The following is a 288,358-nucleotide window of genomic DNA, read 5'->3' as shown; positions in this document are numbered from 1 at the left end:
GATATATATATTGGTTCTTCGTTTAGTGGGTAGTTTAGAAGGCTGTTGATATTTATTAGATCACCTCTTGGCTATTTCATTTCATTTAAATTGTTTACATATGAGCCAAAAAAAACTCTGAGTTTCTTTCGCCAGTTCTTCTCAGGTCAGGGTATTTTATTTCCGAACCGGTTGTACTGTTTAAATTGACCATCAATAAGAAAGTGTAATACTTCTATATTGAATAAAGCAATTTGAGATTGAGTATTCGAGTTAAAGCATTAAGTTTAAAAATCAGGTAGAGACAATAAAAGTTATGAGATTATTCTCTGAAATTCTCAGAAGTTATCTAGTCTCAAAGTTACATGTGATTTTCAAGTGTCTATAGAAGTATGGCGCGGAAGAAAAACATCGTGGGACACCATGAATGATGGTATAATTTCTATCTACCTTATCATCTTCCAATTAAATGAAGCCTCAACATCTTTATCGCTAGAAAAGTAGCAATCGAAATACCCAGACAAAATACTAATTAGTAAAACAATAATAAAATAGTAATATCCATTAAGATATTATAGCAAAGTCAAAGTTAAAGTAGCTTACCCATTATAAAAAAGTACTCAGAAAGTATAAACCTAAGTGTCATGACATAAAAGTCCGTTAGTTAAACGACTTAAACCAATAAGCGAGTTAATTACGAGGGGTGAAGCAAAGAAATCAGATTCAGACAAATTAACAGTGATCCTTATTGGTGCAATGTGGTGAAATAAGCTCAACATATTTTCCACAAATAGAGGGGATATCTAAGCCCAGACGTGGGACTTGTATAGGTTTATTATTTATTTTAATAAAAGAGAACATACTCGTATTGTCAATGCAATATTTCGATTTGTTTAGATTTAAAATATACAAACGCTTCGATTTTTGAAAAAAGAATATTCCGTAAATTTTAAATGTATTGTAAAAGGCACTTAGTAGAAAATTCGTTTTCTATAAAAAAAAAAAATTAATCCACATACTCTATTGTGTTTGGATAAACATTTCAATCGAGAGGCTTTCATTGGTGTTGGTTATTCGACCGGAACGGCGCATTCAGCTCTTTTTCACGCAACACTGGCTCTCGATGAATGAACTGCGGGAATATTAGTGCTCACTCACAATGTAGACGGGTCACCTCCGACATCATATTTGTTAGAGTCATAGCGCGACCCGGTGTGACCCCAAGTACAATTTAGGTTTTTTAAATATTCATCACTTGAAGGGTTCAATGTAATGAAGTGGTTTGAACGCGTACATCTTAAACAGGAAAGAACCAGTGAATTTTCATTTCATTTCAGTGACAGTCTGCTTAACCGATGATCGCGGGTTCAAACTCACCACTTAATATTCACCTGCTTAATTTGTTTTTATAATTCATCTCGTGCTCGACGGTGAAGGAAAACATCGTGAGGAAACCTGCATGTGTCTAGTTTCATAGAAATTCTGCCACATTTGTATTCCACCAATCCGCAGTGGACAGCATGGTGGAATATGCCCAAAACGGAGACACCTTAGGCGAGCAGTGGAAAATTAACATGTTGTCGTTGATGATATTTTTAATTTTTTATAATTAAATACACTCTTATATATCAACAAAAAGTAATTATATGTTATTGTTAATTACTAGCAACTCAACCGGTTTCAAATGGGTGCAATTTCTTAGTAAAGAAAATGAGAATTACGTTCAGGAAGGAAATGTTGAGTGGCTTTAACTATTTTATAAATATTTATTTATAAGATGTACACGTTAATTAAATTACGTTTAATTTAATTGTGTCTAAACGTTGATTTTTCTACATCACGATGGATAGCGATATTTTTGCAATTTTTTATATACCACATAAATATACGTATAATTATGGTTTTAAGTGTGATCTAATTTTTTTATTCGTAAATATTAGTGTATTGTGACATCGTTAGGATCGAGTGAGCTATTTATTAAACAAGTTGAAATAATTGCACAAATATAAGATAATATTGTGATACGCAGGTAAAAATGTGCCAATACCTTATAGATTAATTTTGTAGTTAACTGCCGTAGGCAAAATTCAATGCGCCCATTCGTTTCATAGCTAATGTTTGTTTTCGTGGCACACAATTTGGAGACAGTAGTATCTTCTCAACTATTTATTAAAATGCTGCTGCGTAGAAGACAATTTTAATCTTTGTTAAATATTCAGGGTACCTAGAATTTATCTTAACAAGGAGTAACATATATTTGTATAACTACAAATGCAATGAGACGTAGAAAATAGTAAATGTTTTTACGCGGTAGTGACCACTCACCATTCAGTGAGCCATTTACTGTACATTGAACTATTACATAATAAAAAAATAATAACAATTCTTAGTATGGTTATGAATTAATGATTCAGACTTCATACAAATTTAAACGTGAAACTGAACTGTCGAACTGCCACGCGTTCAGAATTGGAGTCTAGACGTTTATGTCTTAGTCATCTGTCGTACCTGAAATACCATTTAATGGATATCAAGCAAATTGCACTCCGAAAAGTTTGGACACAGTTGATAGCTCAATTTCTATTCGTTTTAAAAGCTGTTCATAGGAGTTTTTCGTCGATTTTTGTTACGTCAATAAAGTAACTCTCACATACCCCGGTCGAGGGAGACAGCTCTGTGAACATGAAGCCCTAAAAAATTCAACCCATTTAAAGAATAGACTTATCACTATAGTCATAATATTTTATTAATTAAAATATTTGTAAGTGAAATAGATGATGTGATATTATTACGAATTATTTAGCAAGTAAAAGTATGTAATGTAAATATTCAAGAAGTCCGTCCGTGGTTAAATTGTTTCGTTACGTAACGCGTTACGGCGTCACTCTCTTTCTGTCTGACTTCCCTTTCTCTTACGCAAATGGCAGCGGTAAGCAGGCAATAATGATACTAATAAACGAAAATACATATCCAAGTATTGTAACTAGCAACAAAATATATTTTGTAATCAATAAGTACTTACTTTATTTATTTTTTATATTAAAAACAATAAAGAGCTCGGTGTATAACTTTTAGTGGCATATTCATGTATAATAAATTTAACGCTTGCATTATCTCGCCCCATATGCGGACACTTAACTTAACGGCTATGTGTTATCTGTACTAATATTGTAAATGCTCTGTTACCTCTTAACGCGTAAATCGCTGAACCGATTCTGATTTAATTCGTTGTGGACATAGTTAGAGTTCCGTGAAAGGACTTAATCTATAAAGGCTTTTTTTTAATTAATCCTTCATCCATTTCTCGCGGAGGTAAAATGGGGAGGGCCGGTTTGTGTGCGTTACGGTAAAGTTTTATAAATTTCGCTCGGTTAAAGCCGTAGGTTAAGCTTGTATATTTATATAATAATATCCTTTGCTACTCTATCACGAAAAGTAAATTAAAAGCATAAGATCTCACCATGTTAGTGATAATGAACTCCTAAACGGTTGTTAAGATTTGATGAATTTTTTGGCGTGTGTTTTCAACTACACCAACACAAAGTACTATAGAATTGAAACTCATAAAGGCCATAAATTCCACACTGCAAAAACTATTGCAGAATCTTATATGATTTATTATGAATAATAATAATAATTTTAATCAATAACAAATAAATAAATTCTTCAGATACAATGTGAAAGTAACTCTGTCTGTATCTCTGTCACTCCTTCGCTGCCAAACCACTGAACTGAATGGGACGAAATTTGGTACGAAGCAGACTCGAACTCCAAGAAAGGCCATAGGGCTCTTTTTCGCTTAATACATGACAACCAACCCCCTAAAACGCGAGCGAAGCCGCGGGCGACATCTAGTTAATTATAAATCATTACTCAGATAAATATACCACTTTACTTGGTAGTAGGACTTTGTGCAAGCCCGTCTGGGTAGGTAACCCCACTCATCAGTTATTCTACCGCCAAACAACAGTACTCAGTATTGTTGTGTTCCGGTTTGAACGTTAAGCCAGTGTACTACAGGCAAAAGGGATATAATATCTTAGTTCCCAAAGTTAGTGGCCGCACTGACGATTTAAGGAATAGTTAATATTTATTACAGCGTCATTGTCTATGGGTAATGGTGACCACTTACAATCAGGTGGCCCATATGCTCGTCCGCCAACCTATACCATAAAAAAACTTACCTGGAACATTTAATATAGATTAAAATTGTCTGTTACACTAAGTCATTGGATTTAATAGTTTTGAAGTTACTACCGATCTCAAATTACGTTCAGCCATGAAATAGTTCGCTACGAATCGGGTGGTTGGAAAACTGGCTGTTAAAACAAAATGTTGACCTTGGCATTTAAAATAACCCAAAATTGAAGCCAGTCTAACAAATTTTGGTCATTTTTCTCATTTTTATACTGTTAAATAAATATAATATTATATATTGATATCCGTTTCATAGTAACAAATATTCAATGTTATTTAGATCATTTAATTATTAATATTAAATGATTTTATTTAATTAATTAATTTTTGATTATTGTATAAATGTTCCTGATTTTATTAAATTAATTCTATGAATGTAATCTAGCTCAACATTGTGTAAGTCTGTAATTTTAATGTATGTTCTGATTGTATTCTGTAAGTGTACTATGAATAAATAAATAAGTAATCAAATAAATATAAATACTAAACTGCATTTAATTTACCTGTACATCTCAATGTCTTAATATAAATCACACATGCAAAGCCGGGGCGGCTCGCTAATGTTTGGCAAAAGAAAAGTTGTAACTAAAATAAAAAAAGCCCTTCTGATATTTGCTTTACTATAATTTCGATGTGTTCATAATAAAATAAACTCTTTGACACTACACATACACATATAGAACATGTAAACATGCATAGACCTGCCCTGTCTTATTTGATAAAAAACATAAGAGCAATAAAGCTTCCAGCAACAGCGAGGGGCCATAACAAAATACTTTATGAAAGTCGTCGGTTTTATTGTTCGGTAGTAAAATTTGCATCGGGAATCGAACTACACACTTCGGAAACGATCGTAAATTTATCCTGTGCCGGTCACACGTTTTCATGAATAAAACGTTCCTATCGGGTACCGAGATGTAAGAAAAACATTTCAGAACGATGTTCAAATGTAATATTACGTTCCTTTGATATTAAATATTAATAATAATTTCCAAAAAAATGTTTATGAACACTGTTGACCTAGGACAGTTATATAGGTCTTATTGTATAAGTCATCTTACGATATATATTTACGTACTAGCTATGCCCGCGACCTTGTACGCGTTTGAATTTAACAAAAAACAATATGATTGTAGCCTAAGTTACTCAGTTATCTGCCAGTGAAAAACAATATTATTGTAGCCTAAGTTACTCCTTATTAAATCAGTTATCTGCCAGTGAAAGTTCCGTCAAAATCGTTCCAGATGTTACAGAGATTAGCCGGAACAAACAGACAGACATACTACTTTAATAGGGCTATTTTAATATTACAAACATATACTTCCATTTTATTATATGTATAGATAAATTATTTATTCCACAAAAATGTTTATGAAAACTGTTGACCTAGGACAATATAGGTCTCATTGCTGTGATACGAAATATGTTGATGTATTTTAATATTGCTATTAAACATTTGAACAATGATGAGCTGAAGTGGATGACTGTAAAATTGAAACCGGCAATATCAAATCCGGGTAAGTTTGATGTGCATATACAGGGTTATTGGTAACTCGACGTATATCTATTAGGAGGTCATAGAGCACTAATTTTAAAAATTCAAAAATTTGAATTTGCATTTTTGACAAATTTTGAAAAAAGCTAAAAAACGTGATTACTCAAAAATGGTTCACTTTTGGATTATGCATATGGGGGTTAAAATTATTGCAAATAGTCACCCCTACGACCTCCTAACGGATATACGTCGAGTTACCAATAACCCTGTATATAATGGACGCAGCAGTAGGCAATGTAAATATGTACTTAATGCAAAATTTCACGATGATTGGTCAGTCAAGATGTGAAAGCGTTACAAATAAACAGTCTATTTCGCATTTGTAATATAAAGTCATTAGTTATCATTACAATAAAGTTAATGCTTTACCTAAATAAACTATAAATAATTTAATTCAAACTGTATTTAAAACTTAATAAGAATCATCTTTTTATACTATCTCAGCTAAATTTAAGATTACTTTATAAAGTAACTGTACATTCTTACCGGCTCCTAAAGATAAAATATGAGATCAGAATCTGTAGCCAGTTAATCTCCTGTACTAATTATTTTTTGAATTTGAATTACGTATTATGCATAATGTATTCAGAGTCTATTTCAGGTACAGCAAAACTGCACTCTACACTGATAGCTAACGCTACTGCTTTTTTGGGGGTTTCTGTCAGGATGGCCATGAAAGGTCAAATTGGCTACAGGCAACAGTAGGATAGGAAGATCTAGAGTCATATATGAGCAGCAAAACACGAAAAAGACACGTACAGAGACCATTAGGCGACTTGACCTTCACCATCTACAGAGAGAAGATCGCGCTTGATATTTATTTCCTTTACTACAAATTTAAATTATTTTTTTTTTTTTTTATAAATGGTGTTGTTGTGTGCAAATGATGTGGAACGACTTAACCTGGTTGGTCTAGTAGCTCAATAAATGCTTATTAGGGTTTTCCGTCAAAATATTCTCAGCAGCGGCCGGGAGCAAGTGTAGACACTCCAGTACTTAAGTAGCAAGCAAGCCGTTGTCCTAGACCTGAAATCTTTTCGGCCTCATCGGATTTGTCACTCCGTCGTTGAGGATTGAGAAAACGCTTGTGATTGTGCACCAATTTTTGCCGTAAAATTTGTCCTTTTTGTATGTCATAGGGGGCAAAAGGAGGCTCATCTGTTGGAAAGTAATTACCACAATCATTGGACATCTTTAACACCGGGGGGCTTGCTGGGGCGTTTTTAGTTACTCCTCCTCGGGATTGGCAAACGTCGCTGATCAGTCAGGGTCATCGCCATCCTAATAAATGGAACCAATACCGAATAATATCGTGGGAAATCGATGAAGCTATAGTTAATAATTAAGTTTGATAATTATTGTTTAGCGCAAGTGCGAATAAGTTCTAAATTAAAAAAGTTCCAAGCTTATCGAGTTGAGGAGTTGTTATAAACTCGACACATGTTTGAGGCGACGGTCGCGCTCGACACTAGTTGCGAGGACACTAATTGAGTTATGCGATATGTTGAAACTAAATCATCGTCTGCTAATACATCGCTCCTTTTATATGGAGTCTTACCATCGCCAATAGACTTGGCGCTGCAAGGAATATTCACCAATCTTTATATAACCTGTGTGCCAATAACTGTCATGTTTCTCGTGCTCACTTATTCCTTAAACTAGAACATAGTAATGTTAAGTATTGTTGCTTGCCGATGGAATAAATGATAAGGGGGTGGTACCTATATGGATGGACTTGCAAAAATCTCTTACCACAACTAAGGACTAAGGTCACGCTTTGACGTAAATGTTTGGAATTCCAGCACCCTGCTACAACGTGGTTTGACACATATGACGGAATATTATCCGATCCATCCAGGTTTCTTCATATTTTCCTTCACTGAGCATGGGGTTTATATAATTAATAAAAGTAAATTACGGATAAAATAATTTAGTGGTTCTTGCCCAGCTTCGAATCCATGGTCTTCTGTCAAGATACATTAGTAATTACTAGACTATCTCCGCTCAAATAAAGTTAAGTGATGTAAAATTACAAAACGAAAGACGAAACAATGAAAATAAAAAAACGTTATATAATTTTAATGAAAGATTATTATTTTACTCCGCTCGATAGGATTTGCGATAATTATTCACTATATGCTAATGGATAGCTCGTTAGTTCATTAAAACTGTTAACATTGAAGATGAGAAAAATGTTATTTCAAGAGATTACAAGCCGCTGTTAAAATATAATGGATTTCGAGATATCGTTACTGTGAGATTATTTAAAAGGGATGATATATGTAATATCGTTGGATTTGAATTAAGAACATTATTGGAACAAATCCAATTATTCGACACTGAGATTTGAGATATTCTATGTTTGTAATTTTGTACGCGGTAAAGAAAAACATTATTCAGTAATCTTTATGTCAAATTGACTGTTTCAGGTGTAGTGACCATTCCAGTGAGTATAATGATGTCGTAAGCCACACCTTTACACGAGTAGGTGGTTGACAACCTAATGGTAATTGGTCCCAGAGCTCAATAGGATTTGGAGGTCTGTGAAGGTGGGCTTACGATCGAGATGTCACTGTATTATGTGCCACAAGGGATTCCGTGATGTCCCCTGTAAATACCAGTGTATTCCGGTGTATACAGTTTCGGCAAGACCCACGCCATATGGAGGAAATGCTAAACGTGCTTCTGAGCCAAAATATTAATAAAACAAATGGTAATCAAACGAGGCCTATAGATATTATAGATGTAAGAAGTGTGAACCATTCCTTACATCATTGCCTATTCAAGAATGCGCTACCTACTTTTGCGACTAAAATACTGTGTCCTATGTGACCTGTAGTTATAATGACAAACTCGTCCTTTGAACCGGAACACAACAATAATAAGCTGTTTGGTGACAGAATTTTAGTTTAGTATATAAATACATAAAATTCATGAAATAACTGAAAGTGACACAATGTTAGCAAATCTATATTAATATTATAAATGTTAAAGTAACTCTGTCTGTGTCTATATCGCTATTTCACGACCAAACCGGTGAACCGAATTTTATGAAATTTGGTATGAAACTAATTATAAATCGAGGGAAGAACAGAGACCATTTTTTATTATTGTCATTATTGCCTAACACATGATAACTAACCACCCAACGCGAGCGAAACCGCGCGTGACGACTAGTAATGATATACTGAATATACTATTATATAATGAACTATTATTTTGTGACACTAAATAATGAAATTGAATAAACATTTCCACTAACGAATTATCACTTAATCGTAATAAGTCCAAATTTAATAGTTGCTCATAACCATTTTCCTTTTCATTTGACTACGATCCGATTGCGGTTCCGTCGAAAGTGGATTTGGAATGTATGGTAACCCTTACAAATTTAGTAAAATTGGGTAACATTTACATTCAATAGGTTAATGTATATAACTCAAAGGTGACTGACTGATATAGTGATATAACAACGCACAGCCCAAACCACTGGACGGATAGGGCTGATATTTGGCATGCAGATATATGTATATTATGTTGTAGGCATCCGCTGAGAAAGTATTTTGATCAAGAATCGATCAAAATACTTTCTGCTAGATCAAGAGCTTACGAAAATTGGACCACAGATGTCTTCAACAGAGACGTCTGAAATTAACGTAATATTTTAAATTAGCTTATTAAATTATTTAATTGGAAAAACCGCGGGCCACAGCTAGTACCTTAATATTTCTGTTGAATCCTCGAATTTGGGTCGATCGTACATCGAAATACACATAGACTGGTTTTCAGCTGTATGTATGTGTGTATTATCTATGTGTGCAGTGCACAATAAGAATCTATTTATCTAAATGGGGGTTTTTAATATCTTCTTTATTTGATTATTGTTGTACCGAGAGTTGCTTTATTTACTTAATGCTTCGTTTGCTTACAAGGTGTTTTGATTTATCTTCGCTTTTCCCAGTTTCGTTTGTAAGATGGAATTTTCCTGTTGGGAGAAGAACGGAATTCCCAATCGATCTGAACGAAGAATGCTTTGTAGCCCTTGGGTTAACTCGTTTGTTTCTATGCAAAGTATTCTTCATTTTAAAATGTATTCAATTAACTATAAATATATATTGTAATTGCCTACATAGCATAAAACAAAGTCGTTTTCCACTGTGTATTTGTCCCTGTGTATGCTTAAATCTTCAATACTGTGTGCTAAGGATTTTGTTGTGTTTTTTTTGTAGATAGAGTTATTAAAAAAAAGGTTTACTATGTATGTATATTACATGCATAAGATGCTTGATACTTATAGTTTAAGAGGTTTTAAATATGATGTCGAATAAGCATATTGCAAACACTGACCGAACCTTACGATATTGTCTAAAACAAAAGTTTAAAAGTCTCTCAAGGATAACCCAAAATAATCATTGTTCATGCTTACAAGACATAATGTATTATTTAGGAAGCGACTTTAAGTAATTCTGAATTAATCCAATATGAAACCAATCTGTAATATACATCAGAGTATGAAGCGCATTTCGGAGAAGGTTTATTATGATAATATATAAGAGGCCGGGGCTTTGGAGTTTCATCCGCTACAAATCTAGACTATTGACGTGACTATAAAGTTCGTGTTTAATACATCAAATCATATGTTTTATAGATTGTTATACAGTGTGCTTATTTTCATACTAATATCGATCGAAAAGTTTCCGAATACGCTAAGTTTATAAATCCATTTTTGGACTAGGATTTGTTTCTATACTAAAATTTCACAGTTACTTTAAATAATTTAAAACCCTTGTTACAAAAACAATGATAAATAAGACATATTATTCAATATATAATTATAGTAATGATAAAAAGTGTAGACATTGTATTGGTGACTTCTAGGTAGGATATATATACATAAATTTAATTGTACTTTATTGACATAGTCTGTAATTTTGTTTTATTAAATATTAAAAGAAAATTTGACTTTTTTACCAATTGTTATCGCTAGAATTACAAAGGGATCTTAGCTTTACATTTAATTCTATACTGAAATATGACAATTCAAAAAGTCATTCTAAGCTTATTTGAATAAAGAGTATTTTGATTTTGAGTTCATTTGAACTTTATGGAGAAATAGTAACCCAGGGTAGATACGGAGTACTATTTGTAGAAGTATTTAGAGCTATTATTATTTATTTACTTGCTGGTAGGGCTTTGTGCAAGCTCGTCTGGGTAGGTACCACCCACTCATCAGTTATTCTACCGCCAAATAACAGTACTCAGTATTGTTATGTTCCGGTTTGAAGGGTGAGTGAGCCAGTGTAATTATATATATGTATTTGAAAGCTTGAAAGCAAACGATCTGATAAAGAATGATGAATTCGAATGAATGAAGTGAATTGAATGTTGAAACCGCAGGTTACCCTAAATAGAAATTAAGGATAACGCTGTGGTTTCCCAGCGATATTCATAAAACCAAACAATCCAGCTGACCTGGTAGAAATCGCTGATGTCGTTTACAAACAATCACAACTATTGTGTTATGCTATGTTGTATTTGTATTATTAATTAGAATGAATATGTAGTATATATAAAATTCCATTTATTATATTGCAGTTTTCGAAAAAATTATGAGTACAACAATTTTGCTCTCTTTTTTTACAGTGGCGTGTAATCACTCGTATGATAGTTACCCAATTAGAGTCACACCAAACGTATAAATAAAAAATATATATTATATGCTATACGATTTTCAGTGTCCTTGCTGCTAAGGGTTAAATTTTAAGTCGGCCGCCTACCTGACACTAACCCTCCTTGGGAATGCTATCGTGGTGATTTACCCGCCACCGTGCGGGTATCCCAAAGTGCAGGTGTTATGCACTGGGCCTTAATATATAACCTTAGTCGCCTCTTACGACACCCACGGGTAGAGTTGGGGAGGTCCTATTCTAATCCGGGACCACACGGGTACCACACTGGACTCTGGTTTCCCTTCAAATTGTATAAAGTTAGCCACACAGTAAGGAAAATCTACTTTGCCAATTTCAACGACTTGGAGTGACTTTTATCACGAAATTATCCGTTTCGTATAAATTGATATCGAATTTAAACAAAATAGTTTGTTTTTCAAATTAAAATAGGACCATTAGCAACGTATACCCTCAAATGAAATGGCGGAGTTCTGAAGTAACAAACATAAAACCGAGGTGAGAACATCCTTCATTTGTTGCAGTCGGTTAAAGTACAAAAACAATTCATAAGTAATTAATCATTGAATGTATTTTATAAAATATTGAAACCATTCCATTGTACTGAGTAAACATTTCAGACGAGAGGTTTCATTGGTAACGGTTACTCGATCGGAACGGACGATCTCAGTGTTTGTAATATAATTTTTATAAACTCACTGTATTGCGGTGACGCTCTGTGTGGAATATGAGATTATTGCTTTAAAAGCCTTGATAAGTTCAGCATATTAAAGAGAAATAGCAGTCGTTGCAACCACAAAATAAATAACATGTAACATTAAATTGATATGTTGAGAGATTGAGTGACCTGCGATAAACATGACAGGTTTTCAAAAAAATGACATTTTAAAAGTCGAATATTTATCGCATCGAAATTAAAGTGAATATAAGTTGTTAAGTGTAATAATTTTGTATTGTAAATAAATGTATATTAATCAAACATTCCTAGTATTGTAAAACATAGCAGAGTTGAGCAAATGTCATGAAATAAGTAAATCTAAGCTTTTTGTTTTTTTATCTCTTTGTTTGGAATATAATACTGTACCATATACAATGCAATATGAAACTTAAATTTTTTTTTTTTAATTTAACCATTTATTAAACTTGCCTCATACATAGAAGGTGAAAATGTGTACGCAGGAAAAAATAAGTTTAAAAGGTATACTTATCCCTAGAAGAGATTTCTTCCAGTATACCCAAGAAAGAAGAAACATAGACAGGAAAGTTAAAAGGTAGACAGGCAAAATCATACAACAGGAGAAAAGTTACAAAACCATAAAAAAAATATTAAAATAATTATAAAATAATAAATAATGAATATATTATAATATAAATACATATACAAATATATAAATAAATAAATAGGTTTATGCAATTTTACCATGAATCAACATTGAAAATGTAAAAGGACTTACGAGTGCGAATTGTAAACGACAGCGAATTCCACAATCTCGCTGCATTAACAGTGAAAGCGTTAGAGTAAAATTTGGAAGTATGGGATGGGATACGGAGTAGAAGCTGGACATTGGGACGACATGGGGAGCCAGGGGGATGCAAGAAAACAAAACGCTCACGAAGGTAACTGGGGTACAGTGGATTAAAAAGTATGTCGTAAAGAAGACATAAAACGTGAGTATCCCTGCGAAGTCTTACAGGAAGCCACCTGAGTTCAGCTCGATATTTTGAGACATGGTCAAATTTGCGGAGACCGAAGATGTAGTGAATACAAAGGTTTTGTAGCCTCTCAAGCTTATTAAGTAGTTCTTCAGTAGTGTCAAGAAAGCAAGAATCAGGATAGTATAGGATAGGTAGCAGAAGAGACTGGACAAGAAGAATTTTAGTTTTGATGGGGAGGAAATACTGCAGGTTTTTTAGGCAGTGAATAGAAAAGTGAAGCTTTTTACATACCTCGTTGATATGCTTAGACCAGGACAGGTCATAACTAAAATGAAGACCTAGATTTTTAGCGGAATCGGTATAATTGATTGGTATGCCATTATACACCAAAGGAGAAATATTGTTTAAAGTTTTGAGTATATTACGACTAACAATAACTAAAGCCTGTGATTTCGTGGGATTTAGCACATGAGTCTATCTAGCTCTAAATGATTAAAAAAATACTGAAAAAATCATGATCGGGTGGTATTCCTCGTTGAAAAAGTTGTGATTCTTTGGCAAAAAACGAACCAACCCTCCTGTCACCAGTAGAGGCAATAAGGTGAGATGTTATATTCTTAATAAAGTTGTTTGCAATATTATTTTTAATAATACCTAAGTGTTTCAACTATAAATAAAACAAAGATATAAAAAAAATATTATAAATATTTTTTATCTGATAAATTAATACTATTTTTGTAATAGAGAAGAGAAAAGTTTAAATGAACAACACAATCGATTCCCTTTTACATCACAGGTATAATTAGTTTGATAATAGCTTTATATCAGACGAAGTTAATTGTCAGAGTATCGATATTACCGGCATAGTTCAGAGAATATTAAGCTGAAGTGGCAGTGGGCAGGCGGGATCCATCAGGAGTGGTTAAGTGGAGTTCCAGTAAAGGATTCATTGTCAGATGATGAAGTTGAGGTTTGTAAGTCAGCGGTCATTGGGATCGACTTCAGGAGCCGAGACGGCGCAGTGGTTAGAACGCTTGCATCTAAACCGATGATTGCGGGTTCAAAACCAGGCAAACACCACTAAATATTTATATTCGTGCTCGGATGTGAAGGAAAACATCGTGAGGAAACCTGCATGTTTCTAATTTCATAGGAATTCTGCCATATGTGTATTCCACCAACCCGCGTTCGAACAGCGTGCTGGAGTAAGTTACAAACCTTCCCCTTAAAGTGAGAGGAGGCCTTAAGCCAGCAGTGGGAAATTTACAAGCTGCTTTTGTTGTTGAGTTCAGTAGCGTGTCATGGGTGACCAGCTCTGCACTGACACGGGATGATGATGATGAAAGTTTTAAAATAATTCAGTACACGACAGTTTTGTTTATAAATAAATAAGACCTAGATTTTTAGCGGAATCGGTATAATTGATTGGTATGCCATTATACACCAAAGGAGAAATATTGTTTAAAGTTTTGAGTATATTACGACTAACAATAACCAAAGCCTGTGATTTCGTGGGATTTAGCACATGAGTCTATCTAGCTCTAAATGATTAAAAAAATACTGAAAAAATCATGATCGGGTGGTATTCCTCGTTGAAAAAGTTGTGATTCTTTGGCAAAAAACGAACCAACCCTCCTGTCACCAGTAGAGGCAATAAGGTGAGATGTTATATTCTTAATAAAGTTGTTTGCAATATTATTTTTAATAATACCTAAGTGTTTCAACTATAAATAAAACAAAGATATAAAAAAAATATTATAAATATTTTTTATCTGATAAATTAATACTATTTTTGTAATAGAGAAGAGAAAAGTTTAAATGAACAACACAATCGATTCCCTTTTACATCACAGGTATAATTAGTTTGATAATAGCTTTATATCAGACGAAGTTAATTGTCAGAGTATCGATATTACCGGCATAGTTCAGAGAATATTAAGCTGAAGTGGCAGTGGGCAGGCGGGATCCATCAGGAGTGGTTAAGTGGAGTTCCAGTAAAGGATTCATTGTCAGATGATGAAGTTGAGGTTTGTAAGTCAGCGGTCATTGGGATCGACTTCAGGAGCCGAGACGGCGCAGTGGTTAGAACGCTTGCATCTAAACCGATGATTGCGGGTTCAAAACCAGGCAAACACCACTAAATATTTATATTCGTGCTCGGATGTGAAGGAAAACATCGTGAGGAAACCTGCATGTTTCTAATTTCATAGGAATTCTGCCATATGTGTATTCCACCAACCCGCGTTCGAACAGCGTGCTGGAGTAAGTTACAAACCTTCCCCTTAAAGTGAGAGGAGGCCTTAAGCCAGCAGTGGGAAATTTACAAGCTGCTTTTGTTGTTGAGTTCAGTAGCGTGTCATGGGTGACCAGCTCTGCACTGACACGGGATGATGATGATGAAAGTTTTAAAATAATTCAGTACACGACAGTTTTGTTTATAAATAAATAATAAACGAATAAAAAGATTGAGATAAATCAAGAACTAAAATTAAGCTTATGAACACCTACGAAGAGTTTCCGACTTCGATAGTCAATAAATTCCTTCACGGGCAAGGTATGCCTTCCTCTAATAAAAATCAGCAGATATTTTTAACTTTGCCAATTAGTTCATTCTCATCTTATGTTATTATTAAACAAGAATTATTTTCAGCTTAAAATTATAAGTTAGTAATCATTTATTGCGTTTATCAGACTACATAGAATTAGTAATAGGAGCCAGTGGTAGCTTATACATTTTATATACTCGTTTCCTAAATATATAATAATAATATAAATATGAAAGTAAGTCTGTCTGTCTGTCTGTTGCTCTTTTACGATTAAACCGCTGAACCGAATTTGATGAAATTTGGTATGAAGCATACTTGAAGTACAAGAAAAGATACAGGCTACTTTTTTTGCCTGACACATGATAACCAGCACGCTTAAACGCGAGCGAAGCCGGGGGCGACTACTAGTATAGTATATTTTGATTTTTACTTTGATTACTACTTAATATTTTAAATGTAGAAGTTTGGTTGTTTGTTATTCAATCAAGTGAAAAAAGGTTAAACGGATTTGTTTGAATTTGATATGGAAAGCTTATAGATTTAACATATACCTAATTCTCAACCCTACCCTGTAAGACGCAGGAGTTGCCGCGGGCAGAAGCCAATATAAACTCCGAGACTGTATGTCCCTAATCTTGAAGGCGTTTTATCAATAAAAACAAATTCAAATATCGCTGAAACAATGATTCGAAATCGCAATATATAACAGGCCTACTACCTAATAACATAAATAATATTAAAAAGTAGGCTTGAAAAATGATAAACGTATATATGTAAGGGTAAATTTAAGGGAAGGTAAATTAAATAAAAATATAAGGGTAAATTAAAGGGACTTTAAAAATAAAATACATCTGAAATTTCAGTACGTATATTGTTAACAAGATTGATTAATATGCTTACTTTGCCAATGTGAGCTTCATCTGGATCGGATTCGAAACCTTTAATTCCAATGTAAAACACGTTTTTTACAATTAAATTACATAAATAGCTATTTATTTGTAATGGTAGGTAGGCGTGAGGGAATATCATCTATCTGATGGTAAGTGGTCACTACGTATAAACGTTGGTGACGCAGAAACAGTCAAACGTCCTTTAGATAGCCAATGCACCGCTTATCTTGAGAAATATTATGTTATGTGGGCTTGTTGTTATACTGGCTCACTGACCATTCAAACTGGAAAACAGCAATAGTTTAGCGGTAGATTATGTTATGGGTACCTACCCAGACGAGTTTGTACAAATATCTACCCTTACAATTTAAAAGTTTCCAAAACTACGCCGTTCCCGCTCATCCCCTACGAACATATATAATTTGTCTGTGACGTTATATTTTATGATAGTCTAAATTTTTTAGCCGCCTCCATCTGGCCGGGAGCCAAATATAAAATGTGAAACTGTCGTAACATCTTAACCGTGGCAACAATTTCAATAAAACATTCCTTAAAACTTTTTCCCATATTATATTTTTAAGTGAATACAGATACAACTAACTAGTAACAACTAACTAACTAGATACTTGAAAAAGAAGAAATTTGATGTCAATGTCAAAATAAATTTCGGTTTTAATTTTATTATAATAAAATTATTTATCGATCCATTTCTTATTAAATTGACATCAAGTTTATTCTTAACATCAAATTATTCGAAATAAATATTTGGAATTTCATGATTTACTGATTTCGCTTTTTGTTCTCAGGGGTCGTGACGAGTGAGGCGATGCCGAGCAAGTCAAGCGTCCCTACGATGAGCCGCTTGCTGTAATGCTGTGCTGCTGACACTCTAGCGGCATAATAGTGACTTTATGTGTTTATAATGTTTATAAGTTTATACAGTTAAATGTTATATTCTAATAATGATAGGACAATCATTAATTCCCAGCCGGACCTCTTAACATGTCCCCAATGTACTAATGGGAGGCTATTCAGAAGCCAAAAAGGCTTAAAAATTCATACAACCCGCTGTCATAGCCTTCCATTAGAAAAATCAAATGATACTTTTTCTATTTTACCTACTAATTCGAACAGTGATATAGATTCAATTAATTTTGAAAATCTATTAACAAAATGTCACAAAAATATACCTTTAGTAAAAAGAATCCCTAGGGGAGCGAGAATATCTCTAGCTAGATCTTTATCCATTGTACTTCAAAATTGTCTTTCTAATAGTAATTTGGCATGGCAAAATCTTTTTACGTTTTCTTTTAAGTTTTTTCATGTCGATAAAACCAAAAATGGTTCCTTATCGACCAAATTAAAACAAAATAGTTTATTAGATAAACAAATTTCAATTCCAAAATACTCATCACGACCTCAAAAATTTGATTTAAAGAAAAATGTTGAGAATAAAGCAATGGATGGAGATTTTAAGAATGCAGCTCGCATTCTTTTTTCTAGCGATACCATCGCACCTTTTAATGATATAACGTTAGAATCCTTGCAAGAAAAGCATCCTTTGCCATACCCAACAACTGTGCTTCCGCCCCCGCCTACACAGAACAATTTTTTACAGGTTAAGGATGAAGATACCTATGCCGCCATTATGTCATTTTCTAGCGGGTCTGCTAGTGGCATTGATGGTATCACTCCACAACATCTTAAAGATCTTGTGAGTGCCTCAGCCGGTGACGCTGGCAGGGCCCTATTAAGTGACATAACTAATCTTTGCAATTTTATGCTATCTGGTAAGGTGATTTCATCCTTTTTAAAACATTTTTATGGTGCAAGACTTTGTGCCTTTAATAAAAAAGACGGAAGTATCCGACCAATAGCAATCGGGACCACTTTTCGCCGTTTGGCATCTAAATTAGCATGTAGGCACATAGTCTCCACCCTAAAAACCAAATTTCAACCAATTCAACTCGGTTTTGGAAGCAGAGGCGGTTGTGAAGCAGCAGTACACTCTACTCGTACCTTTCTAAAAGGAAACGAGGCCGAGGTACTTCTGAAAGTTGATGTAAAGAATGCTTTTAACTCCTTAGATAGAGGAACCTTGCTTAACGAAGTCTTCTCTAATCTGCCTGAAATTTACCCATACGTTTGGCAATGTTATAGTTCACCTTCCAAATTATTTTTTGGTGAAGATACAATTCATTCTAATGTAGGCGTTCAGCAAGGAGATCCATTGGGTCCTGCTCTTTTTAGCTTAGGTATTCATAGCTGCATTTCGAATTTAAAATCTAAATTAAACGTTTGGTACCTAGATGATGGAACTATAGGAGATAAAGTAGATGACGTTATTGAAGATTTAATTAAAATTAAAGAACAATTTGATAAAATTGGTCTTAAATTGAATTTTTCAAAATGTGAATTTTTTTTTACGGACAATTTAACTCACAAAAATATTAGTTTGGCAATAGATAAATTTAATAAAATTGCACCTAACATAAAAATTCTTCATAAAGATACACTTTGCCTCCTTGGTGCACCATTATTTGATGAGGGCATAGAGCCTTCTCTTAACGAAAAAATTAAAATATTTTCGGACAATTTTGACAGACTGGGCATTTTAAATTCTCATATAGCTTATACAATCTTAAAACATTGCCTTTTCGTTCCAAAATTAATGTACATTCTACGTACGAGCCCAATCTGGAAATATCCTAGTCTTACCAATCAAATCGATGCCACCCTTAAAAAAGCTTTAGAAAAAATTCTAAATTTATCTCTTGATGAATATTCTTGGACTCAAGCTACACTTCCCATTCCTTTTGGTGGCATCGGCGTGAGAAAAATATCAAGTGTTGCCCTCCCGGCCTTTCTCTCTTCTGTACATAGCATTTCAGACCTTTGTTCAGAAATTTTAAAATCAAAATCTGTAAAAATCATGGATGTTACTGAGGCGATAGAGACCTGGAAGGTAAAGTGCCCTAATGATGATATCCCTAAGGAAGTTACAAAACAAAAACTTTGGGATTCTTCATTGGTTCACGCTACACTACACAGTTTGACACAAAATTTAACAAGTGCTCAAGACCGTGCCAGGCTTCTAGCGTTATCATCTAAAGAGTCTAGTCACTGGTTGAATTCATTACCCTCTAAAAATCTTGGGACACTTTTAGATAATGAATGTTTTCGCATATCCATTGGTCTCCGACTGGGAACACCTCTGTGTTCTGAACACAGATGCCCGTGTGGAAAGGAGGTAGACTCTTTCGGTTTACATGGTCTCTCTTGCCCAAGGAGTTCAGGTAGGCTTTTCCGCCACGGTTCTCTTAATGACATAATAAAAAGGGCTCTTGCCACCATCGACGTTCCTGCTCTTACTGAGCCTCGTGGAATTAGTCGTGATGATGGTAAGAGACCTGATGGATTAACATTGGTTCCCTGGGAACGAGGTCGGGCCCTTGTGTGGGACGCTACATGTGTTGACACGTTGGCCCCATCTCATATCCGGGAAACAATGTTAAGAGCCGGTGCCGCTGCGGAAAAAGCTGAAGCCAAAAAAATAACTAAATATTCGTGTATTATATCTAATTACTTTTTTGTTCCATTTGCTGTTGAAACGCTTGGCCCTTGGAGTAGTGGTGCAAAAAGCTTCATCAAAAGTATAACACCTCGCCTCATTGCCTCCTCTGGTGACAAGAGGGCTGGTTCGTTTTTTGCCCAGAGGATCGGAATTGCGATTCAACGGGGAAATGCTGCTAGCATTCTTGCCACCATTTCACGCGGTCAAGATTTATACAGTAACTAGTTTTAGTTCATATTTGTATATATGTATTTAAGCATTTAATGTTGTTAATTCTTATGTTAATAAATTATTTAGACTATTAATAAAAAACTGACACTTAATGTCATTAAATAAATATAACTAACTAGTATATTATTTTATAAATAATTATTGATCTTCGGCAGCATATACTTATTGTCTTTTATAGATAAATCACAGTGGTTGGCACGTAAAAAACGTATTTATTTTTCGATATTTTTTGTGTTAATAAATAAATAAATATGACACAACACCACATACATCACTCTGATCCCAATGTAAGAAGCCAAAGCACTTGTGTTATGGAAAAGCAGAAGTAACGACGGTACCACAAACACCTAGACCCAAGACAACATAGAAAACTAATGATAATCTATGTAGATGTAGTCGATGTCGACTCGGCTGGGAATCGAATCCGGGACCTCAGAGTGGCATACCTATGAAAACCGATGTACACACCACTCGACCACGGAGGTCGTCAAATATAAAAAAAACCAATCAAATAAAGCGACTATCGGGCTACAGCATAGCTGTCTATCATTGCCTTAAAATAAATAATTTTCGTCATAGTTTAAACGGTAACAAATATTTCATATATCAACTACTATTTCTCGCGGCTCACCGGGTGTCAGGTGGAAAAAAGTAGCCTATGTGCTCTTTTATAGTTCAAGCTTCGTTTATCCCAACTTTAATCGAATTCGTTTTAGTAGTTTGCCCTTGAATGAGCAAGAGACAGGCAGACGGACAAATCTAATTTCTTATTTATAAAATTAGTATAGAGTATTAAAAAAATATTTATTTGAATTTTTAATGTTTTAATTATTATTTAAATGATACATTTGTATTTAAATGATAATATTTGTATTTAAATGATACATTTTTATATTTCATTTATATATAAAAAGGCAAACTCAAAATAATTCAGTATATTTCGTCCTCTGTTTGCAAGCCGATTTTCTTTTTTAAAACCAATAAATACCGTTCAGAAATTAGAGCAGAAAAAAGACAAAACATAAAAATCCATAAATTATTTCCTCAAATTTCCAATAAATCAACTGATTATTACGATCGAATATTGAAGAACAGGCTAACATGTACTAACTTGTAAGGCCAGTCTTACATTGAGAGCATTCGCCTGTAATATAACAATCTACGATTCATTTACTGGTGATGTAATGTCACAAGGCAAGATTTGACTTTTGATAGGTTAATGTCGGAAATGCAAAAACTATAAAGCTGATGATAAAAGATTCAACTTTTGAGACGACACGTTCGAGAACGTTCCAGAAGCAAGTGAGAGATGTCAAAAAAGAAAAAACTATACCGCTAAGGAACATTATTTACGACCTAATTATTAAGCATTGACAGAATAAATTATAATAGACATTTTGCTTTATTTGCGCCTCTTGGGCTAGCTCTTTATAACTGGCCGGCTAATAATTAGAATTATATGTAATCAAAATGTTAGAAAAACTATCTATAAATTATCACTAAAAGTAGTTCATGATGCCTATGTATGAAGATGTCAAAAGTCAAAAGCATGTCAGCTTAGTAAACTTGTCGGATATTGAAAAGAAAGAGTACAATGTCAAGTAGAAAATATCTTATGAAAAGAGTGCGCGAAGCTAGTTGTATCACGTATCACAGCCTCAGAAATGTATGAAATAAAACAACCAAACATGGAATAAGAATAGTCGTGGCGATTGTGAAATAACTTCTCGTCTTTCATCCATACATTGAAGTTAGCAAGTGTCATCTGTTTGAATTATTCAAGAACTAAAACATTTCAACCACAACCTTTGAATTTGAATTTCGAATATTTACATCAACGGTAAAACAGTTCCACTATATAAATGTGTTTAGGAATTATTTAAATATCGAAATGTAGAATTAAAATAATAAAATAGAACCGTTTTGATCTGAAAATAGAAAAAAAAACATTTAAATAAAAAAATGCAAATTTATAACATTTTACTTTTGAATTTCGAACGTTCATGTCAACGGTAAAACAGTTCAACTATAGGAAAGCGTTTTGATTAGGAACTAGGAATTAATATTTAAATTTGGAAGTGCAACATTATAACATCAGCATTTGAATTCCGAACGTTTATGACAACGTTGAAACAGTTCAACTATATAAAAGCGTTTTGATTAGGAAATAGAAATGAATATTTAAATATGGAAGTGCAGAATCGCGTCGCTGCAGCAGCGAGGTAGCTGCCGAGTTGTCAGAGCTTACATTTGGCTTGTCGGTAACATGAACATGTCTGCGTCGTCGTGTATTCCTGGAATAGCATCGAACGGGACAGGTCAAACGGAAATAAAGCAAGCTAGCTAGCAAACTTTGGACATGTCTGATAGCTTTAGTGGCGGCATTTGAATAAAATACGCCGTTAAGATCGTCTGCGTTCTTTATTTGTGAATCCTTTTTGTAAATTTATTGTGACGTCATATTTGAAGTGATTTTATTCGCATTGGAGTGATCTTCACAGACTTGAAAGGCGAGGTTATAGTTGGTCACTGACTGAATTATTAGTATAATTTATTCGTGTAACTTTCCATTCCATATAAATTTAATTAATTATAATTTGTTTAAATAATGATAAGCAGATATGATATTAGAGTTATTATAATAACTAACAACATAATTAGAGAAAAATAGATAGCAAAAAATACAATAGTAAAATTCTATCTTAATATCGAAAGATATAATATTAAAAATAAATATAGTTATAATACAATGTCTGAGACTTTGTATTCGCTGTAAATTCTAAGAAATCGAGGTGAACTGTTGCTTCTCAGAATTTATTAAATCAGTTTATTTACATAAGAATATTAAATACCTTAATTATATAGCTATAGAAATTAAAAATAGTTGCCGTACAACCTGGAGTAAATGGGGGCATAAATACTACAAGTAACCCGTTGCGTCGCAATTGTGTAATATGTTTTAATAAAGGTTTTTGCGTTTTTGGCGCAAGGTCTAGGTGTTTTGTCAATAAATACCTATAATAATATTTTCTGTATGTCTAGAAAATGTAGGTATTAATTATTTGATTACTACTACAAGGTATTTTGTCAATAAAAATAATAAATATTTTATGCACTGTTATGTATGTGTAGAAAAAGTACGTATTAAATAATTATTGGATAAGAAAACTACCGCATTGCCCACGGTTTTGCTCGTGTGGATGTTGAATTTATTTTTCATATGAACTTAAAATTTTTATCTATGTATATTTCACCCCTTAGGGGTAGAATAGAGCATAGATACGTATATACAAATTATAAATTAGTATTCCAAAAATAAAGCTTCATGTTTCTAACATCAAAAACGATAGACTCCCATTCAACTTTCTAACAAACTTTCATCCCCTATTTCACCCCCTTAGGGAAAGAATTTCCAAACTCCCTTCCTTAGTAAGTCTACTCAATAAAACGATACAACTCACTAATATCATGGCCCCAACTTAATAGATAACGCTCGGCGATGATGAATCATTAATTTAGGACATATTATTTTATATGTATAACATTTGATACTCATATCATTGATATAAGGAACAAACATAAAACAATTACTGTTTCTCCGCCACTAAGTTTCGGTGGTATGTATATGTGTATCGGTTTACAGCAAATAAAGTAAAGGAACGCTGTTAGAAAAAGGACATTATCTATACTTATAATATAATTGCAGTTCTGTTTGTAATGTGATTCGATCTGAACATGTACTCTATAACTGCCCCCCGTTACTCGATAACTATATTTATGATATACTAGCTATACCCGCCCGCTTCGCTGGGCATTAGTCGCAGATAAAAAAAAATTTTTCATTTCTTTCTTTCTTAAAAAAAAAATAATATTCGTCATCTATTTCATCTTCTTCAAAGATGTTCTCGATAGGCTGCAGATAGGTCATAACACCTATAACCTTATACGATGTTATATAGGTACGATAAAAATTTTAATTAAATTTTTATAGTCTGTAAAAGTTTGCATCAAACCAACACGTCCTCTTTTATCCGGTTCTATCGAATATCGATGTTATTACATTTACAACCTTGTCAATGCTTACGAACGTACGTCAAAGCATCCTGAGCATATTCGTGCATATGTCTTGGACTTCCACTGTACGAAGATCTTTGTCCAATATCAGCAGCTATTTTATCATTCGATATTGTATCTCGTAAATAAATGTACTCTTTGGCTCAGAGTTTTGATTGGTTGTATCGAATGTAGTTTAATCGTTCGTTCTCGACCATAGCGTCACATGTCAACAATGAATTGTTAAAACAGTTGACGACACGTCTTCAGAATATGGTTAGATTGATTATCTCTAATCATTATACGATACTCAAAAAAATCCATACAACTAACTCTTCGATGTCACAGAGTCTGTCGTGAGAATATTTTGATACAGTCCGAGATGATATCCATCTTCTGCTCGCATAAACATAATAACATAATCGTAATAATTGTTATACGATTGACGTGTTTCAGTGACACCTTGATTGTTTTTGTGTCGATTAGTGATAACAATACCTCGTTTTGTAATTTCTGTACCGACATAGTTGTATAACTATAGCTGTGACTTCAGGAGCTATTGCAGCATTAAAACGCCTCTCATGCTCTGCATTCAATGGCGTTCTATCTGCATTGATAATGACTTTGAATCATTTGTTATTTAACCTTCTAGAGCAGTTTTAAAATAAAGCATAATCCTAAATTTAGCGAAGATCAATCTTTTTCTACGTTGTCCATAGAATAAATGTCCAGAAACTGGATTTTATTTAGATACTGGAAGAAGTGAACCAATCATATGATACACTTTAAACGTAGACGTGAAATTATTGTATTGTACAATATTTGATGCTCCAAATGAAGTCATTTCAAAGCAAGAATTGTAATTTCTAATATGCTAAAGAAAATATTCAGACTCCTCAGTAGTTCCCATAACGTAGATAAGAAGAGGTTCTGTTGGTTCAACCAGTTATGGTAAATACATTTTGCCAGTGGAGTAGCACTATATCAGCAGTTTATTTTAAACATCATAGCGTGACAATATGGGCATACTATATTCATTGAACCAATATTCACATCGGGATTTATTGAGATTGGTTCTAGTTCTTGACTTAGTCTATTTTAATCGTTGATCATCCAGTCGTCGGGCTCGCTCGTCAGGTTTTTCAGTATCTCTTGATGAAGATGCTTGTTCGAAGATCTGGAACTTGATCATTACGTTGACTAACTGTTTTGGCAACTCTCAAAATAGAAATTCGGATTATAGTTGTTTCTAAACGTATTTCTTGTTGGTGTGTTGTTTCCGTAGCTCTTTTGGAAGACGCTCCGCATATATTGTTGATGTTCCGATCTTTTGTTTCTTCAATATCATGGTAGTTTCTATTCATATAAATTATTTTACTTAAGGATGATCAATGATTTGCATTTTTTATTTCATATTTTATACTCATCGGTTGATCGACATAGAAATGCATCCTGATACTCGTAAGGGCCAACTGTTGGTTATTTTTAATGATACGGATGAAATAATCACTTTCTCCGTGAAAAAATACTTGTACGTACTAATTTTCATGACAATCGGTTAAACGGTGTAGATATATTTATATCGCAGCGCTACCTGGTGGCGAGTTACATCAATGGGGATAGCACAATCTCTTTATTCATTTAATCTTAATGGTCGATCAAATAGTTTCTGAATTTATCGATGACACACATACAAACACATCCACTTTTGTATTTATATAGCCTATCATTTTTTATAAAAATCGGTGCATCTGTTTTCAAGTTATAACAGAACATACAGACAGACAAAAATGTCAAAAATGGTAAAAATTATGTCAGTCAATCATAAAAAGAATACTTATGACGAATTACGACAAAAATAAGTGTACAGACAAACTTTAGAGATTTATATAGTAGTATAGATTTAGTATTCACTTGCGATAGCTTTATTATTAGCGTATTTCATGTATAACTTTGGTGTTTCTATACCGATTTCTATGCTTCTTTTTTATGGAGTAATTATTACTGTTAACTTTTTTAATTTGGGATGATTGAGAGTGTTATAAACGCAGGAATAGACAAATATAATCTCAGAAAGCTTCGAACTACTAAGCTATTGGGAGTGACACGTGTTATTGTGAGTCAACCATAAAAGATAGACAAAAGCTGTCATGGGATATTTTTTATATAATTTTAAGGAGAACATTTCCGTAATACACAATTTCTATGTGGCTTTAACCATTAAGGTAAAATAAGTAAAATATGGAGTAACTTCTCCCGTTTTCCCGACATTTCCCTTCACTGCTCTGCTTCTATTGACTGTAGCGTGAAGAAAAGTATACTATAACCAGCTCAGGAGTTTGAAAAATAATTGTGCCAAGTTTCGTTAAAATCCGTCGAGTACTTTTTGTTTCTATAACGGTTATACGGACAAACAGACAGACAGACAAAAATTTTACTGATTGCATTTTTGGCATCAGTATCGACCCCTTTTCAACCTCTGATAGTTATTTTGGAAAAATATTTCATGTACAGAATTGACATCCCTACAGATTTATTATAAGTATAGATTTAGAAAAAGTCACATTACAGTTCTTAAAATAATTTAATATAACAAAGTAGCTCGATCTGTCCCTATGTCCCTATTTACGCTTAAAACTACGCAACGGATTTTAATGCGGGATTTTTTTAATAGATAGAGTGATGTGAGAGGATTTTTTTGTATATAATACATCGAAAATATAGTAAAGAAATACTGATAATTTTATAATATTGTAATGTGATGTCGTAAATAAACCAATTCTGTTGTATATTCAGTTTCAGTGTTGTACCCGTGCGAAGCCGGGGCAGGTCGCTAATCCAATTATAAACATATAATACAAGTATAAAAAACACTGAATTTCTGTTATCAGTTTCATTCCAAAACTTGCGTGTCTGGCACGTAGGGTGTGTTTTTCGAGGTGTAGCCAAAACGAACAAGCTATATACTTTAAGAAGCGTGGTCTGAGCGATACAATGAAATAAAAACAAAATACGTGTAAATAAATACTTGTTCCGAAAATGGACTTTATTCTCGTGATAATGCTAGTAAGATATTAAAGCGACGTTATTGCGTTATACGACTAAGCAGCGAGTATGTAGCAATAGACCACGAAGCGACGCAGTTGCTAAATTTTACAAAGCAAATATTGCCAGAACGTGACTCTTGTAGATCCGAAACTACATTGTCCGTGTATACTAACGCCAAAACCACACGTTATTTTAATAATAGATTCTGTGAAATGTTATAATAATAAGATAACAATCTTGTTTATATTCCACGAAATACTTTTACTTGGAAACTATTAATTTTATTGAATTGAGACGTATGGATTCACATATTCGTTTTTTTTTTTATAAATGATTACCATTAATGCGCCGACTTTGGATACTAAGATGTTATATCCCTTGTAGTCAAATCGGAACACAAAAATACTGAATACTGCTTAGCTTACTGAGCTGTTTGGCGGTAGAATATCTGATGAGTGGGTGGTATCTACCCAAGTAGTGATTCTTCTATAATTTGGGATGGTAATGAATAATACTATGACGCCTTGGTAAGTATGCCATGATAGCGAACAGTATGACGCTTATTAAGTCGTCATGCATATTCTAAAAGTAAGAAAAAAAAATTAACACAGCGAACATAGCGTTATATTATGTACAGAATTCAATAAATATACAAACGGCGACCTCTGGTATCTAATAAAAGCTTTATGGAGCTTGAACGAATAAAACTTTTCCACGATATAAAATATTCATACGTACTGTTTTAAGTTATGTTTCGTTTAAAACTTTAGTACAAATTATGGAATAGATGTTCTTTTATGACCTACATTGTGATATCATAGATTCAGTTTTAAAAGTTGCTTAGCAACGATAATGTAATCGAAATGTCGAGACATCGCCAGAAAGGGGTTTAACAGAATGACTTGGTCGGAATTAATTAAATTTATGCCCAGCTACTTTTTTCGAGGAACGAATCGTTTTGTTTACAGGTAGTGGAATTGTTTATGAGGATTAATAAATAGTCTTGATACTTATGGATTAGTAGGCTAAGAATAATTATCGTATATGATATTAATAAGCTTATGAAAACTAATAGCTTGTCCGGGTTTAAAGCCCTCCAACAGATCCTCGGCTGCGATTCACATGTCCTCACTGAAAACCCAACACAACTTATTTTAAACAGTGTGTAATTGCTATTAATACAATATCATGGACACTAGCGTCCCGCCCCGTCTTCGCACGGGCGTAATGTTGTTGCTGATACTAATTGTATTGCAATGTAAGCATAAAAAAAATGTTTACTTACGAAACTATATCACTTCAGAAAACTTTAAAATTATCAATTTGCTACTATCAATAAATCAACCAATCAATCAGCCCATTTTCGTCCACTGCACTGCACTTGCACGCCACTGTGATCGTTCTTGGGCTACTCGCATCCAGCTCCTGCCAGCCGTCTTGCGTAAATCGTCACCTGCGGACGTCCTACACTACGTTTGCCCTACGTTTTCTTCATTGAACATGTATTATACATGAAACCTTGCCCTTGAATCAAGCTATCTATTAAAAAAAAACCACATCAAAAGCCGTTGTGTAATTATAAAGAACTAATCATACATCCGGTTAACGACTTTGTTTTATACTATGTATTGATATACATACCTTTATCTATATTTTTACTTGTATGTTATAAAAAATCGGATGAAATTATCAGGAAAAGTTAAAATTGGTGTGAAAATATCACAAGTATTTTTTTTACCTGAAGTTATTTAACCGATTCAAACATGGGTGGACAAGCCGTTACTCAAGCCCGTAACCGGATTTACGTCTGGGCAATATGTGATGAAGGCGCCGTACATTTTATTTCATGACTAAAGGTACAATGTTGAAACTATATTCCTTTTGTAGTTTTATAATATATTATATTACAAGGAATATCAATTAAAATATCGAAAACAAAAATTGTATTAAATGTTAAAAAAGAGTAACTACTGAGTTTCTTGCCGGTTATTCTCAGTAGAATCTACTTTACGAACCGGTGGTAGCTAATTGTAAAATAACGATTCAAAAGTGCTTGTAAAAGCTTACTTGAATAAAGTTTATTTTTATTTGATTTGATTTGATTCGATCTACAAGCATTATTTACTTTATTGATTCAGGATATTAATATTTATTATATAGATATATTTGTTTAGAGAGTATAAATGTATATTAGTAAGTCAACCTTAACTTAGTAACTTTGCCCCTATTTTATACCAAACAGCGGATCTCTGAAATTTGGTACTATTAAAGTTTACGTGGAGAAGGAGCTAATATTTTCGTAAAATATGCATTATAAATAATGATAATACAACATTAGACACACTACGATACGTTTAAAAGTTTATCTACATAATATTTAAGATGCAACATTCATAGTTTTAAGATGAAAATCAATGACATTTTTTACATATGATTTTTTTTCTCTTAGTCGTGCCAAGGTATCGTCTAGTTAGGGTCTAGTTAAGCCTCTTTTTTTCTACGTATCTTTCGAATCGCATTTAGATGCGATTCTTTTGATCGAGCTGAGATGGCCCAGTGGTTAGAAGCGTGCATCTTAAACGATGATTGCGGGTTCAAACCCAGGAAAGCACCACTATATATATGTGCTTAATTTGTGTTTATAATTCATCTCGTGCTCGGCGGTGAAGGAAAACATCGTGAGGAAACCTGCATGTGTCTAATTTCATCAAAATTCTGCCACGTGTGCATTTCGCCAACCCGCATTGAAACAGCGTGGTGGAATATATTCCAAACCCTCTCCTTAGTGGAAGAGAAGGCCTTATCTCAGCAGTGGGAAATTTACAGGCTGTTACTTTAGAATTTCTAAAAGAATTTCTCATACTCATTATTTTATTTAGTAATGAGATAAATATAACTATTTAAACAATAAATATGAAATTAGTCCTTAAACGTTTCTCCATAATGTAATATCAAAGAGGTACTAAAATCGTAACATTTATAGTTAAAACTCTTATTTGTTATACATATTTACATTAATAACTATATTTTATAATTAATTTAATTTTTAAAGGAAACTTTCATCGCTCCCTTATCTTGTCAAGATATAAATAATACTTTTAACATACATGTACGTATGTATTGTTTCATAAACTCACTCACTCTGGCGGAAGTAATGCTATATTTATACAATCACATTTAGAAATGGATTTCACTGTAGATTTTGTTCTTGGAACGTTTTATTGGATTTTATTGTTACCGTGTGTGGAGATAGCGGTTAATATATGGGAATCGTAAATGTAGATCGTTGGTTCAAATCTGGGCACTCGCCGCCGACTTTTCATGTGTTATATGTATGTTTTCTTTCCGTTGGATTCGCCGTCCGATCCATACTATAATTAATTATAAATACGAAAGTAACTCTGTCTGTCTGTCTGTCGCTTTTGTGTCAAAACTAATGGATCGATATAAATGATTTCATTGGTACTCAAATAGTCTTGAGCCTGAGAAATAAATAAATAAATATGACACAACATCACAAACGTTACTCCGATCGTAATGTAAGTAGCTAAAGCACTTGTGTTATGGAAAATCAGAAGTAACGAAGGTACCACAAACACCCAGTCACAAGACAACGTAGAAAAGTAATGATAATCTACATCAAATCGATCTCGGAGTGGTGTGAAACCCATGAAAACCGTTGTATACACCACTCGAACACGGAGGTCTTCACAAAGATAAAGAAGGCTAAGGCTCTTTTTTGGAAAGACTTAGACTCTTGTAAGGCCTCTTTGTATACCAATCATCGACGTAATATTTTATATTGATTTGTAAATATATTCATATTCTACGCGAGAAAAATCACGGGTAACAGCTAGTAAGATTATAATAATAACGGAAGAGAGAGTGCACTTGTGTTCGAGCCCACACTTGTGCTCTATCATATTGCGTAGTTGGTTGGTCGCTCATGAGATTGGCCGCCATGTACGGAATCAGCCAGAGGACATCACTCTTATCATATATTTTCTTCTTTTAATATGAAATAGAACTACGAGTAGATTTCACCAGCAGTGTCATTCATATTAGAGAGAGAGAGCAAGTATTTCTCACTCTGTCTATTTCTATATCCCTGACATTTAGTGGATAAAATTCGATGATGATGTATTGACTAGTCAATACGTGAAAGCGTATACATTCTTCTTTATAATCTTAGTTATATACTTATTTCTTTTCAAGGCACACGTTTCACCTTATTATTGTTCATTGCGATATCAGCTCGTTGCAGACTGGTCACCGTTCGCGCAAGTCACACGTGGTCTCATGAATTATGTATAGCCTGTGCTGCCGGCTCACACTCGGCGTGTCCCCAACATCGAATTAATCCGTGTTTATATCGAATTAAACGGCTCCGATAGCGTAAAAGTATGTTAATACTCCACGCCGTGTGTTCACATCTCTGATTCCGTTTTTAAATAATTTAATTCATAAGGTTAATCACTGCATATAAAACGTCGTTTGCGTCTGTATTGAACAAATTTCATCTCGTTTCAAAGACCGGAGTAATTACAACAACAACAACAACAGCCTGTAAATTTCCCACTGCAGCTCTAAGACTGGTTCTCCCTTTGTGGAGAAGGTTTGGAACATATACCAGCACGCTGTTCAAATACGGGTTGGTGGTTATACATGTGTCAGAATTTCTATGAAAGGTTTCATCGCAGGTTTCCTCGCGATATTTTTCTTCACCGCCAAGTACGATATGAATAATAAACACAAATTAAGCACATGAATATTCAGTGCTTGCTTGGGTTTGAACCCGCAATCATCGGTCGGGATGCACGTGTTCTAACCCCTGGGTCATAACAGCTCTTTTCGGAGTAATTAAGGAAGGTTTAATTAGGTGTGTAATTCATAGTATAAATTGACTGAAATTTGATGTTGATTGTTGAAGATGTCGGAAAGAATGTCTGTGAGCACTTACTTCTACTTACCGGGGCCAATAAATATATTACCCTTATTATAAACGTGACAGGCCAGTTATACAAATAGAACGAATGCTTCAGTTGACCTATGTGTAATATTTGTATAATATACGAACGTTTTTGTTAATATTGTTATTCAAATTGAATATATCCCCGTGTTATTTTGATATTCAGGATCGTGTTCGTTTATTTTTAAAAGTTTTCTTTGAAGCGGTCGTGTACGTATCAAAGGCGAAGATTTGAAAGGGTGCTGTTTTTTGTATACTCGACTGTAAACATCGAGTTCCTTGTGTACGGGGAAGTGGAGTTGTATCCACGTGCTACAACTAAAAGCTTCGAATGAATTTAACATTTAAGAGATTTTTACTTTACTTTTTTTTAAAATAAATACGTACTAACATTTTATGAGTAAAGTATAGTAAAGTAACAGCCTGTAAATTTCCCAATGCTCTGGGCAAAAGCCTCCTCAACCTTCAATTAAGGAGAAGGTGTGGAACAAATTTCACCACGCTGTTCCAATGCGGGTTGGTGGAATGCACATGTGGCAGAATTTCGATGAAATTAGACACATGCAGGTTTCCTCACGATGTTTTCCTTCACCGCCGAGCACGAGATGAATTATAAACTCAAATTAAGCACACATATATATATATATATAGTGGTGCTTGCCTGGGTTGAACCACAAATTATCGCTTAAGATGCACCCGTTCTAACACCACTGGGCTATCTGATATAAAATAAATAAATTCCATATCGTTTATTGATTGTATCGAATTTTAAATGTTATCTCAGTCAAATGTTATACAATATATTTAGTCAAGTTAAACATAAGCCATTTTTTCATCGTGATTTACTTTTAAATAAATATTATGTATTTATAAATATTGACTGATTCTGAATATTTTTTAATATTATTTGTTCATCTTGCTCTATATTAACATGTACAGTCGGGGTAAGATAAATAAAAATTTTAACAAAATGAAAAACCGACTTCAAACAAAACACTATATTAAAACAAATGAATATGCACTATAAAGTAATAAAAATAATTGCGTATTCAACATATTTTTAGAGTCCTCCTAAGTAAAATTAAATGAAAAATATTAGACTACTTAAAAGTCGATTTACGATTATATAACGTAGTTATAGTTATAAAATATCAAAATCGGTCCACCCAGTGAAAAGTTATGAGGTAACAAACATAAAAAAAAAATACAGACGAATTGATAACCTCCTCATTTTTGAAGTCGGTTGAAAAGGTTCCTCACTTTAAGATCTATTTTTGTTTTGGTCAGTACGAGCGATAATCTGCTTTACCGATTCAGGATGATTGATGCAAATGATTTGATGTTCAGATTTAAAAGGTACTAAGAAGAGTTTAAGACTCGATAAAAGAATTAACTTCAAAACTGACGATTTTCTTACTCTGTACTCGAAAACACATATCAAAATGGTATTTTTACATATAACAGCGCTGAACCTTGTACGTACGTGCCGTCACGATCACCATTACGGTCTCTGTACGCCGTGTACGCCGCATGCTACTTGATATTCGTACGTGTACTCGACCATGTTTCATCCAAGTTCCGGCTGCTTCTAGGATCTTAAACTTTGTTATTGCTTAACCCATATTCATTGATAGCGAATATAAAATTATTCACATATTAACTTAGAGTTAAATATGGTGTTTTTATTGTTTTTAAATAAAGCTAAGTTGTTGGAAATATAAATATGACAGACTCTTAAAATGTTTAAATTTATGATATCTATATTTATATTATAAATACCAATGTAATTCTGTCTGTATAACTCTGAACCGAATTTGATGAAATTTATAATTATAAAATCAACTGACAGAGGCTTTTTGATACTTAAAATTTACGTCAGCACGTAACACGCGGACAAAACCATGTTTCAAAACTAGTAAAATATAAATTCGTGTCATAATCAGTGAAACATATAAGTGGATTACCAAAACTGTATTCACTTAAAAACATAACGTGCATATTTTTGTGAATATTAAATGTGTAACGTTCGTTTTATGACTGAAAACGTTATTTGTAAAATACGAAATAAATACTTAGCTAGTTCAATTAAAACGCCCAAACTTATAGGTTTGTTCCACAATACGAAAACCGTTCAAACATGTAAACAAAAGTTAGTTTATTTTCAACTTAAGCTAGCCGTTAGACTGCTTCCTTTTACGGTTTCCTTGTGTTTTGTTTTTATATAATTTCCTTCTACTTACGTTCGTTTTGTTAATGGTGTAGGCAATGTTAAGAGTGACTTAAAAATAGGTTTATAGACATTTATTCCTAAAAAGGACAAAAAGTCGCTGACATGAGAATATAGAGACACATATAGAGTAACGTAACATTCCTGTTCGTCTTAAAATAACTACCCATTCAACGCATTGGATAATTATTGTTATTGTATTATTATTTGAAGTGATTCTGCTTTTATGTAATTAGCCAGCTTGGTCTTAAATGCGTTGAATGACTTTACATTAATATATTTGCAATTTATCACAGCAAATAGAATATTTGATAAAAGAACATTATGCAAGTCTATCCAGTTAGGTATTTCTCACTCTATTTTCATTCTTGTGCCAAAAAGCAAGATTAGTATCTTTATGATATTAATCTTTCTGTTCTGATTTGAATAAAATAAAAAAGGCGACATAACCTAGGCGATAGGCGAGTTTCAAAGGTAACGTATTGGCAATGTTGAGATTAGTTAATACTTTCTAAAATGTCAACGTCTATAAACAGTGGTGACGACTTACCATCGGGTCTATTGGTCAATCTTCTTACCATTAAAAATAAAATAAATATATTTGCCAGTAACAAATTATTTAATACAATTTGATTTCAGCCAGTGCTCAATATTAATCTTCGTATATATTGTAGTTTACAAGTCTCTGCGCAGATACATTCTCAATTTTGTCGCTATCGTAATTTTATTAGTCAATTCCAGGAACTCTCGACATACAATTTTATTAGGTAGATATTAAAGTGAAACGGCAAAACCTATTTTAGTAATGAAAGAGGCAGAAAGATAATTTATTAACGCATTGATGGTTTAAAGCATAATATTAGTGTACATTTATAAAGATAATCAATTACTATCAAGTTTAATTATACCCAACTAACGCCTAGAAAAAATAATATTGACAACCGACGAAAACTTTTTTATATATTTGTTTATAATTGTGTGCCGAGTCCTAAATAAATATTTCTTTCTTTATTTACAATGAAGTATTTATATGTCAAATCTAAAACATAATCATCATAAAAGGCTCAGTGATATTTTTAAAATAATAGAAGGCATAAAATGTCTGTATGTTATAAAGGAATAAGAGATAACATAATACTCGAAGTAGTGTAATTCTCCCCAACATGGCCGGACAAGTCGTTACTCATACGTCATAACCAGAGGGATTTATGTGTAGACGATATTTAAGGTGACTCGTATCATTTCAGAGGCCTAGCATACCTCGTGTATGTGTCATTGATATTCTATTTTAATAGTATCGAAATAGAAATACACTGTATTCCTTTGAAATAAATCTTTGCAAAGGTTTAATAAAAACAGAATGATCTGATATATTATTTTATTATTTATTTGTAGTTGATGTAATAATGTCTAGTTGACTCGATTTCACGATCGAGATAAAACTAAGTCGCTTACCGCTGTCTGTCCCTATGTATTTTTAGATCGGATTTTGATGCATTTTTTTAATAGATAGAGTGATTTGAGAGGAAGGTTTTTGTATATAATACATGGACAGTTTAGTAAAGGAACACTGATAATGGTAGACGTTTCTAATGTAAATAATTTCAGTAGTATATTAAGTATCCACATTGCACCCGGGCGAAGTACCTATAAATCTTTAACGTTTTGTTTTATTCGAATTTCAAAACAATAATAAAAAAAATGTTTAACCAACACTCGCAAGAAAAACGTCAATGTTATTTCATTTCTTTTCGTTTTTATTTTTTGTGATTAAAAAGGTTTTAATAGAAAACAACGTCATAATTTACGAATATTTTATCTGTATTCCAATACGTCATCCCAAACACATGGTGTTCTGAATAATGTGTAGTCAATGTTGTCAGGTCTCACTCGCGTCACCGTCAGTTAAATTAGTACGTGTTGGTATGGAATTACCGCTGTGATAGCGTAAAGGTATGCAAATTTCTGTCACTGTATCGTACGTCGGTGAACCCTTTGTTTAATCCTTTAATTCTTTTATAAAAAAAATGTGCTAACGTTTTTTTAATTATTGGACAATTTTATTTTATTTCTAACGAGTAAGTCTAGTTTTAAAATAATGTCTAGCTGCTTTGTTACGAGATATAGTTTATATTAAACATTGTCTTCTTGTTTTTTGACAAGCGACCTGACGCAATGGAACATCGTCGTGGAATATGTTCCAAAACTTCTCATAAAATTTACAGGCTTTTGAAATTTACAGCCCATTGTTGGTCACCTTTACGCTGCGCTGTCAGAAATGTCAAACATTGCTTTCATTGTAAATGCGCCGTCAACCTTGGGAATTAAGATGTTATGTTCCTTGCCTGTATATACACTGATTCAATATTATAACTAAAATAACTAAGTATTGCACTTTGTTACTAGAATTTGTTATAGGTTACCTACTCAGACGGCCTCGCAAAAAACCCCTAACACCGTATACCGAGTGTGAAATACGTTATTTATTTTTTAATATAATGTCACATCTATATTGGGTTATAAAAATATTAAAGTTTTAATGAAAACTTTATTATAATATCATTTACTTGAAGTAGTATGTGCGTTGGATTCTACGCCGTCGTTGTAGCAGAGTTGTAGCCACGTAGCAGCTGTTACGACTTACCGTAGAAATGAATACAATTGTTAGGAAAGTTGCATCAAACTTTGTTGGTACTATGTTAGAATTTACTCTAATTAAAGTTTACAGGAATACGGTTATATTTTTGTCGAATAATATTTATTTCATAATTTTTGTTTATATTGAAGTAAAAAAAGCCTTTATTATAAATAAACCGATGTTCCAAGTATCAGCTTTTTGGACTCAACAGTTTTGGTGTGCAATCAGCTAGCAAAACTTATTTTATAAATATACAATCAAATTTACAATTAACAATAGTCTAAAATTAGTGGTGGTAAATAGATTGCCTTTTATATTACGTAATAAGAATTAATTGCCTTCGTAATTAACCATTAGTGAAATCGTTTGCCGCGACTAATACTAATATTAAAAGTATAATTTATACATACGCTTAAAAAATCCTTGATTTATATGTGATCGAAAAGTAATTGATCATACAAGTGCAGGGGTGGCTGGGTCTAGATTCTGGGTAGTTGAAAGCACGGTTTCGGTCGCTTGCAATTAGTTTTTACTGCAGGTAATTAGGCGCCTGATTGCCTTGGGTCCACGCTCCATGTTGAAAGGCATGGAAGTGTAATTAATTTGCAATACTCTTTTGTTACACGGGTCGAGTGAAAGGCATTCAACTTTAGTGAAAAAGACCAGCGAGGAAACTTTGAAATCGTGAATAGTTTCCGATCCGTTCGATTGAGTAGCTATCTATGTTCTGATTTAAATCTTCATTTGAAAACAGTAGTCTGATTAACAACTTTTTTTTAAATAATTCGCATATAAGAATAATGGAATTGTTATTTTTTTTCCTTATATAGTAGAATAGTTTTGTATAAAACATTAAAATAATATATTTAAAAGCAAGTTTATCAAACCAATATAGTCTATACTGTTGACCGTAGACTCCTTCTTCTGGTTTAGATCTGACTCTAATGTAGGGATCCCAACGAGATTACGTTTATCAAAAAGTTCCAAAATTTTCAACTATGTACGATAAAAGTCGTCATTTTACATTTTATATCTGTTATAATACCTCCAATACATACATTCGTACATCGTAAATATTATTTAAGGCAGTAGTTAAATATTTTGTTGTTAAATAACTTATATTTATAGTAAAAAACCATCATTAGTATAGTGTTAAGCAATTCACAATACAGTAGCGCTACTGAATCGTATCCGCACGTGATGCCACGATTGCCATTACACGCGGGCTTTGTACGCTGTATGTACGCCGCACGCTACTTGATATTCGTACGTGTACCCTACTACATTTTACCACGGCAGCGGCTGCTTCCAGGGTCTTGAATTTTGTAACGTGTCTTTGGGATCCATTTATTAACTGATAACTTTTAAGTTCTAGCTGTCAGAATTAATTGTGAAATATTGTATATGTTATGTATAAACATCGAATATCAAGAATCAGAGGTACTCTGTTAACAAATAAACACTAGAATATAAAATAATGTTAACTTAAAGTATAAAATATAATAAAGATTCTGAAAATATTATCTCTAATCATAATAGAATTCTTTGTATATATTTTTTGTTTATGATTTTGGAAGTATATCTGTTTCTTGTTATATTAAATACGAGCGTCAGTTTCAATATATAAATCTAAATGTTTGATTATTTATTTCTCCAAGTCATTAGTACTGAAACAAAAATAGTAGACATCTCATATATTATATCAACATCTAAATGTTGACACAATTTTACGGATCACCATAAAAGGTGGCAAATATAATTATTAATATTTTCATGTAGAATATTTTTATAGAATCAATTTTAACAACGATTTACAATTCGATACGATACGAATTGAGAGTTCAGGTGGTTCAGGGCTGCGACCGTAATATGTCGTTTTTCTCGGTATAAACATTTCACTCCTGTGCATATGCACACATGCACAATTTTTCGATAACCTTATAACTTTTAAAAGCCCAAGCTGGGATTGCAACGCCAGATCTTGCTACATCAAAGTAGCTATGAGTTACTTGTTAGCAGTATAATTCTAGTAGCTATTAATTAAAAATCTAATAAATATTTGAGTGAAGAATGGATGGTCTCAAAACTTTTGTTGGTTAAATTAATTTATTTAAAAGTAAAATGAACTTTAAGCCATTCCCTTAACAGGAAATTAAACTCGCTAAATTAATGTTGCGTCGGCGACGAATGAATTACGGCTTTATTATTTTTATTCTACATCGTGAAAACTGCTATTAATATCCATAATTTGTAGTCTTACATTGTATGCGTTCTTAGAAAAGTATATAACATTAGTTATAAAAGAAGTTTTTATCTTTTTAAAGACTTATCAAAAAACTAATATTTTTCCGGTAGATCAATGACAAAAGAAACTCAAGCTTGATAATAATTCTTCAACAAATATATTTTTCAATCCTTTTTCCCTTTCAATTAAAATTGGCATTAAACGTATTTATGCTAGTGTTACATATTATGATAAAATCGTATTATTAAGGTTTAACAAATTATTAAACAATTAATTATTTAACAGTTAATTTGTATATACTGTAAAATAAATAGTTTCGGTTATTATAATAATTATATGTGATATAAATAATTATGACATCCTATAACATAATACGACCGCTCGCACTGTACTTCAAAGTAAAATCTGATTCATTTGTTTTTCTGTTATGATATTTTAGTACAACATTCTCCAAATAACGAAAAAAAGTGTTATAATCAAAAATAAATTCATGATTTGGTGTTGCACTAATTTGTTGTAATAAAAATAAAAATTAGGTGAGGCTGTGGTCAGTTGCTTTTGTGTTTGTCTCTGGTGCTAAAAGTATTATAATTAATGTTATTTTTAATCTGTGTTCGTATTTATTTCGATTTAAAATGTTTTAAGCTGGACTACACAGAGTCTGTACCCATCTGCCACACACCTATCACAGAGATCTCATGAATAACGAACCGTTAGTTGTCAGTTCTGCGAGTAGTTCGCTGACAGATGAATTAGTACATGTCGGAATGGAATTATTATCCGCTGTTATAGCATGAGGTATGTTACTCGACGTATAGTTTATTTATATGAAATTAATACATGTACTAATAAACAGAGTATTATAATTTATCGAAACAAATTCTGTTTGAAATAGAATATAATTAAATTTATAATTTATTCGTTGATTCGTTATGTAGGATTGATAATGTTGACTGTAATTTTATATCGTTTAAGGATTAATATAGAGTAATTGTACGGTCTATACTTTCGTTGTTTTTTGGACGAAATCGAAAAAGAAACATTGTACTGTTTTGGAATACAGTTATGTGCATCTGTGATCAAATTTCGAGTGATATAACCTTTTTTTAAGCAAAAAATTAAAAAAAAAGTGTTGTATTTATTTTAGTTTTTACCTGGTAATAGAATTTTGTGCAATATGTTCATAATATATTCGATTGAAAAACCGCAAAAAAGAGCATTGTTGTGTTCCGATTTGAAAGGTAATCCAGTGTAACTACAGGTATAAGGGACATAACGGCGTCATTCTTGATATTTGGTGACACGTTGCTAATAATAAAAATATATTAATATTTTTTATTTATGTTGTTATTCTCATAAACATAGATTTAACGCAAAAGATTTTCAAATCTTAAAATAATTAACGTTTTCAAAATATATTGCAAGTTTACTTTTATTACGGTCGACTATTACATCGGATTCTCGTAGCCACAGTAGCGGATCTGTAGCCACGTAGCAGCTGCTACGACTTTATAAACGTCGGGAATTCAATTGTTTGAAGAGTATTTTAAACATCCTGTTAAGAACTTATTAGTATAACTGGGGTCAATTAAAGTTTATACTCATTTGAATATAAGGAAAGTTAGCAACAAACTAATACATTGTTTTAACTAAGAAGAATTTAAGTATTTATATATTGTAATTTTTTCAGCATTTTGTCATTCACTGCTGGGCGAAAGTGTCCAATAGAAAATGATATATTCTAATGTTTCTAGCCTATATTCATCCCTTGCCTGCCCCCTGTTTTAATTTGTTCGTCCGCCTTAGCACAGGGTATCTTACACTACGTGATATTAATAATAATTTAATTAATTTTCAAATTCATATACATTACTTTAATATACATTTGTTGAAAATTTATTAGGTACTAATAATAATAAAAAAGAGCTTTTAGTAGCCCTATAGTATGAGATGTCTATCATTTAACATCTCACCTTGGTAATAAATGTCATTAACATTACCTTCACGGCAAATGGATTGGCGCCGTGTGACGCTAAGAATAGCAGCGCGCGAGTTCATTGGTCAAATCAAATAGCGCATGCTTCCCCCGTTTCCTGTTACACACTTCCGTCCCTTTTCATGAAATCATTCAAACAGTTTGTAGGAAAGCGAGAAAAAAGATATCAATAAGAAAGATAATATAAAAAATAAATATCAATAAGAATAACTAACTAATAATTTATTACTATGATAGAATAGTATTAATATTTGTTGACTTCCAGACATGATATATTACATACACATATTATATTAAACTAACATGACATTGTATTTTTAAATGTTGAAAAAGGGTACTAAGTTTCTTGCCAATTATTCTCGGTAGAATCTAGATTCCGAACCGTGGGTTTTGAAATAATATAGTTGATAAATGGCGATTCAAAAGTGCTTGTAAAACCATACTTGAATAAAGTATTTAGATTTGATTTGATATCATTTAAATATATATGTTATTCATAATTATCTAATATAAAATAACAGTTATATACATAAAGAACCATTCCACAGAAAGGTCCTGATATTATAGCTACGGTTGCTAGTTGGCAGTGCGGCTCTCCGTCGGTCGCAATTAGTTTTTAGTGCCATAATTAGGCGGTCGATTGGCCGAAACGTCCGCTCGGGGGCTTAAAAAAGCATGCAAGTCTTGTTAATTATCCATACTCCTCGCTACATTGTCAGGAAAATTGGTCGTAGGTCGATAATCATTAAAATGATTGTACATAGAAAGCTTGCTTTTTTGTTAGTAATTTATTTATTATATTTTATTAAACAATATTACAGACGGTTTGAAGTATTATTGAGTTCAGTGAATGATTTGCAATATGAGTTTTGAATTTAATATTTGGACGCGTTATATGTAAATTTATTTAACAATTTTCACCCTGTTTTTGGTCGTCAATTATTGCCGAAACATGTTTGGTTTTTTTTTTAATTCGTCACTATAACATACGATGTGTCAAATAAATAAACGGTCGCTTTTTTGTATCTATGTGTATATAAACATTTGTATCTATGTGTATATTACATGCTAATGTTTACGAATTTTACATGATAACACACTTTTATATTTCATAACGATCGCATTAAGTTTATTAAAAAAAAATGTAAGCGTCTCGGACGCCCGATGATGACTGAAAGTGATATAAGTTGAACTATTAAATATTTAAAAAAAATAGCTTGAAAAAAGCTCAGGAAATTATAGAAAAATATTTTATTAATTATAAAATAAATATAAGAATTTATAAAAGAAATAGAACAGACAAACTGGTGCTATAACGCGTTACGTAACGAAGCGGTTTACACTTACATAAAAGTTTCTCTCCAACAAATAAAACTAGCCTGCTGAGTTTTGATCGGAGATAAATGTTTGGCAAATTAATATTATGTATTAATTTTGTTTGGCGAGTGTATGGAATATAATATGTTTCATGCAATACTTAGCGAAGAATGGAGCTTACCAGCTACCACTAATAGATTGTCTGTCTTCGCACTATATTTAAAAATACTAATCATTTCAATGTATCTATTAAGCCAGATCAAATTAAACACGCGATTAGGCACACAAAGCTAAATATTAATAATATCTATTCCTAATTAAATGGTTTATTTTCATCTCAGTAAAATATTTAAACAATGTTCTGTAATTAAAAAAAATGAATTAGTATATTTTACTAAATGGACGAAGCATAAAGGACACTGATTAATTTCCTTCTGTATCCGCTTCTCTCTTTCGTGAATTTCATTAATAAAATTATACGGAGAATTTGTATTGATAGACCTTTGTTCGTCTTCTATAAAACCATTGTAATATACTTATGTGTTTGATAAAATATTTACTTCGGATAAATTGTACGATATTCTTGCGTTTTTCCTTTTAAATTCCAGGTGGATTATTTTTTGTTTTTATGAAACTTATGGACAATTAGTAAAACAAAAGTATAACTTTTATACTTAAAACCAAAATGTCACATAAAAACCCTATTCTTGTATGCTTTACAAGCACTTTGGAATCGTAGTTTTACGGTAATAATATATTCAGTAAAGCTACCGTCAGTTCGAAAAAACAGATTCTACCGAGAATAACCGACAAGAAACTCGGTAGTTATTCTTTTCCAACTTATGAGACACATTGTTTTAGTTCAATACAATGACGTGTATGAAATTTTCCTGTCTGTCAACAAGCTGTAGCTAATTTTAAGCTGAATTACGTCCTCGATACGTGTAAAAGTAATTGCCTATAATTTTCCCACTGCTGGGATAAGGCCTCCTCTTTCATTGAGGAGACGGTTTGGAACATATTCCACCACGCTGTTCTAATGCGGCTTGGTGGAATGCACATGTGGCAGAATTTCGATGAAAATGAAAAAAGACACATGCAGGTTTCCTCGCGATGTTTTCCTTCACCGCCGAGCACAAGATGAATTATAAACACAAATTAAGCACATATATATATAGTGGTGCTTGCCTGGGTTTGAACCCGCAATCATCGGTTAAGATGCACGCGTTCTAACCACTGGGCCATCTCAGCTTAACTTAGCTAACTATAAAGTACATAAATATATTGCACTTGAATACCGTTGAACAGTACAGACTTAGTTTGTTGTTATAAAAAAATGTTCAAATAAAACCATTTCATAAGCTCGTATCTGTTCGTTTTGCAACTGGATACAGCCTTTGTTATTGTATTTCGTATTCCGTCAATAACATTGGACTAGGCCTGACAATTTTAAATCCAATCAAATCTTTGAGATGTATGTATTTTTTTTATTCAATTTTGATATATACTATACGAATTATATACGTGGATTAAAATCAATAAATTAATATTATATATTAGAACTACTTAATTATTTACTTGGTGGTAGGGCTTTGTGCAAGCCCGCCGGAGTAGGTACCACCCACTCATCAGATATTCTACCGCTAAACAACAGTATTGTTGTGTTTCGGTTTAAAGGGTGAGTGAGCCAGTGTAACTACAGGCACAAGGGACATAGCATCTTAGTTCCCAAGGTTTGTTTTTACAGCGTCATTATCTATAAGTGATGGTGACCACTTACCATCAGGTGGCCCATAAACTCGTTCGCAAACCTATTCCATAAAAAAAAGTAGCTAAATATACTACAGTTTTTTTTTAATTTTCGTCATTACAGTATAAACTCCTAAAGTGATCAGTGTCTTTACTTTAATGTTCAGGTATAAAAATCTTCCTCTTGAATCGCAATATTTATTAAATAAAATTTGAAGATAGATAGAGAAGAAACGACTTTGTTTTATACTATGTAGTGATTTAACTGGTCTAATTCGACTATTGATGGAAACGCTTGCAGCTTATTCCATCATGTGTTCCAATTCCAAATGGGTGATACCGATCTGGCATCATTTACAATTCTCTTTAAGACATATCTAATCATTCCGCGGTAATAATTTACAGTAATCGATGGCCATGCATTCGTTGAGTGATGTTTGTGCTTATATTCTTAAGAACGTGTCAGATCGTGTGAAACTTCAAAGAGAAATACAAATAAGATTATATACATAAATTAAATTATAAATTGTGTTTGTTTATATTGGCTTTTCTATCGTATTAAAAACTATATTTACTAAAAATTTATTGACATTAAGTGTTCAAAATAAACTTCAATTTTTTTATTATATAATTATAGACTATGATATCTTTATCAGAGAATAATCATAAATCTCTTCAGCGCCATGGACGAGTTGAAATTAAGCTCATGAAAATAGTTGTGATCGCCCAATTTAACCAGTAATATCCGGTTAAGATTACGCATTCTAACCCAAGGATTAAAACGCGTAAAGAAAAATATAACCGGAAGTATTTCTAACAAAACAAGCATTATTAAATAGTAAATACAGTTCATACATACAATTAATAAATTAAAAAGTTCATTTCGCAATTCCTCATTCGCTTGCATACAGAATTTATCAATTCATTCAAAAACTCCGAGTTAAGTGTTTTTCAATAGGAATTCAATTAAAACATCCCAGCTCAGCGGCTTGCTTCACAATTCGAGAGCCGTCCAAACATGTAAACAAAACTGAGTTTACTTTGCAGTTAACTTCGCTTTTCGACCGCTTCCTTTCTATCTTTTTTTTACTTTACTTGATTTGTCCGCCGCCAGACGCGCCATATTCTCTGAGTATATTAATCACTGTAATGAAATGCTCTGTAAACTTCGGATTTGTTTTAAAGAAACTTCGTAATGAATACCCATTCGCTTTTCGCTTTTGTTTATACAAGATAAGACAACAGTGTCTGAAAATCTTTCCTAAATGTTCTGAAAGTCTTATTCGTTTACATGCTATGATCACGCATTGTTTGTCTGATATATCAAATTTGATGCAGTTATTGTTAGTATCTGTGTGAACTATTTTAATTCGTTTCAGATAATTATCATCAAAAGTTTTATTAGTGATTCGTTAAATACATAGTATTACTTGTATTAAATAGTGTCGGATTGTCGTCCAATATTAAATAAATTTTGTAATTAAAATGGAGGTATAGAGTAACTACTGAGTTTTTAACTGATTCTTCTGAATATAATCCGTTTTCCAAACGAATAGATAGTAGCTTTACATTTAATTCAAAACTGTACCATAATTATAAAAAGAGGTTTTTTGAGTCTACCAGAATAAAAAACTATTGATTATTTGATATATGAGGGAACTGTGTTTTTGCGCACATTTTTATACGCCCTGCCCTGTTGGTTATTCTCTGTTGAAACTAGTCGAGGTGATCAAATTGAATCATGAGATCATAATTATAGATATAAACTATCTATGATATATGTTAATATTTTTATGAGTCAGGATGCCTGGCAAACTCGTCACTTGAGTAAATGGTCACTCCATATACACATTGCACTATCAGAAATAATAACTATATATCAAACCATCAATGTTCCACATTTCCTGTGAATATACTGGCACACTCATCTTTCCAACTTCAACACAAATGTACTAATGTTTGTTTTAAAATAACTAATAATAGCCACCACCAGGTGAAGAAGGAATGTTTTCCAACGATTAGAGAACGAACCGTCATTGCTCCACAACGTAGTTTAAGCCTACAAAAATAATTCAACGAGAGACCGAAAGCGGCTCGGTTGATTGCCTGCCCTTAAGGAGCAAATCACAAAAAGGGTGCGAAATGTTGCCGAGTGTTCAGTGCGAGGGTTAGCATGTAATTAGTACCGTAATTGGGTCGCCCGACATTCTCTGAGCTTTATGACGACCAGGTCGAGAGGTATGCTGCGTAGATATTAAAGGAACTGCTACACACTTCCACTATTTGAATTGTTATATTTTTGCATTTTTATTTTTAAGTATTATTATGTTAAATGTTATAATTGTTATTAAAGTTTTGACATTGAATTCAATAAAACGATATATTTAATCAAAAAATACTTATTTTGAAACACACTCAAAATGAAAATATTCTTTATTCAAGTAGACTCATAAAAGCGCTTTTGAATCGTTATGTAACATTGTTGATTTAAATGTAATTAACTTTTATGTAATTTAAATGGTAAAAAGCAACCGCTGGTTAGGAACGTAGGTTCTATCGCAAAAAACCTGCTTGAAACTCAGTATTTATAGTATATGTCAGCAAAAAATTTTTTTTTTTATATATCCTTTCTGGAAGTTTTTTAACGCTTTCAGACTTTTTATATTTAATATAATCTTGTATTAAATAATATGCCTAGTTTAACAATTTTTCTTTACATAATTTTTAAATTTTTAATAGGCCAATTTAAAAACTGCAGTGGATTCTTTTTAAAAATCGAATACCATTCCCGGAAAGGATGTGTTAACTTTGCGAAATCGGAAACTACGTGTTATAAGTTGAGCTTTCTTCCTTAGGTCCATACGATGTTTGTCACCATATCGAAAAGATCTATATTATTGTAAATACGTGTAATATTGTTTTAAACATGCTATGAATCAACAGTAAGTATTATTTTCTATTAGAAGAAAATCGACAAACAACAAACTTTCAGCATAATCGAATATTGTATAAAACATATTTTACACTAGCTGTGCCCGCGACCTTGTACGCATGTGAATTTAACAAAAAAAAAAAATATTGTAGCGCAAGTTACTCCTTATTATATCAGTTAACTACCAGTGAAAGTCTCGTCAAAATCGGTACAGCCGTTCCAGAGATTAGCAGGAACAAACAACAGGCCGACAAAAATTGTAAAAAAAATTATTTTGGTATATGTACCGTGTATACATATGCATTGAGTAAAAAAGGGCTATTTTAATATTACAAACGACACTCTAATTTTATTATATGTATAGATTCGACATTTCACAAATGCTTGCCATGTCTGCAGCTAATTCTTTAATCCGAAGCATGACATTAGATGTTTACACGAGACGAACGATTTGTCGCTTATTCCACTAATACCGAGTTTATTTTGTCTATATTTCTAATTAAGATTATGATATTATCAGCCAGTGACAGATTCTGTGTTTTTATTTTCTTTAAATAAAGGAGTTAATGGTGGCTGAAATATATTACAAGCTCGACTATGTACGATTTAAACAAGAATTTTAAGAAATACAGTTTTGATAAAATGTGTTCCTGGAAGGTGTCGTAGCGCTTATGGAGTCCTAAAATATGTAAGTGTGGGTATACAAACACACCAATAAATTAATTAAAATCACCCCGTTGTAATCGTATGGAAGAATATTGAAAGAATAGTAGTTATGTGAATGTTAAATAAATTATAAATTATTTTTTTCTACGAGCACTAACGCATCACTGTGCGTAACCGATATTACGCATTCAATAGATTTAAGAGTTCTAACCGTACGTTGTTTATGCCATCTTCATTAGCTGTTTTTTAAATGAAAGGAAAATTATCACTTTATAAATAATTTATAATTTATTATAAGTAATAAAAGTTAAATAATATATCTAGTACTTCACTTGCAAGCGCGTCTAAGTATCCTCTCATGACATGTTGAACCACCAACAACCAACAATACTTAGTATGTTCGTGTTCCAGCTTGAAGTAACAGCCATAAGGGGCATAACAACGTAGTTCACAAGCCTGGTTGAAAATCCCAATTATAATTATAAAAAAGTTAGATAAAGATATATAAATAAAAGATCATATACAACTCTTAGATCATAATATCAGGATAAATAAATTATTTAATGAAAATTCATCACTGGAACTAAATCGAGATAAAAAATAACCCCCTATTCTAATTTCGAATCTATTCATAGAATTATAAAGGAGCCTTTTTAAATAAAAGGCACAAAAAGTTAAATACTAACTAATTACTCTAGAAAATGTAAAGAAACGATGCTAGGCGTAGTGAATGCGGAAATTGTGTCAGTAGTTCATCGCCGACGTATTTGTTTACATAAAAATTCTTAACAGTCAAAGAAATACGTTAAACGTCTCTAATTTAAGCGGTTTTTTACATAATATCCGTCGCGTGAATCGGACGCAACCCTATTACATTTTTAGAAGAAAAGGCGTTATTAAATATTCAGCACGGTCTCGAAATCATTTTTTCAACTGCGACCTTCTGTACGCATATGTAATGTAGCCGAGGTTGTTCATGAGACCGTTATAATAATAATAATAAATATTGGACAACACCACATACATTACTCTGATCCCGATGCAAGTACTTCAGCTATAGTACGACACAACTTAGATGTCGCATCGGCAAAATTCGTAAAACCGATCAACCGACCCAAATTATCAATATTTATTTCTGATGCGAATATGATCTTTACACAAACGTAATAAATTCTAATATCATATGACCTAATATATTCGTCAATTTGACACGTCGATTTACATGCACTTGCTTTCTCTGACGCGTGAATCTATAGCGACCAATAGCGTCGAATAGCGCGATAGAGAGCTATTTTTATTGGTTGTGTAAATCGGCAGTAATCGGTTTTATTTTCATTTCATAGCATTTTCCGATGTTACATCTAATTTGCGTCGTACTATACTTTTATCGGCTCTCACTTGCATTGGCTTTAGTGCTTAGCACTTTCGGTCGGTATCGAACCTGGTACCTAGAAGTAGTGTACCCATGAAAACCGGTGTGCGCACTTATTGACCACGGTTGTCGTCATAATAAATATCATTGCGTCACATGCGAGTTTGATTGCTATAGGAAGCGACGTGTTAAACACGCCTGCTTTAAAACTTTTACGTCGAAACATCGTGAGTTATGTCCGTCGGAGTATTGCGGTCGTATTTGATGTATCCAAACTCATATTTCACCAGCGGCACTCGACGTTATATTTAAAACTTATTTTATTTTTGTTTAACGTAACAGCACGACTTTCTATCATAGATGTTAGAGTAAATTTTAATATACCTTAATGAGTTTTTGTGTTACAAGCATTAATTTAATGTTTATATTTTAGTTCAGTATAGTTTGTAAATATTACAGTTGTGGCCAAAGGCTTTTACTCCCTTTACGGAAAAGTTTTGGAGTTTATTCCACCTCGCTGATGCGATGTAGGTAGATATTTTAAAGATATATTGCACACAGATGCTAGGGACATTTTTTTATGTTATAGGTACCAAATAGGAGGCTCATTTGATGGAAAGTGATTACCACCGTCCATGGAAATCTACAACACCAGGGGGCTTGAAGGTACGTTGCTGGCCTTTAAGGAAGAAGGACGCTCTTTTCTTGAAGGTACCCAACTCGTATTTGCACGAAACAACCGCCGGCGGAAGCAGGTTCCAACAAAACAGCGTTATTGAATAACAAATGTTTGTAATATTAGTAAGATATAGAGATAATTATTATCGGTTTACGTTCAGTGGATGTTTTAGCTTTGAAGCGTTCTATTCGCCACAATTCTACGATTTCTGTAATTCCATTGGCCACGGAAACCTCTGATTTCTTGCAATTGGAAATTCTCCTTATTGACGGTACTTATTACATTCACTAACTATGAATATAAATAATATCTCGTTTAATTCATGTTGGAAATGCATTTAATTGCACTTAAGCTAGATTCCGATTTAGATTAAATGAAAATTAAATTTACTAGCGGTTTACTACTTCTATACATCTACTTGAAAAATATTTGCAAATACAGGATAACTTGAGATGATTTTTATAAAAATCAAAATATACTTTATTCAAGTAGGTAAGCAAGAAATTTTGTAATCGTCATTTAGCAGCTATATTAACTGAAGCTACCGCCGGTCCAGCAAGTAGATTCTTCCGAGATGAACCAGCAAGAAATTTAGTAGTTATTCTTTTTCATCATTGGAAGTAAAGTCATGTTAGTTGAATATTATATGTAAAAATACAAAGTAATATTATATTGCCTGCCTGGATCAGCAAATATTAATTACGCTTTTTTATCGTCTGTATAGTCTCCTACTAAATAATCTGCCTTACACCAATGTATTTTTTTCTAATGATTTGAATATATGAAACGGCCAAGTTAAAAACAGCTATATATAGCTATATACAGCTATATTTTTAATAAAACATATATACAATTTAGTACGTAAAATTAAATATAAAGTCATGCTTCATGTCCTAATATTTATTACTTCAGGGTAACGCTTCAGAGATTAAAAACTCTGTACGTTATACGTAAACGAGCTGTTCGGATTATTTATAAACTTGGAACTAGAGACTCCCTTCGGGATGTTTAAACAGGGTAAGAATACTTAGGTAGTGTCACCATGTATTTACAACGATATCATGTACATATATCTTCAACAAAGTGTGTCATTTTGTTAGAAGAGTTTTATAATTCAAATATATCGATAAAAATATCATTACACTTACATATATAAGATGTATTAAGCTCGATATTTCGACATTATTCGTAGATAATGTCGAAATATCGAGCTTCACCGAATAAAATTAAAAAACATACTAAATATCCCATATTTAATAACTGTAATAGTAAGAATAACCATATCAATTTAAAATCTTATAAAATGTAGTTTAATAAAATATACTACCAAATATTAGTAACTAAACAACTTCGGCTAGAGAAGTAATTCGCGTTGAATTTCATTTGTAAATAATTATTGAAAAGTATCCGAGATACATTTATATAAATATGAAAACCATATTTACATATTAAACATATTACACGGTTACAAGTAAGCCTGTTAGAAGGTACTATAAACAAAATTATATGAAATGATAATTTTGTGTTCGTAAGGTTTTTATAGGTATATAATTTACATACCCAGTTCAATTGATACCGAGGTAGCTTTTGAATTGATAACTAGTTCATATTGTTTTTATATATGTACATTTAAAATCAGTGACATATCCTTGTTTCATTTAATTTCGCTATGAGCGTTGACTCCATTACAAAACCTTATCTTCTCAACTTAACATTATTTCTAAATATTATGCAAAAAAAAAATCATTAATTCTTGTTCGTAGATTAAATGGCTTGTAATGTTTATTTTAATATTATATCCAGGCGAGTATCAATATAATAATTATATTGATACTCGCCTATATATATAAACATTTTATTGTACTATACTGACATACTCTTTAATGAAGATGGTGGAAAAGATTACCTATTGAGTTTCTTGCGAAACCGGCTTAGCTTTACATCTTCAAAACTAACCCAACATGAAAATTCAGAATCTTTACGTGCCTACTTGAATAAAGAATATTTTGATATTGAATAAAGTATGATTAAATAAACAGGAAAAATATACCAAACAACGTCTATATATTTCAATACATACAGACTTGGTCCTTTGTAGCTCTTATATGACGTGCTTTATAAAAATCTGAAGATATCTTCCGACCGAGAGTTCACATGTAATATTTCTTAGAATGATATAAGACGATGTCTTTGATGTGGGCACAATTTGTAGAGCGTCTGGTATACGTCACTTGTCGAAGCGACCGAAACGATACGAGGCTTAGAGGATCAAAGTTCTATATGCGGTCGTCTGCTGGATTATATTTTATCTGTAAATTCATGTCACGTTCTAAACTACTTAATATACGATTTGTTTTGTAAATACTACGCCGCGTACACGTCGGACGTTTTGGGTTTCATTTTATATATATTTTATCGAATTTACTTTTCATGTTTTGTTATACGGGTATCCGCGCCAAAAATATAGTTTACCTTTATCGAATTATACTTTATAAAACTTATTATAGAGATTATTTTAGCGAGAAATATATTTACACGTCATTAGTCTAAACTTAAGGGCAAATGTAGCTAGCATTCTTGCCAGCATTCCAAGCGGTCTAGATTTATACAATAACTAACTTTAATGTATATTTATAACATATGTATATGTTGTATGAAGACTTAATATTGATATAGATATCTGTTTATATATATCATATTATAAACTTAAACCGAAATTTGCTTCTTCTACTGGTATAAGTTTTATGTTTACAAAAAAAGTCTCATTATTTATTAATATCAATAATATTAAGCTTTTCCCCTAAAACAATATTATAAAGAGCAAAGACTTATTTGTTTCTTATGGATTAACTTTAAAACTACTGAACCACTTCCAAAAAACTTAATACTTAGAGTTATATTAAAATATAATATAGCCAGTAGGCTTATAGTTACAAACTAAATTTTCGGGCACAGCTCGTCATCTATATAATCTTGTTAATAATTGCTGATAAGGCTTATTATAAGCTATTTATGATCCATGCTCGAGAGTGAGATGCACTGGAAGAAGAGGCCTTCTGCGAAAAACCCTGTAGTAGATGGAGAAGAACACGCTAAGTACATTTTCTCTCCCCGCAGTGAGCGTCGCCAGGGCTAGGGGGATCCTCTATACCCCGGATGGAAGTCTACACAAGCGGGTCAACGTTTGGGGCGTCACGGTAACATGAGCAAGCAATCTCGTGACGCCCCTCTAAGAGATTCTGGTTTTTCGTAAGTATTTTGACACATACGGCGCTGGTGACTCTCACCCTCCACTTCATGTAAGGAAAACGTGTAAACGCATTTCTCCTCTCAAATTATATCTGCTTAAGATAAAAGCGATATGAGAGCTCTATTTTTTTTTTATTTTCATTGTTATGGTTTCTTATTTTGTTATTATTCTATTTTTCTTATTTACTTCTGCCTTCATTTACATAGATCAAAATTTGCTACTATTGAATTTTGTAAATATAATAAATTAAAATATAAATAAATTGAAATATATAATGTTTGTAAAGCGTTATGTTAGGACTGTCACAGCTATATTCATGACAAACGTAACAAGATTTGTTTAGATCAATTGTAGGTTTTAAGATGATGCCACAAAAAATTGAAACAACATACATTTCGTTAGAGATAATCAATTTTTTTTACTTAATTGTATATAGTAGAGTTCTACTTCCATTTTTATTATATATCAATATATTAATTGTTGCTCTTAATATACATATGTTCTTTAATGTTATATTTACTCATGATTTATTATAATAACATTGGTACAAAGGAAAAATAAAAACTTATGACTACTGCACAGAGTCAGTAACTCTTTTGTCAGTCAATGTATAAGGTTATACGATAGGCTCCCAGAAAGGTTTTAAAATATGGCTGTTAACTGTAAAAGAATGCAAAAGGTTATTATACAATTAATGAGTTCATGGCTGATAGAACACTGGGAATAAAACGCCTTCTGGCTATTTCTTTGTGATATTGAATAAACGTAAACAAACAAAAATGGACAAAAACCCCGCTGAGTTTCTTCGGCGCTTCTTCTTTGGTCAATGTATTTTTTTATGTCTTAGGTTTATATTTTTTCTCGTGCTTGGCGGTTAAGTAAAATACAGCGAGGAAACCTACATGTCTTCAATTTTAACGAATTTCTGCCACATGCGGACTACCAACCTTAACTGGAGCAGCATGGAGAAAATAACTCTAAACATTCTCACCAAAGAACGAACTGGCCTAACCCCAGCTGTAGGGAGGTAGGAAATAACTATTATTAAAATTGACGATTAGTTTAAATAAAGGACAGAACTGTTGCGTTATAATTACATATGTACAGATATTCAATAAAAAATGCAAACATCTTCCAAGTGCCCCACAGCTGGGCAAAAGTTTTCATACCTTTCAAATAAAATTTGGAGAGTATTCCATCACACCGCTCCACAGTAAGTAAATCATTCAGTTCCATACGTAGTAGATTATCATCACAGATTTTATGAATAAATATTAATTTATGAGTCTCCCTAATTAGTATGAATAAAGTTTAATTAAAACAGAATATACGCACTGAAGCAGTTTTAACGAGTGGCCGAATGGAGTCTAGGCAATTTGCGGAGCACGCGAACTCCTTTAAAGTTTGCTCCCTTGGGAGGCATAACGGTTCCTACCATGTCGTGGCAGGCTTTCATTGTTACGCGTCGAGCCTTTCCATTCACTGCATTATACACGTATAAAAGAATACAGCCTGCATTCGCTACTTTAGAAAGGAGTATTTGAATGGAGTGTACTTAATATTTAAGTAAGTTTGTTTTGGCAGTTTCTAAGTTAAGTTTAACTCAGTTATTTTAGATTGCCTAAAGATTAAAGGTTTAATATATGATTTTCGTTTTAGATTAATATTTATCGAGCCGAGATGGCCAGTGATTAGAGTGCGTACATTTTAACCCATGATTGCGGGTTCAAACTAGGCACCACTGTATTATCATGTGTTTAATATGTGTTTTTAATTTATCTCGTTCTCGATGGTGAAGGAAAACATACTGAGGAAACCTGCATGTGTCTAATTTCATTTCTGCTACACGTAAATCCACGAAACCAAACAAATCCACGAAAGCAGCTTAGTGGAATATGCTCCACACCCTCTAATATTGATGATGAAATTAGCCCAGGAGCCTAGATTACAAGAGACATGTAGTGCTGTCAGTGCGGACAAGTGCAATCTTTTTGAGCCCCACTGATTTTGAACCTAGGGCATTGGGCCTTACGAGCTTACCATTAGACCAACGAGTGTTCTATGTTTTGGTTTTGTTTTATAAATCGTAACAAACAGCTCCACCATTGTATAGTCATTACATGATTTAATTAGTAGTACATTTTTACTAAAAGCCTTTTTATTTAAATTATGAAAGTCAAGAGGCTGTATATGAATTCGTAGTAAACTCGTGTTAATCCGACTACGTTGCCTATAATTCAGGCTCCATTGAACTTAAGATTAAAGGATTAATAAATAATAACGAACAGTTTAACTTTAAGTACAAAATGCAACCTATTGGAATCGTCAATACTTCATCATCATCATGTCAGTTGAAGGACGTCCACTGCTGGACATAGGCCTCCCCCAAAGATCGCCATAACGACCGGTCTTGTGCAGCCCGCAACTAGCGCAATCGTCAAATAGAATCAAATAAATCCAAACTCAAGATCCGTAGTATTTATTGAATAGTCTTCTATGGGCCTTCAGCATCAGCTCAATCGTAGAAAATTATATATAATATGTAATAAACGAATTGCCTTATTAGTTATATCTTTCTTCTTACAAATCAAAACTCGATTACTATAAAAGTTTAATAAATAATATTAAGGAACGATTTAGTTGCAATATATTCTGGCTCTTCATCAGCGGCGGATTTACAAATCTGCCGCTAGTAGGCTATTAAGTTATTGCCGTCTCTGCGTTTTTTTTTCAACATTTATGATTTGTGTTCTACCGTCCTCATTACATCGGTGTTTTCCCGTTATTAGTATGATTATAAACTAGGTGATATTTCAGTCAGTTACTACATTAGTTTTCCAACCCGCTATGTAGTGACGAGTATACAGATTACGGACGTAATGTGCATACATATAATTATAAGGTTTTTTTTAAATATCTGTAAGATAATAACAAGTTTGGGCTAAATTTGCCGCCCCTCTACATATATCTGCCGCCCTAGGCTTCAGCCTACTTAGCCTATTGGTAAATCCGCCACTGCTCTTCATCCACCAAAAGTAATGAGATATTATATTTAGGTATGTTATAACAGATATTACAGCAGAATAAGGTATACATAAGACAACCAGCTCATACAAGGTAATGATGATCTAATAAATAGTTAAAATAAATTCACAAGATTATTTATTTTAAGCTGATTCAATATATATCATTGTAACTATTCAAGTTAAGTTTTATTCAATGGTAGGGCATTTTGTTGGCTCGTTCGATCGTGGCTGGTATTCCAACAAGTATTACGCCAGAAATGGCACCTTCGTATGGCTGTGTTCTGGTTTGTAGGATGAGTGAGACGTAATAACAGACATAAAAGACATACTTCCTTCGATTAACTTATGCCAGTTGCAATGTAAAATTTGAAGAGTGAAGATAATCATTCACTAATATACATATGCTATCTGTGTTTCTTTAATTAGTAAAAAAATGTTCAGGATCCCTTTTCAAAACATCGTACTTACCAAAATTTTAAATTACAAACATACAATTTGTATTATTAAATATTTTTTTTCTATACGAGTAAGTCCATAATACAGCTAAATGTAAAACCGACAAAAACGTATGAAAACCTTTTTATTTGATTTAATTTTCACCTTGAATTAGGGCGCGTTTTAACGAGCCTTTTCAATTTGTAGCAGAGACCGAATCGAATGTGGAAAAATGAGGGTAGGTCATATTAATTCAATATTTTTACTTTTATCGACGTTAATCAAATAAAACCTAATGTTTTAGAAGAAAAACATTTTAGGCAAAAGGTGTAATCATTAAAAAAATAATCGATTATTATTATTTTAAAATTATAATATAACTAATGAATCACATACATTGCCAGTAGCAAGATTCTACGATCATCGGTTAGAAAAAAAAATCTGTGTGAAAAAAATAATAATGAAGGAATTTTAAATTTGGAATATATTCGAATTTCGAAAGATTATTTGTAAGAGATACTTCACACTAAATTGATTTTGATTGTTTCAATTTAATAAACGGTTCCTTTAGAAGTCGGTTTCAAAGTAACAATTCTCAGTCAGTACGAAACGCAGTTAAAAAAACATAATATAGTAAATTGTAGAATAATAGTGAATTAATTAGTAGGTGACCTGGTACAGCTCTGTAACGTCGCAGCCGCGAACAGGGTAAGTTTGGAGCTAATGTGATATTAATGTTACTTCACTAATTTGCTCGGGGCCTTAGAACGAGGTCACACTAGCGAATTGTCTAAATAATTACAGACCGTTGTGACTAGTGACGCCACTCAATAGACAAGGAAGTTTAATTGTACTGTAGTTGCTATTTAGGTTAGGATAGCGGAGAGCGATTTGAGTTTTGATGAATCTCATTTACAGCTTCATGGTAGTTACCTACTGGCTTTCCACTGTAATCCTTATAACTGCTGTCATTATAGAAACTAGAGACGCCTTAACGAGCCGTGATGGCCCAGTGGTTAGAACACGTGCATCTTAACCGATGAATTCGGGTTCAAACCCAGGCATGCACCACTATTATATGTGCTTAATTTGTGTTTATAATTCATCTTGTGCTCGGCGGTGAAGGAAAACATCGTGAGGAAACCTACATGTGTCTAATTTCATTGAAATTCTGCAATATGTGCATTCCACCAACCCACATTGGAACAGCGTGGTGGAATATGTTCCAGGCCCTCTCCTTAATGGGAGGCCATTAGCCCAGCAGTGGGAAATTTACAGGCTGTTGCTGGATGCCTTAACTCTGAATATAGATGTGTTCGGGTGTGAAAATAACAATGTACAACAATCATGACTGCGAGAGATTTGCTCGTTTGCCTGTATCATAATTATACAAAATACATTTCTTCAGATGTACCCGGAGACTGGATGGCGCGTAGCGTCGGCGACCACGTTGCAAGTTGTTTCTGGAACTTTATATTTCCTGTATATATTTAAAATTGGCTCTGGAATTTTTTTCTTGTTCTTTTAAGTCTCAAAATTTAATCTTTACTAAATTAAATGCTTTATTTTGTACTAGTATTTCATTATATTTTTTTTTAAAAAAATGTATTGTGATACATTATTCGCTTGAAAATAAATAAAATTATTTCTCATTTTGTAAAATATATATAAGTACAGATGTGTGTAGACTTTGTCTACATATTTGCCCAAAGTTTCAGTGAGTTTGCGAAGTGGTTCACTCAGTGTGTTTGTTATTATGTTTCTGTATGAGTTTAATTAAATATAACAATTAAAACAGTTTTCATATTTTATACGACATATTTTGAGCCTTGAATCTAAATTTGAAAGAGCTTATATTAAATCGATTATTTAAAATATTGTTTTCGATTTATTTTCCGTATAAAATCTTAATAGCACGTGAGTAAAATACAAGTATGTTTAAAATTGTTTGAGTTTAAATCATTTTACTTATGAGTCTAATGCTTTGAAATATTTGTCTAGCAATGAATACTATAACTGTGTAGTACCTATAATAGTAGCATTTTCAAAACTTTCAAAACTTACATAAATTGTTATAAAAAAGAAATAAAAACGAAATAATGAACAATAACCTTCAATAGTACAATATATTTCGTATAATCACGTGTATTCAAATATAATAATGCAAAAATGTAATAATGCGAGTCTTCGACAACCTAAAAAAAAAAGAATTCATTAAAATCATAAAAAAACAAACATGATTTGTCACATATGTTTTTATTCCCAATCTTTGGACCCTATAATGCTTTAAAACTAATTATAACATAAATACAACACTGTCACAAAATCATTATCGAAATAAGAAAGTTCAATAGCGCTTTCACATCTTACAACGTCTTCGTTGTAAAACAATTTCTTTCGTAGTCACACCAGACAAATCGTTTTACAAGAGGACGCGAGAAAGCTGTTAAACTACTAAGCATATTCCAAAGCCAACTGTTTAATAATTATATCTATTTGGGTTATTCTAAACTACGCCTATATTTTACTAATACGTCTCAATTATAACAAGAAAATTGACAAAACAAATGTAAACTCGAATAATTCATTAGATCGTTCGAAATGAACGTTCGTCTGTTCTATGAAACAAGATAAAGTATTAATTGGAAAGTTAAGCAGATTCTTTAAAGAACTTTGGTCGATGTCTGTTTGGAGACTTGATTGATAGCGAGTTCGAAGGGATGTCGGAATGAAAACTTCGATAGAGGATGAGCTCAAATTTATTTGAATTAACAATGAGGTCTCCAATGCCACAGTAGTCCATGAAGTAAGGAAATAAATCAATGAACATCTATAAAAGTTGTAATAATGATAATTAAGCTAGATTTATCACTATTTTTACAATGTCATTATGTTTTTTTTTATTTCTTAAACCACAATAACACTTTACCTTTTGCTCTAAAAGCTTTAAATAATTCAAGTCACACAAATCTAACAATTAATTACTAACTATATATTTTGTATGATATAATTTGCTCGATATACAAATAAGAGCCAGCAACGCGCTAGCTCCTGTCGCCGGAAATCAAAAGATCATTAATACTGAATAAGAAGCGAACAGCTAAAAATATTTTGGTAATTAAGCCATATTAAACATTAGCCTATGTATAACAATAAAAAATACATTTAAAGATCTATAATGCGGTAAGTTAAAATAAATTGCGCGAAACTACTCGGGTACTATGCGTAACGATTCACATCTCGAAAACGACCTAACCGCCTCATTAATTGTTCAACGTACGAAAACAACACTTACTATGTATTTGATACTTCGAACGATTATTTTGTTTACGCTATTCATATGTATCTCTTAGATTAGTATTTAATTATTTATTAAGGGGCACAGATTGATATGTTTCCGATGCACGGTGTTTGTGTCTTACCGCTTCACTTAACCTAACTTGCAAGGCTACCCCTACTCTACCCTATCACATGCGGGCCATGTCACGCGCCTCCAGCCGACCCTACGAGCACCGACTCGAAGCTACTCGATTCGATAAACCAACAAAACATTCACCGGTTCGTTCCCACAAAGTAACACCCAAGCGAAAATATTCGAAGACGGCGCGGAGCGTGTGTCAAGCGTTAGTTCCGACAACGTAAACTCGTTACTGATATAGCGTGACATGTAGCCGATTGCACTTCAAGTAGTAGACGAGTATACTGAATAAAAGTCTCTATGAAACCGCATATTAATTCTAATTACACATTAATATTACACGATGATATGTATCGAGTAGTCCCGCAAATGACGCAGCCGTGTTCGTAGCCACTGGACGTCTCTTACTCGCTAGCTACGGTTGGACGGAATCGTGGCGGCGCCCGCGGCCCCGACGCGCATGCGCAACATAAACCGACCAACAAGCTCCCTGGTCACTCTTATAAATATACAAAAAATAGTTTCACCTCCAATTTAAGTTACGAAATATATATATTTATATAAAAGATCTTAATAGCTTTTTAAATTTCTTAAATCATTTGCACAGCGAGAGGCAATAAATAAACGAAGCCGAAGTTACCATGGAGCTTGGGAAATAACAACGGAAAAGAAAATGAAAACTTTTCGTTGTATCCTGTTTGCGGTCGGGGACGCCGGGCGCCGAAGGTTTGGGAGATCACTAATACACTATTACACAACTTACATACGAGTTAGCATTATATATCGAATTAAATAAGTAAACATTGACTTAGCTTAACTATTAAAACAGACAGTGAATACGAATACCAAGAGAAACCGAGTTTTGACATTTTTAGGATTTTGATATAAATTAAAAATCGATCAATATTATTTATTTTTTATAAATATTCAGTTATTTTCTAAGAGAGTTAACTAACGCTGGCTCCACACATCGACTTCGATTTACTTACATTGAACCGAACACTTTAATTATTCTGAAATGTTGAACATTAATATCGATTTTTCAGAAAAATAACAATATCGATTTAAAATCGTCATTATAATTTGTGTTATGTATAAATATGTTTAGAACGCTTGCGTAATAAATAGAATCGATTTAAAATCTGTCTGTCGATGTGTAGGCCAGGAAATAATGTTTGGTACGTTTGGTTTGAGGTTAGTATTAAGTTATGTATATCTTTTATCTTTGGTCTACACGCAATGACGCTCGGTATACCGTGATAGTTACAGTCACTATAAATAACGTATAAAATTTTGCTAAGTCAAAAATTGACATATTTCTATTAAATATTGACTAAGAGACTTTCATAAGAATTCACATGCGGATCAATCCGGCTTACGACGAGGATCTTGTGAATGCTCCGTCGATATCTGTCGCGTCAAGATCTCACCCAAATATCCGAAATCTTATTAAAAATAGCCTAAGCAGGGATTTATTTATTACTTTTTTTTTACTTTTTTTTTTGTATAATTTTTACATGTTTAGATCAGCAGAATACGATTCTAGATACCTATAATATAAACATTAAGAATTCATTTTTGGTTTATTGCTATTTCGCACACATCCGCCTCGCAAACTCGCCCGACTCGAGCGAGCCGCCGTTCGGTACGCGATAGTCAACTAGCTAAAAATAAAAAATATATTAATTTTCCATTTGATTAACCCTAACACAATAGATTTAACTTCATTACACTGTTTCGATATTATGTAAGAATAACTTTCAATTAATAGTAATGTAACTATGCAGATCGTCTACAATAAATACCCTTACCTAATATTATAATATTTACCTAAAGATTACACAATTAAAGTAACTACTAAGTTTTAAATTAGTATTACCAAAAAGCTCGTCAAAGCATGCAAATAGAATAATTGTTTTACTATTCAGCTTGGCGCGTGTCGCCGTATAATTATCACTAATAATTAATAATATAATGATTACATATAGTCATTCAACTTTCATAAGGCAAAGGCTAAATTCTCCCAGCAAGACTGAACGCCGCTCGACAGTCGCACCGCAGAGCGCCCGAGCCGTCGCGGGTCCGAAAGTAAACGATCGAAAGGGTTTGCGCGGGTTAGGGCTGACGCGGCGTCGGGAGGCGCTCCACAGGGCGCGCGCGGCGGCTCGGGCGGCGGGCCCGGCGCGCGACGCTGCACGAGCGGCGCCGAGGGCCTCGCGTGACGACCGTCACGTCCTCACATTATTGCGATTCAATTTTATCCATATACAGATAGAAGGATCGTAAACCAACGCTAGTGTGCCAGCGCTTTAACGAGTGATTGAACATTATAAAAGTTACTAAAAAGCATTAGGTAAATATAATTTGAGATATTAATGAAAAATTCATTTAAATACGCTAACATTATCGAGACTAAAACAAAAGTATCGTTATCATTACATACAACTTCATTTAAAATCATTCAACTTGAAATATTATCAACAAAACGTAATCTTTCTATGAAGGGCACCTTTGGTTTTTAGCTTATTCGAATGTGATTTATCCTAAAATGTTTAATTTCTGATATTACACTATATCCATAACAAATCATCTCAGTTGTATAACCGGCCTCGTAGAAACGAATATACAAACGTCACCACACAATAACTTACTTGTAAATAAATCTTATATTACATAAAAAAAAAAATCAATTAAATAAACACGTTATACAATAAAAGGTAATAATAATTTCAAATAATATTTTCATCGTGAACGGTAAACAATTAAACTGGAATGTTAATATAATAAAATTTTACGCTAAATTTGGTATCAACAAAGTACACCACACCTCTGACGCTACAGACGAAAACATAAACGAGGAGAGCGTTTTGCTAATTACATCCATCCGTTGTCGTTGTTGGTGAAGCTGATCCCGGTCCGCCGCTAGCCGAGGAGCGCGCACGCGCCGCAGCACGGCGGCCCGAGGTAGCGCGTCCCTCAGTTAGCTGGTTGTCAAGTGCCGAGTGCCACGAACGAGTTAATGTTGTTCGCCCTCTTCTCCGCCTTTGGCTCCCTGCTGACCGATCGTAATTTAGTAATCACGCCGACGAGGAATTACTTCTAAAGTATATGCTTCACTTATATCGCTAGTTGTCATTTATCAGGCTATTAGATCTAAGGTGCGAGGTGCGTGGTGTTGCATTACGCAGTCGTTTCGGAGCCCATACCGTGTTCGTTCCAGTGATATGATTTTGTATGGGATCCAAATTGTTTAGAAGATACTACACGGTTACTAGGAAATGGCGTATTAGTTATCTCAGCTCGAACTATGGTCTGTAAACATTGTGTCTAAATTTGAATATTCACTAAAGTCTAGCTTCGGAAATCGAATGAAATCTGTTATTGTATTATCCGAAACTCTGTTAGCAACTACTAAAAGTTTACAACATGGTCTAGGAATCCGTGTGGTATCGTGGTAAAGAGGAGTGCGCGTGCATACTTCATGTGCGAGTATCCAGCCGTTGTGTGCCAACTTATGCCTCGCGAATTCGAGGTGGATGGCCCCCTCTGAGCTGAGGAGCAGGGCGCCCTGCAGGCGGGCCATGGCGGTGGCTGCGTCGCTCGGGGTAACGAAGTCGACGAACGCGACCGGACCCGAGCCGCCGCCGCTACCGGCCGTCAGAAGCCGCAGTCGCGAGAAACCCGGGCAGCTGTTACCATTACACTCAGATATGCCCGCACTCGTACCCTTGCCTTGTGTGTTTTATATTGACATAGTCTGCTGTGGTGCCACGGTATCGAATGATTTTAAACACTAAGGATGTCTCTGATTTTAGACTATAACATGTTGAAAGCTGTTTCATCTAATTCGCAAATAAATTTTTGAATGCGTAACTGATTTTGGACAAAAGCGATAAAAAAAGGAATTGCTCTGTCACAGGTATTGTCTAACCTTACAAGGTTTGCAGTTTACAGGAGTATATATTCGGCATATTGATACTATAAAGTAAATTCGGGTGCAATCGACAGTTCATACATTTATGTGATGTTTGTGCTGATAGCATACGACTAGTGTGTTATAGTGTAAACAGATGTTCGACTGTCATGCTGAAGTGGTACGGGTGCAGGCTTACGATCTCATACAAACTGACGTCGGCGTCGTCAATTGGTTTGAGATGGATCAGAACATAAACAATAATACCCAACAATAGACGACTTTGTGATATTTGGTGCGACATGCACTGTGGAGAATATGTATTCAACTATTTAAAAATAAGTACTCTGCGTCGGTTCATACAACTGATACATTTCATTTTTAATATTTTGCGATCATGCAGACATTTAACGAATGCTTGGTTCGACTGGAAACATTACTTTTAAATATATTTTTACTTCTTGGAAACCATAACTGACAACAAACTAGGGGTTGTAGTAAATTATCCAAACGGAGAGATTTTCATATGCTCATAGGGTCACACTAACATTGTATTAATATAATAAATTCCACGAAATACAAGGGGTAAATGTAAAGTGTGTCACTTTTCCAGTCGAAGCCGACAAATGAAGGCGACACGTACCTGCTGAATATCTCTTTGAGTTCGTGCTCGGAGACGAATTGTCCGAGGTTAGCGACAAAGAGCGTCGAGCAGGGAGGCGCGGGGTGCGCGGGGTGTGCGGGGTGCGCAGGCGGCGCGGGCGCATGCGCCGGGACCGCTGCTCCCGGCGAACCCAGCGCTGGGGCCGGTAGTACGCATGCGCCTAGCGTCAAGGGGGTCTGAGGGCGAAAAATATTTATTCTCTATTAAATTACATCAAACTCCTATGTCTTATTGTATTTAAAATACGTACATATAATATGTATGTATACTTTATAATAATTAACTTTAATATTCAAGCTCAGTCATATGACATTGATATATAAATTATAAGTTTAACTATTAACTTACGTGGTGTGGCCTGTCGGCGGCAGCTAGTCAGAGGTAGGAACGCACGGGCGCCATTTGAGGATGAATGGCGGGATGTACCAGTCCGTGCGACAGTGTCGGCAGCTCCCCTCCGTAAGCTAACGGGTGGTGCCAGAGCTCAGCGCCCCCTCCGGGGAAGAAGGGACTGGCTAAGTCTGCGCAACACGATTCACATTAGACGAATACCTATACTTTGAAAATTCTAAAAAGTCGAATAAAATTAAACAAAAACACCGATCACAAATAAATTTATTTACAATGTGCGAAACGTGTTTTCACGCTCCTAAGTAGCCAATTCGTGAACAAGATCTTATTAAAGAAGCGAGGCTATAATACGGAATGTCATGAGAACATGTGACTAGGTAGTTTAATAGTGGTAAAAGAACCCGACAGTCGATTGGAAGACAATAATAGCTTCACGGAGCTAGGCTTTGCGTGGTACGTGTAAGCTTTTACAGATACTTGCCCAAATTTGCGATTGCTCGACGCGCCATCACTCTTCCTTAGATACGAAAGCGTTATATCGTAAGAATATAAAAGTCGTGTGGGTACTTGTGGCGAAATCGTTTTTGGATTGTGTAGCGTTTAAATAACTACGGAGAAACAGTACGTCACCAGTATACATTGAAATACGGTTTGACTTTATTGATGAAACGGGGAAGGATACAGTTCAATGAATACAAATGTATTGATGAAGGTGAGATATTGTTTCTTGTGATCTGAATTCTGGGCGAGTTGACGATCGAGCGAGCGCCGGGTGGTGTGTGCGTTCGGCGGTACTTACGTCCAGTGAGTGGGTGCATCAATGCGGGGTGTGCAGCTGGCGCGGCTGTGGCAACTGCCGGCTTCGGCTTGCTGACCTTCGTGTTGCTTTTAGCGAACTCCAGCCGAATCGTTTGCGGCATATCGGGGTCGAACCGGACGCCCTGCTGTGAACAGCCGCGAGCGGTGCGGCGCTCCGATATAATGACGATGGACGGTTGGCCACTTGTTCCCACCGGACTCACAGTCCAGTGCGGAGACAGGGATGTTTCATTTGTAAAACGATAGCCGTGAATACTAGACGTTTTTAAAATTTATATCTTTCGCCAAATAAACAAATGAAAAAATTTATTCGCGATACATTGCTTGTAAAACTATCATGTAAAGTTTGTTGAAATAGCAACTGTCACGGAAATGTACTTTTTTTTCACGCCAGCGCCTGCTAAGGTGCCGAAACACGGTGCTCGGGGTGTGACATCGAAATCTGTCAAACAGTGACATGCGGTTGCCTATATACACGATAACGTAATCGATTTCACTCCAATATCCGGGATTGAGAGCTTAGTGGCTCCGACTAGATGACTCGACGTGGTCTAGTCGATATGTGCATGGGTTTAGCATAACTTACGATGCGGTTACTCGAGTCGGGAAAATGTTATTCCAAGTCTACAATGAGAATATTAACTATGGTGCTTATTGGCTGTGTAGGCATGTGAAGAAAGAGGTTTAGTAACACCGTGCGTTTTACGTTTAATTTTCAATTTTTTAATTATTTACATATAGCATTTTTACTTTGAGTGTTTGGACTATATCGTTGTATAAGGAGGACGTTATGATCTTGTAATGTTTCGGGTGTTGTAAGCGATCGATGTTTACAAGGCGTTATGTTTAGTGTTTGTGAATCTTTTGTTGTGTTTGTTTACGAATAAAATATTAGTATGATTTATTCAGATCCTACTTTTTTCTGATGTATATTTTTAGTATAAATTATATTCTAATTAAATATATAAATGATGTTTAGAATTGATTAGTTGAAGCATGGTTTTGGTACTAACCTGAAGATCCTGCTTAGCGGCCTCCGCTCCAGCCCGAGTGTGAAATGTAACGAAACCGACCGGCTGCAATAACAAATACTTATGTTAATATTATACAATGAATAATTGTATGCAAATTACAAGTTTATTATCGTTGGATGGAAAGTTCACAACTTCATATTATTGTTACAGAGCAATTTTGTACAGAGAAGAACTGGATGGAATATCTGTATTTTATGGTTAATTATAGACAAATAGATGATGTCAATAAAAACAAGATTATTTTAATATTTACTGAGTATATTATTTAATACATAATATAATCAAGGCGGATAAGCAAATGGGCCTGATGGTAAATAGTCACACCGTCCATAGACAATGGCAACATAAGAAATGTCATCATTATTGGCGTACACTTTTTTTTAATACTTTAGGTACTCTGCCGATAAACTATCAGTAGTCTGAAGTCTGTGCCTTTTGTGTCAAACTGGAATTACTTTCTTTCGTATCTTAATTGCTGCCTTATCGAATTATTAAAGTCAGAATGATAGGGTGCATATAAGTTGACGTACATGGCGTAGTAGTCTCCCTTGAGACTAACCTACAAAGCCGATATAAGTCAGAAGTACATAAAGTAAAAGCCTGTAAATGGCACATTGTTGAGGCCTCTTCTTCTCTTAAGTTCAAAATTTGGAGCTACAGATTGGAGATACATTGAGCATACAGGCTACATAAGTCAAATTTTTGATCAATGGATGCAGATATAATAGATTTCGTCAAAACATATAAATACTCCTAGTTCGTGTTTGAACCAAAATCTTAAATTAAAATTCCCGCGTTAAAACCACTAGCTCACTATAAAATAACACAAATTTACAAAATACACTAGTTTCTAATTGAAAGATACTCACGGATGCTGTTTTTCCATTTTTGCTTGTAACTTTCAGGAGCGAACCCTCGTATCCCTACGAAACAAAAAAAAAACAATATTATATTTGTACAAAATACAAATACAGTTGATGCGCATATGAGCTAGATAACAATACGCTATACACATACATTTATACATTTATAATACAGACATACGCTTACAAAGACACACATACAAAGTGTTTATGGTTGAAATCTTAAAACTTATTACGGCCTAGCTCTCATTAACCAAGTGTCTGGATTGTAATAAAAACAGTTATAGTTGTTCTTACCATACTCCACGCTTAACTATTATCTGCGTGCATTAGTGTGAGTGACTGACGCTCGTGCTTACAAGATGTGTTAGTGTGGCTGAGAGTACAGACAGCAACAAAATACAAATAAGATTTGTTAAGTTTTATTTTATTAAAATGTATCTCGTGGAGGGTCGCGCCGCGTGAATCAAAATCAAAATATACTTTATTCAAGTAGGCTTTTGAATCACTTTTGAATCGATATATAATATCTAATCGGATCGGAATGTAGATTCTACCGAGAAGAATGCGAAAATTTCAGTAGTTACTCTTTTTCATCATTTAAAAACAATAAGCCATGTTATTTAAATACAATTATATATGTATGTATAATTAATATATTGTGCTTGCTAGTCAACGAGTATTAACTCCACGTTTTTGTTGCATCTGTATAATCTTGTATTAAATTATATGTCTTCTTTATCAATGCATTTTTTGATCGATTGCAAATGAATTTATGAAACGGCAAAGTTTATATAGACTTATAAGTAGTATTTGTACATACGAACTTTGAATAAACATTGAAACAAATTATAAGGCAAACTAGCTCAAGCAATTTAGTCCGATCGATGTTCATCATAGCAACGTATGTCAGTTCCGACGAAATTTCGCTCCAACAATGGTATCCCGCCGTACCAGGCGTTGTGGCGAACACGCGATCCGAATCCACCCTATTAACTTTAGGCGCATTTACGGTGCCGGCCGTACCAGCCGAGAATCGAACGTACACCTTATCGGTCGACGGAATCGATTCAATTCCAACTATTACACAACGTCATGACGCTTCATATTTATGACGCATTAATCCATATCGATATTATATTTCCGAGTCACGTGATGCGGGGAGTGTGCTTCGATGAATCATAGAGGCTACCAAAGATTTGCATTGAAATTTGGATGTATGTAAATTTGCATTGAATAACTACTTTCGGTTGGAATCACAATGAAGAATTTTAAATTAATTGTGTGGTTTAATTATATTTGTACTCACTTCGTAAGCTCGAAACAGTAGGTAGAGTTCCCTTGGCTTGGCGTCCATGGGCAGACCGCTCACGAACAATGTCCGCACCTGAGAAAACATATATAATTATATATAATGTACATTATTTAATATTAGTATAAAATATCTAGAAAAAAGGTAAGGTTTTATTTTGAAACTGAGAAGAAATTCATCCCCTTTTCCATAAAGAAGAAACGAGTCTTATTATTTAAAGATTGTTAGTTATATTAAATAAATGATTCAATAATAACAACAATTTAAAATTCCGAAACGATCGCGATTCTCTGAAGCGTAATTCGTCTTTGTAATTTATTTAATATATTTCTTAAAGTTGTTCGAAACCCAGTGTTTCAAATATTGATATTCCGTTTCGAATTAGCTACAAGTTTTTTTCTTTCTTAAACAAAGACGAATCGGGGCATTTATCACAAACCGACACAAAAGGGGCATAGATTCTCCCGACGATTCTTCGTCGATTCTTTTGCCTTTGTAAACGTTTGAACGCATTAATTCGGCGGGTCCATTTAACGAATAAAACAGCGGCGTGATTTGGCGCGTGCGGGTAATGGAGATTAATTGCTGGTAACACCGGCCATCGCCGCCGCCATCTTGTTGTGCATTTTATTTATGCGTCTGAGTTTTACTTTTACGAGGTAATCTTTAAACGACAACGGCGAGTGGAATAAAGTTATTAGCGACCTTTTAGCGATATTTCTTAGAAAAAAACGAGGAGCATTTTGACGTAGATTATTAATTATAATTAAGATTAATCGTTGTTTTTGCGTCTCATTTGATACTCGAATATATTTTAATAACTTCGACGTTATAAAACCTTATTGTATATACCACACGATAAGTTACTTTATTTTGTTGTCGTTAAAGTTTTAAATACAAAATCGATGCTACAAACATTGTTATCTAAAAAATAAAAAATAATTCCAGAAGTCACGTGTCCGACGGCCGAGGGTGTTGGTGACCCTCATATATATTTTATCGCTTCCGTCCCGGTCAGAACCAGAATGTTGGACCTTTATGTCGGCTATTTTCCGGTCGAACGCACGGGAATTCCCCGTATCGACGCTACGTGATATTTTTCTACGGACAATCTTTTATATTAAATCTGAAGAGCTTAAATGATGTATCTTCAATATTTGCGTATGTATAATATGGACAGATTAGATTGTTAGATATTTTTATTACAAATTTATTGATTACCTATATTAATTATAAGTCCGATAGTATTTTATATAATTAGTATTATAATATTATAATAGGATAATATAACATAATTAGTATTATATTTAAGTCCGTGGAAAATCATCAGTTAACTTAGTTGGTTTGTTTTAATAGAAATGCATTTAAAGTTTTATGAACCATTAGTCAAACTCAAACTCAAACTCAAATTACTTTACTCAACGTAAAAGCATTACAATTTCTTATTGATGGTCAAACTAAACAATACCATCGTTATCATTCATTGTATCAATTAGTTCAGAAAAAGAGAGGTATAATATAACGAAATAAAATTTGCTATTGTTGAAAAGGTGAGTTCAATGGACTTCTATAATAAGAGCTAGAACATCAAGCGGTCTTTGCTTCTTGGTACTGAATTAAGAAATATTATGATTAATGGAATTGTGTCATAAAAGGAACGTTACTAACATCATAACTTGATGGCTAAGCTAAGCATAATAAATTATAAACTTAACTCCTATCTAACTTGACTTTGAGCCTGTGAACTTTGATTCAGAATATGTTAGATCTTCTACACGCTAAGTTATTTCGTTTTCAAAACCGTATTTAAAATTGTACAAAATTATTTTTAATTAATTTCCACATCAGATATATGGAACAATTAAAATTAGTTTAAAATTTTTGAAGGATGATTTTGTTGAGAAACAAAATAACCTTACTCAAATTTAAATTGCCCACTCATATATTTATCCCAAGTTACCTTTATATAATCATTTATTTATAAATTTATAACACATCTAATTATAATTTTAAATATAGAATGTTCATTTTCAACCCTAACCTTCAAAGTTAATCTTTTACCTTTAATTCATATTTGCAGAAATAATATCGAAAACTATTTAAAAATAAACTCAATTAAATAAATCTTCACCGTATTCAGTTGTTTAATACTGGCGATAAACGACCTGAAAAATGTCGGCGTATTATTTGTTATCATTTCTTATTCTACGTACGGTTTTTATGTAACTTTCAAGTTTTATATTAATACTGTTGTTATGTGGAAAATATTTTACAGATACAGTGATATGAAGGTCGATTGTTTATTAATTAAAGCCAATACCTTACGAGAAGAAAGCTTAGAAAATATTCCACTACGCCGCTCCAACGCGGGTTAGTGAAAATGAATTTCTATGAAATGTTTCCTCACGATGTTTTCTTAAACCGTTGAGCACGAGATGAATTATAAACACAAATAAAGCACATGAATATTTAGTGGTGCTTTCCTGGGTTTGAACCCGCAATCATCGGTTAATATGTGAGCGTTCTAACCTGGGCCATCTCGGCTTGAATTCACGTATGTATCTACCAATCCGCATAGGCGCAGTAATAAATTGAATAAGTCTATAAATTGAACACGTCTTAGCAAAGCAGTGGAACATGGGGAAGTTTTGTTTTAAATTTTTGATTTAAGATAGTAAAGAAAAATGTCACGACATACACGAATAATGAATGATCGAATAAGGAGCAAGAAACACAGGAAATAGACGGAAGATAAACTTGCCAATTGCCAACCTTTAGCCTTTTGCCCAAAAATTTGACATTTTCGACATGTTACCTTATACAAACGTACTGTCTTTATAATAAACGTATTACAGTTAAAATTTGTCCACCAACGTCCAATGACATTGGTGATATTGGCCAATGCGTCACCAAACTTGGAAGCTAAGATGTGTCTAGTGCCTGTTCATATATGTTTCAGATTTATGTAAATAGAAAAAAACTTTGCACAATGTACACTAGACAAGTGAAACATCACTGCATGTTATGTTATGTTATATTATACGCCTCGCTCCTACAACTCTCATATATTTCACCGGGGTGCTATTCGGTCACTCTGAAAACGCCCCTTCATGTCACCCATTATACACTCGGCTGCGCTTGAATCCCTACGCTACCATTGAGTTATGTTTAACAGTCGCGTTCATAAATAAGGAAAACGGATTTTATTATAAAAATATTAATATCCATGCGAGTTCAAAACCAGTTCTAAATATGATGTAAATGGTCGAGATATATTGTAATATGTTTATTTCAATACTATCATATTTAAAATAGAACTATTTCCTTGTGGTGGTTGTAGGATTTTGTTGCAACCCATCTGGGTAGTAATCTCTCATCACATATTCTACCACCAATAATATGTTTAGTTTATATATTTTAAAAAGGAAAGAACTAGTCTCTCAACATACAAAGACAATGCAAGCAAGAAGCACATTTTATTTTCCAAGGTTCGTATTGGTGAAGTAAGGTATAGCGAGATCATGTGGTTTTTTGAATATTTTAAATACTTGCTTTATTCTCTTCATACCAAATTTAATGCGATTGTGTAGAAATTGATAAGTCTCTGTTCAAACAAAAAATAAACTTTTTTTTCACCACCTGATGGTAAGTGGTCGCCATCACCCATAGACAATGACGCCTTAACAAATATTAACTATTCCTTACATCGTCAATGTGCCACCAACCTTGGGAACTAAGATGTTATGTCCCCTGTGCCTGTAGTTACACTGGCTTGTTGTTTATTTTTCCTTCAAAATACGTAATTGTTTTATTTAGATCCTGTATAACGTATTTATAGAATTGAATTTTAAAATATCGCACGTTATCGTATATTTCAGTTACAATTTTAACGTGACTAAGCGTATAATACATTAAAAGCTTATCTCAATTTTACGCCATCTCAACTTCAAAAGCGAAGGAATATTTGATCTGGCTACGGGGCCAGATAACATCTACGCTTGACATTATTGCGACGAAAAAAAAAAATTTATTAAGTATTCTGCCTCGTGGAATAAAAGCCTCCAATTTGTTTAAAGCTTTATAAATTATTTTAGTTGCCTAGAGAACAGCGGTTTCCAGTGGAATTCTAAATGATCCGTGTAACATGTGAAACTTTACAAAGAGAAACGTCTCGAGTAATATCTAATAACGTTTTTGAAATTAAAATGGTTCGTATTTTATTTAAAACTGCTATAAGTTTCGAATTGGAGTTCACATGTTTTACATAAAGTTTTAATAGCTATTCATATATACAATATTTGATTGTAATTTTTTTTGTTAGAATTTCTAAATATACGTTTTGATTTTTATAATATTATGATTTTTCTTTTGCTATCCCGTCTTGCCCCGGCCGCCTTGTTGTCGCATGCCTGTTGTTTAATGTTCACGTTAAACTCCAAAACTACTGAACAGATTTTTAATCGCTTTTCACTGTCGGAAAACATGTCGGAAAAAAGCAACAAAAAATATAAATAACTGGAAAAATTATGAAAGTACTTATGTCGGACGAGACGCTAGTAGCGTTATAAAATAATTTCGAAACGGACTCGTAGATCTTAAGATTAGACCTTTTAAACATACAAGTAAAAGACTCTTAGAAGTCGATTTATTTAGCCTTAATTATAAATATTTTTTACAAGCTCTCTTCTCCATACTAATCAAATCTCCAAAGAACCGATCGATATCCAATAACGAGGCTCATTATATACGAGCGTCAACTTTCGATTTCACTGGGCGGTTCACGGTTAGCATGAACATTGTTTAAGCTGTGACACTGAGCATTCGTTCATGTATGAGCGGTCAAAGAGATGCAACAAACATCTCGGTGCATACTATAACTATACGATAAGCCCACTCAAACGATTTCAATTTAGTACACTGGACATAACATTAAAGCAATCTTGTTTAAATACACTACGATGTTACGTCGTAGCGATAAATACTACGGTCGGTGTGTGGAAATAATCCCATCGGATCCGCTACGAGCCTCTTACTCGTAGAAGACAAGATTGGACCAGTTATATACATGTCTCTACGAGCACAGAACTTGTCAACATACAATTAAGTTTCGAATAATGTTTTGTTACTTTCTAGTCCAACATTTATCAATAAAAAAAATAAAAATAAAAAATAATTATTTTATAAAAGCTTGTATGAGCATAAACAGGAGCTGGATGCGAATACACAAAGAAAGATCACAGTGATGTGCATTTGGAGAGGTCTATGTCCAGCAGTGGACAAATATTGGCAGCTGCTGATGATGCTGAGCTTGTATGGGTGTTAGAAGAGCTTGGGGTTAGTATTGGTATAACACTGAAGATTCTTCAACGTATTAACGAAAGGAATTATTGTAAAAGGATCTCTCAGAGCTACCAGCTTCTCAAGCCCACTGGGCTACCTCGATTCCCGAGTGTATATAATATATTATGTACTATATTTGTATTATAAATTATCCTTCCATAGTTCATCTATATGTACTCTCATAATATTATACCCGATGCGTACAATGTTATCATTCTCCTCGATATTAATCATAATACGGTTCCATGGAATATTTCAAATGGAAAGGGGTCGCGTGATTTACTGATAGCACTTAATAATTTCGAGAGGAAATTTTAACTGAATTGCGTTTTAAAATATAATTATATTATGTATAATTACGATAACACCGCCGCTAATTAATGAAGATAAGTTATGTTTTTTAAATAACCGATAAATTGTAAGGTATAAATTATGACCACATTTTTGTAATTTTTTTTATATCACAGTTCAAACGTTACGCATACATATAATACACACACGGACGTATAATAAAGGTTATTGGTCAGCACTGGCCGATAGATATTGGCATAGAAGAAATTTCCTTACACGACCAGCAAGCCACAAATTAGCAACATCTAGTATATATCATGAGTCTACCTAGAATCAACCAAAGCTCGTTTGCACAAAAGCCTTACCGAGATGTATATATTTTATCAATCAACGAACTAATCGATCGCATACAAAAAAGATATGTGTTTATACCAGGGACGTGATTCAATAGCACGCTATAAATAGATGAAAATAAAAAACGGATAAAGGTGTATTCACACGATCGATCGCACTGGCGTGCATCCGAGGCGAGTGGAGCGGAAGCGCCCGGGGCGCTGCACAGCGAATTTATCATACTGCTTTGTGTGTATAGAACACATTCAAAGCGCAAATATTATCCGTATATAGCACACAGACTATAGACGTATCTAGTCTCTGTGCACCGATTTGTCTGACATATTGGACAGTTCCTTGTAGTACTTTTTTTAAATTTCGAAACTGTTAATTAATTTCAGGAGATTTGATTGATTTGACCTTATTTATTTTTTATTGCTCTCGGTTGATGACCTTAAGTTCATGGTCTAAATAAAATATCACAGACAGAAGTCAGTTTTTTTTTTATTCATGACAGATGTAACAAGACTTTCTAATTGTGAGAGTTTTTATACAAAATACCTTTACCTCGTAAAATAATTAAGATATAACAGTGTTTTGACAGATTAACGATTCGGACATCACTTTCGAACAAGACGTTAAAAAGATAAGTTTTTTTTTTTAAATAAAGCTGTAGTTTTTATTTATATACGAACGATTACATACATATATTCGTTGATAATACAGATTATATACATATGTGTTAGTTTCATTCTATATCTTCTGACGGATAGATATAGAATGTAATATAAAATTAGTTTTATCCAAATATATACTATAATATTAAGATTATATATAAATGTGAAATATTTTTATTATAATTTAAAAAAAAGTATAATGAGCGAGTAAAGGAGATCTTATTGCTTCTAGCGATCTCTTTCAGACAACCTTTGATCATTTTGAAAAGAGGAACGTTTAATAAAAATTAAATGTGAACTATAAAAATATAAATTGACGCAATAAAAATAAATATTTTTATATGTATACATATATTAAAATATACATACGAATTTATACCCTACTAGAAATAAATGCTTGTCTCATATATAATAATTTATTTTGTATGCAATAAAACTTTTTTCAAAGTCGTGTCCTAATATCCTAATAGATGCAGAACAACTTAAAATATTTGGTTAAGTTTGTCAACGGGGAAAAGTTCTGTTAAACAATTATTTATTACAGCGTATATTTAAATTAATTTAATTAAAATACCTAGGAAATTTAATTGTTGTTTAAATTTTCTGACCGCCACGGCTCCTTAAAATAATCAACATTACAAGCCTGTGCTATTTAAAACTTTATAAACTTTTGCACTATGACAATTCTAACACTCTTGTAACGACCTTATTGAACAAAGCATATTTAGACTTAGCATAATTAATCTCATTAGAGACTTGAATGTTTTCGACTTTAAAATTTTCGAACTCCTAACAATTTTAATTTCGAATGAAAAAGACAATATCTAAATTATATTATCTATGTTAACGAATAAGACACAAAAAAAGGATCGAATCCAATCCCCGGCCACTCGCAGTGTTCATTGCTCAATCGACAAAAAGACCAACAATGAAAGTCTGCGCACTCGAAACAACAAAATAAGAACGGGTCGAAATTAAATGTCAGCAGTCCGGCAACATTGAAAAATGATAAGCAAAGAATCATTTCACTTCACTACACTGTGCCAGAACAATATTACGTTTCGTTTTATTCGAAGGAAATGATTTTTGCTTTATTATTGTTTTTTTTTTTTTGTTTATTTAAGGATGCGCAGCGAACTCACGAGCCCGCCAGCCTTTACACTGCAAGTTATAAGTATCGGATTATACAGAAAGTGAGGCGACATTTCCGTTGTAAATTTAATCCATCTGCCGTCGAAGGATGACAAATTAATTAGTAATATAAAATAATGACTTTACAACACCCATGAAACCAAACCTTTTATGCTTCTTTAAGCTGTATTACACTAGTTGATTCACTCTTCAAAGCTATACGGCAATAAAGATTATGAATGTTTAGTGGTAGAATTGACCACCCAAATAATCCGGTACTGTAAGTTTGCTATGCAGTTTACTAATTTATAAAATGATTATATTTTAATTACAATGTTAGACCAATAATAATAATAATATTAAAAAGTATATTTTTTAGGCACTCGAATAATATTTAAATAAATGTGTACAAGTAGTATTGAATGACAAATCAACATATTTGTCATTCAATACGATTCAAAATTAGTGACGTCCCTTAACGAATACAGCCAGGATCGGTGTTTGCGAACCATGATTACAATTTCCATGAAACTGTTCTGAAATTCAAATCGACCCGATTACTAAGCATTTGGACGAACGAGATTTTATTGTAATGGGAAGTTAAACGAAATTTAAAAATTCCCCGCCATTGCGAATATGTTAAGGAGGTCTCGAATTTGATCGAATGGCGCGCCTTCGGTCGCGATAATAAAATATCGGCAAGGCAAACTTCTGTATGAAGCGCTCAAACTCGACGAAGGCAATTTTTCTTCGGGCGTCAATGTCAGCGGCAATCGTTTTAACTTTCACAACAGCCTAATAGATATCGTCAATCAATAAAGATGAATTATTTGTTAGTTTTTAGTTTTAATTCAAACTGTCAACAATTTGTTAAAAGTCGAAAGCTTTTTTAGAATTAGGTGCTTACCGACCACCGAGATAACCTAACACAAAACAGCCTTAATTAGTACCGTTATCTCCTGGTTTGGGGAGTGGGTGAGCCAGTATATATACAGGCACAGGGGATGTAACGTCTTAGCTCCCAAGTTTAGGGAATTGTTAATATTTCTTATATCACTACAGTCTATGATGTATGTATATAGACGGTAGTTCCCATCTTTGTTGTAGTTCCCACTGATCATCTGGGAGCCCATTTGTTCGTGCGTCTAACTATATAATAAAACAAAATCATTATATATGTATATAATAATAATATGCAGACTGTAATTATAACATCGTTCAGAGTACTTTTTAAATTAATAATACATCATGAATATCTTTATTGAACATGAATCAACCTCTTAATTAGCCAATTAGAAAAATAAACCGAGTCTTATAAAATACAAGTGTTGCCATTCACCTGATACTATATCTCACTGAAATATAACAGTCTGTCCGCCCTTACCCTCCATTACCCCTAACTTATTGCGGGTAACACTGATAAAACTTCACTTTTATCCGTCGTAAAGTAAAAATAATCGCCTGTTACTGCATACCTTAAAGCCGGTAACTGTCCATGTCTTTTATTATTAAAATACTGACTTGAAAAGTAAAAAAAATGCCACGATGGCTCAGTTGATTAGTATGCAGCTATTGTGTGAAGATCACCGGTTCAAATCCAATATTTATTTTGTGTCTACTATTTATTTCGAGAAGAAACTAATTATGAGGCGACCCACCAAACCATTGTCTTAAGAGCAGTGGTACCAGTGGTGGTGACGGCTACTTAACAAATAAAGCAATATTTAATCAAAATAAGTTAAAGTAAATTACTTATAAAACAGTTCAAGTGAGTAATAATAGTCAACCCTGTAAAGGGGAAAAAGTTAAATGAGCCATGATAATGGTTGGTACAAAAAAATAATGTCTTAAGCCTTACGGATGGTAGCGCATCGGCAACGAGGGCCTGCGATTACCATTTACCACCAAGTGGCCCGTAAATAGCCCGGCATCTGCTCTTTATATTATTTTCTGTAAATAATTTATGAAACATATATAACAAATTATCGTGCTAACCTTTATTAAGTCGAAGTAACAAACTAAGTAACATGTTCTATTTTCTGTTGTATGCTTTCAATTGATTTCCAAATTAAGAAATACATAAAAATTTAGTAACTAATTAGTAAAGTCGACAGCACTAAATGTGAGCTCAATTTTGTGATGCTAGTTTTTATTTAAGATATTTTTACGAAAGTGTTCCGATCTTTTTAGTATCGTTTGCAAAACACACTAGAAAAAAATAATGATACATTAAAAAAATGTGCATTTGACTAAGGTAGAAAAACTTATTCTCGAGATCAACATTAAAAATTCAAATCATATCAATAGAATAACAAAGAAAATTTACTTTAAACTAATCAAATCAAATAAAAATATATTTTATTCCAGTAGGCTTTTTTTCACGCACTTTTGAATCGTCTTTAACAACTCTATATTGAGTGAAGTTACCAGCTGTTCGGAACGTAGATTCTACTGAGAAGAAACTCTGTAGTTACTCTTTTTTAAAAGTATAAATTCATGTTAGTTAAATGTTTGTATTATATCCTGCCAGGAAGTTAACAAGTATAATACTAAAATTCCAATCCACTAAAAAATTTTAAAACTAAAATCGCAGGAAAGCTTCACTTATAATATATTAAACGATTTCATCTCTTTTTTCTCTTTTCGTTTTTTTTTAATGTATTAGTGACAAATTATTTTTTATATAATTTCTTAATTACTTGTTATCTATTTAATAGTTTAATTATGTATCATTTCTGTTTAGACGACTTTCACCACTGTTTTCAAACTGATGTTGTTAAAATATATATGTATTCAAATGTATTCAAGTTTGGACACTCCTTGTCTTTATGTTACTTAGTTTTAGATCATTGTAATTTTAGATTAATGACTGTTTGTGTCAAAATAAAGAAAAAAAAATTAATTAAGCAAACGAAAGCATGACAGTGTAACTCAGTTATGGAACAGTCACTAAGTTGTACTTTAAACGTTCTAAAATAAACATTCGAATCATCAAGATGTTGCGATTTCGTAATCGCGTCGCGGTCCGATTTCAGGCGAGCGATCGGCTCGGATAGAGATATTTCTAATTTTTCGGTCGACCGGCACCGCACTACCGGTTGCTTCGGAAAAATAGATAAAACAAACGCAAACAGACTGGAAAAGGAGAAACGAGGGTTAAATCGTTAATAGTGGCGCTGTTTGTGACGATTCAGATCATTGTCTTTGTTTGGAACAATCTCGTTACCGAGCCAATTTTATCGAGTTGGTTTAAAAGCTATCCATACTTTACTTTTGTTTTGGTGTTTTAGTGGCTTTATTTTTAATGAAAATACGTTAATTAGTTGTCAAATGATGATAAATCTTCAGTATACACATCGGTACTGAGAAATATTAACTATTTCTTACATCGCCAATGCGCCACCAGCCTTAGACACAATCATATTATTTCCCCTGTGTGTTTAAAAAATGCCTCACTCATTATTATACTAGATATACTATACTCATTTTTAGACTGTAAGATTTTTGACTATCAATAAGCAAGTGTACACTTCTATATTGAATAAAGATTATTGAATTTGATATTGCTTTTTGGCTCACAAATCGCAACCCAAAAATACAAGTATTGTGGTGAATAAAAGTGACGAATGAAATGGTGAAACTACTAAACTACGTATAAAGTTATTTATTCACTCAATATAGCTTGCGTTGATAACTAAAATAAAACATTACTTTTGTTAATATTTTTAAAAGAAGAATATAAAAATCCATTAGGCAAAAGACACAACATCTTTATTTATGAAATGAAATGAAATATTTATTTTGGATATTTTACGAGCTCCACTTAAGGAGGAAAGTGCAAAGAATTCTCAAGGCGATATCGGCGACCACCTGCTCCAAACAGATAGGGATCATAACGTTAATTTAATTAAAGTACTAATCTAAATTGCAGACGAACCCCGACACTCCGACGGCCATTAAAGGGATATTTCGTCGGCGACTGTTCAACGAAACTTGCCGACAAATGCCGACGAGAAATATTTTTGTAAACAATGATATAACTTAAGGTATGGATATTATTTTACTACGTATATCATAAGGTTTTTAATGTCTTATAGTCGATTCCTATAAGTTATTCGTAATTAAAATTATTTTCAATTAAATTTATAGCAGGTCTATTATATTAAATACGTTTTCTACCGAGAATCACCAAAAGGAAAGTCAGTGGTTACTTAACAATTAATTTCATAAGTTACATACAATTAAATAATTATTTACTTTATTTAGAAATCAAAGAATGGTTACTGTACGATTTTTCATCTACATATATAATATATAAAACATAAGTCTAAGTCATATTATGATATGTTTATATATGAGACTTTATCAAAGCTTAATTAAGTTGTTTGTAAATGTTGTAATTTAATTTAAAATTTATATAAACATGTTCGATATCGATTTAAACGAATGAGACAACTTTAATTAAATGGTTAGATGGTACATAGTTATCTTAATAGCCGTCAGCCAGTTTAATTTCTATTAAAAGGGTTTTCCGGAGTTTCCTCTACGAAAGAAAAAGTTTAGAGATAAGATGTCTTTGCATCTTTATCAAGACGAAACAGGACGAAAGCGTCTCGGGAAACTTCGAAACTGCCGGGATAGGGACGATTAATCATTATCTTATTTTATTATTTTCAATATTCGAATCTCGACTCGACTCGACTCGAAAAGAAAAATCGAAAAATCGTTACTCGAAAAAAGTTACGGTTCGTTTGCTCCGACACAATATGTCAAACTCGCTTGATTGACGGATCGGGATCCTAAGTCTATTTATAAAAGAAATTGTCTTTACTCTCCACCTTTACTGTCTGAAACGCAAAAGATTCTAGATATTCTCATTAGACTTTTTGTAAATATCAATATTATTTATCAGCTAACCCGGCCTCACACGGCTACAATGAGGGTCCAATAATACAACTATAACATTAAAAAAAAAAACATTAACACTCTTAAAAAACACTTTTGTTTTTGCAAGTTGAAATTGTTGACTTTTCTCTGCTATAATATGCATTTAATCAATATTAATATTATAAATGTAAAAGTAACTCTATCTGTCTGTCTATCTGTCTGTCGTTCTTTCACGACCAAACCGCTGAACCGAATTTAATGAAATTTGGTATGAAACAAACTTGAACCCCAAGAAAACATATAGGCTATTTTTTTGTCTGAAACATGACAACCAACACCCTTAAATGAGCGAAGCCGAGGGCGACTAATAGTATAGAAAAAACTTTCTCTTGCATCATTCAGTATTGATTAAAGCCGCATCAGCATATTGGAGACCCAGGGCTTAATTTATATCCGACGGCGATGCAAATGAGCAAAGCAACAGCCTGTAAATTACCCACTGCTGGGCTAAGCCCTCCTCTTCCATTAAGGAGAGGGTTTGGAACATATTCCACCACGCTATTCCAATGCGGGTTGGTGGAATGCACATGTGGCAGAATTTTGCTGAAATTAGACACATGCAGGTTTCCTCACGATGTTTTCCTTCACCGCCGAGCACGAGATGAATTACAAACACAAATTAAGCACATATATACAGTGGTGCTTGCCTGGGTTTTATCCCAAAATCATCGAGTGAGATGCACGCGTTCTAACCACTGGGCCATCTCAGCTCTTTGCTGCGAATGAGATGTAAATAAAATTCCTATACGTGCGAAGTCGGGGTAGGACACCTTATTATTATATATTTTAAACATCCCCACCTGAAATAATGTCAGCCTGTCGAATCGGATGACAATAATTTACGTATTAAATATCAATTCAAATCAGATGGGGCGATCCATTACAGCACTCGCTCAGTGGTCCGCCCAAATTATGTTCGATGGATAATTAATCGCTTCTGCTCACTTCAATAACAAAAGCCTCAATAATCTGCGTGATATTTGTGATGCCTCATATATAAATACGTCCAATCATTTCATCTCTTCGGATCGTAATTGTCATAATTGCGAAACGATTATATTATTACGACTTTATTCGCATCGAATGAAATAGTCGATTGTCGAGTCAATATTCGAAATACAACTATGTTGTTTCAATAATAAAAAAATGTTAGTAGTATAATAGTAACAAAAAATGAGTTCATTCATTTTGACAAGGTTATTTAAATATCTTGAAACTGAACATGTTTAGTATTACTGATATTCAAGTGTTTAATTTGTGTTTATTATTCTACTCGTACTCGGCGATGAAGGAAAACATCGTGAGGAATACTGCATGTGCCTAATTTCATAGAAATCCTGCGACATGCGTATTCCACTAACCCGCATTGGAACAGCGTGGTAGGTACGTTCTGAACCTTCTCAAAGGGAGAGGTCTTAATCCAGCAGTAGGAAATATACAGGCTGTTGTTGTTGATTTGATGAATTGATGTTAACAATTCCGCTTATTCACTGAACCATTTCCAGTTTATACATATTTGTAGTCATAGTTTAGTTGTCAAATTAAATGTCTAAATAGAAAACAATTACCACTAATTGCCTATTCCTTGTAGATAACAAGACGCGCGTTTCTTTCGCAGTCCCGTCGCTTGTACACAAACCCTTTCACCGAAATTGCTACTCGGGGAAGGAGTGTCGCGAAAACTATTGACGATAAACATTCGGCTACGAAGTGGGTTTGCCTCGTATTTGAAATTCAAATCCACTGCAGGTGGGAACACGACCGGCGGCAACTTACTGCTCGGTTTAGATTTCCCAACCTCAATTCAATTTAACACTGAAACTACACAGATACTGAACGACTTATTATATAAATATATTTATGAGCCGTGTCATAACTTTTACGTAAAACGAGAAGAATACCACTCGGAAGAAATAAGTCGTAACTCCGTTTAAATTATTTTTAGAAATTCTATCTTTAAGGAGAATTCTTTATTTAAAAACTGTTTTCATTTTGCTTTTATATTTTACATTTGCTAGATATAAATAAATATATTGATAGCTATGAACATAAAAGTTTTCAAAATATTGTAATTTGAGAAAAATAATTAAAATGTTAATATATTGACAATGGGCTTTAATTAATAAAATAACTTAAATAAAATGATCGAATCATCAGTCAGCCATTACTTCGTTTATTTAAGTAGTGTTTAACAAGGATGTTTAGTTCACCATTCAAGTTTAAAACAATTCAACTAAACTAATTAAGAAAACCGTAAAAACCTTTTTTTTTATTGATTCTTGAGTTCAAGACATGACATCCACTGACAAAAAGAAGTCACTCAAAAGAGATTTCCGTATTGAGTTCTCAGATCATGAGACGTTATGGTTGAATAACTGAGCGCACATAAAGGAAAATAACAATAAATAACGCTTCCATAAGGACGATTAAACTCTTTGTTTTCGTGTTAAGGATATTCCTGCTGGAGTATCTGAGTCTACGGTAATTTTTCACCAGTGTATAGCTCCATGCCTTCTCTGGTCCAATACGTGCTGACATTGACGGATTATGATCGATATATCGACTCTGATCCTGCATAATAACATGCACACAATTTGGGAATATTCAATGATTTCAATGTATTTTTAACAACCTACCTAATATAATGGAGACGTCTATTCGTCGTCGTTGGTGTATATTTTATAACTTTTATTTATCGCTTTGTAATATATGTATACTCTATGTAAATACATTCCATTTCAATAAAATACATTTTGGGCAGTATTATATATATATGTATTTATGGTATGTGGTTGAAGCGTTAATCCCAAAAAAATAACTTATAATTTTACATTAGTTATCAAATGATATAAAACTTTATTCGTACTCTTTTATCAAGCAAATGCTACCTTTTATATCTTGTTCCTCAGAATTAAGTCTGTCTCGAAAACATCTCAACGCCACCTGATTGATGAGCCTAATCTCTGCCACCACGGAATTCTCACAAAGATAAAAACCAACCAGAAATAAACGTAGAATCGTACAAATATATTGTTTGGCGTACAATACATTCGTACAATTATTTACGTTGAAACCTTTTATAAAATCGATATTTAAAAAAAAAAGAACTGTCAAATCGAATCGGAATATTTTAATCGAAATTCTATTGATTACAAGGGATACAATCAATTCGAACACGCGGAAAATCGAACCCGAAACCAACCAATCGTGGTAAATCTCGAATTCCGAGTCGAGCTAAGGAGACGGTCGGTCCCGGCCAAGTCCCTGATTTAAATTGCAGATGCCTCTGGGGTACGAACGCCGACTCTCGCGATATGCTAATCATAGTCAAGCTAAGGATTATCCCTGTTTACACTCAACAAACTCACTTAATTTCGCAGGGACAGGCATCTTGTCATATTTACTGGTCGCTTTCGAAAATTAGACGTTATTTATCGATAGATTGAATTGCGTTTAGCTATTTTGTAACAACAAACCCACCGCAGGACATGATCGATAAATTACAGAACGTAATATGCGACTTAGATGATTTGAAGTATTATATAATTTAGTAATCATTAGAATGTATCATTCGCGCTTGAAAATAGCGTAACATGGTTGATTTATATATAACATATTTATTGGTAATGTGGATTTATTTCGGGAACAAATGTCAAAGATTACCAATTCCATTTCTAACTTATACCAAACGAGGAACTGATGACAAAATATGACCAAAGACCGGTTACAATATTCAAAGAACGATTCGTTTTACTTACGGGAAAATAGGAATGTCCAATTAGAATTTACAGTTTTTATTAAATCACTAATATATAGTATGCCTTACTTCTTAATTCGTAGATTTCTCAGAGTTAGCCAATAATAGCTTCTTAAACACCCCTTGGAGACAAATAAGTAACCATATGTATATATATATATATAACTCCTATAGACAAATCTGTCTGGTTAAATGCCACCCACTCATTACTTAAATCTACTTTCAAAACAATTTTAAAATACCATCTAAAGAAGATCTCGCCTCTATTGAAAATTTAATATTAATAAAAAAACTATATAATAATAATATATTCAGAAGTATAAAAGTAAAATATAATCAAACATTAAAGGCACTTATAACGTTCTTTAACTCAGCAGCTACGATATCCGCCGGAGGTATTATTATCAGCATTAGGAACTCTGTCAATGCTACGTTTCTGAATATCCGAAGTAACTCCTCGACACCTTAAAAGTTGTCTTCGTTCAAGTGTTCATCTTTTCAAATTAACTTGAGACTGTCGCTTCTTGAAATCTCACTTTCAAAGCGCTTTTGTACGTCGTGTTATATAAAAACCGCTTTAATAATCTTAATCACTCCTTTACACTTTGTAAAGAACACGATGATTTTCAGTGTTGCCATGAAACGATACGATAAAATCGCTAAAAAATATACCTAACAACATAAAAGTGTTATATCCCAATGCTGGGCCTAGTCTAGCCTCTTAAGCACAATGTTTGGAGCTTATGATACGACCCTGATTAAATGTGTATCGATGAATACTTATAATTGGTGGAAGCGCTCTATGTGTACTTAGTATTTTTGTGTTCCGGTTTGAAGGGTGACTGAGTCTATTGTAACTACAGGCACAAGGGACATAACATCTAAGTTCCCAAGTGGTGCATTGGTAATGCAAGGAATCGACAGCGTCATTGTCTATGGGCGGTGCTGATCACTTACCAATAGGTGGCACATATGCTCGTCCGCCAAACTGTAGCATTAAAAACGAAACGGTAAAATTTTGTTCTACAAATTTCTCACAAATAAATCTTAGTTCTAATTGTAGATGCGATTATGTAGTTTGACGGTTTTGAATAATCCGTTCTACTTACTGGCCAATCTCTGTCAAATTAATTACATATTTCCTTGAAACTATACGATTGAAAGTGCATCGTCGTCATTAAAAATTTAACGTCCTGTGCAAATATTTAGATTCACGAGGGAGCAATAAGTAGAGAGGAGCCGTCGTAAAGTCGACCGGAGCTGGCACTAATGCGAATTTATGTCGATACACCAACGGACCCAGCCCACTTCGATCCCTTAACAGCCTATTACATAAAGTGAGCAGCATTTTTAGAAAAATTAAATGAAATACGATACAGCATTTGATTCTGCAGCATGACGCATTATGTAGGTTAGAAATATAATTACACAAGTTTTGTTTACGAATGTAATATGATACTTGTTTAACATACAAAACATAAGAAGTACTTCGAATAAACAGAAAAAATAGTAGTTTTGTACGACAAATTATTTAATCTTTATGCTTAATAATATCATATGCTTAACGTAAATAAATCAATTTAAAATGAAATTATTAATACTGGTTGTGGTCTAGAAAAGAACATCGAATCGAATCGAAACTGATATGATAATATACATATTATATACATATTATCATATCAGCTTGGTGTAAGAGTGTAAGCGATGTTCTTTTCTAGACCACAACCAGTATTAATAATTTCATTTTGACGACCCATCACACTCTTTACTTTTGCAACCACCGTGAAATAAATTATAAACACATATTAAGATGCTTCTCCGGATTTTAATTTGTAGTCTTGAAAAAAAATCACTTAGTGGTACATGGTAGGTACCAACCACAGATTTCAAGGTTGCTGGCACCTTGATAACATAAGGAATGGTTAAAGGTGGTCACCGCGAGCTTGAAGTTACATTGGTCATTTCGCATATCTTTTATATAAAAAACTTATGTATACGTATGATGTATTTTAACTAATGTATCGGCTCTTTCATGTTGTATATTATCAAACCATAAAGTAATGTAGGAATGTGTACCAGAGATTATACGGCGTGATTACGGAAAGTGCATTTATATGTAAAGCACTTGTCAAATTTAGTTAATCTATAAACATAAAGGCAACTATCCTGCTATGACTGATTGTATATCAATGCTCAGGTTAAACTATAATACACATCTATCAGATGATCTTGGATTTTAATTTTAGAACTTCCTTAATCTTCAACTTTGCATGGTCATCCTGTTTGTGTGATCAAGAAATCCTGTGACCTACAAACAACGCTCAGCTATTTATAAAAGCAGAAGATTTTACAAAGAGACTCTGCATTGGTTCCAAGCAACTTGACTGTACCAGATATATGAGTACTTATGTGTTTATTAAATTCTTACGTCAAATAAATATTGTATAATATACATATATACATATGTTTATATAATATTTTTCATGGTTTTCAGCCGAATGGCATAGAATTTTATGCCGCGCAATTTAGCCATGAGATACAACAAAGTCTATGGTCAATATGGAGTCGGGGCATCGTACAAACCCGTTTGATATATTATTGGGGATATTATACCGCTGCAACAATACTTCGTTTTGTTCGGATTTTGGAGGTGACCGAGATAATCCAACTACTGAAAAGAGAGGCATAATATCTTAGTCTCCAAGTTTTCTTGTTAGCGATATAAGAAATAGTTGAAATTACTTACAGCGCCAATAACTATGGTGATGACCGCTAATCATCAGGTGAGCCATTTTCAAAAACTATATTATATAACCCAAAAAAGTCATATAAATGTAGGTATTATACTCTTCAATGAAATGATTTCTTAAATGAATAGAATTGGTATTTAAAAATGGATTAAACATACATATAAAAATTATTATTGTTTAATAAACTTTAATAAATACGACCGAATGAATTTCCCTTATAAGTTATATATCAAGTTTAGAGAGGAAATCTTGAAAATTTACATGATAAAGGCGAGGGGGTGCGTTCCATGTTCGCTCGGTGTCTTCTAACAAGGGACGGGAATGTTTGAGGTATCCGACGCAAGCACGTCAAATACCAAGAGAACATTCAAATTGAAATCGCGAACGCGCTTAGCTTATATTGAATTAATACTCGAACCTCTTATTACATAAGTGAAGATAATCGCATGTAGCCCTTTAAAATCTATTTAAATATTTACACTAGCCGAGACGGCCCAGTGATTAGGTTATTTTGACTACCTCCATGGTCGAGTGGTGTGTACACCGGTTTTCATGGGTACGCCACTCTGAGGTCCCGTGTTCGATTCCCGGCCGAATTGACGTAGATTACCATTAATTTTCTATGTTGTATTGGGTCTGGGTGTTTGTGGTACCGTCGTTACTTCTGATGTCCATAACACAAGTGCTTCAGCTAATTACATTGGGATCAGAGTAATGTATGTGATGTTATCTCATAAATTTATAGTTGTTATTTTTATTATTATTATTCATTTACATATTAACGCGGGTTCAAACCCAGGCAAGTGCCATTAGTATCACTGGTTTTTCATGTGCTTAATTTGTGTTTATAATTCAACACGTGCTTGACGGTGAAGGAAAACAGAAAAACAATGGCGAACAATCAATTTTTATGTACCAAGACTGCATTTCATTCGAGAATATTAGACCTACTTTTATATGAGTTTATGGGTTATAATATGGTTTTTAAAAATGGCTCGCCTGATTGTCAGCGGTCTTCATGGCCCATAATCATTGACGCCGTAAGTAACTTTAACTATTTCTCGGTAATCCGAAAACTTGAAAACAAAGACCAGTAGTTGCCACCTTCAACATCGGAACACAATGACTCAAAACTGGCCAAGTGCGAGTTGGACTCACGCACGAAGGGTTCCTTGCCAAAAAAGACGGCAAAAAATGATGCCTATTGTTTTAGGAACCCCTATAAATACTTATTTTATTTCGTTTTTAGTAAGTATTACTGCAGCGGCATAATATTTCCAATAACATATCAGACGGGTTTGCAAAAAGCGTCAACTCCAAGTTAACTATAGACTTTGTTGTATTTCACGGCTAGATGGCGCTGCAGTATATAAAATTCTATAACATTCAACTGAACGCCTTGACAAGTTTTATATATACATATGTATATTATGCAATATTTATTTAAGGCAAATCATCTAACTCGATGCCATTTAAAAAAATAACGAGTATTATCTCTACTAAGAATTATAATTTTGTCGTATTAAAGTGTTAATGAGATTCACCGGGTCACCTAGTGTGTACGGTAGTTGTAAAAAGATAAATTAATGGCGAGAGGCCCACGTCGGGCGCCAAAGTTCGCGATGTGTGGCCGCACGAGTGGTAATTAACACCGCCTCGCTGTTTCTGCACATGTTTCGCTCCACCCGCAATCTCATCCCACAACTTTGAGGCGCAGTGATTGAATTAAGCTTCGACACCCCTGTAATATCGTTCAGAAAGTGTAGCGAGGGAAAAAACGCCATCGGTTGCCGCGTGCAATTAATGATCTGTTTAGTGTCTAATTACCAAGGTCTGGTCTTTATGACGGAATATGCGACGTGGCCCGCCGCCGGAGTAATTAACTCGGCCTCGCAGTCAGTGCACATGTTCCCACCGACCTCACTCCACAGTCGTGGGGCACGGCGATTGAATTAAACTTTAGCACGGTTGTTGTGGTTCGAATCCGAGGTTGGTTTTGTCGCTCGCGTTTTGTGCAGCTGCGATTAAACTGGCAATACTTGTTCGGCGTTTATTAGTTTTGCTATCGACCTTTTTGTTTGTGTCGCTTGAAAGCTCGGCTGCGACCGCAAGCTTTAATTGTATCCAAGCTCGGAGTCATTTATCAAACAGCAAATTGTTTAAAAACATTATTGTTACTAGATAACTACAGAAATCCTTCTTGTGTGATTAACGAGCAGTTTTATCTTCTTAATAATAATATATATAAAAGGGCTATATAAGTTTATATACATCGATATATACTTTATAAATTATATGTGATAATATATGTACAACGATAATATTCGAACTAAAATCAAAAACGAAACATAGGGTTTAATATAATATTTTTAAAACTCTACAAAATTTAAATGTTTAGCTAAATTTATTCGAAGAATTCAAATAGTAAAATATGTCACGAATGAAAGGTAATGAAGCAAAATATACTATTAAGAATTAGATATCACAGATCGTTTTGACAACAACTACTCTCTCGCTAATATAACAACCTATTTTACGGTTTGAATGGATTAAGTAATTTCGGAATGTTTATGAAAAGATTCAAAACTAGCGCATTGACATAGCGAAGGTGTAAAAGAAAACTCTGTATCAACTAGACTAACGAGATGATAACAAAGACAAGAAAACGGATTTAAAAAGACGCCATTCTCCTTCAAACCGAAGCGAGCTGGTGTATAAGCTCAATGTCAACAGTTACAAGTTTTTTCCACGTACAATGTGCTTCCGAAACAAGGAGTGTAGAGCACTAGGTAGAGTAGCAAGGTAGACTAGACCCCCCTGGGGTGGGTTACACTCTACGTAGAGCACAATTAGCACAAGCGACTCAACGCGGCTTGAGTTTTAACAACGCCGCGCTCGGAACACTCGGCATCATTCACACGAGTTGCCTCTATCTCGCGGGATTCTACTTGTGTGCTACCGACATACTAATACTAATTAAATAGCCCTCGCTATCATAAGTGCTTAAGAGTACACTTCCAATAACGAATACATATTATGTTTCTAAGCTTTATTCATTATATTTTATTCATCGTTCTATATATTGATTTTTAAAACAACTTCCATATATATAACAATCTAATGTAGAATTATTTTTCTTAATTTAAGTAATTTAATATTATCATTTCCTTTTTGTTATTTATAAATCGTTCGTTTCATAAAATCTGTTGTATTTTGTCTTAAAAGAGTAAATAAAATGTCGAGTTTTTAAGCGTTTTGTGTACAAATAACACTGAGCCGTTAAAATTTCACCAACTTACGTAATTTTTACGGCTTCCTATTCCCTAGAGATTCTCGACGCTCCTTTCTGCTCCGTCACGGGAATGTCGTATTTTTTTAATTTTAAATATTACTTATAAAATACCGATTAAGATTGAGTGTTATTAAAACATTTATTTATATTACAACAATAAACATCATATTATTTTTTATTTTGAATAAATTATATTTATTTTTTCAGAGTTCTTAATACATTAAGTTTTCTTGTTAGTAAATATTTACGAACATATATTCCTCAGAGTCTAACAAACATTCGCGCGCTAAAAATAAAAATATAGACCAGTAGGCTAATTAGATAAACTGAATTCCATCGGAGACATCACTCAATATTACGTACGATATGGATTAATAAATAAAACCTATTTTGTAAGATTTTTATGTTGATGTCATATTTATAAAAATTTTAAAAAAAATTAAATATGCAAAAATTACTTGATTTATATTAATGAAATTCGGAAGTGTGAGGTACAATTCCGAATTCCATCAAGTGACAGCTGGCAACCGTTTCAAACCGAATCATCCCTCTTTCTCTATCCTGGCCCACATGGAACAAATTGCGGAGTATTTTTTACTTATTATTAACTATTTTTTTTGGTAGGTATCACCCACTCATCACATATTTTCTCACTAAACAGAACAGTATTATTGTGTTCCGGTTTGAAGGATGAATGAGTCTGTGTAACTACAGACACGACATCTTAGCTTAAAAGGTGGTGGCACATTAGTGATGTTTGTTATTTCTTACAGCGCCATTGTCTATAGACATTACAACAATAACAACAACAGCCTGTAAATTCCCACCGTTGGGCTAAAGTCCTCCTCTCTTTTTGAGGAGATGGTTTGGAACATGGACATTAATGACCACTAATTAATGACCTATATAATAAAAAAAGAAATAGCCGTAATTTCAATTCACATACATATCACATATATATATATCTCAAAACGATTCCAAAATCATATATTAAATAATCATTAGCGTATTTACTGCAGAAAACAGATTGGTATTATCATGATGAATAATTGATAATGTTGTATGTGTACAGATAATTAAAACAAGAAGGATATCATTTACGCTACACGAGAACACAGATGCTTAATTTATTGGTAATAAATAATGGAACAAAGGAGCATCGGGCCCTACGCTCCATGAATTTTCGACTCTCCCTTACCTACATTTTGAGCTCGAGTCGTTTCTATTCTTTTCTGTCCGAGACCAAAGTACAAAATAAAAAAAAAAATACACAAACATACACGATGATAAACATAAAAGAGATGATGCTTTTAAAACTAAAATTTGTACGAACAGAACAAGCATGGGAAAGAAGTTATTAAACATCCTCGTGCACGCAGTCAAAGCTATATAATAAAACTAAATGAAAACCGCAGTTGGCGCGTTCATAATAAGCAAAACCCTTTATAAGTAGAAAAGAGTTTCCCGACTTTAATATAAACAGCAAACGCAATACGTTACGTCTGCAGAGAACTTGTTTTTTTTTCTATTTAACGTTAAAAGAGCCTTAGTTTATGGTTTATATTAAATAGGTATTTTAGATGTTTTCGCTTTAAATTACAGACGAAAACACAATTTATATACATTCACTTACATAAGCTCGACGAGTATTTCGTTTAAAAATTAACTTAATGAAACATTTATTTACGAGGCCCCTACAGACCAAAGATATAATAAAAAGCACCCTAATAGCGTTCTACTTATCACCGCTTACAATGATTTAGTAACAAATATATCTATTGAAAGAAGATCACGTGACACATTATTTAAATAATTGTATTTAACTAACCTGACTTTGTATTTTTTAAATGTTAAAAAAGAGTAACTACTGCGTTTCTTGTCGGTTCTTCTCGGTAGAATCTACTTTCCGAACCGGTGGTAGCTTCACTTAATTGTAAAATGACGATTCAAAAGTGCTTGTAAAAGCCTAGTTGAATAAAGTTTATTTTGATTTGATTTGATCTTAATACGTTGTGTCTGCGTGTGACGTCATCCTCTTAATATTTTTAAAACAAATGATTAAATCAAATACTTAATATTTGTTTTACATAATATTGATCGTAAAGATCAGACCCGTATTTACATCTCAATTATTCAGAGCCGCGCACAATCTTATTCATATTTTATGAAATCGTTCAAAGAGATATGATGTATACCGATTTTGTTGCCAAGAATCCCGCATTAATCTTAGCTTGAAATCTGTCCAATTGTCAAAGGTATCGTGTCAAAATGTATTTTTAATCTTTTAATGATATTATTAGATACTTTTTAGGGTTAAATTTTAAAAAGAATTATTAGTAAATATTTCACACAATTTATGTGTATTTTTTGTAATAGATATAGTTCATAGTTGTGATTATTTTATCGAACTTTTTCGAAACTCCATTTGATAATTCACGCAATTCATATTTAATAGACGTAAAACATATGTATATTAATAGGTGCACGATTGGATCACCTTATAAATAGATAAAAAACAGACAAACAAAGAAGAGAATCAAACAAGATTCACAATAATTGACTATGAGATAGTACGTTTTATATGTAACTGGATTTATTACAAAATATTTTAAATAATAAACAATATAACGCTTTAGTTTGAAAAAGTTAGTTTAAATAAATTTTTAATCACCTACAAACGTGTCCCAATTATCATGCTCATTAGACTATGATCATTAACGCGTTTTTAAAATGACCTAAGTGGAAGGCATGTAGTAAAGTCTACGGATATATGGAGGCTTCTCTGCTTCCACTTACCTCGACCTACGGCTCAGGGCGCAAATCAAAAACAAAACTCAACACAAACGGTCACGTGCGAGTAGACCGACGAATATAAAAGAGAAAAATATTATAGCTCAGCAACGTGCTATATAATGCGTTTTCATCGGTGGTTAACCAGCCTATGTCATCTGAGCCTTTGAAATCTCGACTTGTTCGTAGCTGAGCTCAACTTTTGAGTACTCATTTCCGCTGCTTAACCGACTTCCCAAATTTCTTAAGCTTTTATTCTGCGAAACGTTGCTATGATATATATTTAATACGAGCGACCCGGCCCGACTCGACGCGAGAGCAAATTATTTTGTAAATTGATATAATACGTATATGGTATTGCATCAACAATGTAGCTTTCTACCTGTTTTTTTTTTAAATCGTGTCATAATCACCCCTTATAACAATATTAGTATATGTAAAGTCACTCTAATTGAAGACTCATAGAAAAATAAGGATCATAATAATTCAAAACGTATATTAATAATCGTTAGTTAATAAGAGTAAGCAACAGCCTGCACATTTCTTACTGCAGAGATAAGGCCTCTTCCTCCATTAAGGAGAGGGTTTGGAACATATTCCACCACGCTGTTCCAATGCGGGTTGGTGTAATGCACATGTGGCAGAATTTTAATGAAATTAGACATATGCAGGTTTCCTCACGATGTTTTCCTTCACCGCCGAGCACGAGATGAATTATAAACACAAATTAAGCACGTATATTTAGTCGTGCTTGCCTGGGTTTGAACCCGCAATCATCGGTTAAGATGCACGCGTTCTAACCACTGGGTCATCTCAGCTCAGTTAAACTTTACACTGTTGGAAGGATATAATGCAGTACAGCGAAATGAGAGAATCAATCGATAAATAAAATTGCAGCCCCACATTACATTACAAATGAAAACTTAATATTCTTTATGTAAAATGTTTTCCATTGAATATTCAGCAACAGGTTCTGCATTCGTAGATGGATCAGCTTCAAATATTCAACGTGTTCGTATCAAAATTGAAACTGGGTCGCTCTCCGAACCGAGGTCAGTGTCACTGCTTCAAATTAAAATATCAGCTTGAATTTTTCATCAAAATGTTTCAGAACGCAATGTTTACTAAATATATAATACAAATCATGTATTGTACGTAACATTCTCGGACATAACCGAAGATGAAAAGATATTCTATTAAATGGGGCTCTTGAAATTTTTGAATCGATTTTTGATTAGATTCTATCGATAATCGGCAAGGAAGACAGTTACATTTTTTCGTCAATCAAAATAATATACTGCATGTATATGTATACTATCATATATATGTATACTATCATATACAATTGTAACCTGTTTGAATATCAACGAATTTATTCAAGTATTTTTCAAAATTTATATTTTATCGGAACCGACCCTAAATTGAACTCGTGATCTAAAGATTAACAGCCACATAAGTTAGTCAGTCAGATCATCGAGGTATCGAGGTATTTACGAGTAAAGGAGTGAGTAAAATGTTTTATTTTTTTGTTTTATAATACTCAATACTTATTTATGACTCGACAGTGTGATGTCTGACGATGAGTATACAGTTTAACTTACAGTAAAAAACCGAATGCAATTTTGACTTTGGTCTGTTACTCCTTCAACCTACCACTTAATTGATTTTGATGGAATTTGGTAGGGATTAAGCCGAGAAAGTCTTTTCTTTTTAATTCACCCCTTGAGATAAACTCGGGCATTAAGCGAGCAAGTTTCATAAATTTAACGCTCGTAAATGCGCAGATTCAGCATGTCCTTAATGTAAGATACATAATACCGTTCGCAGGAAACTCAATAATGTATGTACGTTAACAAAACGATATAACATTCCCAGTATTCTACTTCCTTTTGATAGCCCTCGCTTTCGGACGCATTCAAATAGCTATTTTAGCATAAATAATACTCGAGTTAAAGGAGAGCTTCATACAGTGTTGGTTTAGAGCACTCGTCCTGCGCAAATAGAATGCCAATACTGAATACCGAAACGTTTTCTTTGTATTAACTCTTATATATTTTGATCCTCATCTTATTAAACAGTACTGGCCGATTGGCGGGATTTCGCTCAGCGTATGATAAATTCATTTTTTATTTATTTAAATTTGGAATGTAGAGATTCCAATGACATGATCAGTGGTCTCTATCGATCGTGTTGGAATTGTAAATACTAACAATCCTTACGCCAATGCTTAACCAACCTTGGGAACTAGGATGTTATGTCCAATGCGCGTGTAGCTATATTAGTACACTAGCCTATTGGTTCTTCATACCATATAAGGACTAGCTTATTGTCAAAAAATTACCACAAGTTCGGAAAGCCAGGTCCGAGAAGAACTGGCAAAAAGAATCAGCGTTGCCAAGTAAGTAGTTCAGATTTGAAAAAGTTTACATCATATATTTTTTAAATTGTCTTAATAGAATTATCTCATTACAGTCTTCGAGTTGATCCAATCTTTCTATAAACGATAGATAAATTTGTCAGCCAGCTTGCTGCTCATCCCTTCTTAAAAGTTACTAGTCCGATTTTACTAATCCGTATAGTGTTAGACCGTTTCGGTTCTGAGGTCTGTGAGGCGGTAAAGTCGGGAGGCTATAGATCTACATATATAACCACACATTACCCTCACCCTAAGGAAAGGAGCAGTAACGACTACAAATAGTTCTCCACTGTACGAAACAGATACATATATAACTATATTATATTCAATAACAATTCTCAATCGCTACTTGACCCGTCGGCCAAGATTAATAACACAGGTCTGCGACCAAAAAACTGCATAGGATTTTTTTACATTTTCTTACAGATTTTAGCCTCCCAAAAACAGAAAAAATATTCAAATTATTATATCACATAAGTTTTTATGTATATTGCAGTTTATTTGTTCATTGGTAATAAACATATATGATTTTTATTTGATAATTGAGAAGAAGCACCTGAGCTGTTGGCGAGATTAGAAATGATTTAACATATCGCATATCGCTAAGAAAAAATCTTTTCGATTTGGAATTCCTATGATGAGGCGTGAGCAGAAAAATCACACCACAGACTGCTACTTCTGCTCAGTTGACGTAAGGGGATTCAATTCAAAAAACAAAAGAAACATAATTTATCCTAATGTTGACGTCAGCTATACGTCCAGTGCTCCATAGCTCCGAGATATCTATCCCGCAGCCACCTTCCAGTTTGGATGAATACGCCAGTGAGTTGGAGAAAGGATGATTTGTAGGGACTTCAAAATACTGATTGTCAGTATTTTGAAGTCCCTACAAATCATTTGGGTCTTCACACAGCTTTTGGGTCAGCAGGCAGGCTATATTAAATACCCATGCTTCTAGTGCTTGTGGGATACTAGAGCCAGAGAGAACAGCACTGGAAAAAAAGTGATAGGCCTTCCCGAGAAACTTTAAACCTGGAGAGAAAAATGTTATAAACACTTGACCTTGACCTTGGTACCATCAGAAAAGGTTTTGTTGCCCCCTCTCCATATCAAATTAGGGTTGATGAAACAATTTGTAAAATCGCTGCAAAAGGATGGAGACTGTTTCAAATATATATGTACAAAATTCCCGAAGCTGTCAGACGCAAAGTTGAAAGAGGGAGTTTTCACCGGCCACGACATAAGAAAACTTTTAACGGAAGCTTCATTTGTGAAAACTATGAATGAGAAGGAAAAAGAAGCTTGGGTGTCGTTCAAGGACGTAGTGCGAAAGTTTTTGGAAAATACTAAGGATCCTAACTATAAAACCATTGTGCAACGGATGCTAGCAGAATACGAAGCTCAAGGCTGCAAGATGAGCTTGAAGGTCCATTTTTTATACTCTTACATAGACTATTTTCCTGAAAACCTGGGAAAAGCTTACAGTGAAGAGCAGGGGGAGCGATTTCACCAGGATGTCCGGATATCGAGAGAAGGTAATAAGGGCGCTGGGATGTCACTATGCTTGCTGACTACTGTTGGCTGTTTAAGCGAGAAACTGAAGATGAAAATAGGAAAAGGACTCATCAAAGTATCAAGCAAAAGAAGAAGAGGTTTAATAAAGAACATGAATAAGTATATGTATTAAATTAATGTATCGTTAGCTTTTAAAATAAATACTTATTATTTGAAAAATTTGAATAAAAGAGTCCTTTAACCATTTTTTTGTATTTGAATTTGCAAAAAATTCTTATGTGATAGAAAAAAATGGCCGTCATTTTTGGAATCAGCGCACTTTAAAACATATAATTCAGTAAAAATTTCTCCTGCAGCTGACAATTTTTTTTTTTTCGCAGACCTGTGTAATTTATTTGAAACGAGAAGTTACATCAATTTCAATATAATATCCGTTATTCGAATCTAAATAATAATTATCATAAAGCAACCCCTTTAGTCCTGTTTCCATTAGTTCATACAAGTAAGCCAACAGCAACCCCCCTCCGTCGGGATAACAAAGTTAAGTTATCCCTTCACAACCCTGTCTCCACTATTTAACTATTAAAGTGGACTAAGGAACTAAGGTATTCATGAGCCGGAGACTGCCGCTCCGGTTTTACGACCGGTGCCAGTATTGAATCGAATAGGTTATTCAGACTCCGTATTCGTAAAATATCACGCAACCATATGTTACATAATTTGAAGCATTCACATTATACTCGGCAAGGGTTTGTTTACGTGTTTCTCTATCCTATTGAGTTCTTAGAGCAACGAAAAAGGTTTTATGGCCTCTATAAAGTCAGGTAATAAAAAAAAGAAAAAAATACTTAATTTTACACAAGTTCTACAAGATCATCGTTCTATTTTTGAAAGAATGTTCCTAGTATGAGTATAAATAACAACAGCGTATAAATTTCCCACTGCTTAGCTAAGGCCTCCTCTCCCTTTGAGGAAAAGGTTTGGAACATATTCCACCACGCTGTTCCATTGCGGGTTGGTGGAATACACACGTGCAGGTTTCCTCACGATGTTTTCCTTCACCGCTGTGCACGAGATGAATTATAAACACAAATTAAGCACATGAATCTTCAGTGGTGCTTGCCTGGGTTTGAACCAGCAATCATCGGTTAAGATGCATGCATTCTACACACAGGGTCATGAGAGTAAATAACATTTTAGTAAAAGGTCATAAGTAAACGTGCATTACATATAAAAATGAACATTAAAGTAGCTAGATGCAATTTGGCTGCTTTTCTCATTCGCATAGCGCGTCTTTTAATAATTCGTTTCTAAATCGAGCCGCGGACCTATTAGAGGTTTCTGAATTCAAATTGGCAGTTCGCGTTGACATTTAGCAGGTGGCATTCAAGGCGTCGTCTACATCTGCGTGTATCGTCCCTACGTTTAATCACAAGCTTTGAAGTGTCAGAAAATAATCGTAAAGCTATTTCGAAGAGCGAAGTGACGAGTCTACGCGGCTTTGATGCGAGATTAATGTTTCAATAACATACCGCATACCGGTGTCAATCAAATTCACGAGTGGTCTGTTTACCTGAAATGATACATAAAAAAAACATTTAGATTAAATTCTGTAACACTTTTAATGACTTATAAAATATTACTAGAATATAATTATTATCGTACTATATAATCTATATTAATAATAAAAATGTGAAAGTAACTCTGTCTGACTGTCTCTTTCACAACCAAACCGCTGAATCGAATTTGATTAAATTTTGTATGAAGCAAACTTTAACTCCAAGAAAGGACATGAGATACTTTTTGCCTGACACGTGACAACCAACACCTTAAAACGCAAGGGAAGCAGCGGGCGATTACTAGTAATGAATCATAAAAAAAAAGTAACAGCCTGTAAATTTCCCACTGCTGAGATAAGGCCTTCTCTTCCATTAAGGAGAGAGATTGGAACATATATCACCACGCTGTTCCAATGCGGGTTGGTGGAATGCACATGTGACAGAATTTCGATGAAATTAGACACATGCAGGTTTTCTCACGATGTTTTCCTATAAACACAATTAAGCATATATATATAGTGGTGCTTGCCTGGGTTTGAACCCGCAATCATCGGTTAAGATGCACGCGTTCTAACCACTGGGCCATCTCAGCATCACGAAATGAATGAATGAATCATAAATGCACGTAATTCTAAAAAATAATTTGAATAACAGAAGTCTGGGTTTGTCGCAACGGATGTACAACTAATCAATCAAATCAAATGAAATCAATTTTATTCAAGTAAACTTCACAATGAAGCGTTCTTTCGGAAAGCAGCGTCTAGCGAGAAACTCGCATAGTTGCTCTTTTCAAATAAACAGATTTACAATGCTGTTATTTACAGTAATAAGTATCCTATGTTGGAACCCGAGCCTAACTCCAGGCGTTTCTTTTTAAAAAGTACTCTTTAAATGAATAATATGATTTATGTATTCATTTAGTCTTAATAATATCTTTAAATTTTGAGAATGGTAAATTGGTTATATTTTCCGGTACCTTATTATATATACGTTTGACATTGTCCAAAAACGTTCTATTTACTGTATGCAAACGGAAACTGGGGTTACTAAGATCTGAAATTAATATAACACAATGCTTTCATGCAACGAATCTGTGACGAATGAACTGAGACAATCGTATACATACAAATGTCGGCAGAGTTACTACATATTATACGGCAACAAGGCAGAAGTTCACTGTACTGCAGAGACCATCTGTCCGCAGCTGAGTTTATCTCTAGACAAATTACAGCACTCACATTGTCGCCTCTCTGTATCCTAAGAACAATACGAAGACGACAACGTACCGAGCGTTCTAATCCTTATATTTATATTTAATAAATTAACTTGTACGGTTCTTCTCGGTAGAATCTACTTTCCGAACCGGTGGTAGCTTCACTTAATTGTTAAATTCAAAAGTGCTTGTAGAAGCCTACTTGAATAAGTTTATTTTGATTTGATTTGAGGTAAAAGCTGAGATGGCCCAGTGGTTAGAAATTGTGCATCTTAACCGATGATTTCGGGTTCAAATCCAGGCAAACACCATTATATATATACATGTGCTTAATTTGTATTTATAATTCATCTCGTGTTTGGCGGTGAAGGAAAACATCGTGAGGAAACCTGCATGTGGCTAATTTGATCCAAATTCTGCCACATGTGCATTCCACCAACTCGTATTGGAACAGCGTGGTTTATGTTCCAAACCCTCTCCTTAATGGGATAGTAGGCCTTAGTCCAGCAATGGAGAAATATACAGGCTTTCGTTACTTTACTTTTTACTTTTTGATGTAAAAGTAATTTCTCGAAACTAATACAAGTTACGCGATACTGATAATGATCTCCCTCAATGAACGACTTTCATAAAAATAGATGTGAATTTAATTGAACATTTGCGTTGGCCCTCGGCATCATTAGCAATTCGGCGTCATTATTAATTGTATTGGTCGGCCGGTCGTTAGCAAAATAATGTGTTTACGTTCCAAATTACAGTTTTGTAGGACAACATTTGGCGAATCGATGCGACTAATGCATCAGCGAATCTACATTTTTTATTCATCAATCGATACTGTGAGTCGACGAATATTCTTATTCGTTTTTCTATTAAAATCCATATTTAACCTACGTACATAAAAGGCAATCTATTAATTAATTTATCTATAAGTGCCCTTATAACTAACTATACATAAACAGATAAAGTTATCATTACTTTAGAAGCCAGACAAGCTTAGATAACATAACATTCTTACAAACATTTCTAACTTGATTCATTGAATAAAGAAATGCAATCGTATCTAATCGTGAATGAAAAACATTTGATCAAAATCTTTTGTTAAACTCAAAAGATTGAGGTTCTAAAATGAAGCCGAGAGAAAATACTGTATGTAGAAAAACTATACTAAAAGAATTACTTAATATTGTAACTAAAAAGGTAGATTAAACAGTGATGTGTCTTTTTTCACCGAATGTCAAAACAATGATCACGAAAAGAGAGAAATCGGTGTTGTCACTGAACAATCACTAAAAAGTTTATAAGTAAAATAGTTTTTATCATCTTCCTTTCAAAAGTCAATTAGAATACAAAACAAAGCAAAACAACTATTCTATAGTAACCGCCAATTATTGACAAAAAGGGAGAAAGTAATGTAACATCCATTATAATAATTATAATGTATCGACAGTAGTCACATACGATGAATAAGTTTTCGTTATTTTAGTAAAAACCGTACTAAATATCAAATCAATATCAATATTAGGTATTAATTTATATTTTCGTATATAATACGTGATATGAAATTGGCATCTCATCATTTCATCATTGATTTACCCTTGATGATTATTTTTTATTAAATAGATTATATATCCATAGTAATCCAATTAAATTAAGCAAATAAACTCACCCCTAAGAAGTAAATAAGGGCGGTAACTAGGGAATTTATCAACTGTTTCTATAAAAGCGCCGTCTCATTCGAGCAGTATGTTTATATTTTAATTAACACGTGAACATAAATCGTGTCAAAATAAATAGCAATGTTGTTTGCTAGCGAATTCTTGAGTAACAAAAACACCCATTTTATCAAATAGAATTATATTTAGAAAATAATAATACTCGTAATATCCCTTTGAACAAATATTTTATGGAATCTAAACACAAAGTTAAATATTAAAGTATAACTCGGCCGTGTCGCTTTGAAATTTCAACAAATCGTCTAATCGTCTTTCCAGCGTGGTCTGTCTGTTCGTTAATTATCGCTTTATTTACTTACTATATTCTAATGGGTGGCTCACTGGGGTGGTTTCGGGACGAGACGAGGCGCTCGTCTTAGTCGTTTGACAGGTGTCGCGCTGGGTCGGATTTATCACTGGATTAATTAAGTCGGTATCGTAACAGTAGCAAAATTTCGTCATTTCGTATAAAATATACGTGTATTTAAATCTAAAACGTAAACACGTAACTTTGAATTTAATACACAATAACTATAATAGTCTATGAAATTAGACACATACAAGTTTCCTCACGCTGTATTCCTTTACCGCCGAGCACGAGATAAATTATAAACACGAATTAAGCACATAAATATTTAGTGGTGCATGCCTGGGTTTGAACCCGTAATCATCGGGCCTTTTCTTACCCCGACTGTATCTATACATTTTTCTATATTAAAACATTCGAGTAAGTGTATTAATATATAAACCGAATTCCAAAGTACTCCGCTGTAAAGTATCTCTCGCAATTTACTCCATTGAAATATATTTGGACCTCCTCGTTCTCTTTGTTTTAAATATGTATCGCAGCGTCGCAACTCGAAAGCGTCTCAAAAGCGTCTTGGTACTTGTTGAATATTTAAAAAGTAGCTCCAATCGATTGCTTCGTTCGTGTAAACAGTATTTTCATTTCGTCTATACAGAGCTCTGTATTTACCGCCTGCGTTAATTAAATACTTAAATAGACCGAGTTTAAGTTATGTAAATTTATTTTATTTTAAATAATGTCACAACAAGTTTATATTGTTTTTGCAATTAATTAATTTAACGTTTAATTGGTTCACAGTATTTATAAAAAAACAACGTTTGTGTATCATTTACACACAACAGTTTAATGGTAACACATTAATGAAGTATTAGTATCTAACATATTGCTTGGTTAATTGCGTATTAGTAAACGTAGTCACACTTAACATATGTTTATTATATCTTAAGTGCATTATATGCATATGATATGCATAATTTAATTGAGCCAGTGACAATTTAAGAAACTGAAATAAGAAACTAAGAAACCTTGTTTTACACTTAATACATAATATATAGCTTATAAGGACAATTCTATATTTGAACTTATCGTTCTTAAGTAGCATGCTCAATAGTAGTATCTTAAAGTTTAGATATTGGTCTTAAGCTTTCGAAATTAGTATAAATAAATAAATATTAGACAACATCACATACATTACTCTGATCCCAATGTAAGTAGCTAAAGCACTTGTGTTATGGAAAATCAGAAGTTACGAAGGTACCACGAACACCCAGAACCAAGGCAACATAGAAAACTAATGAATTTTTTATATCGATTTGGCCGGGAATCGAACCCGGGACCTCGTAGTGGCGTACCCATGAAAACCGATGTACGAACACACTACTCGACTACGGAGGCCATTGAATTCGACAAATGATTTATTCGGACAAATATTATTGATAACATCAACTTTATATATTTTTTATTTATTTTGCCGATATAGCATTATATATAAGTAGTAAGATTGATACATAACAGACATTGATATCACTGAACGGTCTTCACCGCAAACGTACAAATATAATAACAATGAAGGATAAATAAACTACAATTACTGAAAAATAAATATGTACTAAATGTATTTCGATAATCTGTTAATTAAAATCGACTGGAATAATTATCGTCGACATCATCAATTTAAATTTTATTTGCATTTGAATGATTGTACAGCAAAAACACCGACTCGGTTGCTACGTAATTATTTTGATAACGTTATGTTTAATTAATATACATAAAAATACATGCATACCTATGTATAGTGTTGTCTATAAATCTGTTTGTCTACTGTGTTGGATACAGTTACTTATATCTCGAGACAGGTAAAAAACAATTAGTAATTTGTGTTGGACATTTTTTTTATAATAGAATGCTCAATCAAATCCACTATGTACACACTCTGACTATGGTCTGACATAGAAATATAGACCCCATATATTTTTTCCTGTACGCTTATAATATTAAAGCATTGAGTTGGAACGTTTTACATATATCTTTGACATTGAATACAAATTTTTGGCCTGCTATTTACCCTATGTAAATCGTATTGAATATATAACAAAATACAACTACACATAATCTAGTTTTACATACTAACATATTCGTAACGTTTAAATAATTTAGCTACATTGTTACAAAAAACGTCATGAATAATAGCTTCGCTTTTTTACTCCGTGTTCTTAAAAGGGTTTCAAAGGGACGTACACATTTTCATTTCTTGGCCTAACATGTAAGGAACGATGTAACCGGAACGCAGATGTTCCGTTTTTTATCTCGAATGTAAGTATAATTAATTAATTCGTCCTTTTAGAAGATGTTTTAAGTAAAACAGGTGATATGTTTTTATACATTCACAAAATATTATAAATACTTTGTTGATTGATATGTTTTAGGTTGATAAAATATTTCTGTATACATTTTCTATAGGTTACTAGGTATAGCTCATACTGAACTAACTAAGGCTTAACATAAAGTTTATAAGGGATATACAGGGTTATTATTAATTCGACGTATATCCGTCTGACGTATTGCGTCCTTTCTGGTCATTTTATTTCGATTGATTTGAAATAATTTCCTTCTTTTTATACATTTTTGGAAAGCTAAGAAAACGGTTATGTTTTTAAAATAATCTGCAGGCCAAGTTTCATTACGATTTTTTGGTTTTAAGGGATTTTTGAGGAAAATAAAAAAATAAATAAATATATGATTTAGTTTTCCGTCTCACATTTTTAAATTTGGACCGATAATTATTGTTTAAATATTGACAAATATCCAGAATTTAATCATTTTTATAAAACAAAAGAAAAAAATGATTTATTTGAAACTTTTTTTAAATACATTTTTGAAGTTGCATTTTGGACAAATTTTGAAAAAAGTTAAAAAACTTTATAAGTCAAAAGTGGTTCACCATTGGATTATGTATATGGGGGTTAAAATTATTTCAAATAGTCACCCATATCACCTTCTAACGGATATACGTTGAATTATCAATAAACCTGTATATTAAAAGAAAACAAACTGTCATTTTCTTATAAGAAATCTAAAATTATAATATCTATAAATATTGAATATTTTATGATAAAATAATTTGTCTATCTTTTAGTGTATAATATTTACTAATTTCAAAACTTTCCTTTGATTAATATATAAACACGGACTTAACAAAATTAAATTTGATACAATGATTACAATGTAAACAAATTAATCGATGTTCACTTCCACTAATTTAATTGTTCATATTATTAACGATTCCGCGAATAATTACTTGACTATAAAACATAAATTGTTCAATTCACTAAATCTGTCGAAGGATGAATCATTGTATTGAAGAGTTGTAAGTTTACTTTGATCATTGAACCCTGTATGTTTTATTTTTCCTAGACGAATATTGTAATATAACTAACTGACAGTCTGTGGTGCCCACAGGATTCAAACAAAATCATCCCTTTTAAATAAACACAAAAAATGTCATCGAAATCTGTCAAACCTTTTAAGGGGAGTCGAATTAGAATATAGTTATTTATTTCCAGTAATGTTGTTTAATATTTTTATCAATATTAATTTGAATGCAGTTCTTGCTTGAGTTGGAGTTCGTTACATGTATAAAATTTAAAAAAAAAATATACACATATTGCATAATATTACATAAAAAGGTCGCTCGTGTAAAAAATATACTTTATAAACGTTTTCTTTTTTAATACGTTTTCAATTAGACGGTCGTAAAAGTAATTCAAAAATGACACATAAATATCAAACGAACAATTATTTAAATAAACGATCTATTAATTTCTGATATGTGTCCCAAAACTAAAAATATTAAAAGTTAATTGTACATTAAAATTATATAATAATTTTATAAAAATAAAATTTAATAAATATTTTGTTTACGAACGTACGGAACAACATTAATTTTGATTGTATCGTACGAAATCTCGTTAATTAAATTCCCCGGAGTGGAAGTCTGACACTAAACGTGTCATAGGTTTAATTGAGTTCTTGGATTTGTTAAAAGTATATACCTATATCTCCTATTTATATATTTCGTTATATATAAGAGCCGAGATGGAACAGTGGTTAGAACGCGAGCATCTCAACCGATGATTGCAGGGTCAAACCCAAGCAAGCACCACTGAATATTCATATGCTTATTTTGTGTTTATAATTCAAATTGTGCTCGGCGGTGAAGGAAAACATCGTGAGGATATGTGTCTAATTTCATAGAAATTCTGAAATTTGATAATGAAGGTTTAGCACAAATTCGTGGTGAAATTTGTGCTAAACCTTCTCCTCAAAGGGAGAGGAGACCTTAGCCCAGCAGTGGAAAATTGAGAGGCTGTTGACGTTGTTATATATATTTGAGAAATAGTAAATATTTTCGACTCGTTACTCGAATCAGAATCAGACATTTTTAACTTTGCCGTTTAGTAAATTCAAATCTTTTGTAAAAAATACATTGGTAGAAAAAGCATATTATTCGATACAAGATTTTATAGATGATAAAAAAGCATGGAGTTAATACCTGTTGACTTCCAAGCAGGATACATTAATTTAAATAATTGTATTTAATTAACATGACGTTGTATTTTTTAAATGTTAAAAAAGAGTAACTACTGAGTTTCTTGCCGGTTCTTCTCGGTTGAATCTACTTTCCGAACCGGTGGTAGCTTCATCTAAGTGTAAAATGACGATTCAAAAGTGCTTATAAAAGCCTACTTGAATAAAGTTTATTTTGATTTTGAATTGTTAGAACTGTAAGAAATATTATCCATTCCTTACATTGTCAATGCGCCAGTACACGTAGGAACTAACGAGTCAGGTCGCTTGCGCTTGTAAGAACACTGGCTCACTACCCCTCTCAACCGAAACACATTAATACAGATTATTGCTAACCGACCGAGACGGACTCGGTTATGCAAATGCGAGCCCTACAACGTAAACACAGCCACAGCGCTCTCGGCTTAACATCATTATGAATAAGAAAACTGCAGCCACGTCAAAACTTAATTAAAACTTATTAACTTAAAAAACATAGTGCATTAAATGAAGCACGGGTAATGGGGTGTACTCGACGGAACGAGTGGCGTGGCTCCGAGATGCGATCTACATACATTAGCCTAACGTCTCTTAGTTTTGACACCTGCTCTCAGCGTATGAAAATACGAGACGGATGGCGCAAACATGCCTCGAATAACTGTCCCAACTTTGACTGATACCCGAGGAATTATTGCGACTTTATGTGAGAATGCTTTCAAGTAAATATATTAAATGGAACATCGCGTTTTGACTTATACGGATGTACGGATGTACCTACACTATTATACATAGTATGTTTTTAACTCTATTAAACAACCTTAAACTACTGAGTTTCTTGCCGGTTCTTCTCGGTAGAATAATCTTTCCGAACTGGTGGTAGCATAACTTATTTGTTAAATGACGATTCAAAAGTGCTTGTAAAAGCCCACTTGAATAAAGTTTATTTTGATTTTGATTTAAACGGTATATTTTTATAAGTCTAAGAATCAAAAAGTTTATTTAGCATGTATTTATTTATCGCACCCACTATCAATGTCAATATGACTTAGAACACATGACAGCCAAAAATTCATGATTGGTAGAACATCGAAGAGAGCAGGTCGTTGCCTGACTTTGAGTAAGGCGTATGCTCTTTTCTTGAAGGTTCTCATGTCGTATCGGTTCGGAAAAACCGCCGGCGAAATCTGGTACCACAAAGTGGTTGTGCGAGGCAGAAAATGTCTAAGAAATCGCGCTGTTGTGGATTTTCTGACAACAAGGTGGAAATCGGAGTAAAATGTGTGATGTTGTTCAATATTTATATTTGTTTATTTATTATACATGCACAATATAGCTAGAATCACTAATATATCAATTTCCATTTACTGTATCAGCAACGATTGGCTCACAGTGTTTATACTTTCACAGTGCAAATAAATATTATATTGCAACTATCGCAAACGTGTTTTTATTGTTATTTTTATTACAATGATAGAGGATAATGAATCCGATAAATTTTAATCATGATATTTTTCGTTATTATATGTGTTAAATTATTCTAAGATCAAATATAGTATGAAAAGCTTTCTACTATTGCTGTGCAACACATACTTTTCGCTCTTACGTACATTCGTGCGTTTACTTTACATTCAATTTGACTATAAAAATTTCACTATATAAATATGCCCAAGAAGATTAATTTAGTAATGTATAATTAATACGTATGTATTACGATTTTTATAATCTATACTACCTTCTTATAAAAAATGCAGACGGCTAAGTCGTGTGTTATGGATTGTTCACTTAAAGTTTGTGTAAAAAAAACGAAACAATATTTCATCTCTATAATAAATTTCAAAAATATTTCACAAACTGAAAAACTTGAAAAGCGTTTCCGACTTCTAGCATAGAATATAAGAAATAGTGTTTTAGTTTTGACACTAGCTCTCACCGCGCCGCAAGATATATGGTCGAAAGTGTCGCGAATAAGGCAGTTGTTGCAATCTCAATGCTCGGGGAATTATTTCGCCCGAATACACTTTCAGTTCCTAAGTGATCTATGATGCAAGGCGAGAAATATTACCGAATAACCTTTTTCTTCTGAAACTGACAATAATATTCATACACTATTTATCTTCGACGTATAAAATCTCTACTAATATATAGGGCTGAAGATTTTGTTTATTTGAAAGAGCTTATTCCTACTGGTCTAATTTTTTTTTTCAAATGATCATTTTATTTTTATTTTAGATTATAGATAATATCACGGCATATCCCCATGGGGTGAGTTGAGAACGTTATAGGAGGGTGAAACCTTAAAGCTGCAAGCTACTTAATATATTATATACAGATATTGTACAGTTATTTTAGCTTGCGACTCGCCCCTGCTTTACACGTGTGCAATACTAATATACTACATAATTTATTTAGATACAACATCACGTTTGAAACTTCTAAAATTATTAGTGTTTGTTAACTGTATTGTTGTAATATACATAAACCTTCCTCTTAAATGACTCTTTATATTAAAAAAAAACGCATCAAATCGGTTGCCTAATTTTAATGATCTAAGCATACATAGGGGCAGACTGCGGTAAGCGACTTTGTTTTATACTATTATTTTAATTATAATTTTAATTGATATGCTTACGATACTATTGATAAAATCAATAACAATTGAATATAAAACGTATTTCATCTATCAACAATGAATTTAAAAAAAATACCCTCTGTTTCATAAAATTAAAGAAAATTACATTAATGTATTGATAAGTTCCGCAGGGGTGGAAAATATTTTACGAGGCAATGTTGTATTAAAAAAAAAGCCAGCGAGTTTAAATGCCGAAGTCAGCGAGGGTTGCCGCGTCGCGGTAAGTTTTAATAATTCAGACCGTCGTTTAGTATGAAAATTAGCTGGCGAGTGGCGGCCCTGCACTGTGACAGAGTTTGTTTTATTGATGACCCCGCGCGAATTCGTATCGGTGGCCTATCTATGTTGATTAATTAATTACGTTAAAGCTTCTGACCCGGTTGTTATTGTTTGCGGAGCTGTATGCACTGACAGCCCTCGACTTTTCAATACATTTTTTAAAATAAAACCTCCGGTATTTACTTTGATTTTTTTTAATAAAGCAGGATGTTTTATTCTGTATTGTGTAACTGAAAAATCTATACTTCAAGACTAATATTATAAATGTTAAGTTACTCTGTCTGTCTGTGGTTATTTCACTACCAAACCAATGAACCGATTTCAAGGAATTGCAAGGATGGACACAGGTTTCTTTTTTACCTAACACGTGACAACCAACACCTAACACGCAAACGAAGCTGCGGATAATAACTAGAACACTTATGAACTAAGATGAGGAGTGTTTTAGATACACTAATGAAACATAATTATAGTATAAGTAGTACCGCAGTTACAACCATTTTAATTTACACCGTCGTCATGACTAGCGTAACTTCTAAGTAACATTTAAAAGTATATATATTGTAACAACGTCTTATGTAAAAAATAATACGGTTTCAATATTGCCCATCCATTCCATATCTCGTAAAAGATCTGCAGCCAATCGGAATGTATCCTATACCATCGAAGTCGACACGTGACTCGAATACAGACGCAGTGAGCCGTTTAGCCGAATATTATATATCCACTAAAATAAATAACGAATTAAATGTACATCAGAGGCCTGAGTATGAATTAATAATACTCCCAGGGCATTTGAATTCGTTATTTATTTAATGTAATTTAAAGTACATTATTTCTAAAAACTTCAAATGTCCGCAACAACCTGCACTGGAGCGAAGTATACGCTAGGAGCACTTTTTTCTCAAAGAAAGAAGAGGCCTTAGCCCAGCTGTGAGAAATTAACAGGCTGATATGTGTCTATCAAATGCATTACTTCACGCTGTTGGTAAAGATTTTTTAGATGTATATAACAAGAATTTCTTTAAAGAAGTCTTGTATCCTATACTCTTGTACGTATTTTCTATGTTACGATTACTTCTGTCAAAATATTCTTAATATAAAATTTTATTTTATTAATGTAATATTTAGATGACTTGGTCTAAGTAAGATTATATAAAAACAAATAATATGACATGACAAAAATGCTGGCAACGTTTATTTGTGACCATAAATTTTAATAAATTATTATTATAATTGAAGTTACAAGGTACATATACAGACATACAAATAGGATTGTATCGACAAGGCACGCAATGTGACATTTTATAAGACCAAACCAGATGTAGCGTTATCGTGAATCGTAGAAGATAGCCTTTTCCACTTATTATTAATATTAGGTTCTTCATTACTAACAGAATTTGTAATTGAATGTCAGTATAAAATGATTTTAGGTATCGCTATATGTTCAAATGACTACAAAGTAGAAGCCTCTAAGAGGTTACATTTTCTTATTTGTGATCAAATATTTAAAGAGAAATAAAATGTTTAGTTCCATCGTAAAAGAATAACTGCTTTGTTCCGTGGCTAAGCGAACGTATAAAAGTTTTTTTTTTTTAATATTTTTATATGCGAATTTATGATACTACGTTTGTTTAGAACTCTGCATGGTCACGTTCGTAAACAACGAACGCTTTAAGGGTATTACTCCACCGGATACAGTTACGAGTTTCGATGTGTTTATATTTCCTGCACCTGATCTTTCTCCAAACTTGGTGTATCACAACAGATATTCCAGCTAAACAGTAGAACTCAGTATTGTTGAGTTCAAATTTTAAGGGAGAGCGAGGTAATGTAACTACAGGTACAAGGGACATAACATCTTAGTTCCTGAGATAGTTGGTGCACATTGGTGATGCAATGAATGACTCCCTACTTGTCAGGTAGTACTTGTCCTCGTACATCTACTAATATAGAAAAAAACCTTCCAATCTATAGAATTATGAGACTAAATAGAGCGCTCTCGTCAACTATAATATCGCCTCTACCATTGACTAAGCTCTATTGAGATTAGCCGACACGAATTCCCTTCGAATTTCACTCGTGAATTGGCATATGAAAATACGCCATTTTGGTACGTATGACTTATCATTTTTATGATGATTATAATCTATGTCGCATATCACATCCTGAGATTTCACGCTCGTCGATTTTCGGTGAGCTTCGGGTTTCCTGTTACAGAATATTTGTACAGCTATCGGTGATTATAACCCAGCGTATATAGTATGAGTGGAAGTAAGCCCTTAGGAAAGTGCGCTTAAAGTCAACAGCGGAGCGCATTAAAATATTCACACAACTGGAAATTCAATTTGTAGTTTCAGCCCCTAAGGTATGATAGCTTTTACAGAATATTTTTGTAAAATGTATTTCCCGTAGTTTTGTTGCTAATGGAAATAATTTTCTAAAAAAAATATTTTGCAGAAATATATTTACGCGTACAGTCTGACGTTCGAAATTATACTCTTTATTTAATATTAAAGCATTGCACTCGATTACTGATCGTCAAATCATTACTCTTTCGATACTTATTATTTTAAAAAAGAAAAATTCTGGCATATATAGGCACACGCGAAATTACTCATCACTTCAAAAAAAAAAAAAAAATTATACAAAATCATTGTAATGTTTATTTTGTTGATATATTACTTTTCTAACATCAAAAACTTAAGAACCAAATTTTCAATAAATAATCATTAGACAAAGATGATCCCAGCGGATCAGTACGGCTTCAGTTCTCACACCGTTCCCGGCTATCAGGGGGCATGACGTTAAAAATTTTCCGGGCTCTTTAACGGGTTTCATTCATAACTCACGGCCGAGTGGAGCCTTCGAATATTTCAAGCCGTACCCGCCTCTATAAATTCCGCGCGTCGGGTTGCCAAATTAGGCGCAAGGAATGTCGACTTATTCCCTCCCATTACGCCGGGGCCCGCGCCGACCCACGGGGAAACTCTTCACGTACTGTCGCAGGTGTTTAGAAACTTCTTTGAAATTGAACTTCAAATTCTAGTTTCATTGTCGGATACGTGCTTTTGTGTAATCTGTCTGGGCTTGCGTACTCGCTGCATTGTCTTCACACTTATATAGTCGGGTAAATTTGATTACAATTTATACGAGAATCTATTTTTGAGTATACAGTTTAATTTAACTGTCATTTTTTAAATATACCGACACATATAAAGCTATACATTACTGTTTATATTTTCATATATATATATTTTATGAACATTACAATTTTATGAGCAAGACCAGATCGCAGACGCTGTAGCAAGGTGCTATGCTGGCCTTTAAATCTTTTGGCCTTAATATCTTTTCATTCACTTATTACGTCAAAACTGTTAATGTCTGCAATTCCATATAAGGCCAAATATTCTTACACTTTAGACCTTTTACGTTTGATCGTGGAACAATAATTCTAAAAACGATAAACAAAAAACCAACAATGGTATATAATTGATAGTCCGTTGTAATTGCACAAAACAAAAAGTTATTAAATGAACCAATTTAAAATTGCCACATGACCTTTCACGTTACAAAACGAGTTGTAGCAATCAAATTAACAAGCAGGTCACAAATAAACGGAGGCAGCATTAATGCCAACAATCAAATAAACTTCCGTTCAATTTACTTCATGTGTAAGCCATTATTATAAGTGCTTCAGTTTCAAACTTAACAGACCTGAAGTTCGCGTTAAATGAAATAATCCACCCCAAAACTATTTATGACATACATACAAATTTTCAACAACATAAGTCATGTGTAGTTTATCTGTGTAAATATAAATAAATATGAGACAACATCACATACATTACTATGATCCCAATGCAAATAGCTGAAGCACTTGTGTTATGAAAATCAGAAGTAACGACGGTACCACAAACACCCAGACCCAAGACAACATAGAAAACTAATGGTAATCTACATCGACTCGGCCGGGAATCGAACCCGGGACCTCAGAGTGGCGTACCCATGAAAACCGGTGTACACACCACTCGACCATGGAGGTCGTCAATATTTATTTTACTTAACATAACAATTATTATTTTGGATGTTAGGCTCTTTGCAAGCCCTTCTGGGTAGGTACAAAATACTCTACAGATTTTCTCAGACCATATTGTATTGTGATATTCCGTTTTGAAGGGTGTCTTTAAACACAACGGTTACAACATCTCCGCTCCCAAGGTTGCTAGCATTCTCGTGTATTGCAAGGAATAGTAAATATGAGTTTCTTTCGCTGGTTCTTCTCAGGTCAGGATATTTTCTTTTCCGAACTGGTGGTAGTGTTTAATTTGACAATCAATAATCAAGTGTAATGCTTCTATATTGAATAAAGGAATTTGAGTTCGATTTTGAATTTCTAACCGGGAAGGTCTATTCTACACTTCATGAAAAAAAGAAACAATAATTCAGAGGAGTTATGAAAATGCTAAATCACAAATCAGTACTGAACGGAAAACGAGAGGAACATTTTGTTAGGGATAATAGACCACTTAACAGTAACCGAACACTAGCAGTAATAGCTTTAGACTAAGATATATTAACCCGTACTGCCAAACTTGGCAAAGATATGTTTTGTCCGATATACCTGTAATCACACCCATCCTTCAATCCGCATTAGAGCAGCGTGGTGTAATAAACTCCTAAACCTTTTCCTCATGAAGGGAAGACACCTCAAGCTGAGTAATATAAATACTTTTCGTTATTTTTATTTTACTAATCCTTCTAATCGAAACAGTACTCACAGTATCAGTGTTTTGTTGGTGAAAGGGTCATACCTAATCAGAGGGGCTGCCTACCTTAATAATAATATGGATTTCTTGATATACTTTATGTTATATTATCTGACTATCTATCCGTGCAAATCCAATCGCTGACTTAATAGAAAAAACAAATTTCAAATTTGGAACTCGAATGCTCTAACACTATAAACAAAACAACTAAAAATTATTAATTTTATTGAAATAGTAATTTAAAAATCGAACGCATTCTGATTCATCGTTTCATTGTAACACGAAGAGATTCATAAGTGAATAACAGTAAACAGTAAAAAATAACGCAAATTAATAAGCGTATTGGGCATCAGAGCCATCACGAGAAATAATCGGCACAACAATAGGGGCGTGCTCACAATGACCGGTAATTTAGCGAGTAATTCGGAGGCGGCATTTGGCGAATTTAATTTTATCTCGGATAAACCAGCCGCAATAATTCATCGGAAACATTGCGTACTGGGAACACGCGTAATGATAGCCATCATGGATATACGTACTACGGGACACTGAAAAATTAATTAAATATTTGTTTTTTATTGAGCAATATTTGATTGATAGATATTTGCGTTTTAACGTTTAAAACAATCGTATTATTGAAACACTAAGAGAAAATAAACAACATCGATACACATATTTTTTTCATCCATCCACTATAAAAAAACACTTCTTAAATTTAAATATTTAGGTATTTTTAGAACCGGAATTTTGGTCAAAAAATTAAAGCAGTTATAAGTAGATAAGTGGAATACTATTACATAATACATGAAGATATAAAAATCAAGAGTATTATGAACTATAAATATAGTTCATATATATAAATAAGGAACATATATAGTTCATAATATAACAATGCTATTATTATTATTAATTTTTTTATGTTATAGGAAGGCGGACATGCATATGGACCACCTGATGGTAAGTGGTCACCATCACCCATAGATAATGACGCTGTTAGAAATATTAACTATTCCTTACATCGTCAATGTGCTACCAACCTTGGGAACTAAGATGTTATGTCCCTTGTGCCTGTAGTTACACTGGCTCACTCAACCTTCAAACCGGAACACAACAATACTGAGCACTGAGTCTGTTGTAAATTATTTGGCGGTAGAATAACTGATGATTGGGTGGTACCTACCCAGACGGGCTTGCACAAAGCCCTATCACCAAGTAAATTAAAAATAAAAAGGATGGACACATGAATAACTAAGATTTATTCATCGATAGTATCGAAGATGATTCGATCGACGAAGATTACACGGAACATTAACGTAATTTTATCAGAAAGTCGATACAAAGTAGCATTAACGAGAGTATTACGGAGGAAGTCATCAAACAGAAAGGTAACAAATCCTCAAAACGGAGTTCGCGGACGGAATGTTAAACTTTACATTTAGTACGGGACACTGAACGGAGCAATAGAATTAATTCAATCGTACAACTTTGCATTCAGCCCCCAAAGACTATTGTTTCTATTCACGATGCCAAAATAAGGGAAGCCACGAAGGGTTACGACAATCCACAACGTAATTGATGGATAAGCCTGATTACAGTTGCGGCCTCTTTCGACTTCGTAACTTGTAACTAATCGATACTAACGACATTAGCGTTGAGATACGACACCGAACGTCCTACAACGTTAATGTGCGTAAGTGACAAATAACCTCTAAACATACAACCGAGGACCAGAGGATTTTCCTCTTAACACATTCTGGAACAGTAAACTATAGACGTCACAACAATAACAACAACAACGGCCTGTAAATTTCCCAGTAAGGCCTCCCCTCTATTTGAGGAGGTTTGGAACTTCCACCACGATGTTTCAATGTGGATTGGATGCATACACATGCGACAGAATTTCTATGAAATTAGACACATACAGGTTTTCTCGATGTTTTCCTTCACCGCTGAGCACGAGCTGAATTATAAACACAAATTAAGCACATGAATATTCAGTGGAGCCTTCCTGCGTTTAAACCCGCAATCATCGGTTAAGATGAACGCGTTCTAACCACTGGGCCATCTCGGCTCTAAGACGTCACAATCGCTTAGCAATTGTGTCACTAGACACAACTGTCCCTGAAAGTGCTAACGTCACTTTTTGCCATCAACCTGACCCAGTTGTGAATACATGACGAATTTAATATAAACAGCCATATGTGTGACATCCGTGAAGTTCGTGGATTATAAACAAGGACAATATCGTCTCCTGGAATATTCCTCGACGTTTCATTATTTCCGGCGATCGCTAAAAATATACATTCTATGAATCCATCGACAGTTTCTCTTGAACCATTCTTTCGAAATATAGTGTAGGGTTTTTTTTAGTTGTCATATAGAAAGATAAAACGTCAATTTGTTAATGACTAAATTCAAGTTACAGACACCCGATTGAAAACATTAAATTAAATCCTAGTTTCGATTGAAAAACATATTCTATTTTTAAGAACATTATAATTTTATCGAAGTAATAAAAACTTTAACATCAGCTCCATAAACTATGGGCAACAGTACAGCCTCGTGGAACATTCAACTTAGTTAAAGACAGACGGCTCAACCTGGAATTCAAACTCGAAACCTCTCCAAACAGCGAAGCTTAAGTGCTTAAGCCATAACTGCGGACCATCGGGGCATCGCATTAAACTTGCGCCACACATGAGTGTTACTCACAATACCAATGAGGGGATTAAAACCTGACTGATAGGACTTGTAACAAGTAAAAGGGGGGCCTTACGTTGCTCAGCATCGACTACCAATGTAAGTTTACAACACACACACACACACACACACACACACACACACACACAGCTAAGGCTAGTCCACATCGTCGACTACCAGTGTGAGTGTACTACTACTACACACACACTCCCAGTTAAGTCTGGTCTCGTATACAAAGACACTTGTGTCATTTATAAATACAATAGTTTCAAATATTTCATCAAACAATAAATTTTTCCATGTCTAATTAATATCATATTGTTGTATTACTTAAAATAATAAATAAAAATGAATTGTTCCGTGTACATTTTTTTAAAATAACGATTTGCTTGCAAACCGTTGCTATCTGGGAAAAAGCATCGACATTATTGTGTCAGCACTCAATTTTAATATTGCTGTTATGGAAAATTGAGCCGTATCCGTTCCAATTAACGCGAGTTTGTTTAGCATTTCCCGTGCACCTCAAACAAGGAATCGAGCGTAATAAAAGCAACACAATGCGGATCACGTCACAGCGGAATTATCTCGCTACGGCAGAGACCATCAATTACACTGACAACGGCCATGTGGAAAAACTACGGTACTGTCTTGAGGAGGTTTCTATTTGTTGAGTTATTTTTAAATTGAGTGCATACAACTTGATTGTGGATGATAATAATAAATATTTGATAACATCACATACATTACTCTGATCCCAGTGTAAGTAGCTAAAGCACTTGTGTCATGGAAAATCAGAAGTAACGACGGCACCATAAAAATCCAGACCCAAGATAAGATAAAAAACTAATGAACTTTTACTCCATCTATTCGGCTGGAATTGAATCCGGGACCTCAGAGTGGTGTACCTATGAAAACCACTATACAAACTACTCGACCACTGAGGTCGTCTAATGGACAAATTTGGAACTGAGGTGTTATAATTCCTGTCATGACTGGCTCACCCTTCAAACAACGACGGTCTTGCACAAAACCAGACACGAACTACTAGGACTTTTGAAGCTAGGGGAATTACTATCTGGAATATAAAACTAGCGTTTCACGTATTGTTACAAAGATGTATCTCGTTTCGTCGGTGTTGTAAGATTACAATTAAGATATAAATTGTGTTGTAACAACGCGCTCAGTGTTACGGAGACAGAGAAAATTAACGGAAATTATTATTGATGACGCCGCGTTTGATGCTTCGAAGCGTATTAATTATCGGGGTTATCGCTTGGGAATTCCATACTGTAATTAATATTGCTTTGCATTTCATGCCTTTTGGGCTATATCAGTAACGAGAATGTTATTGAAATTAAATGTATATAAAATAATACAAATTCATCGGTTCATATTAAAACATTTGATATTACGTTCATTCATAGCAATATATTAATTAATATTAAATAGAGAATGCGCCAAAACTATCATTTTGAGTTTCTTTGAAGCGGTTAAAACCAGTTTTATTTTTACTATCAATAAGTTAGTTTTATAATATTTAAAAAATACTTGAGATATATTAAAAACTGAACACTCTACAACCATTTATCACATATAAGAACCCACACTGACGAATCTTCGAGTTGTTTATATAAAAAAAAACTAAAACAATAAAAACGATACGTACGCCGATAAAGTATCGAATGCGACGACATTTCCGCGAGTAACAATAAAAACCGCAAGTGCCACGAGGCAGACGATAAAACAAAGACACGGCTGAGATCGAGTCAGAACGAAATAATCTCGCAGAAGCGTAGATCAATTTGGGGAGCGCGGAATTAGGAGGCCCGGTACACCATCAAATTGGTGAAGATTTACGAGGGTAAAATTTGTACGGTTTAATTGTCGGCGCTAGGTATTTGTTTAGGTAAGCACTCCTCGGCATTCAATGCTAACAATGATCAAATAGATGTTGAGATTTTTGTTTTATGCATTTCCAATGGTCCATACTGTTTTAATTTGCGTTCATTGCTTATTAATATGTAGTTATTACATTGATTATTTAAATAGAATTTCAGTGAACCAAAGAGCGACGGCCCAGTGGTTAGAACGCGTGCATCTTAACCAATAATAGCGGGTTCAAACCCAGGCAATAACCACTGAATATGTGCTTAATTGTTTATAAATTCATCTTGTGTTCGACGGTGCGGGACAACATCGTTTGGAAACTTTGCATGTGTCCATTATCAAAAAAAATCTGCCACATGTGTATTCCACCACCTCGCATTGGAACAGCGTAGTGGAATATGTTCCAAACCTTCTCGTCAAAGGGAGAAGAGGCCTTAGCTCAGCAGTGGGGAATTTACAGGCTGTCTTTGTTAAACCAAGAGCTTAATAAGATCTTAGATGTAACGGAAAACATCGTAAGAAAACCTCACACGTCGAATGAAAATCAATTATATTTGTATCCACCAACCCGGAAAGGAACAGCATGGTGTATTAAACTCCGTCCCTCTACAACGGGGATTTTTCATATCTAAATATTTACAAGATTAATTTTTTTTCCGAGTAACATTGCGAGAGGAAAATATAACGTCGGTAAATTATAACGAGAAATCTCATATCATCGGGTGAGGAGTTCTTATAAATCAAATCTGAATCGTAATAATACCGCACGACAATTTTATATCGACGAAGGAGTTGTTAGAGCGCTTCTGTACGTAATAACGTGCTTTCGTCGTGTCACTCGGCTGTGTATATTTTTGTGTAATTTTGGTGGTCTGACGAGCAAATCGGCCGCTTGACGGCAAGTGGCCACCTTCCCTATTACACATTGGTACCGTGAGAAGTATTTCTCTACTTACGATGACATTAAGAAAAACTTTATTTAAGTATCCAAGTGGTAACCACCACCCATAGACTGAGTAGATCTTGACTCTACATTATAAACCGGTGATAGCTTCACTTCAAAAACAGGATTAGTAATATGACGATTCAAAAGTGCTGGCAAAAGCTTAATTGAAGGATTTTGATCTTGATACTGGCTACTCATCGTTCAAAATTGGTAGAATCGATGATAAGTGAGTTGTAGGTACCAGGTTAGGACTCTAAAAATCCAGTGTAGGTTATCTAGACAGATTTTAAGAGCCCTAATAAAACATCTACAGAACCCTAGCAATAAGTGGTGCCTATTAACAAAATACTATCTCTAATAATAAGTTAAACCCTAATAACAAGCTATCCTTTATAGAAACCACTTAAAGTAACACAACGAAAGAGACTATTTTTTCACAGACGTATTCCGATGTTATCAACTCGATCGTACAAGCTGAGACAACATCCAACTCCCTGCAATATATCGGCACAATTCCAAGTAACACTTCCCGAGATCCCTTATCAAGTTGTTTGGGCATTTCGTAGCAGTAATTATCCTCTATGGCGCAGATTCGTAATTATGGATAGGATTATCCCTAATAGGACAGTTTAATGGAGCATTATATGAGCAATAATTCATTAGGGAGCAAGTAATATGACGTATTTGATATCTATTAGTTTGAAAATAACGTAAACAAAATAATTTCTCTATTCATACAAACACGATATTTATTTTTAAATATCAATTCATAGAAATGATCTTCCATACCTATATATAATATGCAAATTGTTACATAGGCTATTCTAGTAGCCTAGGTAGGTTATCTGCACCACCTAGACAATGATGATTGATGCTCCACCAAGCTTGGTAACTAAGTTGCCAATCTGTAATATTCCAATTGTCTACTTAAAAATCTAAGTTATCACTTATATTACGCTGAATCACACTACCACAAGCTCATTCGCTTTTAAATTCGTGTAGTAACTGGTGTAATGAATAAAAACTTGTATAAGAAGTCGTAAAATGAATGAGCGATAGACTCTCCTATCACTCATTCATTGTTGAGAGATCACTTGATGTCGCTTTAATTGTATTATATTAACAAACATCGTGAATGTTGAGGATAAATTATTTTTTATTCTTTTTTATTTACTATCAATACGTCATTCTGGTTCTAAACTAGTTTTGTTCTTATATACAGAACCATATAAATTTATATACTTCTTAGATCTGATTTATTATTATCTTAAATTTTAAGCAAAAACATATTTAGAATCAGATTAGGATGCAATAGTTCAATTATTTATTTCTTAATACATAATTTAGCTACACAAGATGTATTATAGTGTAAGGGGTGACTATTAAAAATCAATTTATGTTAACGTTGGTTTAGCTTGATAGTAAAAACATTCATTTGCCAATTATATCTATCATTCATATAAATGAGGAATACATCGTGTTATTATTTATATATCTAGTATTCGAACTAATTCATAAGAATGATAGAATGAAATAATCGAACAAAGTAAATACTTAATTGATTAAAAACCGAAGTTCGAGTGTATCAATTAAATTCTTGTTAGGGACGTGTTGCGGAATGCGATATCTTCGTCGAGCGGGCGGCCGGACGCGGATTAAATACGAAAACGCCGCGATTACGAAACGGGACGACCCTGCGGCACCATTAAGAATTCAGCAAACGAATTGGGGACATCGAATCGACAAAATTGTGCTCGACTCATCTTTTCTTACATCGTGTATTTTCGTTCCCAAAAGGATATTTTAATATTTTTTTTCTCCCCACTCGAGGGAGCGGACCGCTGTTTTGATCTACGACTCGAAAAAAAAAAATACACTTCTCTCTTTATAAACGTAGAGTATTATTCTTTATACGTTCGGTCCGAACTTTGTGAATACATCTGATAATAATACACAATCTTTTATGAATGTGATTTTATATGGCCGCGTTGAAAGGGCAGCTCCTGGATCAGGGCTGGCCGAAACCGCACTTGACGAATGCCAATATTTACCTCAATTTTATTATAAGATGAAAAATCAAATAATTATATGTTTTGTAATGATTTGACAGTGTAGAAACATGAAGAAAAATAACACTTATTTATTGATTTATTATAGTCAAATTTAAAACTACCATCTATTCAGAAAGAGCTGACCATTCTTTATAGTACAGATAGGCGTACGGCTGAATGGACCAACATATAGGTTTAACCCGAGCCCGACATTGGCTCTGTAAGGCTTCCTTGCATCGCCAATGCGACACCAACATTGGAAACAAATAAGGTCACAGTTACACTGGCTCACTCGCCTTTCAAAAGAAAACACAATAAAACGATGTATTTCTGTTTGGTGGTTGAATCTAAACTAACCTATCCAGACGGGCTTGTAAATCTCAACCTCCAAGCTGTGGAATCGACCTACCCGGCGAAAGAAACTCAGCAGATCATTTGTCAATGTTGTTATTATTTACAATTCACCCAATCAATTACCAACATAGTCATTCATAGCCAACTAATTCATGCCTAAATATATAACATTGAGTAGGTATCGCTACGCCTATTTAATTGTTCATGATTCCCACACAACGTATTGTATATTGACGGCAATATGCCAGAAATCTTCACACAAGTGCCAATAACTGTACAAAGTTTTAACACGATCGGTTGAACGACGTGATAAAATATGATCACTTTGATACATACATTATTATGTTATAAAATCGAATATTAATGCACATTAAAAATGATTCTATAATTAAGTGATTCATCGTATTAATTTTTTTTTTTATGACATAGGGGCAAACGAGCAGGAGGCTCCCCTGATGACAAGTGACTACCACCGCCCATGGACATCTGCAACACCAGGGGCTTCCAGGTGTGTTGCCGGCCTTTAAGAAAGGAGTACGCTCTTTTCTTGAAGGTTCCCATGTCGTATCGGTTCGGAAAAACCGCCGACGAAAGCTGGTTCCACAAAGTGGTTGTGCGAGGCAGAAAATGTCTAAGAAATCGCGCTGTTGTGGATTTTCGGGCATCAAGGTGGTGCGGGTGTAACTTAGAATTTTGATTAATAATTACATAATTACGAAAAATTAAAATTAATCTAATATATATATGGAAAAATTAGGCTTGGTGATTTTAATGTTATCAAACTCAAAACACTTAGCCTGCTTAAATTATATTGGAAAAAGGTTTCAAGTAGCTGTCAACCCTACACTAAATAAGTTTCGTAACATACTTTCCTGAGGGAGTCGTAGCTCTTTTAACATTTGAAAATATATTACCTGAAACAAAATAAACAACTCGTTAAATTTTTACTTATAAGTTATTTACTTACGGCTCGATATTTATTATATAATATAATATAATTATACAACTGTGAAATATGTCAAAAGAATTTGTGCGAATCAACTTAAATATTTTACTTCTAAACAATATAAATTATTTTATTTATTTAGTAATAGTAACTATGAAAGATTTTTACTTAATTAAATTAAGAAAAAATAACAAGTGTATTTATTGAGCACAAAACATACAGGTCCAAAATACAGCAGGTACCAAGTACCAGGTGTCAGGCTTTTTTTGCTAAAAGCGATCTCTTACAAACCACTTTTTCTACAAGCAGTACCTTAATTTACTTAAACATATACTCGTTAATAATTATAATTACTCATACACTTAAAATTTAAAATATACAAAAGAGCAAGATTATTGAACCAAAAAAAAACTATGTACCTATAATTAATGTATAATAAAAATACAAGGTTTTTATCGTCATAAAATCGAGTAAATATCATTTAGTAATATAGTAATTCGCAATAAGGGAACGAAAGGAATTTATTAAAAAAAATCATTCAATTAGTTTAAATTTTTGTGTCACATTTGATAAGTTTTCGGACAATTACAACATTCAAATAGAGCGAAATCTTCTTTATTTCTATAGATTCAATATGGTGGTTTGAATGGTACTGAATTCCATGAACAAAAATAGCCGCTGTATTATATAAGCACTCTTTGCTGATAAGCTAAATTAACAAATAAGAAAAGATCTTAAGTGGAAAAATGTTCCATATTTGAGGTGACAACGTAATCGACGATAGTCTTAACCTTTACGACGGTGAATATTTAAAAGCTCTAGAATATTGCGCACGTGTGAGCGTGTCATAAGTATATCGGCTGCCTTCTGACCTGCACTTCATTGACCCGCCGCATATTAGGTCTTCCACAATCGGGGTCAAGTGTCTTAATTGTGTACCGGCACACTAGGATGTGGCGAGATATCGGTGCTACGCCTTTAGAGGTACGAGGCAACTATAGCATTGCACACGCTTGAGAAGCTTAATATTTATCTTTGAATACTTTTGTATATATTATGAAATAAATATTGTTACTTGTAAATGTATAAAATTAATAAAATATAAAATAGGAAACCTTATCAAATTAAGATAAAGATTCCTTCGCTTACAACATCACAATTATAAATATAGTAGTTGAATTAAAAAAAGTTGCCTTTGCTGTCTAAGTAACTCCTCATTGTATAAGCTTTCTGCTACTGAAAGTCTCGTCAAAATCGGACAGCTGTTCCAGACACTAACCGGCACAAACGTATCCATACGTTGAACAACAAAACATGATAAAAATATTATTTTGCGTATGTATGTGTATACATATATAGATTTTGTAAAAAGCGGTTATTTTAATATTAGCAATTTCCCATTATAAAGTATGACTAATATTCCTATTTCCTCCTCTATTCTAGCTTGTGTTTGGAGTGGGTTCGATAACAGCCTCTTTGGCCAGGATTGATCCAGCGACTTTTTACATCACTAAGCGACCCCAAAACCACTGCGCTATTGACGCTTCATAATTTCTTTCATACGAACTAAATGTATCTAGTTAATAACATTACGATCGTAACAAAAAAATAAATAAATTAAAAACCAATACAAATATATAAAGGAAAGTGAAAAAACAAATAACCCAAGAAAATTAAACGATCCCGTTAACGGAACGGTACATTTTATCAAAGGAGTGTACCTTTATTATTGTTTTTTTCACCCCATTCCATTACCGGCACAAAGGCGGTAAAAAATTGCGTCTGGAGTTATTCTCACTAGCACAATGAGTAAATTGTCAACAAAAACGACCTACATGATGCGGTGTCAACACAGATAATATATATCGCGATATCGGCGCGTCTCCTTCGCTATTGTTGTCCCTAAACGCGACCGTGATCCCGGGATCGTCAACCCCGGACTCGTTTGTCCCGGGATATCCTTCTGTAAACATCAACGAAACCCGAGATTCACTAGACCTTTACTCGAGAGCTTTGTTGAGTCGCCGCAGGGTATAAAGATATAAATAAATATATTATTTTCCCCTCGCGATGTTTTTCTTATTGCTTTATATTGTTGTTTTTTTAGCTTTCGGTGAAATTGTTTTTTTTTTTTAATTTACCGTCGAAGGCAGGCGGCTAAATGCCCCATCCGGTTTTTACTATTTCAAAGTAAGAAAATGTAAACCACTTCTATTAATGCTTATACAATTAAACTGATTTCGAGATTGGGACTGAAGCAGTACGAAGAATTGGAGTGAGGATAAATAGAGAGCAAACTAAAGCTTAAATCGTATTTAAAAAAAAAAACATAAAAATGAAATTTATTACAAAAACGTTCGGATACTCGGATATTGTTTAAGGTTCGTGTGTCGTTATGCAATAGAAAGTATCCGAACTAATATTTCCTCTTCGTCGCGTCCTCACTTCCGAGAAGGCGACACAGTGAACTTCCACGGAAACATCGAATAAAACGAGCGTGCTGTTCCCGAGCTGCAACCGAAAACTTCGCCTCATGTCGACCTATTGATCGGTGAACTCAAACGACTTGTCTCAACTTCGATATTAGTTCGCGCGTGATAGATTCAGCCGGGCCAGTTTGACAGTTACGATGGTGACAGATGACGCCTAAGGCCATAACGCGCCGGTGATTTGTCTTTGACTTCGAGTCTTCCGAGTGTCTTATTAAGAAAATATGCAATACATAGTTTCCAATCGTATAAGCCATATTCAATATATTAAATTATTTTTTAATTTAGTCGACATTATTTTTTAATTCTACTAAGAATAACAATAAACATGTTATTGAGATTGTGATCGATCCATTTGTACGTTCAAAATATCTTTATTTTGGATTTAAAATTTAGTTATTCTTGCACTGTTAAAAATCTTCTCGACAATATTGGTAAAAAAAAAATACCTCATTCGTATCTTTCACAATATAAATTAATATCTACCAAGAAAATTCGACACTAAACTGTTGACCAATTATTTTTCATTAATGATATATATTTAATAATCATGTACTGTTCAAGTACTGCTTATATATTTATTCGGTCATACACACTATATATAAACCGTATAAGAATAATTCGCTAGTACGTAATATTCTTATATTTAATAAAACACCGTTTGTTTTAATAAGTTCACATAAGGTTAAATTTATTCACCATTAAATATAAAAGGAACTCAAACAATTTTAATAACAATTCAGTAAATTCGTAACGAACGAAACAATTATTAAAAAACCATATTCAGCATCAACATAGATTACGAAACATTACAGAACTACGGCAAAAGACTGTAAAAAAAATTTTAAAGCAACTTTGTGACAATGTAGATCCCATTTATAAAGAGTGACTAAACAGTCTTGAGTCTCGACCTTATTGTGTAGCAATAATTACTTTAGCGTCCTGGTGGGGAGTTTTGCGGCAGTTTACTCTGCAGGAAAGTGTTAAACGCCTTCAGTGTCATTTCAGTGATTAATTTGTGTCGGGGCTGTCGCGTTAATGGGCTAAAATAATTTAGTGGGCGACGCTGGTTTATTTATTATCAGGCTTTGTAGCGTGTTGGTCTTCAGAAAATACCTCATCGTTAATCTATCGGAACGCCGTTGGATACAGTGTATATTGTTACAGAGAAATCGTCTGTACTTTGCTAATGAATTTTGATTAAAGCACGATATACACATGTTCATCGCTGATTAGGGACACAGTCAATACGTTTATGCTAATCGCGATTATTGTTTGTTTGTTTCGATAACAATAACTCCGAAACATCAAACAGGTCGATATCTGTGGATAGCGGATATCTAAAATGTGGACGAGATTAAATTTCGATGTTATATCTGGATAAGGTATCGTATTATAAGTTTGTTGTATACATTTTATATGTTACGATCTAGCCGCCTTCGCAAGGGTGGAATAAGGGTCGTTTATTTCGTAATATCTATAACTCTATTGGTTGCGGCGTCAAGTCATTCAAAATGATATCTTCCAACATATGCATCTATCTTTGGCTAATCAAGACAATTACGTAATTGATAACACACCTAAACTCATAAATCATTCCTTCGATTGGTGAAAACCGTATTTAAATCTGTTTAATAGTTTTTCTTATTTATTGCTTACAAATGGACAGTTGCGGTGGGTACTTTGTTTTTTAGTATTTAGTTATAAAAACAGACATCGTGGAAATAAATTATTCGCATAGCGACCGATGTTTTTAAATAATACGAACAGCTAAGAGCGGACTTACTAATAACATAATATACAAAGTTTCCCTTTACAAACTTTTCCGATTGACTTGAGCGAGGCATTTTGATTTCGGGCTTATAATGAAACTTTTTGACGGATGAACAACAAAGTTGAGGTCGAATCAGCATCACGCAATAGCCAAGTTCGAAGTGAAAAGCCGCTAGGAATACGATATAACTTGTCTGATTCCAGAGAAACTTGTCTAAATCGCCAGGCTTGCCTTCAACTTCTAACGGAGCGGAGGGCGAGCAACAATGCCCTTCAAAACAATGAGCTCCTCGAAATACTTTGCAATGTACAAATGAAGCCAAAATAAAATATTCATACCAAATCGACTACTTATATATTTATAATGGTTTATAAAAAATATATAAAAAAGAAACATATTCTGGTAGCATAAATCGCGAAATAAATTATATGTTATACAATGTTAATTGCTTAAACTAACACTACAATAAAAATAATTTCATAGAAATCGGTCTTATCATTTAGAATTAGTTCATCTACATACAAACATACTCAAGATACATATGTATATATAATAAACATATAAAAAGTAAAAACCAGTCTGACGATTGGTTGAACAGTACTTACAAACGCTAAAGCAGAGCAACGCCATCTAGCGGGGAATTGCAAAACATTTCGAATTATAAAAATCAATACACGTGCCACGTTACTTTGTCATCGGTCAAACGATATCAAAGCGTATTTGGAACAGATATACGAACATCCATTCGAATAAGATAACAGGAGTTTAATGTTAATATAATCGTCTCTATTTCGTTTGTCCCGAAGTGTAATGGTGGCTTCAATGTTGCCAAGTACTCGTTGAGTTCCATTAAAGCTGCTATTACCGCAAATTAGTTTACTTTGAAAGGATTTGATCCAAAGTAGCACTGAAATGTATTAAATTACATAAATAACGCGTCACACGTCAACTATGTAACATTCGATCGATTATATCAAATAATACATATAATGGAAAGCTGAATCCTATCCATATTTTTATGTCATAGAGGTCAAACGAGCAGGAGACTTGGTGGTAGGGCTTTGTGCAAGCCCGTCTGAGTAGGTACCACCCACTCATCAGTTATTCTACCGCCAACCAACAGTACTCAGTATTGTTGTGTTCCGGTCTGAAGGGTCAGTGAGCCAGTGTAACTACAGGCACAAGGGACATAACATCTTATTTCCCAAGGTTGGTGGCACATTGACGAATAGTAAATATTTCTTCCAGCGTCATTGTCTATGGGCGATGGTAACCACTTACCATCAGGTGGCCCATATGCTCGTCCACCAAACTATACCATAAAAAAAACACTTGATGGAAAGTGATCACCACCGCCCATGGACATCTGCAACAGCAACTTGCAGGTGCGTTGCCTTCCCAAGTCGACTTGGTACGGAAAAACCGCCAGCGAAAGCTGGTTCCACGGTACTTACGCGAGGCAGAAAATGTCTTGAAATCGCGTTTTTGTGGATTTTCGGACATCAAGTGGAAATGATGAGGATGAAACATATTGTAACTGACGAAAATTTTCTATTCCACCCACCATGCTTCTTTGGAGAAACGAGATATAGGCTTTAAACCTCTCTAACATCTGAGAACCACTTAACTTGTACGTGGCAACGTTTAAGTTACACACAACATACGTATGCAAATATACTTTACAACACATAAAAGCCAAGCGTCATCCTTATGTAATAAATAAACGTCAAAACAAAAAAAATGGCGCCAAATATCTACGTCAGAAACGTAGGTATTTCTTTTGTTGTACGAGTGGTATTCGTGTTTTCTCCTTACCGACGATGAATAAGAGGCCCTTAATCCGGCATTACATGAACGATGACTGTCGAATTGAACGAGAACATAAATAAGTACAGTTTGGACTTATAGGATTTAGTCTGTATCACCGATTCGTAATACGTTTTGAAGGTATTACACGTTCACGATAACACGTCCCTGTATCGTCTATATTTTTAGTGTATTTATGTGACCGTGAAAATTGTACGCATTAACAAAAAAGGGCAACACTAATATTGCTTGTTATAGTATTTACTTTTGTTGCTTCAGTATAAAATTACGCACACGTCGATAATCTTATGTATGATGGGCTATAATTAAAATTCTTCCATATAACCCCGAGTTACAAACATTAGCAGACTGTAAATTACCCACTGCTGGCCTCCTCTCCCTTTTAAGAGATGGTTTGAGCATATTCCACCAGGCTGCACCAATGCGGTTCGATGGATACATATATAGCAGAATTCATCAAATAACACTGGTCATAAAATCAGGGCATTTTTTATTTTAATGTTGAGAACTGAATATTTTAACGTAACTGTTTTTGAACGTTACAATAACAAAGATATAAGAACATTATGTATTTATAAAATTACAGGAAACAAAATAGGTCCTTCTGCGATGGCGAGTTTGAAAAACGAGGGTGCCGTATTTGTGACGCTCGTTACGAAATACCCTGAGGTTATTTTCTGACCCTTTAAAGACCTGTTAAGGCATCCCTTCAATCGGGAACGAATGCTCCGAGCCTATACAATTTGAATGTACTACTTCTAAGGGAGAATAGTTAAAGAAGCGTACTAAGAAATAATAATCACTAGTTTCCCATTACTTTTATATCAAAAGAGTTTTTAATCGAAATTTAAAAATAATATTTATTTTTTAAATAAATGGAATTTTGAGATAATTTAAAAAAAATAGTCTAATCTTCGTATTTACCATATTAGGATATTGGATATTAAAATGATTGAATTGAGATCTAATATAAACGATGGGATACGGTTGATTCAATTTTTTCCCAAATATTTCAACAACAAAAAAGAGATATCAATATAAGTCAAAATTATTTAAATCGATGACCAATATTGTTTGAATTAAAAAAAGAGTTAAACTATATTGTTAAAAACGATTTATTGATCTTGCACTTCGCACACTTTTCATGTCTGGCAATGTACTTGGGGGATGTAATGAGTTGAATGCATTGTTTTGATCTTCAAGCTCTCTGTTAGGGGAGTAATAAGAACAATTGACTAAACAGCAGCTGTCAGTGAAATCTTCTATTTAAATCCTAACGTATTTGTGCCTCCTGCAATTATAGTCATTACATCAAATGAATAAGCCCCAACTTATTGTTCTGACCTTGTCATTAATAAATGCTACGTTGATGACGTTCCTGATTCTAATTGGTCAATCTCTACCAAACAAACTCACAAATTTTATTGCACAAACTCTCTTGCTTTCAAAGTCTGATAAGAGAGAGAGAGATAACTCCCTTCCCCGTAATAGTTATATAATTCAAAGTATAACTTCCAACGACGTCTAGTAATTTAAGTATGGCACATATATTTTCGAACACATATTGTTTACAAACGATTTTTCCTGCATATCCTACGGTTGATTTTTAAGTGGCAGAGGTTTTATGAATTGTTTGTTATTTAGCAAAAATTTTTTAAACACATTAATCTTGCTAACATTAAAAATGTTTGAGTTTGCATGGATGGATGTTTGTCACTCAAATCGCTCTATAACAGCTGACCGGATTTGAATGAAATTTGGTACGGAGATAGATTATAGTCTGAAATAGTCAACAGACTACTTTTTATTCCAGAAAAAAATCCGGGATTAAAAGCCCAACACCAGAACCCACTCGCGGACGAAACTGCAGACCTATAAATGTATTAAATAATATTCATATGTACCATGACCCAAAAGTAACCTTTTCCTATAAGCAAATGACTAAGTACTAAATTATTTCCGAAAATAATCAACTGTAATACGAAAGTAAGTTATAATTCAGCTACTGATAGTTGAAATGGTGATGTAATGAAACAAAATCGATACACCATGGGATACGGACCACCTGACAGCACATCACCTAGCGACGGGGCACAAACATCGCTAGAACACGCCCAAATTGCTTTTATAGCTTTTATATCGAACGACACGCACAGGAGTTTAAAACATTAGCCCGTTCATACCGTTATTACCTATTGAGAATTATACAGTCTCGATGAAGCGTAATAGCTTAGTCATAATGTCATTTTGTTAATGCGTTCAATTCGTCGTTAAAAACTTCGATTCGACTTATTTTCATTCGAAATTTAAATAATCGTAATCTTTTTATTGATTATTAAATAATATTAAAATATGTTTCAAATTATGTAACTATTAGTAAATAACTCACAATATCAGCTTTTCATTATCAAAACGCGTTATCATCTGTAGTGTTTGTAGTTTTTATACCAAAGTTATTTACACTTTTTGATAGTTACCGGTTATCTGTTATAGACATATGTGACAGACGTTATATATTTATTTAAAAAGAGTTATACAACTGCCCAAATATCTCTTTCTCACTAAGACCTAAGTTAAATTATATTTCACCACGTTATATATTCATCACGTTAATATGCACACAAAATACTCATTCCTTATTAGAATAGTTGGTACGTCGCATGCCTTTCAAGATCTGTCTAATCCGTTTGACCATATTCAAATAAAAAAATGAATAACTTGCATAATTCCCGCATCCCCTAACCAGTCAATAAGAATCAATTTAGTGGTGGTAGCTTCACTTTTTTTTATGGCATAGGTGGTAAACGTGCAGTAGGCTCACCTGATGGAAAGTGACTACCACCGCCCATGGACATCTGCAACACCAGGGGGCTTGCAGGTGCGTTGCCGGCCTTTAAGAAAGGAGTACGCTCTTTTCTTGAAGGTTCCCATGTCGTATCGATTCGGAAAAACCGCCGGCGAAAGCTGGTTCCACAAAGTGGTTGTGCGAGGCAGAAAATGTCTAAGAAATCGTACTGTTGTGGATTTTCGGATATCAAGTTGGTGCGGGTTAAACTTCGAAATTCCTCGGAACATTAACCCGTGAAAAATTCGGCTTAATATAGTTGTTAAATGACGATTCAAAAGTGCTCGTAAAATCCTACTTGAATGAAGTATATTTCGATTTATATTTATATATACATAACAGCACGCGTACTTATTATAATAAATCACACGTGCTATTTAGCCAGCTGGAATTCCAAAGATGTTAAGGATTTGACGAGCAATAAGGGGTCGTTTACACTGCAGGCGCGTCGTGAGGGATAACGGTTAAACTCGTTGTTTGCTATACGTTGGGTAATTACGGCGGTCGTATCACGCTATATGTCCCCCAAATTACACACAACTAAAAGGGACGTGTGTATCTGTAACAAACTTTATTACACAACAGTCATTCGAACGAATAAAACAAGTGTTCGAGAGTAAACCTAGCCTCCAATACGGTCTCATGTCATTTGATTCTATATAATTAGTTATATGACGTTATGAATATAACAAAAACTATTAAATTTACTTTATTGTATATAAAATTATTATTGTAAGTAATTGATCAATAAGTTGTACAACTTTAATTTATATTATTTAATTTAAATGGCATGGCATTCTCTGTATTATATAATACACAATAAAATATAATAAAAAAAAATATATTTATCTTTTAATATTAATACGACTTTATTAAGTTCATTCTTATCAAACTGTGTTACATTTTATTTTATTTTACGCATATAATAAAATAACAGTTTTTAATATTTTTTGTCTGTCTGTTGGTTTGTTCCGGCTAAACTCTGGAACTCATTTTCTAAGGGATTTTTAAGGGACTATCACTATCAAAAAGCTGATGTAATAAGGAGTTAATTAGGCTACTACAATAAGTACTAATAATTCATATCACTGTCGTTGTTATTGAAAATCGGACATGTCACGGGATCTCTAATTCTTTAAGTATTAACTTGTAGACTACTTATATTTACTGTCGCATGTAATATTTTTCACGTTACAAAAGAAAAACGTACCATAATTGCATTAGGTACGTACAAAGTGTATAATATATAAGAAATTTGCATACGAAAAGGTGACTTAGCACGTCGAATGCTAATGGATAGCAATGAGAATGAAAGGCGAAAAAAGTCATACATTGAGGGTCACGGCTAAAACCACACAAGACACAATTACATACCCTGTGTGAAACCAGAAAGGGTTGACCCGTAACCGATTGCCGGACATTTTATTCCACTTTTCGGACACCGCAAGTCACAATGAGGTATAATTTGTCTTTCACAAAACATGACGATGGCCAATATAAAATAGGTTGTAAATTTACCGTTAAGTTAAAGCTTTTTGAAGCTAAATTAAAATTAAAAAAAAGACAACTTCAACTTACTTCATAACCTTTTATTTGATTTCGTCTGGTTATTTGTGGATTACTAACTCAAAAAATCTATATATTGATTGGGCTAAATAAAACTTTTTATTTAAATTTTCGATGGTAAAGTCTCATTACTTATAATTAAAACACGTGAACCTTAATTGTGGTCCAAACCCGGACCAGCACTTTGTTACTCGTATTTAATTAAAGTGGCTTTATTTTTATTCATAACGTTACATTAAAATAACGATTAAAAATATAATTTCGATATTGATTGACATGATTTTCAATGAGGTATAAATTTATGAAAACCAATTAAATTATTGGTAAACCTCACTTTTATGAAACGTTTAACGTTAAATATTAACGATAATATTATTCAATATAAAATCTGTATTTTATGTTTTATCCTCCAAACTGATAGAACAGAAGATACTAAAGTGTACAAGATTGTGAACGCACTTATGCCCTTTCTATTCAATCTCACATCTGAGAAATATGATCAGAGTCAAGACAAGCATGCAACTGAGTTTCCCGTTTTCTTTTGACTCATTTGAATGTACCAATCTGCGGGCTTACAGATGCTCTGTAGGAGTATGTAACTAGGAGTAACTAAGCCAGGTGAATAAAGGGAGATGAAATTAAATTCTAACAGCTGATGGTGCTAAACAGAGTTCTAAATCATTACGAAATTTCTTCTTTCAAATCAACGGTAGAAAATCAATATCTAACCGAATACTAACTAACTACCTCTTATAAAGGCCGTAAATAAAGTACAAGAATAAATGTACCAAATAGTATAAAGAAACGAGATAGGAAATCCCAAAGGAAAAGGAACAACCATAAAGAAGCTAAACGTGATGTAGACACGTTTCCAGGTCGACGTTGATCATTTTAATTTATATCTCAATGAAAAGAAGCAGTACATCTTACCTAAATATTTATTAACAATTAACCAACAATATTTTATGTGAAGCAACTTTTAATGAGTAATCTTGAAGATGCAAAGAAATAAGGACAGTTTAATGTGAGTCAACCACGTGAAAGGAGAACTAAAGAGTGCCAGAAAGAGAGGACAAGAAAGAAAAGGACGTGACGATTTCAGTCAATTCACTCTTCTTCGAACTTGGTTCCGAAAACTATACACAGTATATAGTCGTAAAGATCGATGTAAAACTTCATTAACCTGACACATTCGCAAATGTTGCTGTTTGTGTTGAATTAGATGTAGACACTGTACGCGATGCAAAGCCTACAATGCTTATCAGAGAGATTGCGAGTGTCAACGTAATGCGTGTCGTGCCAGAATACACAAGATTAGGTCGAACTAAGCTCGGCTGACACGGGACTTGCAAAACCTGTCCATTCTCCTCGAAATCTCGCTAACTAAAACCTTACAAATGAAAATTAACTAATTCACTTGTATAAAATTAAAACAACGTCTAGTCTATTCAGAGGCAGCTTCTGTAATAGTTAACAAAGAGATTTACTAATCAGAATAAGCACTGGATGCTAATTCGTCGCTCATTACGTCATCGACTAGCACCGACCAATGGCAAGTCAGTTTAAAGTCAATACAATTAATCTGCCATTAATTAGCGCTAAAAAAGCCGAAGGTAAATCGCTTATGCGTCACTATTGAAGTTTATCTACGCAAATCGCTCCACAGGTCGACCAGGGTGAACAAGCGCAAAAAATCTTTTAGCTTACCGGAACATAAACTTAACTCGGGAATAAATCACGAGGAAACTTCGTTTAAAACAGTGGACCGCAACGAGGAAAGTACGCTATTTTCATAAGGGGAAAAACAATAACTCGGGGCGTAGAACAAGGGCCGCTTTTAAGGTCCATAAATCAAAATACGGACAATATTTTCGGTATAATGTTAGGCGAGCACTTTCAGTGCGGGATTTTTGGGACGCAATGGGATTAGTGTTTCGTTTACAATTCACAACTACATTCGCATTTTTATTTCTTTATCGGAACGCGATAAAACGACGTGAGATACAACAGTATACTTAAGTAGAATAGAACTGAGAGAGTTTATTCTTGAGTTTTAAAGCCTTGACCTATCTTAGTAAAATCGAAATATTTCAAAAGCGTGTACAGATTCACGAAAACACTTTCACTTCAATTATTTGCAGAATTAGCAAAACCGAAGTTATACATACATATGTATATACTTCATTAGCATTATGTATGGAAGTCTTCCTACATTGGTGTTTTTGTTCAATGCTTTCATTCAATAGAAGTAACATGGTTCTCGTTTTAAGAGCCTAGCTGCAGGCACGAACGGAATGAGATTCTTCCTTTGTGCCCTCATATTTCATTCACCTTCCCGTACACGCACTCATAATGTCGACTGCAATGTGAAAATCATTCTTATGTAGTTAGCTTACAGTTTACATTAAAATGCACCTTCAGCTAACTAGGTTCAACGCCGTGAGGTCGGAAATTTTGCTTTTAGGAAATTCATATCAGGAGAGAACGTTGAAACTGACAATTTAGTGTTAATCGATTGACAGGAAGCTGGTTGATTAACGGCAGTAATTTAGTCGCCTTTAGCTTTTTAATTTTTGTAAAAGTTTAATAAATAAATAAAATATTTACCTGTACTTTTATTTAGTAAAATTGATTGATAACAAATTGTACAAATAAAGAATATGCTATGTTAGTAAAAATCAATTTTATAAGAATAATTTCAAACGCAATGAACGTGAAGTATGGAACAATTTATTTGTTATGTTTTACGAACGACTTTACATAATAACCGATCATCATTACAGAACATTTTATATTTGGTTAAATGTAAAACACGAAAAAATTGCAAGAGCCATTTAAATCACAGCATCACAAACTATATAACAAAGTCTACAATCATTCGCAACTAATCCAATGATTTATTATACCTTTTAGTGTCCCACAATTCAATTATGTCACAGAGTATTTTCAGTGACCCAAAATATTAGCATGTCGAGAATTCGATAAACTGATCTTCCCTAGACTTTAATTTTATCCCAACAATTTATGTATATATAACATTACTTATAATAAATTCGCATTTCTGAAAGGACATATATAAGTATATAAATAATTCCATCGCAAGTCAAGGATCATGTTTTCTTGGTTATCTAAACATCCTTAACAACACTGCCCTTAGATCCCACTCCTCGTTATGACGTGACAAATTGGCAACATTTTTTCCTCTAAAGCTTCGGGAATTAGCGTGATCAATCGCGTTCTTCGTGGTATTTTCAACCTCTCTCTCCCTCGCCGAAGTTCGAATATAGTTGTCCCTTTTATACCAATTTAAAGGGGACTTCGAACAGGCAAATCTTCACACCTAACGAGAACTCTACCTATCTCCATATAAATAGAATTTTATTGGCAAAATTTGTCTTAAATTACATTTCATGAAAATACATTTAGGAAATGAAAATATATATTCGGAATTGATTTCTATAACGTCGTTGATAAACATTGCAACAGAAGTATTATCTGTTGTAAGGAACAGAGGCCTGATATTGTTAATTATTGTAAATATATGAGACGGCAATCAGTTTTCCCGTGGCCCCCGCTCCCAAATCTGCCGTAGACAATTATGAGTTCACGATTATGGATAGCGGGGTATGCCGCCCACTAGGAGCCTAGATAACGCAATTACGCTTCTGTTATTAAGCGACAGCTATTATTCATTGCTAAGACCTTGTGTTCTACTGAAAGCGTGGAATTTCTGATTGTATTTCCACTCTGGATTTGAGAAATCATTTCTCATGCTTTTTAATATAGCAAATTATTGCGTGTTGCTTTTATTCCGTGCTATTGTTTGTTAAAACATATGACTGTCTTATTTTCTTGTCACAGTAACATATTAAAATTAACATTTGATTTTAGAACACGAGAATTTATGACGAAATTTCTGGTGCAAATCTGGGTCAAGTTTATGTGCTCGCCGGTTACGGATAGTATCGTCAGGTAACCTACACGTTTACGATGGAGTTCTTCCACCTGTTACGGACGCTACATTCTGCTACACGTGTATATTGTATACACGTGTAGCACATCTAAACATGGTATGGCAAGCTTTAACGTGTCCTTACGAAAATACCTAGCTAACATACTTATCATAGACGTATAATATTAAACGACTAAATTAAAGATAACTTTGCATAGTCTTAACAGTTACAACTAAACATTAAATAAGTACACTCGGAGCTGAGCATATTCATTTGAATTAATTATGGTTAATTATTCATAAAGATAAATACTAAGATATAACGAGGCGTGCCGTTGGGGGAATTTCAGTTTATACACTGTAAAGTCGAGAGAACAATAAAAACACGTGAAATAAGGTTAGAAAGCGCGCTGAATGGATGTAATAAAGAAATAGCGTCAGAGTAACGCGTTTTACGTGAATAATTTGGCGCTATCGTCCTTGGTGCACACAATGGATGGTATTTTTCCGAATATAATAAAAATATTCATATTTCTCATCCGCTTACAAGACAAATAGAACACGCAAACTTTAACGTATTTTTAAAATAATTGAATAATATTTTATACGAATCTCTGTAAAGGAATATTATTATTTGTATAGGACCGTTGTTCGCTGCCTCTTCATTCGATTTCAAGTTACGATTTTTGAATATCCTCAGAGAACCCTTAGCCTGTGATAGAATACTATACTTGTATTGATTGACAAAAGCTGAAACGAGACGAGTTTTGTCAAAATATTTCCTCAATTTAAAAGTATTGTATTTGCTTATTATTTAACAAATATCCACTAAAGGTTTGGAAAGGTACACCTCTGAAAAGAGGAAAATTAACTTAGGGAATTATCATTTATTCTTTAAAAAAAATCAGACAAAACATAAAGATACATCAGTAGCAAGAAAATCAGTAGTAAGTAGAAAATATTGGTGCATCATAATTTTTAACGATTGTTTAATTCTTTTTTTTTATAATTTTGGAATATAATTTGTTCTATAAGAACCATTCCTAGTTTCCGTATTTAAATAATAAACATTACAATAGCCGGGAGAGGTCCACCACTGGACAAAACAAGCCAGGGATTTCAACGGTGACCGGTTTTGCGCAGACCTTATCCAATAGCTTCACATTTACAAGCCTAGCCATCATGACATATGTATCAAGCTACATTCACGTATTCAATTAAAATACAATACATTCAACTTCACGGATTGGATTCCGACAGCTAAACAAAATAACATACAATACTTCAATAATTGCTACTTGCTGGTAAGGCTTTGTGCAAGCCCGCCTGAGTAGGTACCACCCACTCATCAGATATTGTACCGCTAAACAACCGTACGCAGTATTGTTGTGTTCCGGTTTGAAGGGTGAGTGAGCCAGTGTAACTACAGATACAAGGGACATAACATCTTAGTTCCCAAAGTTGGTAGCGCATTGACGATGTAAGGAATTAATATTTCTTACAGCGTCATTGTCTATGGGTGATGGTGACCACTTACTATCAGCTGGTCCATATGATCGTCCGCCAACCTATTCCATTAAAAAATACAATTATATGTGACGTCACTCATCAGTATATTTGCAGTAACATTATTTATCAAACATTACTTAAATACGGATATAGAGATCGAAATCTATACAAATTTTCCTAGTCTGGGTTTTCTAGTATTTTCTTATCTGTAGGTCTATGTATCTAAGGGCGTCCTCCGACAACAAGGTGGAATTTATCGCAAGCTCCTTGTTAACTTGTAAATGTGTTGCAGCTTGTTAGGGATTTTTATCAAATTGTACGTGTACATTGCGGCACAGCGCGTAATAAAAATATTATTACACGTTTTCCTACGATGAAAATCACACAATGTTTAAACATTTTCGTGGCTTTAAACGTAATATTCAAATACAAAATTTTCTTCTATTGTTTATAATAATATATTTTATTTATTGTATTTTAATGTAAATATATTATCAGAGTATGTATGTTATAAATAGTTTTGTTATTGTTTTGCGGTTGCGCGTAAAGACAACTCATCTGATTGATATGATATATTCTAGATTACATTTCAGATATTGTCATAAGATATACAGTACTTTTATATTAAGTGGAATTTATAAATACACATTTTATAACAAGGCATCCTGTGAGAAAATTTTATAATTTTAACCCCTTTGGAAACGAACGCTGATCTAACTATTAACTGCGTAAATAAATAAAAAAAATAACAAAAAGAAAACCCGACTTCATACAAAACACTATATAAAACAATTAAATATGCACTAAAAAGTAATAATATTTTTATTGCGTATTCAACAAATTTTTTAGAGTTCTCCTAAGTAAAATGAGATGATAAATATAAAGTAGTTATTGTTATATTTGGTCGAAATCGGTCCACTCGGTGAAAAGTTATGAGGTAACAAACATTTAAAAAAATACAGACGAATTGATAACCTCCTCCTTTTTGAAGTCGGTTGAAAAGATTATTAAATGCACATAATGTCGTAAACTGCATAAAAGTACATATAATGTGTGTAATCACTCTGATTTCAAAAAGTCACTAAAAATATTTTAAAATATCACATAGTATTAACTCTGGTCAAAAATAGCAAATTAATTATAAATGTTTTCTGAAGGTAAATATTACATTTTACAATAACTTTCAAAAGTGTATTGTAGTGTTTAACTTGGGAAAAAAAACGCGTCGTACATAACATTAGATCAGACGGGACAAATACATTCTTTACAGTTTAAGTCAAAACGATTATCAAGTATGCAATCAAATTTAAAGGAAGTATAAAATGAATAAATATTTTTTATTAATTCTGGTACAATCAGTGGCGAAGCGTTTTACGTTATAATGTAAAATGTTGTCTCTGGGAACCCCACGAGTCCTTAATCTGTCGTGAACAGCGTAATAGAATTGATGAAAGCGGTTGACCGCCTGCCCCCGGTTATAACCTGTCATTCCCTAGCGATAGCATCGAATAAGGGTTAATAGTATGTTGAAGATTTAAATTTAAATTTAGTTTATACGTCGAAGGATATCCGTTATATTTAGGGAGGAGGAGGAAAATATTCCAAATTCCAAATTTCTGACGACCTCCGTGGTCTAGTAGTGTGTACACCGGTTTTCATGGGTACGCCACTCCAAGGACCCGGGTTCGATTCCCAGACGAGTCGATGTTTGTGGTACCGTTACTTCGGGTTAGCTATTCACATTGGAATCAGAGTAATGTATGTGTCGTCCAATATTTATTTAATATCATTTATTATTGAATTGTGCTGATTCTGTCGCCGGTTCATCTTACGAGTAACTTCATTTCGTGAATAACGGTAGTTCTTACTTCGACTATCAATTAGTAAGTGAAATGTTACCATATTAAATAAATGATTTTATCAGATTGATTTTTCTCCAGGGCCCAACATTTTATCTTGCATGAGTCTACTTAAATTTTTAAGCTTTTACAGCGTACATTGTTACGTTCTACACGGTGACCTCTTAGAATATTCAAGTTAGAATTGAACAAACTTTCTCTATACCTAAACTTTGTCGTCGGACCGAGTGAAATAAAGAAAATCAATTTCACCAAAGTAACGTAGCTAGAAACATCGAAACCTTAAGTTTCCTTTGAATAATATTCATTATGAAACAATTTCCCTTACGTTTTGACTCCCTCTTATCCTGGACTTGAAATTTTACACTTTGGTTCAATTTCGATGACTTTATTCTATAAATAGCATGACCTTTTCCGGCATAAAGATCAGTCTGTCATGACATAATTTTGAATATGATTTCCTTACATATAGATTTCTTCACGACGCATTTGATGAAAAATTTCTAACTCAAAAAATTATAGATTTAAGTTCAACAAATAATCGATACATAGATGAAATACAATAATTTATAATAAAGATGCTCGCCGAGAACGGACGGAGAGCGGATACGTCAAACAAGTTAGATTATGTTAGTTCAGAATCGTTACAAAGTACGCTTGGAACGAGATGGGGTCGTGTCGAAATTAAACAAAAGCGAGCCGAGCAAAAGGGGAATTGGATTGATTGGGTTTTCTTTTTTTTACCTAACACAATAGACAGGTAGGTTACGAGCGTAATCCTCTCCTATTTTTTTATCTCCATTTCTGATTGAACGCCAGTTTAATAAACGTTTCTCTAAACAAAACAAAAACAGGCACAGGTTATCGTCAGCAATTTCTTCGTCTAAAACAGACATTTCAATACAAACGATACGCTCGTTCATTAATATATTTTTTTGCAATTAAAAAATAGCAATGGCAGCCATTTTGAAAAAGACGTGGAACACGTTGAAGTATCTAAAAATACAAAGCCCGTTGTGAAGTTGAAAAACTAAACGTCAAAGGAAAAGTGGTCCGAGCTGTGTTGTATCTACAGTCCGTCAGTCGGGGCAGTTAATTGTTTGCGGGGTCGACTGGCTGTCGCACGCACCGCTGTGGGTTTGGTACAGTCAGAGTAAGAATTCAGTCTCAGTTTTCAAATTTATTCCTTTATCACGTCCTCAACTTAACACCTTTTGAAGCTAAACATCAAATCATTGCGACGCAATATGTCATTCTCAATCGTTAAAGATTATCGCTCATACTGAGCACACGAAAATAGATCTTAAGGCAACGAACCTCTTCTAACCACGACTGTACATGTACACCGGACAAACTTTATGTTTAACATGAAGCTATAAATGAAAGAAAAACTTTACCATTCGCTCATCTTTAAGCAAGGAATACACGTGCTATAGAGTAGAACAAATTCGATACTTATTAGCATTTGAATAATTTTTCTGCGATCCGTACTTTCAATAAAAATGTACTAGTAGCACAAAAATGTGCACGTACATTACAGCATAAATTTTACAATCGACGTTACAAAAACAGTCTTGACACGAATTAAAAAAAACACTGTGACTTTCTTTCGCCCATGTTTTATTTGTATTACATTAATCTGTTATTTGAAAATATTATGTAGCTGTTGCAAAAAACAAATATCAGGTCAGTGAGCATTAAGACGATTAAATACGTCACTCGATATAGGGCGGTTGCTAAATAATTTGAAGTCTACATACGACACTACGACATGCGATGTTTATAAATGCTCTCAAGATATTCGTCGTTTTGATCCATCAAAAATATGTCTTACCTACTGCACTATAGATTTAGAAGATTGCATCGAGCGTTGCTTTGCTTACCTGTAAATAATAAAAAGACAATCAAATAAATGATAATAGCTAACGCGTCCATCCTAACCGATGATTGCGGGTTCAAACCCTGGAAAACACCACTATATATATGTGTTTAATTTGTGTTTACGTGCTCTGCGGTGAAGGAACACATCGTAAGGATACATGCATCTAATTTCATCGAAATTCTGCCACCAACCCGCATTGGAACAGCGTGGTGGAATATGTTCCAAACCCTCTCCTTAACTGAAGAGGAGGCCTTATCCCAGCAGTGGGAAATTTACAGGCTGTTACCTTACTTACTTTACTTTAATCAGATAAATAGTAATTTATATGATCTATCTAACTAGTTTTACTGGCTATATAGTAAATTATGCATATAATAGATCGCTACTAACGTATTATCTTGCAACATAACAACCATACCTGCGGTATTGCATGCGGTTTCCATCAACAAGATATCACCGCTAATTAACTAACAATGTACTAGGAATTCATACGAATGCAAAATTTATTTCATATCAAAAATTAGATTACTGACTAATACTAACGCTACTGTTTTACATGCGTTTAAATAATATAGGTTGAAGTACAGTTTTAAGGCGTTATCTTTGTTTTTTTTTTGTACTGATATATTTAGGCGGACGATAAAATAATATCGGCCCATAAAACCTTATGACGAGAAATTAAAAATCTATATGACAGTTGATAATGCAATATATAATAATACTTTTTCAAATCATCAAATGGCTTTGGCGCGTTAAAATGGAAATAATCCTTATTCCATCGTAACGATCTTAACGCACTTTACCAGCGTGTGCAGCTAAGGCACTATAGAAAAATCTTCAGACAAAGTTCGAATGATAAGCTAGTATGGACCCAGCTTAAGACTTAATTAAAGCATGTGTAGCGGTAGCATAACAAAAGATTTTAATCAAAACATTTCGACGATATTGGTACTCTGTTAACCAAAAATGTTTATAAAAGGATAAAAGTAGATAGTTTCGTATCTCCCGATACGCTGATCCCTAGTGAACAGTGTGTCAGTTGATTGGACATGTGACAACGGGCCCGGCGTGAGTGGATTGATTCCACCCTCCCCTCCCATTTCCGCGTATTATTGCAGCCATTCCTTCTGATTATTGACCTCGTAACGAAAATTGTGAAATTATTATTTCTTCGCATATCGGTACAACGAAACGTGTATAATAAGAAATATATTATTTTGTACTTATTATGTATATATACTATATATGTTATAACTTAACGTTATATAATTATGACGATTCAAAAGTGCTTGAAAAAGCCCACTTGAATAAAGTATATTTTGATTTTGATTTTGATTTTTGATTTTGATGATTCATTTGTGTGCCCTTACATAATTGAATTGAAATCACAGCGTCAAATTCATACATATAGTTTGGGACAAATATTCTCGTCTTAAAAATTTACGACCAACTTGAGAAACACCTATACTTCTTGAATATACGTTTGCTGAAAAGTTTGTTTTCCTTTACCAGACGATTGAGGCATAAGCACTCGATTGATGATTGCGCTAAACAGATTATCACTTAAATATGACATGATATCAATTCTAGTCTGTCAGTTCACGAGCTGCCTTGCGATCAGAACACAGACTATATATAAGTTTAGAAAGTGAAATAGAGACAGATAGATATATTGATAAAAACTCTTTAATGCTAAAAGAAACAAGTGAAAGTGGTCCGGGGCTGTGATAAAAAGTGTGAATACTATCTCATTTCTCACCAAGTAATGGAAACGGTATATATTGAGATGTCCTTGTGAGTATAAAAATACACGTGACGAGACATCTTCCCTTTCTCGTGTAGGCGTAACGACATTTCAGACAGGATGCATGGTTACGCTAAGCTCTCTATGAATAAAAGATCGCAGAGAGATGTATGCATTCGTGACATATAGAAATACGTCCCAGAAACGGAACACGGATACACATGCAACCTTAAAATCATAAGATTCCAGTCTAATTTTCCTATTTAGAGATGAGTTTTTCATTTGATGAACTCCGTGGTCGAGTAGGGTGTACACTCTCGCGGGTTCGATTCCCGGTCAAATCGATGTAGAAAATAATCATTAGTTTTCTATGTTGTCTTGGCTCTAGGTGTTTGTGGTACCGTCGTTACTTGGTTTAGCTACTTACACTGAGATCAGAGTAATGTATGTGATGTTATCCAATATATATTATTTCAATTGTAATACATTTCTAAACTGATAAACGGATATTGAACAAATACTTTCCACCGATACACGAATGCAGAAATCTGTAAAGTTTTCGAAGCAAAGTTGAAGCGACATTACGATTTCATCAGACAAAAATATTCTATTCTCCTGTCACCTGCGACACATATCGTTCGCGTATATATCAAAAGCGCGTCATAAACCAAAAACGATTTCACGAAACGGCAATACTGGGTCGTATTTCACTCGTCCGCGTTTCCCGCGTAAACATATGAGCAAATATTCGCTAAGTCAACTTAGACGCTCGCGTATTCTAAACGCTCTCAGGAGGCCGCTGTGACGCGGGATGACCAGAGGTTTCGCCGAGATTATTTATTATGTCAGTGACGTGACGGGTGTCAGTAATTCATTCCCCTAACACAATTTCGGCTCCATCATTCTATGGATTAAAACAGATTGACTTATTGCCGACTTACGGTGACTGATGAGCTTTTTATTTTCAATTTAAGCACTTATTATTATTTATCTTTTATATTATATTATTTATTATTAATATTTAGATAACCTAGTACATAATCGCAGTGTTTAAGTGTATTTGTTAGTAATAAAATGGTGAATAGAACAATGGTCTATGTAGCGATGTAAGAAGTCGCAGAATTGACCCTTTGGGCTATTGTTGCCCCCATTCCTAACATAAATGATAAGCTTGAACGGAGGGGAAAATAGAAATATTAGTAATTCCTTAATTTATTTGGGGGAAATATTCTTTAGGTATCATTGTCAAAAGTCAAGACTCTAGAAAAAGTCGAAAATAAATAAATATTTTTCGTTGAAAGATTGCATATGCGTACGATAGCATAGATATATTAATTGTCATAATCATAACGTCATACGGAAATTAGAGCTATATTTAGCTCAGCTACTTTATATCGATAATTTCTTTATTGTAGTGTAGTGCAAGTCTACGATAGACTCGATCGAAACCTATCAACAATTATAAATCGTTAAAAAATAATGATTTTTAGTCGATCATATAAACGCAAAATTCGAATAATCGTTATTTCGATATTAAATCCATGAGATGAAATGACGCGCTTAGAAAGCGTGTTCTCCAAATAATAATTTCGTGTAGGATACGATAATTACTATATCTATATTACAAATTAAATAAATTTTATTCAAGTAAACATCACAAAGAAGCGTTTTTGAATTGTCGATAATTAAATACTACCACCGTTTTTTTTAGTGTTATACATTTGACCAGGTCGCAACGAGTTTTCATCTAGTAAATATAGAGTATATATAAGTTCAAAATATTATATAAATAAACACTTTAATGCTTTTTTTCTTGAAGTCTCCGATCTCGATTCACATGTTCGTGACAAATGTTCCTTCGCCATAGGAAGTAATGGCGCTTACTTTATAAACGATTTGTGTGAATTTCAACGTCGTGGAATTTTATTTAAGAGGTCACAATTTCCTTCACACATTGCTCTTTCACATCCCGCCTCATTGAATTGATTTTTCTATTCATTGACGAGTATTGAATTATTAACAAATACCTTTTAATTGAATCAGAGGAACTTACGTGATTATTAACAAAGTAACTTACATCCGTGTGTATTCCCGCAGCGATCTTATTTATTCCGCATGCTGCTCTCGACTTCCTAATTAGAAAATATGGTCGCCCTGGCAACACTTATCAGAGTGACCACACTCTCGGAATGTTTACTTAGGACTGTTGCCCTAATGGACACGAGAATGTTTTGCCGCTGAATTTACCCCTAAATTGGCAACCTCGGATACACTAAGCCGCTTATTTTTTTATGAGATTAAAGTTAAAGCTAAAATCTGCTTTTGTCGTTCGTTGCTTTTTATTTTATAAGAAATTTGACTACGTTTTGTATACAATACGTTTCTATTCTATACGTACAAAACGTTTGAATATTTTACAATTTATTTAAGTACCAGTTTTACAGATATAATCATTTATTAATTATTATGATAAAAATTCCTCACGATAAGTCGAAAAAATACACAATTGGGTTTGAACCCCCAATATTCAATCACATATTTTAACCATTGGGTCATTCAGATCACCGTACGTTATATAATCGAATTAAAAGTATATGATGTCAGCAAAGTGTTGTGTAATAAATTTTCCTAGGAAACTAACTCAAATAATATGTCTCCGAAAATCTATCAAGTATCTTGATAGATTTCGATACCTCATTAGACACGCTCCAATACCAAAAGTCGCTGGAGCAGTTAATGTCTCAACGCCGTACCACATTTAATCAGTCTTAAGAAAATTACGTAGAGCTCAATTTTAATTAAAATAACTGACATTTTTATATTTGTTTTTTTTTCGGTTATTTTCGTAATTATTTATAAAACAATCATTTTTATGGTATCTCTACATAATCTACAAAATTGATATACTGTATGGTATTATTATTAAATAAAGATTTTCGTTAAAAAATGAAATAAGAGACCATTTATTGCCCCATTGTTGGGTGCAGATTTCCTAACGATTTTCCTCTATCTAATATTAGAATATAAGTCACCTAAAACAAGAATATGAAACTCAGTGTTATTTTTCCGGATTTGAACTTGGATTTCGATTTATTTAAATTCTACACAGTCCACACAGCTCAGACAATTGTTATAGTTTCCACATAACTTATAGCAAGACGAAAACACTGAAAGTGATTAAGGACGACTCTTTTGGTAGTATATGTAGATGCATATCTACATACTTAAAGGAGAGATCCTTAATGACTTCGAAAGTAATTTTGAGAGTGACTAAAATATTACATAACTTCATACATAATAAATACTAAGGCACATAATTAAGCTAATAACACACACGCTATGTCAGCTAGTACAGCGGCGAGGCACGTCGGAGCAAACCGCTCGGCTCTACATTTACGATACACCCTTATTCCCAGGAGCAAACCCCCGATCTTATTGTGTTATTGTGTCTATTTAGTTTATTTTGATACTTGTAATATATTACTCTATTCTGCTTCATATTTTTTTACGATTGTAATTATCGATTTATAAAAGGCTTCTTATGTTTTATGTAGCAAATGTATAAAGTACAAGTTAATATTGTGATTTAAATTATATTCATTTACAATGTAACCACACAGTGTGTTTCAATAACTAAATCATATAGGTGTTTAAGATAGTACATATATAGATACAAAATATCAACTCTATTATTATTTAAACAAAATAAATTCGAAAAAAAATGAAAGTTCCTTCGTCATAATGTGAATATTCTAGATGTGTATGCAAGACATGTTAATAATATAGAAATCAATTTGATATAAATTTCGCACTCTTTGCCGTAAATGTATCAAAATCTATCCAAGTCAGTATACAGTTGTTGGCTATAAAAGAAACCACAAGAAAGTTCCAATAATCGCACACTACAACTTTGGCAACACGAAATAGAACATCTAGTCCTTACGCACACCTACACGCGTTGCTATAGCAACCGGCTGATCTCTTGGGATTGAGTAATAACTCGTGCCTGGTTAATAGGATGTCGCCAAAATTAGGGAAAGCAGCCGCTCTCAGCACTAGCTGATCACATGTCGAGGAATGCGGAAAATTACTTAAACACATGAAGACACGATTACAATTACACTTTACACTCTATAAATATTTACCTCGCTCCCGTATAACTTATGTTTCAACTCGTAACGTGAAATGAAGTTTGTTACTATACAAAGTTTGCATTAACGACCTAAGTGTAAACACACGTTGTTCTAAAAGCATTTTCTCCCCATAGATGTGAATTTTTACTTAAAATATTCTGCAAAACACGAAAGAAATAATGCGTTTTACTTTGCGTTAATTTCTTACTATTCAGCGCCTGCCAAAAATTCTTAGCAAAAACGTAGTTATGCGGCAAAACTTATACATTAAATAAAGTTTAGAAAACTATCATTTCGTATAATATTTATCTTATAAACTTCTTTCAATTCATACAAACACATGAACATAATCACTAAGTGTGTTCAGTACAAAATTTACTTGTTTGTTCATTTGTAATTGTTTTCAAATGCTTTCGAGAAAACTTACAACTGTAATGGGATTAGTGGTTAAACAAGCGTAAGAAAATTTGTAGCAAGTGAACACTGCTTACTGAACATTTTAACTTTGTAGATTTCACCTCGATAAGTTTTTCTAGACTGGTTACACTTGTACCGAACAAAGTAAGAGAAATATAATACTAAAGATACCTAATTATTCCAAAACATATTTATGTATATGTGTATACTATGCAACCCAAAAAATTAGGTAATATTATAAATTTCATCTAGACTTAGTATCTTTAGTAGTGCTTTTACAAGCAAAGATAGATTATTATATATATATTTAAGAGAGATACAACTCTATCGCAGTAATAAAATATACCGTTTTGAGGACGACGTTAATACATTTTCGTTTCTATTGAGAGCGAAGATGGATTAATTTCAGCGAGTCAAGATCCATCTCAGGCAGTCGCTTTGAGAATTTGAGCCATCGCATTGCAAGAACACTACTTTGGCTCGGTTCGGAACTAAGTTTCAATTGAAACTTGCCTCAAGAAGGGATACAGTTTGATGAGACGTTTGCGGATGAGTTATGTTCATTTGAAGCAATTAATAGAAACTTACCTAGTACAGGTATGTATCACACTCACATGTATGCATATTCGCATATTAATATACTAAAGATTTGAGTTTGAATTTATTGTATTTCAGAATTTGTGCAAAAAATACTAATCAGATTTATAGAATTATATATATTATATATATTGGCGTTTTTTGACAAAAAAATGACAAACCGATTGGGCCAAATCGTTGCCTAATATATTTGAGATATATTTTTTATTTAAGAGTACATCTTCAAATAATATACGGTGGGATAAAACTTTCAAGCGTATGCAAAGTCGGGGGTTATCTAGCATATAGCTCATAAAGTACATGTTCTGAGGTACATAATCTGCTACGAACTACGGCTTAACCCTTTATTGATTCGTGAAAAAGTGTTTTATGGCGCGTTTCCTCTCAGCTTTCATTTGAGACAGGAAGCAGGGCCTTCCTTTGATAACGTGAAAAATAGCGTTTTGGGAAAATGTAACTTACGTTACTTTTACGTAACCTTCTACGATCATTTCTCTCATATTGACATGTGAAAAACCGTCTTTAGTGTTCGCTTTTATAGTTTGTGATAAAATATTTTTTAAATCTAAAATTGAAAATATGTTATTACATAAATTAAGCTATAACAATCTGCCTTACCTTTGAATACCATTGACGTAGTGATTTATAAAACAAAGCTGTCTTTTTCTTTCGTACATAAAATTAATGAATAACAAAGAGACAAAACAACATTAAAAATCCCTCCCTAAATAATGTTTGTAAATAAGGCCAATTATGTGTAACGTGAATTTACTATCAAAACTTTTAACGATTTTGTCAAAGAATAAATAAAGCCCAACTAACGGTTTCAACTACAAAATATGGTATAGAAGGTGATTGTCAAACAATTCTATGGCAAATTCAATGGTGACAAAAAGAGAGAAAATGCTAAGCAGCGTTTAAAATTAGGCCGTTACTACACTAAACATAAAAAAATTCGATGTATATAATTCAAACTAAGAATGTAACTTAGAATCAAAAGTAAGACACGTGAAACCTTATTTATTTTACGTCATAAGAAAAAAAAAAATGGACGTATATATATTCGTTTGAGTGTAAGAAGGCGCCTCTCAAAAACTTCCTTCACCTGTTGAGAAAAAAAATCTTTAGTGACGTCGAGGTAGCGAGACTCGTCATCAAAAGCACTTGAGCCTGGGTCGCGTGCTAACAATGTGCCCTCCCTCACCCTTTGACCTGCTCGACGCTTTGTCGTGAGGGCAGATGAGATGACATCACGCTATAAGCATACATCATATACCCGAGCTCGTCTAAAAAGAATGTTTCGATGTTAGACGTAGGAAGACTTACGAACTAATTGCACATTTTAATGGTAAGCTAAGAAAGTACTGCTTAATGAACCGGCGTGAGACGAGAAAGATTTCACTTGAGATAAATATTACGGGTCTCAGTTATGAAGCAAATTTTATAAATACGATTATTTATAAAATTTTGCTTAATTGACGAAGCTAAGTGTTTTGATGACTTACGTATTTGTCAAAAAAATGGCGCTTCATATAATTTAATTTATACATTAATGAAATTGGCATTTCGAAGCTGAAAAAATATATCCTTAAATGTCCCACTGTTGGGAAGATACCTCCACTATTTGACATATATACCGATAAAAACAACTGAAAACTCAGTGGATCCCAGGTTTTAACCCTTTGTTTTCAGTCCTCTATCATAGATATAATAAATAAATGTGTCATTACAAAGTGAAAAAAATTATAATGTAACTTAATAAAGAAAAAAAAAACATAAATTACTCAGTATAAGAAGTAATGATACTTTTAATACTGCAGCTCGATTGAAATACGAAAGCAAATAGTACAACACTATGCAGATCCCGTATGCGACTACATTCACTCTGGTGTGCGGCGGTGCTCAGTGTTTCCTGCTGATGTACGCGTTCGCAACAAGAGGGGGGGATGTTCTGAGCGTGTCGCATTCACCCGATAATGATTGCATTCTAGTTATTTATTAACTACAACTTACACGCGAGATTAATAGCTCGACGGTTTACAGTTCCGTACAGCGATGATAGTCGTTCATTTGATCCTTACCACTTCGAACTATTGTCACTAAACAAGACAATAATTAATTAGAAGAGAAAATGGAATCACTAGTTATTGCTATTATTCAACTGTAATTTTACAACCATGTCAAGAATTTAAAAATAGTTAAAAACAAAAAATATGTATACATAATTTGAAGACGTATAAATTATATACGTATATATACGTATTTTATAATACGTATCCACTAACATTATATAAAGAGAAAATTTGGTATGAAAAACGCAAAATAACGTCCTTATCCCTTTAGGAGATTCCTCCCATTAGATATGTCCGAAAATAAATAATAAATGACATCAAAAACTGAACTAACCGTACGCGAAAATATACACAAAAGATATTGAGGAAAGTCAAGAGATAACTATTCAAACGTTATAAATAAAGGCACATATCATATACATTGGGATTATGACATAAGATGTGCCACTAATATGGCGTTAAGCGTTCGAAATTTAAAATATTATATACTAACAAAAGCCGGACGCAGACCCGCCAATGTCTATTTACCATTTGTTATAGCGATCGGTTGAACTGTAAAGAAATTGAGCGAGTTACAACGCAGCGTATCGTATGAAAAGTCGTCCGCAAACATTCATGGTGATCAGTCAAATCGTTCATTCATTTTTCAGTAACATATGAACTGAAATAAGCTCCATAGCTTCCGCTCAGAGAGCGAATCCTTAGCCCAGCTATAGAGCATTTACATACTGTTACTTTTTTCAAATATATTGTATAGATTTCAATATAAGAAATTTAATTACACAAATAACGTGATGTCCGCAACATCACTTAACAAATCCCAAAAAAGAGAGTCGTCTTAATAATCTAAGGGAAAGGTCAAAAGTTTCATGTTTTCCTCGTTAAGCTTCGCGACTTCGAAAAAGTAATTTTACTTATAAAGTCATGTTTTGACGTCGCTATTTGTTTTGTGTATTATTATATAAAATCGAGTTACGTCTGAAAGAAATATTGTGTCTTCTAATTGGTATTTAGGACAACTTGTTTATAATAAACTAAAAATAATATCGAAATAAACTACTCCTATTTTGTACAGTTTAGAAACTATAAAGATGCTTCGTGCAAGCTAGGAAGGTACCATTCACTCACCATAAATTCTATTGCCAAGCAACAGTACAGAGTGTTGTTGAGATCCGCTTTGAAAGGAGACACTTAGAAGGGAGGCGAATTGGTGATGTAAGGATTGGTTAATATTTATTACAGCGATACTGTCTATGGGTGGTGGTGACCACTTACAATAAGGTGACTGATGTATAATTTAAAAAAGATTAATTCTAATTTATATATTGTCTACTTGCAACCTAACATAGTATGATGGATTCCAAGGAAATACAAAAGTTTTAAAATCTTGTATATATGTATATGATTATCTTGTTCTATATAAATTTACCTACTTATAAATAATTTGCATCTGAAAAATACATCATAACACATTTCATTGCACTATGAATGTGTGAGTGTATCATGTACTACACACACATACATGGTGGAACATCCAATTTCAAAAACAACCCATCAGCACATGATTTTAAAGAGCACAAGTGCGTGCGCATGCCTTTCTGTCATCACTCACTCGGACTAGGACTATAACAAGGCGTTTGAAAATCAAAGGCTCCTCTGTCTTTTTCGAGAACACAATCGTGTCACTGTTGACATCCCAACGCCAAGCTACGACTCAACAATTCTTAATTAAAAAAGCTAATGAACTGTAGATAATCCAATCCAGTATTTGATCCAAAACCCTCGGAATCAGCAACCTCATAAACTAGCGACTGAACCAACTCAGCAATCCTTGCATATATTAATAAATTAACTAATTTCACTTTAAAAAAAATCTTTTCATTCGCGATACGTATCAAGGGCTAACGCTACGTTTGATCCACAAACAGCGTAAATATTAATATGCATTTTTAATTTACGGCGGTTTAACGCACTCTTTACAAGCCCGCTGTGTACAGCTGCAAAGTTTTCAATAAAATATACGATCAAATATTTCACAGCGAACATTTTGTAGTTATAAAAATAAAAACCTAAAACCAATGACTACCTAACATTCATTTACATTATAAATCAAAAGGCGATTTTTTTATTTCATTTTATCGCTAGACATATGAAAAACAGAAACCAGAATATATTAAGCCTGGTTACGAAGATTCATTTACCAACATAAAATTTACAGGATGGACATTATTATTATTTTATATCTTATAGGTCATATAGAGGGACTGGTAAATGGGCCTCTCAATGGTAGGTGGCCATCAGTATCCATTAACACATATAAGAAGGTTTAAAAGATATTCATCATTCCTCATATCACCTCATGCCTGTAGTAACTATTCACTGATCCTTCAAACCAGAACATCACCATACAAAGTATTGCTATTCGACCGTAAAATCTATATTAATATTATAAAATCTATATTAATATTAAATAAAGTACATAGACTTCTTTTTTGCCTAACACATGACAACCAAGAACCTAAAACGCGAGCGAAACCGACTACTAGTATATCATAACCATATCACCAAATTAAAACATTACGAATTCGTCTTAACGGAAAATCTAAAAACAAAATGGCGCCCTAACAATTCGTGCACTGTTAAAATGTTTACAAATCTGACACGTCGCGCGTGACGCAGACGGATAGTTAGTATTCCGCGAACTTATTGGAAAATTTTCCGATAATTCATTACGGCCATGATAAATGTTCCCCACCGCTCGCCTATTGAAATCCGTCCCCTTTTCCCTTCGGTGATACGCAAAAACGGGTTAAAAGGGACCGGCGCTGAGGACGGATGATATATTAATCAGTCCCGGGCTGTCCCCGTTCAGCCGGATAGCTATTGAAGTATTGTCGTCTGACTCCTGTCATTATGTGTAAGATACGAATGAGGAACGAGCTGAATTGTTTTTTTTTTATCTGAACAATGGACTAGGCTCTAATTGATACAATTTTATGTTTCAAATATGTCAATTAGCCCTTCAAACTTAAAGTCAAAATCATTTCTTTAATATATAATGTATCACCTTACTGATTGTGAAATTAAAAACTACCACCAGTATAAATTATTCTTGAGAAGAATCAACCAACCAATCAACTAAGTGTCTTTTTTGTCGCATTTTGTAATTCTCTACAAATTTTCAAAAACAAGACGATGCAATATTCAGTGTCAAGGTATTTTATATGAACTCACTATAACAATCAATATAGATCTTATTATAAAGTGATTTTCCAAGAGCGCGTGCGAAATTGAAATTAAAAAAAAAATAGTCATAGCATGACGTCACGGCCGCTGCAAAGTTAAAAAAGCGTCAGCAAAGATATGCGGGCATAAATAAATCAGGACGCAGTGCACAAAACTGCGGCGCGGGCATCATCGGAAACACGTCAACTGCATGTCGACGCACGGCTGATATTGCTTAACTAGCAATACCGCGCGACTCCGACCGCGTTCACTCAAATACTATCAAACCAAGAGACGTCTCGTCGTGCCCAACAGAAAAAAAAACTTCAGAATTACTACACATATAACTACGCGAAGCAATATCATGCACTTCAAATTTACGAGATAAGCGGGGTTCTAATGTCATTTTATACATATCCGTGTTCCGATACAACGTTATTTTTTCACAAAATAGTTGTTACAATATTGGTTTAGACCACATTTACTATTTTAATGATCAATTCACGCAGCAATTTGTAATGAAATCTCGTCTCTATATTAGCCCAGCAATGGAAGCTATGTCTTCTAAATATCACGAATTTCTATTACACGCATCAATCTTCGTTGAAAAATGTAATAAGTACATAAAAATTCTGATTCAATTCACGTCAAATCTTTATTAAATATTCACACACGATTCCAGCGAGCAAAATTAAATGGAATATATTTAAAAAAAAAAGCGTTGTCATCGATAGATAGCCTGATAATAAATAGCGTGACACCACGAACGTAGTATTCAAACAGCGGTCACGGCGTAAATAAATCAGGCCGCAGTGCACAAAACTGCGGCGCGACTGAAATCATCGGGGCCTGTCAGCTGTGCGTCAAAGCGCGCGGTAGGCGTGCTTTAGTTAATACCCGACACGAAAACCAACATCAAAACACTGCAATGTTTTTAATTATATCTATATTTCATGACAAAGGATTCTACATATAAATAAATAAATATGAGACAACATCACATACATTGCTCTGATCCCAATGTAAGTAGCTAAAGCACTTGTGTTATGGAAAATCAGAAGCAACGACGTACCACAAACACCCTTTTTTAACCCTTTAAAACTATTTTGCCTTGAGTCTGAGTGTTTGTGGTCGTCGTTACTTCTGATTTTCCATAACACAAGTGCTTACATTGGGATGAGAGTATTTGTTGTTGTCCAATATTTATTTATTTAATATTTAATGAACACTTCGTCCGCGACCATCATTTTACTTTCATTTTTATTTCAACTAATGTATCACGGCTCAGAATTCATGCATGATTTTAAAATTTAAAAGGATTTGTCTTGTGAATAGAATGAGTTGACTTCACCAAAGACCGTATCTTGCGAATATGTCCGTTTATATTGTGAAGTGTCACATAATACCTGACCACACTAATCCAGACTAGAACTGTTGGAATAAAACCCAGCAGTGGGATACCTACTGGTTGTTACCATTATAAATGAGATACAAATTATGGAATTCCTACAACTAATTTGCGTCAACGAGAAATTTATATCTCCAAGGTGCCAACTTCTATTCTAGATCCGTTAAATATATTAAATTTAACCTTATCGCCGATACGAATTGTAATTGGAAACTTATTGATTAAAATAATAATCAAAATTGTGACCTCGACCTTTTTTAGCGATATATATTTTTAAATCACTCTGTATATATCTGGGCCAAGGTAGTTATTTACTTTGTTTACCTTACTTTCCGAGCTAATTTTATCCATATATAATTTCGTTAATTGAAATAACATTCAACTTAAAACATCAAAATTTAAATCAATTTCGACAACTATACGTAGAAAAATTTAAGCACCATATATAACTGATAATATCATACGATCGGTTTGCGTATTTCGATATTTATGTAAGGAATAATATAACGCCACGTGCAGTATAAGCGCTTCGAATTACAAGAGAATGTATTAGCGTGTCGTGCAAATACGTACGACGCGTGCCAAGAGTTCAATGCACGAAAACTTCGATCTTTACACCTACTTATTAGCCAGACAGAAAAAAACACCCGTATAAAATATTTAACATTCGAAACTTAAATTTATATCAGTCGCTGAAAGTGACTTTGCTCCCGTTTCAATTTAAGAATATTCCATAAACTTGAATGCTCTGAAACGATAATCAATGTATACTAATTTGAGTATTATTCGAATGTTCATGATTGATGACATCTTATGATCTGATGACACGAGGGTCGACTAGTTAGAACACGTGCATCTTAACCGATGATAACGAGTTCAAACTCAAGCAAGCACTACTGAATTTCAACGTGCTAAAATTTGGTTTACAATTCGAAGGAGAAAAACACGAGGAAATCTGCATGTGTCGAATTTCAATGAAATTCTGCCACATGTACATATATGTGTATCCACCAAAACGAATTGAAGTAGTTGTGGAATACGTTCCAAGTCTTCTCCTTCCATCAGTGGTACTTTTATTTTGTTCGTTTCGTTTTGTTTCGTCAAATTAAATCGCACATTAATCAGATCGTTTGAAGCAGAAAGTGAGTCTTTAAAAGTTATATATATCTCGACAATAATCCTTTCATTAAATCTTCCTCAGGAATCTAATCAATTAAAAACACATTCACAGATCGTCACTATTAATTGTCCGTCGTTCCGCAGATAGGGCCATCTGTCTCTGTCGCATTGGCAGAAGACATGTCGGCATTTGAATTGTAAAGAAGTACTCTTTGTATAAACGTTAATTTATTCTAGCAATACATTATATCGAACTATCAAATCACTCACGAAAATGTATATTTCATATAAAGTATACAAGTTGGGAAGTCACTCGAAGTAGAATTTACTCCTAACTATCAATAAACATCACAATTCGATCGCTTTCATTACCTAATGGAACAACTCAAGAAAATTGCTTCGAGTGAGTAGTCAGCTGCTAGTTTAAATATGATCAAGTCGGTAATCATATTCAAATAGGTTAAAATAATGGTCACTGGGGCCGAAAGTCGATTTCAATATATCTGTGGTACTCCGTCAAATGGAAATCGGAATTTATGGGAGACTGGGGCGTGGCGGGAATTTTCGAGCGAAACGAACGTTCTGAAAGCTTTATCTACCAAAATGTAAGTAAATTGTGGGGGGGATATTCAAAATTTTGCGATCGAAGCGTTTTTAAAACTGACTGACTTCACTGGATTTCTACGACATCAAAGAAAGTCAAACTATTGATACACGTAACTACATTGACTGTAACCAAATATTTGATTATAAAATAAAAATTAAAAACTATTCGCTGTATTAAATAAACATTGCATAGTAATGTATGTAAAACAACCGGCCATTTATCCTTCGACACATATTACCGACGAGAGCTTTAAATACGAACAAAAAAAACCACATACCAATCAACCTCATATAAATCGAACAAACACGAATATTTAGAAAATAAATATCGAAAGAATAGTACACGTACAGTTCCGAATTATTTCTGTATGTGAAGAAATTTGTTTCTTTTCAATAAGATAGCAACACATTGTGCTTGATACAAGAACCAGCGCTCTATACGAGAATATCGATAGGATTACGTAAATGTATCAAAAATAAAATACTGATCTTGAACGAATAACGCGCTATCACGATCGACGTAATTCTGTCAACTGTCCCACAATTAGACAGAGGCCGCTCCAGATACTCACTGCTACACGGAATAAGTCACACTACATAACCATAAAATATATCTAGATAACTACACTCCACTGACGTAGTCTAGACGAATTTAAAAACAGAGGGAAATCCGTCATTTCTGATACGATTTAAAAAAAAGCAATTTTTTTTGGGTTAACACATCCGACATAGTTTTTTAATGGGCTGCAATTTTATTTTATGCAGATCCCAGAAGGCCCAGTACTTAGAACGCGTGCATCTTAACCGATGATCGCGGGTTCAAACCCAGGCAAGAACCACTGAATATTTATTTGTATATTTGTGTTTATAATTCATCTCGTGCTCGGCGGTGAAGGCAAACATCGTGACGAAACCTGCATGTGTCTAATTTCATAGAAATGCTGCCACATATGTATTCCATCAACCCGCATTGGAACAGCGTGGAGGAATATGTTCCAAACCTTCTCCCCACAGGATAAAGAGTCCTTGGTTCAGTTGTCTGTTGTTATATATATGAGCAAGTGATGAATCAACACAAATTAAACATGTAATTAAGATTAAGAATCACGTATTCCCTCCACTCCACTCTGCCAACTCTCTATCTAAAGCATCGCTGCTTGTCAGTACAACTGCAATGCAATGATGGTACAGAATTAAAGAATAGACCGACGAGGCGCTATCACAGATAACATTACACAAAAATGTTAATTGCTATAGGATTCTCTAAGACTATCGAACGCTGATCGTATCTCACGGAATTTAATAATACGATCGAGAATAATATCAGTGCGATCGTACTTTGGATACCGTGCGCATAGCTGTACATTTATGACTTCCTGCATCGTCGTCAGTCGCGACAGAATATCCAACGAAAAATCATCAAATCGCTAACTAGAATAAAAGTTAAAAATACATATGACTATCGCTTCGGATAAACAGATACACTCATTGGATATTTTCATAAAGAAATCTTTCACACATTTAATAGTTTTTTTTAAACTAAACTGATATAATAAATATGAAAGTAATTTTGTCTGTCTGTCTGTCGCTCTTTCACTACCAAACTACTAATCCGAATTTGATGAAATTTAGTATGAAACAAACTTGAACACACATGACAACCAACCCCTAAAACGTGAGCAAAGCCGCAGGCATCAACTAGTGAAATATATGAGGTTAGGGAAAGGACTACCTAATAGTAACAACAGCCCATAAAAAATGGCACCGCAAGAAATGTTTAATCATTTCCTCCTAATGCGTCTTCAAGTTTTGGAACGAACTTATTATATCTCTTGTTACACTGGCTCACTCAAACTCAAACTCAAAATCCTTTATTCAATGTAGAAGCATTACACATTACTTATTGACGGTCAAATTAAACTCTACGACCTCACCTTACAAACCAAAACATCGTAAATTTTACAGAATTGTTGTAGATTATGTGACACGTGTATATCAGACGGACTACACAAGGCCCTCACATCTTTTAATAGAACAACGCATAGAATACCAATATAGGAATCATTGACAAGGTAATATATGGAAATGAAAATGTGTAGTTTTTACATCTCAATACAAAACTCGGAATACCTTACATTGATAAAATCATCGTTATTGTGCAGAACGGAAAACACACATGCATACCCTATATCATCTATCTCAAAAAGGTGGCGAACATTAAAAAAATGTTATTTATTTAACTTAACAAATATAATTTAATTTATATTTTCATCCTACGCACACAAATACATCATCGTGTAAAACCGTCACTCACACAAATAAAACCTGAAAGTAATTTTCAGTGGAGGGGCGCGCCTTCGTGTGTGAATAGATCCCTACTTAAGTATACGCAGTATAAACGCATAGACGCGACGGTGAATCATGCGCTACATCATGTCACGTTACGACCTCGAATATTAAAAATAGTAATGTGCCTTTTAATTTTGTTCAGATATCGATAAAATTAAAAGTTAAAAAAGGCGAATAAATTTAAACTTGAAAAACTGTATTGTATCTGTAATCATTTCTGAATCATATTTTGTGATTTTATTTACATTCAAGACTGACGAAAAATTTTAATCATTATAGCTATAATAAAGATTACCACGTGAACAATATGGCCAAATACAATATAAACCCAACTAGAAATCCATTATGCTACTAAAAATTAAAAACAAATGTCCTATCTAGAAGAAACAGAAAAAGAGCAATAGTAACTGACAGAAAATCGTAATATTAATTAGACTGTCAATACAAATCACAAATAAACAATATAATAATGACTACATCTTTAAATATTAATTATATTTATGTCTTCATAAAATCATCGATACTAGGCTGAGCGTAGCGGAGCATCACTAGCGTTATGCTAATCTGTGGCTCGGATGTCATCTTACGCAACAGGCGACCGCAGCGAGTATATACGCGGCTTAACTCGGTACTAGTTAATGCCCCACTTCGAGTTTTAACCACTGTCATCCGTAAATGTAGAAGTACGTGGTCGGAATATTTTACATTCGACAAATGAGGCCCTTCTTTATTACAAAGGGAATTCATACTATGTATATGAAAATATGTTTTCGTTTCAAATAACCAATTCCTTGTACAAATTAAAAACAAATAATTTATAATGAATAAAGATTAATGTACGTATGTCCTCTATGATTTTCATAACAATAGGCTATTTGACAATCCGAAAAATATAGAGTCAATTATTGTAATCAGTATGTATTATGAATTTAAAAACGGTTATCTAGTAACGAAAGTTGAAAATAATACTTGATTTATTCAAAAATCCATAAATAAAAATGCAATTCTTAAACGTTTGTCACGTGACACAAAACGCTCCTGTTTGGCCGGGCTTATTATGAAGTCACTGGCTTGTTAACCTTGCTCGCCTTCTACATGTATGTACTACAGATTAAAGTACAGGCAAGTGACGTCACCAACCCCATTGCAGCGCCATATTGTCCAAGTAGCGTTTTCGCGCGCTATTTAAATATTGAATTTCAAGTATGATATTTTTCGGCAAATATGTACTAGAAATAAAAAAATCTACTTTAAATGAGTTCGTTAACCTCTACTAAATAATATAAAATGGATTTTAACAACCAGTCAATAAGCCTATTTTGTGTGTGTATTTTCCTATAGAGGTAAATCTGGGAGAAAAAAATCAAAGATCATCGCAGAACACGTGGGTGAATAAGTGTCAGAAAGTGATAAGCGACACTGACTTTAATAATTATTAAATTTATGGGATACAGAGACCATAATGTCGCATCTTGTGGACTACTTATAATTGTGAGTATGAGCTCTTATAGAATGAGATAGGCGGTGTGTGATATAACTTACTATAGCATTGTTCATAACAATTCTTGTGTGTGTTATTTAATTTATTATTAATAAATCATCATCATCCTCCTGCCCTTATCCAAATTTTATTCGGGGTCGGCGCAGCATGTCTTCTCTTTCCATACTTCTCTGTCAGACGTCATCTCACAAGTAACATTCTTTCTAACCATATCGTCTTTCATACAATCCATCCATCGTTTTTTGGGTCGTCCTCTTCATCCATGCTCAAGGCCTTCCTCACAATATTTATTAATAATAAATATGTCTATAATATTTGCATATATGTATGTATAAAAAATATTATATCACGACTAAAAATAATCTTGTATGAATGAAAATTAAATTTTCACGAACACACTTCCCTTCACGGATTATAGCATCGCTGTTTTTCATTCTTGTGAATCAAATAGTTCTCCCGGGATTAATATAAGCGCCAACTCGACTTGTGTAGTGGGTAGCATATATAAAGATGCCGTTAAAATTATTTCACAAACAAGTAAAACAAATTAAAACCTATCTGTTATTCAAGATACAAAAAGCGTTCAAATCTATAAATATAATAAAATTGGAGTGGTTATTTGTAATATTAAAATAGCCCTTTTTTACTCAAATCATATGTAGGTATGTATACACGATACATAAAGATAAATATAAGATTTTTTACAATTTTTGTCTGTCTGTCTGTCTGTTTGTTCGGGCTAATATCTGGAATGGTTTGACCGATTTTGACGAGTCTTTCACTGGCAGATAACTGATATAATAAGGAATAACATTTTGTTAAATTCAAACGCGTACAAGGCCACGCTTTCAGGTAGTATCGTAATATTTTTCGCACGAAATCGATCTAATCCGGTAAAAGCAAATTATATACCGGGTGCAAATAAATAACTCGTTTAATATAATCGATTATTTGCGATGAGGAAGATTACGTTTACTTTAAATTAGATTACGCCCGCTGGGGCGTGTGGAAGCAGGTGCAGATACCCTATGACCTTTTTTATAAGCCTGATGTATGTAAATTTCACGTTCGTTTGAGTACATACAGTTACATCAAAGTGTGACAAACAAAGAAACAAACTTACACAAATATGATAGTAGTAGTCGCCCGCGGTTTCGCCCGCGTTTCAGGGTGTTGGTTGTCATGTGTTAGGCAAAAAAGTATGTCCTTTCTTGGACTTCAAGTTTGCTTCAAAACACATTTCATCAAATTCGGTTCAGCGGTTTGGTTGTGAAAGTGCAACAAACAGACAGAGTTACTTTCACATTTATAATGAGCAGAGATGGCCCAGTGGTTGGAACGCGTGCATCTTAACCGATGATTGCGGGTTCAAACCCAGGCAAGCACCGCTGATTCATGTGCTTAATTTGTCTTTATAATTCGTCTCGTGCTCAACGGTGAAGGAAAACATCGTGAGGAAACCTGCATGTGACAAATTTCATAGAAATTACCCGCAAAACCCGCAATGGAACAGCGTGGTGGAATATGTTGCAAACCTTCTCCTTAAAAGGAGAGGAGGCCTTTAGCCCAGCAGTGGGAATTTACAGGCTCTTGTTGTTATAATATTAATAATATAGATTAGTGAAAATAACCTAAACGATGATATAAACATCTTTATTTAATCTATATGTTCAATTGATATCGCTACGACGTCCATATGTTCTTGTTTTTATTTATAAATATTTGTTTTTGAATAGTACAAGTTTTCGGTTTTCATAGTCAAACAAAAACTTTCAATACTCTATACGCGGAAACGAAAACAAAAAATAACGCGAGTTTTTATAAACATTTACGAAAATAAATACTAGTTTTAAAAAATATAAAAGTTTTCTGTAGGACATATTTTTATATTTTGACTATATTTATGTTACACAAAGCATATATTTATTTAGCGTTTACCGATATTGAGAACATTTATAAAGTCATTAAACATACCATATAAAGGTGGGCTATACCTTGACAATAAAACGGACGTGCCGGAAGCGAGCAGTTTGGGCCAGGCCCTGCTTCCTGCGGTCGCGCGCCGCTGCATGCAAATAAACGTTTGACCGGCGCGTGCGCAGGCATGTGACGAAAACAAAAATATATGGCCAGCGAGCGAGGGTGCCGCATCGCGGTTATTGATTATCGATTGTATTCGTGTACGATTTGTAAAACATTACATTCGTTACGACGATAAGAGAACATTTTTAAACGATTCGTCCTATATTATAAAATGTAATAATTTAAACGTATAAATTATAATTTGTATCGTGTGTATTAATAATTCAAGCCCTCTAATGGCGTCTGTGGGGATATATTTATTCTATTTTTATAGATACACTGATACACTTACAATTAAGTTTTGGATACATATGTATTTGACTAGCGATCATACCCAGCTTCGTATGGATCTAAAGAAATTTGTATTTTAAAAATAATTTATACACATATCACTTTGTAATAATGTAGCTTTCCAACAGCATTTTGGTAATCAGTTCATTACTTCCGGAGATTACCGACAATATACGAACAAACAAATTTACCTCTTTTTTATTAAAATCGATATTATAATGATAACAATGATGAATGGTACACATTTCTCTCTGAAACAATCGTTAAAAAAAGTCTATCTAAATGGATCGCTTAATATTTTATTATGATAAAAGTCTAATATTAATTATTGTGTTATAATCTTTGCTATTGACTTGATCTATACTTTATGAAGTAACATTAAACCACGTAACTCTGGGTTTTTTTTTCGTTTTAGCCATTACTCTTCCACCGGCCCGATGCGGTCACAAGCGGACATCCGTACAATGTACCGTTTGTTAGTTAGGAGTGCTATGAATTTTTTATCCCCCATTATTGCCGACTATGACGGTTAATCCGGTCTATTTCGTTTAGCAAATGGCACGGAACGTGAGCAGGCGCACACAGTGACTTTAACAGTTTGCCGCATTTTTGGTTAACATTAATTTTGTTTCCATGAAACAACATATGGAAAGTAATAATAAAACACGTAACATTAAAATAATTCTTTCGCTTCTTTTAGTTGCATTTTATTAACGCTTATTACTAAGACATATACATCAAGGTAGTTCTTTTGTAAAATGCTAAGAATCACACTGTAAATAATTTCTAAAAATTATAACATATTTAATTCCCTTTTCCTATATTAGCTAATTATAAAAAAAAATATATTTAGTTTACATATTAAGTTTGTGATTGTTGTGTATATTTTTAATTGATATATGCACATGTTAGCAAATTTTTCGAAGAATATTTTACTTTTTTAACGTACAGTATGTTTATTGTTCTACCTCTTTAAAAGAGACCTTTTTTCACTCTTAACGAAGAATCCAATAACAAACAGCATAAATAGTAAACATAATAAAAAAAATATTAAACAAGAATACAAAGAATATACTCTACATTAATAATTTTACAAAAAGTAGTTCACAATCTCATTTCATTAATCATCCAAATATAATTATAAGCCGTCAACAACAACAAAAAAACACCTTAAGCAATTCTTCTTTTACATTTAAACAACAGTGTACATACTCAAGCACTATTGAGCGTAGAAACGCTTGCTCAAAAGAGTTAGAATCAAACTAGACCAGGATCATTAATAAGAGCTGATGCTTCAACACATTGAATCACAATATAGAACTCGTTAATAGATAATTAAAAACCTAAAACAATACTATTTAGAAACCTAATTAAAAACTAAATAAATCTATTTTTCTTAATAATGGACGTGATGTTTTTTTTATTAAAAAAAACTGTTAATCAACTTTTTCACCCACAGAGAGTAATAATTAATTTGCTAACTTGTTAATTAAGTATAACAATAAAGTTTAATTAAAGCAGTACCTAAAAAGTGATAAAAAGTTAACAGAATACAAACTATTCTTCTGTCGTTCATGTAATAATTTTATCTCGTTGCGATCACGATCAAAACTGTACGATATCTAATTAGCACACAAAGCTAGTACACTTAACGACAAATTACTGACCGAGATAATCTAAAGCAAAAAAAATAGCCTCCGACATAGGATAGCGTGCAAGAATCCAACATAGAACAATAGCTGGCCTTGGGCGAGGCACAGTAATCAGCGTTTCTTGGTAACAATGGCGGCCGTGGTCTGCAGCGCGGTCGGACGTCAGAATGAAATTGTTTGAAAACAAATCGGTAGGCGCTTCGGGCTCAAGGAGGAACGGATCTGTTTTCGACTTGCCGTAAGAAAAATACATCTTTTTTTATGATTACTCAAATTTAGACTGTAACTTAATTTAAACTGCTTTATGAACAAATAATTTAATTTTTTTTTTCTTTTTCAGAAATTTGTCTGTATATTTCTGTAATAATGTTCCACGGTTATTTATAACTTTGTCTATTTGTATATTTATATATCACAAAAAAAAAACTGAAAATTATTTAATTGACTTGAATTCCATAATTAAAATGGCGTAAAAAATATTTTTTTTGCCAGTTCTTATCGGTAGAATCTAATTTGCGAATCGGCGATAACTTTACATTTTAATTCAATATTGTGACACGATGTATTCAATGAACCTATTTTAACAAATATTAATCTTACTCTTTAATAAAAACTTCGATATAAAATGACAATACTAACAAAGTTTATATTATTATTATTATAAATGTGCAAGTATCTCTGTCTATATGTCGCTCTTTCACAAACCGCTGAACCGAATTTGATGAAATTTTGTACTTGAACTCCAAAAATGGATATAGGCTACTTTTATGTCCAACACATGACAACGAACGCCTTAAAACGCGAACGAAGCAAGCAACTACTAGTATAAAATAAATAGTAAATAATCAGATTGATAGTGATTTCTGATGCTAATATATGCACTTGTGTATCTTGGGGAATCTTTGACATACGCAACCGCGCTCTAGTTTAAATCAATTGCATTTTATCGTTAGAGAACAAAACATAACTTTGTTCATTCATTGTAAAGTTTCTGTTTATCCCCATTATATTACACAATTAGCACATACCACGCCTACATAAACAAGCGAGACAACAATCAGTCACTGTTTTGTCAGGCAGTCTGCCTGTTGTCAATAGAAGACAATCACAAAAGATAATCTATATTACTTAAATGCATATTGTTGTTACGTCTGTCCGCGTTCACGCGGGGACCTCAAATAACTGTAATTTTATTCAATGCCGTGAGAACTTCGTTGAGTAAACCGCTGATCTAGTTCCCAGTTAATCTTAAAAACAATCATTAACGCTAACTTGTCGGTAAGCCACGATTAGACGTTACCTGGCGCGTTACATAACACAGCATGACTCACTCATAAAGGTATATGTTTTAACTTTTTAATACCATCACTACATAGTATTAAAGAAAGTCGCTTACTGCTCTTTGTCCCTATGTATGTTTAGATCTTTAAAATTACGCAATGGATTTTGATGCTTTTTTTGATAGATAGAGTGATTCGAGAGGAAGATTTTTGTATCCAGTTGTCCAGTTGTTATAACTGGACAATATAGTAAAGAAACACTGATAATTTTAGGAGTCTCTAATTTGATGTCGTTAATAAAGAAATTTTGTTGTATATTTATTATCAGTGTTACACCCGTGAGAAGCCGCTAGTATAACATTATAGTTACACGAACCTGTTCTTATACGGGTTTTCTTGTATTATTTTGAAGATACTGCCAGTGTTAATAGTTGAAATGTTTTCTACGAAAGCTATCTGACAAAAAAAAACATTAAAAAAGTTAAAATTCGTGGAATACGAAATGCTGTGTTTAAATCAGTTATAAACTCATCACGCAACGAGCATCATTGAGAATTTCAATCAAATACTCTTTCTTACTCACTCACTCTTGTTTACGAAAAAAAAAACTGCATAAGAATTGACGACCTCCATGGTCGAGTGGTGTGTACACCGGTTTTCATGGGTCCGCCACTCTGAGGTCCCGGGTTCGATTCCCGACCGAGTCGATGTAGATTACCATTAGTTTTCTACGTTGTCTTGGGTCGTGGTTGTTACTTCTAATTTCCATAACACAAGTACTTAAGCTACTTACATTGGGATCAGAGTGATGTATGTGATGTTGTCTCATATTTATTTATTTATAAGACGAATAAAAAACAAATGTTCGTGGAATACGAGTTGCAGTGTTGCAGTCGGTCGCAAACTTGCGATACATCATTGAGGATTTCAATCAGAAACTCAATCAGTTGGCTTACAAAACCGACACGGTGCAATCCAATCCTCGGTGAAATCGAGACCACGTAGTATAGTTGCTGTAAGCGAAACCGTATACTATGCAACTTCCGTCCACAATATGTTAGATATCCGATGACCGCTGGTAAGGCACGCCCCCCCTCCCAGGCGTTGCGGTTGGACGCGATCATCTAACTTACTACACCCGGGTCCGCATCCTACTTATTCACTAACGCAATATTGACCACCTAATCAAGATCAAAATGAACTTCGTCCAAGCTGGCACTAAAAACTTTTGAATCGTTATTTCACAACATACCTCATTAACCTATTTATGATATTGATTTCACATTAAATTAGCAAGAATTATAAAAATCACTTTCCTCTAAATAAATTAGATACATGGATATCTTAAGGAAACATACTTCAATTTACATAATGTATACTTTTTCACCATATAATCTTGTATTCACTATAATAACTTTTTGAATAATGTATTCCAAAATTCAACTGAAACATTTATTCTAATTCGTCGGTATATCACGAAAAAATTCAATAAAAAAAACCATAGCATTCGTATCGCGATGAAACAGCTCCAGAGCATAAAACGCCATGAAGTATTTCACCTTTACCGTCGCCATTACAATAACACTGTGTCCATAAAATTCCCAGCTCTGGCTTTAATAAGGTCTCGAGCGATAGAGAATGAAAAAAAAAGTGAGGATTATACCGCCATACCTAGATAACTTCTAAGAGAGTTACGAAAGCCTAATAAAAAATACATAACTAAGTGCCGTCGGCACACGAATGGGGGACGTTCCCTGCTACAAAGTCCCCGGGGAACAATATAAAAATGATACGACGCTTGCAGCGGTGCCGTGGAAGGAAAATCGATGTAAGGAAATGTCAAACCTTCGAGTTAATTAGATCATATTTTGGTCAACTGTTTCACTTAAATGAATCCTGCTTTAATTAATAAGTCTAATAATTTTACTTAACGTAGATTTTATACTTAGTTAATGCCTTACCATTTGGGAAACAGTGGCAAAAAATAAGCAAAACTTCGTATATTAATATTTGGTGCGTTGCCGTCCTTTAAGGAGTACGCTCTTTTCCTGAAGGTTCCCTAGTCGTATCGGTTCGTAAAGCTGGTTCCAAAAAGTGGTTGTGCAAAGCAGAAAATGTCTTAAAAATCGTGTATCGTGGATTTTAGTTTTTCTATATAATGTTACAGAAAATAATCGTTAAAAACTTTTCTGTCAGTTTAGTATGTGTATCCGAATGCACCATCATATATACACAATCCATATTCTGGGTCTGATTGTGGAACAAACGTTACGAAATTATTATTACCAGCATTACATATACTACCAATGTCTTTTGTACTGTCAATGTAGATTAAAAATGAATTCCTAGACTTGTTTACCTTTAAACATTGTTGATAATCATATCATAAATTCATAAGTTACAGCTTTCTAAAAAGGCTTACCAATGTACCATCGTAATCGAAGATTGGATCTTACCTGTAAAAGAAATAACATCAATATTAGGATTAAAATACTCAAAACAAAATTATACAGATTATACACACCAGTGAACTTTTGAATTGTCAAACGATACCATTTCGGAATGTCGATTGGCCGATTTGTCGAAATTTAAAATGAGACGTACATTAATTGTCCGATTATTTAAGACAACAAATAATCCAGATCAAAGTGCTGCAACAGCCTCATTCGACCTTGGTGTCTATTTATCTTGGATGCAGCGCCCGATGCAATGCAGATCATTTAATAGATTCGGATTTATATAATATGACGTTAACGTATCGTCATATAAAACACCTCTAGATGCTAACCAATTGGCTACATTCCCGATCATATCAACAAATAACGCTCGCTTTGTAGTCGGTGTTATAGATTGTTTTATTCGCGGAGTGGGTCGGGCAACTCGTTTTATTGTAAATCAATCGTCTAGATTGCTCCTCGCCGTAAAGTGGCGACAATTAGTTCGCCAAAGTGACAGATTTAACATCACGGAGCAATATTCGATATTATTACTAGCAAATACAGATATACATATATCTGTCTCATTTTATTTGTAACACACTAAATGATTATACAAAATATATTCAATAATTTATTTAATACTAGCGACTCGCCTCGGCTTTGCACGGTTGCAATGCTTGTACTAAATATATTGCAGAATTTATTTATTTATGACATCACATTGGAATCTTCTAAAATTGTCAGCGTTTTTTTACTATATTGTCCAAGTATTATATACAAAAACCTCCCTCTCGAGTTCATATTCATTATCTATTAAAAAAAAAACCGCATCAAAATCCGTTACGTAATTTTAAGGATCTAAGCATATGTAAAGATTTCATTTTAGAACACAGAATATAATATAGAATAAAACCTACTTTAATACAAGAAGTATTTTCTACTGAACTTAAAAAGTTCTGGAACGTTGTCACAAATATATAAAATATAAGTTCATATGTGATTCATATAAATACAAAATATTTTTATATAAAATAGTAATATTATTTGAACAGGCCAAGGTTTACCAAATGAAAATATATTTGTTATTCCACGTGCGCTGCAGATATTATACGGATGAATTAAATAGTAAGGACACTTTAATGATGATTTAGGAAAATTAAAGATAAGTGACAAATTAAATAAATTCTTGAATGTGTCGTTTTAATTATATTATTTATATTTATATCGCGATGGCTCAACGGTATACTGTGTGACGCATCCAAGCTTGTTGTTTAATATTAATATGAATGTCTTTGAAATACTAATTTTTCTCACAATAGATATTTTAATATAATATCAATACAATATTATTTTTATAAAGATAACTCATTCAAATTTAAATAATATCGCACCGAGCTGTCACATTGAGAAAAAATTAAGTGTATACGTACAGTACAGTAGTGTATGGTCTGCATAAAAATTATTTTAAAATCAATTTTGCTAATGTATTCAATATTTATATTTCAGTATTTCGTATGTTATTAATATATATTAGCCCGTATAAAATACTTTCTAATCTCATTGTATATCGAAACAATGAGGAGGAAACGAGAGTGACTGTAAAATTTCAACGGTAGCTGTTTACGTCCGACCTTTTTTACGATCTTGTTAACTGTTGATTCTTTTTAAACATCTGCGTCACAAGCTGTAAACTACATTGTTCGTGGTCGAGCGCTAAGACGACACTTTCAGTGCTTTCAAATTAACGTTGAATTAATTAATATTGTTTTTAAAATGAAAATAAATATTATATTATATTATTTAGAATGCCTAACACTACACCGATATAAATTCTAGTATTAAGTAGGTAAGTTAAGTAGGTCTACCAGAACGTAGAACTGGTTTCAAAGAAGGTTTTATTGTATGATATAAAAAAAAAATTAAATTTCGAATTTGGGGTAAAATCATTAAATTTTTAGTTCATAATTCCACAATGCAAATTGACATATGTCATTTTAATGCTCGCCGTATTCATTGTTTATTGTTATGACTCGTGGTGATCGTTACTGATATTATTTGGTTATATAAACTGATATTTTACTATTTGTCGGCAACGCGATATCAAATCGTCCACTCTCTCACTAATTATCGATAAATAAGGTATAACATGTAATCGAAATGAAAACGAATAAACAAAACTAAAGACACGTATTTAATTAATATGATTAATATTTCCCTCAGAAATTATAAACATAGAACAAAACGAAAAGCCAAACATTATTAATGTATAATATCCGACACTTTTAATTGTAAACGTTTTGATTTATTCCGTTCAAACAATTCAAATCATTCGAATAGAACTCAGAGAATATTGAACAAACTTCTATAAGATTAATTGTTTATTTGTCGCACGACTAATTTCCTTCTTTCACTGGCCCAACTGCGAGCGCGGAAGCCTTAATCGCCTGCAGCGTCGATACAATTTAAATCGGTATAAAACGAGCAATACGAATCGATCTCTCGTAACGGGAGCAAATCGCACGACTAAAGACGTTCTCGGGAGCGAATGCTCGAATGCTCCGAGCAATTGGATACTCGTTTGAACTTGGAACCAAAAAAGTTAATTGATATCTTTTTGTCAATGCTATATACCGTTATCGGATCGACTCATCTCTCAATACAAGAACTGTATAATAAGCGTATCTGCATGATTATTATAAATCGTGAAAGTAAGTCAAACATTTGGAACGTATAATTGTAAAATAAATGGTCGCACTGAACGGATTCTTTCATCGTGAATTATGAAAGTTTTAAAACGGTTTCGCTTGTATGAAATGATGGCAGCCTACTGTAATCTAAAAAACAAAGCAACAGAGAATAGAAATTGATGTTTAGCCGTTGAATAATAAATCAAAGGCGGACTTCTATGGATATCAAAGGGATCTTCAAAGTGTTCACTTAACATTGCTATTAAAGAGACGCGTAAATACGACACGGTTTTTAAATATTAAAATGCAAAATATGAATTTATACTAACCTAAACATCATAAAATATAATTTATTCGAGGCAACATTAACGAAAATATAGGAATCGTCATTACAAGATAATTCAATTACCGTAGATTCTACTGACAAGCAAGAAACTTACAATCCAATATTATCCCCGAGTTAAAAAAACAATGTTAATTAAATACAATTAAATGTATATATATCTTGCGGGAGACCATCACGCTTTCTCCTTTAGACGATATTATATATCACCGGCGTCGTAATCATTTTCCAACGTTCAGTTTTTTTTATATAACATTTTTTGGCAGCGCTACGTGGATGCAAGTGCTCGTGTTATTCGAAGCGTTACTAAAGTGACGTGCACCGTGACCGCTGCGCACACGCAGCCGAAGCGACCTGCGCTTGAACGCTAATGTCGCCATGCTCTACGGAACCAAACACTATTGTTTGCATTATATGAAACATATATACCACTAAACATTATAAAACAAAAACCCCGGCCGCCTCTGTCTGTATGTTCGCGATTCACTCCAAAACTACTGAACGGATTTTCATGCGATTTTCACTAATAGACAGAGTGATTCATAAGGAAGGTTGAAGCATATAATTTATTCAAGTTTTTGTGAAAATAAGTTGAAATAGAACGACAATTGTTAAACATGTCGGAGAAAGCAAAAAATATGTATATAAAAAACGTAATATAAAAATAAAACTCATGTCCACCCATGCAAAGCCGGGACGGACTATTTTGCTTATAAAATGTGGCAAGTCGTACAACAACAGAAACGACCCGGCACACGTAATTCATATGAAGGTTTTTACAAACTCACTTTCAGAGGTACCTTAAAACTCTTTCCCTTCCACACATGTGTGCGCCACTGAGGACGATTAGTCTAACCATAACATCGCAGGTTAAAATCCAAGTTTAGTGTTACAAAGTTAACACGTGTCTAATATGTGTTTATAATTCATCTTGTGCTCCGTAGCGAAGGAAAACACTGTCAGTAATCGTGGATGTGTCAGTTGAAATACTGTCACGTGTGTTTACACTAACCCGCGGCGTGGCGGAACAAGCTTAATATTCTCCCTAACGGAAGAGGATGCCTTCGCCCTGCAGGGGACATTTAGGGGGTTACTGTTATTGTACTGCATAAAAGTTGGCAATTATTGTTTGACAGTTTTATGAATATTTTTATGTTCAAATGGTATTTTCTGCGTTCCTCTTTATAGTACATATAGTTTTCGTAAATATTTGTAAAGTAATTAATAATACATATAAGATTGACATGGAAAAAATTATATCCATTTTACAAAACTTGTCTCCTCCCAGTGGGCGGATCATTTGAGGAAAAAAAATGTATGTTTCAAAAATATTTTTTCTACTACTTTTATTTCCAATATTTATTTTAATAATAATAATGGAACTCTTTAAAAAAAGAACAACAGATGAAAAAGGGGTACTGATCTGTTTTGTCTTTGCCTATTTGCAAATGACAGTATAGAAGATATAATACTGTTATAACTTTAAGTAAAATTTAATGTCTTACGAAATTCCCCGCTCCTCGGAATAGCTATCGTTACTGTGGCGGCACTTTTCTCAATGAGAGTTTAATTATTTACAACGCCGAAGCTTCACGAACAGCTACAGGCGATGATTACATTTTAACGTCAGTGTCACCCAAAACAAAGACATCGCCAGAACGTCATCAGTCATTACCAAAGAACAATAAAATAGCAAGTCACTATCGTTAGCCGTATTTAACCAGGGACTTATCATGAAAGCGAAAATATCGCACGGAATTCTCCCAATCTGAAAGTCACTAAGTCCTCGAGATAATCTCGACACACGTCTAATAAAGCCAGGAATTCATGTAACAAGGCTCGTGGTACCGAAAGTATGTCGGCCAATGTGACACAATTCATTAGACAGGGTTAATTTTGTTTTATTTCATCCTATCTTCTTTTCTAGGTCTGTAATTAAGATAAACGTTATAACTCTAGAAAATGGAATAAAATTATATTCAATGAAATTTCCCTCCAACTCACTCGACGATATTCAAAATATTTAGGCTCCAGGAGTTTAATCAAATATATTTTTTCTGTATCTTCCTTACTTAACAACGTCGACGCGTACCAACATCATTTCAGCTAAACGAGTAATAATTGCAAGTAATGGTGAGCCTTAGACGTAACGGAATAAGGGATATATTCGAGTGCTCGGTGATATATAAAGAGAGTGGTTGCGGCGAAGAGACCATTAGAGCAAATGACTTTACTACGAGCGATGCTGACACTGGCCAAGACCCGTGTGGACCGTTATATTCTAAGAGATTTTCGTGACGAGATCGTCGCTTCAAGTAATTGCTCAGCCTGTGCCCGAACTACCGTTCCGACCAGTGATACATTTAATAACGTTTCGAAAGCAGAAAAAAAAAAGAAAGTATAATCTTTCATTCTGATATTCCTCTTTAAAGTAACGTCATATCGCAAAAATTTATCACGACATGTGTGTAACAAACGAACGAACGAAAAAAATAAATAATAAAACGTTCCAAATTCAAAAGAATGTTTACTTCCTGACAGTGTTCACACAAAGCGTGCGAACGTGATAATTTACACCACATGGTAAAACACTGCATACGAATGAAGCTTATTTTTGGTTCAGATAATTAAAAGAGAACATTATTTTTTCGGAATAGCCTTTATGTTTTAATAAGGTCATACTTTTGAATAAAGAAACATTTCATATTTATGTTACGAGACCGGCCTACATCCTCGAACTATGAACAAAACAAAATAAGTACATGTCACAACGAGTTTTGAAGTCGTGCTTCAAAAAACGACCGACACATCATTCATTGGAGTGCTTTCTAAAGTCATTGCTCTACCATCAATGTGACGTAGGGCAACACGACAACGAGACGCAACTACAATAAATCCTAGTATCAAGATTACTAGCACTCGCTATAAGACAGATAGTTCCTGTAATACCATTTCTACGTTGTTTCATTTGTTATTTCCTGATTACAATTTCTAAAATCGAATCATATTTTCCGTTAACTTGTGTTCGAAATTTAAAATACATACTGTTAATTAAATTAAATCTTGAAATGCTTAAAGAAAAACAGGACTGTTATTGCAGTCGTATTTTCTTATTAATTGCTTTAACTAGTTGAATAGTAACAACAATGGCAGTAGAAAGTAGAGACTTATTGCTTTTTATCATGATATAATTAACGGTAAGTTTATAACATTCCGTTTTAAAAGTGCTCTTAGAAAATAATGCTATACATTTACTAACCAAGTCAATTTCTCAACTTTGCGAGAATCGTTAAAATTGTGAGTCTGCCTCGGATGCGAGTTAAGTATCACATTAAAATTTTAGTAATTGAGCTAGCGTTATAGTTACCTCTGTAGGCTGTATTATCATCATATAACATTATAGAGGCCTCGAGGCATATTTCTGTTCAGTGTCTAATGAAATTTCCCGTGCTAGTTTGTATTTATTCGTTTTATTTTATGTCATAAGTAGGCAATCTGACAAATAGGCAATCTGATCGTCTCTACTGCCAATAGAGATTGGCACCAGCCTTAAGTACTAAAGTGTTGCTGTTTTGATACAGTCGATAAATGCCTAGTTGGATTGGCAACTACATTATAAGGCTACAAATCTCAGTCTTAACGACAATTTTTTTAAGTATTATATAGGAATTTTTACTAACAGATCCAAGCTTGTTAGCTATGAAAGCCTTGAAAAGCATGAATCTCGCGCCGTCAGATAGCCTATCTAACTAATAACTAAGGAAGTATAAAGTGATCTTATATTTGTGTATGAGTAAGTTGGCTTGTTGTGATTCGTAACTGTAGTCAAAACTCGGTCAGGGGACTTCAATTATCAATGCAATGATTTAGTTACTAGGAATTAGGCACTCAGAAACGAAACTGAATCAGTAAACAATGCGAATATATACATAAACTTTCACTTCATTCCATTTAGAAATTAATGAATGAACGAATGCATTTCTATTCCATTCATTTGAATTGAAACTTTTTACAGTTGATCTCTTCTCTCTCAAATGAAATCAAATCTAAATAAACTTTATTAAAGTAGGCTTTTACAAGCACTTTTGAATTGTAATTTTACAATTAAGTGAAGCTACCACCGGTTCGGAAAGTAGATTCTACCGAGAAGAACCGGCAAGAAACACAGTATTTACTTTTTTTTAACATTTAAAAAATACAGAGTCACGTTATTTAAATACATTTATTTAAATTAATATATCCTGCTTGGAAGTCAACAGGTATTAACTCTGTGCTTTTTTATCATCTATAAAATCTTGTATCGAATATAATATGCTTCTTCTACCAATGTAATTTTTACAAACAATTTGAATTTACGAAACGGCAAAGTTAAAAAATTCTGCGGAATTTTATTACAAAAATAAAAAGCTTTCCTAAAGATTATCTTTAACTGATGTTTTATAATAGGCAATGACAATAATCATACATTAGCTCACAGGTCGTTGAACTACGACACCAGTCCAAGGGACAGTCGATAAGGAACATTCAACACGCTCCGTACAAACAAAGGACGCAGCGTTGCTTTATTTTGCAATAGGAATATTTACCGTGGATTCTTATCCGGTTCCCATTCAAGGTACCTACTCAAAGCAAACGCAGTTATGTAAGATGCGATTTTGAAAATCGAATCGATTGTGATTTATTTATTTGTTTATCGAGAGTGACAAACGTAACCGAAAGGACATGAATGAAATTTTGAAGAGACACAAGTGAATTTTCAGCGAAAACGGTATTTGTTTTATCATTCGAACGACGGATACAACAACAACAACAACAGCCTGTAAATTTCTCACTACTGGGCTAAGGTCTCCTCTACCTTTGAGGAGAAGGTTTGGAACATATTCCACCACGCTGTTCCAATGGGGGTTGGTGGAATTCACATACGGCAGAATTTCTATGAAACTAGGTTTCCCTCACAATATCTTCCTTCACCACCGAGCGCGAGATAAATTATAAACAAAAATTAAGCACATGAATATTAAGCGGTGCCTGGGTTTGAACCTGCAATCATCGGTTAAGATGCACGCGTTCTAACCACTGGGTCATCTTGGCTCTTTCAAATGGCGGATATTAAAAGCGAACTGCTAAATAGATCAAAGGTAAGCGAATTAATGGCAATTTAAAGTGAAATTAACAGTTGCTATTTTTAATAACAGGCTCTAGCTGGCATCTTATCTTATCGAAAATTGGAGAGGATGTAGCAAGCCTTTCTGGGTAGCAAAATATTTAATTGTTATGTTTTAAGTCGAGTTAACTGCAGGGACAATATACATAACATCTTAACTAAGGTTATATGTAGGAATGATTAATATTTCTTGCAGTGCCAAAGACCACTTATAGTGGTTATTATTAGGTTGCCGATTTGTCCGTCCAGCCTACTTATTACATTCAAAAAAAGCCACCATAATGTTGAAATGGTTGTTGATGGAAGTACATATGGCAAAAAAAATTTTCTATGTACATATTACGTTCTATGTATTATTCATTCACTCCTGAGCTAATAATAAATAAAAACCAGGAGTAGTTCTATCGACTACAACCCTTCGTGTCTTATAGGAACAGCCTGTAAATATCCTACAGCTGGACTAACACCTCCTCTATCTCTCTTTGAGGAGAAGTTAAGGAGCATATTCCTATATATATTAGATTCACACGTGGCAGAATTTAATTGAAAGTAGACACATGCAGGTTTCCTCACGATGTATTCTTTCACCATAAAGCTTCATTGGTACTTGCCTGGGTTTGAACCCGTAATTAGCGTTTAAAATACTCTTGCTCTAACCACTGGACCATCTCGGGTCTCTGGTCTCATTAATAATAAAAAATAAAATTATCAGGATTGATTTTTAATAACCAAAGGTTGTTTTAGAAAATGTTATCTTTTCAAAGTACCATCCTATTGTTCCCCGTAACTCAACATAACGCAGCTCATTAGGGACGGGCTGTGGGAAAAAGTAGCCAGCTAGGGAAGACTATTTAAAAAAACTATCGACATTACGATCAACGAAACATAACAACAATCGATAGAATAAAATCAATCACTATCATATCATGGTATGGGCATGTATTGTGGAGGAATGAGGAACATATTGTGAGGAAGATCTTGAGCATGAACGTGGTAGTGGATGACCAAAGAAACGATAGGATTGTGTAAAAGAAGATATGGTTTGAAATAATTTTACTTGTCAAATGAATAAGCCCTTATTCCAAATTAAGGAGGATGAGGTTGTATTGTAGCAATAAAATCTTATCGATACATTTTCATTATATAAAATGTAATATTAAACAATTATCTATAAATGCCAATACTCATATAATGATTTAAAAATGTAGGGCGATCGTGATAAAACTAGCGATGATTAGCAGTCGCCTCCTCAGTTGCCAGTCGTGATAGCTGATAACCGGAGTTTCTCACGCGAACTATTTCAACGTAATTACTCATTGTGTACGTTCATTCTGGAACTATTTCGCACATCATATTTATACATTTAACAATTCATAGAAGTGATAATAATAGAAGGTAGATGTTTCATATCAATACTAGCTATGCCCGCGACTCCGTGCACGATAGAATTTCTAAAAAATATACAGTTGTAGCTTAAGTTACTCCTCATTACATCAGCCAGTGAAAATCGGTAACAAGCTGACAGCCAAAAATTGTATAAAATGTTATTTTGGTATATATATCGTGTATATATTTGCATTTAGTATTTATTTTAATATCACAAACAGACACTCCAATTTAATTATATGTGTGTATATCAAATTTGAAGATGAACTCTTCGCACTGAAGAGAATAAATAACCCACACACGTAAATAAGTTTAAAATCTAAATAAGCTGTGAATTTTCATATGGTCTATATGTACCTACCCATAGGTCATCAAGTGTAGAATTAAAATTTGCCAAGTTTACTAACCACTAAACCCCGGATGAGACAACATGGTGATATAATCTCCAAAGTTTGCAGAAGTGGGACAATTACAGTTACTTTTTTTTTTTGCTTTTCATCTCAGTTTAGCGATAGAAGTATCGATATGTAAACATAGTACGTCACTAACCGGATTGCAGCGCAACGTTTACAAACAACAACGCTCGCGAACGAGTGAACACACACGTACAAATACATACACACATATGTATAATTCATGAATACTCTTAGTTTCGACATACGTGTAAAACCTGAGGGCAGAGAGTTCAGTAGAAGTGGCATGTGTCATTTTATAATCTCGTCTCACAATGTATGTTATATATAGTGAGATAACAGGGGCAGCGTGAAACAATGACATCTGTCAAAATGACATGAAAACCTTATAACATTTGTTTATTTTTCAAACTTTCGAACAATTACATTTATTGGAACATTATCGTTCCATGTTTAAACATAATGATTAAATCATTCGAATTTTAACTTTAATGAAAAAAAGATCTATATACAGAACAAACCAACCACAGAATGAGTATCTGTGTAGAGTGTCGCACTATAAAAAAAAAACGAAAACATACAAAGCAATTTGATTATATTGGTGTGCGTAACTGCTACGTTTGACACTCACAAAACATCATACACCTTTGAAAGAAAGAAAAGAAAGAAAGAAAGAAAGAACACTTCTATTTAGGATCGTACAAAAATATAAAAATATATATAAGTTACTTCTTAACCTTTGCTAGTGTGCGTGTAGTTAGTGACCAATAATTGGCCACTATTTCGTTTTCGACGCTACTAGTACTATAGCGACGATAATAGTGTTTTATATACCAGCGAAGTTGTTATAAGGACTTTGAAAGTAAAATTTAAACGGATATCAGCAGTTAAGTAGAACAGTGCTATATTGTAAATAAATATATATTTATCGAGAACAGCTAGTAGTGCATTATGTAGAGCTATTAGCAAATCGCGTGTAATATGTAAATGTATGGTTTGTTTATCTTTACACGTTCTTGGATTGGAATGGAATAGGAACCGAGATGGCCAAATGATTAGAATAGGTGGTATCCATAAGGTTCAAATTCCACCAATCATCATTTTTAAGTAGGTACTTCAATCGTTTTCAAGAACTTCATTTATTTCTTACTCGAGCTGATTCAGATTTTGGTAACTGCATTGTATCAAATATGAATACGTCGTTAATAAAAATATGCTCAAGGGAAAAGGAGACTTTTTCCCATCAGTGGAACAGTACTGGTAACAGTACAGAACACTTTGGTATTAGCACGAAAGAAAAAAATAATTTTACATTGTTAATTAGTTATATACATAGTTCTGATTATATATATCAATAACAAGATTACATAAATCATACAATTAGCTCAACAATCACGCGTGATTGCTTTTCCAAATTAATATAATAGTTAATATATATAAGTAGGGCAACATCATATAATTAACATAATATTAATATAATATTTTATTTTTATTTACAGTCAGGTTGTAATAGTTCAGCGGGCATGAATTATATCACACGCGATTGTAATTAAATTAGTTATTTATTACCGTTTCGACGAAAACAGTTTATGCTAACAAATAATGAGGTCATACTAATATTTTTATATACGTACGTAATATTTGGAACTGAAAACACTCCGAGACTGATAAATCGGCAAAACTGGTTGTGATGTGAGCCGAAATGCCCTAGTGGGAGACGATATGGCCCAGTGGATAGAACGCGTGCATCTTAACCGATGATTGCAGGTTCAAATCCAGGCAAGCACCACTGAATATTCATGTGCTTAATTTGTATTCATAATTTATCTCGTGAAGGAAAACATCGTGAGGAAACCTGCATGTGTCTAATTTATGTATTCCACCGAACGGCGTGGTGGAATATATTCCAAACCTTCTTCTCAAAGGGAGCAGGGGTTATTGTTGCTGTTGATTGTGATGTGGAATTTTCCAAAAGCACCATTTTCTTTGAATGAGAAACTTACCCCAATACCATAATAACCAATATAAAAGAAACACGACACGCCGCAAGAACGTATCAGAAATATTACAAATGTAAAACTATTTGGAAGTTTATTTAGTAACAGCTACATCTCGTATATCGCGTCTCGTAGCAATTTTTGCGTTTTAAAATGCCTATAAATTAGACGAATCTCTTTTTTCACACCTGAATATTTTTGGACGTATTCCAAAAAACCGTGTTGAATTATTTTAATTCGTAACACTACGGACAATTTCAATGAAAACATGGTGCGTCGCCATTGTTATTTGACTTTGGTTACTATATGAGAATAATAAGACAAAGTCACATTGAAAGAAGTTAAAGCTGGAAACAGTTTATCATTGCCGTAACATTAAAAATTTTCCGATGTAGCCCGCATTATTTTATTATTAGTCAGATCTTTTTTGCACGCAAGTCTTAATTTGTATCGCCTACATTCGAAAAAATAAAAAGAATTAAAAATAGTTATATCTCGTAGCGAACTCTTATAAATATATATAGTTGCAGCGCGACATAATTTTATGACTTTTATCATAAAAATCCGTCGCGATCACGTCGTCAAAATGTGCTCCGATCGAAATGAGCGCTCCGCTATCTAAAATTCACTAGGAGCGACGCCATGAAATACTTAAAACTGAAGAAGATTACATATTTATAATTATAGTATATCATTAACATAATATAATTTTGCCGTCGATATTATCGAGGATTATAATCCATTGTATTACAAGATTATCCAGAGCAAAAATGTACTCGAACACCATATAAAACAACTATAAATCCTTCTTAATTACAGAAGATATTCGATTCGTTTCTGATTATTCGGAACGAGCAAATTGCACGTAAATCCGAATGATTAATCACAGAACTAGTCTATTTTGAAATCTTTCCGTTGACCCCTCATAATGCGCTCCATAATGTCACATGCGGGATTAACTACTGATTCATGGCGCTAATAAAGCTCAATGTATAATGGTTTCAGAATTAAATATTACAGTTTCATATTCACAATAACACTAGAATAAAAAATTAAACGTTTTAACTGTTAATAGTATCGTCCGCACAAAATATTCAATGGAATGTTATGAATTTTTTTTCTCTATGTTCTTACGTGGAAAATAGGCACGATATCAATTGTCATGCACCAATTTAATAAAAGATAAACAATAGTTCTATCTATCTCTTTCTAATATATAGACGTAAAAAGGATAGAAATATTTAAAGAGGATAGGTTTTCTCTTTATGATATGCCTACACTCACTGTCACTCTGGTTAAAAAGTTGACTCTTATTAAGGAGAATGTTTGTAACATGTTTCACTCTGTTCCAGTATGGGTTGATATACAGCAGGATTTCATCCGACCTCACAAAGTTTTCTGTTACCGTTAAATCAACGAAATATTGTATAAACGCAAAATCAGCACACGGAAGCGCAGTGAAGCTGGATTCAATCCAACGAATTTTAGGTAAAATCCACTTGCTCAATCCATAAGACCAACTTCGATCTAAGCAAAACCATAGTTTAATATAAAACATTTATTCTTCTGCAGCTAATTAGTTTCTTAATATTTTCGTTTCTCGCTACGGTCTTACGAATTTAAACTAACCAATAAAAATGCTTTGGTAAGTGGCGATGATTGAAAAATCCAAATATTTACAATCAAAAACAAACTTATAGTGAATTAAACTATTTTTAAAAGCGCTTAACCATTATACGAGAACTGAGGCAAAACAAACAGTACAGGCGGAAAACATTATTAAGAAATGTTAAAAACTGGAATAAAAATAAAGACATACATATGTATAGCTGGTAAGGTCTTTAGGAAGGAAAAAAATGTAGATGCAATAACTCGCACCCATCATCATCATCATCATCAACCCATGTTATTCCACTGCTGGACAAATAGGCCCCTTCAATTGCACACCACTATGGTCTTTCTCCGACTTCTCACATCCAGCTCCTGCAAGCCGTCTTGCGTTAATCATCACTCCACCGTGCCTGAGGACGTCCTACACTACGTTTGCCGAGACACGGTCTCCACTCTAGAACACGTCCCTAACGGTTATCGTTTCAACCACAAAATGGCACCAAGAAAAATCTAATTATAAATAACTAAATAGTATGAATACAGAAAAGTTCGATTTAATTAGAGAAATTTCAATTTCGATTCGCTCGTACGAAGCATCGAATATAACACGGCATATTTAATTTAGTGCGCGCGCACTTAAAAATAACTCAAACGGAATCCGCAATTTGTATAATATCATACGCTTCGGTATTACATAAAAAAATATAAAAACATCTGCCCGGAGTCGTTCGGAAGCGCGGCAGATGCCCGACATCAAGACGTTATAGGGGGTAATCCGCCTCACATGGTTCACGAAAAACGATCGGATGTATTCCTATCGATACTATGATACGTACGATGGATGAACGGTATCATATCGTTTGTACGAGAAAAAAATATGTTTACGAATTTTTTCCTGATACGTTATTAAAAATACCACGACGGACTGCTTTGATATACAATTTAATAATTTCGCACAGATACAAAATATAATAAAGATTTATCCAAATTTAATTAGTCCTAAGTAAGAAGGTAGCAATTATTCTACCAAATGCATGGTAAGTGAGCCAATGTGTCTTTAAAAACGACCTAACTTCTTAATTGTGGACGACCTCTGTGGTCGAGTGGTGTGTACACCGGTTTTCATGGGTACGCCACTCCGAGGTCCCGGGTTTGATTCCCGGCCGAGTCGATGTAGATTATCATTAGTTTTCTATGTTGTCTTGGGTCTGGGTGTTTATGATACCGTCGTTACTCTTGATTTTTCATAACACAAGTGCTTTAGCTACTTACATTGGGATCAGATTACTTAATGTATGTGATGTTGTCCAATCTTTACTTATTTAAAAAAAAAAGCTTGGTAAGTTAGCCAATGTACCTTTAAAAACGACATAACATCTTAATAGTATTTTTAAGAGCACTTATCAAAAGCTGACCCATTTACCCATCTATCTTAAAATTATTATGAGAAGAAGAAGAAAACAATTAATACGAATTTTAAGAAGAAAAAAGGCAAAGAGAAACGTCGTCTAAATACATTATTCAATAACTATCAAGATCGGCCCACTGGCACAAAGATGTAACTTCAAAGGTGACGTATCAAAGCTGTGTTTTCGTGTTTCTATTTTGCGAAACATCCAATCCAATATTTCAGCTAAAGTGAACGCTTTGTCTTAACACGATATTATAAGAAACTGCTTAAAGATATTTATTCGTATTTTCCATTGAAACAATTTTCATTGAGAAAAAAAAAGCGAATGTCCGCCGCGCTATTTTCTTAATGTAGCCACGGTTTCCTATTGTTGTATTACGCGTTTTGTAGAATACTACTTTGAACAATGCATTCGCCGCTGAGTGCGAAATATCCTGTTTTAATGGAAAATTCATTTGTACTCGGTTCACTGATCGTACGAACGAGTGTTTTAGTTGTAACTAAACTTGAGAAACTCCATTGTAATTATAGGAACGATTTTCTTTTACTTATCAAGACTATATCAGGTCGTGTGTGTGTGTGCAAACCTCGGGTCTCCAGAAAACCTCACCCCAATTTAAGGTGGCCTACCCGCAGAGGCCAAACTACAGCAATAACTGTTCATTATACATTTCTTATTTACTAAGTCCAAAAAACATGGAAGGCTTTTGTTTGACGATCGAGAAAACCTCCGACACGAAAACGTCGGAGCGAAAGCTATTTACCTAACTAAATTATTCAGTGTCTCTCGGGAAAGTGAAATAACAAGAAACGCCTTTAAAAAATGTTAATATAAACAAACGTTGTTGTTAAACAAATTAAGGAATGTTAGCTACTTAGAAAAACATTTAGCAGTTGTCACATTAAACGAATTAAACTAACAACGTAAATAAACGTTAACTTTTTGACGTGTCGGCCGTTTTCGGCCAAAGCGTCGGCTCTCAACGGAGACTCAGTAGCTAGTCCGATTGCGTCAATAGCACGCCGGTTTACGGGCCGTCTAGCGATGTGAAATCACAGGTTCCCTTGGGCTATTGTCATCCCCACTCGTAATCAAGCTTCACGCTTAATTGGAATGTTAAACAGTGATATTAGTTATTCCTTTAAAATTAGATGTATTGTTATTCTAGAAAAAAGTCTGACTCCAACGAATTATCAGAAATTAAAAACATGTTAAAAAACAAAAGAAATAAGGTTTATTGTTAAACACTCGGTAGCAATATTTAAATGGTGATAGATACATTAATATTATAGTATAAGATTGTTTCTTGTAAATTATTTTTATTGAAAAAATAAAATACAGAGTTTCTTCTCGGTTAGATCAACTTTCCAAAGATTATAGAATGACGGTTCAAAAGAGCTTGTAAGAACTTATTAGATAAGCATTTGTTATTGATTTTCTTTTTGCTTCAGGTCTTTACTATAAATGCCAAAACTCGGGCCAACACTGGCCTGAGCTAGAATGCGAACCCAGGTCCTCGAGAATTGCAACTTTATAAACTGGCAACTATAGCACCGAGTGCCTCTCGGTTCATTTCTTAATATCGATACGAATGTTTACATATAAACACGAATTCGCGCCACGTTTAAGCGGTATTCGAAATCGAACTCCGCCAAGGTTAATACTACGATACCTGCATGGAGTTAAACATTAAACCTAAACACAGCCAGCCTTGCACTCAGTTTACGCGAAACTTCTGAGAAACTCCGACGTCTGACGCAATTCCGGTCATGATCTCAAGTTGTGCTCCAAATTCAAAACTCTTCGAGCTAATTTCCGAACGCCACTTTGTTCTTTATTCAATTTCCGATATTCCCTTTATTGCGAACGAAAATTCGATTTCTATTATACTTATCGTCTCGAAAGCGCGCCGAGTGTATGAAATGCTTTATTAATATTAAAACGACTCCAATTAAAGAGCCAATATGACTAGATTTTACTTTCTCAAAATACGTAATTGGGACGTGATTACTATCAGCGATATAGCCTTTTATTTCTGGAAGATTCTGCTACTTTTTTTATTTTAATCTCTTACTAACTTTAATTTCTTGAGACTTAGGTTAATTTGACTTGAATTAATCAGTACTAAAACTTTAATTTTTTCTTTAAGCCATTTTAATAAAAGTAGCTTAAATACCTACAAAGTAACTACATTCCATACATATTAAACAATTGTTTATAAATATATTTACGATCAATATTGTTACATAAAATACGAATATGAAAAAAATATATACTTCTCGTCTCTGGCCCTGATCCTGTCACAACAGCCTTCACGCCGAATATTAAATTTGCCTCGTCCGTAGACGGCGAGGCCTGTCAAAATATATATAAAGACTTTTTTTTTTCATTTGTTACAGATGTGTTTCAGTTTATATAAAAGTGACAGAGAATTAAATTACACATTGTTTTTTATTTTATTATCTAGTTTTACGAAAGTCATAAATTTAATATATTCGTAGACATGTTTACGAATAAAGAAAAATACGTGTATTACGAAAAACATACTAACATATATAATTTTTTTAATTTGTTTGTATTTTTAGTATAAGTTTTCGTATTGAAACAAAATTGAAGTCATCAATCATTCTTTTTAAGGAAGATCAGAGGTAGACATTCCTCACAAGGCCTTATGTGTCTTATGTGTCAAAAAACACTCATTACAAGTATACACGACTATAGCACATAAAATAAAACAAGAGTAACTTTACACAGACTCACCTTTAAAACCGAAACAAAAGCCTCGATGCTTACAACAGTAGAATAAATAAGTTGTTTGAATTAAACTAGAGCTTAAAACAGCGATGATAATGTAATCACACTTTGAAGATATTATTCTTATTGTATATGTTTGAAACAAGGTGCAACTTATCATATTCATTTATTATCTTTAATATATTTATATTAACGGTTCTAGAAATAGTTTATGCTAATTTAATATATCTCTGAGATCAAATAGTAATCACTTTGTGTTAGAACTAGCCTGTCAGAACTGGATTAAGGCATTAACCAGACTATGCTCACGATGAGAAAGTGCTAGCATGAGGATTTCTCATATCTACTTATTATTTATAATTATGGTTATATTTTTTTAGTTTTTCTTATACAATTTTCCTACGTATGTACTCAAACTTCATCGAACTTTGATGCAGATGGTGTGCTAACCTATATTCACACGATAAAAGTATAAATAAATCTTATTCTTTTAATAAATTAAATATTTTATTCGTTAAACATTTTAGAAGTAGAATAAATAATGCGAAAAAATGTTTCTTTTCCTTTTTGTTGACGGAACCACTAGACAGATTATCGTGTTATATTGCTTATAGGTAGTCAGCAGTCCAAAAAATACATTATATACATATAATTGTAATTAACTAACACGACTGTTTTTTTCATTTCTTCTCGGTAGAATCTACTTTCCGAGCTGGTGGCTTAACTAAATATAATTGTTTAATGACAATTTAAGAGTGCTTGTAAAAGCCTAATTGAATAGTTTCATTTTTATTTTTTTTTTATCTTACAGAACCTAACGCTTATCAAACTGTACCCTCCCGCCACTTCCTAAATGTGGGTGAAGCCACAGTCAGCAACCAGTACAAATATAATTTCAACAAACTAAAATCAGACGTAATAAATTGAAGCATTATATTTGTATTACACGTTTTATTAACGCTTGATTATGCAATAAATTTGACGTTGCCGTGTTAAATATATAGTTAACTAAAATCTAAATAGCTCGTGTACTCCGCGAACATAATATAAACATGATTAATAGCGCATACTGTCAAAGAGCTAAATGACGGAGTGCGCCAAGAAGTGTCCCAGCCACTTATGATAACGAAAAACAAAACTTTAATGTCTCATCGTGTTAGGGGCCATTCATTTATTGCGTAAGGCTAATTTCGTTAATTTTGAAATAATGGGGAAGGGTTTCCCCCTTTTAAGAAAAAAAAATGAATACACATTTGGTTTATTTCAATGTTAATTTTTCAAAGTTATATTTTTTTGAAAAAAAAATTGTAATATCAAAGTTTCTAAAGGTACGCATTTTTTTTTGATCTTACCTAAGAACTATGGTAACTCCTTCCCATTCATTTGTAAGAGAGCATAAGGTATGGTCATAAAATGCCATAAGTAATAAATGAATGGTACCTTATGGGGGACTTTCATTAAAAATCTGCGTATACACATATAATTATGTTAACACGCTTCAAAAACTTAGCAAACCTCGAACAAGACCTCTGAAAAAATCTTTAGAACAAGAGGATTGAATTCTCAAAATGCATTAGCTCAAACGGACTGTCTGTTACTACGCAATTAAGGGTAAAAAACGAGGCGAAAAAATAAAAAAGTGCACGCCCCGACAGATGTTGGCGCAGTGGCGCTGAGCGATCACGACAGGTGCATTGCTGAGGTAGGGCTGCCACGTGCCCTTGTATTTATTTCTAATAAATTACCCTGTATAGTTGCTACTTTTAAATAACTCAATGATTAATTTTATATTATTAAAATATTTAGCACAATTCATTGATCGTCTTGAAATGTCAAATTTTCTATTCAATATTGACATAAGAGTTGCATGATATATAAAGAAATCAATTTAAAAAATCTTATTTAATTATCAACACAGTTGCACTTTTTACTACCATTCATAAGGCAAAAAAATACACACTTTATTTACATCTCATCTCTCTTTGGATTAGATATCTATGATATATCCATATACATATATATGTATATAACATTTCATGATCGGAGCTTAGAAAAAAAATATGAAAACGATATTCATTACTCTATTATATTGCATAATAATGTGCTTTCAATTCAAATCCATGAATTATTCACAATAATCATATAATATACATAACACGAGTTTGAATATTTAATTAGTAAATATATAATTTCGACTTCAATTATAATAAATTAACTAAAACAATTCGTGGCAAATGATACATACAGAGGCATTAGCCATTCATCACGACCCGCGATTATCAGTACCTAAAACCTCAATAGATCAAACAATTAGGTAGTCGAGCAATTATCCCTAATCGCTAACCGAAGCGAGACTATGTATCATACATATTTAATTACAACAAAATTACCACTTTATTAATAATATAATGATAACTGTTCCTAATTTGAATTTATAGAAATACCAGTTTCGGCTCGCAGCTTCGCATGCGCGTGGAGAGCAGGTGTTGAGACCTTATGTCCTTTTCTGTAACCCTGTCGTACACAGCTGAGTAGTAAAAAGATCGTACAATCGTAACAAACCAAATTATTTAACATTTATATTAAATATTGAGTTTATTAATATAAATATGTAGTCTAAATAAATTAGAAGCTGTATTAAAATATATTTTAAACGTTGCCAGCCCTATTTACGCAACATGTGACCGTGACGTCAATTTTTATTAATAACATCAAATTTCACACCAAATCACTTTAGGTTTGACAAGGTGACAACCCTAATAAAATGATTGACCTATTGGCAGCGGTAGCGATAGTTAGCGCGTACAAATCGACCTACAAACCAAAAATTATTTTGTAAGTCGCTTATCTTTTAAATAAAAGCCAATTAAAATAAATAAACATGGACTCGACTAATTTGCCAATAATACGTTTCATACTAACTTTTAACCACGGCTTCGCTCACGTTTGGGGGGGGGGATTGGTCGTTAGGTCAGGTATTAGGGTTCAAAAAGGAGACTATGTTTCTTGGACGTTCAGACGTTTGGCCGTTTAAGAGTTACAGATAGATAGAATTACTTTCCCATCAGTGTAGACAAAGTGTTATAAATATACTTTTTATCTCAGTAAGATCAGGGGCGGTCTTTTCGTTGATCTGGTCGCTAGTGGATAGTTTATACGCCTGCTGATAAGAAGACCCCAATCTCGGATCGGGGCAATAAAAAAACTATTGGTTAATTTTTCTGTAAAGATGTCGATAGCATTCTTGAGTTCTGAGGATTGCGATGTTATACTCGCTTGTCTCGAATATCACGTTAATCCTACTTGACCGATCTTAAAATTTTAACAAAGTCAATTTAACTAATTCTATTATCGTGATATATCTAAACTTGTAGTCGCCCACAGCTTCGTTCGCGATTTGGGAAGTTGTTTGTCATGTGTCAAGCAAAAGGGTAGTCTATGTCCTTTTTTGGAGTTCAAGTTTTCTTTATACCAAATTTCATCAAATTCGGTTCAGCGGTTTGGTCGTGAAAGAGCCACAGACAGATTTACTTTAATACACACACACATAAATATATATTTCGCAAATCCCTCAAGTAACTCCCAATTAGTCTCTGCAGGAAAAAGCAAAACAATCCTGTTTTATTCAATTTAATTACTAATCTTAAAAATATGTTCAATTCATGTTCAATTATTATGAAATTCCATCTTTTGCTTCGTCTTTCAGCAACAAAATATTTACGTTTCAAGCAGGCGTTTTTTGAATACCTGAGCACATTTAGCGTTCAGACTTCTACTTTATTATTATTAATATCACGGTGTTGTTTAAACAATTCCCGTCTCTTTTATTGACAACTAGGGACGCGCCCCAACTAAAAACCGGTAATACCGAGTAGGCTGATTAGATAATATGTATTGATTTTCGCAGCGCACGCCATGAAACGTGTCAGATGGCACGATTTTTTCGGTCTTAATTAATATTATAATATTTTTATGGCATAGGTAGGTAGAGGGAACACATATACTATCAAATTCTTGAGCGTGAATCTGGATGGGTATAGAGGTAGATGACGACCAAAGAAATTGTGGATGGATTGTGTGAAAGATACGCTTAGAAAGAATGTTACTGGTGAGATGACGTCCGACAGAGAAGTATGGAAACAGAAGACATGCTGCGCCGACCCCAAATAAAATTGGGATAAGTTCAGGAAGATGATGATGAGGTAGGTAGACGGACAAATAAGCCACATGGTAAGTGCATTGGTGCTGTAAGAAATTTTAATATAATTAATAATTCCTTACATCGTCAAAACGCCGCCTACCTAATAAACTAAGATATTATATCCATTATTAGCTATTTAGCTAGTAGTAGTAGTGTAGTTACACTGATTCACTTATCGTTCAAAGGTCACCCCATTTCACAGTTTTAAATATATACTTTCCAATTCGCAAATGCTACCTCATTATGGAATCAACTTATCCATTTAGAAAGACGTAGAAAAAACCATCTATATTATTTACTAATAAAATTCCGCTTTGAAAATGCAAGTAAAAATTCTCATCTGCCATCTAAAAATGTCGGTAGCAAGATAAAACATGAAACAATTCTCACAGACCCAACAGAGACATTCCGCAAGTCCGGCTTACGGCGCCGGTCGAACGGCGCTCCGCAGCTACGTTCTCACTGTTGTTTAATTCCATTAAACCACCCCTTTTATCCCCTCCACTATTGGATTACTACAAAATGCCGTACAAGAGACACACGCAATCTTTCGCCTTTGCCATTATTTCATCTCTTTTTAAACAACAGCCCCTTTCAGCCGTTGATGCTTGCTCTCGTTTTACATGTCAGATGTTCGGATGTATTTTAAGTATTTCATATGTGACGTTTGAACTGTTTTCAGACTAATTTAAAGCTTTATATTGTCAAACTCTTAACTTATATTTGAATTTGAAAATAACATTTTATTTGTACGTACATCGAACATAAAATATAAGAATTATTTTCGTCTTCACCAACCAATTTTATACAAATTTATAAATCAACGGATTTCTTAATAAAAGAAAACAAATAGCTTCCCTACGTTAATACGCTTAGATCCTTTGAACTACGCAGTTGATTTGCATCAATAAATAGAATTCAATTCAATTCAAGAGAAAGGTTTATATTATGTATAACACATGAATATTATAGTAGAGGAAAAGCGTGAATTTCAAATAACTCTCCGAGCAAAGACGGAACGCGTAGATAGTATAATAATATGAACAAACTTTTTTTTTAACACATTATATGGATCTATATTAGTATGACTTATACAATTATTATTTTATGAAAATCTAAATATATTTACACACAAATATAAACGTGTTTGCGGAATTTTGTTATAGAATACTTTGAGGAAAGGATGTATTGACTTTGCGGAGACGGAAACTTTTACAGCTTATTATAGTGAGAAGTAAAGCTCTGTGTAAACAACGCGACGATTGTCACTGTTTCTATAAAAATATTCTCAAGTAAATACTTAAAATTGTAAGTATATTTTATAGACTGAAAAAAATACTTTCAATACTTGGTGGTACGGCTTCGGGCAAGCTCGACTGGGTAGGTACAGCCCAATCATCAGTTATTCTACTGCTAAACAACAGTACTCAGTATTGTCGTGTTCCGGTTTGAAGGATGAGTGAGCCAGCGTAACTACAAGCACAATTAACTAGGCTCCTAAGATTGGTGGCACATTGACGATGTAAGGATTAGTTAATGTTTCTTACAAGGTCATTTTCTATGGGCGATGGTGACAACTTACCATCAGGTGACTCATATGCTCGTCAGCCAACCTATACCATAAAAATAAACTTATTTGGACAATGTTATATAACGAAAGATAGTTCGAAAGTAAGACTCGACTTAGATAAATCTTAGTCGGGCTAAAAGAGCATGTTACAAATAACAAGAGCAAACTTGTTTTACGTAACATCAAAGTGATAGTTTAACTCGCTGCTCGAGTCGATAAGGGTGAGACAAAACTAATTTCTAATATGTTTCGTTAACGACACTTATACGAGTTTCAATTGCGGGCAAATTTTCACCGTACATCGAATTATTACTCTCGAACTTTGCTCTTTGACATCAATCAATAGCCCGCGCCGAGACCGCGAACTGATCGCTCTGTCTGTTTAAACTATGCCGAATCAATTAAAACTTCAGCTAACATTTCTTAGTGTTAAGCTTATTAATCAACATCAACAGCTCGAGTCTGAGTTAGAATTATAAATAATGAAAACCTTATCATGAAAGGTTTTGAGCATTGATTTGGAAGGAAAGGTAGAGGACGACCAAAGAACGATGGACTGTATGTAAGCCGATTTAGTTAGAAAAAATGTTACTTGTGAGATGATGTCTGACAGAGAAGGATGGAAGGAGAAGACAGGCTACGCCGACCCCAAATAAAATTGGGGTCAAGGCAGATGGATGATTATCATGATGATGGCATAAGTTCGTTTATTTATATATTATTTATGCTTTATTGCACCAAGATTTAATACTATACAACTATTATACTTAAGGATTAACAATTTACAAAAGTTGCATGCAACAGGCGGCCTTATCACTAAAACAGCGATCTCTTCCAGACAACATTTGGGCAGAGAATTGATTGTAAAACGAATTTGGAAAGGGATACAATAACTTTGATAGATTATATACCGCATATAATCTGAGACCATTATTAAAATCCTAGTGTTAAATCGTTACAAATACTAAAACTAATACAAATAACCCGATTAGAGACTAATATAATATAATATTATTACTTGCGAGCTCGGAAACTTCTCGCGCAGAATATGCGTATCGCCAGCTATAAAGTTTTCCAAGCGTAAGTTAGGATCCCGGAGGACTAGGGGTATGAAGTAAGAGGTCTGCGGACGACAGCCGTGCCATGCCAGTATACTATATTTAAGTTACTTAATTTTATTTACGGCTTACAATAACTGTGTTTTATATTTCTTTGTATAAATATATCACGTTTTAGTAACATTCAAATTGGCTTTAACAAAGAGATTTAAGTACCACTCAATATGTAATAATGAATGTGTATTGATAAAAAACAACTTATTATAATTTAAACTCTTTCAAGACTACGTAGCTTCTCAAAACGACGAGACGAGACACTATTTAATATTTTATAACAAGTAATTCTGTGTAAGTAGGTAACGTGTATGTGTATATATTATAGTTAACTTTTGCATTGTACCATTTTTTGTCAAACAATAAACTAGTCTAACGCTTCAGTATTCAGCAAAGATTTCGACTTTCACTTGATTTCGATTATCGAGAGTGATTGGCGGGCAAGAAATTTAATCTAATAAAAATAAAGAAGCTATAATTGTGAAATCGTCTATTGTTACTGATTTTCCGTGGCCAGAAATCTAGAATGTGGAAAAATTAAAATTGGAACACATCTTTATATTATAAGCATCTGCTAAGGTAACTTCACCCGAACGGGAGAATCTTGAAAAAAACTCACCGCGGCACCAAATTCGGTATAAATTCTATGAGCAATCTACCAATGATCAAATCCTAACTAATCCCGTTTCTAGGCTTTACCGTCGAATTTCACGACGATACCGCTATGATATGGAAAACAAAAAATCCAAAAGTATATCCATATGAATAACTAATAACACAAATTACTCCACTGAGGCCGAACAATGAAAATATGATCTCCTCCGACGTGGTGAGGAGCAACGAGGCGTTGCGATCACGCGGCGATCCGTTGCGTAGTCGCGACGATACGCTAGCGGTATTAGCGTTGTATCGTGGAGGTTACCTGACGATAGTCAGCAATACACCTTCATGGAAAAGGTACTTAAAGAAGATTTTTTTGGAAATTGCATCTTTAAGGGACGAAATAAGTGGTAATTTATATTAATATTATAAATGTGAAAGTAATTTTGCTGTCTGTCTGTTTGTTACTCTTTCACAACCAAACCGCTGAACCGAATTCGATGAAATTATCCAAGAAAGGACATAGGCTACTTTTTTGCCTAACACATGACAACCAACATCCTAAATCTAGTTATGAATAAATTTTACCCTTACGAAGTCGACAGGACCCGGACAGATAACATTAAGTGACTCCACTGATTTACATCCTGATACAGCTTATTATATAATTTCATTCGTAATAAAGCCGTGGGGGTTGCCGACTCCGCAACCTACACGTTTAAACTTAACGCGCAGTGGCGCGGAAAATGATATCAAATGACTTGATTCCAGCTAACACAGGCAACCATGAACCAGGTGGATACCTGGTTGAATTCTTGACTTATTAAACTATATATAGGATTGTGTAACCATTTTCAATGCACATTCTTAGCGCGACGGTCGTGGACATACAAAGAGAGAATACGTATGCGACGTGTTTCGCCTGCATTAGCCGCTAGGGTTGACAACAAGTCATTTATTATTTCGAAATATTTATTTATTATCATATCATCATTACATAGTATAAAACTAAGTCATTTACAGTCTGTTCCTATGTATGCTTAGATCTTTAGAATTACGCAAAGAATTTTGATGTTTTTTTTTAATAGATAGTGAATCGAGAGTTATGGTAGTATATAAGACATGAACAATATAGTAAAGATATACTGACAGAAGTTTTTAATATGATGTCATTAATAAACAAATTCTGTAGTGCATTCAGTATCAGCATTTCACCCGTGCGTAGCCGAGGCGAGTCGCTAGTTTCATTATATTATTAAAAACATTTTTGACACCAAAGAACCACATTCAAAATACGCCGCGACAATTTAAGGCACTACCTGATGCTTCTGTTTTTCAATACACTACGAGCTCACTACTTACAATTAAGCTAGAATAAAGATCCTCGTGACTATTTTCAAATTCCCTGATACATTCACTTATCAGTAAAAATTATATCAAGAGATCAAATTTTCTATAAGCTTTAGTAACGTAGTACACGTTTGGTTTTTGACAACCCTGCAATAGCGCCACGCGTTACGTTCTTACTTCCATATTCAAACTGACCACTCACTTTCCTGCGCCGGCGCACCGAGTTGCATTGACTTAATTACTTACATGCAAGCGCTGACATGACTTGTCGATTTAAGTAATAGCAAGACATATAACCTACATAAAATTAAATAGTCACACGTACTTCTCGAAGTGACTTTGAGTAGTATTGTTATAAGGTAGTACGATCCACTACAACTGTCACGATAAATATATAACTATATGCATATAGCTCTTAGATAGCTGTTATGATAGATGTTTGATTTAAGTTTAATTTCAAAAGTTCATTCATATTGAAATTCCAAATAGTCTTGGAAACTTGGCTCTTTGATATACACATTCGAATCGAAACGTAAACGATTTCTCGTTAAAAGCAATGAGAAATTGAAATCGTAAACGTTATTGATATACCGACATAACAATTAACGGAAACAATCTCACAGCTGACGATAGAGACGCAAAAATTCCTTTGAGCTCCCGATGATTACAGAACAAATACTTCGATTAAAATACATTTGGTAAGAGATTTCGTACTGTGAATTTTATTTATCGTCGACTAATTTACGTTCCCGGTTTCGCTTGCATTCTTTTTTGTCTTCCTAAATATAAATACAACAACAACAACAGCCTGTAAATTACCCACTGCTGGGTTAAGGCCTTTGAGGAGAAGATTCGGAACATATTCCATCACGCTGCTCCAATATGGGTTGGTGGAATACACACATTGCAGAATTTCTTTGAAATTAGACACATGCAGGTTTCCTCAAGATTTTTCCCTCCACCGCCGAGCACGAGAAATATAAATACAAATTAAGCACATATACAGTGGTGCTATCCTGGGTTTAAATCCGCGATCTTCAGTTAATGCACGTGTTCTAACCACTGAGCCATTTCGACTCTAAATATATTAAATGATTATCAGTTATGAATTTAAGTGTAAGAAACCAACCCATTTTCGCCTTATTAACATTGCTTTAACAGTCAAAACCTTACGACAGTAAAATCGAACTTACCACTATAGTGTTATCAATATAGTCAATAAATTATGATGAATATAATAACACAAGATTCTTTAGACTTAACATATACAACGGGTAATCTGCAACGGACGTCAATATTATGTTATTTGAATAAAAACCGCGTACGGGCCGAATGCGAGCGTGGTTGATTTTCTACGGAGCCACAATGATATTTAAATTACCTAAACAGCTGTTCGCATTAACTCTTTAACAGGAACATTCAATTTATCCTCGTCTATGCAGCTGGATGAAACAAGATGTATCAAATATCGTGTACATTAGTAGACGACAAAGATTTTACTAGCTGTGACATCTGGTTTAGTCGGTGAACTGCAATTTGTTATATAAAATGTAATTAGCGTTATGTGCCCAATCTAATATCAAGTACTGACGACCCACCCCGGCTTCGCACGGATGCAATACTGATACTAAAAACACTACATAAATATTTAAGTATACATATATAGACAGAGAAAGCGACTTTGTTTTATACTATGTAGTTATGATGATATAATCTTTAGTTTGATATAATTAGCTTAAAACCTAACTTTACTTAATAGTGGGGTTACCTATGTTATGCGTTATTCGGCCCCTTGCGTCTCATAACGTGAGGTCATAAAGACTACAAACTTTTTCAATAAATGGGCTGTTCTAATGACACGAATGTTATAAAAACTCTTCAGCGATATTTTATTTGTATAGATTAATGTGGTAAAATGCCATGATTTATATCGTTTCACGTTATACGAGAAACAACTGCAACGAAGGCACGCTTCCATCGAAGAGAGCATAATTAAAATATAAATTAAATAATGTCGGTGCTTTCATTACTCTGTATGTCACTATATAATTTAACTCTGAAATATTGTAATGAAAAAGTGTATTACATTTTCATTGGATTGAATAGAGGTCTTTTAGAGAGCTCGGTCTATTAATGCCACATCCAATTTCCATCTATATGAAATGAAATGACGTACCGCTTAACGTTGCTGCGTCATGCATTCTATAATCTCCCCTCTGTGACTGTGTGCAGCGGTCGAACCTCAATCGGTACTGATTGAAACGCAGAGATTTGTGCTTGCCCTGCGCTTTGACTGTTTGCAACGGATTTAGATGGAAAGTATCTAAAGCCCATCGATAGAGCCCATTTCGGTATAAAATAGCAGATAAGCACTAAATAATACACATCCAACGCACACACTGATACTTGTTTGTATGTGTTGTGTCATTTATGTAATTGGAAATGGATATCATATCAAAGCGAATACGAACCAAGTTATCCATACAGAGAACCAGTTTACCCTCGACAACGTTAAAGAAGCGACGGCTCAATCGAAGTTTTCAGTCTGAACAAGTTATTGGGGCACTTTAATCGCTGATAACAATCGGGATTCCTTTCAGTGTCATGTAGAAACATCGAGAGCGTTTAAAATCTGCGCGATGTCGTTTAAGTGGCGGATAATTTATTCCACATCGGGAAAATTCCGATAAACCCGTCGCGTCCCCGAGACACCCTCTAATCCTTTGATGGATTCCACCTCGAGACGGCAAATACCGGAAAAGTGCACTCCTCCATGAGATGGAATAACACAAAAACCTGTCTCTTTCTTCCGTTTGTTTAACCTTTTATTTCCGTTCAAATATTTCCGTTGACAGAAATATATTCAATACGTATTTTGTAGCAAATAAATAATGAGTTTATGGTGTTGAAAAGGTTGTATACGATTTCCATATTTAATAATGTTTTAGGATATAAAAATGTATTAAATACAGAAGAGCGTGTCGCGTGTCGTGAGCGTTCGGCGCTTGTGTCAAATCAGCCAATCGCCGGCTTTCCCGCCGAGTCGATGACCCACCGGGCCAATTGTAACTCGAACGATCTGCTCCACTACTCGTCAACCGAAACAAATCGCCGCTATTCTATTCCTTTTTTCCACGACACGGTTTTTGTCGTTTTGGTTATCACACGAACTGTTCAATTCAGTTTTTACATCGCAACAGTAAAATTGGATTCCTGACCGATCCGGCGCACCGAGCCGTTAGAGGTTCTGCTTCTAGACGCGTTGCTGTTACATTTTCTATTACAGAATCAATTGTACGTTTCGTTTTGTAATTTATAACAATCGATGCCATAGAGAAGAGTGCAGACGTCACGCTGGTTCGCTCGTGTGCACCATGGCGTACCGTCGGACGGTGGCGTCTATAATTATCATAGCGGCACCGAGATAATAATTATGCATTTCGCGTTCTATAAATAGGAATGGATTAACAATGCTTGGAGCACAAACGGGTAAGATGCACGCGGTGGACGAGGGCCAAGAGTCGGCGATGCGAGTAATGCGAGCCGAGCCCACCCCGGGATTAGCGATTCGGTAAGCAGGTTGTTAGTGACGAAGACGATTAATGTATTCGAGTGCGCAGTTCACCGCGTCTCATAAACTTAAGCACTTTAAAAATTTAGTCGAAACTATTATTATACATTCAAATACTAACATTTTTAAAGGTCGTTGCAAACAACAACAACAGCCTGTAAATTTCCAACGCTTGCCTAAGGCGTCCCCTTCCTTTGAGGAGAAGGTTTGGAACATGTTCCACCACACTGTTCCAATGCGGGTGGAATATACATGTTGCAGAATTTCTATAAAATTAGCCCCATGCAGGTTTCCTCACGATGTTTTCCTTCACCGCCGAGCACGAAATGAATTATAAAAACGAAATTAGCACATGAATATTCAGCGGTGCTGGGTTTGAACCCGCAATCATCCATCGTTCTAACCACTGCGCCAACTCGGCTCAACAACACTTTCAAAATAGTCCCGAAACGATACAATAAATAAAATCTTCAATCGAAACGGCGAGGATATTTCGGCAAGTCTCGTATCCCCGACGACCCGCAGCGCAAACACACAACGTCATCAAAGACAGACATTGTATTATGAAAACAAGCAACCGAGAGCAAACACAAACAAACACGCGGAACAATTGATGAGGAGGGGGGGACGGGGGCGAAGCGGGGGGAGGGGAGGTCGGTTACGTGTATTCATCACTTGATGAGGAATTTCTTGACTCGTAAAAATGTGAACTCGTAACGAAACAGAGAACTCATAACATACTGCGTTGTAAGCGTGTTTCATAATTTGGGTTACAGTACATATACAATTACTATCTGACTATACTAAAAAAAAATAGATTATTTCTTTCAATGAAAGAGCTGCAGAACCAATGCTAGTGAAACATATATCAAAAGAGGTGCGTCAGAGAAGGTTTTAGTGTAATATAATATTGCCTACATAAGCATGTACGCGTCGCAGTGTCACCTGCTTTCAATTTCGACTATTTCGTATTACAATTAAACATATCATGTTACAAAAGAGCAATTCATATTTCGATGATTTGCGCTGAATACGAAATAAATACGCTATTGATTGTTAAAAAATAGAAATACACCTCCATTCGCAGAAAAATATTGAGACCAGCGTAACTTTCTTAACTTGTTAGGTAATATTTTAAATTCAAACGTTCGGAACATGTGTTAAGTATTATTATTAACCAATTAGGCTGGAACGAACGGAGTCGTATACAATTTTGGCAAATAAATACTTAATCCATCCACACCACATAGCTATGAAGGGAAATACTTATAATAATGAATCATTATATTTAAAAGAACAATAAATACAAGGAAATAAATCAAAAATGTTAAAAAATATTTAAAGGTATATATTATTTACTTAATTACTTACAACATAAATTAATACTTAGTGACAAAAAAGAGAGCGTCTACCGTCGGCTTATCGACAGAGGATGTGAGCGTACGCCAGGAAATTGCAAATTGTTTAACTTGAAACGATAAGTCTCGACTTAAATTCGCATAACACGTTTTTAAAGCCATAGAGTACAATTTAGTCATTACGAAATTAAAATTAAAAAGACACTAAAACGTTCAACGTACGACAATGACAGTTTAAAAGGTAAAATAAAAAAAAAATTGCTTTGAAATTATATCAGAAACTAATATTGTTCTTTTGGCCTAATTTTCTAATAGTATCATATCCACACTCATATGCGCAGTGCTAGGAGTAAATTCCTTATAGTCCAATGGGTAGGAGATCCGACGCAACCGAAGGGATATCAGGTGCCAAATCCAAGGCTATACAGACTATCCGGGACAGGGAAGTATAAGAATCGTTCTAACTGCTGGCAACTGCTGAAAATTTCTTATAAACGTATGTGTAATTTAATTCTTCGAGGTGTGAATATTTAACGAACCTTTCAAAAATAGAAATCATTTGTAAAAAATACTTTGATACATACAAACGATAAAAAGGGTTGAATTAATACTTGAGAACCTCCAGGCAGGACAAATTACAAATAAATGTAATTGTAATTAACTAACATGACAGTATTTTTAAATGTTGAAAAAGTGTAACTACTAAATTTCGTTCCGGTTCTTCTATTTAGAACCTAATTTCCGAACCGGTGGTAGCGTCACTTAAAATATTTGTTAAATGGCGATTCAAAAGTACTTGTAAAAGTCTACTTGAATTAAGAAAATTTTGATTGATTAGCCTCAATTTACCCGATAACCAAATTTATAAATAAAGTTTTTAAATCAAAAACTACAACTTCTAGAATTAAATAAACGTCAGTCGCTTGTAAACGCTTAGCGCACAATGCCTTCTCTTTATTGAGTCTATTTGGCCGAAGCTACTCTTTTTTAATACGTGCTTTAATTTTATGTGCTTGTATCTCCGGGATTACGGCTTAATTGAGGTTTTTTTCCAACTCAAGCTCTTGTTAATACAACTCAGTAACGAAATCGTTCTAAGCGGAAGTTAATTTTATACAACCTAATTAAATCTTTGCTTTAAATATTACTTCAAGTATATGAAGTAATATAATGAGTTTGAATGATAATAATTCTAGAATAAATTAAGTTTTAATGAATATATATATGTACTTAGAAATGTGTATGAAAATTTTGATAATGATCGATTGAATAGTTAAGACATCTAAACGTAGCAAACATAGACACTCACGCACAAATATTTTTTTATTATATTATAATTTGCAATAAATAGGGGAAATGTTGTTAGAATTCTTGCCACTATTCCAAGCGGTCAAGTTATATACAGTAACTATTTTACATTAATAATCGTATATATTAATAATTCTTAAATAAATACAAAAAGAAAACCAGTACTTTATTGAATACATGGAAAAGCTTTACTAACAAAAATTAATTAAAAAATATATTTCGAATTTAATTTCTCTATTCTTACATCAAATATTATAAAGCTGAAAGATTCATTTCTTTTGACGCACTAAAAAGTAAATTAAAAAAAAACACTTTCAGTAGATTTATTGCTAAAGACTCTAATAGACTAAGTTACCTGTCAAATTTTAAAAAAAGAACATCTCAAACAAAATTCGAATCGATAAACTTGACATGTATAATCTCGTACAAATTTAACGGCATAACATTTAAATAACAATAAAACATATAAAATAAGATCAGAGTGTATTGGGAGACGTTAATCGTAAAAACGATCGTAACAGTTAATGCGGTAATACACGAAACCCTAACAGCGATCCGCAAACAAAACAAGGCAATAGTGTGTTAATCTCAGTTGATTTTTATAGCGTCGAAACGTATAGTGAAAATGTTTGATTGTTGAAGTCACGCTGATTGTTTTCACAATGTTAATGACTGGCTGTATTACGAAGCGGACGAAGCATACAATTTCATTACTCTGTTAGTTTTAAAATTATCAGACTGTAAGTTTTAACGAATTTATCAAATAGAATATGTTTTTTTTTTTCATTTTACGTTCATCGCATTTTTTATTTCGTTAAAATTTTCATTTGTTTATTGTTGATCTCATACGACTGTGAAATTAATCGTTACGAAAGTTGCGTCACGATAAAAAAATAATAACAGAAAAGACTTTTGCTCATCAGTGGGACAATTACTTACAGATTTATATATCTCGTTTCGAGGATAATATAAAGATATCTAAATTCGAGGAATCGAAAACCGAATTTATTTGTAAGTTCGTAATCTACAAGCCACTAAAATACTAAGAAAGAGGACACGTGGGCCAGTTCAAAGACAGAAATGTTCTGGAGCGAATCTTCTCAGTGCGCTATAAATTTTTACTAAAACAAACACGGGCGAAGAGCAAACAAACACCACTGCGCATGCGTCTTGCCTCAACACATACGCAACATATGAAACTACGAATGCAACTGAATACAAAATATTATTAGAAACATTACTTACTTACAAAAAAAAATTGTAAAATGTACTTTAATCAAGCAGGATCTTAAGTAAAGCTACCACCGGTTCGGAAAGTAGATTCTACCGAGAAGAACCGGCAAGAAATGCAGTAGTTACTCTTTTTCAACATTTAAAAATACAGTCATGTTACTATAATTACAATTATGTATGTATGTAATGTAACTTGCTTGGAAGTCAACAAGTATTAATTCCACGCTTTTTTATCGTCTGCATAATCTTGTACTGATCAATATAATTAGAAAAGTAAACAATTGATAAACATTAAGAACTTAGATATCAAAGGAACAACAACTAAATACCTCGACGAATAAATTCCTTATAATTTCTAGTACACCTTTATACAGATAAACAATGAAACACAATACAATAACGTATTAATTTATTTCTACAAGCTGCCGTAAATTGCGGAGCTATAAATGAAAAATCATGAAAGTAAAATCACAGTCATTGCTACCAAAAATAGGTCTGCCATCACGATCGGTCTCCGGCACAATGATTCAAATAACAATAGAACAGTGGGGCATAGAATGAATGGAAAAATATGTCAAACTGAGCCTGAAAAGATTTTTATTAAAAAGTATTATTTAGTAGCGACTAGCCCGCGGCTTTGTCAGACTTTAAGAGGCGACATTTGTTTCCGCTGGTCATCTACAGCTACAGAGATGTTATTGTTTTACGTTGCGTTTCGTGTACTAACAAATCTGTTTTTATTTACGTAAAAATAATTAATATGACAAACATTGTTTACTAGTTATTGGATAATCATTTAAATGTTATCGAAGAAAACTAACATTCTAACACATCTAACCAAAATGTTAAGACAAATTAAATAATTACAATTCCATTCGACAAAACAAGCTGAACACAATAAACAATAAAAATCAGATATATAGTTTTTTCTTTTCGTTAAACAAATTGATTACATAATAAGAGTTGTTTCCAATTGATAATTTATTTGTTGGTTGGGCTTTGTTCAAGCCTGACTGGATAGAAAGCTATACTTAGGATTAGTATGTTGTATGTATTTTAAAATAATATATCTCACAGTCGAGATGGCCCAGTGGTTAGAACGCGTGCATCTTAACAGATGATTGCGGGTTCAAACCCAGGCAAGCACCGCTGATTCATGTGCTTAATTTGTCTTTATAATATAATTATATAATATTATAATTCATCTTGTGCTCAGCGGTGAAGGAAAAAATCGTGAGGAAACCTGCATGTTACAAATTACATAGAAATTCTGCCACATGTGTATTCCACCAACCCGCATTGGAACAGCGTGGTGGAATATGTTCCAAAAACCTTCTCCTCAAAGGGAGAAGCCTTTAGCCCAGCAGTGGGAATTTACAGGCTGTTGTTGTTGTATCTCACAACGTCAATATATATGTTTATACATATATGAACAGTGTCGATAAACTATCAGGTGGCCCATTTCCTCTTCGATCTACCTATACCGTAAAAAATCTAATAACGTTTTTATAACAAAATTTCGCATACATTTTCTACTCTAGAAAGTAAAGTCTATAAAACCTTCAAGAAACTTTCTTTGTACACGTAACTTATAAAACCGGTATCGGGTACCTATCACCGGCACTTAATATAATAATCCCACTGTAAGTGTGCATCAATATCGCTTAATACTTGTAGACCTTGGGATCACCCACACTTTAGCTCGGCGCTAGCTGAGACGGCGCGGGGAATACATTTTATTGTATTATAATCTTTATTCCTATATAAATAAGAATGATGTACGTTCGTACGTATGTAGTTAATCTTCCCAAGTTACTCATTTTACAATAGTGGGATGCGTTGACTGCATCAAGAATAATAGAATTGATAGACTTTGATGCTTTCAAGGAATTCTATTACACAGTATAAATTAAGGCGTAATTTAATGTATCGTATGATATATGTTGTTTTATTATAAATCCGTTTAAAATTATTTCTTAACTAATTTATCCATTAATTGGCGGTCAAGGCAATGCACCAACCTGCATTGGTACAGCGTAGAAAGTATAATCTTATTTAAGAGTAGAACGTCTAACAATGGAACAACTAGGCCTAATGATACATTTCAAATTATGAATTTAGTAACATAATATAATTACATTAGTAACACACACTTATTAAAGATTTAACGTCACACAAAAATATAACCATTAAAACTTTCCATCTTGACATTATTTAGGGAAATTCATTAAAGCGATGGCGTCGGTTAAATAATAACAGCCCTCATGACAACCGACGCACGGCTACAAAACAAGTAACATTTAATATTTCCACGTGTCGGGGGAGGTTATCGTGTACAAGGGGATCGGCAGGTGACTCGGCATATGCCCTCTTTAAATGCCAACGACCCCAACGCCGGTACGTAAAATATACTTTATAGATATTGTAACAACAGATGACGGATCAGTATCGCCGGCTTCTATTGTTTAATTGATTATTATTTTCATTACAATTCAGACTCTTAACCCCATACGTTTAAAGGTCAATGTCCTGGCTGCTTATCACCACAGCTTTAACTAGAATCAACACAAAACGGATGCTTTACTTTTTATACTGTTACGGGACTGGGCTTAGCTGCGTTAAGGGTTGATCATTATGCTTCTTATCAAATTTAATTAAATTCGGTTCAGGCGTCAGGCCATATAAGAATAGACAGACAGACGCACGGACAGAGCTACTTTTACATTTATAAAATTAGTAATCAACAACAACAACAACAACAGCCTGTAAATTCCCACTGCTGGGCTAAAGGCCTCATCTCCCTTTGAGGAGAAGGTTTGGAACATATTCCACCACGCTGTTCCAATGCGGGTTGGTGGAATGCAAATGTGGCAGAATTTCTATGAAATTTGTCACATTCAGCTTTCCTTTGGTTTAATTAGTAATCATTTCTATCTAATTTAATAATAATAAATTTCGTTGGATGAAAAATGTATAACGCATGCATATATTTATATATCTTTCCCAAGGGCGAACGTGGACTGCAATGGGGGTAAAATTCCAATTAGCTAATTGAAATAAACAGCAGATCATTAACCTGATATTTAACCCCTGTTCCAGTTGCCAAATGTCACGCTGGTAAGGTCAGGCGACGTGACATATTTCAAGGGGAACCTTTTTTTTATTAATGACACCCTAAATATAATACAATCGATAAACTTATACCCACTAAAATATACGATAAACTACGCAACTATTATACTACAGCTTATTAACTAGCTATTTTTTACGACTTCGTGTAGTTTTTTTTAGTAATTCATCGTTGAAACGATGCATACTTTCATCGTTTTAAAATAAAATATATACATACTATAATAATGCTTAGTATGCTATGTTACTATATAAGGAAAGAAATGCTATCATAAATTCCACTAAAAAGTAGGACTATAACTATTTTTAGAGATGATATTAAAAAAACTATATGAAGTGTGAACATACCTCTTATTTCAAAGAATTATTATTTTTAATGTAATCATACTATACTGTAACATACTTCAAATCTACTATCCATAGTTCAATACTAATAATATAAATGTTAAAGTAGCTCTGTCTGTCTGTCAAACAAATCAAATCAATTTTATTCAAGTAAACTTTACAATTAATCGTTTTTGAATCGTCAATAATTAAATACTACTATGTTTCGGAAAGCTGCTTCTAGCGAGAAGAAACGGCAAGAAACTCGCATAGTTGCTTTTTAGTCTGTCGGTATTTCACTACCAAACCGCTGAAGCAAATTTGAACTTCAAAGAAGGATATAAACTAACGCATGCAGCCAAACCCATTAAACGCAAGCGAAGCCGCGGGCTACAACTAGTTTCTTATAAAATGTTATGTAACTTCTGAGCGAGCTAAGTGTAATGCGTGGGATGATAATTGACAAATGAGTGGTCAATTTCACTACAAAACGTCTCGTCTGGATACCCTCGAGGGAAATTGAGATTATCACACGCTACAAAGTAAAACAAATATTAAGACTTGTATGTACAACGAGAATATTCTCGACGATAATATAAAACGAACATACACTTAATAAACAATAATAAAATTACACGACTGCAAGTACAAAGGGTCGTATGTAACAACGAAAGCTGCAAGTAATCGTATATTTTAATTAAAAATTTCATTGTATACATATTAGTTAATATGAAAGACACGAAATAAATACACGTAATTAAATATGCGAAAATTATAAGCTGTACTATTCTGTGAGAATACAATTGGTAAGTCACTCGCGAAATGTTAAAATGCGGTGACAAGCTATTTTGATGCAATTTAATGTTATGATAATACTACCTATCACCTCCGGCTTCGCACGAGTGCAATGCTGATACTAAATATACTATTTATCATCTTCTAAAATTGTCAGCGTTACTTTACTATATTGTTCATGTATTATATACAAAAAACCTCTTTCTTGAATCACTTCATACCTATATTAAAGAAAACCGCATCAAAATCCTTTGCGTAATTCTAAAGATATACCGCATACAGCGGTAAGCGACTTTGTTTTATACTATGTTACGATAAACAATAACGTATATCATTCACCGCCATTTCAAATCAATTACTAGATTTTTCTAACAGAATAATCCACAGTCTTAATTCTCTCCTGTAAAGTAGACAATATGTACAGTCGGGGTAAGAAAAGGTTCGTCACCTTAAGATCTATTTTCGTGTGCTCGGTATGAGCAGTAAACTACTTTACCGATCGAGAATGACATATTGCATTGCAATGATTTGATGTTTAGATTCAAAAGGTACTAAGAGCTTAAGAATTGATAAAGGAATGAATTTGAAAACAAAGGTTTTCTTACTCTGACTGTACATACGTCCTTTAACGCTAACAGCTAGTAACGTTGCTAAAACATATACCGACTTAATAACATTTAATTAGCGAATTTCGCTGATGAGCTATACACAGGGTAAACTTAAACACGCGACTCGACTTCTGTTTGCATGTGACAAGACTTAGCGAGTGTTAATTTGCAGTTAACTGATGTATAACAAACACGGTTAACACAACAAACATCGCGGAGCATCTCGGCCACATTAATACTTGCGTAAGCGCAATATTTAACTGATAAATTATTTTAAACATTAAATAGAATGTTTACGTGTTCAAACGTTACAGAATGTAACAAGTTTACGCGTTATACAATGATTTATTTACAACTCGACGTTGCTATTGAATTTTTTAATTAATTGCTTTTATGTTTAAAATTAATTTTATCATATTTTGAAATTAAACTTCAGCCATTTTAAATGGAATAACGTCAACGGCGCAAGAGTATTAGGTATAGTTTGCGAAGACAGATGCATATTATCAGCGTATGCAGTATATATCATTTATGAAACGGCCATCTTACACTGGACTTTAAGGTAAGTACCGTCAACACACACATACGAAAACACCAATACTTAGTTTAGCTGTGCTCCTGTTTGAAGGTTAAATGGTTAACGAACCAATGTAAAGCGAGCCATAACATCAAGCTCTTACTTAACATGCATGTGCGATTGTTAGTTTGGTGAGGTCCAATCGTAAAGCATCCTATATTACAATCATTTCCTACAAACTTTACAGGAAATTTTACGGCTAGTTAATTTATCACAATGATATGATTTTATGGCAAAAACAATCTTATGTACATCCAGGATTTGCTTCATATAAAGGAACTCCGCGACGGCCAGAACCAAACACAAGAATTAATTATATATAAAGGCTTTTAAATAAAATATTATTAAAAAGTAACAAAAATAAATTCTATCATCCTGTTCGCGACATAATGTACAAATTATTATCAAAATACGATCCGAATATATGTATTCGATCGTGACCGAACGTCATATACTTCAAAACATCAGGACATTTTTCATTCAGCATAATATATCACAAAACGAATCCGCGAATATTGATATAATTAGTTATAAGCACTGCGCGAATCGGTTGCCGAATATAATTCAATTATTCGAATATGTTATTGTACGAAACTAACTTAACAATTAACTTTTATTTTAACGTGAACATGACGATAAGATTTTCATTGTTTTATTTCAAACAAAAAATATATGTTTCAAAAAGTCATTCGATTCACATAGGTATTTTATCTCGTATGTAAACCCGCGTCATCCTTTCCCCATGCATGTTTAATAAGCAACACAGCGAAAAACCCTTAAAAAAAAGCAACCACGACGCCACCACGTCGACCTGAATAAATAAAAACAATTCGCATTTCACCAAGCAGAGGGTACATTAAAAAATAAAAATTGTGCAAAAACTTCTCACATTTGATAACAGCCGGATGCTAGCGGGCATTAATTAATAACTTAGTTAAGCCGCTACTAAAGCTCAACACATCAGGCCAGGGTAGGAAGTTCCGGTCGAATCCCGCGCTCGCCCGCTAGCACTTCCGCCCGCCGAAACTCCGTTCAGTTACCATACGCGAATAAAGCTGTGATTTGTACTCGTTACAATTTTGATATTACGAATATTATTACTTCATATTTTAAGCTCGCTGTGATGAAGAATTACAAGCCGTTGTATTCATGTTAATAATGGACTATAGCGAAAACAAAAGGGAATAAAGACAACGGAAAATCATACTAATTCATTTTCTATTATACTTTATGCTATAAATTAGTCGTCACAGCGACGCCCGCGAAGAGACGGAAAAGGTACCACTGGTTTAGTGGGTATTCCAGCGTAGTAGAGAGCAGTAGGCGCTCTGAGCCGGCGAGTCCCACATACGGACATAGCATCTTAGTTACCTAGGTTGGTGGTACCATTGGTGATGCGAGGAATCCATACTAATATTATGTATGTAAAAGTAACTCTGTTTTCGCTTTTTAACTGCCAAACAAATAAATCAAATTTGACGAAATTTCCTACGACACCAACTTAAACTCCAAGGAAGGACGTAGGCTACTTTTTTGCCTTACATATGACACCCAACCCAAAACACGTGCGAAATATGTAAACAGTGACTATGTCCGATGATCACCATTTAACATCCTATCACCCAGGCACTTGTCCGTCTAACAATGTTATACATTTTTTTATTGGTTATTGCATTACACGAACAAGCTTGAATCACTTCGATCTATAATAAGTATTATAATCGATTCTATACCCTTGACCCATAAACATTTTAAAACCACATTACGGACTTCCTACTTAATAAAAATACGTATTAAACACAATTTAATAACTCCGTAAATGCGTTCACACGCTTAATAGATAAGTAATTAACTTCAAGGAGGACTAGTATTTTGATTAAAATTCTAGATTATAAAAAAATGTATGACTCACTGTTATCATACTTTGATAAGTAGGTACTTAACGTTTAAACTGGCCAACCACTAAACAATTAATTACACAATTCACATTTTAATATAATTCATTCCTGCTATAAATAATAATAATATAAATTACAAAGTATAATATTTATTATGCTAGAGCCTCGATGACCCAGTGGTTATAAGACGTGAATATTAACCAATGATTCTGAATTCAAATTCATGTGCTCTTGCATTTATAATTTATGTTGTGCTCGACTTTGAAGATATACAGCATGATGAAATAAGCACATTGATGGCACAGTGGATGAGAATCTGTCACATTTAACCCACCCATCCAGAGTACACCAGCCTGTATAAGACATTACCTATCCATTACAGTACATTTATTTTTCTTGTCAATATTATTATATTCGAATATTGAGTATATTTTAAAAACCTTATTCATTTTATAATAATATTCTACACTCATATCAGTCCAGGATAACTTTATTTCGAATTCGGAAACTATTACGTAGATACATAGAAATATGAATGTTTCTGCATTATTGACGCAGAGGCCGGCACTTTATCAGCGCAATGCAAACTGGCCGGTTACCTTCAAGGCTTCAGTTGTTACTAACTTTAATAACACATCTCGAGTTGATGTGTGGTCGGACATCGTGAGAGTTCGCGGCTGCGGTCGGATTTCCAGAGCGCTCGGTTGACTCGGAGCGAGGATTAACGGAATGATAACTTACGGTTACCTCGTCTTAGATTCCAAGATTAGCCTTACACACTCATGACTCCAAGCCTTAGATATTATATTCTAAAAAAATCATATTTCTACCAAGGAGTTTTTACGGAAGTTGACCTTTAAAGCAATGAGACAGTGATCAAACTATTAGATAACAACTAGACTTAAATGATCCGTTACTTCGATACGTATAAATAAACAAATAAATATTGGACAACATCACATACTGTACCCACTGTAAGCAGCTAAAGCACTCGTGAAAATCAGAAGTTACGATGGTACCACTAAGACAAGAAAATAAATAAACAACTATGACGTTGTAAGCAGTGCTCTGTCGCGGGTTCTTGGTTGGTTTGACATAAATAATTTAGTACTAAATGCTAAAAAGACTAAATGTGTTTTGTTTTCCTTGCCAAATGTCAAATCAAATTCTTCTGCAATAACTTTGAAAAATGAAAGGCTTGAGTTTGTTGAGTCGACGGTCTTTTTAGGGATAACCCTTGACTCCAAACTGCAGTGGGGCACCCATTTGTATGCCCTGGCAAGAAAACTAAGTAGTGCCATTTATGCAATAAAAATAATTAGAAAACTTACGGACATAAGTACTTCTAGACTAGTTTATTTTAGTAATTTTCACAGTATTATGTCATATGGAATGTTGTTATGGGGTAATGCAGCAGAGATTGAAGTTGTTTTTATTCTACAGAAAAGAGCTATCCGATCTATTTACAATATTAGCTCCAGGACATCATTACGCGAAAAATTTAAAGAAATAGGTGTATTAACGGCCGTTTCACAATATATTTATTTATTTATCTTTATACAAAAGAATATTAAAAATTATTCTATCAATGCTGATGTACATACTATTAATACAAGAAATAAGAATAAACTTGTAACCCCCAGTTTCCGTTTGCATACGGTAAATAGAACGTTTTTGGGCAATGGTATACGCATATATAATAAGATACCGGAAAATATAATCAATTTACCATTTTCAAAATTTAAAAATATTATTAAGACTAAATTAATAAATAAATCATACTATTCATTAAAAGAGTACTTTTTAGAAAGAAACGGAGTTAGGCTCGGGTTCCATCATAGGACGCTAATTACTGTCAATAACAGCATTGTAAATGTGTTTATTTGAAAAGAGCAACTATGCGAGTTTCTTGCCGTTTCTTCTCGCTAGAAGCTGCTTTCCGAAACGGTGGTAGTATTTGATTATTGACGATTCAAAAACGCTTCATTGTGAAGTTTACTTGAATAAAATTGATTTGATTTGATTTGATTTGATTTGATTTGAAGACCAAGACCCAAGACAATATAGAAAACCAGTGAACTTTTTCTACATCCACTCGGCCGGGAATCCAACCTGGGACCGGTGTACACACTACTTGATCACGGAGGTCGTCATATTCGTGTATAGTAAACATCGAAACAATTAATGTTTTAACGTTAGTCATAACATTATAAAGTGTACACGGAAGCGCAATGTGAATAATAAAGCAAGACAATCGAGTAAGATTTGATAAGGCAATGAATATGTCGTGTAATTTCTGCGACGGACAGTATCATTAGCAGTTTGCTCCGTATAGCATTCCTAGTCACAACTGACGTCCCGGCGAAACCTAATCAAATATGAACGAGGCTCGCGCCAGGTGAAGGGTGGCAGGTGCTTGACTGTCTCCCCTCTCTTTCACTCCACAGCGTACCTCGTTACGCCCATCTCACACTGTTGCTATTTTATTATTATTTTTCCTGCGATATTACTTTTTGTCGTTGTAGATATGCATCGAGTTGATATACGCTGGTGTTATTTGACTTTTCATCCGTTTTTGTCATGCATTTCAAAAAATTGGCTTTTGAGTTAGTTGGCACTATTGTCGTTTTGTTTCTCGTTCCAGTTTCACTCGGCCGTTTCAGCGCGCTCGGTATATTCGTATGACAATCGGGAGAACTAAGTAGAGATATGTTAATTAAAGGCTTCAGCTGCGCCAACTTGTCTAATCTCGCTCAAAGCGAACCAGAGTTTTCGCAGGCATTGAACTCGTGAAGTAATTCGTTTAATATTAAAAAGTTTAACTGGCGCTCGGCTGAGGGGATCATTATTAAGCCACCGGTCTCTGATAATATATTAGTGCTTGCAAAAATATAAAACAAATATTTAATAAGTTTTCATTTAATTTAAGCGTGAAAGAGATGAAACAGCGTTTATCTGTTAAGAGATAAGTTGATGCTTTGGTCTAAGAAAAGTCTATATATTACAATGATAAAATCAAAATATACATTGTCAAGTAGAATCTTACGTGAGCATTTTGTCATTTTACAAATGTAAATGCAAAGCTACCACCGACTTAGTATAATAGATTATACACGTAAATCATCTCTCAAATTTTAAAAATGCAGGTGATTTAATAACCATACTCTATGAATGACTGAGATATATCAATATGAAATTACACAAGAAAAAATTTAGACCTCAAAAAAGTATCTAAATTTAACGAATTTCAAACAAATATGTTGCAAATTGGATATGAAAAGCTTGGTGCTGTTATCATCACACTAAATATTACAACCATTGAAGAAAACAATATCGATTCACAACTGACTGACGTTACTATAGAAGCAGATTTATTTTCCGTAGCCAATAAAGGCTATGTAGATAATGTAGGCGATAAGTTATCAGCAGATCAATAAATCATCGTGCTTGTTTCGTAACAGTGTGCGCTTATAACGAAATAATATGTAGGCAGGTTTTACTTCGAAGCTTATAGGCAAAATGTTCCAATACGGATTGCTGGGTGCACATGCGTCAGAATTTTCTTTCGGACACAAGCAATAATGTTTCCCTCATCAGCAATCACGGCGAATAATACACAACAAATTGAGCACTTGGATAATGTGACTGTCTTCTCCAAATCAAATCAAATCAAATCAAACTTTATTCAAGTAGGCTTTTACAAGCACTTTTGAATCATTATTCTACAATTAAGTGAAGCTACCACCGGTTCGGAAAGTAGATTCTACCGAGAAGAACCAGCCGGAAACTTAGTAGTTACTCTTTTTTAACATTTAACCAATACAAAGTCATGTTAGTTAAATACAATTATTTGATTTAATATATCCTGCTTGGAAGTCAACAGGTGTTAACTCCACGCTTTTTTATTACCAATGTATTTTTTACAAACGATTTGAATTTACGGAAACGGTAAAGTTAAAAATGTCTGCAGAATTTTATTATAGAAATGAAATTGAATCCCAACGCTGGGACTTTTAGAGACGATTATCTGATAATTATTCTGTATCTTAATAGATGTAAAGAGTCATGTAATTTATGGTTACATGACGTCAAACGTCAAACAAAACCACACAGAGAGGTATTTTTTATAGAATAATTTATATAGACCCGAAACTTTTTACCTTCCTGACCGCATGTTACTAAATAATGCCCTTTTGAATATTATATGTTTGTTTTTTTTCTGTGTCACACGACACTGTCATAAATGTGGACACGTCGCTTGCATTTTATATGAGTGTATGATATATTGTCCGCGCTAATGGGGTGTTCGCGTGTAGGCACGCCCTTGCTGGCAGCGTCCCATAGTGTAACCACACCTTTACACATTACAACTATTATAAATTATAAATAACTATTTTTGTTTTCTACGGCACGTTTATTTGATATCAATGTAATTATCAAAAATTAAAAATGGAAAAACTTGTATAAGCCTGTCTTTATTCTTTCGAAACTTTTAGCGTCACCAAGCTAAAGCCAATCAATCTTTAACTACCCTAAGAACCCTAGCCCTAATGACGGACATACACAACATACAATCATTGTGCCTAAAACATATGAACGATCCGCGGACCCTTACACGGGCTAATCTAAAACAGATTATAAATAAAAATGACGATTTATCGCTCATCTCAGAGAATATTTTTATCATAGATATTTCATCAATTGATAAAGATACAGAGTTTATACTATAACACTAAGACTCGACGGAACCGCGTCATTCGAAGCGCGTTAAGCCGCGGGGAGCAGCTAGTAATTACTCACAAATAGTTGCATAATCCACTTATTGGTCTGATTGTCAACAGCCATTAGAGATATCTACAGTGCAGGCCAATCTGAGTAACCACAGCTACACTTTAGAAAATTATTTCAAATTGTAATGCCGAGGGACTGTTGTTATAAAAAAATCGTTACAGCAGATCGATCAACCAACGATCACCTGTCTTATAATTGGTTAAAAATATTGTTTTACCTTATTACATAATTTCATGAACTTTCAATACATACTTTATTCGAGTATTCGTATAATCATATTGAATTTTCATATCATACGAATAGCTCAAATTTAAAACTGCTTTCGGCTTCTAAACATAGAACATATATTTACCCCCAATTACAATACCAAATACCTATATAATCAGTAACACGAGTCATATTTATTAAGGAATTAATAAATATAAACATTAAATATATTGGACAACATCACATACATTACTCTGATCCCAATGTAAGTAGCTAAAGCACTTGTGTTATGGAAAATCAGAAGTAACGACCACCAAACACCCAGACTCAAGACAACATAGAAAATTAATGAACTTTTTCTACGTCGACATGACCGGGAATCGAACCTGGAAGCCGCAGAGTGGCGTACCCATGAAAATCAGTGTATACACTACTCGACCATCGAGGTCGTCAATTAAATGTATTAATTGGCATTCAAATATAAACTAAGACATAAGATATGACATTATATATGTGTTATGTATGAGCTATGAGTATACATATAAAAGAATTAGTTTAGCCACAAGATGAAGGTATCAATGTCGATTAACGTAACATATTAACCTCCGAAGCGTTGGATAAAGTTTCTAATATAATTATACCTTCTTGCTTCAGAGGCTACACTGTACAGAGTACTCTAGACCAGTTACCTCGCAGATGTAGCCTTGAGAACATCTAAATAGTTCCAGCGTTTGCATCTGTTCGATGAATTGACTGTAATTGGTCGAAATTAATATGTTGTTTTAAGGATGATTAGTTGTTCGATAATCAGATATTCTGTCTTCCTTCAGCAAATGTAAATTTATGGTAAGAGAAAAAGAGATAGCAGTATTGAACTGAGAACCGTTACAGAGTCTTTATAAGTGAGGATATGTTTTTAATTTTTAGTAGGTTATAAAATATCTAGATATTGATCTATAATCGATTACATGACTTATTTTTATGTAAAATTGAATATAAATATTCACATTTTTTCCTAGCATCATAATATTCTTGGGACATTATTTTAAAGTCAGTAATATCCTATACGAATATTTTAAATATATTGAATACTAATATGAAAACTATATCGATCCGTCGATTTTCAAGCTCGTACCAAGAAGAGTGTTTGAAAGTGTCACCTGCTGACTAATCCTTAAACGCAAGCGAGACCGTGGACGTTCACTAGTATGTAATAAAATCTTATCGTAGACATCATCGGCGACTGGCCGCGGGATTACATGTGTGCAATTAATTTAAACCAAAGCACTTTCTATCAACTTTCTTTCGTGTGTTTTTGATTACATGACAATACAAAAATTTACGTAATGACATGTAGATGTATGTAATAACACGTTGATGCTTCCTTATATTAATATTTTTTTCTTTAAACCGTTTACACATTTTGGATAAAGTATAGCCCAATGATATTCTAATAAACAGATATGTTATAACCATACTAAACAACAGAAAAAAGTTTGCCGCGCCGGGGACCGTTTATTTTACATTTAGTTACAAGTAAAAACTTAAAAGGATAGCTTGATAAAAACAATAAGTAAAAGGGATAACTATATGTTTTAATTACGCAAAACGTATTACTACATAATTATGATTTATTATAACGTATTACTACTACTGGAATAAAAGGCTTTTTTATTTTATTTTATTTTTATTTTTACATACGGTTTTCCTGGCATAATTATAATGAAAAAGACTAAAGGCAAACGTCCAAATTAGGACGTTTTCTAGCCTTCACTTTTTACGCGTTAATGACAATCTGTTTACTAGAACATCATTGGTGTAGCCTTAATATTATGAGTAAAAACTTATAAAACTAAAAAGCAAAAATAGCATAAAATACATTTACAGAAACTATCTAAGAGAAAAATCTCTTTGGAGGAGCGATAGATCTTTCAAACGCACGCGGATGGAGACCACGCCTCCCAAAAGTGCGATTAATCCCCTGTAACTTTGATAACGTTCTTTAAAATGTACATTTTATTATTATTTAAAATTAATTTTGCAATATAAGTGAAATAAATAAAAAATTTAACAAAAAGAAAAACCGACTTCAAAGAAAACACTATTTTAAAACAAATGAATATGCACTAAAAAGTAATAAAAATAATTGCGTATTCAACATATTTTTTAGAGTCCTCCTAAGTAAAATGAAATGAAAAATATTAGACTACTTAAAAGTCGATTTGCGATTATATAACGTAGTTATAGTTATTTTTATATTTGGAGCCGGTGTCAGCCTTTGAATTTTTGAAGTCGGTTGAAAATACCGATAGTGTGTGTGGTACAAGCCAGTCATGATGTGTGGCCGCGTCTGTCTGAACGGTTTTTCATGTACTTCTCATTAATAGATATATGGATTCACAAGAAAGGTTTACGTATATAATCAATTACTATATTATATATATTCAACTAAATAAAATTTGACATATAGTACCACCGCCACCCTCATTTTTCACTCCCAAGACTCCAACTATCTTCATACCGAAATTCATCTATATGTGCTCAGCGGTTTAAGCATAAAGAGGTGACCGATAGATACTTTCGAATTTATAAAATTAGTATAGATTCTAATACATCCGCAATAACGATATATTTTTAAACGAAGCTCAATATCATATATACATATAATATTCGCCGTAGTCTATAAAACGTCTGATTTTATTACACATTCTAGTTTGGCCTACAATTAGTCACCGATATTTATAAATGTCAATATAATAATATGACAAGACGGATGACAGTTATAATTATATCCTTCATAAAGATCTAATAGATAATAGACTAGTAGAGTAACTGTGACTGCGACAACGTGCGCGTTTGAATTTACACACAACAGACAAGTTATTGTTATTGCCTAAGTTACTCATTATTACACCAACTATCTGTCAATAAGAGCCTCATCAAAATCGGTCCATTCGTTCCAGGGATTAGCCGGAACAAACGAACAGACACACAAAAATTGCAAAAAAAATATTTTGGTACATTTATAGTATATACACATATATATTATATATGCGTTTGGTAAAAAGGTTATTTTAATACGAACAGACACTCCATATTATCATATGTATGTATATACGGACAAGTATGCCATAATAGTTTACAGAATTTTATAAAATCGATTAAAACATTTTATGGGAGAATATAAAATTTTAATGAAGTAATATTTATGAGTTTGCGGAAAACACGCATTACATATACATACTTGTATATGTTATAGGACATGGTATGTTTTCCTTGATCTCTTATGGTTCTGCTGTCTATTTCGGATGATCACAACATGGAAGCTTCTCGAACACCGTGTTAAGAAGTCTACCAACTGACAATGGAAATGTCAGCGTATTTAATAATATGAGTTAAATTAAATTATATAATTTAAAATATATTATGTACAATACAAAGTCGCTTCCCGGCGACGTTTTGCTTGTCTTTAAAACAACGGATTTTACTACGATTTCCATCAAACAACAGAGTAATCAAGATGAAGTATGTACATAATACAATATACCAACAAAAAAAATTTTGTTTTTGTTTGTCCGTCTGTCTGTTTTTTCCGACTTATATTTGGATCGGCAGGGCTGATTTTGGAGGGACTTTCACTGGCACATAGATCTTACAATAAGGAGTAACTTGGACTATATAAGTTTTGATTAAATTCAAATGCACACACAGTCGACAACGACGACGTGCACAGCTACTCCTTGTTACATCAGCTATTATCCATTAAAAATCCCATCAAAATCGGTCCAACGAACAAACATATCATCTAAAAATGATGCACTCCAATAAAACGAGCATATAAATATTTGCAAATAAGTTATCATAGCGTACAAACGAATGAAACGCTGAGATAAAACATTTTTCCGACAGAACGTGCCATTCAACGCGTAGTCGGAAAGAATTTATCTATATTATTTAACATTGTAACTCGAATGGCTTTAATGTCGACTTACCGCACTGAGGCCAGACAGACAGATGGAAAACGAAACTAAGTAACAATATCTCACTATTGTCAATTCATAATGTTTAATCGCTAAAAACTTGTACACACATAAACGACTATTGTTTGTATACAATTATTGTTCGAAAAGAAATACTAGCTGTACCTGCTTTACGCGCGACGTTTATGAAACTTTTCCTATAGCATACCTTCACCCTTCAATTTACTCGGGAGATATAAAATTATCCTTTGTCGGTACTCATACTGTCTCCATATCGAATAACTAGTAGTCGCCCGCGGTTTTGCTTGCGTTTTAGGGTGTTAGTTGTCACGTGCCAGGCAAAAAGCAGCATATGTCCTTTCTTGGGTTTCAAATTTTCTTCATACTAAATTTCACCAAAATCGGTTCAGCGGTTGAGCCGTGAAAGAGCGACAGAGTCACTTTCAAATCATTATCATTACATATGTAGATCATATAAAACGAAGTCGCTTACCGCTGTCTGTAAACTATGTATGCTTAGATCTTTAAAATTATGCAACGGATTTTGATGCGGTTTTTTAAGTTGATAGAGTGATTCAAGAGAAATGTTTTTATAATAATTGGACAAAATAGTAAATAAACTCTGATAATTTTAGAAGTTTCTGATGTGATGTCGTAAACAAACAAATTCTGTAGTATATTTAGTATCAGCATTGCATACGTGCGAATCCGGGGAGAGTCGATAGTCTCTAATATTAATTAAATAATCAAAATCGGTTCAGTAATGTAAAAAGAGGTAACGTTCTTTACCCTTAGTTACTTTCCCATTTATAATATTAGTATAGAGATTAAAGTGTCAACGGGGACCCGGCATTATATATTTCGATTTGCTTATCGTGACGTCATCTTATGTATTAGCTTTAGTATCGCACGCCACCAGAGCAGAAGCATTGTTACGAAACACTCGCATTGTACAATATCACTAAAATCTCTTGCGAAATGCTTGTATAGCCACGTCCGTTCGGTCGGCTGTTTGTCCTTTTGCATTGTCATATGTTATGGAATCCGTGAATGCGTTCACTGTTTTTCAACGAAAAAATATCGCAATATGTTTTACGTTTCGATATATAGTCAATTGTTTTGTTTTATTATCGCTGTTCAGATTTATCAACATGACATAAACGTAGGTGGGAATATTTGAAAATAAAATAAAAAACTATTATCAACTGAATAGAAATAAAATTATATTTATGATTTATTAGCGAACGCCCCGGCTACGTACGGATGCAATACTGCTACTAAATATATTACAGAATTAGTTTATTTATGACATCACATTAGAATCTAAAATTATCACTGTTTCTTTTCTATATTGTCAATGCATTGTATACAAAAACCTTCCTCTCAAATAACTCTTTCTATTAAAAAAAAACGCAGCAAAATCCATTGCGTAATTTGAAAGATCTAAGCATACATAGGTACAGACAGCGGTAAGCGACTTGGTTTTATACTGTGTAATGAATAATATGTCTTTTGGACCATATCGCATATAAACTCATCAACTGACAGATAGATAGTTTATGTAGTAATATGAACTAACTATGGTGGGTGATCTTAGCGAACGACTTGTATCGAGAAGGCAAATGACGTGACGTTCTAAGATAAGGTAGTAATCCCTTGTGTGGGCGTGCCACGTATGCAAGATGTTTCATTGTTACATATTATAGTAGTTGTCGCTCGCGACTCTTAAAGCATAAAATGATCTTCCTATACAAACATCAAATTCAGTAATGAGATTAATCTGCGAAAGAGGTACAGACACAGTTTTAAATCATCATCATTACATAGCATAAAACAAAGTCGTTTACAGTTGTCTGTCCCTATGTATGCTTAGATCTTTAAAAATACGCAACGAATTTTGATACGGTTTTTTTTAATAGAAAGATTGATTCAAGATGAAGCTTTATATATGCACAATATAGTAGAGAAACACAGATAATTTTGGTTAATAAAGTGATGACGTATCACGTAGAGATTTGTATTATCTAAAACTGAAACACGGAACGTTGTAAGACATTCTGTAGTACATACTTAGTATCAGTTTTGCACTCGTGCGAAGCTGGGGGGGGGGGTTGCTTGTTTATAATATAGATTTCATCATTATATTTACAGACAACATTTAATTTATAAATATCGGAAGTTTATTTAAATTCAAAAAAAGGACCCGCTGAGTTTCTTTCGCCGGTTCTTCTGAGGTGTTCCTTTTTCCGAATCGGAGGTAGTGTTTAATTATACCATCAATAAGAAAGTGTAATGCTTCTATATTTAATAAAGTAATTTGAGTTTGAGTTTTAGTTTCACATTCCCCTTGAATATCTTGAATGAATGAGCGCAGTATACAATTTTTCTCCCATGTCTAAACTTTGTCTTAAAGTCTGCGAGTATTGGACGAGTGGCTGCGCAAACAATACGCCGGCACTAAGTAGTGAGTATGGAGTATGAACGCACGGCTGATTATGAACATTGTTTATCTACACTATCATCATAGTTTTCTCACTTGTTTAGAGGCGAGAGAAGTTGTGTAGACGATTTTTTATGGTATGCTAGTAGTCACCCACGGTTTCGCTAACGCTTTGTGGCTACTGACTATCATCACCGGAAGGGATGGGAATCCGACGCGATCCGAGCTTGTAACATGTTTTCCAAGAAACGAGAGCGTAAACATCGAGCGTTTAATCTAGATGGTAAAATCCCACCCTTCATTAGTTGGATTGAACATCAGAAACAGCAGCTTCACATACCATCATAATAACAACAGCTAGTAAATTTCCCACTGCTGGGCTAAGGCCTCCTCTCCCTTTGAGGAGAAGATTAGGAACACCAAGCTGTTCCAATGTCGATTGGTGGAATACACACGTGGCAGAAATTCTATGAAATTAGATAGATGCAGGTTTCCTCACGATGTTTTCCTTCACCGAGCACGAGATGAATTATAAAAAATTTTTATAAATAAAAAAAACCGCCTTCAAAAATGAACTAAAAAGAAAAAAATAATCAGTTACATCCATATCCAATTTACGATTTTTTAAACACCTCTCAACTGATTATTTTTTTCTTTTTAGTTCATTTTTGAAGGCGGTTTTTTTTATTTATAAAAATTTATTTACTGCTTTTCAGTGTTGTTTTGTTATTTATAATTACAATTGGTAGTGTTTGTCATTCACTTTATTATACTCAGTACATTTCGGCTTTCGACTCTAAACATAACTCAACGCCGTTTCAATACGATGTGGACTGCAACTCAAATTAAGCGTTACCTAAGTTACAATAGCCTAATGCTAACTGCTTATCGCCAATTAGACAATACCATTTTTCCCGGTGCAATACCGTTAATCATTGAGGAGTTCTCCTGGTAGTCCACCATCAGCTAGACTTCATCATAGGCATGTTTACTAACATCAATTGCTTGACGACTATCTTAAAGAAATAGAACTAAACCCGTAAAATAGTTACTTACTAATAGGTTCTGATTACCAGTTGTGGTCTTCATCATCAGTTCTACTTCATCAAATGTCACTTTTCGTGAGCATATGACCAAGGCACTTTGAATAAAACCGAAATCACTATAGGTGTGCCTATAAAATTTGAGGAGTTCCCTCGATTTCTCCAAGATCCCATCATCAGATCCTGATCTCCTGACAATGGGACCACCTGTAAAACATGCCCTTTCAAACTAAAAAAGAATTGTCAAAATCGGCCCAGCCATCTTCGAGTAATTCGGTAACATACATAAAAAAAAAAAAAAAAAAAAGGCCCCGACGAATTGAGAACCTCCTCCTTTTTTTGAAGTCGGTTAACAAAAATTAAGCACATATATATAGTGATGCTTTGAACCCGCAATCATCGATTATGATGCACACATTCTAATCATTGATCGTACACCATGCACTAGACGAACGAGACTGGGTACTGCAGGCAGCATACATATATAGTATTAACTAATACGCGTAAAATGTAAATCGAAATGAACCCTCGAGCACAAGGGCCGTATAAGCAAAACCCGGGCACGCACCGACGGCGACGACTCCCACCTAACATTATTAACAACATAACCGCAAATTCAGCAAAATGTTGCAAATTCAACGACCAAAACAATAATGTTTACTCAACGTAGCTTGTAATATGAAAGGGCTGTTATAACACAAATTTACTTTTAACAACATATATTATTTAAGCCTTATTTAGTTTCATATAAAAACTTACCTTACTACTATAAATTGATGTATGAATATTCTCATTGCTTACCTGTAAAGAAAAAAAAACAACGACATTAATATATTATTTTTAATAATAATTATTTACATATTTGCGGTTTCATTAAAATTTATATAAATATTATCAACTAAATCAAATCAGAATATTTCAAATTATAATTCAATTAGACAACGAGTACTTTTGAATGAAAGATGAACTCAATGTAATGATTACATTACATAATTATGATAATCATATACAATTAATTTTATATATCCCAGATAAAAATCAATGAATACAGACTCCACGCATTTATGATTTTAAAATACTTGCGACCCGCCCCGGCTTCATATCGTTCAAGTACTGAGTATATGTATCGTTATATTATGGCCAAATTACATTAAGATTAAATCATTATAAATTGTAAGCCATGTGTTATTATAATGTATGTTTTTTTATGGTATAGGTTGGCGGACGAGCATATGAACCACCTGATCGTAAGTGGACACCATAACCCATAAACATTGACGCTGTAAGAAATATTAACTATTCCTTACATCGTCAATGTGCCACCAACCTTGGGAACTAAGATGTTATGTCCCTTGTGCATGTAGTTACACTGGCTCACTCACCCTTCAGACCGGAACACAACAATACTGAGTACTGTTATTTGGCGGTAGAATAACTGATGAGTTGAGATAATATGTTACTGTAAAATTTCATTCAAATCTGTTCAGTAGTTTTATCTTGAAAGAGAAACAAACAACATACATCATACAAACGTTCGCATATATAATATTAGTAGGATAGGACTTGTTGTCTTCTCGTTTCCCTAAGTAATAGGCAAAAAAAAATGACCATTGGTCCTTGCTTGGAGATCGAGCTACAACCATACGAAACTTCATCGAACTCGGTTCAGTGTTTGGACGTGAAAGAACAACAGAGATAAAGATATACTTTTGCATTTATAATATTAGCACAGATTGTAAATTACAATGAATAGTGCGTTTAACAAAAGCTCTGTATATAGTTGGTAGGTGAATGTAAATAGTTCACAGATGCAATTGCTGCAGATTAAACCAATCACGTCCGAGTGTACCGGCCATCAATCAAATAAAAGCCTATACGGTTCGCGGCGATCGCATCCCGCGCTGCGGACGCGATCGCGAGTGAGTCCGAAATGAGGCAAATAAGCAATTACGCGCTCATATTCTGGCTCGATTACACGCTCGCGGATTCCAGACGAACTGCTGGACATGTCACTCTCACGACTCACTTCACGGCACGGCTAACAAATCTGACAATGTTCAGACGATTAATCTAGTGCGATAACACCTTTATCATCATTACATAGTATAAAACAAAGTCGCTTTCCGCTGTCTGTCCCTATGTTTCCTTAGATCTTTAAAACCACGCAATGGATTCTGATGAGGTTTTTTTTTAATAGATAAAGTGATTCAACAGGAAGATTTTTGTATATAATACATAGACAATATAGTAAATAAACTCGGTTAATTTTACAAGTTCCTATTGTGATGTAGCAAATAAACAAACTCTGTAGTACATTTAGTATCAGTATTGCACCCGTGCGAAGCCGAGGCTGGTCGCTAGTATTCTTATATAACCACTATACGTATTGGCGCTTTCCTTACATAACCAATGCGCCATCAATCTCGGGCTTAAGACTTTATGTCGCTCATCAAACCAGGATACAACAATACTAATCATTGCTGTAACACGAAGTAGATATACGAAGAGCCTTTTAAAATTCAGTAATAATATCAATAGCCTTATATTATTATTTGTAATAGAAAGCTCTTTTCCTCTTAAAGAAAAGATTGGGCTGATGGGCCAAACACAAGATTGAACACATTTAACGATGCCAGAATTAATTCTATTTTATTCTAATCTTTCTATAATAGATTAGATTAGAGTAGATTTTTCTATAATTTTATTCCCTTGCCTACCACTATTACATAATAATAACTCGGCAATAAAATAAAAATATAAATATACATGCTGGGAATATGTGTGTCTGTGTGTGCCCGTGTGCGCGTGTGTGTATGTCTGTGTGTTCTTTTTGTAAATTTTAGGCAACTTAATCTAAAACTAAATAATATGTTAATATGAGACACTTTAAATTAACAACTTTTTCAGCCATTACCTAGTATGAAACTTGAAAAACCTGTTATTTTAAAGTGATAACATCAACGACGCACTTGCGCGGCCTTGATTAGCGTTGTGGGAGTTATTCTAATTGTCATTCTTTGTACGAACACCATTTGTTACTTGCATAATGTTTTATATCACTACGAGGTATCTATACGCACTGTACCATCGTTCTATATTGTGAAACTAATTATTATGTATGATCGTAGTGTGTACACCGGTTTCCATGGGTACGCCACTCTGAGGTCCTGGGTTGGATTCCCGGCCGTGTTTATGTAGAAAGATCATTAGTTTTCTATGTTGTCTTAGGTAGGTGTTGGTGGTACCTTAAGACAAGTGCTTTAGCTATTTACATTGGAATCAGAGTAATGTATATGATGTTGTCTAATATTTATTTATATAAATGAGTAACAATTTGGTTAACTTTTATAAGTCTAAACAAATGTCTTTATATCAAAGTAACATTTAAGCCGAAATATGTTTCTCTTTTGATTATTTTTCTTTTTGTTTTTTTTTTTCAATTTCATTGTTGTGGCAAGCAATAGTAATTAATACTTTCATTAGCATGTAATTTTTTTGCTTTCAAATGATTTTACATAGTCTATGTATGTATATTACCTAATTGTATATTAACGCTGGAATGACAAATGTAAAAATCGCTAGCAAAACTAATAAATAAATAGTAAAACGTTCAATTCTTTTTCTCCTTGTCGAAATTAATAAACCTTACTAAAAATATCCTTGTGTTTCTAGGACTATTAATAGTAGATTTATTCTATGTAAGGAAATGAAATATACATTTTTAAATATTCACGATACGATAAAATATAATATCAAAGTTAGCAATCCGATGCGAATTCAACAAAGAAAAATATTAGTCGCAAAAGTAAAGCACTGCAGTCGAGCTGCTCTGAGTATTTATAAATAATACTTAACAATAAAAGTGTTGGAACTATTTCACGGTACCCGTTTCCCTGGCTTGTGTTTCTCGTCCACGTTCTCCCAGCGAACACTTACGGGATCACATTTACGTAATAAACCAATATCGCATTGCAAAGCGACGATACATACAATTTTTCGTTATTATTTTTACTTTAACAAATCCCCTTTAAGATTACGTAACGCGAATTTACCTTATACACTGATAACAATATATATTTTTGTTTTTATTCAATCGAACTCGTGAATATTGGGGTGAGCTTAGTAACACTGTTTTTAGGTGAGTTTAATTTGTTTTTATAATTCATCTCGTGATCCGCAGTAAGATAAATTACGGTAAGGAAATTTCCAGTACACGTAGGCGGAAACTGTGCCACGTGTGTATCCCCAACCCGTAATAGAAATCAAAATATCCTTATTGCGAAGGGAATAAGGCTTTTCCTCTGAAGACAGTGAATTTATCAATAAAGATTTTTATTACAGTAAACTCTATGAACGGTATTGCATTAAAGATTATTCCTTGACACAAGAAAAAATAGCCTTCGTATTCAATCACGACGTTTATTTAAAACAACGCATGCGACAGTTTCCAAATAAACACAACTTTACAAAAATAAAAATTGCAAATATTTTTATGAGGTACAAAGTCAATATTATTGGAAAAACGAAGGGACGCACTCGTGTTATTCTAAGAACATATTTATCTTACGAACGGAAAGATGAATACATTACAGCATATATTGCGCATTCATCTGTTATTAATAACGCAGTATCGCATAGTGGACATAGTTAGGTGACTCAGAGATAATGAATATACCTCATACTAGGCAATTAGGCGTTCTATTTCTCGAATTTAGCAGTAATTTCTCTGTAAAGGTCCTGATGAGAGCATAAAATAAAACGAAATGGTCAGTCGGCATCCAGCGACATCGCGTTGGTCGAGAGCCAACTGTCGCGAGACATCGATATATGTACGGCGGACAACTCTTAAAACGATAAACATGCCATTGCATTATAGCTCCTACAGTCATCGAAATACGAGCCACTAATGTTTCTTGTACACCGTCCCCAATATCGACGCGTCGTTAAGGCGTCGCACACACTACAGATTATTGAATCACGTTCTTTGAGCTCGTGTCAGTAAATATGCTGATTAGATGCACCGCCTACAAAGCGCACTCGTAGCTTTGGGTGTAATTTATGGCAAATCTTTAGCTTATCTTGATGTGACTTTGATGATACACGCTCACGTTTCAATTTAGATGTGTATTCGAATTATATTGTTTAGTCTACATAGTTTAAAGTTAATAAAAACAGCTCAGTAAAGTAACAAAGGAAAATTCCAAACACTGAGAAATTCTACCAACCTCGACTTTATAGACTAACGATATAAATGTGGCACTATTTCATCCTACACGTGTAGGTTCTTCTCGAATATTTTTTTCGCTGATAAGTAAGTTTCCAGCGACCTTCGATTAAGACCGCATAGTCGAATGGGGCATATTGGCTCTTAAGCTTTTCTGAAATTCATAATGGCCAGCAACTGAAATTTCAGTGAAACTCGTTTGCTGCGATAGAACATCATTGTGCACGCAGTATTTAATTAATCGAACCGGTCGGTTTATTTTATTTCCCAACACCAATTACAGTTAATTGGCGTTTCCTATGCCGAGTAAAAATAGCACACGTAATAATTAAATACTCGAAATAAATTGCGAAATTGCTATACTGACTTTGTTGCTTAGCGAAGCGGGCTAATTTATAATCTTCAACTTTGTATGGAGATTAAGCGCAAACTGGACACCGTTCGAATACTCGAACGCCCCTCATATGATCTACATGTTGATGGAAAAACAATAATATCTGTTCGATTTTTAAATATCATAGGTATGTCAACTGCCTCATTGATTTAATATATACATATGAGGCAACAGATGCTGAAGTATTTTTGACGACATCGTTCAGGAGGACATAATCATAATATGTTGGTCATTTGTCCAGTCATGAGGCTGCAAATTCTGAGTCTCAATCCAGAATTCAAACTCACAAAATTCCTGACTTTTTCATGGAAGGAATTATTAGCAGAAACCCGGATCCTGAACTAGCAGTATAAACTTGAAGATGGTCTTTATCGGAAAGCACAATGAAATTGCTTTTATGATGTGCGATAACATGAAACATATAACAACGTAATGAAATAATCAGTAATACAAAAATCTTAGTACGAATTGATCCATACAATCTTAGAAAACATAAATCATCGAACAATAAGACTCGCGGCAGAGGGACGCACTGGCTGACACGCGGCCCGAATGTTAATATCATCGGAGGCAGCCGCTCTTGGATAACTACGTACGTACACCAACATGTTTACGTACGAGAAACTTTCGCATAGACTTTGTTACGTTCAGTTAACTAAGAGGACTCTAGTTTAAACTCGCTTTACAAATTTATACGAGATGTCAGCTCGGCTGTGAAAGAAGCGTGGTCGGGTGAAATTCTGCCACAAGTGCATCCAACGGACTTTGTTAAGCTTCATTATCTTCAAAGAGGTCGATGCTTAACACTCTTTTATTACCTTAAATATATCAGAATATTGTTTCAATATGAAAGTACTAGCGGCCCGTCCCCGGCTTCTCACCGGTGGACATAAGTTTATTTATATACATATTTTTTATTATTTTTTTTTTTCGTAATTTTTAACAATTGTCTTTTTAAAATTAATAAATTATAATATCTAAACCCTCCTAATGAATCACTCTGTTTATTAGTGAAAACCGCATGAAAATCCGTTTAGTAGTTTTAGAGTTTATCGCGAACATACAGACAAACGCGGCCGGGGGACTTTGTTTTACAATATGTAGTGATCTATCACCACAACTAAGACACTGATCAACCAAACGATACCTATTTCTCAGTTCTTCAATCTTAAGTGGACTTTTCACACAGCTCCAATGTCCATAAGCTGAAAATTATTCCTTCAAAATTAAATAAAAAAAAAAAAATAAAGATTCATTATTTTAATATCGCAATAAAACCTAGTCAGTCAATGCGCGATACCCTCTCATATTGTATGCGTTGTAAATCATAGCACCTTTTGTGGCCCGCCGTCGACGTCCGCACTACTGCCGGATGATCTCGAAACGCATCAAGGGGATTAAATGTAATATTGTTAATGTATTTGTTATTCCACTTCCGTGCCCTTTCAACGCATTCTTTGTATAACCGTAAAATACGTACCGTATTGTTATATACGCGTTATATTATGTGACATATGTTGTATATGTATGTGTTGATTAGAACAATGTGTGTTTATGAACGTACTATTATTATAATGAACGCAGCGTTGGAACCAACCTTTTGTGCGTTTTAATTATTTTATGGAATTAAGAATGTCATTAAATAAATATTTAATTGGAAGTTTGTTTGACAATTATTAGATTATCTGAGAATAATTTAATTATCATTGTGACATGCAAAAAGTTATATTATTATAATTACTAGTACTATTAGATCTGCGTCGAGATGGTCGAGTGTTTAAAAAGCGTACATTTTAACCGATAGGTACAGGTTTCAACCCGGGCAAGGACTGAATTTTCATGTACTTCATTTGTGTTCATATGTGGTCAGCGGTGAAGGAAAACATCACGAGGAAACCTGTGTCAAATTTGAATGAAAATCTGCCACAAGCATATCAACCAACCACCATTACCGAAGCCTGATTGAGGCTACCGACATTCTCCTCAAAAAGGAGAAGAAGCCTTTGTCCAACCGTGGGAAAGGAGGCCTTAGCCCAGCAGTGGGAAATTTACGAGGCTGTTACTTTACTATACTTACTTTACTAATAATAACAAAGTCTTTGACAGGGTGATGATAAAAACGTCACAACTATACGTAGTTTTAAAAATACATAAACGAATTAAAGCATAGTTAGTGCCTTCGGTTAATTATTATTGGCCGTTGCTGGCGATAATAACGGAGATTAGAGGCTTAACGTGCTCCTCAAAGTGCGAGAGGCTAAATAGTTAAATTCCCACAAGGATAATATGGTCGCACCGCACCAGATTTATACGTCCATTACGGAATGTAGCAACGATTTAAACAAACCAACGATTAAATCGAACAGACAAAACAGGCGAATAGAAAGAGTATATATATTTATGTCATAGGGGACAAATGAGCACGAGGTTTACCCATGGCAACATCGGCCTTGCAGGTGCATTGCCGGCCTTTAGGGAAGGAGCACGATCTATTCTTGAAGGTTCAAAAGTTGTATCGGTTCAGAAAAACCTTGGCGAAATCATTTAAAATTTTACAAGATTATATAAACATTTTTTTATATATTTAAACAGATAGGCAGCCTGACAAACCACCTGATGGTAAGCTGATACCAACATTCAAACTCAAACTCAAACTCAAATATCTTTATTCAATATAGAAGCATTACACTTTCTTATTGATGGTCAATTGAAACACTACCACCGGTTCGGAAAGAAAATACCCTGACCTGAGAAGAACCGGCGAAAGAAACTCAGCGGGTTTTTTTTTTTGTTTGTCTTATGTATTATATAAATAAACAATTTAATATGAGATGAAATAGCCAGGAGGCGATCGTATCATTCCCAAGGTGTGCTATCGATCATAAACTCATTAATAGACTATAGCACTGTAATATCTTTTGATCAACTGTATACAGGGCATACAGTTATATATTGTAAACGTTATAATATATACAAGTTTCTGAAAGCGGCTTCGTCCACTATCCACATGCGCTTTGGGAGCAGATTTTAAGGATCCTATGACGTTTTCTGTTCTTCTGAAAATTAAATTTCGAAAGACAAGTCTCTTATGTTGAACCAAAATAAAAAACACGCCCTTTTACTCATTTATAATATCAGTTACAACATCTTATATCGCTGTACTCAGAGAGATTTTTAGATGGAACGCAGTTATGCCTGATGGCCCATGAAGTGGACTTATCGTAGTAATTCTTTAATACACTATATTTAATCAGCTTTGTGACGAGTACGTGAGAGTGAAACGATAGAACGGATTTCGGATACCAACCCTCATGTAAGACTGACGCATTAACATCACAAAGGTGAAATATGACATACTAATGCATATCGCTTTGCACTCTAAATAACATCATAGAAACCTACGTAAAAAGCTATGTACATATTATTTACAACTGTGAAGAACATACAAACAGTAGTGTCAGTATAAGTTGCGAATTGGAAACGAAATTGGTAATGAGTTTCTGAAGAATTGTGATCCGTTGCAATTATAAATATTTTTTAGTCTTTTACTTATTTTACTGACAATACTCTTAATGATTTACTCATACCTAAAGTTAATTAAATATTTCATCATATAAAAAAATCTACTACAATTATCATAATATAAAATATATATAAGTTTAAAATTTGAAATAAAGCAGCGAACTTAATAAAAAACAAAATAAATATAATAATTACTGAGATATATCAGGACTACGAAACAGATAGCTCCAAGACAAGTAGGTACATATGTATTACATATTTAACCTTGTGCATTTGCACATTGCCTTATATATGCAGATTTTTATAGATTACCATAGTCTAGGTATAAAACATTGATTATTCAAATCGTATTAAATATACATACATATATACATACATAAATGTATAAGAAATAGATGGTAACATACTTAATAATCAATACGTTGATCATAACTACCCAAGCTGCATATTGGATCATCGTCATTAACGCATATAGGCAGGAGGCCTCGCCGATTGTGTATGTAGGTCTCACGCATAACACAGACCAAATTGACCGCATAAACCGATCAAATATGTATCCAATAGTGCTGAAGCAGGCAGTCAGGGACTGCCCATTGGCACACTTCGTAATTACATCGAATGTAATTATCTGGGCCGTCGTACTCTACGGAACACATTAGAACAGCCGCACTAAATTCTTGCAGCGCTATAATAGTATAATGCGTTTGCAAAATCACTTCGCTCGCTTTGAATTTTCATTATCAACGTAACGATTCATCTAGTCGACCGATCGAGATACACTTTTGTTTATTGTTTTTGATTAATATAAATTGATTTGACACTCAATAAAAAAGAATGTATGTACGCTTATTATTTTAAAAAAAAACTGACATACTAAGGAATGATACACATTCTTCTCAACTCAAGTTTGTAATATAACTAAAAATACAGCAAGTAATATAATATTTAATGTAATCATATAGCTCAAAATTATTAATAAAGAACAATTACATACTCATAGAAATTATAAGATAAAAAAAAAAACTTTGATCACGAGCGCAATTGTATTCGAAAACTTTCATTGTTTACGATACCTTATTCGATTTACCTATGTCGAATCGATATCGATTAACCGATATGATCTAACTCACACCAATCGATACGAAATTATCCATCACGACGAATTGAACTCGACGTCCGACGCGGCGAGAATCGAATCGTGCGTGTCGTTCATCACAACGCTCGATTACAATCGAGTACGGGGCAATATGCATGACCTAGAGTCGCCGATTTAATATTCAAGTGTCGCCCGCGCGCGGCGCACGCCCCGCTGTAATAAAAGCACGCTCCGACGCTTAACGAGCCAGACCGATGAGCTCCTTCGTATTTCAAACAAGTCGACCCCGTACGTGACCGCTACGATGCTACATCTTAATTTCTGCAGTAATGTTGAGATTGTGAATTATTATCTTTGTTAATGCTCCATGTCAGCGACGGCATTAAGGCTTCAGGGAGAACTGTGCTATAAGCATGGCAATGTAGACTACACAACGATGTTATGAACGAGTGTGTTAGCATAGCTCATCGTTCAAATTCACTTTCATTCTTTTAGCTACTAAGAATCTAAATGATACACATTCATATCTCACTACAAAAGTTTAATCAAGTCGCTTTCTCTGTACCTATATCCCTATGATTTATACTTAAATCTTTAAAACTACGCAACGGATTTTGATGCGGTTTTTTTAATAGATACCATACCACTATGTATGTATCCATCATATCATCTCGAATTCGAGAGGAAGGTTTTTGAATAATAATACATGGACAATATAGTAAAGAAACACATTTAAAATTATCAAATTTTAAAAGATTCAAATGTGATGATGTAAATAAACAAATTCTGTAGCACATTTAGCATCAGCATTGCATCCATGCGAAACCGGGGCGGGTGGCTTGTTTAACAATAAAACATAAACGCAATTTATAAAGAGGGGCCGTGTAATAAATCTATGAATTTTCAATAAAAATATAAACGTCTACAATGCTGTTTGTGAAAGAAGCCAAATTTGCATTTCGAAACCTTTATCCAAACCGCGAAGTTTATTTTAATAATTGAAATCGAAAAGTTCTCGAAGATTCTCAAAGAAATTATAAACGTGACTAAAATTTTTAAATAACGTTATTATCATTTCGAATTTCGAAGCGATAACAATACGGCTAATTCCATTTTTAATAAGGACCAATCAGCGTAGAGTGGAAAATAATCGGTACATTTATTGCTGTATCCGATTCGGTTTCATTATTAGAAACTACTCGCAAGTGGAGGGCTCATACTAAAACGGATACCCGCCAACTTCCAACTCAAACTTCTAGACTCCAAAGAAAGTTATCAGCAATCGAGGGGCCATTGATTGTGCACAAAGAGCCTTTCGTCTCGCGACATTCGAGTTCGATTTTCCACTCACAATGCGGGCCCCGTTTTTCGTCTTGCATTTCGTATAATAGTACGGTTCATTCGGTCCCAGTCGACATTGTTCGCTCTTTTTCGTTTATTCGAGAGACTACAGGATATTTAAGCGCTCATTTCAGATTTCAAACATATTTTGTTTCCTTTTTTAAATTTATTACAGGGAAACCGTTGAGAGAATGGGCCATTTGATACGCAGAAATTTACCCATAGACACTGACATCTTAAGTATACTTACGTATAATACAAAACCACTTACTGTAATTTTCTAACTAATTAATCAACACAAAAGCACACCTAACGAAACCTAAAGCACGCTTTGGGAATGAAACGATCGCCTCCTGGCTATTTCATTTTATTTTAATTTGTTTTATAATACATGAGAAAAAAATAAATAAAAAACAAAACCTGCTGAGTTTCTTTCGCCGGTTCTTCTCGGGTAAGGGTATTTTCTTTTCCGAACCGGTGGTGCTGATTCAATTGACCATCAATAAGAAAGTGTAATACTTGTATATTGAATAAAGCAATTTGAGTTTGAGTTTGAATCTATAGTCCTCTTTTCACTGTGTTACAGAAAAATTGTGTTATCAGCTTACAAACCCTACCATCGGTTTATTTTCCGACAAATTTGTTATAATTTTAATATTAGCGACTTAATACATTAGCGCGATGCTCGAAGCTTTAACTCTGCTTGGCTGGGGTCCAAAGTACTTACACAATGCACAATAAATACCTACAACGACTACTCTTAATTACTTCACTTCCATACTACGACTTCTAGTACACAATAAAAGGAGTTACGTTTGATCATAGCTCAAATTTGTTGCTCATTGTTTTTATAAGCAAAGTCTTTCAATACAGGAGTTTAAATAATTTAATTTCGTGGTAAGCTAAACGTGATCAATGTTTCCCATTAGTGTACTAATATTATACATTCAAAAGTACCTCTGTTCTCTGTTACGGTAACTAAAGCGATTTTGATAAAATTTGGATATGAAGATTCATTCATAACATCACTTTTTATAATTAACACCTCACCAACCCTCAAAACGCGAGGGAAGCCGCGCGCAACAACTAAACTTTTATATTAAGTTAATAAAACTAAATCCAGCTACAAAAATTTACCCATAATTACTATCATACGTTTTCTGAATGTGTGAATTAAATATTCTCAAATAGCCAAATATCTACGGACGTGTCGTTCGTGCGTTTCGTGTATGTTTCATTGTTTTGATTTACGATTTTATTATTGAAGTGCATATTTTTCAGGTCACAATCAAATTTTTTGATACCGCGACTCATTACTCGTTAAGTACGAAAAATGCTATCACTTGAATTTGTGACGTCACATCTCGATTTGTGTCTAAAGTAAATGAAAATATATATATGATGCTAAAGCTATATATGCGAAATAATATTCATTACTAGATCACAGAATCTATAGGTATGATTGACTTGAAATATAGCATAGCCACTTATTTTTCGATGTGGTTGCGTTTTTGGAAATTTCAACTTTATGGGCTTGGAAGACTACTACATAACACTAGTATCAATGACCCGAACTCTGACAGGAACTTAAATAAATAACATGTCACACCACAAGCGGTATCTATTGACACCTGTTGTTTCTTTGACTGATAACATATACATGTATATGTACACATATAGCTCAACTCATAGCCAGTTAATAGAATTTCCCTTCATCACGACCAGCATAGTCATACATTCCAATCGTCCGGAGATACGACAACACTGAAGTTTCTGTTTACACGGGCCATCGGTAATCCGAGGTGCAAACCGATAGAGGAATCATGCAACAGTTATTGAACGAGCCTGCGTCCATTCCATTGTTCACAGTTTAAGCCGATATTGCTGTTTCCTTAGCTCAAGAGACATGCCACGTTCATTTAGATCAATCTGTGAGTTGACAAATGTCTTAAGAATTGCATCCAAACTAATAGGTACAATCGTTCAAAAACTTTGAGGAGAAGTTTTCAGGTCCAATGCAGGTTAGTAGAATACACCGGTGGCGGAATTTCTACGAAATTTGACTTATGGAAGATTCCTCACGATGTTTTCCTTCACGGCCGAGCACGATATGAATAAAGCGCATGGATTCTCAGTGGTGCTTGCCTGGGTTTGGACTCGTAATATACGATTAAGATGCACGCATTCTAACCTCTGGGCCATCTCGACTCTTCAACAATGAGCCCATGGGCTCACAAATTATATGACATTATATTGTCGTATGATTGCAAGTTTCTTTCCTCTCTTCTAAATCAGTTTTGGAGCTCAATCCTCTGCGTTACTGCAGACGAACCCTTGTGATGGAAAATCATCTGATTTGACAGATTCACGCGTAAAAAAACACTCATTCCGCATCTGAAAACTAAACGAACTAGTTTTGGGTTTGAAACCACAATCTGCTGTCAGATTCGAGCCATCTTTGCCCCTTATTCACACATGGTTCAAAAACATTCTACACATTTCTTACTATAGGAAATAATTGTACTTAACATAGAAGTTTCAATTCAATGTTATTAATCAGAATATAAGTTTTTAGTAGTCTCGTTTACGACTATCAGAAGAATGAATATTGTGTGTTTTTGTATGTATGTACACGTGTGTGTATTTATGTGTTTGTTTTTAAAGCATTGCATGTCTAAAGAACTTAACATTAAGATAATATAACAACCAAACTGCAAGTCATTCTGTAGAATCGTTAAGAAAAGTGGTCAAGGAAACTTGATCTTGACATTTTACGATAAACCACTCGCTCGAGTGAAAGAAAACTCACTATACTTAACGAGACAGAGGCGAACACTACTACAAACTGAATTAAGAAAGCATTCTGTATATATTCGAAGTTTTTTCGTACACAAAATAAATAAATATGAGACGACATCACATACATTACTCCGATCCCAATGTAAGTAGCTAAAGCACTTGTGTTATGGAAAATCAGAAGTAACGACGGTGCCACAAACACCCAAACCCAAGACACCATAGAATATTAATGATAATCTACATCGACTCGGCCGGGAATCGAACCCGGGACCTCGGAGAGGCGTGCCCATGAAAACCGATGTACACACCACTCGACCACGGAGGTCGTTGAATACAATTACTTTCGCTTCGTACAATCCTACGATTTTTATTTAATGTAAGCAGACAACCAAATGGTTCACTAAAGGTAACTAAGCTTTTATTCCTTAATATACTAGTATTTATGTAACGTATAATAACATTGTAAGGAATGATGAGCTTCTTACATTGTTAATGCGCCGCCGAGCATGCGATGTAATACGTTATATCACTTGAGCTTGTAATTACACTGGCTCACTCACCCTTAAAATCGGATCGCAGATACACAAAGTACTGATGATTCGCAGTAGACTAACTAATAACTGTGTGGCTAAAATGAGCGAGCAAACCTGACCACAACAATTATTAATTTGGAGACCTTTTACTGAATTTAAATACTCTACAACATACAAAACTTTATACATATTTTTATTTATTAAATTCAACAACGACATTTTCCACAGTTGGGCTAAGACCTGCTCTCTTTTTTGAGAAGGTTTGGAATATATTCCACCACGCTGTTCCAACGCAGGTTGGTAGAATACACATGTGGCAGAATTTCTATGAAATTAGACACGTACATTTCATTCTCTCAGGTTGTTTTCCTTCAACGCTGATCACGACATGAATTTTAAACACAAATTAAGCACTTTCAAGCACGGTTAAGATGCACGCATTCTAACTAGTGGGCCATCTCTCCTTTCCTTAATTCAAGACGGTAATTTCCGATAGTATAATTTTTAATTAGGTAAATGAAAGGCGTATAGTACGACACAAATTAGATGTAGCATCGGAAAATGCAATGGCATGAAAATAAAACCGATTACTGCCGATTTACACAATAGAAACAGCTCCCTATCGCGCCATTCAACGCTATTCGTCGCTATAGATTCAGGCGTCAGAGAAAGCAAGTACATGTACATCAACGTGTCAAATTGACGAATATAGTCGGTCATATGATATTACAAGTTATTACGTTTGTACGAAGATCATATTAGCATGAGAAATAAATATTGATAATTTGGGATAGCGTACTTAATTCGGATGTGATCGGTTTTACGAATTTTGCCGATGCTACATCTAAGTTGTGTCGTACTATAAACTTATTGTATCAAATATGTCAAATTGAGACCAAAGTTACATACCTATTAAATTATTTAAATCAAGAAGCTATTCGAATATTGAAAAACCGTAAAAAAAAACTTAAATAGATAGTATAATTATGTAAAAAAACCGGCTAGACTTACAAGTTGCACTTGGTTGGTATTTAATAGAAGCATTAAATCGTATGAGCCAGGTTAAAGAGGCTGTATTCGCGGTCGCGCTGACAGCAGACCAGAAGGGGGCCGATAATGGCAGCGAAGCACGACTCCATTAACATGAATAATTTTAATGATGGATCTTTGACTTGGGGTTGTTTATGGGCATAATTATGGTTTTTCGTTATATAGGAAAATAAATTATTTATGTAACATAATATTAATTTAAAAAAGTCTTTGTGCAATAAGGCATTACGCCTTTTTTAAATTAAATATAAGTGATCGGTTTTCATACAGTATAGATAACAAACTTTGAAGAGTTTTAATTAATAATAAATTAAATCTTTAACATTTTTTAAATTCTAAAATAACAAAAATAAATTCAAACCGGTAACAACACGATTCATAAGACTATGTTTTTATAAGTATACTTGGTATATATTTTTTATGGTATAGGTTGGCGGACGAGCATATTGGCCACCTGATGGTAAGTGGTCACCATCACCCATAGACAATGACGCTGTAAGAAATATTAACTATTCTTTAAATCATCAATGTGCCACCAACCTTGGGAACTAAGACGCTATATCCCTTGTGCCTGTAGTTACACTGGCTCACTTACCCTATATCAATATAGTAATAAATAATGTTGATACTACACACATGTTTGCAAAAACTTTTAATTGAAAACCTTTATTATTTCGATATATTTAAGCAACAGAAAAGTTGGAGTTTAAATTTTCAAAGTAACGTAATTGTTATGATAAACCGTACGACAGGTTCATGAACGGAACTCGGTAGAGCGTTACCTAAAAATTATTTCCTAGCCGCAGCACGGTCCCGTCAAAAAGCCAAAATCGACAAACAAATTCAATTAAAACTTCCCCACGAGTAACCCTAAGCGAGAAATATTAGACGAAGCCGGATTGATAATTACAAAGAGACCTGTATACTACGACACAGCTTAGATGTAGCATCCGCAAATTCGATAAAACCTATTACTGCCGATTCACACAACCAATTGAAATAGCTCCCTATCGCGCCATTCGACGCTATTCGTCGCTATAGATTCCATCAGTTCAACCCGAGAAAGAAAGTGCATGTAAATCGACGTGTCAAATTGACGAATATATTATTAGGTCATATGATATTACAAGTTATTACGTTTGTTTAAAGATCATATTCTCATGGGAAATGAATAATGATAACTTGGGATAGCTTACTTACTTCGGATGCTACATGTAAGTTGTGTCGTACTATACACGAGCAGACAAATAAAATTCGAACGAGACAAAAGGTAAACTTAACCAATTATTGTTTACGAAATTCTAAACTAATTCGCAGAAACGAAAAATACTTTAATCAATTAGCCCCATACTTTATTATCCTTTTACAAAATTATATTATGGGTAAAGCTAATATAGATAATATAGATTGTTACCGATTTTGATACTTATTGTAGTCTCTCAATTGATTCTTTCCATTTAGAGTAAAATATTTATTTTGAATAATATGGTTTTTATTTTGATTCGTTTCAAAGTCGGACATCAAGCCGTCCGTTTGGGGAAACACGAACTATGTGCTAATATTTAATTATAGACGTAGTAAATGTTTTTAATTATAATTAAACTAACGTCGAAAAGTTAAGTGTATTGGTGAAAAATAAAGTGATGTACAGTTGAGTGATTAAAATAATGAGGCCGTAACAAGTTTCTATCTAGAACAACCGGCAGGAAATTCATTTACTTTTTTTTAATGTGTGTGTGCGTATTTGTTAATTAACAACAATTAAATTTACATTCACATACTAACCGAAAATCAACAAATTCCAACGCTACGTTAACCATTAATTAAATATTATCTTACAATCGTGTGTTGACTAATACGCCTTGACTGTTAATGATTCCAAAACATTTACTTGGTGGTAGGGCTTTGAGGGAGCCTGTCTGGGTAGGTACCACCCGAATATACTACCGCCAAACACTTGGTATTGTTGTGTTCCGATTTGAAGGGTGAGTGAGCCAGTGTAACTTCGGTTGGTGGCGCATTGGCGATGAAAGGAATGGTAAATGTTTCTTACAGCGCCTTTGTCTATGGTCGGTGGTGACCACTTACCATCAGGTGACCGTCCACCAACCAATAGCATAAAAAAACAAACGATATAAAAATATCAATGTCAATTAATAACAAAACATATCCGCGTATCATAATTTTATCGTAAAGAAACAACGTCGTTTTTCCAACGTTTTATCAAAATATATCTGCCTCTTTTGTTCGGAAGGCGGAAACGCGCGACGGGCTATTTGTTTTTACAGTCGAGCGCCGTCGAACAAATTAGATGGACAAACTGTTGGAACGGTCGAGGTGTCTATATTCCGCTCTTCGAGAATTCTTCTCTAAAATTCGTTCGAGGAATATCTTCAATCGAGTTCGAGTGAGGTAATAATTCTCTCGTCGATCTCTGTGAAGCTCTCGAGTTAACATGTTTTCAGATTTTAATCGTCGTCGTTGAGAATTTCATTAAACAATTTTAATTGAAGTTTAAATTTCTTAATTCAATATTGACGAGTTACTCTTACTTGAGACTAGTCAACGTCGGAACTTTTGAATCAAATTTAAGACTTTTAATCAATTGAAATAGTTATCGATAATATAACAAATCCATAACATCGCTCATCACACACTTGCTTACTTACAGTTTGTATATAACAAATAAACAGACTGATAAATCACCCAAGTAAATATAATGAGCACATGGCATAATTCACCATTACATCGAAAATGCACCAAAAACCTTGGGAACTAAGATGTTATGTGCATGCAGTTCACGGACTCGTTACCCTTCAAAACGGAACACAACAATAACGAGTATTCTTATTTGACGGTAGAATTAATAGACCTACTTATAAAATACACATTGCTTTTCTTCAAATAACTAAATTTTAATGATTTTTTTTATTTTTTCAATGATTCGGTTTTGTGAAAATTAAGTCAGATATTTAAGTTCATACTCAACATAAAATTATATTAATATGTTACTATAAGTATATTTGTATATAGTTATAATAAACCATTAAAAAGTTTTGTATATCACATCATTGTTTAATTTCGCACGAAACATTTATTTCGCCGCCATTTTGTATAAAACAAAAGAATAAGTCAGATTCATTGAATTGCATTTGTACGGGTTAAGCTGAGGTCTTTCTTGTGCGATAAATCTCTTCTTAATCAATTTGGATAGATTGGAAAACTCGCAGGAAACATATTACACATATTACTTTTCGCAACTACAAATTACAACTCTTGATCACATGGCCAATGTTTGATCAAATATTCGAATATTAAAATAGCCAATATATACAATAAAAGTGAACAATTTTAGAGACCTCACTCGCCGCGATAACGAAGGGTTAAATAAGTGAAACGATTGCAAAAAGTATCGCAAACTGTGAACAAACTAAAACAAAAGTCGTTATAGGTTTCAGGAAGCCTTACAGGTGCTGTCTGCGCGGGCCGTTACCCGATTCCCGTGACCAGTCGCCCGATCGATCGAACGATCCCCGAGGGTTAATCGGTTGACATCTAAATAACACTCAGGGATAATATGGAAACGGAAACGCTTTAGTTGTCACAATTTATAGTATTTTATAACCTCACATTGTATGCTCAACTGCCAATGCCAGAAAAAACTGCCATTTAAATAACCCTAACAGACACTTTTCGGTATATGATACGGATTGATAGATAGATTCTTCCAAAAAGAACCGGCAACAAATTCAATAGCTGTTCTTTTTCGATATTTAAGTTACATAATTGTTTGGATACCTTCCTTATCTAAATGAAAACTTTACAAATATTATTATTTTTTTATCGGTTTTTTACAAAAAAAAAAACAAAATCAAATTTCGTAATATAACAGCAACTTTCATATTATAACAGTTTACACATGGTCATATGTGTGGTATGTTTTTTGAGATGAGAATTATATCCCAGTAGTCATGGAAAGTTTGTAAAAAACCCAACTAATTATATTGATTTGACATGGATATCTAAGCTGTATAATGTAGACTAATACTACAAATGAGATATTACATGAAAAATATTGAACAAAACGCATGAAACAAGACTTATCGTGCGTGTTAACACGTAGCCAACAACAGCAAAAGGGAGAAAACTTACCCCCTAAGTTGTAAGTAAGTAAAAAGTTGGTTCGTATAAGAAGTTATATTTTATTTCGAGTCATTATATGTAATGGTTTAATTTCCAATCCAAAAAATTAAGCTAAAACTCAATTTTGGACTCATTTCTTCAATATAGAAACATCACATTTACTTCTAAACAGTAAAAAATAACTTATGATGCGTCAGAATCATTGAAATTAAATTCGACATTGAAAATTTATTTTCAAACATCCAAGTTATTTTATATAATATTTTAAGGAACTTTGTCGAAGAAAATTGAAATGTAATTTATTGATCTTATATTCGTCTTAAGCAATATTATAAATGCGAAAGGGAATTAGTTTGTTACGCTTTTACTGTATAGGGTACTAAAACACTACCAAAAAGTCGTAAGCGGAAATGCGATACGTATGTACATAGTTGATAGTTGTAGCATGACTTTGTATTTTTAAACGATGAAAAACTGTAACTAACTACTGAGTTTCTTCCCGATTCGTCTCCCATAGATCAAAATATTCTATGTTCAAATAGTCTCATGCGAGCAGAGTTGACTTAAATGTCAAGTTATCACCGGATTAGAGTAACTGTTTCAATTATAAAGTAAATGAATGAAATACAATTAAAACATTATATATCCTGTCTGATAATCAAAGCTTAATTTCTTTAAATCGTACTTATTAATACTACTTTGTAGTTCTCAAGTAGAGCTGGACAGTAGACAACGATCTATCGATATGAAAAACGTTAATACATTAAAAAAATCGTACAAATCTATATACAAGTCGAAAAATTAATGCGAAAACATTAAGCGACGTCACAGACGGCATGTTGGAGTCGGTCGGCGCCAGACCCGCCGGCGCCGGACCGCGCCCGTCTCGGCAGTCGGCACGCACCCCTGCCTTTCACGTTGGACCGGTTATTATCTACTTTACTACAATATTTTACCGCTACAATGTTGTACATAATATGAATCGGGTATATCCTTGTTATGGAGCGAGTTCATAAATAGGTCATTCAAGGCTCTGTAATGACAGTTTTAATTATTGCATTAAATAGGTATTTTAAAAAGCAAACCGACTCACTTAACTTTATTAGTTTTTTATTAGATAGATCGGCAGACTAGCGACTTGACAAACTGATGGTAAGTGGTCACTACCACCCATAGACATAATCACCAATGCGCCATATCACCAATGCGCCAACCTTGGAAACCAAGATGTTACGTCACTTGCGCCTATGGTTACACTGGGCCTTGGCCTTGGCCAAACAGGGACACAAAATAACTAAATAGTTGTTTGACGGAATATGTAATGAGTGGGTTGTATCCACCCAGACGGACGGGAAACCCGACCTACCAGGAAGGGAAGACCTACTGGGTTGGGCACATTAAAATGATTAGGTGTTGTCGTGCTAAAAATAAAAGGAAACAGAGCAAACCTGTGTTAACACTTATCTGTGAAGTAATATGAAATGTCACATCGATTGCTCAAATTAAATTTAATCGAAAATAGTTTTACGATTACATCTCGCCTATTTTTTGTCATAAATTAACACCTACACAAGCGAGTATAACTCTGTTTATATCCTCATTTAAAACTAGGCAAGAAATTCCATAAATATATTAAATACGTCAAGAGATAACTTTGTACCCCATTTTTGTGAAAATTACGCGGCCGGAGGAGTATGAAATCTGGCACAGATATAATTTTATACGGAAAAGGAGTGCAGAAAGCTAATATTTTTTATATAACGTGCACTATGAATGCATTAAATTAATTACGTGCACTACCAAGCGAAAGTCACATACATATATTTTTGGAGGGTTTTATTTGTGTCAAAATGGCACAGATTATTAAATGTCACGTGCGAATGAAACATGTAAAGTTCATACTGACAATGTCAACACACGTCAATGTCAAAGTTTAATCAATGACACTAAATGACATTTGAGTTTTTTTATTGTAACAATGACAAAGCATCGTCCAGTTCAGCCTCATAATTCTATCTCTCGAATCAAATGATTAAACTTTTAGCTAGCAATGAATGAATATCGAATTTCGATCAATGAGCGATCTGTAACAAAAAATATTTATACAAAAACCAAACACATAAGATCTAGAATATTCACTTAAAAATCATACAATATGTATGTACATATTTCATTCGGGCCATTTGTATTTTCTGGGTATACAAAACGCTGAATTTTGATGAAAGTAATATATAAATACAAAGCGAGTAGCTGTTTAGTTATTCAATCCGAACTTACAAATTGTTTTGTCTAGACCAAAACATAATTTACATTGGAGGTTTCGAAATATTATTTTAGCTCCCACAATTGTTCACACACGCTAAATTTCGACGTTGTTTCTCGCTGACGAAGATTTAGATACGTTTAGATGATAAAAAACTACATACAGACCAATTTTGGTAAAGCGTGATCAAATCTTAATGCTCGCTTGTTTCTTACATGCGGGCGTATAATGATGTTGAAATTTTTAAATTGATTTTATTTCACGGCCATTTTTTGTATACATTGTTAACAGAACTGTGTCTATATAAGAATATATTTTATAACAATAGGAACTGTTTTTCTGGTAGTTTATCTATCTTTATATATAAAATTATGTGATATAAAAACCATAAAAGTCTACAAAAATGATATTAGCTTAAAAATCAAAATCATTCCAAACGAGATAAAGCATAAAGTATACAGCATGTAAACGTTCCACTATTGGGGAAAGGGGAAGAGGTTTTCCTCCAACAGAAATAACTACATGCAAAGCTCGGTTTGAAAGCACAATTTTTCCTTAAAATCCACATATTTTTTCAACAGCGTAAGTAAAGATAAACAAATAAAAATCGAACATTAAGCCAGTTTGCAATCATTACGGTTGTTCAATTTTACGTAAACACGGATACAACATCGTTTTAATATAATAAATTATTGCCTAATAACGATAAAATTCCACTCTAGTTGTGGTCTTTCGACATAATTCAAGTGCAAGCAGTTGGAAAGTTGCTACGTCTAAACATAAATTATACACGACTACTGCATTCACTCTATATAATTGATAAACGCGGCTCATACTTTCCCTCAAACCATGATAAGCGATAAATAATATACTTTCCACCACATTTCTAGGAATGAAGAGAAGCATGTAGGTATACTTATATAAATGATTAGATCTCGCCCGCGGCTTCGACCACGCGTAACAAAAAGTATCCAAAGTCCTTGAAGTTTTAGGTTCTACATTTCATCAAATTCGGTTCAATGGTTTGTCCCTACGAGCGCAACGAACAGACAGACAGGCAGAGCTATTTTCGCCTTTATAATATTAATATAGATATGAGAAAGGGCACAAAGGAAATGGTTAAGTTGTTTCAAAACCTAATTAAGATATAAAATATTTGTTTATTTGAAATAGTTTGTATATAAAAACTAATAAATCTGTCGAACTTTTGCTATTAATAAAAAAAAGAAATATATTTTGTTATTAAAGTTCACTAATGTGTAAGATGAAATAGATGTGTAACATGTGGGGTTAATTAGTTTTTTGACAGCATAAATATATTTATCATTGCGACTCCATGGACAAAATTCGAAAACGAAACATAAAAATATATCTGCATATTTTTATACGTATCAAATCTCGACAGGAATAATATCCGCGACTTTCGTTAATCCTATTACTTTTATTGATATCACTGTTTTCGTTTTACAGGTAGATTCGCAAACGAAATATCAAGATTACAATATTAATTGCCTTCGATTGCCGTTTTGCAAGCTTTCGTTTAACTTGACCTATTGGTGCAAATGTTGGCCGAACCTTGCAATTTTTGAGTCAATTCAACAATCGACTCAGCCGTAATTTTACTCTGTTCTCATTACGACCAATATAATTGATAAAACGCGTTATTAAATCCAAGTAGGCACTTAACGCAAGTTTTAAATACGTATCTATTTATAATACTTTGTAATGACTGCCTAAGAGTAGAAAAAAAATCGTTTAGAAATTCGGTATAGTCAAATCAAATCAAATCAAAATAAACTTTATTCAAGTAGGCTTTTACAAGCACTTTTGAATCGTCATTTAACAATCGAGTGAAGCTACCACTGGTTCAGAAAGTAGATTCTACCGAGAAGAACCGGCAAGAAACTCAGTAGTTACTCTCTCTTTTAAAATTAAAAAAATACATTCATGTTAGTTAAATACAATTATAGATGTATGTAATATATCCTGCCTGGAAGTCAATGGTTATTAACTCCACGCTTTTTAATTTTATCTTCTATATAATCTTGTATCAAATAATATGCCTTTTATACAAACGATTTGAATTTACGAAACAACAAAGTTAAAAATGTAATGATTAATGATAAACATTAAAACATTTGCACAAGTTACGTTTAAACTTGGAACAAAGCTTGTTCCAAACAAGGTTAATACAAGCTAATATGAATAAAGGATTATTCCCGAGTGGCTCAAGTTAGTACGATGTAGGCAGCCGCCTGGATGATTGCACCAACGCTATGTTAGCAAAGGGTCTCGCCCGTAATCCTTCCCTTCGCTTAGTGCATGAATTCACATCAAAGCAAGATACATAAACTTCCAAAACACGCTAACGGACAATGTAACGCAATTAATATCGAGTTAATTAGAATTTTATGCCTAACATTGTTTGCGGTCCGAATGTTGCCTATTCGGTTATAACACATCATGTTTAACATTTAATTGCAAGCCAAAACATCGTAACATGTTTTATGAACAGTTAAATCTATATCTAATATTATAAACGTGTAAGTACCTCTGTGTGTCTGTCTGTCGTTCTTTCACTACCAAAATAATGAACCGAATTCGATGAAATTTGGTATGAGGCTCACATGAACTCCAAACAAGGACATAGGATACTTTTTTCCCTGCCACATAACAAACAACGACTTATAACGCGAGCGAAGCCACGGGCGGCAACCAGTAGTGATATAATTTTAAAGTATCGCTGTACACACGTGATATGGTGTCGCAATATACCGCGTAAGAGGTTTAGTGAACGAGAAATGTTGTAATGTACACTGGACTAGTTTATGTAATAATAACTGCATGTCATACATTTTACACTCATAATATTATATATATGAATCGAGATGGCCCAGTGGTTAGAACGCGTGCATCTTGACTGATGATTGCGGGTTCAAACCCAGACAAGCACCACTGAATATCCAAATAGTAAGGAAATTCTGCCACAGTGTGCTCCACCAATCCGCACTGGAACAGCGTGGTATATATAATATGTTCCAAAACCTTCTCCTAAAAGAGAGATGAGACCTTAGCCCAGCAGTGGGAAATTTACAGGCTGTTGTTGTTATATATTGTATATAAAAGAGTGTTCTTTCATAAATTACATTTCATTTAATTTACATTAATAAACCAAAAGTAAATATCTCGCTTTCAAAATCGATCAATAAAATTCGAAATCGATTTAAAAATAGAACGAAATCTCAATGTTGTTTACACCTATAAAGATGTATCACCTCGAATGTTACCCATATTAAATATATATTTTGTTTTAAGTGTTTAGTGATAAGTCGATGGTGTAACTTTTTACAATAAATAAATAAATAATAATAATTTAAAACGAAAATATTGTATCATAAAATCGTTGCACTCGGGTCATTTATTCGGAGATTTTTATATCAAAGGCTAAAACAACACAGTGGAAAGCAATCAATTTATAAAGCTCCCCGCACGAGGGCCGAGACGAGGCAAACGACATCCACTCTATTTGTCTCGCTAACACAACCGATGCCCACTTCTCGCCTGCGAGCGGTTTACGTTGAGGAATTTATCGCTATTTCTTTAAGGCTTCCATCGCTTTTCCTCTTAACTTCACTACAGATGCGATTTCTATTTCACTCAAATACTTTAAAATAATTGTTAGTTGAATCTTTAAAAGATAACGTGATATAAACATTCAGATTTTTAATATTTAAATGCCTATCTATTTTTCTATAGATCTCTTACGGTGACAAATTTAATTTTTTATACATGCGAGCATATAATATTAATTAATTTGAAACGTCACTTACGTGAATATAACTAAAAACACCCAATATATAGCAAATACCTATTTATTGCAGCCCCGTCTAGGCAGAGTTTTAGAGTTTACTTTTAATTATTATGATCTTCGTTAAATTCTTATCTCAATTATATGTTATATCTTATAATAATAAAACATAAAGATATCCCATGCAATACATATATTATTTACATCAAACATTTCGTTTCCAATTCGCATAAACATATAATATCGTGAAACTGTATTACATAGTTGTATATCATGGACATCACATTTACCCTCGGATAGAATTGACACGTCTCTGCAACGTAGCGGACTCCCTAAGGCTGGCTTTGACATATCGATAAAGATGTTATAATGTGAAATTGACCACATTTTCCTTTACTAAAGTTAAATAACATTATCTCTTTTTAATCGAAACGGTTTTGTATATCAATAATTACTTATAAAAACCTTTAATTCATAAATTACATTATCGAATTTCATGCTTATTTAAATGTTTTATAGGTAAGGAAAATTAATTGTTAATATAGAGTTAAATAATTTAAATAGAGATTCCTTAATCTTTTAATTCCTAATTATATCAGATAATAATGTCATAAGTAAGGAAAAGTATTTTGTATTTTAAAAAAAAGTGTAAGACTTTTATATTTTTATTTTCTTCGCGGCCCGTAACCATTGAAGTATCAACGCTTTAATTATCATAAGTAATAAAAACATTAAAATTGATCTTTACACAAATAAAGACGAGTACACACTTGCTAGAGGCAAGGTACGATTTATAACAATAGCTGCGAGCTATATAGATTCTTTCGTTTCAGCTGGAATAGTTGTGAGGAAAATGTCCTTTTATTGTGTTAGCGAATACTTATTGTATAACCGCGCATTTTCCTTTTGTCGCTGCTATCGCTTTTAGTATTATTTTACGATTGTTCGATGACAAATCGCTTAAGAGATAGATTCAGTTGTACGCGAAACAAAGTGCAATAGTCTAGTTAACGAAGTATGTGCGAAACTGTTTTATGTTGTTCAAAGAAATATAACCTTTATTTCTACCACAGTATGACTACTTTTCTTCGGAAAATTTTATATAAATTCTTAAAGCTACTATTTTATCCCATATTGTAATACAAAGTACCTAAAGGCATGATTTATCTTGTAAGATTATTTCGAATATTGAAATGAATTTCCCGTGTAGCGGATAATGATATCAATATCACAAAGGCAGAGCGTGGAGCTAATAGTTTCATAATTATGAAAATGTTTACGTTAAAGTGAATAATGAAACCTTACCTCTTCCTCAGTGGTGGCGGTATTGACGGAGTCCATGCTCTGACACAGTGCAAGCTCCATGCTCTTGTGTTGCGGAGAAGCGGCCCGCGGCGACGGTTGCTGCGGCGGCACCAGCGCGCCTTGTGTCGCTCCTGTCGCCTGTTGCGTGCCCGCGCCGCCCGTAGCCGCTGGGCTCTGAGCCGCTTGCAGCCCCTGAGCAGCCTGCAGACTCTGCGCCGCTTGAAGGCTTTGCTGAGCGGCTTGTAAGCTTTGCGCTTGCAGGTTTTGCAACGACTGATGGGCCAGGTTCAATTGGTGTTGCTGCACGATACTCTGTTGCACTATGCTTTGCTGCACTTTGATGTGTTGGTGCACGGCGAGTTGGTGTATCGGGTGAAGGGGCGCGGGGGGTGCGGGATACGGAGGGGAGAGCCGCTGGCGCTTCACTTGCGCACTCTGAAGCGCTTCGTGCAGCCTCTTCACCGGAAGGGGGCTCTGGCCGAGGTTATCCACGGCTGTGTCGGGGCGTGCCGGCCGAGTCGCGCGACTCCGGCAAGCACTGACAGCTTCAGCGACAGGAGAAGGAACCGCGCGCGACGCGACTGTCTACGGATACGGAGACGATGACAACGGCGCGGCAGCAAGCGCGCTCGTTGCAATATCGGCTGTGATTGTTAATGTAATTTAGGTTTATCTACAGGCCAATAAGTTATTGTTTCTTTATAATTTGCACTCGGGCACTTTGTTCTCATTCGTACTAGATGATGTTCTGCGTATAAACCGATCCTGGAACAAAATGAAACTCGTATAAGCCATTTAAGTAATAACATTTGTAAACATCTGAACAGAAATACAGGTAGGTAGATAAAAGGCAACTCGACGTGAATGGATAGGGCCGCATGTAGATCCGAATGATAATTCAAAATACCTCACATTCTGTCAGACTCCAATTAGTAAGAGAAGCCTCTTGCCACCCTCTATCGATAAATCGAAAAGCACCCTCCTGTATATTTCACCCACGCTTTGAAAAGTAGAAAGCTACCATATTATGTAATCATATGTCGATTTTGTAGTAGCTGGTGGCGTGATTGATTTTTTCCCATTTACAGCACTAAAAACGTTGCAAAATCGTGCCTTATTCAAGCATCATACATTGAGGAGAAGACATTGTTCAACTATTTGTATAGTACCTACTTCAAACATTTTTACAGATTTCGCAAACGTTACGATGAAAGTTATCTATTCGATTGCCGTAGTTAAAAATGTTATCCAAAAGAAATTCCATATTTTTTATACCCAATTATATTATTATTTAAACAGAGCGTACACTCTGGAATCGCTAGAATTTTCAAACTACCCATTAAAAGTTCTGAAATTCACTGCCCACGGGTTTAGTATTAATTATAACTAAACTTCTAAATGAATCCGTATAATAATAGCGTATGCTAAACTGAACTATTATTATCATTAAATTTTGGAGCGGTTTTTGAATAACAATTTAAGTTTATTCCGATCAGAAAACATCCCATAAATATTCTGCCAAGACAAACATTTGGAACTTTGTCATCAAATTCCAACTTTAGAATTAACATATCGTCTTGGGAATTGATCCCGCAATATTTGACTGTGAATCACGTATGGCACACTGGACTATATTGGTTCTTTCAGTCTCATTGCTGGTAGTAAAAATAAATTCTACAGTAAATTGGTATAAGGTGATTTGCAGAACGGATAAAGGTATTTTAATATGTCAAACAGAGCCGATTGCACACACGTGGGCGTTAGTCGGTAATTTAGATTGTTAGTCATCGCAATAAACACCTAGAATCGTCTAAATTGAAGACTATGACGTCACTGCAAATTAGTTACACATCTGACGCGTAATTGTGTTGTTGGTTAAATTATCTCAGATAAATGAGACCTTATAGGTAATTTATTTGCATTTATATAATGATGAGGATGTCCTGACTGATATGATATCTATACACTACATCAACAAGACAATTATTATTTATATATATTATCGAATGTTATGTCTTAATCGGTACTAAAGGTGGATTCTCAAAAATCAAAATATGTATTTATATCTTACTCCAGTGAACTATTCAAAAACAGCTTTGATTCGTCATGAATTAAATTTATAATTATAAAATAATTTCTACCACAAAAATTCGACAAAAAAACTCAGTATTTACTCTTCAACGAGAATATATCAGTAAACAACAATTATTTTTTTCAAATCCTTGCTAGAAGTCAAATACTAAGTTCACGTTTTTTATCTTTAATATATAATCTTGTATTGAGTCACACGCCTTATTATCAATGTTTTTTTTGATACAATACAACCAAAAGCAAATTAGGTTACTTCTTACACATGGACTGTAGCATATTGCAAACACAGGATGAACAAAAACAACAAACAATTTTGACATTGAAACGACGCGATATTCGAATTCTTGTATATATTGGATTCGTGGAAAAATTGCGATTCCGATATCGGTGAACTTGAAATCGGAACTTGGGAAGGAAAATAAAGGACTCATAAACAATATGGAATAATATTATATTATAAATAAAGGTATATTAACCACTAGTGTATAATAAAGTAGAGCTGTTACCAAATCAAAGAAATAAATAAGTATGAGACAACATTACATAGTAAGTAAAGTAACAGCCTTGTAAATTTCCCACTCCTGGGCTAAGGCCTCCTCTCCCATTAAGGAAAGGTTTGGAATATATTCCACCACGCTAATGTAATGTGGCAGAATTTCGATGAAATTAGACACATGCAGGTATCCTCACGATGTTTTCCTTCACCGTCGAACACAAGATGAATTATAAACACAAATTAAGCACATATATATAGTAGTTCTAACCACTGAACAATCTCGGTGCAAATAAAGCGAATACAAAATGAAAAACGAATAAAATATGCCGATAGCACGACGAGTATGTTTGTTAATACGACAAAATATCTGTCACTTTAATTGTTATTTTTTTATGCGTAGCGATCGTCCCACAATCGCTGGGACAAAAATCGGCTTACGCTATTAATATATAAGATTATATATAAACCGCGTTCCATAGGCCTTTTGTTTCATAAAGCGAGTCTACGAGTATAATTTTTTATGGTTTGGCGATCGGCGCAATGGACGACGCATTCACTGGCTTCAGCGACAACTGTTCTAGATTCGATCCCCGCTTATTACAAATATTTGTATGAAACACATTCGCTTAGATACTGGGGTGTTTTGTTTGTATTATCTGTGCGACGGCATATACTTCGTATAGATTTTTCCAATCAAGGAAATATAAAATCTTTAGATTCAAACATTGGTCTTAGAGAGGTCTTAGCCCAGTTGTGGGAAACTTGCAAGCTGTTGTTGTTGTTTCATTGCACCAATATAATATTGCGCAATTTGCATGTGCATTTGGTTTAAAAACCTGAGCGTAGGTACATTATCAAATTTAGCTTTGACATGATTTTTCGTACAAAAATAAGACCATGTACAAATCGCGTGTATCATTAGCCAGTTGTTTCAAGGTCACGTTTTTGCTTCAAACGTGACTAAGTCGTGAACAAAAAAAGCTTGAGAACTCTAAAAGAATACATCCCGACACCTTACGCGGCAATTTATATGCGACTAATATTTTTGTAATAGTAAATTATGCAAAATCCGCTTCTTACTTAACACTAAAATCCGTATATGTAAATAAAATGAAAACCAACCTTTGAGATTTCAATATAAATAAAGTAAATATTTCATTAAATAGAGAATAATTTTAAGCAGTCTAATATAAAGTTATAACACTGTTAAAATAATATTTTCATAATTTCAAAATGTTACATTTATTCATAACATAATCTATTTACTTTTTTGTCTGTAGTCTGTAGTCTACTATAGTTTAAATACAGACTATAAATTAGATATATTAACTTAGCCGTCATTATAAAGAGTGACTATACCATTCCGTCCTATTTGAAGGGAGGACGTTCCTTTTTCGATAAAACATGTCTGTGTCCCTAAAAAGGTTTGAAGCGTGAAACTATTCCATTTTCAAATTAATATTATCCTCGATACAAATACAAAAGTAAGCACGAATTAAATGAAAATATTTTAAGTGACAACGTCTGTTAATAAATAAATGGTCATATGTATGAATCTTAGTGGAATCGGTCCACGGGAAGTACTTTGAATAGCATAAGAAGAAATCACACACACAAATAAACTCGGATCAAATAGTAAAGAACAAAGGACGTGATAATGTCACGTTAGTGTTTATCACGATATTGTGATGAAAGCTTTTCGTATAGATAACGATTATGCTTTGTTTTTTTTATTTTAAATAGTATTACAACGCAATAAACCATGCTGCTATGTACCAAATTATATAAAAATTCTAAAACATCACTATCTACTATCGACTGTGACTTTATTACTTGTCATTCTAGTTAGAATCTACAACCGGTGATAATGCTTAACGATTAAAAGTTTATTTTAACGAATTTTAATATTATCTGACATTAAGACTATTTACTCTATATTACTCATGAATCAAATATAAATAAATGTACATATATGCCATGTATAAATCAACGAATAGTATTTCGACAATTAGTTCGACAGTTTATTATCAGTAGAGTCATAAACCATTTCACAATATTCTGGCGTCACTAACCATGAAATCTAAGTTTGATCGATATGCCCGTAGTTTACATTAAAAAGGTTGTATATCAAGAAGTTGTTTTGGAGATTATTCCACAACGCTGCTCCGATTAGGATTAGTGGTTACATCTGACAGAACTTCATTCAGCTCCAAAATAATTAAATACGTTCAATTAGTTATCACCTTTAAATGATTATTGCCATAGCATATACAGTAACTATTCGTTTAAAATAAAATTAAAATATACTTTATTCAAGTAGGCTTTTACAAGCACTTTTGTTTTAATAAATTGTCATTTAACAACTATATTAAGTTAAGCTACCACCGGTTCGGAAAGTAGATTCTACTGAGAAGAAAACAATAAACTCAGTAGTCACTCTTTTTCAACATTTAAAAATACAGTCATGTTAGTTAAATACAATTATATATGTATGTTATATATCCTGCATGGAAGTCAACGAGGATTAATTACACGCCTTTATATTGTCTGTATAATCTTGTGTTGAATAATATGCATTCTTTTCCAATGTATTTTTAACAAATGATATGAATCTATGAAACGGTAAGGTTAAAAAAGTAATATTTTCACCGACGCTGAACATCACAGCACAGTCTTATCGACCAATGAGGTTTGTTCAAATTTTGATTAAAATCTTTTATACATAGTTAGGTCCAATTGCTACTAAGTACATAGCACTCGATAGCTTCGAAATTCCCAGGTCAGCACTTTCGAACATTATCGAGTGAGAAGCAAGTCGATTTAGATAGGCAAATATCTAACCTACTCAGCACGTCGGCAATTAAATCTAAAACTAACTCCACTGTAACTAAATTATATTCTATCTGCTTACTTAAACCTCGATAATGGACTGGTTTTATAACATAAAATTTATATTATATTAATTAAAATGAATGTTTTTTTTATCATGATTATTATTCTTGGTGGTAGGGCCTTGTGGAAGCCCGTCTGGGTAGGTACCACCCACTCATCAGTTATTCTACCGCCAAAAACAGTACTCAGTATTGTTGTGTTCCGGTTTGAAGGGTGAGTGAGCCAGTGTAACTACAGGCACAAGTGACATGACATCTTAGTTCCCAAGGTTGGTAGCACATTGACGATGTAAGGAATAGTTAATATTTCTTACATCGTCATCGTCTATGGGTGATGGTGACCACTTACCATCAGGTGACCCATATGCTCGTTCGCCAACCTATACCATAAAAAAAAGAAATCGTATGTCGATCAGTAGGTAAATAAGGTTTCAGATATATTTCGTTTTCATTATTAAGACGATTCTGTAAGATGTCATTCACTTCGAATCTCACTCGTGAAATGTTGACAATTAACTTCAGATAATCTGAGAAGGCATTGACTAACAATAAAACTTTAAAAAGATCAAAATTTATGAAGGCGATACTCTCAGTTATAAAGTAATACATAAAATATAACAGTACAGTCAAAATCATTATCTATACTAATACTATAAGGTGGTAAAATTTGTTTATCTGTATGTAAAAGTTATTCTCTGGTAAATGAAATTCTAAAAAAAATTGACTGGTAGACTTCTTGACTCTTCAGTAATATAAAGTATATGTTATTATTTATATAACACCATGTAACGCCGGGGTAAGTCGCTAGTAAAGAATAATGATAATTGATAACTTTTCCGAAATTATTGAACGGAACAGCTAGCCAGCTGTTACTTATGTTACCTTACTAACTACAAAAACCTTAATGAGTATTAACACACTTTTTATGACTAACTGGCATACAACGCACAGCATACAACGATGGGTCAAACAGGTTGGCATTTTGTATTTTCTTCCGGTAAATACCTACGTAGGAAGTTACTTTATATTATTTTAAATGTCACATGAGGCTCAAGTTTTTTTAAGTTAGATTTATGGAAATCGTATTTCGGGATGAGCCGAGATGGCCCAGTGGTTAGAAAGCGTGCATATTTCACCGATCATTTCGGGTTCAAACCCAGGCAAGCACCACTATATATACGTGCTTAATTTGTGTTTATAATTAATCTCGTGCTCGGCGGTGAAGGAAAACATCGTGAGGAAACCTGCATGTGACTAATTTCATTGAAACTCTGCCACATATGCATTCCACCAAGCCGCATTGGAGCGGCGTGGTGGAATATGTTCCAAGCCCTCTCCTTAATGGGAGAGGAGGCCATTAGCCCAGCAGTAAGAAATTTACAGGCTGTTACTTTACTTTACTTTTACTTTAATTCGGGTTTCTATATTATAGTCGAAGCTGTTTAATCTTGGAATAGGGGATGACTGCTTGTTTAAAATATGCAAACACACACATATATGGATAATCATAATATAGTTCATCTCTGACCATTGTATTGAAATTGTGTCTAATTTGGCGTTAAATGTAATTAACGATTAAACGATTCAATCGTCTGTATGTGCGATTAACATAATCAACAAACGATTTATTCAGCGGCAACGCAAATATTATAACTATTGCATGTATTCATCTAAAATAATACATAAATAATTTATTTACTATAAATAACTCTGTTATCAAATTACTGAACCAATTGTGATAACATTGAATATAGATGTAGATCGGATCCTAGGTATCATTCAGCTTCCCCGTGATGGCTACTAAGATACAGAGGGTATCGAAGGTTCTTTAGTGAATATTCCAGTGTAATATGCAGCTGGGCATTATATACACCCTCGCTCTATTTGGGTACGAGACGTGTTTTTCCAGCGAGAAAAAAGGTATATCCTAAGTAATATTAAACATGCGAAAATGAGTTCGTTTGTTATGCTCTCAAATCTTAAATCAAATGATTATTATATAACAAATACTACTAGTAACATCGCCCCTTCTCCCTTATAATCAACGCAGTGGATGGTAACCGGTAAGTAATTAAGAAAGAAAAACACATAAGACTTTTCGTGAAAAATGTAGTATTTTCTATATCACTCTCTCATAAGAGAAACCTCTTAATTTCATTTTTGTCCTATTAGTTTTAATTTCCAATAAAAACCTTAAATACTTGCTCAAAATATCAATACACTAATTAAAAGTAACGTCAAATTAAATAAGATTCAAATGACAAAATGTCCATCGAAACATAACAGTATTACACGTTTATTTCATCGTGTTTTATTAAGAGTAACATCGAAATAAATATCAAAGGGTTGATATTTTCTCAAACGCTGAATACTTTAATCCTGTGGTATATTTATGCCGCGGTGAAGTCGGTAAATAAGTCCGAACAAAACTTTTCCAGCTTCATCCATTATAACTCCCTTGAGATGTTTAACTTGGTCGACGTACCTTTAGACAAACTATATTTATGGTTCCAAAAATCTTTACTAATGTCTGCCACAATCCGTTTGCCACTGATGCCAAATTAAAAAAAAAAAATGTTAAGGAACAATTGTGTGCGAAAGGTTAATATAGTATAAAACAATTAGTGAGTTTATGATTACACACTTTGAGAATGAAACGATCGCCTCCTGGCTATCTCTATTCACATTCAATAGGTATTTAATTAATTTGACAAAAAAAGACCCGCTGAGTTTCTGAGTTTGTTCTTCTCAGGTCAGGATATTTCTTTTTCCGAACTGGTGGTAGTGTTTAATTTGAGTTTATCAACTAAGCAATGACAAACGATCAATTTTGAACAAGATTAACTAATTTATTTACATACAATAAACAAACGACAATCTCACTCAACTTAAAATACTAATATTTATACATACTATTACTATATTTATCAGCTCTTTACATTTACATTATGAGTCTATGGTATATTGATTTTTTTTTTTATTTTAACGTTGTTTTTTTATGGCCTCGGTTGGCTGTTTGGCAAATGGGCCACCTGATGGAAAGTGGTGATAGAGCCCGGTGCCCAGTACCGGCTGTTACTGGCTTACTCACCCTCCAAACAGGAGCACAACAATATTAAGCAATACTGCTCAGCGGTATGATAAGGAGAGGTGTCTACCCCTACGTGATTACACAGCGCCCTATTTACAAAGTAAATTGGATATATTTCGAATGTAAATTATACAAAAAATTCATCACATTCAACTTTACGATGTGATTATAACTAGTAACAATACAAAAGTAATAGAATAGGTTTCATCTAACAGAACGTTGAGAGAGAAAGAAGCCGTACGTTGTCGGTTTACAAATAAGTCGATTAGCGAGCCGCCAGCTTGCCACTAAATATTGATTGGATTATTTATAAAAGATAACTGTTCAAACAAATCATTTCAATAACTTTGATGATGACGTCACCTTGACCTATCCAAACTCCAAGGAGAGCAGTCATAGAACATTGTATGTGTGTGCGCAACAGTTGAATTCTCGTTATACAATAAATTTGACACGACAGGAAACAGATGCAGCACTAATGTCATTGCGTGCTTTCTGAGGCACGGATCCAATTTTTTTTTATGGTATAAGTTGGCGGAAAGCACCAGATGGTAAGTGGTCACCATTAAACATAGACAATGAAGCTGTAAGAAATATTAACTATTCCTTACGTCGTCAATGTGCCACCAACCTTGGGAACTAAGAATTTATGTCCCTTGTACCTGTAGTTACACTGGCTCACTCACCCTTATAACCGGAACACAACAATACTGAGTACTGTTATTTGGCGGTAAAATAACTGATAAGTGGGTGGTACCTACCACCAAGAAAGACACTGAGATATTAGTGAGATTTTGTTTATTTAAAAAACCCAATTATTTCATCGGTCTGATCTGGGACTTGAATCGAGAAACTCGAGATCTATGTCCATATATCTACTAGAACAAGAGTCAATAATGTTATCTCAGCAATGTTTACGTATTTATTATCTAGACCTATACCTACCTCGGTCTGCAGCGCCGTACCCGCGGCAAGTTTAATTCGAAAACTATGAGGTTAGCTACAAAGAAATAGTTTCGTTGGGTTGTTACGAGTTATTTTGAAGATGAATAGTCAAAGGGTTCAAAAGTTTCCTTCAAATTTATTTGTATGAAGCGTCTATATCAGTGTACTATATATTTCGAGAAATCTGTTTTTTTTAATACTTTATTGCCCAACATATAAATCATCATCAACATCAACAGCTTGTAAATTTCCCACAGCTGGGTTAAGGCATCCTCTCCTTTAGGTACACATGTAGCAGAATTTCTTTGAAATTAGACTCATATTTTCCTACCACCATAATTTCCTTCAGTGCCGAGCAAGAGATGAAATATAACCACATGATATTCAGTGGTGCCTGGATTTGAACCCGCGTTTATTGGTTAAGATGCACGCGTTATGATGCTGGGCCATCTCGGCTCTAACATATAAATAGCAGATAACAAAGTATCAGGAAACACTCCTTTCGCCCTTAACGATCTCTCACTCACAAATATTGGCAGAAGAAGTTTTGTAAGAGAACAGGTAAGTGCACTTAGGTATGATAGAGTTGATAATAACAGAATCTTTAAAAAGCATACGAGTATATTTTCAGTAATTTCGTATCGTATTTTATTGCGAAACAAAATATCAATTAACACATATAGCAATAGCTAGCGTTCCGTAAATGTGGCTCACAAACTAACTCATTCAATTAACTGTACCGTTAAGCGCGACCAATTGAACCATTCGCTTAATGAAATTTCAACTGAAACAACCTCACAGATATAGTCAAAACATCTAAACACATAACCAAAACTTATACATACTCGTATACTGATATACATTGTAAAGTGCATCGTTATACAACGCTTTGTGACACTCTTTCAAATATTAAATTATTAGTAAATTAATGGTAGACATAAGTAAATAATGTCTATTTAAAAGATTCGAGATGGCCCAGTGGTTAGAACGCGTGCATCTTAAACGATGATTGCGGGTTCAAACCCAGGCAAGCACCGCTGATTCATGTGCTTAATTTGTCTTTATAATTCATCTCGTGCTCAGCGGTGAAGGAAAACATCGTGAGAAAACCTGCATGTGACAAATTTCATAGAAATTCTGCCACATGTGAATTCCACCAACCCGCATTGGAACAGCGTGGTGGAATATGTTCCAAACCTTCTCCTCAGAAAGAGAGGAGGCCTTTAGCCCAGCAGTGGGAATTTACAGGCTGTTGTCTCTTGTCTCAAAAGATTCGATTCGAGTCTACCCGTGAGTGACCACGAACGCTGTTAAGTGCTCGAAACGTCGGGATGTCAAAAATAATTAATGTACGCGATTCAAATCCGTTATAACTAGTTTTATTTCAATTTAAAAGATTCGAGTTTTCTTACGATATTCTTCCCACATAATAAGATTATAAACACAAATTAATTACATGATAAAATTAAACTTGAACAAATCCACTATCTACCTTTAAAATTTGTGCGCTGGTCGTTCGTTTATTAGTAAGGCTATAAATGTAGGTTCCTCGTACAATAATATTTCTCGATCAAATATTATTTAATATTGTTCGCGCCGACAATTCTAAGCCGAGAAGATCCCATTAAATAGACACTATTATAACAGTAACACTTTTGTTCGACGCGTATTGACAGAACTAACCGACTTCCTTGGCTAGCTAATTACGAAAGCGCCCAATGTATTAGCGCTCTTACCGAATTTCGTCATTCTGCACTTTCGGACTAATTTCGAGAGAAATAAACCTTTGTTAGTTTCAGTCCCATATTCATAGTGCTCGCCGCAAATTGAATCTAATTGCCACAACGAAGTGTTGAATCAGGCCGACCGACGGAGCTTCGGTGGCCTAAATTGCACCTATTTACCCACTTAGCATGAACCACCCACGGTCCACCTGTAAACTGATTAAATTTTTGCAAGAAAATAATTACTATTGTTTAATACCATTGTCTATGGTGTAGATTCTAGATAATTATTGTTTTTCGTCGATTATTTCATTTTGAAACTACATCTGTATGCTAAACGCATTGTGTATATGTATTGTCTCATTCTATCAAATGTCAAATTTATAATACCAAAAAGAAAAAGAAGCTATTACAATTCAAATATTTTTAACCTACAATTTAATATGCTTTAAATGTATAATATGTTTCTAAGCCGTTAAACAATAAATATCGCTGTTATTAAAGAGGTCGGGCCGCAGAAAGCGTGACGAAGCAATATATTTTTTTTTTTTATTGCAAATCAATGCTACGCGATCGTTTACCGGAACAGACAAAACAAATCGCCTGTCGACGCACCTATCTATCGCACTCAAATCATATAAATATCCCTTAATGCGATCATTTTACCCGATTACACAGAAGCAAAGAGTATGAAATTTTAACAGGCACGCATACACTTTAACAAGAAAGCTTACTACACCTGTTCCCTTGAAGCCTGCAATCTCTATATCATACATTGACAAATGAGGTATCATTAATTTCGTCTTAGAGTCCCACGTGTCAAAGGCTATGGCAGATTAAATCCAAAATGGCGAATACGACTTGCATAATACGCTTGACAACAAATATGGAAAATTTACTAATATGTCGAAAAATCTCAAATCAATTCTACAACAAAAACCACAGACCTGAGAAGTTCTAGAGGAGGAAACTCAAAATAAATATTTCCTTATTATCATAAAAATATTTGAAAAATCCTATATATAATATATTGAATGCTAAAAAGTGTTTCTTTGTTTGTTTGTTACGCTTTTTTAACTACACAATCGCTAAACATAACACTGTACACACGCTATCAGGATTATAGAACATGACTTTATCTTACTGGTAGAGTGTGGTCGGTCTTATTAGACCCCCAATACATGGAAAACCGTGTACAGAAACTAGTATTAAACACATTAAATTATATTGACCAACATGGTCTATGTCATAATTAATAACAGTTGCACGTACGAAAATCTTTTGAAATATAGCACGCACGGCACACATTCAACAAAATATTGAGAGCAATTAATTTAACAAGCTAACTATTAGTCGCTCTCGCTGACATTCGGCTGCGGTCTTGTCATGTCGTGACGCAACAATCCGACACAATAGCAGGCCTTGGTACGAGTGACTATACCAAATGGACTTGCCAGTAATTACGGCAACAAAGTGTACAAGAACAGATTGACAACAAAAAACTATAATAACGCTGGACGTATATACGAGAACCATTAACCGAGATACGACGTCAAACAAAAAAAAAAAAGTAACCAAATTATGATAAATAAAACCTCTCTGGTCATTTTATATACTGCAATGCGTCATATTCAGGTCTAATACGCCATAATTATTTGATTAAATACACTCTTTACTATTTACTTAGTGAAATTAAAATGCATTAAACAAAATTGTATTCGTCGGAATACTGTTTCGCTGAATAACATATTTAATTTTCATTCGAAACTTCCTCTAACATCAGTGTGTTAGGTTTTGTTATAAATAGTGTGTATAATGAGAAAGCGTAATTAAATGTAAATACTTTCAATTAACGGCAACTACGATAGAACAATAGTTTGTATTCGCGAGCGTTGTTTTCAAAAACTAGTTTATATACATTCAGGATGTAACGTATACAGCTTTATAATATTCTTCAGACGTATTAAAGAGGTTTTATATGTTTTATTTATTAAATAATACCTAAATATTGATTTTAACTTGTATTTCTTGAATTAAATTAATAACAATCGAAAACATATTATTATACGACCTTAAAAAACATACAATACGGTAAATTTTATACTATTTTATGTGCTTATGTAAATGTAAATATTACATTATGTAACTAAATAAAAGGAAAAATAACCGTTTATGTTTTTCAGATGAATGTAGAGCGAAATATGTTCTCACAATATAATGATTATATCGAAAGATATACATATTAAAATATGTAACACCTAATTTTTTTACAAACATCATACATCATCATATTTTACTTAGAAACAGTTTTAAACTTTCATAGTTGTCTTTATTTATAGACGTAGATCTCTTAGATCTTAGACATTAATTCTTAAATGTTATTTGCACTAAGTACACCAATTTACACCGAAATTATATGATTACAAATAATTATGTCAATTCGAAAAACGCATAAATTTCTCTGAATTAAATAAATAAAGTATATTTTCAAACTCGGTCTCAACGTTATGATGTGAAAAACACAGTGGTTTTCTATCGTGAATATTTTAAATTAAATTATTTTGATCTTACGAACATTACACAAGACATTATAAACAATCTTTTAAAAATATTAAGCAATTTTGGAAAGTAATGGATGACAAAATTTACACATCGCGTTTATATATTAAAAAAAAAAACCATCGGCCTGAAAAATTTTTCAGTTACCAACGTGTTACGTGTGCTTTATAATTTTTGTTCTATGCCAATATCTATTTTAAAAGTAAATTTTCCAGATCGTTATAGCGTTAAATACAACGTTGCGCCCGATCCTTTCTTAGTTGGAGTTGTTCAAGTCTAATTCGATTAACCTCTCCTAACGTTCTTAACTACTTAAATTTAATGATGACGCTGACATTCCTCGGATCGTTTTTATTCATTGACATCAATTATTTAATTTGTTAGGGGTGTACGCTGTTCGGGGTCAAAGTGTCTTAAAATGACATTATTTCGATGGGCCATCTATCAAAGTTAAACTAAACACCGCTTTTGATGTCGTTGTAAATAAAATTTTCTTTCTTATTAGTTTATTGATGAAATTTTCTTTAATACAACAAATTAAAAAATAATGTATGCGACGGCTCTAAACATAATAATTCTTTGTAAAATAGCAAATCTGAATATGTTAGCTATTTTATATGAAATATTTTTATTTTAACGTGGATATATTTTCAATGTTGTTGTTTTTCAGTTTTATACCATTTCAGTGTTGATATATTTTTTCAACAATGGTTCGACACGTAGGTTAACATTTAATTAACAAAAATAGATAATGGATAGGTCATGTTTATTTTCATACCAAATATTGTAGTGTTATATACTTTTCAAACTTTATTTTTTGAATACAAAAAGCTAGCTATATCATCTAGATTCCAATGAGAGATATTTCACAGTATCCACAGGCAGTATATCGTGTAGTTTGTTATGCTTATCTAAGCGGCGCGAGCAATTAACGGATCATAAAGTACCCAGTAAAAGAGTTGCACGTTCGGGTAGCTCCACATGTCGGTCTTTTTATATTTACGTTAGAGAAGGTTCGCCGAAACTATTGCTATCAATAAATTTTAACGCTTTCCCGGCAATGCCTTCGCGAGAAAAAAAAATTATAAAAGTTAAATTAAAAAACTACAATGAGTTCCCTCGTTTTAATCACGGTAATAACATCGAGTTGCCTCTATCCGACAGTAATCCCCGTTACCTAGAAAACAACAGCACATCTCACTAGCACACACACTGCTCTCGTCGGAAAACGCACATGCACAATTTTCCGAACACCAGTTACGGACACCGTGTCGGTCGCGGTAGAGCAAAGAGCGGCACATACAAGCGCTGCCTCTGCGCGCGATAGACTGACGGCTCTCAGGCGGGCTCACGAGCGAGCGGGACGCGCGGCGGGCGTGCCGGCGCTGTGCGCGCGCATAACACTTCTCTCTCTCGCCTCTCGAGTCTACATATAGTCATCTCTTGCCAGCACGCGCGAGCACACCTTTCGTTCCCGAGACAGGTGTTCCTGTCTCTGTGTGCGTCTCGATATAGTGGGCTTTGCTTGTGTGCGCGCTTCCTGCGGATCGTTTTTTATGCCCGGCAGAAATTATAAAAAGTAAATGGAGGGAAAATTAAATAAAACGTTTACAATGAAGCGTTTTCCTGTGCGCTTTGAATGATTCAGTGTGCGCTATTTTTCAGGGTGGGTATTCATGGAGGTTCCACTGTCGGAGTGATTACGGTGCTTTTTACGGATGTTTGAGTGACGTAGGTGGGCGTAATTAGGCATGGGGCGGAAAGGCATATTGATTGCGGTAACGCGGCTTTGTGGAAGAATCGATATTTTTGTATTAAAGGTGGCACGCGATGTGTCCGGCGGCTGCCAGTGTGTCCGGACTCCGCACTTCGGACTTCGGGTAGTTGAAGTAAACCTTCGTATCGATCCATGCCGACAAGTTTGACCCTAGTTTATGGCGCGCTGTATAACTTGAGCCACACTTACATCACTTATCTGAAACATTTTACCAAATCGAGGACTTTTTTTAAAACCTTCTATCATCAACTAACTGATGGAAATTTTATAATATTTGTTTTCTGTATTGACAAACACTCCAATCATTTTACATTCCTGCGTCGTATCGTATCATTTAAAGAAGAAAACCCAAGGAAGAAAAGTTATACTTTCCATTGAATACATTAAAAAGTTACGGCTCTACTCTTTTGAAAAATGTCAGGTATCCTCTTGTGTACGTTTTTTGACTGACATCACCGAAATGCCAAAATGATCATACGGAGATATAACTTGTTACGGGTCGAGAACAGTCTATCATAGCAGTCGAAAAGTCGAATTCGATGTGGACTATTTAATCTTATTACGAGAAAGCGTAAGCCAGACTCAAGTTGAACGACGGCACTATTTCACGGCTCTTTGTCATAGTAATAGTATTTCGTTGTGCCCAGATGTTGAAGCACTTAGCGGCTTGCACCGGTTTTATTATGAATAGCAACGGAACTAGTATTTTGTGGTTTCCCTGCGGAGCTAGACACAAATTAATGCCCGAGCTTTCAACTAGAAATTAATGTAATACACCCAGGTTGCGAGGCCAAATTGTTGGCATTCAGTAAATTTTGCATCGCGCCGAGAGAAGATAGCGAAATTTTGTAATTGAATTTTTGATTATACACGTGATAGCTGCCATTATACAATCAAAAACGAAAAAACGAACTCAATTAAACTTGTCGGTACAGCGTCACGTCACGGCTTGTGGAAAGATATCGCTTTGCAACGTAAATTGACGGTATTACTCTTGATTCTAGATTTTTGATGAACGAAACAGGGACCTATGATAACCTCTATGGTCGAAGGGTACGCCACTTTGAGGTCCAGGGTTCGTTTCCCGGCTGAGTCGATGTAGAAAAAGTTCATTAGTTTTCTTGTTAGTAGTTTTCTTCTGTCTTGGGTCTGGGTAATTGTGGTACGTCGCGAGTTCGGATTTCCTATAACACAAATGCTTTAGCAACTTTCATCGGGGTCAGATAATGTATGTGATGTTGTCCAATATATCAACAATGTCCCCTTATAGATAGGCTATTTACTTATCCACTGTACATTGTTCAAAATTGAACATCTATCATTGTTGACTATAAGATTTTTTTTTTGAATATGGAAATCGATACTAAAGTAACTTTTATATAATGTTTACCTAAGCGGCATAGAACACAGAAAGGTTGTAGATCAAATAATGTCAATTAATTGTAACAAAGCTGTAGCATATTTTCTCTTGTACATTATTCGCAACGCTACGAGCATGCCATGAATATCACGGATTACATAAAGAGCTGCAAAAACACATTATCTTAATTTATTATTCTTTATATATCAATGAACTGAATGAGCGTATTTTTCGGTAGCTGTTTGATACATTACAGAATATACAGCGCACTCCTATTTTATCTAAGAGCCTTTTCGTAAACAATGATTCATCGTGACATCATATGGCGCGCTCGGTGGCGCCAAAAATCGCACCAGTTCATAAAACACTTCCAAACAAATCGAGTTACTAGAGCTTCTAATTGAATAATAGAAACAAAATAAATCCTTCACAGTTCATACAAGACATATCTTTTAATTCGTCAACCAAAATTATTTTGAAAATAATTTTCTCTAAGTAAATTATAAAATGTATTATATGTATTTGCCTTTTTTTATATCTGGAACTATTACATTACATGTGTGCCAAGATGGTCCAGTGATTCTTAAACGATGCTGGGACAAATCCAGGCAAACATAACAGAATTTTCATGTGCTTAAGGGGACTACATGAGCTAAATGCAAGTTTTAAAATGCCAAAAAGTATATAATCCAATGCAATAAACCAAATGAAAAAAATATATGTTAATCTTCAGGATAGATGCTAGTTATTAATTGTGTTGAAAACATGATGTAATTAATTTGGTACGATAGAAAAAAATCGCAAAGTTACCTCTAAAAAAGTCTTTTTTTGTTTTTTAACTACACTTATATACCTTCAATAATTTTGGTCTTTTGTCAGATTATTCTACAAACAATATACTAAAAATTTATTATGTTAATTATTTAGTAAAATCAATAGATTTTTTTTAAATCAGATTTTCTTATTTTCGACCAAAATGCGTAAGCATGTGTGCGTGAGCGCCTCGTACAGACACTGCCGGCCGAGGCCTGTTGCTATACAGACGTGTCGCTCTTTTCACCGCATCGTTGCGAATAAAATCTCGTAGATTTTATTTTTGTGTAAATTTAATTGTAAATTAATTGTCGAATATTATTCTTTTATGTAAATAAATATATTAAGTTAAAATAGTCTAGTTGTAGTTAGCCATTTATTTTTTTGTTAAGTTATTTTTTTATAAAGTTTTATTTTGTAAACATGGGAAATAAAGTACAATCTGTGAAGAAAACTAAAAAACGTTCATATAAATTAAAAAGCCGAACATATGAAAGATAATATGAAAAGGTAAGAGTATTTAATTAGTAAACATATATATATTATAAATAATGATTATTGGAAACATTTATTAAAAACAATGCAATTAGTTCGCATAGAATCAGATTTTTCGACAGATTTCTTACAGTCACCATGGAGTATTTGGTCAATGCAAGCAAGTCCAAGAAGAATGTGCGGGTTCGATCCCCGCACTCTGAACTAAAATTTTATTATTTTTAAAGGACTATATTTAAAAATATATATATATTTTATAATTATTAAAATTTAATTCCTAACAACTATGCATTTATTTTTTCAGAATTAAGAAAATCGAAAAAAAATAACACGGAAGCTATTTCTATTACGTTAGAGTTTAATTTTATCAATTTTGTGTATAATAGGAAATATAGTTATGTATGGATGAAATTTAATAATAAAAAAAATAAATAAATACAAATTAGCACATCACATGAATATTTAGTGGTGCTTGCCTGGGTTTGAACCCGCAATAAGATACGCGCGTTCTACCCACTGGGCCATCTTGAAATATGTAATTTTTGTGAACCAAAGAACTAAAATATTTAGAAGTGTCATATACGTAATTCAATATTTTTTAAAGATTGGAAATAGTAACAATTGAAAAATTTTAGCTCGTAGCTTCAGTGAAAGTGGGTGAAATATTGATTGCAAGTATCCAAGATATTTTAATAACGAACGACGACGAACGAATAATTAAAAAAAATATTTTAATAAAAAATTTGAAACGAAATTTATTTGTTTTTTTGTTAAACCAAAAATAAATAAAAATATTTGAATTTAATTGAATCAGTTTTATTTCAAATATCAGTCAAAAACAATAGAAATAATTCTAATATCCAAACTATTTTTATGAGATTTATGACTAAACCCACTGTGATTGACCGAGTTAACCAATAATTCTACTAAACTGACTTGACGATATTATTTTTATAGTAACTTTTTGATGCTGACTTTTTTAACTTAATTTTTTTTCTTTGTGTACCGATATTAGTAAAACGAACAAACTCTACGCTTTTTGTCAGTGTACAAATTACGAACAGTTCCAATTTTATTTAATAAATCGCTTAACAAACTTACAAAATTTAAAAATAGGTACGATTTAATATTTAGTATTACAACTAATTGAATTGATACAGTAAAAATTAAAGAAAAAAATGTTTAAATTAACTATTTTTTGTACATAAAATAATAATAATTTAAGTTTAATTAATTCTGTTTAATTTTATCATAATTTTTTAAATGACACAAAGAAATTAAAATAATTCTGTTGTCCTGTCTATTTTTATGAAATCTATGATTGATAGAATTGATAGAATTGACTTCGCTTCGCTTTCGCTCGGCGCGGCGCGCGGCGGTTCGGCGCCATCTATTGGAATATTCAGGCGTAACCTCGCCGCCTCGCTAAGCGTAGTGCGCGGGGGGACATGCCGTTTTTGTCGTTAGACTCGTTAGTGTATGTATGTGTGCGCGTGATTCTCAAGGGCAATTAGCTCCTGTAGTCCCCTTAATTTGTATTTTTGGGGCAAAATATCGTGAAGATTACATGATTCGGATCAGATTTGCCGATTTATTCAAACCACCTTAGAGCAACGTGAAGGAAAATTTATAAATATTATCCTGATAAAGAGAAGAGGTCGTATTCTTCCATCAATTGGACATTTATTTATGTAGATTTAAACGAGTCAACTAATCTATCACCCAAAATAATGCCAAAATACGAAACGATTTAATGTTATTTTGAGAAGTAAATGGATTGGGCTGGCAAGTAAAAAATTTAGCTTTTGTTTACTTCGACGGTACGAATGTTAACTTGTAAAGCAAAAACCAACGAATCTGGCAACACTTAAACAGATTAAAACGCGTGTAGTGTGAGTTTGAGCTCCTTTTACAGTTTCGTTCGGATGTTTTTTCTTTATTTAAGGCTTTTATTTCACTTTCTTAATGCTTAAAGAAATGTTTTTATGTAATCGCTTTAAGACAGATGCCTTACATTTGTATCATTCTATGTAAGACTTACAAAATGAAACGCTATTAAAATTTTACTATACCATGATCCTTGCTTAAAAAAATAAATCTACATTAATATTGTAAATATGAAAGTCACTATGTCTGTCTGTCTAATGCTCTTTCACAACCAATGAACTGAATTTTATGAAATTTGGTATGAAGCAAATATGAACTCCAACGATTGACATAGGATACTTTTTTGCCTAACGCGTGACAACTAATCCTTAAAACGCCAGGGAAGTTGCGGGCGACCAATAGTATAACATATTTATGTGTCTTAATACAACCTTGTAGCTCGTGAGGTAGTAGGATCAATTCAGGTCGTGCCTCTAAAACGTTATTTTCCGTCAAAGTACACTAAGTAGCTACACGAAGTTGGGAAGTGGTCAGTGTTTACACTCACAAGACTTTAGTCCAGACTAAAATATTTCCGATCGGGTTCTCGATTAGAACGAGATCTTGTTATCACGAGAGAGTTCGAACAGAGAGCACTTATGTTTGCACAAACATTTGTGTGATATACGATTTCCTAGACTGACTAGACTTCCTAGAAACACATTATAACATTATGATCATCACATATACGTATAAACATATACTGTATTGAATAACAGAATCGAAGTCCATTTATATATTACATTACATGTGTAATAAACGGAAAGAGAATGTGGAAACTGTTTTCACTCTTCAAATGTAATCATACGAAGAGCAGAGAAAGGAAAAACTATAGTATTAGCGTAAGTATAATATATTATAAAATATATTACGCTTATAAGCAACAACGTCATCAATATAATAATATAAAATACATATTGTTAATAAAATCTGCTATAAGATACGGAGCGCGGTATGATCTGTACTATATTATTTAGGGAAAGAAAAGTGGTCATAGTCATCAGCTAATGGTAGTATACAGCTTTACAAAGTCACATAGTTTCTCCCAAGGTCCGCGAAAGCTGGCCTTCCGAATCAAGTCGGATCCTGAAACAGTCTTCAGACTTAATATAATAAAGCTAAGGCTTTCTCTCTCTTTAAAAAGAAAGTAAGGAGCATATTCCAACACGGTGCTGCGATGGGGTTTGGTGGATTCACATAAGGATTCAGAATTTCACTGAAATTAAACATACAGGAATTCTCAAAATGATTTCCTTCAACACCGAACACAAGATGAATTATAAAGTCAAATTAAGCACATGAAAGTTCAATGGCACTTGCCAGGGTTTGAATCTGCAATCATCGGTTCAGATGTACGCCATCTGACCATTGGGCCATCACGGCTCATTTTGTTATATACCTAAGAACCCTTAAAACAAATCCTTGCAAATTTAAGCTCCACGGCTACACCAATTGCCTATTACGGAGATAATCCATATAAACCAATCAAATTGAAAATTTTTATTCGAAAATTGAGTGTAAACATTCGAAAATTAAATACTCGACACCTAAACCAATAAAACGTCGCAAACGACGGCGCTAATAAACTTGTGAAAATATTTCGTCAACGAAAGCAACGGGCCACTGACGATATGACGAGGTTCGTCCTCTTGTACGGTAACCATGAACATTCTAATAACTTAAAAAAAAAAACACGCAGAACACAATAATATTTAACGTTCTATTTTTAAAATTTAAAACTTATAATGCCTTTGTTAATTGTAAGTTATGTTTCATCCAGTTCAAATATCATGTAATTAATGTACTATGTACTATTTGAGTTATTATAAATACGATTATGTCTGTATATATGAATAAAATAAGTTCAGAATATATTTTGTTCGATATATTTTGAAATGTATTTTTATTTAATAATTTTTTACCTTTATTGAATATTAAAATATATTTTTGATATAATATTATCGTTGTTTATATCTACTTTTTTAACTGTTAAACTTATTGGTTTTTGAATCTTTGTAATATTTTTAAATGTATGTATATTTTTATGTTGTATTACTTTCAGTGTATAAATAAATAAATATTTATTGGTTATTCTTTTCAATAATAAATATATTGGATTACAAATTTATTAACAAAAACTGTTGAAGTACACACGTCTTGTTTCTATGTTGAATTTTCAACGTTTTATAGTATTTTAATCCACGATTATGGTTTAATATTCATACCTATTTTCTGTTAAGCTTGTCAAATCATATTTAATTGAACGTAAATTTGTTAGGTGAATGATTAAACATCAATCTACTAATACGAATATTGTTGTTATATTTTCCAGAACGGGATTTTAATTACCAAGAACGAATACGGCACTCGACAAACACACAGGTACTGCCCAGTTTGGATGAACTATCTCTGCTTAAAATACGCGTGTTTTATACGTTGAGATTTCTGAGCTCATTTACTTTTATCAAACTCACTTCAAACTACATCAAAGATATATATAATATATCTTTAAAAAATATTCACTGTTTTGGCGAATCAATGATCTTTACTACCACGAATAATTCACTTCACTAATCATCTAACAAATTACAGATCAAAACCAAACCTTAATTATTCATCATAATCCAAACTGGCACAAGAGAAAAACAAAAAAAGAGTTCGAAAACAAAATTTAATATACCGGCCGAAAGTGTGTGTAAATGAATAAAAAAAAAAAAAAAGAATATCGATTCCCACAATCTGTCGCCCGTCGAATGGGCACTCTACATTTTGAACCGAGAATTTCACAGTAGCTAATAACATGTTGCGAAACGGTCGCACTGCTCCCGGCTCGCTGGTATGGCAACAATTTTAATAAATAATTATACCCCCGGTGCCTTGTGCTCGTGGATAAGCAGGCTTAATTCCCTTTCGCCTCACGTGCTCCTAACTAGACTGAATTTCTGTTTTGATTCGAACTTATTATTTCAGATTTTGACTACTATCATATGTTTGGTAATTAATATTGAGTAAATCTATTATTAGTGGTAACATACATACAGTGAGCTGAGATGGCCCAGTGGTCAGAACGCGTGAATCTTAACCGGTGATTTCGGGTTCAAACCCAGGCAAGCACCACTATATGTTCTTAATTTGTGTTTATAATTCATCTCGTGCTCGGCGGTGAAGGAAAACAACGCGAGGAAACCTGCATGTGTCTAATTTCAACGAAATTCTGCCACATGTGCATTCCACCAAACCGCATTGGACCAGCCTGAATAGGAGAGGAGGCCTTAGTCCAGCAATGGGAAATGTACAGGTTTTTATTATACTTTACTTTATACATACATACACATTCATTAGTTTAATGAAAACGTCGTCCAAAAATCGACTAGGAAAATAAGTCCATTCAATTTTTGTTCAATTTTAGCCCAAATAAAAAAAGTCGGCGAATGTTACAGTTACTGTTGGGCCAAAATCTCTCCTTATGAAGATAAGTTTTGGAGCTTACACCACCATGCTGTTACAATGCGGATTGGCAGAAGGCCAAAAAATACCGAATAAATAATTACTTAACAAGAAAGAATTGTTCATTACAATGTCCAGTTTTCAACAGTGTTAGTGTATTTCAATGCTGGCCATAATTTTTAGTCAATTACTGCATTGAGTGCTCTATTTTGTCTTGTTATAATAGGTATAATACAAAGGGAACAAAATACACACACTCATACACAATAGATTAGGTTAAAAAAAAGCTACAGCTTATACGTCACAGTATCACCTGAAGATACTTTAATTAAATTTACTAAAGAGTGCGCTTGTCATTTGTCATTTGTGTGGACTTAATTGGAAGGTGATATATCTTTATGCCATATAACTATTGTAAATAACGAGTGAGACAGAACATATATATAAACTTTAGCCAGGAAAATCATAACAGTTTATGACTATCACCAACGTTGTTGTAAAACAGCTTTCGAATAAGTAATTAATTAAAAAATATACTAAAGTGAATAGTTAAAAAGAGAAATATTTAAAATGGGTAAGCTATGCGAATATGAAAGGCGCCAAGAATAACGACGCGTTAAGTGTTTTCATTTCAAACAAAATTCTATAAAAATGTTTTATAAGAGATTTACCATTCATAGTCGTTTTGTTTCCCATCGCATTGAAATAAACGATGCCCACATAAGCAGCACTCCTAAAAAGCTGAGGCTAATTGCAGTAAGATACCGTCCTTTGCTAATACGATATGTGTTACACGGGGCGCGGTACGGGGCCAATGATTTTTAACACAAACGCTTTCGATTCTCAGGGGACTCTCGTTCTTAATTTACATCGGTTTAAAGTTCAAATCAGGATATAAAGGGTGGAACTTCGAGCTGTTCCTGTTTCGGCGTGCCTTAATGGAAATTGTGAGCCGTGCCCGTGTCGTTACGCGCTGCAAATATACATAATGTGTCGTCAAAAGGGTGAAATATACTTTAGCCTTTAGCGGGCCGTGATTTCATTCGTTGCGAATTGGCCTTCACAGCTTTTAAAGTTACTACCATGAAATTTATGTTAGCCAGTCGGACACCGTTGAGAAATAGAAATAGTTCCTAATTCAAACATTTCTCTGAACAGAAGTTTGGAAACATTTATTGTTTGTTTTTCCAAAAAGTTTTTATACCAATTTGTTTATTGAGAACGTAGGAAACAATCATGTAGAGTGCGTTTATTTTTCGACTTTCGAAAGTTCTATAAAGTTTTTAATATGGTAAAAGATGAATGTTGTTTCAATTTAACAAAATATTATTTAACGCAAAGAGTGTATACAAAAACAATGCTTTTATTAAATTCTTCGTACATTATCTACAAAAGAGAAAAATGCTCTGACTTAACAAGACTGCGAGAAAAAACAAAACTTTGCGCTTTTCTCGAAAGAATTTTATTAATGTTTTTGTATTTTTTAACAGAAATATTTATATAAGTACGTCTAAAGATACTTTGAGTTTTTAATAGAAATCCGCGATTACTATTATCTTGAATTAACCAACAATTAACAAGTATTTAAAATTATACATCTATTAGATACGATAGTATACATTGTTAAAGTACATCCTTGTATTATAATTCGACTTACTCACATTGGTATAACACGAAATAATGACTTTTGTTAAACTATTCAAAGCAAAAAGCACGTTCGCCATAAATTTTCTTTTAAACCAACTGGTGTAGCTTGCCGGCTACAATATAGGTAACCTGGTAATGTTCCAAAAAGCCTATTAGGGTTACGGCCGCTCGGGCCGCGTATGATAAATGTCAAAAAACAAGCCGCAATGCAGGATAAGAGGATACAATTTGTAACGTACTCTTTTGAAATCGTCAAAATTATACTTGTATTCCATATGAAATATCCTTCTGTTATATATTACTTTAAAAATATATCTGGGTCGAAATTACTCTCAGAGTCATTTTAATAATCTAATGTACGTCGGGCTAATGCCTGTATTTTTTTAGGAGAATAGTTTGTTCCTATTAGCACGCTACTCTTATTTGCTTGGACACATGAAAGCTTCCTAGCACGACACGAAGATAAATAAAATTACACACGTAAATAATGCACATGAAAATTTTGTGTTCTTTTCCTGGATTTGAACGAGTCTTTTTCATTTGAAACTCAGCTATTTTAACCAGGGAAAAATATTATGAAAAATAAAATTAATACCTATTCGACTGCAAGGAATCAATTCTTGTGTGTATATGATTCTGACAACACGATTCCTGAAAACGTCCCAACTGCCGCTGTATTTAAATTTAAAAATAAATAAGAAATGTCTTCTTGATTAACAAAATTCTTCATTGCATTCACGGTAGCCTCCGAATGCTTCAAATTTATACGTCAGGTAGATTTCGTGTTTCAGAAAAGAGCAACTGTTGTGGCTTCGAATTTAATTTAACCTTGTAAAATGACAACTCAGGGCGAGTGCTTGTAAGAGATACTTGAATAAGGTAAGGTATGCTTTGATTGGAATCCTTTAATTTGCATTACCTTGCAACACAAGCCAGGCCTACCGGGTACTACATTAATGTCAAATTCTGTTAGCGTCGGTTCAATGATTTAAAGGGCCTACTGACTATTGAATTTTATATTCAATCTGTCGTATCAATTTGCGGAAGACGAAATTGATCGTTCTTTACCCACAACTCAAATGAACTCTCAATTTCTCGCTAAGAGCTTGTAATGTTTTGTTAAGAGAAGGACAAGTATGGGGCGACTATATATTTATAAAAGTTCAAATAATATATGCCTCATAACTACGATAAAAAATATGGAATATTCGATGAAGAAGGTTTGTTAGGTTAGGTAAGGTTGCCAAAAGCAGAAGATTGTCGCATTTTCTTAAGTGTTGGTGCTACACTGAGATTTACTGGTCACAGTTAAGAAGACGTAAACTTTACTTCCTACAATATTGACACTAGAAAATATAGTAATGTCCCTACTGGAATCTTCTCCGTTTTAGTAACGGTTCTACTTTTCACCCCAATGCGGCATGTGTTTCTCTTCACTACCAAGCAAGAGATAAATTATAAAAACATGTCGAGCACATTTAAATTCAATGCTTGCCCGGGTCAGAACCCAATCTTCGTAATATGTACGTGTTCTAACCATTTGATAATATTGCGAATAATTTATTTTGTAAATATTTACTAGGGTTTTCCAGAAGCCCCTCTGGTTAGGTACCACCCACTTATCGTATATTCTACCGCGAAACAGCTATACTTAGCAGCGTTCCGGTTTAAAGGTTGAGTAAGCCAGTGTAAATATAGGTACTAGAATATAATAAACACCTCGGATATGTAAGGGATCGTTAATATTTATTACAGTGCCAATATCTATGGGCGATAATTACCGATCATCATCAGGTATCTAATTTCAGTTCACCTAACAACATGACATAAAATGATTGAAATATGTGACGGGGGCGACATAGCATCGATGTGTAAGTTTACCCAAAAACCTTACGAGCAGAGAGCAAATAAACTTCCTGCGGAAGACGTGTTATGAGCATCGCTTCCCCTGCAAATTGAATCAACCGCTCTATTCGCCATTCAACACACATTCAACATTGATTCAACTCGTCGATTGCTAGAACGACCGTCTCATTCAACATTTTCGAAATTAGAATACAAATGACTAAAATTTGTTTCCATTGATCGATTTAATATTAAATCAAAATTATTTTTTTAATTGCCAGTACCGGGCACATTATAGCATCCATGGTTTCTCTACATCATCTTTAATCCGTTTTAATCAAACATTTTTGTTTTATCTCGTGCTTTATGGAGTTCCTAAATAGTTCTATTACTCAGTTTATATTTAAAACGTTCATATTTAATTGAAGTATGATTGTTTTTAAAAATATATATATTAATTTCATATTACAAATATTTTAAATGTTGATGATTTGTTTGTTTTTTTATTAAGTTGTATTATTGCGTTGAATTGACAGTTCTGCTTAAAGTAATTAATAAGATATTTGTTTTTAATGTATATTATATTGATGTACATATAGTTATTGTTTTAACCTAGATCTGTCGGGTCACCAATTATAAACAAGTGATCGTCAATTAATCTTGTTGTTTATAATCAAAACAACGCTAGTACTTAGTAAACGTTAATCCTCCTGTGTGTTTAACTATTAATAATAATATTTAGACATCTCGACGTTAGTAATAACATATTATTAGAATTATAACAAATACCTAATTACTTGGTGGTAGGGCTTTGTGCATGCCCGTATGGGTAGGTACCACCCACTCATCAGTTATTCTACCGCCAAATAACAGTACTCAGTATTGTTGTGTTCCGGTTTGAAGGGTGAGTGAGCCAGTGTAACTACAGGCACAAGGGACATAACATCTTAGTTCCCAAGGTTAGTGGCACATTGACGATGTAAGGAACAGTTAATATTTCTTACAGCGTAATTGTCTATGGGTGATGGTGACCACTTAACATCAGGTGGCCCATATGCTCGTTCGCCAACCTATACCATAAAAAAGAAGCGTTTCTGGATATTCTAACTTCAAGGGGTGATATAATTACCAATGTGGTATACAAAGCAGTCTTAAATAAACGTAATACTTGAAGTTAATCTATAAATATATTCGTCTTCCACTTCAGCAAAGTCGCGGGCAAAACTAGTCTGTTATTAGTTTTATATAAATTGGCCTAGTAGTTCGAGTTAGGGGAAACTACAAACATCTCGTTTATTAAGACTACAGGTGCTTCAATTGCATTCGTAAAAGGAACATAATTATGAAAATCAAAATACTTCTTATTGGAGCGAGCTCTTATAAGCTTTTGAAACGTCTTGTTACAGGATTAAATTGGATTCGAAGCTACCGACGGAATGTTCTACCGCGGAGAGATCTCTACCGGCAAGATACTTAGTAACTATATTTCAACTATTCGAATTTTTTATTTTTTGTATGAAAATCGACGAGCGACTTTAAACAGGGTTTAACCAACCGCTATTACTTAACGTATGTTTATAATATTTTCGTAGGCAATCTGTACTTCTATACTAATATTATAAATTAAAATATACTTTATTCAAGTAGGCTTACATGCACTTTTGAATCGTCATTTAACACCTTTTTTTTATTAAGTGAAGCTACCACCGACTCACAATATAGATTCTAGCGAGAAGAACCGGCAAGAAACTCAGCAGTTACTCTTTTTCAACATTAAAAAAAAAACAGTCATGTTAGTTTATTACAATTATATATGTATGTAATATAGCCTGGAAGTCAACAAGTATTAATTCCACGCATTTTTATCGTCTGTATAATTTTGTATTAAATAATATATACAATGTGAAAGTAACTGTCTGTTTGTCGCTCTTTCACTACCAAACCGCTGAACAAAATTTAACGAAATTTAGTATGAAGCAAATTGAAACTCCAAGGTAGGTCATAAGCTACTTTTTTTGCCTAACAGATGACAACCAAACACCTAAAACGCGAACGTAGCCGCGGGCGACAATTATTTAATTATATAATCAATTAATAAAATACCATTTACTAAAACATATTACAGCAAAAATATATCTACATATAACGTTTTGTTTGCATACAAATAATATTAATTAAAACGATACCACGAATAAAACTTGTGCGTTTTGAAATGTCCGTCATATTTTTTTTAATGTATATTTCTTTTCATTCACATTTAGCTGCTCGTAGACACGAAACATTTCTATATATTTGTCGGCCTTTCGTGAATAGCGAGGATCTAAAGATCATGGTTTTCATAGCGGTAAGGACGTGCAGAACTTAACTAGACTTTTAACTGAGCGATGTGACGTAGACGAATGCGACATAAAATATAATGAACGACAAGCTGAGATGGCCCAGTGGTTAGAACGCTTGCATCTTAACCGATGATTTCGGGTTCAAACCCAGGCAAGCCACCACCACCACCACCATGTATATGTGCTTAATTTGTGTTTATAATTCATCTCGTACTCGGCGGTGAAGGAAGACATCGTGAGGAAACCTGCATGTGTCTAATTTCATCGAAATTCTGCCACATTTGCATTTGACCATCATGCATTGGAACAGCGTGGTGGGATATGTTCCAAACCCTCTCCTCAATGGAAGAGGAGGCCTTAGCCCAGCAGTGGAAAGTTTACAGGCTGTTACTTTACTTTACTTTTTATTATATAACCAGTTGTTGTCCGCGGCTTCGCTTGCGTTTTAGCGGTTGGTTGTTATGAGTTAGCCAAAGATAGGCTATGTCCTTTCTTGTAGTTCAAGTTTGCTTCATACCAAATTTCATCAAATTCGAGAAAAAGCGACAGATAGACAGACACAATTACTTTCACGCTTATAATATTAATATAAAATATTGATTGACGAAATTTTTAAAGTAAAAACGTATTTTTTGAATATATATGTAGCATGTACATTTCAGATGTATATTTTTTTTTAAATTAACATGATTATTTTTATAAAGAAAGCTATTGATTTCGGGATATTTACCATGTTTTTTAATAAGGAATATGTTCCAAACCCTCTTCTTAATGGACGAGGAGGCCTTATCCCAGCAGTGGCAAATTTACAGGCTGTTACTTCTACCATGTTTTTTATTCTTGTTCACGAGACTCGTGAACAAGACTTTCGTAGAGACATGTGAACAAAACATTTCGAGCTCAACCGAACAAAAATAAAAAAAACATGGTAAATATCCCGAAATCAATAACTTTTATAGTAAATTTAAGTTCATATAAATTCATCATTACGAATAATTTCGTTGTTGGTTTACAAGGTTTTATTGAAATTAAATAATATACGTCGCTCGACATATAAATTATAAACTGTATTAAATATAAAAAAATATAATTATATTGAGATGAAACTTTGAATAAAATTTAAAAGGTTATACGCTTTGAGGTCGATTATGTTGCTTTAAACGAATTTAAAATCTGTACATACGAATCAAATCTTTTTATATTTTATAGCTGATCGACTTAAACTTTTTTTTTAAAAGTATACCAAATAAGAAAAAACAACCTCAATACATAGGACATAAAGACTGTTTTTGAACAATGGAGCTTACCTGACTCTTTAGTATATGATTGTTATAATATAGCTGTAATAACATAACAACAACAGGTCTATTTCTGAAATCAATTTATGCACAGTAACTACAGTCACAATGGTCATAACATCTTAGTTCCCAAGTATCAAAACGTATAGATGTTCGAAGGAATGGTTAATATGTCTCACGGCGCCAATGACTTTTGCCGATAGCGATCACTCACCACCCGGTGGTACCATGTAACGATGTAAAGAATTCGCGGAAGTACGAAACGACACTAAAACTGTGTCACTTTAAACATCACCTACCTCATTTTTATATCATAGTAGCGACCCGCCCCGGCTTTGCACGTGTATTGTACGATACAAATTAGAAGTAAAATGAAAATAAAACCGATTACTGCCGATTTACACGACCAATAGAAATAGCTCCCTATCGCGGCATTCGACGCTATTCGTCGCTATAGATTCACGCGTCAGTTCAACACGAGAAAGCAAGTGCATATAAATCGACGTGTCAAATTGACGTATATATTAGGTCATATGATATTACAAGTTATTACGTTTGTGTAAAGATCATATTCACATGAGAAATAAATATTGATAATTTGGGATAGCGTACTCAATTCGGGTGTGATCGGTTTTACGAATTTCACCGATGCTACATCTAAGTTATGTCGTACTATACTTGATATTAATCGTTACACTATGACCATATTGCATAAAATCATTATAAATTGTAGGCTTTGTGTTATTCTTATGTATTACCTATATTACTGTAAAATTTAACCCAAATCCATTCAATATATTTTTCGTGATAGAAGAACAAACATACATACATCCATCCTCACAAACTTTTGCATTTATGATAACATCATAATTTTATATATACTTATAATCATAGAAAACAAATATCGAATATAAATCTGACATAGGCACAACAATTATTCAATAATTATAGTTACGAGTAGCACAGACTAATTACACACGAGTCCGCTGGCTTCAAACATAATCAAATGTATTTACATTTTAGATTAGATTTATATCCAACCTTTCACTCTGACAATTAATTTGTTGTTCTATCGTTACCCTCTGTTTAATTATAATAAATACATATAGTACGTTTGATATTACTAACCAGTAACACCAGTAGACCGAAACAATTATTATTATTATTTGTTAAATTATTTTTTTATGGAATAGGTTGGCGGACGAGCGTATGGGCCACCTTATGGTAAGTGACTATCACCCATAGACAATGACGCGATATTAACTATTCCTTACATCGTCAATGCGCCACCAACCTTGGGAACTAAGATGCTATGTCCCTTGTGCCTGTAGTTACACTGGCTCACTCAACCTTCAAACCGGAACACAATAATATTGCGTACTGTTGTTTAGCGGTAGAATATCTGATGAGTGGATGGTACCTACCCAGGCGGGCTTGCACAAAGCCCTACCACCAAGTAAAATTTTATCAATATCACAATTCACATGTCCGTCATAACAATTTCGAATTTACGCGGGGAAATCTCGTCTTCATTCCAAAGCAATAGGAATAACGTTCGGAAATTGATTACACATATTTTTACAAAATCGGATACATTAACAAAATAATTATTTGTAGTTATAATAATATATTATCCTACACAGTTAAAAATTCTAATGTAACTCTTCTTTTTTATCTCTTCACGCCTAAACTAAAGAACAGAATAGAATAGAAATAGTATTAGTCCCTAGGAAGGTCATAAACTACTCTTTTCAATTCATCCCTCAAGGGAACAAAGTTAGGAAGTTTCATAGATTTGGATACATCTACATAAAATATTTCTAACAGTTTTAAAAACTTTAATTACATAATTCCAAACATAAAATAAAATATACATTCCACATATATACATAATTATATCGATTCATAATCGAATACAATTATAGTAATTGTATTTAAAAATAGAATAACAACGACAATGTACACTTTTTATATAATTAGTTGTACATATTCATATATATACAAGTATCTAAAAAGTACATTGTTTTGTCTCTTTGTTTATGTCGTACTTCTATAGCGCCATCAAAGATCAAAGATATGTATAATAAAAGGAACTGTGTATCTCTATGTACTTACTTGCTATTTAATCCCTACAAAAACACTAATTATTATTACTACGTAATGCCATCGAGCTAGGCTAGGAACTAGATAATAATTACAATACATAAACTACGATTCCTGGACTACTTTGTCGCAGACATGTATCAGCCAATGTACAATAATCAGCCAAGTAGAGTAAGAAAACCTTCGTCAGTTTTCAAATTAATTCCTTTATCAAGTCTCAAACTCTTAGTACCTTTTGAATCTAAAACATCAAATCATTACGACGCAATATGTCATTCTCAATAGGTAAAGCAGATTATCGCTCATACTGAGCACACGAAAATAGATCTTAAGGTGGCGAACCCTTTCTTACCCCGACTGTACATATTATCAAGTGAACCACAGCGGCCAACCCCATTAGCTGGCGAATTCGAAACATAACGCGTAACACTAGTCAAATGCGGGCGCGAGGCCCACGCCGCATCCGAATAAAATTAATTAAAAGTTATTCGCCCCAAAGCCTTTGTAAACAAATTTAACAGAGGCAATTTCTATTAGCGAATTTTTCGCGGAACTTTCTGTATCTAATGTTTCGCGGGGAATAAAATATTGATGTCGCTCTTGTTACACTCAGCTTAGTTTTATATCCGAAGGTACTTTATACATTATAATCCATTACGTAACATTAGACTACCCGTCGTGCAAAACGCTTTATACTTAAACAGGTGCTCCTCTTTCCGAGAATAAAAAAACATTTTCAAACATTTCCATTCCGACAGCTAACCTTCACATAATTTCGCTTGTCCCATTTAAAGCTTTCATAAGGCTTACAATTTAGGTTACGAAAAGAAAGAGTTTAGACCTGGCCAAACCCTACAGCATTGACAGTTAGTCGTCGTAGGTCGACAGGTCAGCTGGTGGCACCCCACCACCCGGCGGTGGAAGGGTGGGGTCGTTGTCATGGCAACCGCGCCCCACAACACGCCGCCGTGGCGCCGACCGTTCTATACGAGCGTACTTATTATATACCAATATTATGTACCAACAAACTCATAAAACATGCATACATGCATGTTTTATGAGTTTGTTGGTACCACGAATGCATCATAGGTGTGGATAAACACACGCGCATTGAAAACGGTACACACGTTTTTAATATTTAAAGTGTACAGTGTACAGTGGGTAGGCTAGGTTCTGTATAACTACTCCATGAGTATATTTGTTGATATTTGTAGGTAATTCATCACAACTAAACAAATAACTAATAATAATCTTGGCTCGTGTATTCCATACTTAAAGAGTTAATGTTGATATGTACCGACATATGTAACATTACTTAGAACTTAACTGTACTAACTTAGATATATCGATTTAAGTATATATATGATTGAACTAGTTCTGTAATTACGACTCCGTACAATTATTATAATAGGGCATCAAAAACATCGGAACGTGAAAATACCTCGAGTCGCACGCGAATTAATAATTCAACAGATTTTTACAATTTCAAATGCTATGACAGGTTTTGTTTCAATTTAATTTCATTGTAAACCGACTATGTATGTTCGCAGATTTCACTTACATTTATTTATTTTTTAATACAGCCCTAGCACCGCTGTCTACCCGACCAGTATCTTTATTCCGATGTCTATTTTAAATCTTAAAAATTTAGTAAATTGCAGTAAAGAATTCTCTTTAATTACGTCTTCACAATAAAACCATAAGCGATCTTTTATGTGCAGCTATCGTCCCATATTCACTGGGTCAAAAATCAGCTTACGATATTAACATATAAGATATAACAAAAACAGTCTGTAAACGTCCCACTGTTGGCTTTGTAATCATAAATTTTTAAATTATTCCACATATAATTTCCCTAGATTTTGATAATCATTATCATTCGATACGAATAAACATCGCTTCCCCGAAGTGTGGGTGTGAATTATTTCCTATGGCACACAGAATACACTAACTCCCCGGTAATTGCAAATACAGCGATGTAAAAACAACATAATATAGTAATTGATGCCATAAAAGGAATTTTCCTCGGCGAGACCATTACTATAACAAATTTTTGTATGGGCCACAGTCCACCGCACGCATACCCACCCTTATTACGAGTTAAGACGAAACGCTTCGGAATTTACTTCGTAAAAACTTCGGAAGCTAACCTTTCCAAGTTTCGTAACGTTCTAATCATACTCATCGGGTTTTTATTTAAGAATAAAAGTTGAAAATGTTAAGAAGAATTAAAAAAACCGGTCAAGTGGGATTCGGATTCGCACTCAAAGGGTTCCGTATCATTATCTATAAAAAAAGGGGCAAAACAGTCATACCTGGTCAAAAACCAAATTTCTAACTATCAAGGTTTATGACATACAGCAAGACATACAGACAGACAAACGGACGGGGGGAGAGCGTGAGAGTATCAGTATTTACAAACTCTTACCAAAAACAAGATTCATAATTTAGATCTATTTCATTATTTAACACACAATACTTGAATCTGTTATTATGAAAACTTCACCAATTGTATATTCATTTAAAGTCATACATTATGCTAAAAATAATTAGCGAGACTGTTGAAATGATGCCCCGAAGACGTGACTATATGACAGCAATTGGACTTCCAAATACCGACATAAAGAAACCGACGTATTTGCGTATTACGATAAACTACTTCGTAAAGAAATATATTATTCAATCGATCGTAGCTTAACACGACGTCGGCACTCAAACATTTAGCACAAAGCTTTTACGACTTAACCGACCTGTAAGGGAAAAAGACGAAACAAAAATATAACATCAAGTTTTTTACATTAAGGATTAGTAGCAATGTATTAAGATTTAACTGTATCCTGTTAGGCATGGACAAAATAATGCACGAATAGATTGAACCTGCGACTTTTACTCCGAAGTCATTATTCCTTTCACGAGACTACAGAGAGTATAGTACCAAAATGAAACAAATTAACTTATATGATAGTAGTTTCTTAAAATTAAAATACATTTTTGTGCTATAGGTGGGCGGACGAGCGTATGGGCTACTTGATGGTAAGTGGTCATCACCGCCCATAAACAATGGCGCTGTAAGAAACATTAACCATTCCTTACATCGCCGATATGC

General features: G+C 33.8%; 1 protein-coding gene across 4 annotated transcripts; it reads right to left on the bottom strand.

Annotated features, from left to right (window-relative positions):
- Positions 1–59,154: 59,154 nt before the first annotated feature.
- On the bottom strand, positions 59,155–267,547 carry LOC124543296 (protein couch potato). Of its 4 annotated transcripts, XM_047121478.1 has the most exons (10): positions 267,380–267,547; positions 252,406–253,170; positions 69,289–69,366; positions 67,986–68,039; positions 67,096–67,158; positions 66,063–66,207; positions 65,261–65,433; positions 64,892–65,088; positions 63,814–64,024; positions 59,155–63,387 (listed from the first exon to the last, which is right to left on the bottom strand). In XM_047121478.1, exons 2-7 carry the CDS (start codon positions 252,463–252,465, stop codon positions 65,288–65,290), a joined length of 546 nt encoding a protein of 181 aa, XP_046977434.1. In that variant the 5' UTR covers positions 252,466–253,170; positions 267,380–267,547; the 3' UTR covers positions 59,155–63,387; positions 63,814–64,024; positions 64,892–65,088; positions 65,261–65,287. The 4 variants fall into 4 exon arrangements, with proteins under 4 accessions (XP_046977434.1, XP_046977442.1, XP_046977424.1 ...); XM_047121486.1 differs by lacking the exon at positions 63,814–64,024 and having other exon boundaries at positions 59,155–63,390; XM_047121468.1 differs by lacking the exon at positions 63,814–64,024.
- Positions 267,548–288,358: the final 20,811 nt, after the last annotated feature.

Source organism: Vanessa cardui, chromosome 3, assembly GCF_905220365.1.
Source record: "Vanessa cardui chromosome 3, ilVanCard2.1, whole genome shotgun sequence".
In the NCBI taxonomy this organism is placed as follows: domain Eukaryota; kingdom Metazoa; phylum Arthropoda; class Insecta; order Lepidoptera; family Nymphalidae; genus Vanessa; species Vanessa cardui.
This window is presented reverse-complemented; position numbering and strand designations above follow the sequence as displayed.

Coding starts and splice junctions, on each gene's coding strand:
- LOC124543296 (XM_047121478.1), bottom strand. CDS start 252,465: ATGGAGCTTGCACTGTGTCAGAGCATGGACTCCGTCAATACCGCCACC. Junction 67,159..67,985: donor AAAATGGAAAAACAGCATCC/GTGAGTATCTTT, acceptor TTGTTATTGCAG/CCGGTCGGTTTCGTTACATT. Junction 66,208..67,095: donor CCGCTAAGCAGGATCTTCAG/GTTAGTACCAAA, acceptor GGCTGTTCACAG/CAGGGCGTCCGGTTCGACCC.